Source organism: Carettochelys insculpta, chromosome 5 (assembly GCF_033958435.1).
Source record: "Carettochelys insculpta isolate YL-2023 chromosome 5, ASM3395843v1, whole genome shotgun sequence".
Taxonomy (NCBI): Eukaryota; Metazoa; Chordata; order Testudines; family Carettochelyidae; genus Carettochelys; species Carettochelys insculpta.
In genome coordinates, this window is record NC_134141.1 from 55,171,782 (window position 1) to 55,460,139 (window position 288,358).

Sequence of the window (288,358 nt, forward strand, 5' to 3'; positions counted from 1 at the left end):
TACACAACTTTGTACACATTGCAAAGTACACTAGGTCAAGAAGAGCTAACAATTGCAAGTTGAATAGTAACAGAGAGGGAGCCATGCTAGTCTATATACTATCAAAACAAAAAGCAGTCAAGTTGCACTTTAAAGACTAGCAAAATAATTAGTCTTTAAAGTGCTACTTGACTGCTTTTTGTTTTGATAAAAATTGCAAGGATGTGTTTCATGATATGCTTGAACAGCCAGCTCAGCTCAGACAGCAGAAGTGCCTTTTTTTAAAGAAAAAGATAAACCCCTAAACGTGCTTTCTAGCATGCCAGTTCCAATAACTGGATAAAATATACTCTTGCATCTACTACTATGACATTTGTTAAAGTACATGATTTATAGGTGTAACCATCTTAAGCAGCGGAATGTAAGTTAAGAAAGAAGCTCACCGAGCCCAACAATTTTACAGTTAGTTACCTTGGAGATGTCAAACAGAATACATGGTACCTGGGCATTGTATCTGCTACTAGCTCAAAAATACCAACAATGGACCCAATCCTTCATTTAATTTTTAGCTTCTATATTCAGTACAAGCCTGTTTTTGAAGTCAATCCCTATTTATTCAACAACTGCCTTGCATAAAAGGGTAGTGCTACACAAAGGGGAAGCAGAACAGTCAAAGCTTATGCCCCAATTTTTCAAATGTAGGAACCTAAAATTAGATAGCTAAAGCAAATATGATGTACCTAAACAAATGGCCTGGTTTTCTTAGTGCTGAATACTCACACCTGTGCTCAGTGGGAATCACAGGTGCTCAGCACATTTGAGCAAAGATCTGGTCAATAAGCTAAGTAACTAAATTTTGTCACCCAAGTTAGAAATTTTAGCCTATACAATCCCAGTTTTCATTTTGAAAGACCAAAAAGCTCATTATTTATGATAAAGAAAAATCCAAAAGTAGAGGTAGCTGAATAATTGCCTTAAATGCTCTGGTAAACAGCCCAGTTGCCATGACTTTATAGGGTGGGTGTGTTCATACACACACACACATATAAAGATACCGAAAGGTTTAAAAATCCATATTTTTTTCCACTTTTTAGTTAAAAAAAAAAAACTTTTCTCAATTGTTCTACTTCACTGAAACTGCAGAGGAAAAATTACTATTTTCCTGCCCAAGTGAATTAAAGCTATGCATACTTGATTGCTCTAACTTTTGACAGTTATCAATGTTTAAACATTGTGACAAAGTCCTGAGCAATTCCCTGTGGGTCGTGTGCTTTGGGGCAGTTAAGGTAATGCCTCAGAGGCTTGCTGTGCCCTGCCCTGGAGGCAGGACAAAAAGTGGCACAGCCTACTGAGCTGTACTCATCATAGGCACAGTCTTAAATGGGGGATGTCCCGACATGGATGTTGAGGCTCCCCCTGCTCCTTCCAAGCTGTCCTGAAGAGTGTGGGTGTGGTCTGGGGAGAACCCAGTCGCCTCCCACTCAATCTGGTTTCTGGACCAAGGACTCTTGGCAGCTGCTTCTGTAGGGCTGCCTCCCTCAGCCAAAAGGGCAACAGCTTGCTCCCTGGGACACTTCCCCAGAGTCTTTCCCTGGTACCTTTTTCCTGTAGCTCGCAGGCTGGTCCGTGGCTGGGTGGGAGCGGGCTGGACCGGAAGGTACGGTGGCTGGCGAGTGTCAGGTGGCTCCAGGCGTCCCTCAGCGCTCCGGCCCTCGCCGGTGGGTGGCGGGGCAACGGCGGACGGGACGGCGACAGGCATAGCAGCTGGTGGTGGGGCTGCAGGAGCGGGCACGGCGGGCGATGTTGCGGCCGGCGCAGCATGGGGGGCCAGGTAGTCCACTAAGCGGTTAAATGTGTCCATGTAGGCCCCCCCATGCCTCCTGGCGCCAGGCCAGCGCCAGCTCCTGCAGCTGGAGGTGCTGCTCCGCGACCTCCAGCTGCCGACGGTGGATGGCCAGCAGCTGGGGGTCCGTCGCCGTCGGCGGTTGGTGGCGTGGGGTCCGCCGTCTAGCCCGCCGTGGGGCCGGTCGGTCCTCGGCCGAGGGGCTGCCCTGGAGCGATGGTCCTGGAGGGCTCTCCAGGACGACTGACTCCTCACCGGCGCTCTCTTCCGGTCCTTCTGATGGTGCAGGTGCAGGACACAGGAGAGGAGGGGGGGAAGACGAATGGAGACAGGTGTTAGTGTGGGCCCTGAGCCGTGGCCTTTGTCCCCCCAGCCCTGTGCTGCAGGTTCCCCATCCCCGTCCCCGGGAGATGCTGCTGTGATGGATGGGGTTCAGGGGTCCCCCTGCCCTGCACCCCGTCCCCTGGTGGGAGCGACTCTCACTTCACCCTGCAGGGTCTGAGAGCAGGAGAGGTTTCTTAGGCCACAGATGCCCAGTTTCTCCCAGGAGTGACAGCACCAGCTGTCGGAAGAGACAGTCCTTCCAACCCATCCTGGGGAGAAGACCCCAAGGGGTGCCCCTCTGGGATGCAGCTTTCCCCCTCCTCAGGCTGGCTGCCTTTCAGCTCTCCCTTCCCCTAGCCTCTACCTGTGGGCCCCGCCCTCGGCCCCCAAGTCCAAGCCAGCTCGGCTCCTCCCTCCTGTTTGTTCAGGGCAGAGGTGTCACCTGCCAGCTGTAGCCCCAGGATCCTCCTTTGCCTCTGGGAGCTATTTGGCTCTTGTTGCTCATATGTAGCCTGAGTCTCCCTTTGGCACTCCCCCCACTCCATCACATGCTGCTGCTGCGGGGTGTCCCACCCCCTCCTCCCGGGGGCCCCTCGAGGTTCTGCTCCCCCCTGGCCCGGGGATGGGGCATGGCACTGTCATGCGGGGTGGGGCGGGGCAGGGGCTGATGGATTCAGTTCTGTGAGGGCCATGGCCCTGGTGTCCTTGGGGCCATGGCCATGTGAGCATGTGGGGGGCCCTGGACACATATCTCTTACCCCCGCCCCTCAAGCCCCGGGGTGTCCACCAGAGGGGGGTACCTACCTGTGGGTCCGCTCCCACGGTCCGGAGATCCCCGGGGGGCGGAGGCCCTGCTGCTGCTCCGGGATGGCAGGAGGAGGATCTGCAGCCCGGATTCTGCGGAGGAGGAGCCCCCCTCCTCCCCCTCCTCCTCCTCCTGCCGCGATGTCCTGGGGGTGGCCTCCGGGGGGGTGACCCAGGGGTGTGGGGCTTGCCTCCGGGGCAGACTCCGTCTGCAGGGCCTGCTGGGGCTCGTCGGCCGAGGTGTCAAGGGTGGCCGGAGGGGAGGAGGTGTGCCGGGAGCCCAGGATGTCCCTGAGCTCCCTGTAAAAGGGGCAAGTGACGGGGGTGGCCCCAGATCGGCTGGCCGCATCCCGGGCCCAGGAGTAACCCTGACGCAGCTCCTTCACCTTACTCCTGACGTGGTCAGGAGTGCAGGCAGGGTAACCCCGGGCAGCCAGGCCGTCGGCCAGCTGAGCGAACGCATCCACTTTCCGCCTCTTGCTCCCCATTACCTGGAGCACCTCCTCCTTGCTCCAGAGCCCCAGCAGGTCCCGCAGCTCGGCCTCCGTCCTGGAGGGGCCCCGCTGCCGCTTGCCAGCCTGGCTGCCCTGGCTCCCCTTGGAGGGGGTTCCCTGGGGGCGCTGGGGGGGCTGCCGGCCAGCCATCGCAGCTGTGTGGGGCTGACGGTGGTGCAGGCTGGCCGCATGTGCAGGCTGCAGCCTGCACATTCCCTCAGCTTCCTGCAGAGGAAGGGAGGGGGAGGGGACCTTTAAGGGGCCGCTCCACGCGGCCACCAGTGAGCTGAGGGGCTGGAGAGAGCATCTCTCAACCCCCCAGCTGATGGCCGCCATGGAGGACCCGGCAATTTCGACGTTGCGGGACGCGGATCATCTACACGGTCCCTACTTCGACGTTGAACGTCGAAGTAGCGCGCTATTCTGATCCCCTCATGAGGTTAGTGACTTCGACGTCTCGCCACCTAACGTCGAAGTTAACTTCGAAATAGCGCCCGACGCGTGTAGCCGCGACGGGCGCTATTTCGAAGTTAGTGCCGCTACTTCGAAGTAGCGTGCACGTGTAGACACAGCTAGGGTGAGAGAGGCCACCTGGGTATCACGGAAAGGGAAGGGAAGGGAAGGAAGGGAAGGGAAGGGGGTGGTGGAACAGAGCTGCTGCTCAGATCGAGGCCCATTGCAAGAGCAGGGTCAGACCGCAGGTCTCAATCTCTTCAAAGCTGGAGCCAAAATCCATGCCCTCAGCCCCTGGGTCCTCCCTGCCAGTCCTAGAGGTGACCTTGGCTGCAGTGGCAGCAGCATGCACAGATGGGACAGGGACTGGGTCAGCTCCATCTGAGGCTTCCAGTGGCCCAGACTCTGTGAGAGGGGCTTCTGAATCACCCACCCATCAACATGTCCAGTTTTGGGGGTTTCCAGCTGCCAGCACTCATCCTCATTTGGGCCAGCTTGTGGGGGAGCCTATGATCCTTCTTGTCACAGGGCAGGGACCAGGCCCGTGAGCCATGCGTCTTCTTTTTCCCCCAGAGGAACACGCAGACCTCCGTGGTGGAGGTGGAGGGTTGTTCGTCTGGGTCAGGGTGCAGACGTTTTGGGCCTGGGGCAGAAGGTGGCAGCAGGGAACTGGCCTGGGGTTGGGGAAATCTCCTCCCAGGTCAGGCCGTCCCCCTCTCCCAGTGGTGACCACACCACCCTCTCCTCTGCCAACCCATTGGAGTTAGCCTGGGGGTGGGGGTGCAGTTCCTGGGTAGAGTGACAGCAACAGGAGGAGGGGCAACCATGGCAGCTGGGACTGCTGGGCTGCTGGTGGTGGCGTTGCTGGTGCCCTTGTGCTCCACAGGGGGCCAAGATACCTCATCCAGGTGGGCCAGGGGGAAGTCCCTCTAGACATGTCCCCATTGCCTAGCACCGGAAGCACCAGGGCTCCCCCATGGAATAGTGCACCCTGTAAGTGAATCCTTGGAAGGGTACCAGAAAGGACCCCACCAAAGCCACTCCATCATGTGCCACCAGTGGCACTTGTATCTGTACCTGATGGCGGAATGATAATACATGACAGAAGGCAGGGTCCTTGCAGCCCAGTGGGAGGAGGCTGATGGTGGAAATGGACCATAGGGTGGAGAGAGCAGGCAGGATGGCAGAATTTGGGAGGAAAGGTGGGACCAAGGTCAGTACCATCTGCGTGCCCAGGTTTCCAGGAGCTCCAGGGGTACATAGATGTCCCCTGTCACCAGCCCCTTCTCCACCTCCTCCTGTACAGTGGCCTCCGAGGCAAGGAAGAACAGTACCTTATCATATATCTTGGAGGCTGCCACCGTGGCCAAGGAACCCACCACCCTTGCCAATGCCCACTTGTAGGTCTCCATGTTGTGTGAGTTAGGAACCAGGAGGTAATAGATGCTGTGACTCCTAGTCAAGGTTGGGAAGGCCCCACAGACACTCGAGGTAGAACTGGAGGTGGCAATCAGGACAGATGTCGCTGCAGCTTGTGGTGGGGCGGTGGCCATCTGGGCATAAGTGCAGGGGGCAGAGGGTGGCTCAGGGACAGAGCTGGTGGAGGGGGACAGCAAAGGAAGAAAGGTCTGCAGATGGAGTTGTTGCAGCCACTGGGGGCTTGGGAAGTTCCCTTCTTACTGGCTGAGGGGGAGCCTCCCCAGGATAGAGGAGGTGTCAGCCATGGTAGTGGCGCAGCCTGGGCTGGGGGTCAGGACGTCTGCCTCAGGGACTTCTGGGGGTAGAGGTTTAGGGGCATTCGTGGGGTCAGTGGGGTTGGCAGGGGTGGGGGCAAAGGTGTCCTCCATTGCAGAAAGTAGAGTGGGGAGGGCAGTGGTATCACAGCTTGGGGGCTCAGCCTCTCCTCCCTGAGGGACAGCGAGCAGAGGAAGAGGGTGTGGAGGGAGTGGGAAGGGGGAGGTCCCAGGGGATGGGAGAGGACTTACCACTCCTCCCTGTGGAGGAGGAAGGTGCTGAGGAAGGGGCTGGGGATGGCCAGGGGGTGGGAGGGTACAACACCTTCCTGAGAGAGGAAGGGTGTGGTGGGGGTGGGGGGATAGTGGTTTCCAGTGGAAGGGTTGGCTGCTCCTCCCTGTGAGGCAGAGGAGGAGGGCATCAACAGGTGAGAGAGGGCAGGGCAATGGGGATGGGGCGTACCACTCCACCCTGCCTACCAGTGTGCAGAGGAGGGCGCCAAGGAGAGGGGTGGGAGTGCTGAGGGAAGTGGGGGTTGGCTCCCTCCTGAGCGGGGGGAGGGCACCCAGGAGGGCAGGTTAGGGGGTGGAGGTAGGCAGGAAGGGCAGAGAAGGGGAAAGGCAACAAATCCTCCCCACTAGGCTGGTGGCAAAAAGGGGACCCAGGGAACAGGAATGGGTGCAGGGCTGGGGATTAAGTCCTCCAGCTGCACTAGGGTGGGGGTTGACTATTGATCAAGGGGGTAACTCAAAGGGGAGGGAAGAGGGCATGAGATCCTAGGGGAAGGGATGGGTGCACATGGGAGTGGGAGAGAGTATGCTGAGCAAGGCAGGGCAGGGAGGGGCAGGTCAGGTGTGGCAGTGGGCTTGTGAGGCTGGGTGACAAACTGAGTAGAGGGGAGGCATGACCAGGTGCTAGGGCTGTGCTGCAATCAAGTAGGGTGGGGCAATAAAAGGAAACTCAAGGTGGGTGGGGCAAACGGGAGCAAACTTTGGGACTAGGGTGGGATCAGTGAGGAGCAAACAAACCCTGGGGCTAGGACTGGGGGCCAGCTACTGCAGGGGGAGAACAAGGGTAGGGCCCCCCAGATTAATGTAGCTGAGGCTGTGGAGCCAAGTCCAGGGGGAAGGAGAAGGTGCATCCACCAGCTGTCATGGGTGTCCACACTTGCTGCTGCAGGAAAAGCAGTACCAGGTGAAAAAGAAGTGTGTGGTAGCCAGCCCCACTGAGGGGTGAAGAGGCTGTCTAGATGGCAAATTGGATGATGGTGGAGGGGATATTGGTGGTAAAAAGGTGGGTGGGCAGCTAGGTTGGGGTGAGGGCTCCCTGCCTCTCTACCTGCTGAGGGGGGGCAGGGAAGTCCCTTCCACCACCCCAGAAACAGACAAGTAAACAAAGTCAGTGACCCCTCTACAGCCCAGGGATGAGGTCCTCTTCAGCCCCTCAGTGGTGGGGGGGTGCAGTTTGCAGGTGATGTGGAGCAGCATCAGTGACAGGGTGGCAGCCACAGGTCTTTTCCCCTCAGACGAGCAGCCAGCCCTCCATGGTGGAAGTGAACGGCTGTTCATCCACTGATGAGAGTGGAGGTGTTGCTGGGGTCCTCTCTCTCTCTTCCCCCCTCTGGTGGGGGGGCAGCCAGTGAGCCCCTCCCGCTTGAAGAAGCAACAGCAGGTGGTGGCAGTGGTGGTGCAGCAGTCTGGGGAAAAGCATCTGTAGCAGCAGCAGATGAGCAGCAGCCCAGCTGGGCAGGCAGGTGGGGTGGGGTGGGAGGGCCTCCTCCAGGGTAGCAGCAGGAGAAGCACACCCACCTGTAGTGAGGTGTAGTGACCTCCCCATTGGTGGGAGGACCTAGAACACCTGTGCCACCCCCCCCCCACACACACACAGTGAGTCACACCTGGGACTGGAAGCGCCAGAGGTGGGAGCCAGGGCTCAGTAATAGGCTGGCCTCCAAGCAGAGTGCAAGCTTCTGGCTAGGAGCTGACAGGCCTGCGCCAGGCCAGACTGGCCAGGGCAACCAGCCAGCCACTCTGAATGCACCGTAGAACTACAATAAAGCTTGCCTTTGGCCTGGCACCCGAAATTCCTGGATCTACCTTGGTCCTTTGGCCTGAGGCAAACCCTGTGTCCAGAGGATCAGACCGAGCCCATGAGCTTACTCACTGCCAGCTACACCAAAGGCCATGACTGGCCCAAGCCTGTGAGCCTACCTGCCACCAGTAACCCTGAACCATTGGACCTGCATGGTCCTGCCTCCCATCCACTACCTGAACTACACAGAGATGCCCGACTGACTGGACCTGCCCCACAGCTACATACCCCAGGGACATCTGCCTTCCCAACATCCCCAAGGACTCTGAGTGGCAACAGAAACTGATGGGGGTAGACAGAGGAAGCAGCCCTGGATGAAGCTCCATTGGAGCCCCTGGCAGTGTGTTGCAATCTGGATCCCCGCTGACCCATTCCTGGTGAGAGCTGTTGTTAGGGCCCCAGGCTGGGGCACAGTGGAGCGGGTGGGCCTGAGCCCCCCAAACCCTCACCTTTACAGTGTCCCAAAGAATTCTTGGTGTTGTTACAAAATATGTATTTTTTAAATTCTCACAAGTGCCCCCCTTTCTAAAGAAACACTAAAACTTAAAGTACAGAACAATAAAGAATTACTACAGTGACCGCTTTCATATCCAGCAGTATATCATCCAGAACTCTCAACCTGCACTTTAAACCATAAGTAAATTTTAGTTGGGTTTTCCATAAGTACAGTGTAGTGAAAGTAAATATAAATACAGAACAAGTTTACAGGATAATGCTACTGTTGTTGGTAAATAAAGCACTCTACCAACTCTGACCACTTCACCAGACTGTGGCCACGAGCCTTCACTAGATTGGTCAGTGGGCTGGCTTGTGTAGCGAAATGTGGGATGAACCCCCTGTAGTACCCCACAACTCCTAGGAAAGCACAGATCTGTTTTTTCTGCTGTGGCTGGGGCCATTGTTGAATGGTCTCTAGTTTGTTCCTCTGTAGTTTCACCATTCCTTTACCCACTATATACCCCAGATACCTCACCTCTGTAAACGTGATGGCACACTTGGATGCGTTTGCAGTAAGACTGGCTTGCCTTAAGGTATCCAGGACTGCTTCTACCCTCTCCAGTCTGGGGCATGTATGATGACATCATCAAGGTAGTCAGTGGTGTACATAGTTTGGGGCAGCAACAGCTTATATTTTAGGCATAGAAAGGTTCCTGGGGCTCCGTGAAGACCAAAAGGGAAGACTGTATCTTGGAACAGCCCATCTGGGGTGGAAAACATGGTCTTTTCTTTTGCATCTTCAGCTAGGGGGATTTGCCTATGCCATCCTGCATATAAACAAACTAGTGGACCGATTAGGTAATGCCCAGTACCTGACCACCCTGGATTTGAACAAGGGCTATTGGCAAATCAGCTGAGGGGAATAAAGGGATTTTGAAAGGTGCGGGATCCTTTTGAAAAGGACCCCCATGTAGCTGCGCCAAGCTGCAAGCATTCAAAGCGCTGTGGCTGGAAGTGTCCTAATGCTAATGAGGCACTGAATATTTAGTTCAGTGCCTTATTAGTAATCTTCACAATGTCTATTTGCATGGCCTTTTCGAAGTTTTGGCATATGCATCAATTGGAAGATTTCATTTAGCCTCTGGGAGTCATTACAGAAATGCATAGTGCCATCGGCCTTCAGTACTAGCACAATGGCTCTGGGAGCCCTCAAAGATCCCCATCTCCAACATTCGTTTCACTTCTGCCAATATCTCCTTCCTCTTGGCAGCTGGCACCCAGTAGGGTCTCATCGTTACTTGGGTTGGTGATGATATGGTGGATGGCCACTATCATTTGCCCTGGTCTCTCTGAAAACACATCCTAGTTCCTATTGATTACATCAGTGACCTCCTCCCTTTGGGATGGTGTAAGTTCTGGCGCTACTCGGATTGGTACTGGGTCCCCCAGTGGGACATTTATGGCCAACTCTGGGACGGTCACACAGGCCTCTCTCTCCTGCCAGGGTTTCAAGAGGTTGACACGTTATATTTGTTCTTGCCTCCTCCTCCTCGGCCATTGGACTGTATAGTTTTACGTGCATTCCATCACACCTTAGGGCCCTGCCACTGGGCCAACAGCTTACTCTCAGAGGTGGGCACTAGCACCAAAATGTCATCCCCAGGCTGCAACTGCCAAACATTGGCCTGTTGATCATAGCATGTTTTCTGAGCCCCCTGGGCCTTCTCCATCTGTTTCCTCACTATAGGGGTGACCTACTCTATCCGGCTTCTTAGCTGCAGTACATAGTCCATTATGTTTTTCCCTTCATTTGCCTGCTCTTCCCAGCTTTCCTTAACAATGTTGATGAGGCCTCAGTGGTGCCACCTGTAGAAGAGTTCAAAGCGGGGAAATCTGGTGGAGGCCTGGGACACCCCCAGGATGGCTAACATCAGGATTAGTAATAACATGTCCCAGTCCTTACCATCCTTGCTAACTACCTTCCTAATCATAGCCTTGGGGGGTCTGATTGAACTTTTTCACCAGCCCATCAGTCTAGGGATGGTACACAGAGTATGCAGCCTCTGGATGTGGAGAAGGGAGCACAGGCGCTTCATTAGTCTGGACATAAAAGGCATTCCCTGGTCCATCAGTATTTCCTTTGAAAACCAACCCCAGCAAAAATTCCCAGTAACCCTTTTGTAATGTTCTTCAAGGCCACAGTTCATAGTGATACAGTCTCTGGTTAACGAGTGGCATAGTCTAGCACAACCAGTATGTACTGGTGACCTCAGGATGTCTTATCTAGGGGGCCCATCAGGTCCACAGCAATCCGCTTAAATGGAGTCTTGATGATGGGTAGTGGCACAAGGGGGGCTTTCATGTGGGGACGTGGGCAGTGCAGCTTGCATTCCAGGCAAGGTGCACAGTACTGGTGTACATCTTCATGCACCCCTGGACAATAGAACTGGCACAGGATTTTCACCAAGATTTTCTCTGCACCGAGATGCACCCCAAACAAATAAATGTGGGCTAGTTGCAATATGGCCGATTGGTGCTGCTGTGACCAAGAGCTGGAGCACCTATTGGCCCTTTATCTGTACAACCCACTACAGGAGGTCTTTCAAGAGTAAAATAGGGTCCCAGACCCTGGGCCTGAATCTCTGTGGGCACCCTGTCTATCTCTGCGACCTCCCTGAAGGCAGTCTCATACCGAGGATCCTCAGCCTGTTTCCAGACGAAAGTTGCCCGCCCCAGGTTAGCTAATCCAAATCCTAAAGGGCCATCTTCCTCTCCCTACATTGACTCTTCTGGGTTGGATTGGTACACACTTCTGGCTCTCCTTCTGCCTCGGCATTTTCCCCTCCTGATTCTGATCCCTGCCCTTGGGAGGCCAGGGGGCCTTTATTGACACACACAGCCTGTCCAGCCTGCCACAGGATCTGGGTGCCCAGGGACTTGGCCTCCCTGCTCTGTTTCTTTGATTTCCCTCCTTGACCCCAAGGTAGAGAATAGCTCTTGGGCCATCTCATCAAACATAGGGGTAGGAAGGTCCCCTGCATCATCGCTGTTTGGATTGGGCTGTTCCTCGTCATCCTGCCATGTGGGGGGAAGCAAGTCCTGAATACCTGGGGAATCCCTCCCAAGGAGGACGGATAGGGTAGGTGTGAGAACACCCCTGCTCGTATTCTAGTTCAAGTCACCTGAATTTCCACCTCCACCCATGCTGTAGGGTAGTAAATCACTGTTCCATGAACACAGGTGACCCCAACGCAGGCCACTAGTATTAAATGGTTCGGTTTCATCAGTTTCCCGGAGTGGAGCGTCACAGCGCTTCCAGAGTCTACCAATGCTGTGGTCTCTTTCCCTCCTACTTGGATTAGTCTAGTAAAGTTGTGTGTGATGACTCCCACCCCCACCAGATTAAGCAGGGTGCACTGTTTGCCCCAACTCCCAAAGTCACATTGCATGGCTCCTCGGTACTGGGGACACTTGGCTGCGGTGTGCCCCAGCTCCCCACACCTGTAGCACCAGGAGTCCTTTCTCTGACTCCGGGGAGGCAACAAGGGCCTCACCTCTGCATTGTTCATGCATAGCTCCCTATCTTCCTCCCATGCCCCTTGGAGGTCTCCCACATGCTTCTCCCTTCTTCCAGGGGTCCCCAGGCCTTTGGGCACTGCACCCCTTTGGGGCAATGTAGGTGACCTGCTCCCAATGGGCCCCCTCCCCTTATGAGGCTGTAAGTAATCCCTTGTGGCTTGGTGCCTTTCAGCCAGTGCTATGGCCTCATCATAGGTGCTGAGCTCATGCTGGCTCACCCAGGCTTGGAGGTCCAGTGGCAGTTTCCTTGTGAATTGATTGATGACCAGAACCTCCAGAACTTCCTCAGGGTTGCGAGCTTCTTGTTGCAGCCACCTCCAGGCCAGGTGGGTCAATTCAGCCAGCTGGGCCCATGGGGGCTTTCTCTCTTGGTATCTCCACCCGTGGTACCTCTGGGCCCAGACGGCTGTGGTCACTACTAAACAGGCCAGGATTTCCACCTTGAGTTGAGGGTAGTTTGAGGCCTCCTCAAGCAACTGGTCATAGAAGACCTTCTGGGCCTCCCCACATAAGAATGGGGCAAGGATGCTGGCCCACTGCCCTATAGGCTAAGCTTCTTACTGAGCCATTCGCTCAAAGGCCAGGAGGTAGGCCTTGGCGTCACCTGCTGGCATCATTTTAGGGAGCCAGCCCATGGCTGTTTATGTAGGAGGTGCTCCAGCTCCAGGGGCCCAGGCCACAAGTACCTTCACATGTTCAACCTTGTCCCAGAGACAAGCTTGATCTGAGGTGGCCAGCCTTATTAACAATTCATTTGTCTTCTTCTGGAGCTAGGTCACCTCTTGTAAGGCAACCCTCTGTGCCAGCATGGTTTTCTGTTGGGCGGCCATGGCCTGCACCAATACCTTTACCACATTTTCTATCTTGGTGCTCCTGGGTGCCCCTTCAACTCCTTACCTAAAGCTGGAGTTTGAGGGGACAGGGTGGAGGACAGTACGTACTAACCAATCCAAACCACTCACACCCAGGTGTTTTGTTTTGTTTTGTTTTTCCTCATGTGTTTTTAGGAGTTTTTTATGTTTCTCACAGCCACCCTAACCAAACAAATCCCACTCCCAATACCAGTGTGACAAAATCCTGAGCTTTCTTTGTGGGTCCTTCACTTTGTGGCAGTTAAAGAAATGCCTCAGAGGAGCACTGTTTCCCTTTTTGCTCTGCCTCTCAGTTTTCCCAGGGGTGGGGCATAGACTATTAAGCCCTTCTCATCATTGGCACAGACACAAATGTGGGGAGGTCAGGTCTCCTCCTGGCCCTTTTGAACTGCCCCAGAGGGTGTGGGGCAGTCTGGGGGGAATTTTGTCCCCTTCCACTCAGTTTGGATTCTGGCCCAGGGACCCTAGGTAGCTGTTGCTGGAGGGGCTGCCTCCCTCATCAGCCTCCTCCCTGGGCCACTTCCCCGGACATTTTCCTCAGTACCTTCTTCTGGCTGCTGCCCTTCCCTCTTTCAGGCTCTCTTCTGCAGTTCTTTCTTCCTTCATGGTCCATTCCCTTTCTTCCTTCCTCTCCTTACCTGAAGAGAAGCCTTATTAAAAGGTTCCACAGGCCTTAATTGGCTAGAAGTGCTTGATTAGCCCTAGCTGGATTAGCCTGCTGCTGCAGGCTGATCCTTGACAAGCCTCAGTTCCAGGGAGACTTAAAGGCACCAACCCAACTGCCCACGTATTTGCCCTCCCTAAGGTCACTATGGCTGCGTCTACACGTGCACGCTACTTCGAAGTAGCGGCAGTAACTTCGAAATAGCGCCCGTCACGTCTACACGTGTTGGGCGCTATTTCGAAGTTGAAATCGACGTTAGGCGGTGAGACGTCGAAGTCGCTAACCCCATGAGCGGATGGGAATAGCGCCCTACTTCGACGTTCAACATCGAAGTAGGGACGTGTAGACGATCCGCGTCCCGCAACATCGAAATAGCGGGGTCCTCCATGGCGGCCATCAGCTGGGGGGTTGAGAGATACTCTCTCTCCAGCCCTTGCGGGGCTCTGTGTTCACTGTGGGCAGCAGCCCTTAGCCCAGGGCTTCTGGCTGCTGCTGCTGCAGCTGGGGGTCCGTGCTGCATATACAGGGTCTGCAACTAGTTGTTGGCTCTGTGTATCTTGCACTGTTTAATGAAAGTGTGTCTGGGAGGGGCCCTTTAAGGGAGCGACTTGCTGTTGAGTCCACCCCGTGACCCTGTCTGCAGCTGTGCCTGGCACCCTTATTTCGATGTGTGCTACTTTGCCGTGTAGACGTTCCCTCGCTGTGCCTATTTCGATGTTGGGCTGAGCAACGTCGAAGTTGAACATCGACGTTGCCAGCCCTGGAGGACGTGTAGACGTTATTCATCGAAATAGCCTATTTCGATGTCGCAACATCGAAATAAGCTATTTCGAAGTTGGGTGCACGTGTAGACGTAGCCTATATTATGCTGCAGGCTGTGATCCCCCACACCACTGTGACTCCCAGTAACCCACACATGGTATACAAGTAAAGTAAATTTAGAAAAAGGTTAACATTAATAACTCTGTGTGTGTGTGTGTGTGTGCACGCGCATGTGTGTGTGTGCATGAACCCCTCCCCCTGTGACTCACCAGGGGTAAGAGGGACCAAATTAGAGAAGCCTTCACAAGCCCAAGCCTAGGAACCAGCAGGAGCATGACCAGCTAGGGCAGCTGGTAACAGGGAAGTTTGCTTAGTTCGCTTTGTGGGTAGCCCCATATTATTATTTGGTTTCTTTTTTTATATAGTTTTTTCCCTCTTCTGCACTTCAAGGCAGCTCTAATATCTTCTGAGGGAATTCTCTGAAGAAAGGAAAAAACGGACATTGACAAGTCTACTGACAAGTCAGCTGTTGTGACCTGCACCTGCACAGTATGTGCTATGTTTGTCTTACTCCTGGAAGATAGAAGTGATTTTGTTTGTACCAAGTGCAAGGTGGTCGCCATCTTAGAAAAAAAAGGTTAGAGGACTTGAGGAGCAAATATCAACCCTCTGGTCCATCTAAGATGATGAAGACTTCCTCGATAGAAGGCATCATTTAGTAGTGCAGGCACAGCAGGCTGAGCAACCAACGTGGGCAGTAGAAATCGAAGAAGAAAACTGGAAGCACGTAACCTCCCAGAGAAGACAACCGGTTCAGATATCTCCAATTCCTGTAGAGATAAGTAACCACTTTCAAGCTCTCTGCACGGGTGATGTGGTGGAGCATGCTATGGCAGAAACCTCTCAGAGAATGAATCAGAAGAACAACCCACTGACTGGAAGGCATGGGAGGTGTAGTCCTAGGGATGGCAGTTCTACTACCATCAACCCCAAGAGAAGAAGATGCATGGTGGTGGTTGGGAAGTCCCTCCTAAGGGGGAAGAAGTCATCTATCTGCCATCCAGACCTGGAATATTGGAAAGCTTGGCTTACAAGGGAAATCACTGGTGAGCTTAAACCCAAAAAGGATACGAAAAAGAAGTGGAAACTTGGACAGACTAAGGAGGAGTGTAAATATCTGTCTGGAAAATGTCGGGGGATAATCAGGAAAGCAAAAGCACAGTTGGAACTGCAGCTAGCAATGAATGTGAAGGGCAATGAGAAGAGCTTCCACAGGCATATTAATAATAAGAGGGTGATCAGAGAGGGTGTGGGGCTGTTACTGGACGAGGGAGGTAACCTAGTTACAGATGATATGGGAAAGGCTGAAGTACTCAATACTTTTTTTGCCTCTGTCTTCATGGACAAAGTCAGCTCCCCAACTATGGCACTAGGCAATGCAGTATGAGAAGGAGATGGGCAGCCCTAGGTGGGGAAAGAAGAGGTTAAGAGCTATTTAGAAAAGCTAGACACACACAAATCTATGGGTCCAGATTTAATGCATCCAAGGGTACTAAGGGAATTGACAGTTGTCATTGCTATTACTTTGGCTATTATCTTTGAAAACTCATGGAGATCAGGACAGCTCCTGGATGATTGGAAAAAGGCAAACATAATGCCCATCTTTAAGAAAGGAAAGGAGGACAACCCAGGGAACTATAGACTGGTCAGCCTTACATCAGTCCTCAGAAAAATCATGGAGGTGATTCTCAAAGAATCCATTTTGGAGCACTTGGAAGAGGGGAAAGTGATTAAGAGTAGTCAACATGGATTCGCCAAGGGCAAGTTATGCCTGACCAACCTGATTAGCTTCTGTGAGGAGGTAACTGCCTCTGAACACGAGGAAATCAATGGATGTAATATATATTGACTTTAGCAAAGCTTCTGATACAGTCTCCCACAACATTCTTGCCCATAAGTTAAGGAAGTATGGATTGGATACACAGACTGGAAGATGGTAGAAAACTGGCTTGATGGATGAGCCCAACAGGTAGTGGTCAATGGCTCAATGTCTGGTTAGTGGTCGGTTTCAAGTGGAGTGCCCCAAGGATCGGTTGTAGGGCTAGGACTGTTCAACATGTTTATTAAATGACCTGGATGAGGGGATGGATTGCACCCTCAGCAAATTTGCAGATGACACTAAGCTAGAAGGTCGTGTAGATGCATTGGTGGGTAGGGATAGGGTCCAGAGTGACCTAGACAAATTGGAGGATTGTGCCAAAAGAAATCTGATGAATTTCAGAATGGAAAAGTGCAGAGTCCTGCACTTGGCATGGAAGAATCCCAAACTCTATTACAGGCTGGGGACTGACTGGCTAAGCAGCTGTGCAACAGAAGAGGACCTGGGGATTACTATGGATAAGAGGCTAGATATGAGTCAACAGTTGCCCTGGTAGCTAAGAAGTCTAACAGTATATCGGGGTTCATTAGGAGAAGCACTTCCAGCAGATCTAGAGAAGTTATTATTCCCCTCTACTCGGCACTGGTAAGGCCACATCTGGAGTGTTAAGTCCAGTTTTGGGTCCGTATAGAAAAGATGTGGATGCATTGGAGAGGGTTCAGCAGAGGGCAACAAAAATGATTAAGGTGGTGGAGAATATGACCTGTGAGGAGATGCTGAGAGATTTGGGCTTATTTAGTTTTCAGAAGAGAAGACTGAGGGGCTTTATGATAGCAGTCTTCAGCTTTAAGAACATAAGAACATAAGAACATAAGAATGGCCATACTGGGTCAGACCAAAGGTCCATCAAGCCCAGCATCCCATCTGCCGACGGTGGCCAATGCCAGGCGCCCCAGAGAAGGAGAACAGAAGACAAGTGATTTATCTCCTGCCATCCATCTCCTGCCCTTGTTATGAAGGCTAGGGCACCATACTTTATCCCTGGCTAATAGCCATTTATGGACCTGACCTGCAAAAATTTATCAAGCTCTTTTTTAAACCCTAATAGAGTCCTGGCCTTCACAGCCGCCTCGGGCAAGGAGTTCCACAGGTTGACTGTGCGCTGTGTGAAGAAAAATTTCCTTTTATTAGTTTTGAACCCACTACCCATCAATTTCATTTGGTGTCCCCTAGTTCTTGTATTATGGGAAAAGGTAAATAATTTTTCTATATTCACTTTCTCCACACCATTCATGATTTTATATACCTCTATCATATCGCCCCTCAATCGCCTCTTTTCCAAACTGAAAAGTCCCAGTCTCTCTAGCCTCTCCCCATATGGGACCCTTTCCAAGCCCCTAATCATCTTAGTCGCCCTTTTCTGAACCTTTTCTAATGCCAATATATCTTTTTTGAGGTGAGGAGACCACATCTGCACGCACTACTCGAGATGTGGGCGTACCATAGTTTTATATAGGGAAGTATGATATCTTTTGTCTTATTATCGATCCCTTTTTTAATAATTCCTAACATCCTATTTGCCTTACTAACTGCCGCTGCACACTGCGTGGATGTCTTCAGAGAACTATCCACTATAACTCCAAGATCCCTTTCCTGATCTGTCGTAGCTAAATTTGACCCCATCATGTAGTACGTGTAATTTGGGTTATTTTTTCCAACATGCATTACCTTACACTTACCCACATTAAATTTCATTTGCCATTTTGCTGCCCAATCACTCAGTTTGCTGAGATCTTTTTGTAGTTCTTCACAATCCCTTTTGCTTTTGACTGTCCTGAACAACTTGGTGTCATCTGCAAACTTTGCCACCTCACTGCTTACCTCATTTTCTAGATCATTGATGAACAAGTTGAACAGGATCGGTCCCAGGACTGAGCCCTGGGGAACACCACTAGTTACCCCCCTCCATTGTGAAAATTTACCATTTATTCCCACCCTTTGTTTTCTGTCTTTTAACCAATTCCCGATCCATGAAAGGACCTTTCCTCCTATCCCATGACCACCTAATTTACATAAAAGCCTTTGGTGTGGGACCATGTCAAAGGCTTTCTGGAAATCTAGGTATATTATGTCCACTGGGTGCCCCTTGTCCGCATGTTTATTAACCCCTTCAAAGAATTCTAATAGATTAGACAGACACGACTTCCCTCTGCAGAAACCATGCTGACTTTTGCCCAACAATTCGTGCTCTTCTATGTGCCTTGCAATTTTACTCTTTACTAGTGTTTCTACTAATTTACCTGGTACTGATGTTAAACTTATCGGTCTATAATTGCCAGGATCTCCTCTAGAGCCTTTTTTAAATATTGGTGTTATATTGGCCGTCTTCCAGTCATTTGGTACCAAAGTGGATTTAAAGGATAGGTTACAAACCACTGTTAATAACTCCGCAATTTCACATTTGAGTTCTTTCAGAACCCTTGGGTGAATGCCATCTGGTCCTGGAGACTTGTTACTATTCAGCTTATCAATTAATTCCAAAACCTCCTCTAATGTCACTTCAATCTGAGTGAGTTCCTCAGATTTGTCGCCTAAAAAGGCTGGCTCAGATTTAGGAACCTCTGTAACATCTTCAGCCGTGAAGACTGAAGCAAAGAAATCATTTAATCGCTCCGCAATGGCACTGTCTTCCTTGATCGCTCCTTTTATATCTTTATCATCCAAGGGCCCCACTGCTTTTTTAGCAGGCTTCCTGCTTCTAATGTATTTAAAAAACATTTTACTATCGTTTTTTGAATTTTTGGCTAGCTGTTCCTCAAACTCTTTTTTGGCTTTTCTTACTACATTATGACAGTTAATTTGGGAGTGTTTATGTTCCTTTCTATTTTCCTCACTAGGATTTGACTTCCACTTTTTAAAAGCTGCCCTTTTCTCTCTCACTGCCTTTTTAACATGGCTGTTTAGCCATGGTGGTTCTTTGTTAGGTCTCTTACTGTGTTTTTTTATTTGGGGTATACATTTAAGTTGGGCCTCTAGTATGGTGTCTTTAAACAGTTTCCATGCAGCTTCCAGGCATTTTAGTTTAATTACTCTACCTTTTAGTTTCTGTTTAACTAGCTTCCTCATTTTAGTGTAATTCCCCTTTTTGAAATTAAATGCCAGAGTGTTTGACCGCTGCGGTGTTCTTCCCAACACAGGAATATTAAAAGTTATTATATTGTGGTCACTATTTCCAAGCGGTCCAGTAACAGTTACCTCTTGGACCAGATCCTGCGTTCCAGTCAAGACTAGATCGAGAATCGACTCTCCCCTTGTGGGTTCCTGTACTAGCTGCTCCAAGAAGCAGTCATTTAAGGCATCAAGAAATTTAATCTCTGAATCCCGTCCTGAGGTGACATGCACCCAATCAATATGGGGATAATTGAAATCTCCTATTATTACTGTGTTTTTTATTTTGATAGCCTCTCTAATCTCCCTTAACATTTCAGCATCACTATCACTGTCCTGGTTAGGTGGTCGGTAATATATTCCTAATGCCATATTCATATTAGAGGAATGAATTGTTATCCATAATGATTCTATGGAACATTTTGATTCCTTTAGGATTTTTACTTCATTTGATTCTATATTATCCTTCACATATAGTACCACTCCGCCACCCGCACGACCTGTTCTGTCTTTCCGATATAATTTATATCCCGGTATGATAGTGTCCCACTGATTGTCCTCATTCCACCATGTTTCTGAGATGCCTATTATGTCAACTTCCTCCTTTGATATGAGGTACTCCAGTTCACCCATCTTATTAGACAGACTCCTAGCATTAGTGTAAAAGCATGTTAGAAAACTACCACTATTTATATGTCCGCCTTTCACAGACGTGATGGATTTTTTTATGCACGATTGTTTCACATCTGATCTTGCCCATATATTATTTCCCACGTTCCCTATCTGACTAACTTCTAGGGAATCCCTGTCTATGGAGCCTCGTGTAAGAGAAGTCTCCGTCCGATCCAGGTGCTCCCCCGCACCAATCGGCTTTCCCCCACCTCTTAGTTTAAAAACTGCTCTATGTCCTTTTTAATGTTTAATGCCAGCAGTCTGGATCCACCTTGATTTAGGTGGAGCCCATCCTTCCTGTATAGGCTCCCCCTACCCCAAAAGTGTCCCCAGTTCCTAATAAATCTAAACCCCTCTTCCCTACACCATCGTCTCATCCACGCATTGAGACTCTGAAGTTCTGCCTGTCTATCTGGCCCTGCGCGTGGAACTGGAAGCATTTCAGAGAATGCCACCAAAGATGTTCTGGATTTCAGTCTCCTTCCTAGTAACCTAAATTTGGCCTCCAGAACATCTCTTCTACCCTTCCCTATGTCATTGGTACCAACATGTACCACGACGACCAGCTCCTCCCCAGCACTGCCCATAAGTCTGTCTAGATGCCTCGAGAGATCCGCAACCTTCGCACTAGGCAGGCAAGTCACCATACGGTTCTCCCGGTCATCACAAACCCAACTATCTATATTTCTAATGATCGAATCCCCCACTACTAAAACCTGCTTCTTCCTAACAGCTGGCGCTCCCTCCCCCGGAGAAGTATCCTCGGCACGAGAGGATACAACATCACCCTCTGGAAGGAGGGTCCCAACTACGGGATGGTTTCCCTCTGCTCCCCTTGACTGCTCTCCTTCCCTGAGCCTTTCATCCTCCGTAACAGCCTCAGGACTGTCAGATTGGAGGTGGGACAGCCCTACTATGTCCCGGAAAGTCTCATCCACAAACACCTCTGCCTTCCTTAGCTCCTCCAGTTCAGCCACCCTGGCCTCCAAAGCACGCACTCGGTCTCTGAGGGCCAGGAGCTCCTTGCAGCTTTCTGAAAGGGGGCTCTAAAAAGGATGGAGAGAGGCTGTTGTCAATGGAGCAATAATCTGAAGTTACAGAGGGAGAGGTGTAAGTTGGATATTAGGAAAAACTATTTCACCTGAATAGTAACAGAGAGGAAGCCGTGCTAGTCTATACACTATCAAAACAAAAAGCAGTCAAGTAGCACTTTAAAGACTAGCAAAATAGTTTATTAGGTGAGCTTTCGTGGGACAGACCCACTTCTTCAGAAGTGCATCAGATGCATCTGATGAAGTGAGTCTGTGCTCACGAAAGCTCATGCTCAAAACTTTTCTGTTAGTCTATAAGGTGCCACAGGACCCTTTGTTGCTGTTACAGATCCAGACTAACACAGCTACCCTCCGATACTTGACATAGTCATGGCTGGAATGATTTATCTGGGGATGATCCTGCTTTGGATGGGGAGCTGGACTAGCTGACCTCCTGAGGTCCCTTCCAGCCCTAGAATTCTGTGATTCTCTGAAAACACCAATAGGAAAATAAAACATCAGCATTTCAGGTATTACACTGTAATATTGATTTGAAGATTACAGTAGAGCATCAATTTTGAACAGATCTGTCTCACTTTAAGACAATGACCAATTTCATTTCTCCCAAAAAGTAGCTATTGAATCAAAGGGAAGAAAAATGATCATACGTGAATGCTAATTGAGTAACAACTGCAAGTTATGCTTTCTGTTGAGATTGCAAATATTTATTCACAACATATCAAGCTAGAGCTGTCTGAAGAAGGGAGGATAGAATACAGATATCATTATAGTATTTCTTAGAAAACAGGATGAGGACTCTACATTTTATGTAGGAGAAAGGAAAAAAGATTATTTGCGGGGAGGGGAAAAGACCTGTCAATACAAAGGAGCACATTTGGGCAAATCTTTTTTAGGTGAAAGGCAGGCTCTTCTGCTGTCACCTTGAATCTCTCACAAAATAGGCTCATTCCATTGAATTTCACATAAAATACAAATCTTCATTAATCTACAGCACTTCATTAATAAACTCCCAACACCCTACTTACCATCCTCCCTTCGAAGTAGGGAGGTAGTGTAGACAAGCCCAATGTCTTCTAAGAGCCCAGTAAGCAGTGGAAGTGTTGACAATGCTGCTGGGCAGTATTGACCTCCCTTGGTCCTACAAATTCTCTCATTTGGCATCAGTCAGGTCCCCAGTGTGCCAGACGAGAGAAGTTCAACCTGTGGCATACATCAGCACTGAACTGCTGGTAAATTGGTCAAATAAATTATTGTACTTGTGCTTGCTACAGACAATGATTTTAGTCCACTCAAAGGCAAGTTGTCATCTCTCTTCAAATATTTCAGGTCTAATCCAGGTGGCTCACTGTAATATCAAAATGTGTTTGGAGCAAAAAATGATATTCAAAAGAGAACAAGCTGTCTGTAATCAATATCCTTGTTAAAGTATATGGTCTCTTCTATCATCTCCCCTCTCCCACATTTTCTAGTTATTAGCCTTTGTTCTTAAAATGTGTGGAAATAATATAGTACTATGTATCCCTGATAGCTATTGGGCTTTTATTTATTTTTTTTAATTAGGAGAAGCGGCACAAAATAAAATTATTGCATACTTAACCAACTTCAGTTGCAGAACAATGATCTGTACATAGTAAGTTATAGAGATCATCCCTTTCACTCCACAGATACTGAAATATTTTATCTTTTTGGACTCTGACTAGGAATTAAAAAAAAAAGTGATTTCTTAGCCTTAGATAAACTGGGTGCCTACCACACTCACCATCTTTTATAGGCTATGGCTAGTAACAAAGGCTTACAGTCAGGATACATTTGAAAAGGAGATGAAGTACTGCTACTGTGCACAAGGACATTACTGATATTAATCAAATTATCAATTTCAGATAAACAGTAAAATCACTAAACAAAATTAATAAAAAACTATCTGATTGAAAAAAGCAGATTACAAATCTGGACAATAGAAATAACTAACACATATTTTAATGTATTTCCTGCCTCACATGATGGGATCATTCAGAACTTTTCCTTCACATCCTAAAATACAATCAAGCCACTCTCACCACACAACATCACAACACAATTTTCCTGCTTATGAAGACCTGTATTAGGGTGTGGTGATGGAATGTACACCATCCTAACATTCACAAAAATGGGATTTTGGAATTTACACTACAGTTGGAAGTACTCTTTGTATCAGAAAAGGAATAGATTTCCTGTCTCTGACTATCTCAGTGGTTCCCAAACTTCTCAGCATCACGCCCCCTTTTTAATTTTGAGAAACCCTCATGCCCCCCATCTCTTCTTTACCATCATCCAATCCCCCTTTTAATAAAAATCAGTTCATAACTTAAAATTAAAAATAAATACAAAAACTTGGGATGAAATTTTTATTTTAAATTAAAAATAAGTTTAATAAAATAACTAAAATAAAATAAATAAATTAAAATAGTTCTCTTGGCCCAAAATTTAATACAAATTTAATTTAACATCAGAAATAGCAGAAACAAAATGAATGTAATGTGAAGGATGCTGCTGCATTTTCTTCACAAGTTGGGAAAGCCTAGTTTTGAAAGATGAGAGCAAGCAAAGCAAATAGTTTTTGACATCCAGTCGATTTCTTTGTTTCATTTTTAATGTGACTAAACTTGAAAAGCTTTTTTTACTGAGGTACACAGACGACAACATAATTAAAAAATGTAGCACTTCTCCAACTTTTCAGTACATTGGAAAATATTTTATCCAAAATTCCTCCAAGCTTGAGTTTTCAAAATTGTTTTGCACTTGAATCATACTTTATTTTGAGTTCTTGTTCTTGCAATACTTCTGGGAATGAATTGACATCAAGGTTGAATGGTTTGCATACTAATTTATGAATGGGGTTACCAGAAAATTTTTCTGGAAAATCGCGGCTGAATTGATCAGCAAGGTAGTCCAGATGAAACAATTTTTTTCTTCACATCTTCTTTATAAAGTTCTCAGAAACCTTCATTTTCAGTGAGTGACGAAAATTTCAGAAAAGATTAAAAGTTAGGTGCCTGAACTTGTGTTCAACATTTCCAAAGCTGGAATTCTTCCGTAAATGCTTTGATGACATCATGGCGTGCTATATTGTTGGCAGCATTGTTTCCTTGCTGCTACAAACTGAGGTTGTTCAAAGATTCAAAAATATCCACAAGGTATGCCCATGAATGTTGAAATGTTTGGTCCATAAACGCATGATATAACTCTTCTTTTTTCTATTGCTTGAGGAAAATTTCCACTCCATCTTTCAATTCAAAAATCACAAAAGCACGTTACCTTTGGAAAGCCATCATACAAACAAAAGAGTTTTACGATCCACTCCCAAATCCATGCAAGAAGCAGCAAAAAGTCTCGTATTTAAAGCACTGTTCTTCACAAAATTGGCAACTTTGATGGCAAAATTCAATGAGTTAGATAGGTCCTGTGGAAGGGCTTCAGTAGCCAATGCTTGTCTGTGTATGATGCAGTAAGTTGTGGTTACAGCTGAATTTTTTTCTTTCACCAATGCCACAAATCCAGAGTGAGAGCCAAGCATTGCTGAAGCACTGTGTGTGCAGACACCAATCAGTTTTCCCCATGAAAGACTATTTTCTGCAAAAAAGTCAGAAATCATTTTCATAACATCAGAAGCCTTTGATGTAGTCAATTCCTTCGAAAAAAGCAGTTCTTTCACAATTCCATTGTTAATGAATCGAATGTACACAAGCAACTGACAACCCTGTGCTACATTAGTGGTATTGTCACACTGAATTGTTTAAAAAGCATAAGCCAACACTGTCTCCACAACTTGAAGTTTAAGATCTTTCAACAGGTCATCGATGCGACATTTCACAGAATTGTCAAAAAGTGAAATTTCTGATTGTCTTTTCTTGCTTTCAACACCACTTACAATATCAGCTGCTTTCAACAAGCAAGACTTCACAAGAGTTTCTCAGATTATGTGTGCTTTCGTGGCTTTAGTGATGAGCAATGACAGGTCATAAGATGCTTCTACCGCTTTGGCCGACACTTGATGAAAAGCTCCAGTGGTGTCCAGACTCATGCATTTCAAGTTTTGAAGTTTAGCAGACAAAAAACTCTTTTGGTTTGTCTGCAAAGCTCTGTGGTGCTTCATCAAGTGTCACTCAAGATGACCAGGTCTCAAGGCATCATTGCTGAGAACTGTGTAGCATACTATGCATTGAGGATGATCGATGCCATTTTTTTCCATGACAGTGAAGCCATACTTAAGGTAATCATCGTATTTCTTTTTCTTAATCACAGTCATAATATATTAATTAAAAAAATCTATAAAAATAATTTTCCTGATTAGAATAAATTTCATGGACTCAAGTTACTTTGATAAGTTATTCCAAATGCTTATTTACTACTACTATTATGTACGGAACTGTGCTGCCTTATATATACATCACTGCCAGCAACCATGCATTGACTGGAAAAAGGCAAATGTAGTGCCCATCTTTAAAAAAAGGAAAGAAGAACAATCCAGGGAACTATAGGCTGGTCAGCCTTACCTCAGTCCCTGGGAAAATAATGGAGGGGATCCTCAAGGAATCCATTTTGGAGCACTTGGAAGAGGGGAATCACAGAATCCTAGAACAATAGAGCTGGAAGAGACCTGAAAAAGCCATCAAGTCCAGTCCCTTGCTCTAAGCAGGACCTAATCTATCAGATCAGCCCCACCAGGGCTTTGTCGAGGTGAGACTTAAACACCTCCAGGGATGGAGACTCCACTACTTCCCTGGTTAGACCTTTCCAATGCTTCACCACCCTCCTAGTGAAAAAGTTTTTCCTAATGTTCAACCTGGACCTTTCCAACCACAACCTGGGACCATTGTTCTGTGTTCTGCCATATGTGACCACTGTGAACAGCCTATCTCCAGCCTCTTTGCAACCTCCCTTCAGTAAGTTGAAGGCTGTTATCAAGTCCCCCCTCAGTCTTCTCTTCTGCGGACTAAACAGTCCCGATTCCCTCAACCTTTCTTCATAAGTCATATGCTCCAGCCCCCTAATTATTTTGGTCACCCTCCAGTGGACTTTCTCCAGTGTATCCACATCCTTCCTATAATTGGGGACCCAGAACTGAACACAGTACTCCAGATGTGGCCTCACCAAAGCCAAATAAAGAGGAACAATCACTTCTTTGGATCTATTGGCAGTGCTCCTCTTGATGCTACCTAATATGCCATTAGCCTTCCTGGCTACAACAGCACACTGTTGACTCATGTCCAGCTTCTTGTCCACTACAACTCCCAGGTCCGTTTCTGCAGAACTACTACCAAGCCAGTCAGATCCCAGCCTGTAACAATGCTTGGGATTCTTCTGGCCCAAGTGCAGGACTGTGCACTTGCTCTTATTGAACCTCATCAGATTTCTTGCAGCCCAGTCTTCCAATTTCTCTAACTCAGTCTGGACCCTGTCCCTACCTCTCCCCGTAACTTAGTGTCATCTGCAAACTTGCTGAGGGTGCAGTCCAATCTGTCATCCAGGTCATTGATAAATATGTTGAACAGAACAGGACCCAGAACTGAACCTTGGGGCACTCCACTAGAAACCGACCACCGTCCCGACATTGAGCCGTTGATCACTACCTTCTGGGCCCAACCTTCTAGCCAGCTTTCTATCCACCTTACCTTACATTTATCCAATCCACATTCCTTTAACTTGCCGACAAGAATATTGTGGGAGACCGTATCAAAAACTTTGCTAAAGTCCAGATAAATCACATCCATTGATTTTCCCTATCCACAGAGCCAATTATCTCATCACAGAAACTAAGCAGATTGGTGAAACTAATCAGATTGGTAGAAACTAATCAGATTGGAAAGTGATCAAAAGTAGCCAACATGTATTCACCAGGGGCAAGTCCTGTCTGACCAATCTGATTAGCTCCTATGACAAGGTAACAGGCTCTGTGGATATTGGGAAGTCAGTGGATGTGATATATCTAGACTTCAGCAAAGCTTTTGATAGAGTCTCCCACAACATTCTTGCCCATCAGTTAAGGAAATATGGATTGGATCCTTGGACTATTGGATGGATAGGAAGCTGGCTTCATGGTCGGGCCCAAAGGGTAGTGGTCAATGGCTCAATATCTGGATGGCGGTCTGTTTCAAGTGGAGTGCGGCAATACTCGGTTCTGGGGCTGGTGTTGTTCAACATCTTTATTAATGACCTAGATGAGGGACTGGATTGCACCCTCAGCAAGTCTACGGATGGCACAAAACTAGGGAGAGAGGTAGATTCATTGGAGGGTAGAGAGAGAACCCAGAGGGACCTGGATAGATTGGAAGGCTAAGCCAAAAGAAATCTAATGCAGTTCAATAAGGAGAAGTGTAGAGTCCTGCACTTGGGGCAGAAGAATCCCAAGCATTGTTACAGGTTGGGGACCAACTGGCTCAGCAGCAGTACGATGGAAAGAGACCTAGGGCTTATGGTGGATGAAAGGCTGGATATGAGTAGACAGTGTGCCCTTGTAGCCAAGAAGGCTAATGGCACATTAGGGTGCATTAGGAGGAGCATTTCGAGCAGATCTAGAGAAGTAGTTATTCTTTTTTATTCGGCACTGGTGAGGCCACATCTGGAATATTGTGTCCAGTTTTGGGCCTGCTGGTATAAAAAGTATGTGGATGTGCTGGAGCAGGTTCAGCAGAGGGCAACAAAAATGATTAAGGGGCTGGAGCACAAGACGTATGAAGATACGCTGAAGGATTTGGGCTTCTTTAGTTTACAGAAGAAAAGACTTAGAGGTGATTTAATATCAGCCTTCAACTGCTTGAAGGGGAGCTCTGAAGAGGAAGGTGAGAAACTGTTCTCAGTGGTGTTAGATGGCAGAACAAGGAGTAATGAATGGTCTGAAGTTGAAGAGGGAGAGGTATAGGTTAGATATTAGGAAAAACTACTTGACCAGGAGGGTGGTGAAGCATTGGAATGTGTTGCCTAGAGAGGTGGTGGATTCTCCATCCCTTGAGGTTTTTAAGTCCCAGCTTGACAAAGTCCTGGCTGGGATGACTTAGTTGGAGTTGATCCTGCTTGAAGCAGGGGACTGCACTAGATGACCTCCTGAGGTCCCTCCAGCCCTATGATTTTATGATCTATGATCTATGCAAGACTGGCTACCTTCTCCTATGATAGAACAAGCCTAAACATTCCCACTAGCTTGCTAGAAAGTTTGAAAAAGTTCTATTGCCTTCTACATCATACTTCGGCCTCCCCATCCACCAAACAGGTACCCCTACATGTTGAAAGGCAAAAATAAATAAATGAATAAATAAATTTAAAAATCACATTTTGTGGCATGAAATTTGAAAAAAAAATTTTTAATGGCAGTGGTCTCTTTTTACACCCACTATAACTTTTTAAATGTCAGGGCAGACCCCAAGACCCCACCCTTTCTTAGAAGCCCCACCTTCTCTATTCTCCTCATCTCAAACATTTGCTGTTCCCAGCCCTTACTCACTCTCACTGGGTTGAGACAGGAGGTACGGGCTCTGGGAATGAGGGATTTGGGTTTGAGAGAAGGCAAAAGGTCCAAGCTCTGGGAGGGAATTTGGGTGCAGGAAGAGGTGGAGAAGGAGCTGCTAGCTCTGGGAGGAGGCTCCAGGCTGGAGGCTGTTGGGGTCAAGTGGAGTGTTTGGGTGCTGAGCAAACCACAGGCTTGTGAATGTGAAGGTGCAGAAGTTCAGGTTGGGGTGTATGAAGGGCTCAGGGTAGGGGGCTATGAGTATGATGGGCTGAGGACATAGATTTGGGTAGTGTGGCTGTGGTCTAAGGCACTGGATTTAGGCTCCGGTCTCTTTGGAGCTGTGGGGTTTTGCAGATGATACCAAGCTAGGAGGGTTGCAACTGCTTTGGAGGATAGAGTCAAAATTCAAAATGATCTGGACAAATTGGAGAAGTGGTCTGAACTAAACAGGATGACGTTTAATAAAGACAAATGCAAAGTGCTCCACTTAGGAAGGAACAATCAGTTTCACACATACAGAAGCGACTGTCTAGGAAGGAGTGTGGCTGAAAGGGGTCTAGGGGTTATAGTGGACCAAAAGTTACATATGAGTCAACAGTGGGATGCTGTTGCAAAAAAAGCAAACATGATTCTGGGATGCATTAATAGATATGTTGTGAACAAGACACGAGAAGTCATTCTTCTGCTCTACTCTGCACTGGTTAGGCTCCAGTTGGAGTATTGTGTCTAGTTCTGGGCGCTGCATTTCAAGAAAGATGTGGAGAAATTGGAAAGGGTCCAGAAAAGAGCAACAAGAATGATCAAAGGTCTAGAGAATGTGACTTATGAAGAAAGGCTGAAAGAATTGGGCTTGTTTAGTTTGGAAAAAAGAAGATTAAGGGGGGAAATTATAGCAGTTTTCAGGTATCTAAAGGGAGGAGGAGGGAGAAAACTTGTTCTTCTTGGCCTCTGAGGAAAGAACAAGAAGCAATGGGCTTAAACTGCAGCAAGGGAGGTTTAGGTTGGACATTAGGAAAAAGTTCCTAACTGTCAGGGTGGTCAAACACTGGAATAAATTGCCTGGAGAAGCTGTAGAATCTCCATCTCTGGAGATATTTAAGAACAGGTTAGATAAGTGTCTATCAGGGATAGTCTAGACAGTACTTTGTCCTGTCATGTGAGGGCAGGGGCTGGACACGATGATGTCTCAAGGTCCCTTCCAGTCCTAGCATTCTGTGATTCTATGATTTGCAGTGTGTGGCAGAAGACTGGGGATGTGAGAGGCACAGGACAAAGGGTTCCGGTGTATGATAGGTTCAGGACTGAGGTGTGTGTGGAGATGCAGGGGTGTTATGCTGATGGGGGCTTCGCCCCAAATGAGGGCTCATTGGCCAGGCTTCATTTTAAAATGAAATATGCCCAACACAAATGTTTCAGTATTGTCTTTATTTGTGGGAGGGGTGAGGAACCTGTTTTGAGTCAGAGGTCACTGACCCACAGAGAAATAAGTCAGGACAGAGGAAAGGGACCTAGGTATTATAGCAGATGAAAGGCTGGATATGAGTAAACAGTGTGCCCTTGTAGTTAAGAAGGCTAACAGCATAATAGAGGGCATCAGGAGGAGCATTTCAAGCAGATTGAGAGAGGTTGTTGTTCCCCTCTGTTTAGCACTGGTGAGGCCACATCTGGGGTATTGCGTCCATTTTGGGCCCCCTCCCCAGTATAGAAAGGATGTGGATGTGCTGGAGCAGGTTTAGTGGAGGGCAACAAAAATGATTAAGGGTCTGGAGCACATGACCTATGAGGAGAGGCTGAGGAATTTGGTCTTATTTAATTTTCATAAGAGAAGACTGAGGGGTGATTTAATAGGAGCTTTCAACTTCCTGAAGGGCTGCTCCAAAGAGGATGGAGAGAAACTGTTCTCAGTGGTGACAGACAGCAGAACAAGGGTTAATGGTCTGAAGTTGCAGAGGGAGAGGCGTAGGTTGAATATTAGGAAAAACTACTTCACCAGCAGGGTGGTGAAACACTGGAATGTGTTGCCTAGTGAAGTGGTGGAATCTCCATCCCGAGAGGTTTGACATAGCCATGGCTGGAATGTTTTAGCTGGGACTGATACTGCTTGGAGCAGGGGGCTGGACTTGAGGTCCATTCCAGCTCTGTGATTCTATGATTCTATAAATGAGATGCAATTAAAAAAAAAAAGAAACCTCCAAGCTCCCGCAAGTCCCACTGATGTGGCCTCAACTGAGACACCTCAGCCGTGTCTACACGTGCACACTACTTTGAAGTAGAGGCACTAACTTCGAAATAGCGCCCGTCACGGCTACACGCGTCAGGCACTATTTCGAAGTTAACTTCGACGTTAGGCGGCGAGACGTTGAAGTCGCTAACCCCATGAGGGGAGAGGAATACCACCCTACTTCGACGTTCAACGTCGAAGTAGGGACCGTGTAGTCGTTGCGCGTCCCGCAATGTCGAAATTGCTGGGTCCTCCATGGCGGCCATCAGCTGAGGGGTTGAGAGACGCTCTCTCCAGCCCGTCAGCTCAATGGTGGCCGCATGGAGTGGCCCCTTAAAGGTCCTCTCCCCCTCCCTTCCTGTGCAGGAAGCTGAGGGAACATGCAGGCAGCAGCCCAGACACGCGGCCAGCATGCACGTCCCTCAGCCATCCAAACCAGCCATCCCACCTGCGATGGCTGCCCGGCAGCCCCCCCAGCGCCCCCAGGGGACCCCCCCAAGGGGAGCCAGGACAGCCAGCCCAGCCAGGCAGGCAGCCAGGCTGGCAAGCGGCAGCGGGGCCCCTCCAGGACGGAGGCCGAGCTGCGGGACCTGCTGGGGCTCTGGAGCAAGGAGGAGGTGCTCCAGGTAATGGGGAGCAAGAGGCAGAACGCAGATGAGTTCGCTCGGCTGGCCGACGGCCTGGCTGCCTGGGGTCACCCTGCCCGCACTCCTGATCACGTCAGGAGTAAGGTGAAGGAGCTGCGGCAGGGTTACTCCCAGGCCCGGGATGCGGCCGGCCGATCTGGGGCCGCCCCCGTCACTTGCCCCTTTTACAGGGAGCTCAGGGACATCCTGGGCCCCGGGCACACCTCCTCCCCTCCGGCCACCCTTGATACTTCGGCCGACGAGCCCCAGCAGGCCCTGCAGCCGGAGTCTGCCCCGGAGGTAAAACCTGCACCCCGGGGGCGCCCCCCGGAGCCCACCCCCGGGACATCGAGGCAGGAGGAGGAGGAGGGGGGCTCCTCCTCTGTAGAATCCGGGCTGCAGATCCTCCTCCTGCCATCCCAGAGCAGCAGCCGGGCCTCCGCCCCCCGGGGATCTCCGGACCGTGGGAGTGGACCGACAGGTATGTACCCCCCTCTGGCGTACACCCCTGGGCTTGAGGGGCGGGGGGTAATAGATATGTGTCCAGGGCCCCCCACATGCTCACATGGCCATGGCCCCAAGGACAGCAGGGCCATGTCCCTCACAGCAGTGCATCAGCCCCTGCCCCCACCCCACCCCGCATGACAGTGCCATGCCCCATCCCCGGGGCAGGGGGGAGCGGAAACTCAAGGGTCCCCCAGGAGGAGGGGGTGGGACACCCTGCAGCAGCAGCAGCAGCAACAGCAGCAGCAGCAGCAGCAGCATGTGATGGAGTGGGGGGAGTGCAAAAGGGAGATATGATCAACAAGAGCCGAATAGCTCCCAGGGGCAAAGGATGATCGTGGGGCTACAGCTGGCAGGTGACACCTCTGCCCTGAACAAAGAGGAGGGAGGAGCCAAGCTGGCTTTGAGTTGGGGGGGGAGGGCGGGGGCCACAGGTAGAGGCTAGGGGAAGGGAGAGCTGGAAGGCAGCCAGCCTGAGGAGGGGGAAAGCTGCATCCCAGAGGGGCACCCCTTGGGGTCTTCTCCCCAGGATGGGTTGGAAGGACTGTCTCTTCTGACAGCTGGTGCTGTCACTCCTGGCAGAAACTGGGCATCTGTGGCCTAAGAAACCTTTCCTGTCAGACCCTGCGGAGTGAAGTGAGAGTCGCTCCCACCAGGGGACGGGGTGCAGTGCAGGGGGACCCCTGAACCCCATCCATCACAGCAGCATCTCCCAGGGATGGGGATGGGGAACCTGCAGCACAGGGCTGGGGGGACAAAGGCCACGGCTCGGGGCCCACACTAACACCTGTCTCCATTCTTCTTCCCCCCTCCTCTCCTGTGTCCTGCACCTGCACCATCAGAAGCACCGGAAGAGAGCGCTGGCGAGGCATCAGTGGTCCCGGAGAGCCCTCCGGGGACATCGCTCCAGGCAAGCCCCTCGGCCAAGGACCGACCGGCCCCATGGCGGGCTAGGCGGCGGACCCCGCGCCACCACCAGCCGACGGCGACGGACCCCCAGCTCCTGGCCATCCACCGTCTGCAGCTGCAGGAGCGGGCGCTGGCCTGGCGCCAAGAGGCATGGGGGGCCTACATGGAGACTTTCAACCGCCTGGTGGACTACCTGGCCCCCCATGCCGCGCCGGCCGCCGCAGCGCCAGACGTGCCTGCTCCACCCGCCGCACCACCAGCTGCTCCGCACGTCGCCGTCCCTTCTGCCGTTGCCCCGCCACCCACCGCCGAGGGCCGGAGCACCGAGGGACCCCTGGAGCCAGCTGAGACTCGCCAGGCATATCTTCCGGTCTGCCCCGCCCCCAGCCAGCCCCGGACAGGGCTTCGGCCGCGGCGGGGCTCCCGGCCGCCCATGCCCAGTGCCGGACTTTAGGGGCAAGGGGCCCGGGACATGGCCCCCCCGCCCTTGTATATAGTTGGGACTTATTAATTTGTGCCCCCCGTTTGCCCCGTCCCCTCCATGTAAATAGTTCTCCCCTTTATCCTCCCTGGTTTTCTTTTATTACTATTGTTTTATTTGTACATATTACTTTGGTTCCACACATGTTGCATATAGTTTGTTCTTGTTTTATATTTATAGTTAAAAAAAAGTTCTAAAAGAAAAAGCAGTTTAAGTTCAGCCACAAGTGGGAGGGGGGTGCGGTTGCGTGCTCCATGGTGTGGGCGTTGGGGCAGGGAGTGTGGTGGAGGAAGGGGCGGGCAGTGGGGGTCCTGGCAGAGTTCACCCCGCGGCCTCATCATCGAAGTGGGCCCGCAGGGCCTCCCGGACCCGGGTCCCTTCGGGGTCCACCTGGCGACTGGGGGCAGCGGGTGGCTGCACGTCGGCCCTGCCAGCCTCCACAGCCCAGCCCTGGAAAAAGGCCTCCCCCTTGCTCTCCACCAAATTGTGCAGGGCGCAGCAGGCACCCACAATCAGGGGGATGTTGTTGAGGCCCGCATCCAGGCGGATCAGGAGACATCTCCAGCGTCCCTTCAGGCGGCCAAATGAGCGCTCCACCACCTGGCGCGCGTGGTTCAGGCACTGGTTGAAGCGCTCCTGGCTAGCAGAGAGAAGGCCCGTGTATGGGTGCATGAGCCAGGGCCGGAGGGGGTATGCCGCATCTGCGATGACGCAGAGGGGCATGGTGGTGTCCCCCAGAGGGATCTTCCACTGGGGGATGTAGGTCCCCGCCTCCAGCCGGAGGCACAGGCCCGAGTTCTGGAAAACCCAGGCATCGTGGGTGCTGCCAGGCCAGCCCACATAAATGTCCTGGAAACGGCCCCGGCTGTCCACCAAGGCCTGGAGGACCACAGAATGGTAGCCCTTGCGATTCATGTAGCGTCCTCCACTGTGATGCGGGGCGCGGATGGGGATGTGAGTCCTATCCAGAGCCCTGAAGCAATTGGGGAAGCCTAGGGTGGCAAAGGCCGCGATGGTGGCATCTGGGTCCCCCAGCCTCACGAGCCTGTGCAGGAGCATGGCATTGATGGCACGCACAACCTGCAGGGAAAGCACATGGGACAGCACCAATGAGGGGTGAGCAGGGTGTGCATGGCCCTGTCCTGCCCTCCCCTCCCCTCCCTGCCCTCCCCTCCTTTGCCCTGCACTCCCCCGCCCTCCCCTCCCCTCCCCTGCCCTGCCCTCCCCCCCGCCCCCGTGGGTTCTCTTACCTCCATGAGGACAGCCCCGACGGTAGCCTTGCCAACACCAAACTGCTGCCCCACGGATTGGTAGCTGTCAGGAGTGGCCAGCTTCCAGACAGCGATGCCGACCCCTTTCTCCACTGTGAGGGCACGCCGCATGGCAGTGTCCTGGTGCCTGAGTGCGGGGGTGAGCCACTGCTCCATAAATGTCTGCCGGCTCATCCTGAAGTTCCTGAGCCAGCGGTCGTCATCCCACTCCCCAAGCACCAGCCGCTCCCACCAGTAGGTGCTGGTGGGGTAGCTCCACAGCCACCGGCGTGTGAGGTGGGGGTGGGGGCGGGGTGCTGCAGGGTTGGGGGTTGAGCCCTGCTGCCCTGGGGGCAGCTCCTCCTCCGGTGTAGCAAGGGGGTGCTCAGCTGCCTCCCGCATGGCATGGAGCAGGGCAAGCCCTGCTCCTGCCGGGAGGGCTGGGTGGACCTCTAGCTGCTGCTGCTGCTGTTGCTGGGGGTCCATGACTACGTCGCCTGGGGTCTGTGTGCCTATGGCTCCTCAGACCGCGTGCTGTGCAGGCTGAGTGTGTCTGGGAGGGGCCCTTTAAGGGAGCGGCTAGCTGTTGCCCCGGAAGCGATAGTCCGCCCTGTGACCCTGTCTGCAGCTGTGCCTGGCATCCCTATTTCGATGTGTGCTACTTTGGCTTGTAGACGTTCCCTCGCTGCGCCTGTTTTGATGTGGTGCTGCGCAACGTCGAAGTTGAACATCGACGTTGCCAGCCCTGGAGGACGTGTAGACGTTATTCATCGAAATAGCCTATTTCGATGTCTCTACTTCGAAATAAGCTATGTCGATGTAGGCTTCACGTGTAGACGTAGCCATCCTGTCCTGGCACCCCAGTACTATGGGGAGGAGGGTAGGTCGGACTGAGGTTCAAGGCCTCAGACCATATTAATTCTTCTGGGGTTCCAAGGTTAGTGGAATGTGTGGGCCCCTCTGCACTCTAAGGTTGGGCCAAAAATGAGGGATCCAGTGTGTGGGACAAGGCTGCCAGTGAGTGGGATAGGGATGGGGTGGAAAATCTGGGTGGAAAATAGGGTACATGAGCAAGCTGGGAGTAGGCATCTGGTCAGGAGGTAGCAGGCAGGAGGAAGGTGCTGGTCAGAGCTGGGGCATGGGGAAGGGTATTGGTGGGAGAGGGGCAGGGGGCAGGTGGGGCCCTGAGCAGGGGATGGGGGCAAGCAGGATCCTGGGCAAGGGGGAAGGGTGCTGTTGGGATCCTGGCCAGGGTGCTGGTAGAGCCCTGGGCAGAGGGGTAATGTACTTGTGGGTGTACTGGGCAGAAAGTCAGGGTATTCATCGGTATTTGGCCAGGGGAGGGGACAGCTCAGCTAGTACTGCTTCCTCTCACCAAACAGCCAGTGCATTTCCTGAAAAGCCAGGTCTGTTGTCTGCTGGTGACATCCTTCTGCCTCCTGCCTTCCTGCATGGGGGACGAGGGAGAAGTCCTGGGCCCACACCTGCTCCAACTGCTTGGGCAGGGCACACACTGCTTGAGCAGTTGGACCTGGCATAGATCCAGGGTATCTACTCCCCCGCTGCCACAGGAAGGCAGGAGGCAGAAGGACATTGCTGGCAGACAATAGACCTAGCTTTTCAGGAAACGCAACAGCTTTTTGGGAAGGGGAAGCAGCATACACACTTCCTGAGATGTTGCCTCCTGCATGCAACTTTGGGACTTCTACACACCTCAGGAAGCCAGCACGACCTCCAGTTTTGCAGAAGGTAATGCCAGTGCAGGCTCTTTCTTGGGGTGGGGGAGATTAATGAGGAGGCTGGTTGCCTTGCACCCACCTTGAATTTCTTCACACCCTCCAAGGGGGGGCACACTCCCCAGTTTGGGACCCTATGCTCAATCTCCAACAATTTCCATAGTGAAATATTGTAAGCAATGAACTGACCTAATAAGCTAAAAAGAAACCTAATGGATTCATGTAATACTTAAGACATTTGTTACTGAGAAGAAAAAACAAGCCACTGAGGAATCACATCATCCACAGCTGCTACACAAGGTAAATCACTTGATGCTTTCAAAATGCCAGTCTCCCCTGGGATAATTCTGCAGCCATTGAACTCCCATTGACTTCAAGGAGAAAAGAATTAGGAAAATAACAAGTGCTTTTGAAAAAAATCTCACTCTGAATCTCTATTTTTGTAGCAGCAACGAAAGGTCCTGTGGCACATTATAGACTAACAGAAAAGTTTAGGGTCTATTTTTGTAGAGACCTGAAAATATGTCATACATGGAGGATGAAGCTGGCCACCTTATATTATGCATATGCTTTCTGCAAGGCTTATCACTTTTATTCTATTTTAATAGGCTGTGATATGGTGTTGGAATTGAATCTGTTACCACAAAAGGCTTCTATACTTCAAACTGTGATGGAGCAAGCAACTGATCATAAAAATCTTTGCTGTCTTTACCCTGCAGAATAAGTTAACAAGGAGAAAAAATATTTATGTAAGGAATGTGCCAGTAGGAGCTTAATGCTGCTAAAGGATTTGGTGAATTTGTCGTTTAGGGATCATTTGTGTGAAAATGTAAAGGTGTGCATATGTAATGCCTTGTAAATAAAGCCTGATGGGTAGCAGATGAAGCAATGCATTTCATCTATTGTAAACAACATGTTGTAAAGTCACAATTTATGCTATCACCCAGACTAAGAATTGTGGAGTCTCACCAATGCTTGAAGTTTTTGTGGAGGTACAAGGCAGTTATCACTTCTGTGTAAGATATGGATCACACAGGGCTCCTCCATCTAAGCGTTGTGAGGTGGAAGGTGGGAGTGATAGTGGTTGAATCAGCTAGCTAGGAGCCTTTTTGCCATACAGCTGTAAGACTGGTTTAACTAGTTATCCCCCACCTCCAGCCAACTGTTCAAAGATAGATCGAAAGCTGGCTGTGTAGTTATTTTGTGAGAATCCACCTTGGTGGATACTGAGATTCTGTAGCTAGGCCTACAGCTGAATACCTCTATGAGCTGAAATCACTGGTAGCTGAAGCATGGAGACCTGGAATCTCAGGGTTCTGCCTACAGCAAAACCCACAAGACAGCAGACAGGCAGTTGGCAGAAGTGAGTGGCAGGCAGCTGGCAGGAGCAACCAGTGGGTGGCTGGTGGGGCAGCTGGCAGGGGCAAGCAGAACGCCAGACCTGCACAAAGGTGGCATTGCATCAGGCTCAATGAGGGAATGCATCAGGGTGATGTGTCAGGGCTAGCACGGACTGGACAGAGTTGAAAGTGGAGCATTTAAAGCCGGGTATGGAGAAAGTTTGTGTATGTGGATTGGATCCTTACAGTATTGGAATGGTGATCCTGAGAGGCAAAGGACACTGCTTAAGCTATTTGATCTGGGACAGTTACTTGAGGGTTGGTTATGAACTCTGGGTGTGGTATTTTCCCAAACTTATGCATTATGACTTTTCTGCCTTTTTCATCAAAAGTTTATTTTCTATATTCAGACTTTGTGCTTGCCAATGGGGAAGCATTGCCTCTCCAAGATGCCCAGGGGTATGTGAATTTCCCAGGCTACTGGGTGGGGTCTCAGTCTGGTTCTATGTGAGATGAGTGAAAAGGAACCCCTAGTTGTTGAACCCAGCCCTGGTTGCTGCCAACTCATGGCAGAAGGGTTACATTTGTAAAAATTACTGTTACAGCTCTTCATGCATTCACAAACTTCTTTCTCCTTTTAAGCTTGGATTTAGGTCAGAAATGGGCTATAATCTTTTAAAACCAATGAAAAAATCATTTACTGCTGAGATGAACAGCTCTATTCTTGCCTCACAAAAAGTACGACACTGGAGTTTGTTAAAAAATATACACTCCTAAAATATTCTGGCGGATGTCACAGCCATTAGGTTTTTTCTTCCATTTTCTCTGCTTTTCAGAAAGGGTTTTTGTTTGGTCTTGGTAGAGTCTTCCATTTAGCTCCAAGCTCTTACTGTGGTCAGGGCAGGAGAAGACAGCAGTGGTCACTGATTGAAAATGGCCACAGAGATGGCTGAAAAGTTAGATTCTACAACCCAGATCTCAGACAAGCAGTACAGCCTCCTAACATTTTCTTCCAGTTGTTTCTTCAGGTGATGGGGGAGGTTGCCTAGGTGACATCAAAGTGTGTTGGACTTTGGAAACAGTATGCTATCTGCTTCCAAGCCAGACAATTCACTTTCTTGGAAAGCATCACAGGTGTAGCTGTGTTAGTCTGTACCTTCAAAAACAATGAAAAGTCCTGTGGCACCTTATAAACTAACAGATTTTTTGGAGCATAAACTTCCATTGGCAAAGACCCACTTCATCTTTGCCCACGAAAGCTTATACTCCAAAAATCTGTTAGTCTATAAGGTGCCACAGGACTTCTCATTGTATCTTGGAAAGCATTTCTTGAGGCAGAATACTCCCTAACCTTTTAAAACGAAGAGCAGTCAAGTAGCACTTTAAAGACTAGCAAAATAATTTATTTATAAATTATTTTGCTAGTCTTTAAAGTGCTACTTGACTGCTTTTTGTTTTGATAGTATATAGACTAGCACAGCTCCCTTCTGTTATTCTCTAACATTTTGTTTACTTTCCTTGCTCTTGGCACTTATATTTCTAATCAGGAGGTTGTCAGTTGTAAGCCTGATTAAAAGGAAGCTCAGGTCATCTTAGAACTGCCCTTGTACCAGATCATACTGATGAGAATTAGAAGTTACTTACAGATGTAGCCAAGTAAGATCCAATTAGCTGGCACCATTTTGAATTAAAAAATACATAAGTTCCATGAAAGGTTCTCTCAGTGGGAATTCCTAAATGCCAGTCACTGAATCAGTGTTCAGATATTAGAGACAGAAAATAACTGCCGGGATGGTTGGACCTCAAGAGGGAGATTAAAAATAATAAGAAATAGGTTTCCATGCATGGCTTAGTTCTTCTCCAGATCTTCCCTGGCATTTTTTAACATTCTCCTGGCAAACAATCCAGGGACCCTATAGCCCTCCTCCAACTCCCACCATACACTTCCCACTAACAGAAATAATTTGGTATTGGCCAAATGTGTGAGTTTTCATGAAAGTTTAAAGTGAAAATAAGACTTCTGTAATCTCTGTCTTTAGAAGTTATTATAAAATTATCTACCTTGTTATGTCACTCACAAAAAAGTAAAATAAGAAAAACTTACACATGGGCTGAGTTAGAGGACACTAAGGTTGGTGGACAAGGTCTTTTCACAGGTAACAGAGTGGACCAGGAATTTGCTCATTAGTTGATGCATAGCTATGCAATTTAGACAATGAAAAACATTGGACAAGACTTCTGTGTGTTTATACAGCTTCTTCTCCCAAATATAACACAATCATCATTAGAGCATTACATCATATTTTGTGACGTTGAAAGTGCCTTATTTTTAAAAAGATGATGTGGGTAATTGCCCGGGGGCATCAGTTTTGTGCTAGGGCAAACTACTTTGTTTTCAGTGAAATACCTGACTCAAAACTGGTGTAGTGCAGTCATGCCCATTGGCTTCTGGAACCAGATTCTGCTGCAGCTGAACTCCATGACAAAACTCTCATTGAATTCAAGAAGCAAGAGAAGGCCACCAGTTTCTTCAAAGTGAACTACCTCTGTGAGGGAATGCCTGATGTACTAGCTCTCGAAGAGCAAGGTATCTGTATAATTGAATTTATTGCTGTAAAGGCAACCAGAGGTTTAGGTGATGAGCTAGTTTTTAATACATTATGGGTGAGTCTACACAACGTCAAAATAGCATGCTTCACGTCTATATGTGCCATGCACTATTTCGGCGTTGAAATCGACATCGGGGGTGACACATCGAAATCGCTATTCCTATCTGAAGATGGGAATAGTGCCCTACTTTGATGTTCAACGTCGAAGTAGGGTATGTGTAGACGATCCACATCCCGCCACTTCAAAAGAATGGGGTTCTCCAGGGCAGCAATCAGCTGAGGGGTTGAGACATGCTGTCCAGCCCCTGCAGGGCTCTATGGTCACGTGCGTAGCACCCCTTAAAGCACCACAGACCTGGATTTCCTGTGTCAGGAATCTGAGAGTGTGCAGGCAGCAGCACACGCACGTGCTAACTCTGCACGCCTTCTACGGACCCCAACCCAACCACCCAGCACCATGGCATCAAGCCAGCTCCCTGAGCATCCCCAGGGATCCCCCCTGAGGGGACCCAGGGACCCCTGGTAGCCAAACAAGGGGCCAAACAGTGGCAGGGCCCCTCCTGGTCAGAGGCTGAGCTCCGAGACCTGCTGGGGTTTTGGGGTGAGGAGGAGGTGCTCCACGTGATGGGGAGCAAGCAGCAGAATGCAGAAGCATTTGCTCAGCTGGCCAAGGGCGTGGCCACTCTGGGTCACCCTGCCCACACTCCAAATCATGTCCGTAGCAAGGTGAAGGAGCTGCGGCAGGGTTACGCTCGGGTCCGGGACTCAGCCAGGGGGCCTGGGGCTGCCCCTGCCACTTACCCCTATTACTGGGAGCTCAGGGCCATCTTGGGCCCCTGAGACACCGTCTCCCTTCAGGTCACATTGGATACTGCAGCCAAGGAGTCCCAGCAGGCCTCGGAGCCAGAGTCTGGCCCAGAGGACAGCCCCGCACCCTGGGGCCTACCCGAAGAGCCACCCCTCAGGACGGCAGAGGAGCGGTCCAGCAGCGAGGAGGGGGGGCTCTTCATAGACCTCCCCTCCCGGAGCACCAGCTGGGCATCCACCCACCGGGGTTCCCCTGACTGTGGCAGTGGATGGTCAGGTACGTACCCCACAGGGCACACACCCCCAGGCCACAGGGTGGGGGCACCAGACACAACTGGGATCCCCCACACTCCCCCAGTGGACCCCAGGCATCATGTGTACAGCTGGACCAGCCCACGTAGACATCCTGGAAGCAGCCTTGGCTGTCCACCATGGCCTGCAAGACCATGGAGTGGTAGCTTCTCCAGTTGATATACCTTTCCCCACTGTGGTCTGGGGCGCTGATGGGGATGTGGGTCCCGTCCAGGGTCCCAAAGCAGTTTGGGAACCCCATGGCAGCAAATCCGGTGATGGCTGCGTCCAGGTCCCTGACTCAGATGACCCTCTGGAGCAGCATGACATTGAGCGCACAGACCACCTGAGGAGAGGGGACACAAGTGCCCATGAAAGTGTGTGCCTCCCCAGGCACTCCCCCACCCAACCCCTCCCTCCCCAACCCCCCCAGGCAACCCCCTCCCAGGCACCCCTCCCTCCCCAGCACCACACCCGGGCCCCCCTCCCCATACCCCTACCCCCCCAGTGGGTGCATGCTCAGGCCTCCTTACCTCCATGATGACGGCCCCAACCATGGCCTTTCCCACTCCAAACTGGTGTCCCATGGGTCAGTAGCTGTTTGGAGTGGCCAGCTTCCCGACAGCTATTGTGACACTCTTCTTGACAGGGAGGGCATGCCACATCCTGGTGTCCTGGTGCCTCAGTGGGGGAGTGAGCCACTGGCAGAGCTCCAGGAAGGTCTGCCGATGCATGTGGAAGTTCCACAGCCACATGTCATCCCACTCCCCCATGACCAGCTGCTCCCGCCACTCGGAGCTGGTGGAGTAGCTCCAGAGGTGGTGGAGCAGCCAGCGGGGGAGGAACAGGGGATTCCAGTGGTCGGGGTGTCTCCATCTGACACTAGGGAGGGCCCCCTGCCAGGAGCTGCTGGGCAGCCTCCCATGCAGCACCTAGCAGGGCACTTGCTCCCTAGGTGACTACCTGGAAGGCTTCCAGGTGCTGTTGCTACTGCTGCTGCTGCTGAGGGTCCATGGCTGCTGTGCGTTGGTCTGTGAGAGTGTGGCTAGCGCTCTGCAGACCTCATTCTGTGCAGGCTGGGCGTGTCTGGGAGGGGCCCTTTAAAGGAGCAGCTTGCTGTTGCCCTGGAAGGGCTAGTACAGCCTGTGACCCCATCTGCAGGCTTTCCTGGCCCATTATTTCAACAGGGAGTGCTTGTGTGTGTGGACACTCCACATTTCCTTCTGGGGAAGCTCCTTTTGATGTTCCTCGTTGCTACTTTGATGTTGAACATTGAGGGAACCAGTCCTGGAGGATGTGTGGACAACATGCGTCGAAGTAGCCTGTTTAGATGTAGCTACTTCAAAATAGGCACTTTGAAGTAGTGCCCTAGTGTAGACATAGCCTATATGACTAGTTAACCTAACAGTAAGCTAACAATAAGAGCTTTTGAAGGAGGATAAAGCTTGACTGGGGCATATACGAGATTACTGCATTTCTTCAACATTTCCTCACACGTGTCTGTAGAAGGTTCCAATCAGCGCACACATTTACTTATTTTTCTTATGTCACATTCTACAATTGTTAGTGTTAAGAAATCTCAATTTATTGTTTTCATATGATCTACCGATAAAGCCTCTTTTTAAAAAAGTCTGCTTTTCATATCTTCCAACCATGAATACTAAAATAATTTTGGCTTCAAGTCTAACTCTGGAAATGGGAGTTGTTATTTGATCTACATTTTACAACTTCTAAACCAGACTACTAAGTATCAAATGTTGCAATTTTAGGGCCCAAAATACTGCAGCTGGCTGAGGTCAAGATTTTTTTTATACTATTCAAAGACTAGAGAAAGAAAGAGCAGATTTTTCAGCCTCTCATGAACCTACAGCCATGGAGTTCCAGGTGCCAGATTGAAACAGTCTTCCTTTTGTTTAATTCCTGTGCACCTGGGAGCAGTGGAGATGAAAGAGGCCAGAGCAGAGAACTGTGGGACATTGAGGGGCATATACGGGTCATCTGTGGAGGCATTAAAAGTGTGTTGGTGAAGTGTTTGTGATTTTTTAAAGTAAAACTGACCTCTTTTCCCTCCTATGCTTAGATCTTTGCAGGCTTCCATTTCATAACTGTCCTTTTTCTGTTTCTCTGATGCCTCCACCAGTTAGCACTGCTTCTCTTTCTAATAACTATAAAGGCTCTGTTCCTCTGTGAATAAATATTATAGAATCATAAAATTCTAGGGCTGGAAGGGACCTCAGGAGGTCATCTAGTCCAGCCCCCTGACTAAAGCAAGATCAACCCCAACCAAATCATCCCAAACAGGATTATGTCAAGCCAGGATTTAAAAACCTCTAGGAATGGAGATTCCGCCACCTCTTTTGGTGGCAGTCCTTTACCACCTTGCTGGTGAAATAGTTTTTCCTAATATCCAGCCTACACATCTCCCTCTGCAACTTGAGACCACTGCTCCTTGTTCTGCCATCTGTCACCACCAAGAACAGTCTCTCTCTGTCCTCTTTAAAGCCCTCCTCCCCCTTTCAGGAAGTTGAAGGCTGCTGTCAAATTGCCCCTCAGTCTTCTCGTCCGCAAACTAAATAAGCCCAAATCCTTCAGCCTGTCCTCATAGGTAATGTGCCTCTTCCCCTTAATCATTTTTGTTACCCTCCACTGAACCCTGTCCAATGAGTCCACATCCTTTCTATACTTGGGGGGCCAGAGCTGGATGCAAGTCTCCAGATGTGGCCTCACTAGTGCCCTGTAGAGGGGAATAATAATTTATCTAGATGTGCTGGAAATGCTTCTTCTAATGCACCCTAATATCCCATTAGCCTTTTTGTCTACAAGGGCACACTGTTGACTCATATCCAGCCTCTCATTCACTGCAATTCCTAGGTCCTCTTCAGCTGTACTCGTACTTAGTCAGTTGGTCCCCAGCCTGTAACAGTGATTGGAATTCTTCCATCCCAAGTGCAGGACTCTGCACTTCTCTTTGTTGAACTTCATCAAATTTCTTTTGGTCCAATCCTCCAGTTTATCTAGGTCACTCTGGACCCTATCCCTACCATCCAATGTATCTACCTGACCCCCTAACTTAGTGTCACCTGCATATTTGCTGAGGGTGCAATCCATCCCCTCATCCAGGCCATTAATATGAAAATGTTGAACAGTACTGGACCTTGAAATGATCCTTGGGGCACTACACATGAAACTGACTGCCAAACAGACATTGAGCCATTGATCACTATCCATTGGACATGACCATCTAGCCAGCTTTCTATCCATCTTACAGTCCATATATCCAATCCATGCTTCCTGAACTTATGGGCAAGAGTGTTGTGGGAAAGTGTATCAAAAGCGTTGCTAAAGTCAAGGTATATCACATCCACTGACTTCCCCACGTCCACAGAGCCAGTTACCTCATCATAGAAGCTAATCAGATTAGTCATGAATGACTTGCCCTGGGTGCAGTGGGGGAGCTAGTGCAGGGGGGACAGCAGGGGAGCCTGGTGTGGGGGCAGCCAGAGGCTGTGCTGGCTGCTCGAGCAGGTACATGCACACTGTGTGCAGCAGGTCCAACGTTTCCATCCTCATCTCCTGACGCCAGGCCAACTCTGCTTTGTCCAGGGCCTGCTGCCGCTCCTCCAGGATGTTCTGGTGGTGGAAGAAAGCTGTACAGGCCACAGCCTCCTCGTCCCAGCTGTGGTGTCAGAGTATGGGCTTGCTGGGTGCAGGTGGTGGGGCAGGTCTGATCCCTGCTCTAGGCTCCAGAGCCCTTCTAGGCTGGATGGGGTTGGCCAGCCCAGGAGGTGTGCCAGGGATCCCCCAGGTGCCACAGCTGTAACGAAAGTCGGGGAAGGGAAAGGGGGAGTCAGTCACCCATAGTGGCCCAGGAGGCTGTGCTCCATGCCCACTGTGCCCATGTGCCCTGCCTATGATTCAAAGGAGGCTCTGGGCCCTGGAGTGGGAGCAGGGTTTCCATGTACTTTGGCCTGTGCTGTGCATGGGCCAGGCCACACCCTGGAGACAGTGATGGCAGTGGCAGTTTCCCTCAGGCCCCCCACCCAGAAACGCAGCTAGCAAGAGAGGGAGGGTGAACAGAGCTGCGCCTGATGACAACACTGTCCACATTAACTCATGTTCCTTTATAAATATTATTAAATCATATACTAAATAAATTATGTATTACTTATTTTCAGAAGCATCTTAGCGCACATGCATCCTGCAAAACATCTTAACCCAGCTAGCACCAAGCAGTCTAATATTCAAGAAAAGAAATTCTTGTCAACCAAAACAAAATGTCAAGTGGTAAAAGATAATAGAGCCATACAGCTGTGTCTGTCATCAAGAGAACAGCTTGAAGAGTTTTACCCAACTCATTTTCTTGCAAATATTTTGACAGCAGTGAACTAACTAGAGAGGTACACAGATTCATAAATTGCAATTTAATTTCAATTCAAACCAAGGGTGATTGTAATGTGGAAACCCTTAGTAACAAGAACCCATTACGACAACTCCTCCTTGGGACTGTAATTTGACAAGAAAATTACCTCATTTTTCTCCTAGACCATGAAACTCTAGCCATCCTCTGGGGATTCACGGCAGTGGAGTTGGTTCACTATTCCTAAAGGGATAACATAATCCCACTCTAGCATCTATAGAATACCAAATTAAGTATGGAGCTCTGTATATGGCAATCCTGTGCTTGGTATTGCTATTGAGGGACCCAGTAAATTCAAAGAATCCCTAGTAGCTGGTCCTTAACCTCTCATATGACTGTCAGCAAGGTTGGAAGGGAGAAGAATCTTAAACTTACAGCAGAGCAAAAGTACTACTCTGTAAATAGAGGGATCATGAAGCTTTTAAATCCCCAGTTTCTTAGAAAAAGACAATAAAAGAAAAAGCCAAATAGGACTGAAGAAAATTGAGGCAACACTTTCAGAACAGATAACTGGGCAGCTCCTAAAAAGTTTTGTTATAAATTAGATTGATATTAGAGGAAGTCTTCCCATCCACAGACTTGTTTGGTGGCATTTCAGACTTAGGTTGAGTGTTTTCAAGAAACAGACAGGGTTGGAAATTAAAATATCTAGCTCTTAGCAAAAAGTGGTTTCAGAGCTGGACCACTGAAGGACACAAATTCTTTCTACAGTCTTGCTCCACTGTACTGCATGTATAATAGCCACAATATTATCATTTAAAGAAAATTTTACTTCACAATTTGTTATAGCTGAATTTTGAAGGCAACGGTTTTTAAATTTACATATTATTTCTGAAACAGTTTAAAGGCTGGAGCCAAACTTACATTAGCCATCTAACCAGTCGCTCTGATATTTCAGCTGCGTAGTGCTTGCTCATTAATGATTGGTCAGTTATTTGCAGCGACTGTGTAAGCATAGTCAGGTCTTAGCATTAACAAGCATATTGATTTTCCCTTTTTTTCCCCCAACGTTTGTGAGAAACCATCTTCCAGATGGCCCTGAAAGAAGCAACATGCTAATTAACATGCCCTCCTGGTCTAATTTTCCGTAGTACATCAGTCTATTACTTCACTGCTACATTTTTCACTGAGCCACTGGGATGCATTTTCACTCCTCTACCACCTGTCAATACAATCTTAAGATTTTTTTCTTCTGCTTTGAATATCATCCACAGCTTCAGTTTAGTGCCATCTGTTACACACCTCCAAATTCCTAAACAAAACAACTCTTTTCTTCAGGTGAGTATCATTTGGATATATAGAAATCCCCTTTTGTGTCTGTATAATTTGGAAAGCACTACACAACCTCAGATTTCATTTAATGTTTCTCTATTAACTATTTTGCTCACAATTTGTAATCCTTTCTTCTTTGCATTATGAGCCAACGTGTATTGGATAGAAGCTACATATCTTTTTCTTCTGATTCTGAAGTGATAAAACTTTGTACAGCAATCACTTAAGAACAGCATACTAAATTTATAAATATATGCCAGTAATTGTCAACTTTCTGAAAAATTTTTTCCTGGCTTCAGCAGTATCCAAGTTCAGCAGTCCTACATACAGGACAATATCTAATGCCAAATTGGAAAAACATCTGCTAAATGAAGAGGAAGCCAGGCAATTTATTATTTCCTCCTGTGTCCACTGAAACTATGTAAGTGTACCCATTGTATAGTTTTCAACCATTTCAGCCATATCCTTCAGGTTACATGTAGGAACTCTCCCTTTCATTCTACTAGTATTCTTCCAAATGGAGGAAAACTTCACTGAACACTCCACTCGGCCCTCAACAAACCCTCTTTGGGACTCAGAAAGAATCCTCCACTGTCCCCATAGAACAGCTTTACAGGGGCTTTGTGCTGCTGAGACAATGCAAAGCAGCTACAAGCAAGGTCAAGAATCTAGGCTCTGGAGCAAGAGACAGAATGTTTAGAACTGTGTGGCTTTGTTGTTTCCATTCAGATACCAGACTCGTAGCTTTGTGCACATAAATAATGAAAAGGTTTCCCAACCATAGTCGAGAGTAGCAGAGCACAAACAACATGCCATTCTGCAAGGCTGTTGAATTGGCAGCACTTACAGCACATAGCATATCACTGTGACCTGATGCCCCAGGCATTGAAGCAATTTTATTCTCATTCAGTTGTTTATTTAGCCAGGAAATTACTACAAGGTAAAAAATGCATGAAATGAACATTCAGCTCTACATAAAAGGTAACAGATTTCTGATTTATCTGAATCACCGAGCTCTAAAGACAGGACAATGAATCATTACTTGGTGGACTCAAGCAAGCAAGGCCAACTGAGTGAATTTCAAAATAAATGGAATTACACTAATTATACAGCATATATATTTTCAACAGCCAATAGTATCAACTACATCTATCATTACATCATATTTTATATTAAACTTGCACAGAAGTTATTTACAACACTAAGGGCTGAATTCAGGTTCACTGAAAAGTCAATTAAATGAAGTTCTAGGGATAATCGTCACATATAATTGGGACACAACCATGTAGATGCTCGGTAAGTTTTGTCAACAAAAGCACAATTTTGTTGGCAGAGCCTACCCATGTAGCTGTGATGTGTGAAGCACCTTCAACTTGACAGCTAGGTCTTGGATGAGATTGGGGTAGCAGAATTGTTATTCAATTATCTTGAATATGACTTTGCATACAGCTATGTGTATTATTAATTGTAATATACTTGGTTTCCCCTCTCAAACAGCAATATACTATAGTCGTATTACGGAGGAGTTGAGCCAGTTTTATAGTATTTTAACAAATCAGAATTTGACTCATGCCTAGATATGCACACAGAGAAGTTCAATACCCACCTTTTCCAGTTCAGAAATTGGTTTCAGCTCATAAAGTGGAGAAGTAGCAGTAGAGAATGTTTTGAACTAAAAGCTTGCTTTATTAGAGAGTTTATATCACCATATTAAAGAGTATCTTTACTCTCCTTATCATTTTCGTTCATTTTCAGCAGCTGTTGCTTTCTTCCAATACCTGAACAGTAGCATTCAACTACTTTTGCAGCTCCAAGACCTGAGTCCAGCAATGAATACACAGTAAATAATTCTTTATTCCAAGCAATTTAGTATTCATAAGACGCGTAAAAGAATTAAAAAAAAATACTGTTGCCAGGTGAGGAAGAATTGCACCAGATCCAAACACCGACAGTGTTTCTAGTCCTAAATTCTTCCCAAAACAATCAAGCATTATGATACCAATACAACACACTGATGTTTACAGGACGGGTCCAATTATCAATTTTTCTTTTCGTAAAATTTACAACCCTCAATCCAAGAGATTGTTGTAAAGCTTGCATGCAGTAGGTAAACACTAAATATTTGCTTTGCTCTGTACTTCTCCATGCAACATATACGTGTAGACATACATCTGTATGATTTTACCTCTTCCTCTTCCACATTATTAAGCTCTACTCTCCTTTTGAATGATTTGCTCTTTTTCTCCTAATATCTTTTCTGTTGCATTATCACTGCATTTTTTAACTTCATCTTCTCCATTGGTTTCTTCATCTTTCCCTGGAGCTTTTTGACAATTTCATTAGCCTCCCCTCCCACCCCCAAAAATCCAGTGAGCAAACCTGACCCATAGATTAAATTTAACAAATCCTTGTAACATTTAACATATGATTTACTTTCAGAATCTCTTTGGAAAAAGACTTCACAGTGGTTTCAAGTTTTCCCATTTGAATCTGTTTCATCTCCAGAGAGTTTTCCACCTTTTTCTGAAGTCTAGTTTTGTATTCATGAGTGGACAATGTCAGCATAACCAAATGGTGACTGCAAGACTCCAAGAATTAGTAATAGGAGAGAGAATGAACATTATATCTCAAGGTCAGGAACTGAAATTAGCCCTACTCAGTGGCAACTCTTGACAGCCTGTGAAGAAGATCTGCTTAACACAGGTGCTAACTCTGCAGGTGACATGGGACTAGAGCAGTAGTGTAAAAAAATGGTGGATGTTCATCAAACTCCTCCTACTCTCCACACTATGTCCTGCCAGCCAATCAGCTTCTCCCCAGTGCCTCCCACGCAATGAGGATCAGCTGCTCAATGGCAAGCAGGAGGCACTGGAAGGGGCAGGAGCAGGAAGAGATGGAGCAAAAGCAGAGCACACTTGGTAGCAGGGCAGGAAAATGCACAGGCTGGACCTTGGGGAAAAAGGGGTGGAGTGGGGCTCAAGCACCACCCAACAAACCAGAAAGTCGGTGTCTCATCTGATTAAAGTAAAAAACAAAAATATCAGCTGAAGGTGACTCTGATCATCTGTGTCAGCTCAGGCCTGGTGGAGAAGTGTCTGTCTCAGAAAGCATCATCTCAGTTGTCCTCTTTGCTGGTAGATTTAGAAAGAGAGTACAAGCTGTGTTTCCAGGGAACACCTGGTGAGAAAGGGGCACATCAGAGTAGATCTTCCATCTCAAGGTTAACATATGTGAGAAGGGCAGCATGAGGAAGTAGTCGCTGCTGGTGCTGCCTAGTCTTTAAATAAGATCTCATTGTCTCAGGCTATCAGCTCTTTCCTGAAGACTGAATTCATTAATGCATTTTTGTTTTAAAAAGTAAAATTAAACAAACAAACAATCTGAATGTAACTACATTGAATTGTTCCAAGTTTAACAGTAACAGTGTTTTTAAAAGCTCAATTGGTAAGAGCTGAGGGGAGGAAGGGAATTATAGCTATGTAAACACGAGTTTGGTCTAGACTAGAGCATTAGGTCAACAAAAGGCAACCTACATTGACCTACTTATGTCACTGTATACACTATAGAGATGCTCCCATTGATATGTGCCCTACTATTTGTGGTGCTCTACAACATAATTAGGCCATGTCCGCAGGAGGCATAGAGCTTACACTGGTGAAGGAAGGCTGACAAGTGCCCATGGAGACACTGCATTACGCATATCTGTTGGCTGCCAATTTCATGTCTCCTTGTCAGGAACAGGGCAATCACACCAGGCATCCGGGCACCCAGCTACATCCTGGGAACACAGCTGCACCCTGAGTCCACATCACCCCTCCCACAAGGTTCTCAGTTCCCCACTCCCTGCTCTAGGAGCAAACAAGAAGACTGGTGTAGCCACCCTGAGCCCAGTGGGGAGCCAAGAAGCCTGGTGGAGAGCTGGGTGCTTGGCTCTCAGTAGGGATCTGCACACAGAGCAGCTCCCCACACTGCTCTCTTAACTCAGTGACTGTACTGCTGGTGAGGACATGCACCACAGACAGAAGAAGAATGGTGTGACTGTGAACCACTGCAGCTGCATGTTGGCCTAACACAGGATGACATATGTTTATAAGGTGGACATGCCCACATATATACCCTGACAAAGTAAGACTTTTTTTTCTTTTAAACCATAATCTTCACCTTAACACCACATCATTTTAAAACTGGTTTACATTCAAAAGGGATTAATTACAGAAATCTCCAACATGTGCATGTTCCAATCTCCTCTCTTACATGACAGTGTTGTAGCCCTACTCTGAATGAAGTAGGGTGACAATCCATCCCATTGTTACTGGGCAGTCCCTTATTTAAGCTGTCTCACAGGCATCCTGACTTTTTTAAGAAAATAGGCAAAGTTTCCTGTATTTTGTGGGGCTCTTGTTTCCTGGCACCCTGTGGCTTGGGGTGGCAGTCTCTCCTTCCAGAGAGCTCCTTCGCTGGGTGGCTGCCCAGTTCAAATGAGCTCTGCACCTTGTGGCAGCAGCTCCTGCTGCAGTGGAGCACCTCTATAGGGCAGCTGTCCGATTCCCTGTCACCCCATATTGTCAGCCTGGCAAACTCCACAAAGGGTCAGTTTACTCTTCCCCTGGTGCCCTACACGTAGGGGAAGCAGCCTCATTTCCTGTCCTCCCATGCTTCATTCCATTGCCCCCCAGCTGGGAAGCTTTGGAACACTCCCACACCAGAGGTTTCTGGAGCCTCCATCTTCCAATCCCCTTCTTCCCTGTTGCCTCCCCATTGGAGGCTGCAAATCCGCTATTCCTGGTGGCCCACCCTGGAGCAGCAGGCCCCATCTCCAAGGAGCCCAGAGGAGGGACAGCAGCCCCGTCCCCATCTCCAGAGGCTGGTGTCCTGCATTTGCCATGGGGCAATGGTCACCCCAGCATGAGGCCTTTCAAGAAGCTCTCCTTTCTCTCCACCTGCTCATCCCTTTCCTGCCAACTAACACCCCATGCAAGGCCAGATGCACAGAGACCCTGAGGCTCTGGCCCTTGCTTTACTAAGTGAGACTAAAAGAAACAGCTACAGCTTATTTTACCAGAAGGGAGCCCCAGCTCATCTCTCAACAAATGATTTTTTTTCCTTCCTTTGGTACCTCTCCCATGGGTTTGTCATTGAAGTATAGGCAAAGACCCATGGCTATTACCTAGTTAATAGGCAACATCTTCAAATTTATTACTATTATTATTGAATAAGCACTTCATTCTCATTATCTTTCTTGCTGGCTAGTGAATGACTCAGAACTATTTATATACAAAAGGCCAGCATAACTTCTGTAGCTTGAGATCCTCTCTTCACCCTTCCATCTCAGTCTCTCCCCAGTGCTTCAATAAACGTGTTGGAGAGGCAGCTTATATGGCAATACCAAAACGTCAAACATTTTTATTTCCTAAATGGGTTTTATCTTGATAAAACAATTTTTCTCTAAAAGTCTATCAAGTTGAAGATTACAGAAGACAAGCTGTTTGATTTACAACCCAGTTGAAAGATTACTGTACAGTCTGATTTGCAAGAAAGATACAGTTTGTAAGGAGTTCAAGCTTAATTTTTGTGTTGTTGATTGATGAATTAATGTTGAGGAACTAATTGTTGGAAAAGAATCCCATCAATCAGCTGGGTATTTTCAGGATGCGTGTGTCAAGTTTTCCATAAATTGTTGGCATCCCTAGACTTTCATCTAGATAAGACTAGACCACCTTCCTCAAGGTAGCCTCATGTACCTGGATGTGTGATATTTTTCAGGGGTCACAGACTAACAACCTCTGCAGTATACAAAACACTGAGTATTTTAATTGCTAATTTAAATGGAAACTTTTTACAAAAATTGATACTAAACATGTTGTAACCATGTCAGTCCCATAACATGAGAGAGACAAGGTGGACAATATAATTATTTTTCCTGGGACCAACTTCTTTTTCTGAGAAGGAAAGTGGGGAAGGTCAGCTGGCACATCAGAACTGAATTTTAAGGAAGTTTTGTATTTGGCACTGATTTTGCATTTCTTGAAAACACCAAACCATGAGAAAACTATAATAGTTAAGCAGCCCACACTAAAATCAGAGACTATTCCTTTGTTAAATAAGAACTTTTACCAATGTGTTAAATGACCATATCATTATTAATGATTATTATTATTACACTCATTCCTCACTTAACGAGTACTTTACTAATGAGTACTCACTAAAACGAGGCACATATATACCTATGTACCTTTATACGAGTGAACTTCCCCCACATATGAGTGGGGTCGCTGGCCAGGGGGAGGGGAGACCCACAGGCCCACAGCTGGAGTGGAGCCAGCCATGGAGTCCCAGGTGGGGGGCGGGGAGACCCACAGCCCTGCGGCTGGAGCCTTCTCCCTCCCTTCCCTCAGACATGCAGCTGTTTTATAGCCCTTAGGCTGAGGGACGAGCAGGAGAAGGCTCTTAGCCTAGTTCCCTCTCCTGAAATGGCGGGCATGTGAAACTTACCAGCCATGAGCTGATCAGTTTCCTGGCCCTGCAAGCCATGGGGAGACTGGAACCAGCCTGCCCCTGGTTCCCAGCTCCTGCCACTCTGGAAGTCAGGAGACTGACCAGCCCCAGTGGTTCCTGGCTCCCCTGCCCTTGCAGGAAAATTCAAGTTATGAAGGAGTTGCACAAACAGCCCCTGGGTAACTCGAGGGTATAATGTATTGGAACAACCCCTGTGTAACTCAAGGGTTTACTGTATTAGACCACCCTCCTTTCCTTCCTGCAGACCTCATTCTTGGCCAGGTTTTAACCCCTGCCTCCAAGGTCCCAAATGCCCCCAGCCTTAACCCCTTCCAGCAGCCCCAAACCACACCCAGCCTTAAACCCCAGCCAGCAGCCCCAAACCACCCCCAGCCTTAGACTCCACCAGCAGCCACAAACCACCCCAGCCTTAGAGCTCCCCAGCAGCCCCAAACTGCCTCCAGCTTTACACCCTCCCTGCAGCCCCAAACTGCCCCCAGCCTCAGACCCCGCTTGCATCCCTCAACAGCCCCAGCCTTAGACACTTCTCCTCCTGTAGTCTCTTCAGTGGGGCTGCTAGGCTGGGTGGCTCCTTGAGCCCTCCTGCTCCCAGCAATAAACTCAAGTGTTAAGGTTTCAGCACCTAGGCATAAGGTAATTGCTATCTCTAGTGATAGAGATATCTGCCATCTCCAGCAGCTCTTTCTATTGATAGGTATCTGGCTGAGGCAGCAGTGTTAAGAAACTGCAAATGGCTTCTTTAATAGCCACATGCAACTGGGAACTGCCCTGCTAGTGACCTTTAACAAATCTAATGAGACCCATAGGTTGGGAATCCCTGCTCTACATACATATACTACATCCTATTTCTGGTGCCAAACTATTCAAATACATCAGAAAAGTACCTAAATTCAACTGGCTTATGTCAAGTTACAAGCACTTGGAATCAGTTGGAGACTTTTACAGTATTTTCATGGGAATTTAGTGTTGCTCTTATGAGTTTTCACCTACAAGGAGAAATTTTGGAACCAATTGTGCTCATATAGGCTACGTCTACACGTGAAGCCTACTTCGAAGTAGCTTATTTCGATGTAGCGACATCGAAATAGACTGTTTCGATGAATAACGTCTACACGTCCTCCAGGGCTGGCAATGTCGATGTTCAACATCGACGTTGTGCAGCACCACATCGAAATAGGCGCAGCGAGGGAACGTTTACGCGCCAAAGTAGCACACATCGAAATAAGGGTGCCAGGCACAGCTGCAGACAGGGTCACAGGGCGGACTCAACAGTAAGCCGCTCCCTTAAAGGGCCCCTCCCAGACACAGTTGCACTAAACAACACAAGATCCACAGAGCCGACAACTGGTTGCAGACTCTGTGCATGCAGCATGGATCCCCAGCTGCGGCAGCAGCAGCCAGAAGCCCTGGGCTAAGGGCCGCTGCACACGATGACCATAGAGCCCTGCAGGGGCTGGAGAGAGAGCGTCTCTCAACCCCTCATCTGATGGCCGCCATGGCGGACCCCGCAATTTCGATGTTGCGGGATGCGCAACGACTACACGGTCCCTACTTTGACATTGAACGTCGAAGTAGGGCACTATTCCTATCCCCTCATGGGGTTAGTGGCTTCGACGTCTCACCGCCTAACGTCGATGTTAACTTCGAAATAGCGCCCGACACGTGTAGCCGTGATGGGCGCTATTTCGAAGTTAGTGCCACTACTTTGAAGTAGCGTGCACGTGTAGACACGGCTATAGTGAGGGAGGGGTGTATTATTATTAATCCTGATAGTCTCCTCCAAAACCACTAGCAAAATAAAGAGGAAAAAAATCATGACACTTGCCACACAGCAAATATTGTACTAATAAATAATTTAAGATGAAGATAATACAAATCAATAAGTTATATGATTGGTGGAGGAAGGAATGGTGGACAGACATTTGCTCACGGTATTGATTTCAAAAGGAATAGTTCTTATTTTTCATGTATATTTGCTGGTGTTATGTATTTATTTCTCTATTTTTCTGGAAATAGAAGAATTTGCCTAACCTCAAACACAATTGCTCATCATATTTTAAAAGTTAAACTCAGATGCTATTGCTTGCATACTCCATTAGGAGAATTAAAAATAGTAGAGGAGTGAGGGAAAATATACTTCTGAAGCAAACAGCAAATATACCATCTGCAAGGGACCTACTTGCACCAGCCTAGATTTAGAGAGGAGGGAATTCTTTCCAACAGAACAAATTTCCCTTTAACTACAAATTATCCTCACACAGAGTTGAGGGAAATTCATTAGTTTAACACCCAGGAAAGAGTTTGGAACTAACCATAGGCTTAACACGTTCAGCATCTCTTGTTTTCCCTTCTCATCGTACAATTTTCAAGCCCCTGCAGTGATACCAGACAAGCCTATTAAACGGAAGCTTTCTAATGTTAGTTTATTGTTTTCAAACATAAATATATAAAAAAGATAAAAACTTACATTTATATGCATCTAAGACATTGGGGCCAATTTTTATCTCATTTAAAAGCTGGTAAAATAGCCTAGGGCACCTCTCTTGAAGTCAACTGAGTTACACCCAATGACATGAGAACAGGTTTACAGGTTATAAATATGGTACCTGGAGCTCTGTATGGAAGGATGGACCTTCTTATATTATATCAAGATGTAAGGCTTAGCTTGTTCTACTGGATATATTCAGTTTTAACTGAAAGTACTGGTGTTATTTCTTGATGAAAGAAAGACAAAGCAAAACTTTAATTTTTTAATGCAGATGGTAAGATATTTCTTGATGTCAGTGTTGCTTCCTGCCAAAAGCTTTAAGGATAAGTGAGCGAGGTGTTTGAATGAATTGGTCTCCACTACTTTTAAATATGCAGGCATGCAGTCGAATGCAGGGGAAGAAGTTAAAAGTTGAATTAAAAACCTAAAACCTCATCAACAAAAGGTATGTATTAAAACAGCAGTCTCTTGAATCAAAAAGGTCACGGCCATTTAAACTTCACTGACTTCCTGGGTTCTCATCAGTATTTTATAGATACATTGAGATATCTGAGAATTCAGCTAAGAGACTCCTCTTGACCAGCTCTTATTGGGGATGCCACCAGAAGAGACAGTAAAGCCATTTCTACACATGCCACTTTTTTCAGAAGATGATCCTCCAGAAGACATCTTCCAGAGGATCATCTTCCAGAAGAGTGCATCTACACAGCAAACAGGCCCCTGAAAGAGCCACCCCTTCTTCTGGAAGAGCGCATCCACACACGTCCTTGTGCTCTTCCAGAAGTACAGGGCAGGAAACAGCGCAGATGGGGATTGCACGGCTAGGGCGCCCTGCCGGGGCCACTGGCCAATGGCCCTTAGAGGGTCCCACCCAAACAGCCTCTCCCTGCAAACGCTGCTGAGGCCTGCCACTTCTGTGCACAGCAAGCAAGACCCAGGTCCCTGACCAGCACTAGCCAACCAGCAGGCATGGATCCCCAGCAGCTGCAGGACAGCAGGCTTGCCCTCACCCACAGGCTAACCATCTTCCTGGCCACCCTCCTTGGCCTCCCGTGGAGACAGAGGCTCAGGCCCATGGGTCCCAAACCCACACTACCCCTGCAGGGCCCCCTTCGACCATCCAGGACCTCTGGACCCACACCACCAGCACGGATGGTGGGACAGGGTCATCATGGGGGAGTGAGACCACTGGCTGCAGAACCTGCCAATGAAAAAAGAGACCTTGCTGGAGATCTGCAGCTGGCTCGCCCCCATGCTACGATGCCAGGTTACCTGGATGAAGCCAGCCCTCTTTCCGGAGAAGTGCACAGCCATTGCCATATGGAAATTGGCTACCCCAGGCAGCTACCAGTCCATTGAGCAGCAGTTCGGGGTGGGCACGTCCACCATCAGGGCCGTCGTCCTCCAGGTAAGCCCAAGCCTAGCCTCACCCAGGGGAGGGAGAGAGGGGGCTGGTGGGCTTGGGAGACCCTGGGCCTATTGAGAGAGAGCCAGGCCAGGGGGCAGGCAGGCAGGCCTAGCCCAGAGGGGATACCACATGGCTGCTGCTGGAGGATGGCCACGTAGGGAGGGATTGGGTGGAAGGGGAAGGGGGGCAGGGCCCCACCTGTGTATGCCCACAAGTGCACCCCTTCCCATTCCTGGGCAGGTCATGAGTGCCATCTACCATGTGCTGGTGTGGCAGCTTGTGCACATCGGAGACCTGGATGCAGTTGTTGAAGGCTTCGCCATGCTTGGGTTCCCCCAGTGCTTCAGGGTGATTGACGAGACACACATCCCCATTAGGGCCCCAGACCACAGTGGTGGCCGATATATCAACTGCAAGGGGTACCAATCTATTGTGCTCCAGGAAGTGGTGGATGCCCATGGGAAATTCATGGACATTTACGTCAGCTGGCTGGGCAGTGCACTTGATGCAAGGATCCTGTGTAATTCCGCCCTATTCTGCAGGATGGAGCCCAGGACATTTGTGCCCCTGCAGGAGCTTGTCATTGGGAATGTTGCAATGCCCCTCTCCCTCATGTGTGACCCTGCTTACCCACTCCAGAACTGGTTGATGTGCCCATACATGGGCCACCTCACACCCTCCCAGGAGCTGTTTAAGGCCCATGGGGCTTTGCCATGGTGTGCACATACCCGAGGTGGCCTCGTATATGTCAGATGATGCCTGACTGGAGGGGGCCTGGCTGCTGGCGGTGGATGGCAGCACAATGACGAGGGACCCAGCTGTGGACTCCCCATCAGATGGGATGTCCACAGTGGTGGGTCTCTCCTTCTCCTCTGGTGTGGCAGGGGGCTTGGGTGCAGCTGTCTCCACAGTGGCGCAGGGTGGTGAGGCGTCAGCCGCAGCCAGCAGGTCCTGAAGCTCCTGGTAGAAGGGGCAGCTGGCAGGGCATGGCCGGATCTGCGGGCGCTGTCCTGGGCCCTCATTTACCTCTGCCACAGCTCCTTCACCTTGCTCTGGTGTCTGGGAGGGGTGGCTACAGGCAGCCAGGCCATGGGTGAGGCGGGAGAAGGCTGGGGCATCCCTCTGCTGCCCACTGGTGTCCTGGAATACCTCCTCATTATGCCAGAGCCCCAGGAGGTCCTGGAGCTCTGGCTCAGTCCAGGAGGGGGCCCTCCATTATGGAGCCCAGTCAGGGTCTTGGCTGCCACAGTGCAGGTTCCTGGGGCTCCCCTGAGCAGTGCAGGGTGCTGGCCTGCTGGCCATCTCTGCAGGTTAGGGCTCAGTGGGCACTGCAAAGCCTCGGGGCAGTGTGGCAGGCAGCCCTGCATTTGCTGCCTGTCTCACACTCTCAGCTTCCTGCTACAGGGTCTCCAGTTCCTTGCAGCTTTAAAAGCTGCAGGACCTGGAGACCATAGAGGCCTGCCGGGGTCGTCGAGAGCATCCCCGCTTTCCAGCAGGCTGCCACCATGGCGGTCCGCTTCTTTCAGAAGAAGTGATCCAGGAGCATCTACACATGCCTTCTTCTGGAAGAATCTTCTGGATTTCTTCCAGAAGAACACCTTGAGTGTGTAGACACTCTGTGGCTTTTCCGGAAGAAGGCACTGTTCTTCTGGAAGATCCTGCCTGTGTAGAAATGGCCTAAGAGAGGTAGCCATGTTAGTCTGTATTTTAACAAAACAAACAAGCAGTCATGTAGCACCTTAAAGACTAATAAAATAATTTATTAGGTATTAAGCTTTCGAGGGACAGACCCACTTCTTCAGATCTGGAGATAAGTCATTTCAAATTCAGCACTGATGGTTTTACGATATAGAGATCCAAAAAAAAAAAAAATGGGACAAATCAGATACATAGGACTGAAAGGTGGGGAGGGGGCAGAAGGGTGGGGAGGAGGGGAGCAAAATACTAAGCGTCCTGTTCAAGATCACTGTGAATATTGAAGAGCAGGAAGCTATCTTTGTAATGCCAGAGGTGATTGCTACCTCTATTAAGGCCAAGCCTCAGTGTAAGGAATTTGAGCAGAAACTGCAGTTCACCCATTTCCCTTTGTAATCTACTGTTAAAGTGTCTTTGTTAAAAGATGCATATTCTCAGGTCTTTAACAGTATGGCTCACTATATTGAAATACTCACTGACAGGTTTATGCATATTCAGATTCCCATGTCTGCTTTGTGTCCATTCATTCTTTGGCAAAGTGATTGGTGGCATCAGTGGGAGAAGGTTTCCCATAGGGCCTCCCTGTCAACATCTGTCTGGCAGGCCAGGGCCGCTGCTTGTAGCCACAGTCTGCATCCAGCCACCACCTCTGAAAGAAGTGGACCCCCGCACTAGATTGTGGAGGGTGCAGCAAGCAGCCACCAGCAGGGATGAAGTCTTCTCCCATGTCCAGGAGTGTGAGGAGACATCAAAACCTTCCCTTCAGATGACTGAAAGTGTATTCAACAGGGAGATATGCCTGGTTCAGGCAGTTATTGAAAACCTCCTGTGACTGGTCCAGGTGGCTTGTCTACGACTGCATTAGCCATCAAAAGAGAGGGTAGGCAGCATCCCCCATGATGCACAATGGCATGTGGACATCTCCCATGGCTATGTCATGCTGGGGGATGTTTGTGCCCTCTGCCATCCTACAGCACAAGTTGCTACCCACCTGCCCACCCAACGTAGATGTCCAAGAAATGGCTACAACTGTCCACTGGGGCCTGAAGGAGGATGGAGTTGTATCCCTTCCCATTGATATAGCATGCTGTGCTGTGGGCCAGGGCATGGATCGGGATGTGTGTCCCATCGATTGCCCCAGAGCAGTACAGGAATCCCAGGATACAGAATCCAGGCACAGTGATGTCCAGGCCGCTGAGCCAGACAAGCCACCTCAGCAGGTTTCTCTTGATAGCCCTCACTACCTGGAAGCAGGAGAGAGAAAACACACATGTGAGGGCTTGTGGAAGGTGGCCCTGGGCCCCAGTGCTCTCCCTCACCCCCTCCTGTCCCCTGCCCCTGAGACCTTCCCATGGAATCTCCTGTGTGTTGGTCCCTCTTCAGCCATGGGTCTCTGTGATGGCAAGACTGCCTAGCACTCCAAAGATGAGTCTTTCTGGACCCTCCTCTGTTCCCCAGTTCACCACCTTAGGTCCCTCCTTGGATCAGTGCCTGTCCTTCCCCTTTACCCACCATACTAAGCCTGCAGCCCGAGGGGTGGCTTACCTGCATCAAGATGACCCCGATGGTGTGCATTCCCACCTCAAATTGGTTAGCGACCAAGTGATAGTTATCTGGGGTGGTGAGATTCCACAGGGCACTGGATACATGCTTCTTTACTGGGATGACTGTCCACATTCAAGTGTCCTAGCGCCATAGTGCAGGGGTGAGCTACATGCACAGCTCCTGAAAGGTGTCCCTTCTCATTCAAAAGTTTTGGAGTCATTGGTCATTATCTCATTCCCCCATAACCAGGTGCTCCCACCAATCATCAGTTGTGTTGAGTTGCCAAACCCACCATGGCATCCAGGGGGGCGAGAGTAGATGGGACACTGGGGCAGCAGGGACATCTTCACCAGCCTCATGGTCTGGCAGCTCTCCCCAGACGACAAGGAAGTTGTCCAGGACCATGCACATCAGGACCTTCAGCAGATTCTGGACAGCAAGGGGCCAGCCCTCAGGCTACTCAGGGTCCTGTAGTGACTGCACTCTGAAATCCCTCAGGGGGAGTGTGCAAGGCTCAGCATGGGTAGGCACTGACCCTGGGGAGGGGGCCTTTTAGAGGTGTGTCTCGCTGGAGCACCCAGAAGGGCTTCACATCTTTGTGACCCTGTCTGTGGGGCTTCTGGGGCCTTGTTGGGTCAAGAAAGCAGCCAGGGCATCTGGCCACTTTCTGTCAACAGGATGGTTTGCTCCGTCAAGCCACTTGGGTGTTTGGCCATGCTCTGTCTTCAGGGGTTTTGTCAGGGAATATCTCCCAACTGTGATCTCTGTCAACACATGGCTCTAGTGTAACTGTAGCCAAAGTGTTTATTTTTTTTCTGAGTTAGCCAACATGATTTGACCCACTGCTTAATATCTAGCATACACAATTTAACACAACACTGTTGGGTGCCAGTTTGTGGCCCCTCAGAACTTGTCTTCACTAGGAAAAGGTGTGTTGTGTGACTGCTAACATACAAGATAACACAAGACAAAATTCTAGTAAAGACAAGAAAACCATAGTTTTAACATGCTCTAACAGTCAAGGTAAACTATGGCTACACTAGGGAGTTTTGTAGACAAAAAACTGTGAGAGTGTCTACACACAAAATGTGTTTTGTCGACAGAAACTGTCAACAAAAAAGCTGTGTAGATGATCCAGGGGGACATTTTGTTGGCAGAGACGATCAAAAGATCAATCCGCTTTAATTTGTAGATGTGATCTGTTGAGGTTTTGTAGAAACATCTCTTCTGGCAGTAACTTCTGTAGAGAGATGCTTTTAGTATAGATGTAGCCTTTGTGTTTACCTCAACCTGCTAACATACACAAACACTAAAAGCCTCTAGACCTGCTCCATACCACAGTTCCTTTTCACAGATAATGCAGTTAAAAGCTAGGTTAAATACTTCTCAAACATCTGTTCCAAGATATGACACAGAAGGGCAGCAGGAAAAATAACACATGGAGCATCTGGGAAATGTGATTACAGTATTAAGGCTAGCTCAAGTAACAAACAGTAAAGCAGCAGCAGTCTGGGCACTGACCACTCACCTACTAGAGACATCGGCAGGCAGGACTAGCTCATGCAGCTGCTTATGCTGCCTTTTCTTCATTGCTTTTGTTACTTGAGCTCATTTTGATGCTACAATCACACCTCTTGACTGCAGTATATTTATATCCATAGATGCTTAACAGGTGTTTCTTGTAAACTGTGTTTGTGAGGCCACTTATGAGAGATTCAAAGGCCACCCAGCTGATTAGCAGAATGCTCACAGGTAGGTTTTTTGTTGTTTGCACATGCCTCAATGCACATTAAAAAATTATTCCACATGTGAATAGAAAATATCTGCACATGGATGGAAAAGATTAGAGGGAATATTGATGCTTACCGACAAAGCAGAGAACAGGTTGTCAAGGATAATAGGTAAAGCAAACTGAAGCAAGTACAACAAGAAGTCCTGTGGCACCTGATAGACTAACAGATATTTTGGAGCATGAGCTTTTGTGGGTAAAGACCCACTTCATCAGATGCACGAGTGTGGGGGGAGGGGGAGTTTCAAAGAAGTATTTAGAAGGGGGGTTCCCTGTAAAAGAGAGGGTCAGAGCTGACAAGGTCTACTCAGTCAGGGTGGAAATAGCCCATTATCAGTGGTATTCATAAAGAGAGGAGAAAACAAGTGAGGTCAATCGGGTGGGATGTGGCCCATTGTCAGAATCTAATGTGGAGATATTAACACCCAGGGCAGAGAAGCTGCTTTTGTAAGGGGCCGGCCACTCCCAGTCTCTGTTTAATCCTTGGTTAATGGAGTCAAATTTGCAAATGAATTGCAGCTCAGAGATTTCTCTCTCCCTTTTATTTTTGATTGTTTTTGTCGTTGTTGTAGGACTGCTACGTTTAACCTGTAGTGTCCAGAGTGTTCAGGAACATTGAAGTTTTCTCCTACAGGTTTTGTATAGTACCGTTCCTGATGTCTGATTTATGTCCATTTATTCTTTTACAAAGAGACTGTCCAGTTTGGCCAATGTAAATTGCAGTTGGGCACTGCTGGCACATGATGGCATATCTTATATTAGCAGATGTGCAGGTAAAGGAGCCCCTGATGGTATGGTTGAGGTTAAGTCCTCTGATGATATCACTAGTGTAGATATGTGAGCAGAGGTGGCAGGGAGGTTTGTTGCAGGGATTGGTTCCAGATTTAGAGTTACTATGTTGTGGTCTGTAGTTGCCGGTGAGGATTTGTTTAAGGTTGGCAGGCTGTCTGTAGGCAAGGACAGACCTGCCTCCCAAGGTCTGTGAGCATGAAGGATCATTGTCCACGATGGGTTGCAGATCACTGATGATGCATTGGAGAGGCTTTAGCTGGGGGCTGTATGTGATGGCCAGTGGTGTTCTCTTGTTTTCCTTGCACGGCCTGTCTTGTAGCATGTGGTTCTGGGTACCTGTCTGGCTCTGTCAATCTGTTTCTTCACTTCCTTAGGTGGGTATTGTAGTTTAAGGAAAGCTTATTAAAGGTCTTGTAGATGTTTGTCCTTGTGTGACGGATTGGAGCAAATACGGTTGTACCTTAGTGCCTGGCTGTATACAATGGATCGTATAGTGAAGCAAGTACAGTTTATGTGTAAGAGAGGACAGAGTTATGTGGACCCTTGAAGACTATAACAAGGTCTTTACCTGATGGAATTGTGAATGGGGTGAAAAAGTGGAAGGGTTGAAAGTGGGCAGTAACATGATCAAAGCAAGATGCAATAAAAATACCCTAAAATATCTTCTAGAGGACAGACAGGAGCAATGCGGATTTCAGGGAGAGCAGAGAAGAAGTTATTGCAGTAGGCAAAGTAAGATACAGTGAGGGGTCTGAATGTTGAGAGGATGGAAAGAGAAATCTTGGAAAAGCTGACAAGGAAGTAGGAAGATTTAGCTATGGTCTGAATGTGCAAGGCAATGGAAATGGAGGAATCAAGTTAACACCCACACTGCAGGCCTGAGTGGCAGAGAGAATGGTACAGTTGACAAAGCAGAGACGTCTTCCTCCACCATTTTTTCTTAGCAGAGCTTTGTCACTAGAAAAGGCACTACTCATTGCTATGATATCCAAGCACCCATCCCTTGTACAACCAACTGAGGAGGTTGCACTGAGAAGGTCCCCTCGAGTAAGAATTTCTATTTATGGAATGTCCCTTTCTGATTCAAATTCTATCAAAACAATTAAACTGCTCTTACCAAGGCACTTGTTTTCCTTGTTCCAAAATGCATTGTTCTAACAAATCAATGAATGTCTGAGGTAAAGCTGAAATACGTACAAGCAGTCCTTGTTGGCTCTTTAAACTGCAAAGGAAACAAAAGGTTACCAATGGTAAAGGATACCTGTCAAGGGACAACAATATTTATCCTGAAACTTTGTCAGTCTGTAAAATAAATTAGCTTTCCTAACTGGGATCTGGGTGGCATTACTATATTACTCAAGTATAACATTTTTGTCATTAGTTGTTTCCCATACTTGAGCATACTTTTCCCTTTGCTTTCTTATTAGAAAATTCTAGTTTCTTCCCCCCAGTGTGAAAGTATGATCTGAGTAGTAAATGAGACAACATCTTGTAGAACACACAGAAAGTTACCTATTGCAAACAATTTAATAGAAAAGAATATTATTTCTATTTTAATACCGAAGCCGCCTGACATTAACTTTACTAAAGACAGCAATACTATATGAACAGTAACTTCAGGCACTACATGAACATAAGTCAAACATTCACAATATAGGTTGAACCTCAGAAAACAGGAATTCTCTGGTTCAGCAACATCCCTGGTCCAGCAGGATCACAGGCGCTACTGGACCAGAGACCCTAGGTTAGGAGGCAAGTAAGGGGAGCCCAGCTGCATTGGATTGGGGATCTGGGCAGTGTTTATGTCCCTGTCAGGAGGTGGCAGCCAGCCAGGGCCACGGCTGCGCTGGCAACCTGGCAGGGGCTAAACCCAAAGCCCACGAGTTTACATTGGCAGTACTCGCAGGACTGGGGACATGGTAGGTTCAGAGCTGTGCCGTGGGGCTACAGCCACAGCCAGTGGCACCCACTGGGCTGGGACCATGTCTGACAACTCAGTCAGGGATTAAGGTAGGCTGTAGGCAGAAGCCTGCCTCTGTGGGGCTGGGCCATGTCCCGGACTGGAGCCAGTGCTACACCTGGCATCCTGAGCATGGCCAGGCTGGTATCAGCCCAGCAAGGGCAGAGTTCCAGACATGAGGTAGGAGGGACCTGGGGCTGGGGGAGGGGCAGGATTCAGAGCCGACAGCAGGGAAGGGCAGCAGACTGGATGGCCAGTGGCAGGGAACCTCCCTTCATCTGGCAAATTCCCTTGTTCGGGATCAGTCAGGTCCCGAGGGTGCTGGCTGAAGGAAGTGCAACTTATATTAATGTTCAGCAACAGAAAACAAAATTTTAAAAGAACTGTGTTCAACTTATTAGGAAGTATACCAAACAAGGCCAGCTTTACACTATGCTAACAGAAGATTTACATTATTTATTACTATAATACTTTAAATGATTAGCATCTGATTTCCTATACTTATTCTCCTTTATGATATAAAGAAATCTTTCAGAACAGAATCTGCTTCCCAACTCAAATGCTGACATCTGCATCAACAAATATATTATATTAAAATGACAACATAATGCAGCTGTTATATAAACTTCAAAGAGTTTGTAGTAACAATAAGTATAAAACGTAGAGCACATAGTTATTCTTAAAACAACATTCACAGTTAATGATAGAATGTTCCACTGTTTCTTAGAAGAAAAAAAGCAGCAAGATAGCAATTACTGAAAGTCTTCTCTTACAGCAAGAGAATACAAGAATAATGGATCCTCATCATCTGTAATACACACAGTAAGTTCCTGTCAAAGTTAGAGTAGAATTACATTAACATAATTTGTTGAACATTAAGAGCATGCTGCTTGGCACCAAAAAGCGCACAGTAGACATGATGCATGTAAAAAAAATTACATTTACTAAACAAGCAAATAAACTACAATTAAGATACAAAGTACAAGGTGACTGAAGTGGGAATTTTATCACACCCATGGTTTGGTTGTTACTTTTTCTTGTTTGGTTGGTTTTTGTAAATAATAGCAGATCAGTGAGTGGGGAATCACATTCTCAACTGTAGTCAAGTTTATCTATAGTGTACATTTTCAGTTATCTGAATAATATTCACTGTATTCAGTATAACAGACAATATTATATAATAGACAATATATTCATGCTACCTGTCACAGTAGTGAGTGGTGAGTGCAGTTGTTCAGAGGTCAAGCTCTTCAAGGGACAGTGAGAAACTGCCACAACTTACTATTTTATAGCTTGAAATGCCATTGGCCAGTCTTTGGGTTCAGTTCACAAGGGCAAAGATGAGAAAAGTAACATTTTGAACTAAAAAACTAGGGTTCACAGCCATTCTCAAGCTGTCAGTCAGGATCCCAAAGTGGGTCGCAATCTGTTTTAACATCAGACTGTCATTGGACTGGATGTGTCCCAGGCCCAAAGAGTCAAACACCATGTCCCCCAGCCTGAGGCCGAATCCTGACCCCCCACCATTCAAGGCCACAGCCCCAGAGCTTTAGGGATGGGTGATGGGGCTCAAGTTGTGGGGGCACCACCTGGAGCTGCAGCCCTGGGGAGTCAGCTTTCTGCCCTACCCACACCCCCGAGAGAAGTGGGACTCAAGCAGGCTCAAGCTTCCATCCCCTGCACCACTACCATTCCTGGTAATTTTTGTTGTCAGAAGGGGGTCGCAGTGTAATGAAGTTTGAACGTCCTGCTCTAGGGCTGTCACCTTCTGTAAGGTTACATAATACTGGTCCATCCAATGTTGGTGCACAGTTCAACTTCTTAATATTACTACATTTTAGTTATTCTTAAAATTAGATGGCCTAGGAGCAACTAGTTTTTATTTACATATACAGGGCCTGAATAAAGACTGATCTCATCAGCTGCATCAACGCCTATCCCAGTGTAACTGTGAGTTTCTAACTCCAGATACCTAAACAGCTCACTGCACACTGCTCCTCAAACTAGTGTAGTTCAAGATTTTGCTTTAGAATGTATGACTTAAAATGGTCTACACAGAAGTGAAAAGTATGTCACTGTCAAGCAAATGATAATGCTCACGCTATTTTCATGAGTCTCGCATTTGGTGTTTCTGAACGGCCCCTTTTCTCCTCCCACACACACACAGTCCTGTAGTTGTATGGTTAAGTAAAAACCTCAACTTTTATTTTAAAAAATAAAATCTAGCCATGCCTTTGGTGCAAACTTGACACTGGTGGTCCCCCACAGCCTCACAAACACAAAAAGCAGATAAAGAGAATGCAAAATTTACCATTTCAGGACAAAAGCATCTTTAACTCAAACTCAGGAGTCCTGAAGGCTTACAGTTCACAGCTGTGAACTTCTGAAGTTGTTTGCTAAAAGCCTTTAAGGTGTGCAATTATATTTATGATGCCAGGGGTTTAGTAGAAGAGGAAGTGAAGTGGTCTGACTTTGCCAGCATGGCTGAGGCAGCTGGGGGTAGTGACCCCAATTAGCATTATCACTACCTATTCCCCTTGTGTCTGACACACTAGCCCCATGTGGTTCTTTGGCCTATTGAGTGTGGCTAGTTGGCTTGAACAATAAACACATTTTCAGAATAACACGGCCTGGTTCAGAACTAGTTGGCCACATGATCCTAGCCCAACATTCTGAAGCCTGTAAGAGGCTTAGCAGCAGGTTTCCAATAGATGTCCATGGGCCTTGAGCTCCTAAATCCCCTGGGTGCCTTGGCAACCCTTCCCTGGGACTTTGGGTGCACACCTATGCCAGGGCTCCCTCCTGCTCCATGCACCACAAAGTGGGAATGCAAAGCAGGGGCAGAATGGTGAGGGTGAGCTACCTCTGGGACCCCTGCTAGAGAGATCAGTTCCAAGTGGGGACAGCCCGCTGCCCCACTGAGCCCAGGAGCAGCCAGGGCCCAGGCCCATGCCTTGCTCTGCCCTGCCCAGCCCAGCTGGTGGGGAGGGAGTTGGGAAGTGACAGCTGGGCTCCCCGGCTCTGGCTGCAGCTCCAGACCACCCAAATGCAAAACCCCTCACGTCTCCTCGCAGCCCACACAGCTGATCAGTGCAGCCACTGCCTGACAGAATAGCTGCTCAGCCATGCTGCTGGGAGCAATCAACCCCGCTCAACATCCTTGCTCCCTGCCTGCACCTGCATCAAACCAGTGCAGGGATTCACCTGGCCACTGCTCCCATCTCCCCTGACTTCCCCTGGGCTTTGGTGCTGGCTTCCCAATGCTCAGAGCAGGTGGGGTTCTAAGGTTGCAGGCAGGCTGCCTTCCTCATGCCTTAATTCCTGGATCCCCACAAGTGCAGTGTGGGAAGAAAGAGATGGCCAAGGTGCCGACTCTGGCCCTGCTAACCTGGCCATGAGGCAGCCCCAGCCAGCCTGGCGCTGGATTAGGAACCAGGAGAGTCTTTGAAATGTCATGCATGTGGGGACTCCTGAGCCTGCAGCATAAATGAGAAATCCCAGCTCCTCTTCACAGCCAGGTCAGGGTGGGTAGATAAGCTCTCCCCAGCCAGGTTGGCTCTATTTTCCTGGCAATGCCTATGTTTATGCTTCCCTAATACAGATTGCACCTCCTAAAATGGGCACACTCTGGTCAGGCAACCAGACCAGCGATGCTCCTCAACCAGAGAGCTGGAGCAGGAGGGCAAGCCAAGCCAACCTCCTGGCACTCATGCAGGGGGCAGCAAGGACTGGGGGTAGAGTGCCAGCATCCCCCAGGGCAACCAGTGGTGGTCGCCAGGAGGCATTAATCTCTCCTGGTCCAGCAAAATCCCTCATTCAGGACCACTGAGGTGCAACCTGTAGCAATATTCTGCCCATCCGATTAACTTGAACATGAACGTGATTTGGAAATTGGCAACAGGCATGCTGCTCAGTAACAGCTTTTTGCAAGCAAGGTCCTGGTTGCCATTAGGTTTGCAGGACTACAGCCGGGGAAGGAAGTGCTGGGATTTATGGAGCCCAAAGGTCCATAGGGGTGCCATCCATCTCCACAGATCTCCCGCACCACACTCCCCCTACCCAGCCTGTGTTTTACCTTCCCAGCTCACAGCACTAGGACTCAGGCAGAGGCTCTGATGTATTAGGTGATGATGCAGTTGCCCCAGTCAGATAACACTTGTGGGAAACACAAGTCCAGAGCAGCACAAGCTGGTTTGCAAATCACAGAAGGCACATCCTAACATTCTTCCCTGATTCAACTCTCACCACGCTGCCTTGCACTTACTGTATGCAATGTTATTGCAGTGTTGTCTCCAGGATATCAAATGTTTTGTCTTCTCACCCTGAAAAGTTGGTCCAATAAAAGATACTACCTCACCACCTGCTGGCAACTTTTGAACAATAGTAAGTTTTTGCTGGGAACTAACAGATTGCTGATAAGCAGAATCCCTTTTACTTGGCTACAAGAGCATGGGCTTAAAGGAAAAATACCAAGTACAGTAGTCCCTTGAGTTAAGCAAGGGTTCCGTTCCCATGCACCTTTGTGTAACTTGAAGTTCATGTAAGTGGGTGGGGGGGCTCTTTTCCCCCAGCAGAACACACATTCTGCAGCCAGGGAAGCAGCAGGAGCACCTGGAACTCCTTTTGGAAGGTAAGTCCTGGGGTTGGACGGGGCAGATGGGAATGGTTAAGCTAGGTAGGGAGGTGCGGCCATAGGACAGGGGCAGTGGGGAGGAGTTGATCCAGAGGCACATGGAGGTGGTGAGCCAGAACTGTGAGCGGGGGATTGAACTGGAGCAGGGGGTTGAGCTGGAGCCGCAAGTGGGGGATTGCACTAGGGTGGTGGGGTTGAGCCAGAGCTGAGCACTGGGGTGGGGGGTTGATCCAGGCCAGAGAGGGGTGAGCCAGGTCAGAGGGGGGTTGCAGAGGGGAGCTGGGGGTGAGGGAAGGAGTGGGATTTGAGTTGCACTTAACTTGTGTTAGTGTGAGTTAAGTGCAACTTGAACTCACACATTTCAAGGGTTTACTATAACTGGCAACAGTGAAGCACTGCCCCTAGTCACGCTTGGATAAATCTAGAGTAACTCAAAAGGTAGAAGTGGGATCCTGTCTAGTTTTGCCCACAAGTGCATCACCCACCTAGAAAATGACTGGCTGCATCTCTGCACCCTTATGCATCACAGAGCATGAGTGCTGCCCTAAGTACACAAAGAACAATATCATCACTCTGCCTGCCCCCAAAAATTCTGACCCTGCTGTAAACTGGAATAGCAGCAGCACAAATGTGTATTTGACATGTAAGTCAACTCCACACACTTTATGAAGAAGAGGAAGTTACTCACCTTGTGCAGTAACAATGGTTCTTTGAGATGTTCCCCCCATGAGCGTTTCATTCTGGGTGTCAGTGCATCCTCATTGCAGCACTCAGAGATTCTTTTATCACTGTGGTTTCCCACACCGCACATGCATAGAAGCACCTCCTTGTGCCCTCTGGCATGCATGTGGCTCAGGGCTCCCTGTTCCATCTCTACCTAACAAAAGAGCAGGATGTTCCAAAGCAGGGGAAAGAGGGAGGGAAGTGGAGCAACCATGGGGACACACATTTCTAAGAAACATCATTACTGCATAAGGTGAGTAACTTCCTCTTCTTCTTCAAGGAGTGTCCCCTTGAGGTGCTCCACTCCGGGTGACAATAAAACAATGGTTGCACTTTACAGGTGGTTTTTGAGCTGAGTAACCACCACAGTAGATAACACCGTTTGCCCCACTTAGATAGCGGAAGCAAGAGAAGAGGAGAGCATAATTCTGTACTAATGTGTTGCCAGAAGACCATGTGGCTGTCTTGCATATGTCTGTAGGGGATACACTTTTCAGGAAGGCAGTAGTGGCAGTCTGGGCTGCAACGACCATGACATGGTAGACTTCAGATGCTGACAAATGGAAGAAAGGTGAGCAGTAATGCACAGACACTTGATTTCAAAAGAGCAGACTTCAGCTCCCTGAGAGAACTGATGGGCAGGATCCCTTGGGAAATGTAGATGAAGAGGAAAAGAGTTCAAGAGAACTGGCAGTATTTTAATGAAGTCTTACTGAAGGCACAGTAACAAACCATCCCTCTGCATAGTAAGAAACGCAAATACAGTAGGCAACCAGCTTGGCTTAATGGGGAAAATTTTGGTCAGTTTAAATTGAAAAAGGATGCGTATAAGAAATGGAAACGTGGACAGTTGACTAAAGAGGAGTATAAATATATGACTGGAGAATGCCAGGCAGTAATCAGGAAAGAGAAAGCACAACTGGAACTGCAGCTTGCAAGGGATGTGAAGGGTAACAAGAAGGGTGTCTATAGGCATTTAAACAATAAGAGGGTTATCAGGGAGTGTGTGGGGCCATTTCTGGATGAAACAGGTAACCTAATGAGGGATGATATAAGAAAAGCTGAAGTACTCAATGCTTTTTTTGCTTCATGGACAAGGACAGCTCCCACACTACAGTGCTAGACAATGCAGTATTGGAAGGTGGAGGGCAGCCATCAGTGAGAAAGGAACAAGTTAAGAGCTACCTAGAAAAACTAGATGTACATAAATCCATGGGTTTGGATTTAATGCACCCACTGGTAGTGAAGGAATTGGCAGATGCCATTGCTGAGCCTTTGGCCAGTATCTTTGAAGACTCTTGGATATCAGGAGAGATCCCAGATGACTGGAAAAAATGGTAAATGTAGTGCCATTTTTAAAAAAGAAAAGAAGGACAATCCAAGGAACTATAGACAAGTCACCTTATTTGAGACCCTGGGAAAATAACGGAGGGGATCCTCAAGGAATCCATTTTGGAACACTTGGAAGAGGGGAAAGTGACCAAGAGTAGTTAACATGGATTCACCAAGGGCAAGTCATGCCTGACCACTATGATTAGCTTCTATGATGAGGTAACAGGCTCTGTGGACATGCAGAAGTCAGTGGATGTGATATACTTTGACTTCAGCAAAGCTTTTTATACAGTTTCCCACAACATTCTTGCCCATAAATTGAGGAAGTATAGATTGGATCCATGGACTATAAGATGGATAGAAAGCTGACTTGATGGTCAGGCCCAACAGATAGTGGTCAATGACTCAATATCTGGATAGCAGTTGGTTTCAAGCAGAGTGCCCCAAGGCTCCGTTCTGGGGCCGGTGTTGTTCAACATCTTTATTAATGACCTGGATGAGGGACTGAATTACACCCTCAGCAAGTTTGCAGATGACACTAAACTAGGGGGAGAGGTAGATATATTAGAAGGTAGAGATAGGATCCAGAGTAACCTGGATAAATTGGAGGACTGGGCCAAAAGAAATCTGATGTGGTTGAACTAGAAGAAGTATAGAGTAATGCAGCTGGGGCAGAAGAATCCCAAGCATTGCTATAGGCTGGGAACTGACTGGCTCAGCAGCAGTACAACAGAAAAGGACCTAGATGTTATGGTGGATGAAAGGCTGGATATGAGTAAACAGTGTACCCTTGGAGCCAAGAAAGTTAACAGCATATTAGGGTGCATTAGGAGGAGCATTGCATCAAATCTACAGAAGTGGTTGTTCCCCTTTATTCGGCACTGGTGAAGCTACATCTGGAAAAGTAGCATGCTTCAGTCTACGTAGACTATGGATCGCACCTTTCGTAGTTCCATTTGGGATCATCATTTGCAGCGTCGACTGTGACTGTGAAGGCCCACAAGAGAGTGACAGTCCTTGCTGCATCTGTTGCATGTGTAATGGGTGTCTGGCAGGTCCTGACTGTGCTTTCTGTGGGCTCGCTTCTCCTCTGCTAGCTGTCTGATCTTCATCTCACCCTTCTGAAGGCCCTTGTGTAGTTCCTGCCTCCATCTGCTGCGATCATCTGCCAGGTCCTCCCAGCTGTCTGGCTTGATGTCTACCTCCCTGAGGTCCCTCTTGCAAACATCTTTGTAGCGCAACTGGGGGCATCCGGGAGGTCTTTTGCCAGAGGCTAGCTCTCCATACAGGATGTCTTTTGGGATCCTTCCATCATTCATCCTGTGGACGTGGCCAAGCCTGTGGAGCCGCCGCTGCCTGAGGACGGTGTGCATGGTTGGGATTCCAGCTTGCTCAAGGATGGCGGTGTTGGACACGCTGTCCTTCCATGATATTCCAAGGATGTGCCTGAGGCAGTACAAATGGAAGACGTTCAGCTTCTTTTCCTGGTGGGCATACAGGGTCCAAGACTCACTGCTGTAAAGGAGGGTGCTGAGGATGCAGGCTCTGTAGACTTGCATTTTGGTGTGGGTATACAACTTGATGTTATTCCACACTCTCTTGCTGAGTCTAGAAAGAGTGGTGGCTGCTTTTCCAATGCTCCTTTTTAGCTCAGACTCCAATGACAGGGTGTCAGTGATGGTGGACCCAAGGTAAACGAACTCATGGACGACCTCTAAGGTATAGTTGTCAATGTTGGTTGATGAAGGTTCAGCAATGTCCTGAGCAAGTACATTTGTCTTCTTTAGGCTGATGGAAAGCCCGAAGTCCTTGCATGCTTTGGAGAACCAATCCAGCAGTTTCTGAAGCTGGTCTTCTGTGTGTGACACTACAGCAGCGTCATCTGCGAACACCATATCTCTGATGAGGACTTCCCACACCTTAGATTTAGCTTTCAGCCTTGCAAGATTAAACAGTTTCCCATCAGATCTTGTGTGCAAAAAGATGCCTTCTGTTGAAGATCCAAAGGCGTGCTTCAGGAGGAGTGTGAAGAAGATCCCGAACAATGTTGGAGCAAGGACACATCTTTGTTTGATGCCGCTCCTGATGCTGAAAACATCCGATAATGTGCTGTCATATTGGATGGTTCTTCTCACGTCTTCGTGGAAAAACTGGATCATCCTGAGTAACCGTGGTGGACAGCCTATCTTGTGGAGAAGTTTGAACAGTCCATCCCTGCTGACCAAGTTGAAGGCCTTGGTCAGGTCGATGAAGGCAATGTAGAGTGGCTTCCTCTGCTCCCTGCATTTCTCCTGCAGCTGCCTCAGAGAGAAAACCATGTCAATGGTAGATCTCTCTGTGCAGAATCCGCACTGTAATTCAGGATACACCCTCTCAGCAATCTTCTGGAGTCTGCCGAGGATGACGTGAGCAAACAGTTTACCAGTGATGCTTTGGAGGGAGATTGCACGGTAATTGTTGCAGTTGCTTCTGTCTCCTTTGTTCTTATACAAGGTTACGATGTTAGCATCGCACATATTCCGTGGAACCTCTCCCTCTCTCCAGCACAGGCACAGTAGCTCAGGTAGGGGTTCCAGGAAAGTGGAACACTTGATTACCTCTGGTGGTATGCCATCCTGGCCTGGGGCCTTTCCTACTGCAATGCTGTCGATGGCTTTCTTCAGTTCATCCACAGTTGGTTCCTGGTCCAGTTCGTCCATTACTGGTAGGAGCTCGACGGCATCGAGGGCTGTATCAACCACAATGTTCTCGCATGAGTACAGCTCGAAGCAGTGCTCGACCCAGCACTCCATCTGTTTGGCTTTATCACCAATGACTTCACCAGATTTGGACTTCAGAGGTGCCATCTTGTTCTGGGTGGGTCCTAATGTCTTCTTGATGCCCTCGCACATTCCCCTAAGATTACCAAAGTCAGCACAGGTCTGGATACTGCTGGATACTACTTAAGCCAGTAGTTGTTGGCACAGCACCTGGCCTTTTGCTGTACTGTTTTCCTCGCTGCTCTGAGCGCTTGCAGGGTACTCTGGCTCGGCGAGCATTTGTACTCCAGGAGTGAAGCGCGCTTCTTTTTGATGGCTGGAATCATCTCATCGGAGTTACCTTCGAACCAGTCATTTGTGTTTCTAGCTCTTCTTCCAAACACTGACAAGGCCGTGCTGTAAATTGTATCCCTCAGATGCTGCCATCTGGATGTCACATCGGCACCCCCAGGGCTGCTGTGCAGATTGTCCTCAAGGGTCTCACTGAACTTTTCGGCTCTCTCCGAGTTTGCTGTCTTTCTGGCATCAATGCAGGGTCTTCCAGTTGGTTTGGAGTGATACAGCTTTTTGGGAATTACCTTGAGTTTGGAGCAAACTAGCGAGTGATCTGTATCGCAGTCAGCACTATGATAGCTGCATGTCAGAAGGATGTTTTTGAGTTATCAAGTCTAGGGATGACCGCGTCTAGTTGATGCCAGTGTTTCAAGCATGAGTGTCTCCATGACACTCTGTGCTGTGGCTTGGTTTGGAAAAATGTGTTTGTGATGCACAGATTGTGATATGTGCAAAATTCGAGAAGATGCTGTCCGTTTTCATTCATTTTTCCCACACCGAAGTGGCCTAAGCAGGAAGGCCATGAGTCACGATTGGCTCCAACTCTCGCATTGAAGTCACCCAAAATGTACAGTTTTTCATGAGCAGGTATTTGCTCTATGGCAGCATTAAGCACGTCATAGAACTTGTCTTTTACTTCTGGTGCGGTGTACAGGGTTGGAGCGTAAACGCTGATCAGGTGGACAGGACCGGCGCGAGTTTGAAGAATGACCTGAAGGAGTCTTTCTGATCCACCCGTGACAAATTCCACCATTTGTAGAAGGGTGTTTCTGATGGCGAAGCCAATACCATGCTCCTTAGGTTCTTCTTGGGCTTTACCCTGCCAGAAAAAGGTGTAGTCCTTTTCCTTTAGAGATCCCGAATCTGCGAATCGCATCTCTTGCAAAGCAGCAATGTCAACTTGGAGCCTCTTCAAGTTCCTCATTGATGACAGCGGTCTTTCAGGTGTCGCTGATGTCCTGAAGATCTTCAGTCAAACCTGTCAGCATGGTCTGCACATTCCAGCAAACAAGCTTAAAACTTTGATGGTTTCCTTTTGTTGTTGATTTTCTTATTGGTTTGCCTGGTGCTCAAATTTCAGTCACTTGTCAGGTTTGGGAACCTTAAGCTTCACACAACCAGTGAGGCAGGTGAACTGTGGTGGGACAGTACCCTACTGGCTGGGGGCTGCCCAGCTTGAGGCAGGCGGTGACTGTCCAGTGAGATGTGACGATCTCTCCCACTGTCGAAGGCAACCCCGGCGCTCGTTCTGTATGCCAATCGAGCAAGAGCTTATAACTGATATCTGTTACCTCCCATGTTGGTTCAACGCTGTTAAGCGATGCTGGAGTACCTCTCCAGGAGCGAGCCTGGGCAATTTTTTGGGACCCCGGCTGCCCAGATGCCAGTGTCCCCCTCTCGGCTTTACTGATATAGTCCAAAGGAGAAGATAGCTTCTATGTCTGGTACCAGCTCAGCTGCAGGAGTTGCCGGGTCAATGCCAGAAGTTGGCACAGAACCGCCTTAGGACTCCCCTCCAGATTTTCTGTCAGGATTTACTCCCTTAGCCTTGCTCCCTCCCAGGATAACCCACAAGGCAGTGGGGCATGGAGAATGTGGGTAATGATCCCACTACCTTTTGCACCTCCCTGGCACCACATGTCCCCAAAGCTCCCCATGGCCTGACGACCTCCTCACCTCCCCAGGACCCTCCTCCCCACCCCTCTGCCTCCCATTAGCTACCATCACCCCCAGATCCCCCCTCCCCACCCCCTTGTTCCCCATCCACTCCCGTGTTCCCCCACCTCACCACACTGTCCCCTATCAGCTCTCATCACCCCGAGGTCCGCCCACCCCCCAGCCTCTCCGCACCTGGCCGCGCGCTGCTGCAGCCCCACGTCCTCCAGGAAGGTGCCGATCTCACGGCCCAGCCACACCCTGAGTCCCTGCCAAAGCTACCAACTCTTCTTCTGGCTGCGGCTGCCCCCGGAGCCCCACAGAGCTGCTGCTGGCTGCGTGTGCAGGGATCGCAGGACTGGGCCTGTAAGCCCAGGCAATCTGAGCCGGGCGCGCCACCACCAGTCTCCGTGGGTGCCGCCATCCGCACAGCCGTACCACACACCCCCAAACCACATGCCCACCACCAACAACCCTCTGTCTCGCCCCCCCGCCCTCCCCACTCCCCCAAGCCCACTTGCGTCCCGCTGTCCATGCTGTACCCTGGGGGCGGCAGGTCCCTCAGCTCCAGCCAGCAGTTGGGAACGCCGCCACATTAGCCATCTTGCCTCCCCTTACCCCTGTAGAGCTACGTCTACACGTGTATGCTACATCGAAATAGCTTATTTCTATGTAGCAAAATCGAAATAAGCTATTTAGATGAATAGCGTCTACACGTCCTCCAGGGCTGGTGACGTTGACGTTCAACGTCGACGTTGGGCAACACCACATCGAAGTAGGTGCTGCAGGGGAGCGTCTACATGCCAAAGCGGCACACATCGAAATAAGGGTGCCAGGAACAGCTGCAGACAGGGTCACAGGGTGGACTAGCACTTCCGTGGCAACAGCTAGCTGCTCCCTTAAAGGGCCCCTCCCAGACACACTCAGCCTGCACAGCACGTGGTCTGCAGAGCCATAGCCAAGCACACCCATCGAAGCAATATGGACCGCCCCCAGCAGCAGCACCAGCAGCAGCAGCAGCAGCCAGAGGTCCACACAGCTGCCCCTGCAGGAGCAGTGCTTGCCCTGCTCAATACTGTGCAAGAGGCAGCTGACCACCTTTTATTCACAGAAGAGGAGCTGCCCCCAGGGGAGGAGGAAGCAGCCCCAGCTGCTGTCCTCTGCTCCCCCTCCCCCCGCCGCACACGCCGCCGGCTGTGGAGCTACCCCATGAGCACTGACTGGTGGAAGCGGCTGGTGCTCAGCGAGTGGGACAATGAGCGCTGGCTCCAGAACTTTCGCATGAGCAGGCAGACATTCCTGAAGCTCTGCCAGCGGCTCACCCCCGCACTGAGGCACCAGGACACCTTCATGTGGCATGCCCACAGTGTCGAGAAAGGGGTCGGCATCGCTGTCTGGAAGCTGGCCACTCCACACAGCTACCGATCCGTGGGGCAACAGTTTGGCATGGGCAAGGCCACCGTCGGGGCTGTCCTCATGGAGGTAACAGGACCCACGGGGGCGGGGGGGAGCCCTGGGGTGGAGGGCAGCCCTTGGGGGGAGGGCCAGACACACCCTGCACACCCCTCACTGGTGCTCTCCCATGTCCTTCCCCTGCAGGTCGTCTGCGCCATCAATGCCCTGCTCCTCCACAGGCTCATGTGGCTTGCGGACCCGGATGCTGCCATCGCGGGGTTTGCCAGCCTGGGCTTCCCAAATTGCTTTGGGGCTCTGGATGGGACCCATATCTCCATCTGCGCTCCGGAGCACAGCGGAGGATGCTTCCTGAACAGGAAGGGCTACCATTCTGTGGTCCTCCAGGCCTTGGTGGACAGCCAGGGCCGCTTCCTGGACATTTATGTTGGGTGGCCTGGCAGCACCCACGACGCCTGGGTGTTCAGGAATTTGGGCCTGTGCCGCCGGCTGGAGGCGGGGACCTACATCCCCCAGAGGGAGATCCCTGTGGGGGACACCACCATGCCCCTCTCCATCGTCGCAGACGCGGCATACCCCCTCTGGCCCTGGCTTATGCACCCTTACATGGGCCATCTGTCAGCCAGCCAGGAGCGCTTCAACACGCGCTTGAACCATGCACGCCAGGTGGTTGAGAACACTTTTGGCTGCCTCAAAGGGCGCTGGAGGTGTCTCCTCACCCGCCTTAATGCAGGCCCCACCAACATCCCCCAGATTGTGGGTGCGTTCAGCGCACTCCACAACCTGGTCAAGAGCAAGGGGGAGGCATTCTTTCAGGGCTGGGCTGTGGACGCTGGCAGGTCTGACATGCAGCCACCCACTGCCCCCAGGTGGACCCCGAGGGGATCCGGATCCGGGAGGCCATGTGGGCCCATTTCGACCAGGCCGTGGGGTGAACACTGGCAGGCCCCCCACTGCACACCCCCATCCTCCACAACACTCCCTGCCCCCACGCCCACACCACAGAGCTCCCAAGAGCACACACCCCGCACACTTTCCTTGCAAATAAAAATAGACCTGTTGTTTTTGAAACCAAAACCGGTGATTTTTCTTATTATTAATAGTACAAATAAATATATATATACAGAGAGAGAGCAAAATAAAAGGGGGGAACTATTTACATGGGGGGGCAGGTACCATATAAAACAGAGCAGGGGTGTAACACAAACTATATACAACAAATAGGTATGATGGGGGATATGTACATAGGGGGAGGGGGGCCCACGTCCTGGGCCCCGCACCCCTTTACTGTCCGGCGCCCAGGGTTGGCGGGCATGACCCTCGCCTCGGCCTGAGCCCTGACTGAGGCTGGCTGGGGGCTGGGCGAACTGGCAGGTATGGCCAGCGGGTGTCAGCAGGTCCCAGGTCCCCCTCGGCGGGAGGCCCCAGGGCAGCGGATGGTGGTGGGACAGCTGTCGGAGCGGCGGGTGGAGCGGGCAGGGCAGGCAGAGCAGCGGGCGGCGCAGCATGGGGGGGCAGGTAGTCCGCTATGTGGTCGAGGGTGCGCATGAAGGCCCCCCATGCCTCCTGGCGCCAGGCCAGCGCATGTTCCTGGAGCTCCAGCTGCCACTTCTCCATCCGCATGCGCAGCTCTGACACCTCCAGCTGACGCCGGAGGGTCGCGAGCAGCTGGGGCTCCGTCGCCGTCCTCTGGTGGTGGCTCCTTCTCTGGTGGCCCTGTTCTGGGGCTGGTTGGTGCTCCGCCAAGGGGCTGGCCTGCTGGGATGGCCCCAGTGGGCTCTCCAGGACCACTGACACCTCGCCGGTGCTTTCTGGGCCCTCCGATGGTGCACCTGAGCAACACAGGGGTGAAGAAGAGTGGAGACAGCCGTTAGTGTGGGCCCCGAGCCGTGGCCCTTGTCCCCCCACCCCTCTGCTGCTGGTTCCCCATCCCCATCCTGGGAGATGATGCTGCTGTGTCCCATCCCCCACCCCCAGTGGACCCTAGGTTCCGCTCCCCCCATCCCCAGGGATGGGGCATGGTGCTGTCCTGCTGGGGGGCAGAGGCTGATGCACTCTTCTGAGGGACATGCCACTGCTGTCCTTGGGGCCATGGTCATCTGTGCATGTGGAGGGCCCTGGTCCTGTCTGTTGTCCCCGCCCCTTAACCCCGGGGGTGTGCACCGGGGGGGGTACATACCTGACGGTCCGCTCCCATGGTCGGGGGACACCGTCTGGGCGGACACCCTGCTAGAGCTCCGGGATGGCAGCATGATGTGGAGCCCCCCCGTCACTGGAGGAGGATTCCCCCTCCTCCTCCGGCATCCCAGGAGTGGGCTCCTAGGGGGGGCCCTGGGGTGCGGGGCTTGCCTCCAGGGCAGACTCCGCCTCCGGGGGCTGCTGGGGCTCATCGGCCGAGGTGTCAAGCGTGGCCAGCGGGGAGGAGGTGTACCGGGGGCCCAGGATGGACCTGAGCTCCCTGTAAAAGGGGCAAGTGGCGGGGGCGGCCCCAGATCGGCTGGCCGCATCCCGGGCCTGGGTGTAACCCTGCCGCAGCTCCTTCACCTTACTCCTGACGTGGTCAGGAGTGCGGGCAGGGTGACCCCGGGTGGCCAGGTCCTCGGCCAGCTGAGCAAACGCATCCACATTCTGCCTCTTGCTCCCCATTACCTGGAGCACCACCTCCTCAATCCAGAACCCCAGCAGGTCCCGGATCTCAGCCTCCGTGCAGGAGGGGCCCCGCTGCCTTTTCCCAGGCTGGCTGGCAGGCTGGGAGCCCTGGCTCCCCTTGGGGGAGTGCCCTGGGGGCGCTTGGGGGGCTGACGGGCAGCCATCGCTGCAGGTGTGGTGACCCGGGGCTGCAGACATTCGTGCAGGCTGGCTGCGTGGCAGTGCTGCCGCCTGCATGCGCTCTCAGCTTCCTGCACAGGAAGGCGGGGGTGGGGAGCTTTAAGGGGCCGCTGCACACGGCGACCATAGAGCTCAGGGGCTGGAGAGAGAGTCTCTCAACCCCTCAGCTGATGGCCACCATGGCAGACCCCACTCTTTCGATGTTGCAGGACGCAGATCACCTACATGTGCCCTACTTCGACGTTCAACGTCGAAGTAGGGCGCTATTCCCATCCCCTGATAGGGATAGCGACTTCGATGTCTCACCGCCTTACGCTGATTTCAAAAGTAGCCGGCATGTGTAGACAAGGCTTAGAAGTAACTAGCTCCCTCTAAAATCCCCTCTCAAAACTCCCTCCTGTTAGCAACCACCCTGTTTGCAAGCGCCCGGTTGCAAGCTCCCTGATCGCTTGCCAGCAGGCTTTAAAAAGCTCTGACCTTCCTGAGAGCCCTTCCCTCTGACTACCACTCAACCAATCGGCACGCAGAGTTTAGATTTCAAACCTAAACTTAATCAAGGCTAACAGCTTCCAACTGCCAGCCTGAGCACATGGCCTTTCAAGCAAACAGACAGCTCAGCACTCCAAACACCAAACAAATGGACAAACCCAGGCCCAGAACCGCCAAACCCAGACTCCCCTACACTCCAGAAAGCCACTTACCTGAAGGTGCTGTAGTTTGCCCCCTCCTTCCCCAGGAGAGCCCCTCTCAAAACTCCCTCCTGTTAGCAACCATCCTGTTTGCAAGCGCCTGGTCTCAAGCTCCCAGTCGCTTGCCAGCAGGCTTTAAAAAGCTCTGGCCTTCCTGACAGCCCTTCCCTCTGACATCTGGAATATTGCGTCCAGTTTTGGGCCTGCTGGTATAAAAAGGATGTGGATGTGCCGGAGCAGGTTCAGCAGAGGGCAACAAAAATTATTAAGAGGCAAGAGCACATGACCTATGAGGAGAGGCTGAGGGAATTGGGCTTATTTAGTTTGCAGAAGAGAAGACTGAGGGGTGATTTAATAGCAGCCTTAAACTTCCTGAAGGGGTGCTCTAAAGAGGATGGAGAGAAATTGTTCTCAGTGGTGACAGATGACAGAACAAGGAGCAATGGTCTGAAGTTGCAGAGGGAGGCCAATGTGGAGTGTGCAGTAATGGCACCTGGGAGTTCCCTATGAGGGAATGCATAACATGTGTGGATACATGAGGACAACCACTTGAACAGCCATTGCGATGAAACAGGTAGGCCTTCAGATCTTTCTGCAAAAGATAGGAACAGTCTGGGAGATTTATGCCAAGGACTTGTGCCATCAGTGTAAAAGGCCAAAGCCTTGTGAACAACCAGGATATGTCACACTGCATGCAGAGGGTCACAATGTGGCATAAGAAAAAAAAACATTGGTAAGTGAATAGGTTCAATTAGGTGAAACAGAGAGGGAACTTTGTGGAGCAACTTTGGATGAGAAAGAAGGGTGACCCTGTTTTTCATAAACACTGTATAGGGAGGCTCGGCCATTATGGCAGTGAGCTCCCAGACTCGTCTGGAAGAGGTAATGGCAACTAGAAAGGAAACCTTCATGGGCAGGTGAAGCCAAGAACACATCACCAAAGGCATTAATGGTGGTTTCATGAGGCTCTTGAGGACACGGTTAAGGTCCAAATAGGGCCTGGAGAGTGTACTGAAGGAAAGGTGTTTTGCCATCCCATGAAAAAATGTTTGGTAGTATGGTGGGCAAGGAATGACACCCTATCCTCTGCATGGTAGAAAGCTACTAGAACTGCCACATGCACCTGCACTGTTGTAAGGGCCAGGCCTGACTCATGCAGGTGCAGTAGGTGGTCAAGGAGAACCGGAAGAGGTGCAGTATGGAGGCATAGAATGGCGGGCGTCTACCCAATAGAATTTGTACATAGATTCCCATCTGCTGTTATCAAGAACCCTTTTTGCTCCTTCAGAGCATATGACTGACATTTTAGAACCATGAAGCAGCTATCTGTGGAGATGTAACTTGGACAGGTCTGAGTGAAGAGTGCATCCAAACTTCTTGGACAGGAGATCATGGCAAAGAGGAAAGGGATAAGGAGCCACTGCTGACATCCAGTAGAGGTAAAGGTACCAGGTTTGTCTCAGCCATGCTGGGGCGTTGAGGATGAGGCTGGCTCGCTCAAGTCTGACCTTGAGTTGGAGTTTGTGAAATCAGAGGAAGAGGAGGGAATGCTTAAAGGAGAGGCACATTCCACATGAGGGAGAAGGTGTCCCTGAGAGAATGTCTGCCCAGGCCTGCCCTGGAGCTGTATTGGTGACACTTTCTGTTGACTCATGTGGCAAATAAGTCTATGCACAGTTGACAGCAAAGCCAAAACACGCAATGGAGGGCTGCAGTGTTGATTTCCCACTTGTGATTATTGCTGAACGAATGACAGAGTATCCACCGTGACATTCAATGCTCCGGTGAGATACGAGGCAGAGCAGGTGAAGTGATGCTGGAGGCACCATGTCCACAATTTTATGGCCTTCATGCCCAGGGATGGAGACCAAACCCTGCCCTGAGAGCTGATATAGTATATGCAGGTGGTGTTGTCTGTAAGGTTATTGACCGACCTGTGCGTTAGGTACCTCTGGAAGTATTTGCAAATGTAATAGACTGCCTGAAGTTGATGTGGAGCATCTGTTCAGTGAAGGACCATTTGCCCTGCCTTGTGTGAGAGCTGAGATGAGTTCCCCCGCCATGAAGGAAACGTCCTTAGTAAGTATGATCAATGGGGGTGGTTGGTGGAATGGCACTCCAGCGAGAATGTTGTCCAGACAGGGCCACCATTGAAAAGAGGCAAGGACATGTGGTAGAATGACCACAATTTTGGTCACTGGGTGTCTGGTCAGGGTGTAGCATGCAACAAGCCACGACTGAAGACGCCACATGTGAAGTCTGGCTAGTCTGACTATGTATGTGGTAGCAGCCATGTGACTGAGCAATTTGAGGCATATGTGCATTGTGACTGTGGGAGATAGACATACCACTAATATGAGATTGTGCAGGGCCTGAAACCTTTGCAGTGGTAGTGTGGCCTTGGTGGAAGTGGTGTTTAAATGCACCTCAAAGAACTCTAGGGGCTGGGGAGGGTGAAGTGTGAACTTCTTGTAGTTTATGTGGAAGCCTAGATTTAACAGAAGGTCTGTGGTGACTTGCACCATGTAAAGGGCTCGGTAAATGACGGCCCTTTTACAAATCATCCAGACAGGGGAAAACAATGACCCTGTGTCAGTGTAAGTAGGCTGCTATGACTGCCAGAGTCTTGAAGAAAACCCTGGGCACGGTGCAGAGCCCAAATGGGAGGACTTGGTACTGATAATGGTGGGGAATCACCTGTGCACTGGATGAATGGTAATGTGGAAGTAGGCATCCTGTTCTCCTTCTCTGGGGCACCTGGCATTGGCCACTGTCGGCAGACGGGATACTGGGCTGGATGGACCTTTGGTCTGACCCAGTATGGCCATTCTTATGTTCTTACGTTCTAGCTGAGAGCCAATCATTTCTCTCCAGAGCCAGGATAATGATCATGAGAGTCACTGTCTTGAACCATCAATAAAGGACATATTTGTCGAGCTTTCTGAGGTCAAGAATGGGCCTCCAACCCCCACATTTTCTTTTGGGTCAGGAACTACTTGGAGTAGAAATCCCTCCCCTAGAACTCCTTGGGAACTGGCTCCACGGCTCCCAAACAGAGGTGGTGTTGGACCTCTTGGTCAAGAAGACACTCATGAGAGGGTCCCTGAAGAGGAACAGGGTAGGGAGGCAGACAGATGTAAATGGGGTAGAACACCCCCTGGCCACAAGTGCCAGGATCCACTCACCTGAGGTAACGACACCCCAGAGGTGGAAAAAGGGGCAAAGGTGATGGTAAAAAGGATAATCTTTGGACTCTAAATTGACTGGACCTGAAAAATCTCTTGGGTTCCAGACCACACCCTCAAAACTGTTGTCTGCGAGGTGGAGGTTTGGACACTGAGGACTGTTGCCACCTATTGGAACATCATCAATGGGACCTGTTCTGTTGATACAGCTTGAAGCCTTGCTGTTGGAGGTGGTGTGTTTGGAAGTGCAGGCCTGTTTAACCAGCAACATGTAAATGCCCAGTGTATGGAACATGGTACAGGAATCCTTGGTGGGATGGAAGACCTCATGAGTCTTTTGAGTGAACAGATGTTGCTTATCAAAGGGGACATCCTGCACTTTACATTGTAATTCTTTAGGGACCCTGGATGATTGGAGCCACAATGCATGCCTCATAATGACTGCAGACACTGACTCTGGCTGCCATGCCTGCAACAGGCAATGATGTGCTCTTCACAGTTCATGCTGACGAGAGCCAAGCACTGTTGTTCTGGCAGAGCTAGGACCAACTCTTTGAGTTTGAAATAGTTAAAGTGGTCACAGTTAGACAGCATGGGTACCTGCAGCAAGAGCATGCCCGACAAGTAAACTTTATGCCCCATGATGTCTCATTTTTTTCCCCGATTTGTCCTGGCAAGTGGAGTGAAAGGATTTAGTTTTGTTCTGGACGGCTTCAACAGCAAGTGAGTTTGGTTGGGGATGTGTGAGAAGGAACTCTGCATCCTTGGAAGCCACAAAGTATTTCTTATCCACCCTTTTGTTTGTTGGGGGAAAGGAAGCCAGGGTCTGCCAGAGAATATTGGTGGGGTCCATGACAACTTCATCCATTGGCAATGCTACCTCAGATGAAGAAGGCGGTTGTAAGATGCAGAGAAGCCTTGTTGCTTCACAGGCACCTCCTGTAAGTCTTTTTCTTGTGCTAAGGTCACCCACCTTAATAAGTCATGGAAGACCTTTGCATCATCCACTGGGGGAGGCAACACTAACAGCAGCACGTTGTCTGGTAAGGATAAGGAAGGATGCAAAGGGGATGCCTGCCCATCCTAACAAATAGTTCTCAGTGCTGGAGTGCTGGAAAGGTGGGTCTGGTGCCAATGTGGATGGTTTTGGTTGGGGGGGATGGACCCCTGAGACGTGGGGTGGTGCTGATGGTGGATATGACTGAGGGGATCTGGCTTGCCATTAGGACCACTGTGGCATTGGATCACGAGGGTAAGATGGTATGCAAACAGTGTTGGAGGAGGTCGCGAGTATGCATGGTGGAAGGAATATTCTGCCAAGTCAAATGCATGGGACTAGAAAGTTGGGAAAAGAACATGCTTCGATGGTCAGAAACATCTCCTCCCAGTGTTTGAGATCTGGTGTCCGACACATAGGAGAGCACTGACCTTTGAGATAGGCATGGAGACAACATGGTACTGGAGATGTTCAGTGTGGAGAACCATTTGGTGCTGTACCCAGTGAGAGTGATGCTGTGGCAGCGGGTCAGTTTGCCGGCATTTCAACACTGTACTGTGCTCCAGTGCCAACAGTGCCAGCAGTGCGGCATCCCAGTGCTGCATTGGTGTTGCATTTGGCATTGGGCATTGAGTCAGCCCTTGTGCTGTGTGATGCTATAGCCAGAGATTGCTGCGAGCAGTTTGATGATTTAGATTAGTGCCATTTCCACTCTCTCCCCAGTGCCAAAGATGAGATCTTAGATTTAGAAAGCCTTTGTCCTTTGGAGCCAAGGCAACCATAGCTGGTGATGCTGACAGTGCCGAGGGCATCAAGGGCCTTGAAGGCTTCCAGACTAGTTCTGATAAAGCCCTTTTTGGTGGTGCCAGCAGCAAGGGTGCTGTTGAAGCTGTGGTCACCTGTTTTACTGGCATGGCCAGTGGAGACAGCACCAGAGGCCAGGAGTGCAATGAGACCGATCCTCAGTGGAAGGAGGGGTGCTGTCTGATGGAAAGGGACCTTTGGCATCCATAACTTTAGCCTCATGTGTGAGGTCTTTCATGGGTATTTGTTCCAAAGATGCAGGCTGAAGGGACTTTTCATACAAGTTCATCTTGAGTCAGTTGGCTTGGTCCTTCCCAGCTTATGTGGTAAGGCTGGAGCAGTAGGTGCAGAACTGATCTGATGTTCTTTACCCAGGCATTTGATGCAGGAAGCATGGACATCAGAGGCCAGCATCGCTTCCCTGCACATGGCACACCACTTGAATCTGGGAGAGCCCAGCATCACGGTGACACAGCAAAAAAAAAAAACACTTATGAGTCCTAAACTAACTTAGCTTCCAAAAAAAATAAAATAACTATAACAGAAACAGTGAGCAGGCTAAAGAGCTAACTTCAATAACTAACTGGCTAAAACTTTGTTTTTCACAGACAGGACAAAGCTCGATCTGCAGCGGAGGACTGTAGAGTAGGAACTGAGGAGCCTGCCCCACGCACACCAGATGTCACAAGCAGGTGCTTCTGCACATGCCTGGCAAGGAAAACCAAGGCTATAGAAGAATCTCTGAGTGCTGGCACAAGGACGCACCGACACCCAGAGTGGAGCACCCATGGGAACACTACTCAAAGAAGAATGTAAAAAATACTCTTGACATTACAAGCAATCATGGGTATCTCAGCTGCCAAGAAATGGGATGGTGTAACTTTATTGTTGCTACTTGGGAAAGCTGTAAACCGTACAAGAGGCAGGCAACACAAAAGTTATTCATTCACTTTTGGAGGAGGATCCAAAAAAGTAGGAGGTCTTAGGGGAGTAGAATAGCCATACTTTTGCACCCCTCACAGAAGTCAGGAGGCTCTGGGTGACACAAAAAAATATCAGAATCTACTAGCAACTCGAAGGGGTGGAACTTCACCTTTATTGACCTCTTGCTATCCACTGCTGATGTGAAAGATACAGGACCTAAGCAGAGAACAAAATCACAGCAATTTCCCCATTACCAAATAGCAGATAGAGAATGGTACACCTGTTTTGTGTGGTACAGATGGGTCTGCCCCAAGTCTAAGAGGCTAAAAACCTCAATCCAGATGGTGTGATAAAATTTTAATTATCAAATGAATAAATATATAAAACCTCTTTCCTAGCATTTGTTAGAAGATCAGCAAGGTGATTCCAATTTTAATAGAAATCATTTTAATTTTACATCCCATATAAAATTTGCTATAGTTTATTACATGTCTGAGGATAATTATATCAACTACATATCTGTGCCTGAAAAAAATTGCTTCAAAATACTTTTAACAAAAGCTTTAATAAGGTTATAAGCAACAAAAATAAGTATTTGCTGAAAACTGGCATTCCACAACTGTTGTTTACACAAAAACAGCAAATAAGGGAGAGAAACTAAAATAATATTGATCTGTTCTATGACTTCCCTTGCCATAAAGTATTAAACACAACTTGCCTTTTCTCCCTTTCTAATGTCATGCAGTAATTTTGGTATCTCATGTCGTTTTAGTGATTTGATCTAGACTACCCAAGTATGATGCAAATGAATAGTCACAGGACTATCTGTGTGGTTAAGGTTGTGCATGTTAACAGTTTACAGAAGCAGGAACTCAGAGGTTAATAAATTGTATTATTTTCCACATTATATTATTTATCTGAAGTATTTTACATGATACAGGTTGTACCTGACTTGTCCGGCTCCCTCTGGACCTGAGTGGTCCCAACATGGGGATTTGCTGGATCAGTGAGGGTCAGGCCCCTTGGCTGCCCTGCAGGTGGATGGCCACTCTCCTGTCCAGGCTCTCCTGGCTGCCGCAGGATCTCTGCCCCCAGGTTGCCTGGGGTGGGGACTCCACTGCAGGGCTGCTGGACTCCCTTGAACTAGCTGGGTTCCCCACTGCTGTAGGTCTGCCAGCAGGGCTCTGTGCCCCAGCCGGCTCCCCACTGTGGGTTGCGGAGCTCCCCCTGCCCTGGCCAGGGTCCCCATGGCTGTGGGGCTGCTGGCAGGGGTCCGTGCCCTAGCTGGGCTCCCAGCTGGCTCCCCACTGCAGGGTTTCTGGTGGGGTGCCAGACTGGAGCAGGGCTCCCCCTTGTGGGGCTCCCCAGCAAGGCTCCCTTCCTGGGTCTGCCAGTGGGGCTCCCTGCCACTAGTAGGGCTCCTCTGCAGCTCAGCAGCTAGAGTACTCTCTCCAGGTGCTCTCTGGTCCAGCAAGCTCTGTGATGAGGGATTTTGCCACAAGACAGAGTTTCAACCTGTGTTTGGCGAAGAATGAATCTCACTTTTACTAAACAAAACAGCAGTCATCTAGCACTTTAAAAACCCAAAAAATGATTCATCAGGATTTCCATTCCAGACCCAGATATATAATACAGAGGTCTAAAAAAATTGCAATACAAACTGACAAATCAAATACATGGACTGAAGGAGGGAGTGAGGAGTGGGGGATGTTAGGTGTCTTGCCTAAGATAATCATGAACATCAAAGGAAGGCTACCTCTGTCACTTTTACTAGTGTAATAAAGGTAGAAAACTAATTTAAGTGTAAGATCATATTTTCAAACTGTTCTGAGAAATGAAATAAGAATATCTTATGTTGCCTCTTTAATATTTCTAATAATTGTTGCTCACCATGTAGTGTTGGTGAGCTTCATCAGTGGTTTGCAGATCACATTGTCAGTTTCTGTAATGGGATGTGGGTGATGATCATCCTGCCCTTGGGAAGCTAATACATCTATACCTCTGAAAACCAAACAGGGATTTTTTCAGATGACCTGAAAACAAAGCTGGTTTCCGAAACTAAACAGATTTTTGGTGCATCTTATGCTGTTATTGGTGACGTAGGAATAGTGTTTTCTCCTTAATAACAAATTAAGGTTTGAAGTATTGTGATTGTAAAGCCTCAGTTATTAACAGCTATGCTATGTGTGACAGGTGTGGGACTTTCTTAAATCTGCTTTAAAAGTTAACCTTTACACAAGCAGATTTTACCAGTATGCCATCCAGCCTTTCCCAAATTTCTACCTAACATAAGGCTTCAATTGAAATGGAAGGTCAGGTTCAGAGGATTACTACTAGATATCCCCCCCGAGCTAGCTAGCTGATGTAAAATTTTGCATGCAAGTGATCCTGTTATCACCTTTTCCAATAGATGCTCCATGTAATTTGTTAGGCTGTCACGGATAGGCACTTGACCCTTAGGGTGCCTAACTGAAGACACAAACTGTTTTTCTAATAACATTGTAATTCAATTTCCCCCAAACAGCTGGTGGGTGCCAGGAGCTCTGTTAGGGGGTAATTCATGAGCATTTGAGACATTGCTGTGATGCTGACTACTACCTTTGAGCAAAAGTCTGTTGCCAGAATTTGACAAAAGCCATTAGATCTGGGGACTGTATCTCAGCAAGCCCTGGGTCAAACGGGCCCAAATTTGGATGAGTCAGCATGCCCATGGCACTCATGAAATTTCCAGGCTATCTGATATGGTTACATAGATTGTATAGCACAGAGCAGAGCTGAGCTTTAACTAGCAACTGTTCTTTATCTCACCTATAGCAAAGCTGCCACTCTTCTATAATAAGTCATCCTCATGATTTTACTATTCTTTCTTACATGTTTCTCCCCCACTCACACTTACACAGTTTAGGATGATTTTAATTAAATTATTTCAAGTTTCAATTTAGATATAAAGTTGATTTAATAAATGAAAAATATTCATATGCAAAACTAAATTAAAACATACTACAGTATGTACACTTACAAAGTTATGTATAACAGATGACAAAACAAAATATCATAACCAGCAAAAATCACACTTATACAACTAAGGCATTTGCATTAGATTACAAAATAACAAAATGTTGTAATTCAGAGCCATGCATATTAAAGTGCTTCATTTTTAAATATTTTCATGATGTTTTATTCATTCAAATTTCTTCCCAGAGATTATTTTTCTTAAAGTCCTATAAAGCCATTGCCAAACTATTATTAGAAAATTGCTTACTCCAAAACATTCTAGTCACTAGTGTACTAATATTCGTGATCATTTAAATGCTTGTAATATATTTGAAAAAAGCAACAGTGTTTTCATACACTCCACACTAAGTGTCTACTTGATGGAATTTAAACTGAAAAACCAGAGAAGGACCTTTCTGAACAGCAGAAAGTAAACGTCTCACCCAATAAACAATGTGTTTAAGCCTACCCTTAAGAGCAATTGCAAACAACTGACTTAATCATTTGGTCTTTAAATATCACTGATCACATGCATTTTCTAAAGCATTAATATTTCCACTGCTTGTACAGAAACAAATCTTGTTTTCAGATGAACCACAACAAAGTATATACCACATACTCTGTAAGGCCCTATCCTGCAAACACATAGCTGCTTACCTTGATTTCAATAGCACTATTCACAACATATAAAAGTTTTTGCAAGATGAGGCCTTAGCAGTGTATAATTTAGTACTTGTTGGTATTGATTTGAACATACATACATTAATTTAAAGTGAAATGGCAATTGATGAAAAGTATTTAGCCCTTGCAAAGTTTTCAGCAGCTGTTGAAAACAAGTATGGTAACAAATAAGAAATTCTGTGATAATTTTGAAGAGGTGCTTATGACTCCTCATGACTTCAACATTTTCCATTCACAGAGACAAAAAATATGAGTCCTTTGGGTCTTAGAGATTTCTGATCTTCAGAGCTGGAGAGTAAATGATACCTTTGTAGTATAGCAAGGCATAGATTCTATAAAAGGAGAAAAATATATTTAAATTTTCAGCTGTATGATCATCAGATAAAGTTGTATTTAAACCTGGACTAGAAATAGCTTGATGTCTTTATTTCAAAGGTAAACTACAACAGCAAATGTTCTGTGCGCTATATTTCAGAGTCTACTAGTCTGTGTTTGCAGAATGCCAAACTAGATGATCATAATAGACCCTTCTGGCATTATAATTGAAAATGTGCATCAACAAAGGTGAATGTATGTTGTGCTTATTTGCCTTCACTCTGGGCTTCAAGGAAAACTTTTAAAGGCTATATTAATTTAGAAATGTTGGCAATTATCCCAGATAAAAAACAAATACAGGAATATTGCAAATACATGGACTTCCTCACACGCTACTCTGACTAGTCATGCAAACAGAACACCATCATTACACGTTTGTTCTTTGCACATCTCCAAAACCTGTAACGCCAAATTCTAATTTGTTATATTCTGTTTTTCCGCACTCCCCCACCTTCGTAGTTATACCACTGTTACTAATACCAGAATCGGTGGAACTATTATGGGAGCCAAGTGGGTGGCCCAGTTCCATAATACAATACCAGGTGCGGTGTTGGCCAGTTCCCTAATCCAGGATTCTTGGCTGGTGTGTTTAAAAAGCAAGGGAAGGCACACCCCTCAACTCTTCCCATCCCTAGTCTGACCCTTCCTGCAGGATCCCACAGCAGGCCACTGTGGATCTAGTACACTCATCCCTCACTATACGAGCACAATTGGTTCCCAACTTTCTGCTTGTAGGCAGAAACTCATAAGAGGGACACTAAATTCCTATTAAATTACATGTAAAAGTCCCTATTTACTTCCTGGGGCTCCCAACTCGGGGAAGGAGTGGCAGCAGGAGATGCTGCTTTTGAAAGGCGAGTGAACCTTGGGTTGGGGAGGGTTAAAGGCTGAGGGTAGTTTGGGGCTGTGAGTGGGAGGGAGGGTTAAAATCTGGTGGCAGGTTAGGGTTTGGGGGTTTAGGCTGCTGCAGTTTAGGGCCAGTGGGGAGTGGGGGGTCAGGCTGAGGGGCCACGTGGGGGGTCAGGCGACAGGGGGCCTGGCTGCAGGCTGGTAAGGGGGTCTGGCTGCCCTGGCCTGGGGCCACAGGGCAGGTGGGGGTCACAGGTGGTGATGGGGGGTAAGGCTGCAGGGGGTATAGGTGGCGGGGCCAGAGGGGTTACAGGGGGCTAGGGGGTCTGGCCACGGGGCCTGCAGGAGTGTCAGGCTGCGGAGCAGGGGAGATCAGGCTGTGGGGCAGGTAAGAGGGTCTGCCTGCTGCGGTTTAGGGTTGCGGGGGGGGTGTCAAGCAAGTGGGGGGGTTTGGCTTGGGGGCTAGCAGGGGCATCAGACTGCCGTGGTTTGGGGCTGCAGGGCCACCTGGAGTGGGGAGGGAGTGGTCAGGCTGCAGAGCCAGCAGGGAGTCTGGCTGCAGGGGGTTGGGGATGCAGGGCTGGTGGGGAGGATGTCAGACTAGGGGGTTGGAGCCATGGGGAGAGGGGTAAGGTTTGTATTAGCAGGAGAGGGAGGCAGTTCACTCGAAGAGTGAACTAAGGTAGGCAAATGTGTCCCTCGTTTAAACAAGTACTCATAAATAAAATACTTGTTTAATGAGGGATGAGTGTAACTTAAAAGTGAAAAGCCTTCCAACTTGTCAGAACCTATGAAAAAGTCATTAAATCACAAGGAAGAAAAACAAACTGGCAGTCAGGTAGCACTTTATGGACTAAGAAAATGATTTGTTAGGTGATGTGCTTTCATGGAACAGACCCACTTCTGCAGATCTATAGAATTTCCAGTCCAGACTCATATATAGTAGTCCAAAAAAACTGCAATAAAAACTGACAAATCAAATGCATAGAACTGAAGGAGTGGTGATAAGGGGTAAGTGTCTGACCTGAGATAATTACAATCATCAAAGGAAGGGAGGCAGTCCTTGTAATGCATGAGATAATTGCTGTCTTTTTCCATACCTAGTGTTAATGTCAAATTTGACTATGACCCCAGTTCACAAATCTCCCTGCGTAATCTGCTTCTAAAGTTTCTTTGTTATAGGATACATATTCTCAGGTCTTTAACAGAATGGCCCACTCCATTGACATGCTCACTGACAGGTTTATGTGTATTGAGATTCCTAATGTCTGCTCTGTGTCCCTTCATTCTTCGGTGAAGTGTTTGCCCGGTTTGTCCAATGTACATTGTACAGGGGCATTGCTGGCACATGAAGGCACATATAATATTGGTCGAGGTACAGGAGGATGAGCCCTTGATCTTGTAATTGACATGGTTTGGTCCAGTGATGGTATCCCCAGAATAAATACGTGGAGAAAGTTGGCAACAGGGTTAGTTGCAAGGAAAAAGTTCCAGGATTAGTATTACTGTGGTATAGCCTGTGATTGCTACTTAGAATCTTCCTTAGGTTAGGAATTTGTCTACAGGGGAGAACAGGCCTGTCGCCTTAGGCCTTCTGGAGTGTAGCATCATGATCTAGTATAGGTTGTATGTTTTTAATGATGCATTGCAGTGGTTTGAGCCGGGAGCTATAGCTGATGACAAGTGGTGTTCTGTTATTGACCTTCTTGGGCCTATCTTGAAGTAGCTGGTTTCTTGATATTCGTCAGGGCCTGTCAATGTTCCTTCTTTTTTTTTAAAAAAAGAAAAAAAAACTTCTCCCAGTGGGTAATTAAATTTTATGAATGCTTGGTAGAGATCTTGAAGTTTTGGGTCTCTGTCGGTAGGATCAGCGCAGATGCAATTGCATCTAAGGGCTTGACTATAAATGATGTGTGGTTTGTGCTAGATGGAACCTGGAGGCATGAAGGTAAGTGTAGCAGTCAGTGGGTTTCTGGTAGAGTAGTGTTGTCACTGATGTAGTGTAAGTAAAGAAGGAGTAATAGGGAACGAGAGTTGAGGAATCATTGCTCTAAGTCAGCCATAAAAATGTTAGCATACTATGGGGACATGCAGGTGCCCATAGTAGTGCCACTAATCTGGAGATATAAGTTGTCCCCAAATTGGAAATAAGTTACATAGGTCAGGAACTGGATTTGCCATGGTAACATCAGGGATCGCTTGTAGTCCATCTTCATGTGAAATATTGGTGTGGAGACCCTCTATATCCATGGTGGCATGGAGGCTGTTGTCAGAAAGGTTTCTGATGTTTTGTAATTTCCTTGGGAAGTCAGTGGTAATTCGAAGCGAGCTAGGAGTACTGGTGGCATAGGGTTTGAAGAGGGAGTATACATAGCTGGAGAGACCGGTAGTAAGAATGCCAATACCCACAATGATAGGGTATTCTGGATTTCCAGATTTATGGATTTTAGAAAGCAAATAGAATTATCAGGGTCAAGGCTCAGATGGTGTGTCTGAGTGAATTTGGTCCCAAGTAGAGGCAGGGAGTTCCTTAAGCAGATGGAATTCTAAAGTGGGATCAGAGGAAAGAGATCTGCAAAATGTGGTCTTGGAGAGTTGTCTAGATGCCTCCTTTTCAGAGTCTGACTTATTCATGATGACAACAGCACCCCCTTTGTCATCCGGCTTGATTATAATGTCTGAGTTATTTTTGAGACTCTGGATGGCATAGCGTTCAGCACAGTTGAGATTGTATTTCATTTGATATTGTTTGCACAGAACAGTGTGCACAGTTGCGGAAGCATTGAATACTGAAATCTAGACTGTCACTATGACTGTCGGGGGAGTCCACATGGAGTTCCTCTTCTTTTGGTATTGATAGAGGAGAATTGAGCAAGTCAGACTGATGTTCATTGTTGTGTTGGAAGTATTCCCTTAGATGGAGATGGCGAAAGAAGGCCTTGAGGTCACCATAAAATTGTATTAGGTTCGTGGAGGAGGAAAAGCAGAAAAAGTCCTTGGGATAAGAGAGACTCTTTTGCCAGGCTGAGTTTGTAGCTGGAAAGGTGAATAATATTATTCGGTGAGCTGTAGTTGTTGCAGTTGTACTGTCTTGAGGTATGAAGTAATTTAGATAGTTTATTGTCCTCTCTTTTTTGTACAGAGTGGAAGTGTGTATTTTAGATATCTTGTCTAGTGTAGGAAAAGTCCCACTCTGTGGGGTCTTGCATGGAAACTTGATTATTGATGAAAGTTTCAAGTTCAGAGAGGTCATTCTTGATCCTCTCCTGCTTGCTGTACAGGATACTGACCAAGTGGTTCCTCAGTTTCTTAGAGAGTGCATGGCATAGCTTCTCACTATAATCAGTGTAGTACATTGATTGTAACAGGTTTTTGTCCTGTCAGTCCATTGGGTACAATGTCCATCTTTTTGCATTTGGAGAAAAAGATGTTTGTCTAGATCTGAGTGAGTTTTTTTTCATATAGTTGATGGATCTCCATTCCAAACAGCTAAACTTACCTTGCATGTTGAATAGTAACAGAAGTAGTTGTGTCAGACTGTATTCTAACAAAACAAAACATCAGTAATGTAGCACTTTAAAGACTAATAAAATGATTTATTAGGTGATGACCTTTCATGGGACAGACCCACTTCTTCAGACCTACAGAATTTCCAATCCAGACTTAGTTATACAGCACAGAGGTCCAAAAAATATCGCAGAGGTCTATACTGTCAGATTCTAGATGTACTGACAAAAGTACTTGTGCAGTCTTGCGTTATTGTAAATATGTCTACAGGACCTTAGTTTTAAAAATTGCTTCAAATGTTTCATTAGTTTGTTGCTGAAGATTATAAAATCACATCTCTAATAAATCCTTACATAGATTTTTAGGTGCATCTTCAGACATAGTCAAAAAAAATTGTCAGAAGACCACTGTTATTTAAAATACACATTTTTAATTTTACTTACTTTTGCACAAAAACTTCCTTCTAAAATCTTCCCGTCCTTTATGTACATCCCTGCTATAATCCTTTCACCCCTTGAAGAGAGACCTTAAGCAGCAGTGTCCAACAGGAATTCAAAGATTGCCACACTTGTGGTTGTCGTCTTTCAATAGTCACCCTATTACACCCCCCCACATAAGTGCCCTCCCCCAGGGCCAGGCATTCCCAGCCCCCCACTACTACCCTTCTCTAAATAAATGCCCTCCCTCCCAAGCCAGGCTCCTGCTAGAATGGTGGGAGGGGGGGACTAATTTAATGTTGGTGACTCACCAGAGCTGCTGCTGGGGCTGCCACATGCTTCTCCCACCAAGTGGTGGGACACATACACAGAGAAGGCAGATGGCACTCCCCATGTGTGGCTCTCAGGAGGAGCCTCATTTAAAGGCTTCAAGAGTTGCATGTGATTCAAGAGCTGTATTCATCACACCACGGACTCCTGTTTGCCTCATGTGGCAAACATATGGGACACTTGGCCTTAAAGGGATAATATCTCTTTTCTTCCAGAGCAGCTGGAGACACGAGTTTCCTTTTCTTTACTTCTGATCTTTCATGAACTAGTTTTAAGAGAACCATCAACCAAACTCAGTATCTTAGTAAGATATAAAATCCTTTGTTAATCCTAAAAGCTTTGGAAACAGTTAACATAAATATATGGAGAAATTTCATAAAAATGTCTATTGTTAAGGAGATCACAAAAATAAATTAGTGCTCCCCTTTTCTAAAAGCAATGAACTTTGTAAACCACTCTGATGGATGAATTTAAAATAATGTCTTTGTTTCAGTGAGTTAAATATGTAGTAATCTGCAATGATTACTTTATGCAGGAGTAAGAATACATTCAAAATATAAAATCAGATTAGAAAGAGAGAAAAGAGCTCCATCAATTTATTCCAGAACACTTAATGTTGCATTCAGCAGGAAAACAGACATGCCCTTACTACAAATTTTTGGCAAATAAATTTGAAAAACTTCAAGGTATATCAAAAAAACTGTGACTGGCATTTTTTTTATTCCCAAATCATGAGCTTCCACAAGCTCCTCAGCCTGCAGCCCTGCCCATACTCCAACCCAGCTCCTTCTAAGGCCCACTGTCCCCCTTTTCTCTCTGCTCACCCGTTCTAGCCCAAATCTATAACCCAAATGTAGAAAATGACTTTTGGGAAATAGAAATTTTAGAAGAGTGGGTTTTTTTCCCCTAAATTAAATGGAACGTGTTCTCCATTGCATGCCGAAATTGTGAAGACTGGACATGCAGAAATTAAAGGCACTAATTAAAAGCACTAAATTTGGAAATAAAAATATGTCAGTCACAAGTTTACCTATACCTGAAGTTTACCAGAGATTTACCAAGTCAGTTGTCCTGCTGAACACAACATTAAATATTATGGAATGCATGGTACATATATTCTCTGTTTTACATTTTCTTCATCAGTATTTCTAAGGTGATTTTATGTGTTAAATATACTGCTAAGTCTTCATAAATTAATCATTCCAGATCATTACATATTTAAACTCACTAAAACAACACTATTTTAAGTTAACCAGAGATGTTTAGGATGTTCATAACAAAGTCCATTGCTTTTAGAAAAAGGGAACACTAATTTATTTTGTCAAAACAAAAAGCCGTCAAGTAGCGCTTTAAACACTAGCAAAATAATTTATTAGGTGAGCTTTTGTGGGACAGACCCACTTCTTCAGACCATAGCCATACCAGAACTGACTCAATATTTAAGGCACAGAGAACCAAAAATGGTAAGCAAGGAGGAGAAATCAGAAAAAAAATGATCGAGATGAGCAAAGGTCTGTCCCATGAAAACTCACCTAATAAATTATTTTGCTAGTCTTTAAAGTGCTACTTGACTGCTTTTTGTTTTGACAGTGTATAGACTAGCACAGCTCCCTCTCTGTTACTAATTTATTTTGTGTGATTTTTATCATGTTATTAAAATTTCACTGGATGTTTACATTAAAATATATTTCTAAAGATTTTAGGCATATCAAAGATTTTATATGTTAGTAAGGCACTGATTTCGGTGGAGGGTTCTCTTAAAATTAGTTGATGAAAAAGTCAGAAGCAAAAGAGAAACTCATTTGTCCAGATATCTGGATGAAAGGGAATGTTGTCTGTTTAAGAGTTCTCTTCAAGTGGGCAGGGGTGGGGGGAAAACAGGAGTAGGGCTGGCGAGAAAGGACAGGGCAATCTTAGAAGCAAGTTTTAGTAATTAAAATTAAAATGTGTATTTTACATAAGGATGAAAAATTTATTTAAAAAACTATGTCTGAAGATTGATGGATTTCAGGATACAGCTAAATAATCAGATTTGGCATCTAAATATCTATGCAAGGATTTTTTTAGAGAAATGATTTTAAGAGAATCAGCTGCAAACTAATGAAATATTTAAAGAAAATTTTAAACTAAGGTCCTGTAGCCACAGTAATGCACAACTGGTTTTGGCAGTTAATTCAGGGTTGGCACATGCCTTCTAAATGATTTCATTAATCTCAGATTAGAAGATCTGAAGAAGTCGGCCTTACCCACTAAAGCTCATTACTTAATAAATAAATTTGTTAGTCTTTAAAGTGCTACAGGAGTGCTTGGTTTTGTGGTTTTAATTACTACTTCATGGCTTTTTCACAGGTTCAATGACATGCTTAGTTCTGAAGCTGGCACCCCAACAACTGCAGCACATAAATTAGGGTGGGAATACCATACCAAGGTGCCCTTATTTTTGCACTGCTACTTTCAGAACTAGGTGCTAGAAAGTGGTGACTGCTGACTGAGAGCCCCACACTACAGACAGCAGCACAGAAGGAAAAGAGGCAACACTGTACCATGTCATCCTTACTCTGGCTGCTTCTAGAGGTGGCTCTGCTTTCAGAGCTAAGGTCCCAGCCAACAGCTGCTGCTCTCCAACCGCCAAGCTCTGAAAGCTGCTCTGCCACAAGTAGCAGTGCAAAAGTAAGGGCAACAGTACAACATACCCCTTACAACAACTCCCACCCCCACTCCTTGGGCTTAGGACCCCTAAAATTACAACACTGAACTTTCCAATTTAAAATAACTGGAGTAATTAATTTTGCAGTTTTTAAAATCCTATGACTCTGAAACTGACCAAAATGAACCATGAAATTGGTAAGGACATAACTGGCAGCATAGCTTTCCATTAAGCTGAGGCTGCTGCAGTCACTGGAAAGAGCTGCTCACCACCAGCCCCAGCATGGAGCTGCCATGGCTGTTGCAAGGGAGCTCCTCCTTGCTGGCCCAACATGGAGTTGCTGCGGCCAGTGGACAGGACCTCCTCTCTGCTCGCCTCAGCAGGGAGCCACCCAGGTAAGCCCAAGCCCCAGTCTACTGCCTGATTTTCATCACCCCCAGCTCCAGACGCCCTCTTGCACCCAAAGCCCATATTCCCAGCCCCCGACCTCCACCCACACTTTGTAGCCTCTTCTGCACCCTAAACCCCTTATCTCCAGTTGCACTTCCAAGCCCCACACCCCACAGAGCCCTTGCACCCTAACCCTCTGTCATAGCCTGTAGTCACTCAACCCCTGCCCCCCCACCATTGTAGAGCCCTCACCTCCAGCCAAACCCCTCACACTCCTGCACCCCAACCTTATACCCCAGGACTAAGCCCCCTCCCATGCTCAGATTTCTTGGCCTAGCTCCCACATCATGAATTATGCTATGTGCACCAATATAAAGGTGATGTGTTGCACATCACCACCACATTAATGCACATAAGAAAATGTATTCCACTCAGGATTGGAATAAATTAGAGGCAACACTGGTCCTAATTAACCATAATTAATTTTGAACTTTCTACAGTTTTGTTATGATTCTGGCATCTCTCATGAAAACATACCTGAAAGCTCATCTTATTTTGAAAATAAAAAAGACACAAAATACTTTTTACCCTTCTCCTGCAGTATACAGAGCTTTAACAGATTTTAAAATTGTGTATTTCATGTTTTCTTACATAGTACTGTACTCTTATACTTGTCTGCAGTTTTTATAAAAATTCAGGATACTGTTGATCTCACTGTATAACCCAAGCATATTATTTTGTTGTGGCTAGGAATTCTTTATCAAACCTACATTTATAGCAGAAATAGCGAGAGATGTACTGAAAATTTAGCATATATACCTCTTTCACACATGTCTGCAATATAAGCTTTCATAAATTCTTTCTCAAATTGTTCCTGATCACGTTCACTTTCTATGTCTTCAGTGTCTTGGTAGAATATTGTTTGAAGAGGGTTGTCTTTAAGGCTAATAAATCTGTAGAAAAAGAAATATTTAACTTAAGGATAACGTTTTAACATGAGTGGACTGTAGTTTGCTTTTTGTCAAATACTGGTTATGTTATAAACTTTTTTCCTTTTTCTCAGGTTAAAAACAGACTTTGAATTAATTAGCTCTAGAAATTATATTTATGAACTTACCTTGTTCAGGTGGCTCCCACACACCGTTCATGCATGCAACCAACTAGCCATTGAGCTTTATTAGTCAATCAACATTATTTAAAAGTGTCAACTTGCAGCAAGAGGGGAGTTTGCGAGGAACCTATGCTTAAGTAGTTGAATAAAAGTATTTTATGATCTTTCTATTATGGAGCAAGTAAATATTTTAGGTAGGACTATCTTTACATTTTGTTCTCCCTATTATAATTCAGTACATTCCTACTGCAGTACCTTTTCCTGTAGGAACTGAGTTTTAGCATTTTGGGATGTCTACAACATATCACACTTCACAACATCTGACCCATTGTCCCAGCGACTCCTGATCAGAACAAATTATTTCAACATAGACCCTATCCCACCCATGTTTCAGAGCATTCCAGGATTTAGTCAGAATTCCTCAGCTGATGATGCACGTCTGGGAGTTACAGTTACTTCACAACATCTGTTACAATAGATGAATTCAATCTGTGTGCATTTTTGTCTCATTTGTAAACATACTAATGTAATACTTTGAAAACTGCTCAGTAATTCCATGCACAAAGTGAGTAAGTATAATTCTGACTATCTAGGCCATTAATCAGTGAAATTTCCAAAAGCAAAATATCTCTCTCCAATTAAGCATATGTCTAGTGACACTACAAGGAATTATTCTTGTCACTCTAATGACTTCAGGTCCTAAATTCTGAGTGTCAAATCCTAACATAGGATTGTGATAGTTATAGATGGGAAAGACAAGTCCATCGATCTGAAACTATGGGATACAGTCTCTCAGCCAAGAATATACATATTATTAAATTAACACAAACACTGAATGTTGAGTAATGTTCCCTCTAATCTTGTCGACCCATATGTGGATTTTCCCCCATCTACATGCAGAATAAATTTTATGTGCGCCTAGGCATAGGCATATGTGCACCACGAAGACTATGTCTACACTAGACATAGCAGTCGATGTCTGATATGCAATTTTTGCTATGCTAATTGCATAGCTTGCTTAATTTAATATGGAGATATACCTATCTCAGAGTTGGAAGGGACTGTCAGAGGTCACTGAGTCCAGTTCCCTGCCCTCACAACAAGACCTATCACCATCCCTGACAGATTTTTATATTATTTTTTTTTTAATTCCATTTGCCTCAAATCCCTAAATAGCACCCTCAAGTATTAAACTCAAAACCCTGGGTTTAGCGGACCAATGCTCAAAACACTCAGCTACCCCTCCCCGGCAAAATCAGCTGTCAATTTTTCAGCCATTGACTTTGGTGGCTATCTTCGCAAAAGTAGGTCAATGGGAACACTCCTCCTTTCCACCTTCCTTAATCCTCGTGGCTCTCTAGACATTATGTGGTCAGTGTTGACCCTGGAAAGCAATGTTTTGCACATGCAGAAAACAGCACACCAGAAGATGGATCCTGAGTGGACTTATCTTTCACAGTAATGTACCTGTAGCCTAAGAGTAAAACAAACCTTGCAGTGAGCACTCTGCTACTCAGCTGGGTGGCTATAAATCTCTTCTGAGTGGCTGTACAAGTGCCCAGCTTACAGGGAATGCTGCTGATGAGGCAATAAAGTCTCAATACAAATACAAAAGCACTGATTGGCAGCAGACGAAATGTCAGGAACCCCAAAATATGCTTATACAATTCCACACTGAACTTCAATGACCTCATTGTCCCTAGAGTAGTTCTCTTATAACTGAGGTCAGAATTTTGCCCCAGGCTGGGTGGAAGTGGCACAGGTAACCGTATACCCAGCCCAGCAATCATGGATGCAAAATCCAGTAAAAAGAAAGGGTAAAACTGTTTTTGAGGACCATTACTTACATTACTTTTTCACTTTTGAGAATATTACTTACTTTAAGCCTGTGGTTGATTCACAAATATCTGTAGGCATCTCAACCAGATCATCCCCACTGACCACCAGCAAGTTGAGCTTTGGAATATTGAGCAAAGCTCGTGGAAGATAAGTCAACTTATTTTTCTGCAGGAGAAGTGTCTGCAGTTCCTCTAGCCTAAGGAATATAACAAAGAAACATAACTTAAAAATACATTTTGATTATTTTTGTTATATATGTGTACCTATTCATACACTTTCACCCCGCGAAAGAAGTAGGAGAATATTCACATGAACCACATGCTTTTCCTTATGCTGTTTGGTATTTTCACAGAATACTCCATTGACTTCAGCAGGATGCTGTTTGTGGTTCAACATGATATAGACGTTAATAATGTGCCTGTGAGAAGATCTAAAATTTGTGCCCAATCAGAAACTAATTCAGCAGCATGTGCTTCTGTGGCACAGTGAAGGTGTGTACAGGATGCAAAGTTCTCATGTACCTCATTCTGTTAGAAAGTCATGAAAATACATATGGGAACTAATTGTAAGTCATGTGACTAGGATTTGGCCTTTAATTTGTTCCCCAAAATATAGGTGGGAACAAAAAATATGAGAACTCTACAAGTACTATTAAAATCAATTTAAAGTATCAAATCTTGTGGTTTAGGGTATAGGCTTCTTCTGTTTGTTTTATGTCATCTTATCCTTTCTTCATACAACAGTAATTTGGGGCTGAACATTTGGCCTTGAGGTTGAATGTGGAGGGCCAAAAATTAAAAATTTGAGGAATTAACTGGTTTTTTCCTTCACCCAGTCCATGTCCTGCTTCTGGAACAGTGATGCATCTGTTTGCATGAGAGACTCTCACTTTCCCTCTGAGCTCTAGAAGGCATGGTAACTGAATATTGAGCACAGGACTCTCATGATTGTTATTGTGAATCTTGTGATGTTTGGTGTTTTCATAAAGCTCCTGTGCTGCGCAGATTGTGGAATGATAGGTTTTACTTGTAATACTAGACACGTTTCCAGATGGAAATGGAGTTTTCCAGTGATGGTGACTCTTTCAAACAATAATTGGTCAGATTAAATCTATACAACTTTTCTAGTTCATAAACCTATTTATTAAATGTGCGAAACTACCTGTCTATATCTTGTGGGAGATCTCTTAGTTTGTTGTTGCTAATATCCAGCCAGTGCAAACTTGACATTCTCAGTATACAGACTGGAATAGTAGGGAACTTGTTTGCTGACACATCCACAAACGTGACTTGTTTCAAATTACTTAGCTGGAAAGAAACAATGCAGCATTTTAGTTACATTCTACAGATTATTTTGAGAATCACGACACCATTCAATAAGTATGATTGCTACTCCAGACCACTTAGAGTACTGAGTATTGCACAGTCTCCAGTTTATACTCAGCTTTCTGCCATGCATGTCACAGCCATCATTGTTCAGGTAGGGGGAACACGAGACCTTCCCCCAGCAGAAATTTTCAACATCTCTCAATCCACCAGCAAGACCTGCAGAAATTATGTTATTTCCCCTTTAGAGATGCCTGGAGTCTGGGGAGATAGCAACGGGGACAAGGTGTTGCCCATGGTCTTCCCTCAGAATAGTACAGTAAAACTAACAACTGGTAAATAAAACTGTTTGATAATTAATAGACAATTATTACACACTATGTATACATGAAACAGTTATTTTTTAAAAACATCATGGTCATGTCTACACTAGCCCAAAACTTTGAAAATAGCCATGAAAATAGCCATTTTGAAGTTTATTAATGAAGCACTGAAATACATATTCAGCACCTCATTAGCATGCCGGCAGCTGCGGCACTTTGAAATTGACGCAGCTCACTGCCGCACGGCTCGTCCAGATGGGGCTCTTTTTTGAAAGGACCCTGGCAACTTCGAAATCCCCTTATTCCTAACAGCAGATAGGAATAAGGGGATTTCAAAGTTGCCAGGGTCCTTTCAAAAAAGAGCCCCATCTGGACGAGCTACACAGTGGCGAGCCATGGCGATTTCAAAGTGCCGTGGCTGCTGGCATGCTAATGAGGCACTGAATACGTTTTTCAGCGCTTCATTAGGAAACTTCGAAATGGCCATTTGCATGGCCATTTCAAAGTTTTGGGCTAGTGTAGACGTAAGCCCCTGGGGGTTTTATCGATATCTCTTCTATTTGTTTTAAGGAGACATCTTTGGCTACAAACCCATGAACTGCACGGAAGATGTATAGATAAAAGACTACTGAAGAACTGGAACTTTATAAATGTCAGTCTGTATTGGAAATTAAATTGATCTGATTAGGTGGGTCTGTCCCACGAAAGCTCATCACCTAATAAATCATTTTGTTAGTCTTTAAAGTGCTACATTTCTGCTGCTTTGTTTTGTTGGAGTACAGATTAACCCGGCTACCTCTCTCGCACTTTATCAATTCATGTCAGCCTGAAATATGATCAAATTTTTTAAGAGCAAAGGCGTCTAAAATACATTTTCTGTGTCTCAAACTAAATGCAGTATATAAAAACAGATCTAAACCCTTTTATTTGAAGACCTTTCAAAGGAATTACATATTTTTCAGCAACAAAACTGCTAATGTATCTAAAGTTAACTACAAACATAAAAACAAAAAAACAGTAAAGTAGCACCTTAAAAACTAACAAAATAATTTATTAGGTGAGCTTTTGTGGGATAGACCCGCTTCTTCAGACCATAGCCATACCAGAACAGACTCAATATGGCTATGGTCTGAAGAAGTGGGTCTGTCCCATGAAAGCTCACCACCTAATAAATTATTTTGTTAGTCTTTAAAGTGCTATTGGACTGCTTTTTTGTTTTGATAGTATATAGACTAGCACGGCTTTCTCTCTGATACAAATGTAAAGTAGACCTGTTTAAGAATTAAATGTGTTAAGTGAAGGGCTCTGTATACTACATCAGTTATTTACAGAAGTATTCATGAAGCTGTGCAAACATCTTAAGTGACTGTCAAAGCAATTAAAAATATGTTAAGAATGGAAATTGTGTCTAACTTCTAAGCATGTATATTCTCATGTGCCCCAGTTCTGAAGTAAGGTGTGCACTAAACATTACCTCTACTTTGTCGGTTTAGAACGCAGAGGATATTTTGTGAATAAACAGCAAACACATGAAAATATGATTTTTAAAATCAGTACATGTGTAATAATGAAGGGTGTTATCAGAGATGTATGTAAAGGAATCTGCTTTTCAGGATATTCCTATAACCAAATAGGAAGAAGGGGATTTCGACATGTGCAGGGTCCTTTCAAAAAGGACCCCGTGCAGATGAGCTGCTTGTGATCAAAAGCGGCACTGTCGAAGTGCCACAGCTGCCATTATGCTAATGAGGTGCTGCATATTCACTGAAATGCCTCATTAGCATATTCTGAAGTGTCTCGTTAGCATCCCCCTTTTGAAGGGGGGGGCTAGCGTAGATATAGCCAAGATTTAACTTCACACTGCTCCTTTACGTTCATATTCTCAGTGAGATTCTGTGTCAAAGCACTAGCTTCCTTTCAGATACAACTGATACTGCTGCCAGCCTTCCACTAACTTTAAGTCTTTAGAACTCAGCAGTATGTAGTCAAAAAGCTTGATTGAAGAATATTGGATTACAGAAGGTACTACTAAATTCAGCCTTCAGAATCAAGATAGAGGCCCAGAGGCTCTGAAAGTCAAGATACAAGTTAAAAATCTGCCCACTCCCACTTTAAAGCTACTTTGAAACAGCACCTCAATGGAAGCCCCTCACAAGAGAGTGAAAGCCATCATGTAAAGAGCAATGTGTCTCATTTCCAAACCCTCCCATTCATTTTCCACAAGTATAATTGCTACACATGCAGTTCAAATTTCTTAACTAAAAACCAAAACAAAAAAACATTAAATTGTTAAAAACAGATTTCTGGTTCTGAAATAGAAAGGCTGAATGGATCTGACACAGGGTCTGGCAAGGACAGGGTTAAAACACACCCTAAAACAACCAGATGCCCCTGCAAGGTGGCAAACCTTCCCCAAGTAACACGATCCCAAGTCTTTCACTTTGAACAGACCTATCTAACATCACCCCTCTCACAAGCGGCCAGGTACTTCAGTTTTCCCAGACAACTGCTGTACTGAAACAATTTTGTATTAATATTAAATTCTGTGGCAAACCTAAATATCTGCAGCAATGTAAACCAAAAAACACATTAAAATGTTTTACTGAATTAAGTGTTAAAAAGAATATCCATACTGCACGCCTGTGTTATAAGTGTAGGTGTTTTTCCCATGTATTTTATACTGTCAAAAGATCATTTTAATATTTGATATTAAATATGGACTGTCTTGACAGAAAACTTTCGATTTTGCACACCACAAAATACAGTGGGCTCTAATTATATTGTGTTATACAAACCCTCACTGTGCTTTCTTTTAGGGCAATATTTAACAGATCTGTCTTGTTTCTATAGTGTGGCTGCATCTACCCTACAAACTTACTTCGAAGTTAACTTTGAAGTAGGCTGCTACTTCAAAGTAGCAAGCAGAGCGTCTACACACACTTTCCCTTACTTCAAATTGAGTAGTGGTTTACTACTAAGTTTAACTTTGAAGTTAAGTGCTTGTAGACACTCTGCACTCCTTACTTCGAAGTAAGGAGTCCACCAAGGAGACAGCCCCCTGTGGAGGACAGACATTCCGGCCAGCCCAGGCAGGGCTCTATGGTCCCTGCCGGCCACCTTAAAAGAAGCAGCTCCCTGGCAACCCCAGGCAGTAAGCTGAGACTGTGCCACAAGCAAGCCACTCGGACGGCCCAGCTCGAAGCACCAGCCTGTCTCCACACCCCTGGCCACTGTAGCAGCATGCCAAAGCTTCCTCCAAGGGCCCTGGATGAGGAGTCTGAGGGCTTGCAGCACCTGGGCAAGAGAAGTGCCAGGAGGGGACCCTCATGGACAGAGGATGAGCTGAAGGACCTCCCTGCTCGGTGGAGAGAAAAGCAGGTCTTTGGCAAACCAGTGCCTGGCAGAGGAACGCAGAGGCCTTTGGATGGCCAGTGGCCTCGCTGACCAAGGCCACCGGACCACACTGGCAGCAGTGTGCAGATAAGTTAAGGAACACTTCCAGACCTACATCAAGGCCAGTGATGCTGCCAGCTGGTCGGGGGCACGGTCTGTCCACTGCCCTCACTACCATGAGCTGCACAGGCTCCTGGGGATGAGGGAGGCCACCACCCCAGAGCATCTAGTGGATGCTGTCGCTCCCCCTGCTGTGGACAGCAAGGATGTGGAGGGCCCTTCCAGCACTATGAGCCACCCTCATGGGGAGCAGCCAACCGAGACCAAGGGCAATGGCAAGGTCTCCAGTGACAGGACCGTCATCATCGCCCTTCCCTCCAGGACACCAAGCTGAGCCTCATCCAGCCAAACCTCACCTGAGCCCTGTGAGCTCACAGCCGGTACATACAGGATGAGTGGGACGTTACCAGGGTCAGGGATACACCCCCCCACCCCCCGGAACAGCTTTGCAGCCCACATGACCAGGGGAGCGAAGCAGACAGGGAGCTGCAGACAGGGGAGTTTAAGAGCGAGGAGAGCAAGTGAGCCCGCCGCTGAAGAAGCTACCAGGTGAGAGTGCTGATCTCTGGGTGAGTGAGCGTGTGCTTTAACTGCTGGCGATTGAACTGCCATTTTGATTCCACATGGGGGGAGTTTCAGTTTCAGTGGCAGTTGGGACTGCCTGCCTGACCTTTTGCTCCCTTGATCAGCCTTCCCCTGTGTCACTCATAGGGGGAGGGCCTGAGAGAAGCCAGCAGGCTTAAAAGCCAGAGGCAGGAGCGACCAGGGGAGCGAAGCGGTCAGGGAGCTGCAGACAGGGGAGTTTAAGAGGGAGTTATCGAGGATGTGAGTGACGTGAGAATAAATTTGAATATTGATTAGGCTAAGTCAGTCACACCAGAGCAATGGACTGGACTAAAACTGAGTCCTTACCAATGCTCCCAGGATTTTACCCCGCGACCCTGCTCGCCATCTACAGTGGGTCTAATCACAATGGGGTTTCAGGGTGTGTGAACTGCGCTGCTGCGGTGTGTTTACCCAAGGAAGAAATACGGACAAGGTGTTAGGTTCAAACAGGGAGAAAGGGTTTATTTAACAAAGTAAAAGTGTGGATTATGGTAAGCTAGGTGACACAAAATATATGGACCCTTGTTTTTCTGAAATAAGCACAGGATTTGAATACTAATTGGCTTATAGCCTTAAACAATAGGTAACTGCTATAACAGCACTGCTATCTAACCCCTTAGCTACTTACTGCGCTTCCAGGACGGGCCGTGCAGCCTTCGATGCGTGCTGTAAAATGGAAAGGATAACTTCAGAGCTGAATATTGTATTTATTTATTCCTGGATCTTCCTGAGGTTCACCAGGTCGCTCAACCCTTGGCCGACTACCGCGGGGAGCAGATCTTACTTAGAATAAGAATTTGCCTGCGCTAAGCTAGGTCAATTCTCTAGTTAAGTGGGTTACCCTGCTGGCCAAGCAGGGGAGAGCCCAGTATATGCGGGGTTTCCTTCTGAGAGGTTATCCCCTTAGTTAAATGGTGGGGTTTTCCTAGTTAAAGGTTATCCCCTCAAAAAGGTACTGCCTATTTCGACCACCTTGTTATGGTAGCCCTTTATTGCAGACCTTCATTACCCTTAAAGGGTTACTAAGAACACCAGGGTTTTCCCTTTATAGGGTTATCCCTGACCGCTCTACCCTCCTAAATAGGGGGGATCTTATAACTCTGGATTATAATTTTAAAGCAGTTTGCCTAACTACCCTTCTGTGTGCATGTAATAGTTTTGGGCTAGACCAATAGCATTGGCCTCCTGTGCCTTTACAAAGAGACAAGGGGTACAAAATATAAGACGTAGATCATGGACTTGGGGAAGTCCCAATCCACTCTCTGTTACAAAACTATATAAAAACATTAACTGCTCACCTAATTACTTATATTGACTTTAAACCCAGACCACAAATACCTCCTTATTCCTGCTCTGTAATCCAGGCGCTGGGCCTGTAGTTCTCTTCGAGCTAGGAAGTTATGACCCTCACGGTGTGCTTGTACGGCAGCCGCGTCAGGTCAGATAGTAAAGGAGGAAGAAAAAGAGAGCCAGGAGGAAAAACCGGCTTAGTTAACAAAAACCTCCTGTGTTTTTTAGGAACGACCGTGATATTTCAGACACCGGCCTGAGCTAGGGTCGGTGACTGGAAGGGCAGGGTCGCTGCTGCGGTTTCCCCGTGCAAGGCACCGTTGTTTAGGCGGTGCAGTCTGCCGGGTAAACCCTCCGGATAAAAGAACCGGAGCCTTACTAGTGATTTTTGCTCTTGGTAGACTGGAGATCTTCTGGTCTTCTGGCTGGAACTCTTCTGTTCTTCGTCGGCCCACGGCGGCTAGCAAGCGATGACTGACACGCAGATCAGCTTCAGCTCTTCCGCCAGCGATGTTCGGCTACAGGCTCAGTCCAGCTCTTAGCTCAGTCCTTCTCTGTAGTCTTCTTTCTTCTTTGTCTGCTCTCCTCCGAGGTCTGGTCCGGAATGCCCCAAGCAGGGCTGCTCTCCTGAATATATGCTGCCTGGGTGGACCTGTTTGACAACTTCTGCCTGCTAGGTCCTCCTCAGTGCCACAATGTATCAAAGGGGCATTTGACTATTACATATGGATAAGGATTCTAAATTAACCAATCAGTTTGAAACCTTTCAAACCATAACTTCATACATATTCATAGCCCGCCGAATATTAATTGCAACTGTCATTTTCCAGCGGCCATTTTGTGTATCTAAACACCATTTTAACAGTAAATATACTTTACAATTTATCTAATTTTGATGTGGTTTGTGAGGGAAATATGTCACCACTGCTGGTAAAGCAGATTATAAATTTTTAAATGCTTAGCTTAAGGGCTGTTTGGTCAGGATGCAGGGCAACCACACAGACACCACAGCTCATGGACAGGGACATATAAATCACCTCAGAAGAGGATTTTTCTACAGGAGTTTGGGAGGGAGTGTCACAGAGAGGACTATAATGGTTAGGAAGACCCGCAACACCTGTGCCAGCACTACTGCTGTCTCCTCCACTTGTGCCTGTAGCCAGACAGACTGCCTGACCATGGATGTTTCTACCCAGATCCTGGTGTGGTTCTGCAAGGACTGTGGCTTGCTGTTCCCACTTACTGATACCCAGGCTGAGGGGAATATTCAGTGTGAAAGGTGCCTGCTGGTGGAATCTCTCAGGCGGCAGGTGGGGGAGCTACAGGAGGAGGTGGCCAGGTTGAGGAGTATCCGAGTCCATGAGCAGTTCCTGGATAGTATTCAGGTGGAGACTGTGGAGGTAACTGTCCCAGTGCACAGGACGGCTGATAAACCGCTGGAGGAGGTGGACCAGGGTGGACACTGGCAGCTGGTTACTTCTCGCAGTGGGCAGTGTCCCACCCCAGCTCAGAACCCTCCCACCGTGGTACTGGAAAACCGTTATCCTGTACTCAATACAGGAGACCAGGAATTATCCCGTACAGAAGAGGAGAAACCTCGTACCCCTGAGGCTGGGAAGTCTACTGCCACCCCTGCAAGAAGGAAACGTAGAGTAGTGGTGGTTGGAGACTGTCTTCTGAGGAGGACGGAGGCGCCCATCTGTAGCACTGACATTTCATCTAGGGAGGTGTGCTGCCTGCCGGGGGCCCATATCTGAGATGTTACGCAGGCATTTTCGAGGATTATCCGGCCCTCTGACTACTATCCCATGCTTCTTATCCATGTGGGGACTAATGATACTGCAAGGTGTGACACTGAGCAGGTCAAGAGCGACTTCAGGGCTCTGGGGGCACGGGTCAGGGAGTTTGGGGCACAGGTGGTATTCTCTTCAATCCTGCCTGTCAGAGGTAGGGGCCCAGGCAGAGACAGGTGTATCCTAGAGGTGAATGCTTGGTTGCGTAGATGGTGTCGCCAGGAAGGCTTTGGTTTCTTTGACCATGGGATCCTTTTCCGGGAAGGACTGCTAGACAGAGATGGCGTTCACCTTTCGAGGAGGGGGAAGACCATATTCGGACACAGGCTGGCTAACCTAGTGAGGAGGGCTTTAAACTAGGTTCGACGGGGTCAGGGGAGCAAAGCCTGCAGGTAAGTGGAGAGCATGGATACCTGGGAGATGAACCTGAAATGGTAGGGAGTATGGGCTACACTGGGAGAGTAAAAAGAGGGCCAGGGCAAAACTGGGAGGCAAGACCAAATCAATGTCTGAGATGCCTATATACAAATGCAAGAAGTATGGGAAACAAACAAGAAGAATTGGAAGTACTAATAAATGAATACAACTGTGATATCATTGGCATCTCAGAAACTTGGTGGGATAATACTCCTCATTGGAATGTTGGTATTGAAGGGTACAGCCTGCTTAGGAAGGACAGACAGGGAAAGGCGGGAGGAGGTGTTGCCTTGTATATTAAAAATGTACACGCTTGGACAGAGGTGGAGATGAACGTAGGAGATAGCCGGGTTAAAAGTCTCTGGGTTAGACTCAGAGGAGTAAAAAACAAGGATGAGGTCCTACTAGGAGTCTACTACAGGCCCCCGAGCCAGGTGGAAAAGGTGGATGAGGCTTTCTTTAAACAGCTAACAAAATCATCCAGGGCCCAGAATTTGGTGGTGATGGGGGACTTCAACTATCCAGGTATATGTTGGGAAACTAATACAGCAGGGGACAGACTGTCCAATAAATTCTTGGATTGCATTGCAGACAACTTTTTATTCCAAAAGGTTGAAAAAGCCACTGGGGGGAAGCTGTTCTAGATTTAATTTTAACAAATAGGGAGGAAATTATTGAGAATTTGAAAGTGGAAGGATGCTTGGGTGAAAGTGATCATGAAATCATAGAGTTCACAATTCTAAGGAAGGGTAGAAGGGAAAACAGTACAATAGAGACAATGGATTTCAGGAAGGCAGATTTTGATAAACTCAGAGAGCTGGTAGGTAAGGTCCCATGGGAAGCTAAACTGAGGGGAAAAACGGCTGAGGAGAGTTGGCAGTTTTTCAAAGGGACATTATTAAGGGCCCAAAAGCAAGCTATCCCGCTGTGTAGGAAAGATAGAAAACATGGCAAAAGACTGCCTTGGCTTAACCAGGAGATCTTGCATGATCTCAAAATAAAAAAGGAATCGTATGAGAAATGGAAACTAGGACAAATTACAAAGGACGAATATAGGCAAACAACACAAGCATGCAGGAGCAAGATTAGAAAAGCTAAGGCACAAAATGAGCTCAAGCTAGCTACAAGCACAAAGGGAAACAAGAAGGCTTTTTACAAATACATTGGTAACAAGAGGAAGACCAAGGAGAGGGTAGGGCCACTGGTCAGTGAGGAGGGAGAAACAGTAACGGAATTTGGAAGTGGCAGAGATGTAATGATTTCTTTGTTTCGGTCTTCACTGAGAAATCTGAAGGAATGCCTGACATAGACAATGCTAGTGAAAAATGGGTAGGTTTAGAAGTTGAAATAAGAAAAGAACAAATTAAAATTTACTTAGAAAAATTAGATGTCTGCAAATCACCAGGGCCTGATGAAATGCATCCTAGAATCCTCAAGGAGCTGATAGAAGAGGTATCTGAGCCTTTAGCAATCATTTTTGGAAAATCATGGGAGACGGGAGAAATTCCAGAAGAATGGAAAAGGGCAAATATAGTACCCATTTATAAAAAGGGGAACAAGAATAACCCGGGAAACTACAGGCCAGTCAGCTTAACTTCTGCGCCAGGTAAGATAGTGGAGCAGGTAATTAAAGAAATCATCTGCAAGCATTTGGAAGGTGGTAAGGTGGTAGGGAACAGCCCGCATGGTTTTGTTAAAAACAGATCATGTCCAACCAATCTAATAGCTTTCTTTGATAGAATAACGAGCCTTGTGGATAAGGGAGAAGCGGTGGATGTGGTATACCTAGACTTCAGTAAAGCATTTGACATGGTCTCACATAATATATTTATCAATAAACTACACAAATACAACTTAGATGGGGCTACTATGAGGTGGGTGAACAACTGGCTGGATAACCATACCCAGAGAGTAGTTATTAATGGTTTTCAATCCTGCTGGAAAAGTATAACTAGTGGGGTTCCACAGGGGTCTGTTTTAGGACCGGTTCTGTTTAATATCTTCATTAACGATTTAGATATTGACATAGAAATACACTTATTAAGTTTGCAGATGATACCAAGCTGGGAGGGGTTGCAACTGCTTTGGAGGATAGGGTCATAATTCAAAAGGATCTGGATAAACTGGAGAAATGGGCCGAGGTAAACAGGATGAAGTTTAGTAAAGACAAATGCAAAGTGCTCCACTTAGGAAGGAGCAATCAGTGTCACACAGACAGAATGGGAAAGGACTGCCTAGGAATGAGAACAGCAGAAAGGGATCTAGGGGTTATAGTGGACCACAAGCTAAATATGAGTCAACAGTGTGATGCTGTTGCAAAATAAGCAAACATAATTCTAGGATGCATTAACAGGTGTGTTGTGAACAAGACACAAGAAGTCATTCTCCTGCTCTACTCTGTGCTGGTTAGGCCTCAGCTGGAGTATTTTGTCCAGTTCTGGGTACCGCGGTTCAGGAAGGATGTGGAGAAATTGGAGAGGGTCCAGAGGAGAGCAACGAGAATGATCAAAGGTCTAGTGAACATGACCTATGAAGACAGGCTGAAAGAATTGGGCTTGTTTAGTTTGGAAAAGAGAAGATTGAGGGGGGACATGATAGCAGTTTTCAGGTGTCTAAAAGGGTGTCATAAGGCAGAGGGAGGGAACTTGTTCTTCCTTGCCTCTGAGGATAGAACAAGAGGCAATGGACTTAAATTGCAGCAGGGGAGGTTCAGGTTGGACATTAGGAAAAAGTTCCTAACTGTCAGGGTGATCAAATGCTGGAACGAATTGCCAAGGGAGGTTGTAGAATCTCCATCACTGGAGATATTTAAGAAGAGGTTAGATAGATGGCTTTCAGGGATGGTCTAGAAAGTGCTTGGTCCTGCCATGAGGGCAGGGGGCTGGACTCGATGGCCTCTCGAGGGCCCTTCCAGTTCTACTCTTCTATAATTCTATGATTCCATGCCTGGTGGGGGGGTGAACATGGGCCAACCATCACCAAGTGGGAGCCTCTGGGCACTGAGGAACCCACAGGGCTCACACAAATTCCAGAAGCCTAGGGAACAAACAGGAAGAATCAGATGCCCTGGAACAAACAGGAAGAATCAGATGCCCTAAAGTATGGGGTGGTTGGAATAACGGAGATTTGGTGGGACAATTCGCGTAACTGGAGCACAGTCATGGAAAGTTATAGAATCATAGAATCATAGAACACTAGGACCGGAAGGGGACTCAAGAGGCCATCGAGTCCAGTCCCCTGCCCCGACGGCAGGACCAAACACTATCTACACCATCCCTGATAGACATCTATCTAATCTGTTCTTAAATATCTCCAGCGAGGGAGATTCCACAACCTCCCTTGGCAACTTATTCCAGTACTTGACCACCCTGACAGTTAGGACCTTTTTCCTAATGTCCAACCTAAACTTCCCTTGCTGCAGCTTAAGTCCATGGCCTCTTGTTCTCTCCTCAGAGGCCAAGAAGAACAAGTTTTCTCCCTCCTCCTTATGACACCCTTTAAGATAAACAGTTATAAACTGTTTAGGAAGAAAAGACAGGGGAGAAAAGGAGGAGGAGTTGCACTCCATGTGAGGGAGCAGTATGATTGCTCAGAGCTCCAGTATAAGGAAGGAGAAAATCCAATTGAGTGACTTTGGGTTAAGCTTAGAAGCAGAAGTAACAGGTGATGTTGTAGTTGGTGTGCACTATAGACTGCCAGATCAGGGAGATGAGGTAGATGAGGATTTCTTCAGACAGCTAAGTGAAGCTTCCAAATCACAGGCCCTGGTTCTATGATTCTATGCCATCGGGCAGCATGGGAAAGGGTGCTCCACCCCCCACCAGGGTTGGGCCCAGCACTAATGGACCGTCTCCCGTTCCCTTCTGTCTCCACAGGTCCATCACATGGAAGGCGCCAGAGCCCACTGGAGCAGTTTGCAGCTACAGCAGGCTCCCCATCACCCCAGCCTCTACCCCCACATGGCCGGGGATCCCACAGATGACACTAGAGGGAAAAGGAGGTGGCTGCCAACCATGCGGTCATGCAGGAAATGACTGGGATGCTCCAGGACTGGCTGGCGATGGAGCAGAATGTAAAATGTATCTGGCTAGTAGCCTGGATGCTGTGGCTGAGGCCTTGGCTGCCCGCCTCGCCCAACTGCCTGCCCCGCAGGTAGCCCTCCGGCAGCTGCCCCACCCCCTGCAGCTGTCCACCTCCCAGCAGACCTGTCACCATCTGCCTGCATGGAGCTGGCGTGGTGGCTGCTGGCTGAGGCGGGTGCACCTGGCCAAGCCCCAGTGTCTCCCGTTGCACACCCTGCAGAGGCCAAGCCCAGGGCACCCCCACCCCAGCCCTACCTCCCTGTGGTCCTGACCCCATCATGGCCCTGCGGGGGGCCCACACCCAGGATGGCAGGGGCAGCCCTGGCCAAAGCAGCTCCTGGCTCCCCAAACCCCTGGGTGACTGAGCCTTCCCCCAACGAGCCTCTCACCTCCATCCTGTGGACCATTCCCCCTGTGCACAGTAAATAGTTTCACATGTCCTGATTTGTTTTGCCAAACATATTTATTCCCCACAATAGTAAAGTTTCTTGTTCCCACCCTAACCCTGTGTCCCTAGTGCTTGGTGGGAGATTTGCGGGGGAGGAGGAGGTGGGGGGTGCATGGTGCGAAGTGTGGCTGGAACGGTCAGGGCAGGACCTGGGTAAAAACCTGGCACAAGGGATCCCGGACCCTGACCCCATCCCTCTGGGCTTTGTGGTATGGGGCACTGGGTGGCTGTTCATAGCTGGCTCCCAGGTCCATGGCCCAGCAAGGTTGTGGAGAGCACAGCAGGCGGCGATGATCAAGGGGACGTTTGGGAAGCTGACATCCATCCTGGTGAGGAGGCTGTGAAACCTCCCCTTCAAGCCTCCCGCTTGACTGTGCCCCTGGCATGATTGAGGCAACTGTTAAAGGTGTCCTGGGCTGTCATGGTGCATCCAATATAGGGCTGCATGAGCCACAGGTGCAGCAGATACAACTTTTTGGCCACGGTGCAGGGGAGCATCGTGATGTTCCCAAGTAGGAGCTCCTGTGGAGGGACATATGTGCCCTCCTGCATCTGGCATCCCAGCCATGAATTCCAGAACACCTGGGTGTCGTGAGTCCTGCCTGACCACCCCACACACATGTCCAGAAAATGGCCCCTCATGTCCACCAGGGTCTGGAGTACCACTGAGTGGTACCCCTTCCTGTTAATGTACACACCCCCACTGTGGTCCAGAGCCCGGATCACCATGTGCATCCCATCCAGAGCTCCAAAACCATTTGGGAAGCCCACGTCCACAAACCCAGGAAGGTGGTGTCCAGGTCCGCCCAAGGTCACGACTTGTAGTAAGAACACCCTGTTGATGGCTCAGACAACCTGCAGAGAGAGAGGGAAGGAAGACATGTCCATGAACACCCGACCGGGAGGCCCTAGCCCCTTGCCCAGTAGCCCTCTCCCCAGGGTGGGTCCATGGTGGGGGCTGGACTTACCTCAATCACCACTACTCCCATGGTGGCCTCACCAATGCCAAACTGGTGGCCAATGAACTGGAGGCTGTTGGGGATGGCCAGCCTCCACAGGGCGATGACCACCCTCTTCCACACTGGGAGAGGAGAGCTAGCCACATCCGTGTGTCCCAGAGCTGGAGGACTGGGGCGAGCCAGTGGCAGAGGTCTTTGAATGTTTGGTGGGTCATTCAGAGGTTCCTCAGCTACTGCTTATCATCCCAGTCCTCCAGCACCAGCTGGTTCCACCACTCGCTGGTGGTAGTGAAGGCCCACTGGCACCAGATTGGGGGGGAGGGGAACGGAAGAGGGGCAGTAGTGCCTTGGCCAGGGCCTGCAGGCTGGGTCCCAGGCAGGCAACCCGGCCATGCCACTGAAAGATCAGGGCAGCCAGCATGGCCAGCAGGCTGCCAGGATGGAGGGGACTTCATCCTCGGGGAAGGTGGGAACAGGTCTGTTGCTCAGCTGTTCTCCCCAGCATATGTGCTCTGCTGCTGTCTGCAGCCCGGTGGCCTTGAGCACATGCAAGATGGGGGTGTTGGGAGGGGCCCTTTAAAGTTTCGGCTGGATGTGAGCCTGCATCATTTCCTGGCCCCTTGCTCCAAAGTAGGAGCTAATTGCATGTAGACACTTAATTTTGAAGTAGGGGGAAGCCTGCTTCAAAGTAAGAGCAGGTGTATGTTGTGTGTAGGTGCTCTACTTTGAAGTTACTTACTTCTAAGTATAACTTTGAAGTTATTTTATAGTGTAGACACAGCCTGTGTTCCAATAAAATAGAGATTTGAGTTAATGTGTTTCTGAAATGCTACCAACAAACCCCTGGCAGATGTGGCACGCTGCAAATCATGGCATCTATATATATTTATTTCTTTTTGAAAAACTAATGGATTTTTGCACCTCTGATAACATTTCATTTCTAAACAAGCCTGCCAACCTTATCATTTTTCTTAAGCGGTTTATTTTTGCTATTTGTTATCTAACTTTGAATCAGTCACAATATAGGCTTTATGCAAGATCCATTTTAAACACTAGCCATATTTGACAGCCTAACTACCTGGCCACCAGTTATTTCAGTCCTTACTGTTAATCATAATTGTCATCTTTATTTGACAAACTACCAATATTGCTCTTTATCTTAATAATTTTACTTTAAAAGAAAATAGTCTTTGCAGCATTCCAGAGCTCCACAGATTCTCTTCTCTCTGGCAGTTAAAGTTTCAGTTGAGAGTAAAAGGACACAATGTCCCTGAGTTGAATGAGGTGTTTGATTAATGGGTGTGTTTTTATTTCTGCTTTATTTTTGTCATTGAAAGGGATTTACTGATAAGGTCTGTTGCTTGTGGTTTTAGTACAAGACGCCCCCAGCACAACACCTGTAAGTGCAAGGATCTGAAATTATGTCAAAACTTAGCCAAAAACCCTATTAAAATAAATACAAATATTATTTCACTCAAACAGAATCTGACTAAAACCAACATAAGCCAAGAAATACAGAGAATTAGGCTATTAGAACCCCCATCTTCTCTCAGTTCTTTACAAACAATTTCTGACCTAACACATGAGCAGCCCAATTTGCAAGAAAATGCTGGCTCCACTGAAGTCAACTTAAGTTTGGCATCACTGAGTTCAGGATATCACCCAACCTCTCCTGCAAGCTGTGGATGGCACTCAACACCCTGCAGGGGACAGTCAATAACAGGTAAGAGTGAGATACATGGATGACAAGAGACGAACAGCTCAGTTCAGTGCTTTATCTTTAACTCTTAGTTAACTGGCTCTTTTACATTTAAATCACCCCCTTAATAATCTTGTATGTGTTTTTTTTTTAAATTGTATATATTATTGCCAAGTTTGTTTGTTTGTTTGTTTGTTTGCAAAAGAGGAGGGCAGTTAGCAGGGATATGATTAACAGCTCCTTTGGAATTTGTCATTGTCCGTCATGCTGCTACATGTATTAGAGTCCAATCCAGCTAAAATGAACCCGCACTACAGATACTAGTGGAAAGAAGCAAAGTATATCCTATTCTCCACTATAGGACTCTGGATGCAACTGGCAAAACACTTCCCAGGGTCAGAGCCTGTGATTTCATCAATTTAGGTTATATCTATAGGACAGCATAAATTCGAATGTAAAGGCTCTTGACTCGATTTTAAATTGTGATTGTTCATAAAGCAAATACTGTTATTTCAAATTTAGGGGGCACTACAGCAGATATTCTTCAACAACCCGAGTGGGATTAACAGCAAGTTTAAATGTAAGCATTAGGATTACCGATAGTGTGGGAACAGCTTCCATTTTTATTGGCCAGTTTATTCCAGTTTTATTGGCCTCTAGAGGAGTCTCACATATATACCATACAGTTTTCTGTTCTGGCTGGTTGCATCTCTGCTGCTTTCCAGGTGCGCAGGAAGTAAGGCAACAGGAAGCCTGTGAATTTAAGAATTTGGGGGTGGCTGAATCTAGGGGCAGGGAAAGTCTCCCTTCCACAGCAAAGATTTTTGGGAGCTGGCTGTCACTGGGGTTGGGGGGTGGGGGTGTCTCCTTCTGAAAAAAATGGCCCTTTGTATTGCGCTCATTCCTTCCCCTGGAAAGCAATGTGGAAAGATGACATCACATACCCACAACCCATTGCAGGTTATTTTTCCCCCCCATATTGCACCACTGGGGGGGTGAGACAGAATGCTATGTGGCTGAGGGAGCTGTGGCATAGACCCCCCAATTTCCCTGCTGCAACATTCGATGTTTGGTGACTTAGTGTGGTGGTGAAGGATTTTATGGGGAGGTGAAGATACTCAAATTCAAATTTATGAAACTCAGCATTATAAAATTGAATTTATTTCATAGTGTAGATGTAGTCTTTGACTCTTGACACTAACATAAGGAAACACACCTAAGAGTGAACTTGGGGGGCAGGTTCCTCACTAGACAATAGAATTCTGATAATTTAAGAACAAGAAACTGGACCCAAGAGAAGATTTTCAAAAGCATTTTGAAATAGTGGTTACATTGTATAGATGATTGCAAAGTTATTTTGAAATAGTGCTCATTAGTCAATTTCTCCAGCATTGGCAACATACAGCCAGCCAGAAAGCTGCCTTTGAAGGACAATCTCACAGTGGCCTCACAGCCACTGTAGGCACTGGGACAAGGTCAGGGAGAGCACAGGTCTGTGCCCGGGAAGGGGTGGGGCCAAGAGCAGAGGGGTTGTGCCAAAAGCAGTCAGCTCTTGGCACTGCTTGGACCATGACACGGTGTGCATGGCAGGGTGGGAGCACACTCCCTTCACAGCTGTATGCAGCCACAGTACTTCAAAGGGGCTCAGAGCTAGCAGTAGCAATGGCTGGAGTTCTGGGGCCCTTTGAAACTCTGAGCCTGGGAGCAACTGTCCCCTTTCCCTCCCCCAACCCCACTGGCAGGCCAGTCTCTCATACCCTGATATGGGGGCATGCCAAAGGTGGGAGGGGTACTTCAAGCTGGAGCTGCAGCATACAAGGCCTCAGAGATTCCAAGCAGTGCTGTCCCCCAACAGGCACTGCAGAGTGGCAGCCATAAGACAGGCTTCCAGGGGTGTGTGGGTTATGTCAGAAGCTTCTCCAACCTCCAGATGAGCTGAGGTTCAAAGCTACCCTGGCCTCCTTGGGCTGCTACTTGTGTGCTGTGTCCATATGGCCCTTCCAGAAAAGTTCATTCCACTACCCTTGTGCTCTCACTTTTTGGAACCTTTTCCTATTATGCTGACTAAACTTTGCTTTGCTGAGCTCTGTGCCATTGCTGAGGATATGTATTCCCACAACCATTATTCCATATTAGCCAATCAAATAGTTCTGCAAGGTTGTGTAAAATCTGTATCCTGTCACCAAATATTTTCTGTGCAGATAGCATTAAATACTGAGAGTGTAGCATGAATATATCTGAACATGGGGTTGAAAACTGTGGTTAATGAATGAATATTGAAGTGAACAAAATTGATTATGATTAATGGTACATATCAGAAATTTGAGTTTATGACTGTATATGAAAACTAGTGTTGACTTGTACACTGGAATAAATAATGCCAGTTATGAACATGCACTTGCTGATTACTGCATTGACTGGAACACGGAGGGAGATGGAAAGAATTACAGGTTGAACCTCTCTAGTCCAGCACTCTGGTCCTGACTGGTGCCGGACAAGAGAGTTTGCTGGACCGTGGTAATACTGCTAGACAATATGACCTCCCAACACGTCCACTGCTTACTGGGCTCTGAGAGGATATTTAGAGATAAGTTACAGCTAAACAGCACAGAACACAGAGACAGGACTGGGGCCTGGAAAACAAACTCTATGGGACCACAGGAAACATGGCCACAACCATCATAAATCGTGGCCCAGCTAACTAAAATCATGCTGGATTACTGAGTTTGCCAGACAAGAGTTCCAGATTAGAAGTGTTCAACCTGTATTTAGGTGAATGAAAGCTTCTGTTCAGAGGACACTGGTAGGCAAAGAAAATACAATTTTAATATATCAGGAATGGGATTTAGTAGAACTGAAATTATTATAGTGCTACTATATTTTAGAGAGAGAGTGTACACTTTGACCTGCAATACTGTGTTTATGTCTGGTCACTGTTTCCAAATAAGATACAGAGAAAAAGTAGGAGAGGCATAGAGATGAACAAAAGTAATCAGAAAGAAATTCTGCATCTTTCCAGAATATTTGCTTTGCAGTAATACCCAAAGATCTCAGTTTTTCTCCAGGTTGATTGCAAATACTACAACAGTTTAAAAGGGATGAATAAAAAAAAAAGAATTTCAAAACAATGAACAATAGCAGAATGGTAAATATATATATATTCTCTTGTAAACACAAGAACAACAAGGATTCCAATGAATCCAAAAAGTAATACATTTAAACAGATAAAAAGGAAATAGGTTAATGTAAAGAAAACTATGAAACAAGCAGCTATAATGTATTGAGTTTAAGATCTTAGCAGGATTCAGAAGAGGATTTGACATTTTTACAGATAAAGAAAACAGCCACTGTCAGATAAAATTAGAAAAGATAGCCATAAACTGTCATTTTTCAGGATATGTCACCCACTGTCTGCTTGGGGCTAGAAAAAAAAATTCTCCTTATTCCAATAGATTCCAAGATAGGAACACAATCTTTTGAGGAATCTTAGACACTACAGTCAGATACCATATTGAACTAGATGAATGACCGATCTGATCTGGATAATAACCCTATAGATGTAAATTGTGGAGTTTCTTGCTAAATCCAACCATTAATTTGGCCTAAAACCTTTGAAGTCTTTTAGGATGCAGATGTACATAGAATTGGCATTCAGTGTAGAATCTGGTAAAAGTAAGACCTTGAAACAGAAAAGCCTTTAAGCATTTGCTTAACTGCAGTAGGACTGCTCCCATTGAAATTAAGCATACGCTTACGTGATGTACTGGACTGAGGCCTAAGAAAATAAAATCTACATTTCTAAGCACTGAGTCCTCTCTGATTTCTGTGAATGTATTCCTTTCTGCATCAAAGCTGAAGAGCAGTCAGGAGAGAGAGATAATGACATCCCTTGCAGAAGAAGCCTAACCTTCTTTCAGTTTTAAAACAGTGTCAAAGTCAAAAAACTCAGGAAATTAAAAATCTGCATAACCAACATATTTTTCTTAAGGTGAAATCATACATTAAAGCATCAGTAGTTCTATACAAATTATGGGTCTCCCATGTTTCTTTCAGTCAACAGCTTCCAAATTAACATTGATGCTCCCTGCTTTGAAATTTAGAGCCAGATTTTCCAGAAGTGTTCAGCTTCTACAACCAAGCCCAAATTTTTGAAAAACTACAACTCTTTTTTGGGAACCTAGAAAATGGTTCATTTCCAGAAGTTAGCCACACCCTGTAGCTACTTGTTTTCTTCCTCAGAAGCTGGCATCCCAATGGCATTGCAATACTGCTTAAACTCTATCCAATTATTTTAGGGCCATGTCTACACTACACAGTAGCTTCAAAATTGCTTATTTCCAAGTTGGACTTCAAAATAACAGACTTCAAAGTTTCACAGCTACACGCAAAGCCCCCAGCCTTTATTTTGAAACTGTGTCCCAGTACTTCGAAGGAAGCATCTATACACCAATAGCCCCTATTTCAAAATAAGAGGCCAGGAAATGACAAGGACGGGGTCACATGGCTGACAAGCCCTTGTGGGCTCACAGCCAGCTGCTCACTTAAAGACTACACCCCCCCCCACCACACCGCACATGCTCAAGGCTGCCAGGCTACACACAGCAGAGCAGACCATGTGCTAAGGAGCGGAGCTAGCCAGGGACAAGATGCCTTGCCAGCTGCTCCCCCAGGGGGATCTTCTCTCCACTGTGGCCAACCTGCTGGCCATAATGCTTGCTGCTGTGTTCCAGCAGCATGGCAGGGCCACTTGCATTGGCCCCATCCTGCAGGCTCTGGGCTGGGCCCTGCTGCATCACTGTCAGTGATCTGCCACCAATAGGCCTTCCCTACCATCACAGAATGGTGGGACCGGCTAGTGTTGGGGGAATGGGATGATGAGCGGTGGCTGAGAAACTTCCGCATAACCAGCCAGGCATTCAAGGAGCTCTGCCACTGGCTCATCCCAGTCCTCCAGCACTATCACATGAGAATGTGACCTGCACTCCTTGTGCAGAAGAGGGTGGCAATAGTGTTGTGGAAGCTGGCCACCCCAGACAGCCACTGGAACGTCAGCGATCAGTTTGGTGTGGGCAAGGCCACCCTCAGGGCAGTCCTGCTTGAGATAAACCTGGCTCAGACCGTAGACCCACCATGGGGACAGGGGTTACCCAGCCTGGCATTCATGGATGTGTCTCTTCCACCCCATGCAGGTCATCTGAGCAATAAACAACATGCTCCTTTACTGCATCATCAACATCAGGGGTCTGGATGTCACTCACAGGGTTTGAGGAGTCGTGATTCCCAAATTGTTTTGACACAATGGATGGAACACACATTGCAATCCAGGCCCCGGAGCAATGTGTGTTCCATCCCCAGAGTGCAGATGCCTCTGTGAGCAGGAAGGGGTATCACTCAGTGCTTCTCCAGGCTGTGGTTGATGCAAGGGGCCACTTCATGGATATGTGTGTGTGTGTGTGTGTGTGAGAGAGAGAGAGAGAGAGAGAGAGAGAGAGATGGTCAGGCAAGGCCCATGATACCCTGGTGTTTTGCAACTCATGGCTGGGATGCCAGATGGAGGAAGGTATCTATGTTCCCTTGCAGGAGCTCCCACTGGGGGACATCACAATGCCCCCCCATATCATGGCTGATGCTGCACACCTGCTGCACCTGTTGTTTATGAGGCCCTACATGGCCCTTTTTAACAGCCGCCTCAACCACATAGGGGTACTGTTGAGCAGGCATTTGGGAGGCTAAAGGGGACATTTTCCTGTCTCCTCAGGAGGCTGGATTTCAGCCTCTCAAATGTCGCTACCTGCTGTGTGCTCCACACCATGGCAGAGAGTAGGCAGGAGCCCTTTATGCAGGGCTGGGCTGTGGACCTGGGGGACCAGTACAAGCAGCCGCCTGCCAACCTGTGCCACCAGGCCTCAGGGGACAGTGAGAGGGTCTGGGAGGCCTTGTATGAGGCCTATGCCAAGAGCCCACAATGACGCACCCAACCACCCTCCCCACCCTACCTCACTTTCCCACTCCCCCACCACACACACTAGGGACTCAGGATTAGGGTTAGAATGGTAACTTTTACAGGGATTTGTCAGAATAAACATTTTTTCAGAACAAGTCCTGAACCTATTTACAAGGGGGGAACTTGGTACAGGAGGGATGCATGGGGACAGGTAGGGGAACTAAATTTTGCAGAGTGGGCTAGGTGGGGGAGGGCTCATTCATCCCCTGGGGTGGAGGGCCAGGAGCCAGGGATGCCTTTAACACCCCATGTCCATGGCCCCCACACAGGGCTGGGATGGGGCCAGGACCATGGGGCAGTAGGGGAGAGGCAGGACACTACAGGCTCAGCCTCCCCAGGGCATGTGGGGAGGGTAATGGGGGGCTGCAGGGGTTCCCACAATGGCCATGATCCACCCACCCACTTCCAAGCAGGCCAGGGAGAGGTCCTCCAGGAGGCAGGTGGCAGGGTAGCAAGGGAGCAGGTGGTTGGACAAGGCATGTGGCCACAGCTTGACTGAGGGTTTCTAGGCTGTCAGGCCCTGCCACCCCCCACCTCCTTGCTCCATTGCCAGCCAGTCCTGAAGGACATCAGTCATCTCCCGCATGACCGTCCGGTTGGTAGCCACCTCCTTATCACTCCATCATTGGCAGCAGCAACCCTATGGTGATGTGGGCTGGGGTGAGGAGGTGTACTCCCAGCCCTCCACAGCTGCAGGCTGATCCCAGACAGGGCTGGAGCAGCTCCCAGCTTACAGACATGTGGAGACAGAAGGGGACAGGAGGACAGACCATGAGTCCTGTGTCCCAACCCCAGGGGCTATGGCCCCTGCTCAATTGGCACCCACCCTGCTGGCTGATGGTCTGGAGGGCTTCCCCATGGGAGCCTGGGTGCAGAGAGGATCCCACACAGTGAGGGCTGGGCCAGGCTTGGTGCCCATCCTCCTTCCCTGGTCATGTGGACTGTGAAGCTGTTCAGGCCCCATCCCCCAGGCCCCATGACATCCTGAATGGCCCATATCTACTGTATGCTACCTCCTAGACATCAGGTTCTTCATGGCTCGAAGAGACCCAGCTGGTTGTATCAGATGGGAGGATGATGAGGGTCCCATCACTGGACTCCTTATCTTTGCCTTCAACCTCTGTGCCCTGGTCCCTTGACATGGGAGCTGGTGGTAGCACCCAAAAGACTTGGTGCCTCCTTTGTGTCTTCAGGGGCAGCAGTGCCACTAAGGTGACATGGCAAGGCACCTTCAGCCCCAGGTGGTGATGCAGCAGTGGCCCCCAACAGCTGGCAGCATCTATGGTGCAGCAATATGCCTGCCACAGTTTTTACTTGGATGGATACTCTCTCTGGTCTGGACAGGTGCTCCCAGGCAGCAAGCTCCCTGGCCAGACACTCAAATCCATCTACATGCTGCTGCTGCACCTATATAGAGCAAGACATCCTCTTCCCTCCCACTCCGAGGGTGAGGTCCTGCAGTTCATCCTCAGTCCAGGAGGGGGCCCCTCTTTTGCCACTATTTGCCTGGCTTCTGTGAGCCCTCAGGGGACTTGCTGGTGGGCTGCAGGGGGTCATGGGGCTCCTGGCTTGAAGTGTGTGTAGCAGAAAGCTCATGGTCCTCCTGCTTCGGGCATGCTCTCAGCTTCCTGCCTGGGGTTGCTGGGTAGCTGCTTCTTGACATGTGGCGGCAGTGACTATAGAGCCCTGTGTGGGCTGGCCAGAGCACCTCTGTGCTCCTGTGGGGCTGCCCCCATGGCAGACCCACTATTTCAAAATATCAGTTGCAGAGTTTCTAATTACAGCCTATTTTGAAATGGAGTAACAACTTCAAAAGTGGTCTCCCTTACTTCGAAGTAACAGCGTGTAGATACTATACGCGCTACTTCAAAGTGAATTTTGAAGTTTGGGGCTATTTCAAAGTTCATTGTTCGTGTAGACGCAGCCACAGTGTCTGCATGAGAACTACAGGAGCAGAGTGCTTTTGAAAAAGTCTAGTGAAATTCTTAATAAAATTGATTTGTTCTATCACAGTAGCACACAAAGACCCCGCCCCCTCAGCAACATGGTCCTGTTATGCAAGGTGCTCTATCACAGATGGATAACTTTTTTTTTTTAAAAAGAGAAAACCACAAATCAGACCAGAGTTTAGTCCAATTCCTGGCTAGCGGGAGTGGTGGAAAGCAGCACAGACAAGGACACTGCTTCCTGCTGTGCTCCGCTGAAATAATGGAACTAAGTTCAGTAGGTTTAACAGCTGGATCCCTCCCACTGTCCCCCTGCCAGCTGTCAAATTTAGTTCTACTGTTTCAGTGGTGGCAGGGCAGGGAGCTCCAGAGGAATTCTCGCAGAACACCATTTGGGAAACACCGGGCCAAGGGCTAACTGCTCTAGGCCCCATCCCTTCTGGGGATATGGAACTGGACCCCTCTTTCACCTTTTCCTGGGGCCCACAGTGGCTGTCAGCCCCACTGGGGAAGACACAGGGAAAACAGTTCCTGTGTTCTTTATGTTGGCTATGCAAGTGAGGGGAGATCGTGTTCCTCTTACATCACTGTACACTTATTTATGGGTAAGATAGAACCTGGCTCTGACTTTCTAGCTTGTGTGAACACAACATTTGAGGGTAAGATTTTCATAAGCAAGATGCCTTGTCAGCTGCTACCCCAGCGGGGAATTTTCTTTCCACTGTCGCCAGCCTGCTGGCCATGGTGCTTGCTGTTGTGTTCCATAAGCACTTGGAGCTGGCCTAACTTTGAAAATGAAGTCAATTATTTCAAGGGACAGAAAAATTAAGCCAATGATGAACATTTTTGAAAACCCCATCCTTCGCTTAGAACAAAACCTCTTAAAATTATTAATCATTTTTATAATGAATTAGTGACATTCTAATGTTCACGTAAGTCCTTCCACCCACACCCCTTTCCAGTTTTTGATAGCATTTGGTCATCACTGGTAATTTTTTTGTTTATACAAGTTTTCTCTGGAGGGTTGGGTGTTGGTGCCATTTAAACTCAGTGCTTGTAGAAAGATGCTTTTTTGTTTAAAATTCAAGTGAAAGATAGAGGTCAATAATATCACAATATAAAAGATATAAATGTATCAGTTCTCCAGCAAGCAAAGCTATTACTGCAAATAATTTGCTGTGGTAAAGACTGTAATGTCTTTGAAGTGATATTATAATGTTTAATTACATTGTGAAGAACTATATCATCTGACAGACATTTCTTTATCTAACTATATAATCCTGTTTCTAACACATTTGCAACGTCTTTTTTACTCATCTTTTAAAAACCTTTAAAAAAAAACCCTCACACAGTGCTAATGCGTTTGTAGATTTCCTCTGAAATTTAACACCTTCGCACCCACTCCGCTTTCAATTTTCACACTTCTGCTAATGTTTGGTATTATAGCTTATGCCAGTTTCACAAAGCAGCTGTTCCTTACCTTGGATTGACAGGATTTTGGCAAACGTTATGATAGTTTGATACTTGGCATGAGGATTAGTCATACAAGAAACTTCTCTTCTTTGCAGGAGTGTATGAGCATTCAACAACAAAAGCAAGATAAAAGTCTCTCCAACAGACCGTCAGTGAGGCTAAGCAACTGCAAAATACACACTGAAATGCTGGTCCCATTGCAATCAGTTGCAATACAAGCAAGCTTTCACCCTGAGTCATTCTGACATTCTGACACCCACTTGCTACCTCCTCGCTGAAGTAATAGCCCATGCACAAAGTTGTCATCCTGAACATGTACCCAGACAGACCAAACTTGAATGTTATTAGTGGAAAATTAATTTTTTACATTTACAATCCAATATTTCACTCCTTACTTAGGCAAAATTCCTGTAACAAGATAAAGGTCTTGCATCTTTTAAGCAGTGATCAGACAAAAAACATGGCTGCTGAAGGAGAACTATAAAAGCAAGGAGAAGCTCACCTTTCCTCTGAACGTTTTTCTTTTCTGTCTGATTAAAGTAAGGAGGCCTCTGGAGAGCTATTCCACTGTTTCCAGTTTGTGATGTTTGAGGGATAACAAGAAAGGGCTTTAGAAGCAAAGGGATTTAAACCTTTATTTATGTTCCCTGACCAATTGTGAAACCGCACACGAGATTCAACTCCAATTGACACGAATAGGAGTTTTGACTGAATGAGATGTGCATGGTCTGTCCTTGACTAATGAGAGAAAAACATCACAGGCTATTACCCCCACTTCTCAAAAAAATAAAATGAAAAGCAAACTGAAACCAGAAAACATCCCAGTGGTGTACTTTAAGTCCAGTCGTTTTCCTACTTACATAGGGCCTGATTCAGGCAGAGAAATCGCTTGCTTTGGAAATACTCCCAGGCAGAGGTGAAGATCATGGGAGGGGGTCACATGCACCCCCAGTATGTCATCCATCCCCCCACCCCCAACACACACACTATTAGCACCTCACCAAATCTAGTGAGTGCAGGGGCAGTCCTGCTTCTTCCCCAGAGCAGCGCAGCCTGAGAGAAGTGTGAGCGACTGGGAGGGGAGTGACTGCTCCCGCACTCACCAGAAGCAATCTGGGGCATCTACGGTATGGAAGATAGGTGAGGTGGAGTGGGGGCAGGGAGAAGGTGGAGTATAGGTGGAACAGGGTCAGGGATCTGTAGCCAGACAGAATCCCCCTGCTCGACTCCATCTTGCCCCTCTTAGGTGCTTCAGAGCACAAAGGACCAAAGGAAACAGCCCAGTCTTGGAATGCCTGAGAGCACAGATGTACTAATCTCAAGCACAGTCTTTGATGCCTCAGAGCACAGATGTACTGCCTCATGATGACCCTAAATGGGCCAAAACCAGACAACAAAAGACAAACGGGCTAGCAGACAACCAGGGCCTCAGGCTGCCCTTGGCTAGTACTGGTGATTAATACACCTGCACGTTGTCCCAGGAGAGGAATCTCACGCCCATAAGAAAAGAATGTCTAAATTATCTCCACCTCACAGGTGTGAATTAAGTCCTTGAAACTCCCCTGTGAGAACTAGCATCATGAGACGATCTAACACAATTGGCATCTTTAAGATAATGAAGAGTGTACGTGACCCAAGCGGTATAAAGAAGGGTCCGGAAGCCCCCTCTAACTGAGCTCCAATTACCTATACCTGCTGGTCAGGAAGGTCTTTGCCTCCCAAGGTCCCAGGGGACACCCTCCTCGTACTCTTTTTCCTGAAGGATTGAGTGACAGACGCTGGCCATGCCAAGCCAGGTAACGCAAGGGTGAGAATAAGACCTGCTATGTGTTTTGCTTTTGTACGCATTTAATAATAGATCATGAATTAAAGTACTTTGTTATATGTTAGCTGCTTGTAACTAAGAAGTGAAATATAAGCCTTGTAACCATAAAAGTTAAGTTTTCTTATCGAATAAATAGTACCTGTTTAAGTTTTAGCCTGACTCCTCCTGTTACTGTGCAAACCGAACACAAATAAAGACCCCAGACAGTTTTTGGCTGTATTAGCATAGTCACTGGCAAGGCATACTGAGAGCCGAGCGCTGAGTCGTGCCGCCTCCACGGGGCAGACTCTTGGGGCACTCGTCAGCCTCCCTGGCTGCCTGCTGCGAAGGGACTGTCTGTCCTAGCAGTGAAAGACTCAGGTGATAAATCCTTGGGGCATCCATCAGCCACCCCGGCTGTCTGCTGCGAAGGGACTGTCTGTCCTAGCAGTTAAAGACTCAGATGAAGTAAGGGCACATGTGGTATCTCACCAGACCATCGGCTAACAGGATCCCCACACCAGTTACATTTTTGCTTCTAGGATGCAATCAGATTGCTTACAAAGTCACACCAGGAACCAGGTTCTGAGCATCAAAGGCTCTGGTTAAATCTTCATTTCACAGTGTGCTTTTAGATTCTATTTAAGTAAAAGTACAGCTGCTTTCACTTCTGGATACTTAAGTAAAATCTGGATATGATGTGTGCACCTGTATGTGGGAGTGCATGTGGGCTTTACTCAGGTACTTTTCTAGAGGGACAAAGGTGACTTGTACTAAAGTACATCCCCCTCCCAAGCTTTTACTGAAGTAACTTTTCCCACTATCATGATCCACCACCAGTCCTCAAGTCCTTTGCCTATGTTCTAGGTAACAGGAAAAAAAAATCCATTGTTTCCATTTGTAGGTAAGGTGCGTCAGAGAGGTTGATTATGGGAGTATGGGGGAATAATTACATTTGTATTTTTTCAAACCATTATTAAACCAGAAAAACTGTATTGAGTATTAATTCAGGCTAGGAAATAAAGGCATGAGTGTTTAACAATGAGTGTAATTAACCATTAGAAGAATTTACCGAGGACTGTGCTGGGAGAGCCATTCACTGATAAGACTGCATGTTTTTCCTAAAACAAATGCTCTAGGAATTATTTAGGGGAAATTCTATAGCCAGTAGGGCAGATCAGGTTATCTTGGTGGTCCTTTCTGGTTGTAGAATCCATTATTGCATACAGCTTCACATACTTTTGAGTTGGGTTCACAAAGCTTGCTCTCACTTATATTGGGTTCTTATCTGTGCAGCAATAATGTAAAACAAGATTATCACCTGTTACACAGAGAGTATGGCATGCCAACAAGAAATTATGATCTCTCAGCCCTCTGAACTTTAGAGGCTGGATGTTAAGTGATAACCATTAAAAAACATATGTATGCACATGGGAACACATGCAAGGGCACGTACAAACATGCATATTGCAGAAATGTTGCATTTAGTGTTAAAAGTAAATAAATCACACAATAGTTTCTTATGCTGCTCATAGCAAAATTTACTATTTTTGATTAATTTTTCAAGACGCACAAAATATTATATATACATGGTGGCCCAGTCTGTCTCACCCCTGGGCTCCAGGTCTCTATCCAAGTTTCCATTATAAGGTCCCAGTCCTCCCCCTCACTGGGGTGAGGATTGGCCTGGGGGGAACGCAGTCCCCAACCACTCATTCCAGGTTCTGGCCCAAAGACCTTATGTGGCTGCTACTGGGGAGGGCTGTCTCCCTGGGCCCATAATGCTACAGCTCTTTTCCCTGGACCACTTTCCTAGACAATTCCTCTCCCCCAGTACCTTCTCCAGACCACAGCAGCAGCAAATCCTCCTTCTTGGTCTGCACCACCTGGATGACCAGTTCTTCCCAGCCTGCAGTTGATCCTGGGAGATACCAGAACTAGAAAGTCCACCCCCCTCAGCTGCCTTTGGTGTTCCTCAAATTCTCTTCAACCCCTTTCAAACATGCCTTATTCCACTCCTCCCCTCTTGCCCTCCTTGAGAAAGGGTTTTAACAGGTAGCCTTAAGAGGGACCAGCTGGCCCAAGTACATTTAGGGCAGCCTCCTCCCCAGCTGTTCCACTCTGATTGCCAGCTCAGGATAGTCCAATTTTTCTCCTCCTGGCCTCACCCTGCCACAACACACATATTTTTCACTCCCTCTCATTATATTTTAAGATGCTTTTCTCTGATAAAATATTCACAAGCTAGAGGAAGCAGATTATCTATCCCTTTTCATTTACTCTGCATTGTTGAGGCTGCACAAGGGAGTGGAAACAACATCCAAGTAACCTTCTGGGATGCCCCATAGCAAAAACATACAATATTCATGGTATATGAAGTTCAGAAAACCGTTGCTGCATCCTCAGTTATTTTTAAATTTGATTCGCTTGCACAGCAAATCCCAAATAGCTGCTTACAACTCTCCTTAAATATTTCCTAGCAGAGACAGACTGAATAAATTAAAATAAATCAAAAAAGTAATAGGAATGCCTCTAAAGGCAAGGAAGTTTGATCTGAGTTCTGGTGCTTCCAAGTAGTGCAGGTATCTGTATGAAATACCAGCACAAAAAGAGCACTTAAGAAGAGCTGTTGCAGCACCGGAAATGTTGACCGTGTGATGCAATAACATAAAAGTTGAAAATTGCCTGTTGAAAGCTGTACACTTTGGATTGAAGCCAGATCAGTTTTTCTACACACACAGATATATGAAAGCACACTATCATATGTATTTCAAGTATATTCTTATCTATAATTCTTAGGAAAACAAATTAGTTGCAACTTAATGTGGAACAACATACCAACAGCATCTAGAGCAATGAAGGGCAACCTAGGTTAGTGAGTGGGCCTCATGAGTGTCCCTCCTTCATCTCAGTAGGCCGCAAGATTGTGGTATGCAAGATGGTGTCCTGAGATAATATAGTTTTTCTAACTGTGCTTCTGTACCTAAAAATTGCAGGGTGCGCCCATTGAACTGTAACAGTGCTTTGACTGGATGCAAAGGAAGTGCACAGCTCTCATAATATTTGTGCAGTCAACACACACGTCACTTCGCAAGCCCTTGCTTTAAGTGTGTGTCACTTTTGTAACACAGGTAGGACAAAAACTATGCAGACAAAACCCAGGAGAATCTGGTAATCTTGTGCAAGGGGAACAGTGAACAAATGCCTCATGGGCCACACTTAGAACATGAACGGGCCACATGTTTCCCTTGGGCTGCAGGCTGCCCACCACTGATTTGGACTCAGTAGTTCGAATAATTCTTCACATTTCTTGGTCCTAATTCTTCTCATACATACATTTTATTCCATCGACTTCAGCAGAGTTAATCCTAATTTACATCAGTGTCAGTGAGAGAAGAATTGCGTCTATATAGTTCATTCCTTCTTAGATTCTCAGAACACATTGTGATCATTAATTAATTTATTTTTACAATTCCCCAATCTCAATCTCCAGACTATTGGTTCTGTGTCTGAGCCATAATGTATCATTATCTCCCAGTAAAGAACACTGCTGCAAAATAATATAAGGAGCCAATTACCGAGGCATCAGACCAGAGATACCATAAGTCTCAGATTTTTCTTGTTGTTTTAAAGGCATAGTAAAATTTACTCCTCTACCCTGCATAGTTTGCTGCCCTACTGTGTGTCTATTAAGGCGAAGTTAAAATGACTTGAAATCTAAGGTCTCAAGCACTGAGATTCCAAACCATTGTCACTTCAATCCCAGAGCTTTAGGCGTTAGTATTCAAGGTGTTTCCGGTCTGTTGTATATGCACACACAAGGTATGTCCAGACTGCAATAAAAGTATTTTAAAAATTAGCATTGTAGCCTTAGCTTAGTTTCTTCTGACCCAGATAAGACATGTTAAAATATAACTTGGTCTGTCTCATGAGACTTATAAAATGTGTCCATTAAAATGTGCTACCAAAATGTGGGAAGGTGGTGGTATTTTGTTTTGTTTTTTAAATCTTTCTTTTTAGTGCAGATACACCCTAATGTGAAGGGAGCATGATTTTGAAGAAAAAAGACATCACAGGACACAACATCAATTGTCACAGCTCCACAGAAGACAAAGAATCATTTATACCAGGTGAGGACTTGTCTTCTAGGGAGGATAGAGAGGGAGAAACACACAGACAACAGAGAGAAAGGCCATGATACTACAAACTCTCAACTCTCACAAAGTAATCCTTATTGGCTCTTGTGGCAAGCCTATGCTATGGACTTCTGACCGTACAGCTATGTCACTCAAGGGAGTGAAGAGATATAATCCCTGACTGACACAGCCAGTGGTGCTGGAACAATTCTTGGAGTGGAGGTGCTGAGCTGCACCCAAGTGCCTTGCCCACTTCCCCTGCTTAGCCCTGTCTGTGCCCCTCACTCTTGGACTTCAGAAAAGCAGACTTTGACTCCTTCAGGAACCTGATGGGCAGAAACCCCTGAGATGCTGCCATGAAGGGAAAAGGACTCCAGGAAAACTGGCAGTGTTTTAAAGAAGCCCTATTGAAGGCGCAGAAAGAAACCATCCTGATGCACAGCAAGAGAAGTAAATATGGTAGGAGACCAGACTGGCTTACTGGGGAAATCCTTGGAAAACTTAGGCACATAAAGGGAGCTTACAAAAAGTGGAAACTTAGACAGATATCTAGGGAGAGATATAAATGTATAACTCAAGAATGTAGGGCAGTTATCAGGAAGGCAAAAGAGCAACTGGAATTGCGACTCGCAAGGAATGTGAAGGATAAAAAGAAAAGTTTCTACAGGCATGTTAGCAAGAAGAAGGTGATCAGAGAGGGCATGGGGCCCCTACTGGATGAGGGAGGTAACCCAGTGACAGATGATGTAGGGAAAGCTGAAGTACTTCATGCTTTCTTTGCCTCTGTCTTCACGGACAAGGACAGCTCCCTGACTAATGTGATAAGTGTTGCATTGTGGGATGAAGGTGGACAGCCTTTGGTTGGGAAAGAACAGGTCAGAAGCTATCTAAAAAAGCTAAACATACATAAATCCATGGGCCCGGACCTAATTCATCTGAGGGTTCTGAGGGAGATGACGTATGTCGTTGATGAGCTCTTGACCATTATCTTTGAAAAGTCATGGCGATCGGAAGAGATCCCAGATGATTGGAAAAAGGCAAATGTAGTGCCCACCTTTAAAAAAGGGAACTATAGGCCAGTCAGTCTTACATCAGTCCCTGAAGAAATCATGGAGGGGCTCCTCAAGGAAGTCATTTTGAGGCACTTGGAGGAGGGGAAATAGTCAGGAATAGTCAGCATGGATTCATGAAGGGCAAGTCATGCCTGACCAATCTGATTAGTTTCTACGATGAGATAACTGGCTCTGTGGCTAAGGGAAAATCAATGGATGTGATTTATCTTGACTTTATCAAAGCTTTTGATACAGTCTCCCACAATGTTCTTGTCAGCAAGTTAAAGGAATGTGGATTGGATAAATGGACAGTAAGATGGATAGAAAGCTGGCTAGAAGGTTGGGCCCAGCAGGCAGTGATCAACAGCTTGATGTCGGGATGACAGTCGGTTTCTAGTGGAGTGCCCCAACGTTCGGTTCTGGGTCCTGTTCTGTTCAACATATTTATCAATGACCGGGATGAGGGGTTGGATTGGACCCTCAGCAAGTTTGCAGATGACACTAAGCTAGGGGGAGAGGTAGATACGCTGGAGGGTAGGGATAGGGTCCAGAGTGACGTAGACTAATTGGAAGACTGGGATGCAAGTAATCTGGTGAGTTTCAGTAAAGATAAGTGCAGAGTCCTGCACTTGGGCCAGAAGAATCCCAAGCATTGTTACAGGCTGGGATCTGACTGGCTTGGTAGTAGTTCTGCAGAAACGGACCTGGGAGTTGTAGTGGACAAGAAGCTGGACATGAGTCAACAGTGTGCTGTTGTAGCCAGGAAGGCTAATGGCATATTAGGTAGCATCAAGAGGAGCACTGCCAATAGATCCAAAGAAGTGATTGTTCCTCTTTATTTGGCTTTGGTGAGGCCACATCTGGAGTACTGTGTTCAGTTCTGGGTCCCCAATTATAGGAAGGATGTGGATACACTGGAGAAAGTCCACTGGAGGGTGACCAAAATAATTAGGGGGCTGGAGCATATGACTTATGAAGAAAGGTTGAGGGAATCGGGACTGTTTAGTCTGCAGAAGAGAAGACTGAGGGGGGATGTCATGATCATGAGGGTTAGCCAGCAGCCTGGGAATAAAAGGGTTAACCTCCTTAGCCAGGTGGGGTTGGCCTATAGGAATGTAGGTAAGAATTGAATTTTTTGGCTCCTTCCGTTTTCTGTTCTCTGTTTCTTTTTCTTCTTTCCAGCCATGAGGGAGACAGACACAGAATATCTCCCTCCAAGAACAGGCCCTCCAATCTTCTGTAAGTAGGGTAAAGTTTAGAAAAGTCCGTTAGACTTTATTGTTTTATGGTTTGGGAAGTGGGATCTGATGTCTCTGCACTTTTTAGAAATGTTCTTTTACTCTCCTTGTAACTAAGTTCTAGGCTTATGGTGGAGACTCCCCATGTGTTTTACTTTGTGACTCTTCCATCTAGTCATGAGGCTTGCAACACGAATATTGTTGTACTAATAAAAGTTCTCTCTTTTTCTTTTTATTAACCTGGTATTGGTTAATGTTTTTGTCCTGGTTTTTTACTTTTGGGGCTGAGATTCCCCAAGTAGTCTCTCCCTGGTTTCCTTATTATTACTTGGGTGGTGGCAGTGAATTTTAGCCCCAAAATCTAAGGTTTTTAGGACTTTTGGGGGGAAGTTTATACCAAAACCTGGTAGATAAGGTTTTGGAGGTACTTTTGCTGGCCCCCACTTCTGCATTTGACTTACTAGAGTTGGGAAGGAGCCATGACGGGGGACTTGATAACAGCCTTCAACTTACTGAAGAGAGGTTGCAAAGAGGCTGCAGAGAGGCTGTTCACAGTGGTCACGGATAGAAGAATATGGAACAATGGTCTCAAACTGCAGTTGGGAAGGTCCAGGTTGAACATTAGGAAAAATTTTTTCACTGGGAGGGTGGCGAAGCATTGGAATGGTCTACTCAGGGAAGTAGTAGAGTCTCCATCCCTGGAGGTGTTTAAGTCTTGCCTCAACAAAGCCCTGGCTGGGCTGATCTGATGGGTTTGGTCCTGCTTAGGGCAGGGGGCTGGACTTGATGGCTTTTTTAGGTCTCTTCCAGCTCTATTGTTCTATGATTCTATGATTCTCTTCCCTACAGTTGGCACCAGCAGCCAGAATCTCACCTGAGAGATCAAAGGCAGGGACTCTGTTGCTAGTGGCTAGAGCCCCTGGGGCTGGCAGATGGGTGGGTTGAGCAGAGCCCCACAAGCAGAGCCTGTCAGGCCAGCAGCGGGGCTGGCAGCCAGAAGCCCTGCATGATGGTTGTGTGGCTGGGACCTGGGTTAGCAGCAGAGCATCTGGGGTCAGCAGCCATGCGGGACCCAGGACCAGCAGCAAATTGCCAAACAGTAGTAGATCCAGCAGTTGGAACACCAAGGGGCAACATCTGAGGGTGCTGTAGCAGCCTTCCCACCAAACACCAAATTTCAGTGCCTATGCACATAGCTATGCCAGCAGAAGCCCTTGATGTAGATGCTGCTATACCAGCAAAACCATCCCACACTGAGCTAGCTAGTTTCTCTCATAGGGGCAGCTGCAAGCACACAAAGCAATTTGCCAGGATAGTACTCAGGTATTCCTATACTAATAAAACATTCAAGGCACAAGCTACCTGCGGAAAAATAGTATAAGTTTGTGTCATTAAAATGTACATTATAATGCATCTGGAAATGGGGACAGAATTAAGTGTGTTAATTCTGATCTTTCCTAACTTTTGAGTTTGCAACCATAACATTCTTTTAAAGTAGACTTTCAGGGGCCTTGAGGAGGATTATATTTGTCTGGACTAGTGATATAAAAGTGTAGAATAATATCAATATTCACACTACACTATAATTGGCTATAGTGAACCTCAGCTTCAAGCAGAGCTGTTCTGTGAAAAGACTTAGCTATGTATTGTTTCTAGAGTATTCTATACCATGCTCAGAGCTGAATGTAAGAAAAACAGTCATAATTTTACTCTTTATAGTTCGGGTGACCATGTTTCCCTATGCCAAATATGAGATGCCTGGTAAAATTGCTTGGACTCTAGCAAGTTCAATGGAAATTGGACCTATGCTTTAGTAGTAGGTAGTCCGTTGTGTCTGATGATGACGTCTGCTGGGTGCTGGGAACTGGCTCTCTTCCTGCTGCAGGAAAGCTGCCTGGCTGCCCTGTGCTGCATGAAACTGGGGCTGCCGTCCTGCAGGAGAGCTCCCAAACACTAGGATGTTTGCCCTGTGGGAGATACTGCCCTGCAGGTGGGGTGCTCCCTAGCTGCCCCGTGCTGCAAGGCACCAGGAATGGGGTTGCAGCCCTGCACGTGTTGCTCCCAGCCTCCCTGCGCTGCGTGAGACCCGCAAGAGGGCTGCAAGCCCTGTTTTGCCAGGGGGGAGGAGTGTCTCCCTGGTTGGAGGGGTAGCAAAAAGGACCGTGAGGGACACACACTACCTCCCGCCACCCCAACGTACCCTGCTGTACCCTATGGCACAGCCTCTGCTGGCTCCCTCTCCTGCTGCTGTGTGCATACCTGGCTGGTCAGAACATGCTACATGTGCTCTTAAGCCAGCACCTGGTACTTGCAGATGCGACTGTGCTGACCTAGGGGAAGGGCAGCTCAGCCGGTGGTATGAATATGGGACAATCAGCCCTTTTGTTAAAATAAGTTGGGACACCTTCCTGGCACCTGAAATTCAGAACTGTCCCAGCCAAAGCAGAATTGATGGTATCCTATTTATGGTCCTTATCTTTAAAGGTGCTGCACATCTGCCAGCAGCTGGATCTTACACTAAAGTCAATGTGCGTTGCAGGGGATCATCACTTCCCAGAATTTGAACCCATAAAAGTACCAAAAATTCTGGGGCTTACACACATCCTCCTTCTTTGTGAACCAAATATTAAAAATGGGAACATCTGGTGCACCTGCAGAAATCTGTGAACACATACTGCAGTCCCAGAACATAGCAGTTGTGCCACAGATTGGATCACTAGTTGTCAAGTAGGTGCTTCGTGGTGCAAGTACATGATTTATACATGGAATTGAGGGTGGATTGGTCTGATTGTGCACAATGCTTTTGCCACCTTTAAGTAGAAGGTGATAATTGGTATTATGTGTGTACAGAGCTGACATTTTCCCCTCTAAATCAGCCAGTGTGTAATATTTTCTTTCTGTATCTGTTTAAAAATCCAGAATCCTCTCCTTGCAAAATTCCTCAATAAATTGCCTTAAAAGCTCAAAAACTTCTATCTAGTCTATAGTTGTCATAAAGAAAATGGATAGAAAGAAAGTAGAGAGACTTGATTACTGAACATGTAATTCAGTCTCAGAGTTCTGATGATCTCATAAAATTTTTATGTTACCATCAGAAACTCTTGCCTGAATTACAGACATGTTATCAATCTCCCTGAATCTATCCTCAAATATATTATCAGGTTCTCCCTGGCCATTATTCTATGTACGATACCAAGGTAAAATTAGACTTTAATCATTTCTGCTACGTTGAAGTTTTCCATTATTTCTCTCAAGCAAGTTTACAGTGGAGGATATTACCTGCTTTCTTTAAGGTGTACATTTTTATAACCTGCCATGGAAGAATTTGGAAAGTTAGATTTGGAAAGTTAGATAAAAGTTGTACTTTCCAAATTACAGTCTATTAATATTTTGTAGGTAATTTTTCTGTCCACCCACCTCCATGCCCACCTTCCTTTCCCACACCCAGAGTCCCTTTTAATCTTTATAATCATAGCAATGTGATGTTTCTCTTGTGAATGATTCATTTTAGTCCGATTGGTAATTTTCAGAAGTAATTTTCAAGTATTGTAAGCATTTTAAAATATCTCTTTCCCTTTCTCTATCTGTTTCAGATTCCAAAATCAGTGCAAATTATTTCAACATTTTTCATTCACGTAGAAACAATTCTTGTCAGTTCCCAATCAGGTGACAAAAGAGGTTAATAGGCATCTATATATACAAAGCTATGACTATCAGAACTGTCCCTATAGGAATCTGGACATCTGATCACCCCAGTTATCATCTCTTGGCCATTTAACAATCAGATGTCAGACACGTATTACATTAGCAAGGACAATGTTACTACTTTAAACAACTGTGGTTTAAAAAACATGAATAAATATGGCCCAACTCCTTGTGCAGGCCTTGATCTGTTCTATGATGGAGGAGAAGGCAAGGACAATGGTGACATCCTTAGTCTCTGAGAAAAATGACAAAGAAAGGAAATGGAGAGATAAAAGTATCATCATGTTGGGAAAACAAGATGCGAGAACCACTCGAGGAAGTGGTTTCATCATCAACAAGGAACAGTCTTCAGAATTCATCTCCTGCAAGTTCCAATCTTCGTGCATCAGAGCGCTACACCTCCAACTGAACAGGAGCAGCAACCTTCAGATTATGCAGTTCTATGCCCCACAAGCAAAAATGACAGTGTGGAAGAATTCTATCATGAGCTCAAAGAAACCCTTGCTCAAAAGTCCACATATACTATTGCAACGGGAGATTTCAACACCAAAGCTGGAAAAGAAAAAGGAAGTGAAAAGTTCATTGGAAGGTATGGCTTTGTTGAACAGAATCCATGAGAAGAGCAGCTGGCAACTCTGGCAGACACAAGAAATGTTGATTGGTAACAGCTGGTTTAAGAAGAAGGCTGTCACAGCTGATTCCCCTCCCTGGCACTTCAAGTGCAGTCAATGGGTGCCAACTAGTCAAATAAAACACTGAATTTATTTTGTCAGCTCTGGCCCTCCTCTTGACTGTTACTCCCTCCTTTTCGGGAGCCTAGAAATTTGGATCCTCCTCTGGAACGCCCCCTCATGTACCTGGTGAAGTGGGTCTTTGACCACGAAAGCTTATGCTGCAAAATATCTGTTAGTCTATAAGGTGTCACAGGGCTTTTGTTGTTTTTATATAGAACTATTAAAGAAAGCAAATTCTGACTACACTACAAATATGACTTTATTTGATTATTCCCCTTTGCAGCCCAGTTAATAAAGGTGTGAAAAAAGGAGACACAGTTTCATTAAAACCTTCACAGCCTTCCTCAGAATGGTAACTAGGTGAATGAATGAGAAGAATGGAATCAATGTCAATGGACAGCAGCTAAGCCACCTCAGATTCATAAACAATATTACACTTATTACTGAAAATACTATCAAACTACATGAAATGATGTGAGAACTCAAATACACACACACACAAAAAAAAAACAAGCAGCCAAATTGGACTGAAAATTAATGACTCCAGAGCAAATTTTATGTGGTCTGATACCTTGTCAAATGCCCATATAACAATCAGGGGAGAACACATACAAGTTAAGCAACATGTCTATTTAGGCCAAGTAATTAACATGTGCCTTAATCAAGAAGGTGAACTCTTGCAAAGAAAGACAGCAGATTGATGCACTCTCAGTTCTCTCAAGGATTTCCTCTGAGGATTAAAAAAAAAAAATCAGCAAAACAACGTGCACCAGCTGCTTCAACTCAACAGTAGTGCCAGCAATGCTATATGGTACTAACATATGGGTGCTGACAGAGGAGCAGCAACTGTCTGTTACAGAGGGGGCGGTGGAAAGAAGAATCCCCGGTAAAGTGATTAGACAGCAGAGTGCAATGCAGGATGTCATTGTTGAGAGCAGGTTTAGTTAAATGCAATGGGCTGGGCATTTAGCACTTAGCCAACCTGCAAAGAGATTAGAAGATTTTATCCTGACAAGACATGACCACACATGGATAAGGAAGTCCAGGATATGAGAAGAATGAAAGACGTGTTTTGATCAGTGCAATCAGGGCTGAAGAACCAATTGATCAAAGTGATGCAGGTTTAATATGTAAAAATTCCCAGACAAATATCCTGTTCGTGCGTGTATATTAGAATCAGACAGAGCACATTTAAATCCATGTATCTACCCCACAAGCGAGTGCTTTAATCATCCTGTCTTTCCCTGAGCCAATGAATATTTCTGTTTTTCCGTGAAGTGAAAGTTTCCGTAGGACAGACTGAAAGCAACCACCTCAGATTAGCTCACAGCCTGTTGGTTAGAGCACTCACCTAGGTGAGGGGTGAGATCTGTGTTCAAGTATATGCTGTAGAGTGAGGATTAAAATTTAGGTCACCAAGGCTACGTCTACACGTGCAGCCAACATCGAAATAGATTATTTCGATGTTGTGACATCGAAATAGTCTATTTCGATGAATAACGTCTACACGTCCTCCAGGGCCAGCAACGTCGATGTTCAACTTCGACGTTGCTCAGCCCAACATCGAAATAGGCGCAGTGAGGGAATGTCTACACGTCAAAGTAGCACACATCGAAATAGGGATGCCAGGCACAGCTGCAGACAGGGTCACAGGGCGGACTCAACAGCAAGCCGCTCCCTTAAAGGGCCCCTCCCAGACACAGTTGCACTAAACAACACAAGATACACAGAGCTGACAACTGGTTGCAGACCCTGTGCCTGCAGCATAGATCCCCAGCTGCCGCAGAAGCAGCCAGAAGCCTTGGGCTAAGGGCTGCTGCCCACGGTGACCATAGAGCCCCGCAGGGGCTGGAGAGAGAGCATCTCTCAACCCCCCAGCTGATGGCCGCCATGGAGGACCCAGCAATTTCGACGTTGCGGGACGCGGATCGTCTACACGGTCCCTACTTCGACGTTGAACGTCGAAGTAGGGCGCTATTCCTATCTCCTCATGAGGTTAGCGACTTCGACGTCTCGCCGCCTAACGTCGAAGTTGGTGCTGCTACTTCGAAGTAGCGTGCACGTGTAGACGCAGCTCAACATTCCAGGCAGGTCCCTAGACTAAAGATTATAAAGACAGAGAGATCTGCTGACTAGCCTGATGCTATAATTTATGACTGTATACAATGTATGTTTGTGAAATGAGGCTTTGGGAGATGTAATTGTGTTTGCCTCAGTTTTGCACACACTACTGAACACCGACTTTTCACTCAAACATGTGACTTACAACAGCAACAAGAAGTTTGAAAAAATTCTAGGTTTAGAGTAGTGAAGGTGATATTGGCAAAATACAGGAAATTTCTAGATAAGAAATGAAATAAGGAAATTTCATTTAATTTCTTCATAAAACTTTTAGACCAAATTGCTGCCTTAAATAGCAAACATCTGTCAAGTGTATGTACAGGAGTGAGTAGACAACCACATATTGAATATAAGGGATGTACTTTTTGGTTGCAGGGCTAGGTGTCTCCCCATGGGCCACCATAATGCTCTTCAGAGTAGAGCTTATTGAGCCTCAGGAGTAATGTAAGGACCTACATTTCCACCAGTCAGTTTTCACTGCTCCTGGCAACATACAATATTACTGGTTTGGGACAGTACAGTGTTCTTTAACAAACCATTACCCACAAATTTGGGGTTGCAACTTGAGACATTACATGGGTAAAATAGCTGTCGACATAGCAGAGTTTCATGGCAGGAACCCTTCAGCGTCTTTCCCTCACCCACAAAATATTTATGCAAAATCCAGAACGAACAGACAGGATTTAGTCATTTGTCAACTGGCAATCAGACAGTCTCTCCTACCCCTCCTTGCCTGTTCTAAGATATTTTCAGTGGCATTGCTACTAAAACTGTATTGTTGAAGTGTGTGAGCAGCGTGTGAAATCTGTTTGTAAGAGTCTCTGTTTATGCTGTGTGTGAGCAAATGTCTTACAACCCAAATAAATCAGATACAGGAAATGCAGTTCGAGATCTTACTTCAAATGGGAGCTCTGTAAGTTCTAGATTTCCAGCCAAATCCAGTTTTTCCAGATTCTCACAGTTCCCCAATTCAGGAGGGATGCTCTTCAAATTATTAAAACTTACATTGAGTTCTTTCAGTTGTTTTAAACAGCCTGTTAAAATAAAGAGGTACAATCAGTAGTGCAGAAGCACAAAGGAATCAAAAGTCTTTTCAGGTTAGCAAGGGAACAGCCATCCCACATGGCTAGTTAGCAGGGCTGGTCCTACCCTAACTAATTGGCAGCCCCAGGCAAATTGGGGCCACCAGGCGGGGGAGTCAGCAGGGGCGCCCTCCTGGCTGCTGCACCCTCCCACTGGGCCCTTCGATACCCCTGGCTGCTTGCAGCACACCCCAGCTGCCAGGCCACTCAGCTGTGACCCTGCCCTTGTCCCATCCCCACATGGCAAGCAGCCACTGGCTCTGGCCTCACATGGACTGGTCCATTTCGGCTGCCTCTTGAAAGTGGTGACCCTAGACAACAGCCCAGCTTACCTGCCCCTAGGACCAGATCTGCTAATTAGCAAACAAAGGAAAAAATATTTAGACAAATATTTCTCAGAACTCTGCTGAAGTCATTATGGGCCCAGTCCTTCAGGGTGTGTGGAATGCCCTGAACTCCTAGTGATTTCAGTGGGTGTTAAAGGATTCACCATCTCACTAAAGGCCTGATCACGCTTTTGTTGGCATTAATAGCAAACTCTTACTGATTTCAATAGGAACCGGATCATATGCAAAATTAGGTCTTTGCTTATTGTTAAAAGGGAATAAAGAGATTGCATTTCAACCGAAAAGTACTATGACGAGTGGCATGGCCTTTATCATCATTGCTTTTTCCTGCCACCAAACTTACTGGAGGACATCAAGAATTGCATCTGGCATGTGTCAAACATTACATTTGGTGACTTTGGTGCTCGTATGTGATATGGAAGATGGGACTATATAGTTATTGCATTATTTGCTTTTTTGAAAGCTATACTTTTTGTCATCTGGATCGTAGGCACTGATGATTGCTTATGGTATGTTCCATCATGATTTATTTGCTGCATGACTTATATCATCATATAATCCTGAAAAAAGGCTTTGAACATCATCATAATGCAATTATACTTTGTCATGCCTGTAGAAAGTAAAATTTAACAAAGTTTAAATTTACAGGGCATTTGATTTGGTAGCACATTGGTTCTCAAATATATTCATAGCAAGGATCATGATTATTTCAAGGAGACTGGTGGAGAACTCCTGTATTGTATAACACAAATTCCTTGTGTCAAATACTACAATTGTTTACATGCTAAAGTAATATTATGATAATATGTAATATATTTTTACCTATCTCAAATGCAATTCACCAACTGGAAATGAGGAAGCAAACCAGTACCATGTGATCAACAAGCTCTCAGCCATCAAGTGGTGCATATCTTAGCATAATTATATAGGATAAACAAAAAACAAAGTCCTCTATAGTTTTTCTGTAACTCTGGAGGGAAATCTATTGCTACATGGGACTTAAGTGGGATTTGAGTTCTTCCATTTTAACTTTCTATATATTAAAATATAAATTATTTGGGAAAAAAACCTCTGTAAGTTAGGGTAAGTGCCTAAAATTATGCCACAACAGTAGGCTTATCTTTACTGTACTTATGTAAAATTAAGGAAACAAACAGTCCTGTAGCATCTCAAAATCTAACAATGTTATTTATTAGGTGACCAGCTTTCGTGGGACAGGCCCACTTCTTCAGATCTGGAGAATACTTACTAACTAATTAACTAACATAGGTATCTCTGAGACTATTCACCAACTACTTCCTTGCTTTGAGGAGGAGCAGCTCCCACTGAAGTTAATGAGTTGCCATCATTTACACCACGGAAGAATTTGGACCCCACCCCCACACACCAGGAAATTTTTGCTAAAATTTCTCACCATCCCTACTGTCATTTCATTTCTACTGGCAGATGGAGTGTCAAGTACACCAGGCTTCAGAGGAGTATGGTGTTTTAAGCCCTTTGTTGTCTGACCCTGCTCAGGACAGGTCTGCAGAACGCAGCATTACCACAGGTGAAGCTGAACTGGGGATAGCAATAGTGAGAAAGCTTAAAAAATTGTCCTACTGCTATATCCCATTTCTATCTCCTTCCCTTTGAAATCAGTACCAGGGCCAGCCATCCCTAAGACTGATCAACTTGAAATACAGCCCGTTTCTTCAGTCCTCTAGGGGTCCCTTTCTGGCTTCATGGAATGAATCAGGATTTGGCTCACTCATGTGTCAATAGTACATTCAGATGGTGCTCGAGCATACATTCACAATTTGAAGAAAAATACAATGGTAAACTTGCTGCTGGTACAGCTTCATGGTTAACTTCTCTTTATGAGGCTAGTGTACTGAGTTTTCCGTTCCATAAAACATATAAATTAGCACATTAAACAGCTAACATCTTTTAGTATTTTCCAAGAAGTGGCAGTTAAAGCAGTAATGAAACTCATAGTTTCCCTGGCAATTTCATGTCTAAGAATATTTTATTTTTAATTAGAACCTGCCATGCCATCATAGTTGGTGCATAAGGTACCTTTTAGTCTCAGTCATTTCTAAACTCATTATTTAAGAATTAAACTCAATAATTAAACCCTATAACTTTTAATTTTTAATATGCAGTGCAGCACAATAGTGATTGTAATGCCACTTAAGGATGCAGACAAACCTGCATTAGAGCTTCTATAGAGAGTGCCTAGGAGTGTAAAGCAGACAATATTATAAAATCATTTTTATCACCTCGGAACAGTATTCTTCACAAATGTTCTTCCGCTCAGATACACCTTCAAAACAACTGCAAAGCAGGTTTCTGCATTGTCCTGAACTAGTCGATCCATATTAGCTGGACACAAGCTTCTTTTGGTTCATTAACAGGTAAACTGTCTTTTTTCTTCACGCTCTGTGATACATCAGTGATTCCAGCTTCATCTCATTTAAAGGGGCATAAACTCCATAGTTTATGGATGACAATTTAAATGTCACTAGTGTTCATTATTTCACTGCTAATCAAAGTAACCCAGAAAAAGATTAAGAACTCCTGAATAGTCTACTTTGGCATCTGATTGTGGGTGAATTTGATGAATCAAGGCTCCACCTAAACTTGAACTATATTTTTTTCTTAACAGCGAAAATGGAATACCAATGGTAATCTATCTGTGGGCAACCAAAACAGAATAATCTTCTGGGACAATGAATATCACAAAGTCTAATACAAAGTGTGAGGAAACCAGGGAGAAAGCATCCTCAGTGGGAGGGATCCAGCTGTCAGATTAACATCTGGAGAAGGTTAGGCTGTGTCTACACTACGAGGTAAATTTGATTTTTAATAAATTCGATTTTTAAACCTTGATATTATGAATTCAAAATGTGTCTACAAAGCTTCTTGAAATTTGACCCACCCTTTTTTCATGTCAAGTCTCTCTGTCCCTATTGCCCTATGCAAGTTCAACAGCGTGAGCAGTGCATTGTGGTTACCTATACCACAGTGTCTTAGTCCCAGTTGCTTGGGGGCGGGGTTATGTTTTAATCGCAGAATTCCAAGCAGTGTCCCAGAATTCAAAGGACCAGTAACCACGTGAAAAATGAACTGGAGATTGTGCCATTTCCTGCTGCAGAATTCCAGCACAAGCATTGATCCCCAAACACTTCAACTCATAGCACACATCATTTTCACAATCATGCTGGCTGTCATGCAATTTTTCCTTCAATTACAAAGCTCAGTGATGGTTCAGTATCATAATGATGCTGATGATGATTGCAGTGGGCCGGAGTGACCTCCCACTGACCCAGAAGGGGAGGAGCCCTTCCAGGAACCTTTTTGGACTGTCTGTCCCCTCCCAGTCACCTGACTGGAAGTCAGAAGGTGGGGCCAGGACCATAAAAGCCCAGCCTCCAGAGGAACCAGAGGGCTGCTCTGGGCTCTCTGCCGGTCCTGGTACCCCTGGTACCCCCTCAGAACTGGCTGGGGCCAGAAGACCAGCCTGACCCCATGGACCTACTGGAGCACCAGCCTCTGCCTGCACCCTGAGCTAGGCTGAGGCGTCAGGACCTACAGGCTGCGGAGCCCTGGATCGGGCCACCCAGGCCACAGCCAGACCTGGAATTTTGTGAGGCCCCAAGAGCCCAACCCAACACCCAGGTATGAGCAGAAGGGAATAAAGAACCTGGCCCAGGGGAATAATGAGGACTGTTAAAGGTCCATGGGTCATTATGTTGTGGTCTGGATTCCTCACTGACCCATGCAGCAGATGATGCTGCTGTGACCAGGGCCACTGGGCCAGGATGCAATGGAGTGTGTGAGTCCACATCCCCCCACCACACTTTCTGGGTAGCACTCTCCCCTGCCCCATGGCCATCCCGGACGGAGTGTCTGTTTGTGTGCTGCCCTGCCCTGAGCTTGGGCCTGGGCCTCCTGAACTGTCTGTTTGCTGCCCTCCACGGAGCTAGGGCCTGGCCTCATTTCTGTAAGACTTGAGCTAATCTCTCCAGCACCCACCTGAAGTAAGGCCAGGATATTAAACTGTCACCTCTCACCCACCTGAGCCAAGGTGGTCTAAGGACTAGCAACCTGGTGGTTATTGGGATACCTGTAGCAGTGGGGCAGAAGGGCCGCCCACTGACCCAGAAGGGGAGGAGCCCTTCTGGGAGCCCCAAACCTGCTACAATGATGATGACAACGATGTTTTGAAAGAGCAACTCTCCCAAATGCTGTGAAAGAACTCACAAATGCTGGTTGCCATGACTGCATTGCTGACAGTGGAGCAGCAGTTTTGGACTCGAGAGACCAGCACACACAGCTGGGACCACATCGTTTTGGAGTCCTGGGGTGACCAGCAGTGTCTGTAGAACTTTTGCTTGTGCAAGTCCACTTTTATGGAACTTTGTGATGTGCTGGCAACCTTCCTGAAGCGAAGCAACACCAAAATGACGCCAGCTTTCACAATTCAGAAGTGAGTAGAAATTGCACTGTGGAAGTTTGCAATGCATGATAGTTACTGGTCAGTGGCAAATCAATTTGGGGTGGGCAGATCTACAGTGGGGTCCCTGGTGATGGAGGTGGCCCGTGCAATCTGTCAGTGTCTCCTCAGGTAGGCTGTGACCCTGGGAGACGTAGAGGCAATAGTGGATGTCTTTTCTGCTCAGCAATTTCCTAACTGCAGTGGGGCAACAGATAACACACACATCCCTATCATGGCCCTGGACCACCTGGCCTCAGAGTATGTAAACAGAAAGGGGTATTTCTCCATGGTATTGCAGGGATTAGTAGATCAGAAAGGTCGTTTTACCAACATCGGCGATGTTGGTTGGTCAGGGAGGGTTCGTGATGCATGCGTATTCCAAAATTCTGGATTGTGCAGAAAGCTCCTGGATGGAACACTTTTCCCCTATCAGAAAATCATGACTGGTGACATGGAGATGCCTTTTGTTATATTGGGTGACCATGCTTATCCTCTGTTCCCTTGCCTTATGAAGCCCTACACAGGAGCCCTGGACTGCAGCAAGGAAAAGTTTATAATCACAGACTCGGCAGGTGCAGAATGGTGATGAAAGTACAGCTACTTTGATCATTTAAAAGTGGGATTCAGCTGTTTATTGACACGTTTGGACCTTTCTGAAGCTAACATCCCCAACATTATCACAGCATGAGCTATTTTGCACAACATTTGTGAATCCAGGTGGGAGACTTTCCCATCTAGCTGGAATTCTGAAGCAAAAGCCATAGGAAGGGCTCACTCACAGCCGCATACACAACCATCCTCCAGCAGCCGCACTGAGGCAGCAGCAATAAGGGAAGCTTTAAAAATACCTTCATGAATAATCTGTAACACACATTCTTCCAATGTATTTCTCTGACACAATGTCAATAAATCATATCATGTCGTTTACTTGGATGGCTGCATGGGTGAGAGTTCGAATTTTAATGAAAGAAATGTAAATAAAAATAAAATAAATAATCCAAAGAAAGGCTAGATGTAAAGGGACATGGGAGGGGAAACACCCAGCAGGCACAGCAGCTGCGTGGCACTGGGAAGTCATGAAAAATCAAAAGCCCAGCAGAGCCCTATGGCCATGGGGTGCAGGGGATTCCTGAAAAATGAAGACAAATGCTGTGGGAAAGGGACATGGGAGGGGAAATGCCCAGCAGAGCCCGGCAGCCACAGGGCATGGAGGAGTCCTGAAAAATTAAAAGAAATGCTGGATGGAAAGAGACATATGTGGGAGGGAAGCCCCACTGAGCCTGTAAACCACAATGGCGGGTGGGGAACGGAAGCATGTTAAAAAAATGCAAATTCCCGTGCTTCTGCAGGTTGCCAAAGCAGACCTCACCTTCCTAAAACTAACAGATATAGAGAAAGTACAGCTACTCCTGCTGTGTGACCAAAATCCTGGAAAATTTACTAAAATGATGTATGGTGCCATGATACCAGATCGCTATCTGGTTACCTGGCATGGCAAGGTGTGCTAATGTGGAAGTTGCAATAAGTCAGGCCTGCTCAAGAACCTCATGAAAAAATACAAGAGTGCCTGGATGAGACCATCAAGGAGATCTCCAAAAAGGAGAAGTGCTCCAGCCCAAGAAACATTAACAGGATGTTCTGAGAGGAACAGAACCATACCCAGCAAATCTGCATGCAGACACAGCCCTATAGCTACACCCACCCCCCACCTGCTTCCAGCATGCAGAATACATACTTACCCAAACCACTTGGTCCAGGGGGCTTGGGGACCTGCATGAAGGTGACCAGCGTGGAGGGCCTTGCTGTGGAGGGGACCTGTTCCAGGTCTATGGTGAAGAGCTCCGGGCTGGCTGGCACAACTTCCTCTGTCCCCTGCTCGTTGCCCCCTTCCTCCTCGCTGTTGCCCTCTTCTTCTGGGCCACCCACCTCCTCTGGGCTCACCCCAAACTCCATACCAGGGCCTCCAGAAGTGTCATAATTCAGACCTGACTCTGTAGTGGGGTTGCTGCCTATAAGCATGTGCAGTTGTTGATAATAGCAGCAGTTCTGTGGAGCTGCCCTGATCACTGGTTGGTTTCCCAGACTTTTTGATAGGCCTGATGCAGTTCTTTCACCTTCACCCGGCATTGCATACAGTCCTGGGAGTAAACTCAGGCGGTCACATCACATGACATCTGCTCATAGATTGCTGCATTTCTCTTGGCCATCAAAAGACTTCACCACTGATAGGTTTCCCCAAATGGCAATGAGATCCAGAATCTCCTGGTGGGTCCAAGCTGGGGCTCACTTGTAAGCCTGAGAAGTACTAGTCAGATCACTACCCTGAGTGCTCATGACTGCAGTAAAGGGCTACTGATAATTGCTACCAAGACAGTGCGATGGCTACTGATGCGGTGCAATGCAATGGGCAAAGGAATTTATATTTGCAGGGCTGGGCTGCTGAATTCCAATTCAAATTCTAATTCAAATTCAAATTCAATCAAATCTTTGAGGGCTTCCTTTGACCTTCTTCCTGCACACCTGGATGGAGAACAGTGCACAACAAAGTGGCCATACATGGAGGGTCACCGCATAGCTTTGTGGGATATGTATGGGACACTTGTGCAAGCTAATAAATTTGAATTAAGGACATGGCGCTTCCACACTAGCCTTGATTCAAGATTTTACATTTGAATTTGATGTTATACCTGTCCCATAATATCGATATTTTGGGCTATGGCTGAATAAATTGAGATAATAGCATTAATTGTGCAGACCGTGGCATTTTAATATTGAGCTAATGCCTTGAAATTCGATTTTATCTTGTAGTGTAGATTCAGTCTTAGAGAAATCCAGAGCCTGATCACCTTTAAGAAATGCAGCAAATTCTTCCTATGTAATAAAAGCTTTTCTGCTCCTCCTGCTATTACTACTATTTAACCCTAGTACTCCACATGGAGCATAGGTCCTCTATAAGTCTCCTCCACTTCACTCTGTCTTGGGATAAAACTTCTAATTGGCTACAGGAGTACCCCAGTTGTTGTTCTTCAATCTCAATAGACCTTCTCGATGTTTTCCAACATCTTCCTATTTTGTGTTTGCCTTCTGGGTTCCATGTGAGAGTTTGATGGACTATGCTGGATGATGGTTTTCTGAGTGTGGCCTAGCTATCCCCACTTTCTTCCCTTGATTAGAATGTCAAATTTGTGACGAAGTCTTGCCATTTGATGTGAAGGATGTACCTCAGGCATCTGTTTATGAATGTCTGTAGCTTGTGATTTGAAGACTTTTTAGTGTGTCAGGTTTCACATCCATACAAGAGCACACTCTTCACATTTGTGTTGAAGATGTGCAATTTCTGCTCCTACCCCAACCATATTTTCCTATTATCTAAAAGGAGAGCATAGCCATATAACTCTACTGGTGTTGAGTTTTTTTACATGTTAATGTATTATTCAACTTCTTGATATCAAAAGCAAATTTAAAACTAGAATAGCCAGGCAGATAGATGAGACCAAATATATTGCATGTGTGGTAGAGACAAGCATAAGATAAATAATCTTATGATAGCCTCACTTCTCCTCTGCCCATAAATCCATGTCTCCTGGTATTTATTCTAATCTTCCAAACCTGTGAGCAGCTGCAAACAACCTCTAGTTTTAAAAAAGTCAACTTGCCTGAGAAATGTTTTCACCTTCTTCTGAAAGGGAGTTTCTCTTCAAACTTTACCCTCCTCTGGGCAATACTCAGTACTGAACACACGCTGGAGTTAAAATACACTATCTGTAGCCAGACAAAGTCTCCCCCTTAAACGCTTCTGGATTACATACATTTGAAACATTTACATACATTTGAAAGTGTTTGTTTGAAAGGCTATGTGCTCAGGCAGGCAGTTGGAAGCTGTGAGTCTTGATTAGGTTTGAATCGAAACACCGTGTGCTGATTGGCTGAGCTGTAGGCAGAGGGAGGAGCTATCAGGGAGGCTGAGCACTTAAACCCCGCTAGTAAGCAACTAGGGAGCTTTGTGACCGGGTGCTTGCGAACAGGGTGAGTGCTAACAGGAGGGAGTTTTGAGAGGGGAGTTTAGAGGGGGAGCTTGGAGGGAGCCAGTGACTTCTATTGCCCTTAAACTTAAATCCTTTATAACAACCTCTATCTGTAACATTTAATTAAACCCTCATATATAATTAGAGTAGGAAATGGAGGCAGAAGCCCAGCAGCAGAGTGGGGGCTATCCTGTTTATTGTGTCAAGTGCAATATGTATGACTACCTACCCTGTGGGCGGGTGGCATATGTGTGCACTCGATGCAAGGAGCTCCTGGCCCTCAGAGACCGAGTGCGTGCTTTGGAGGCCAGGGTGGCTGAACTGGAGGAGCTAAGGAAGGCAGAGGTGTTTGATGAGACTTTCCGGGACATAGTAGGGCTGTCCCACCTCCAATCTGACAGTCCTGGTGCTGTTATGGAGGATGAAAGGCTCAGGGAAGGAGAGCAGTCAATGGCAGCAGAGGGAAACCATCCCATAGTTGGGACCCTCCTTCCAGAGGGTGCTATTGTATCCTCTGGTGCCGAGGATACTTCTCCGGGGGAGGGAGCACCAGCTGTTAGGAAGAAGCATGTTTTAGTAGTGGGGGATTCGATCATTAGAAATATAGGTAGTTGGGTTCGTGATGACCGGGAGAACCGTATGGTGACTTGCCTGCCTGGTGCGAAGGTTGCAGATCTCTCGAGGCATCTAGACAGACTTATGGGCAGTGCTGGGGAGGAGCCGGTGGTCATGGTACATGTTGGTACCAATGACATAGGGAAGGGTAGAAGAGATGTTCTGGAGGCCAAATTTAGGTTACTGGGAAAGAGACTGAAATCCAGAACATCTATGGTGGCATTCTCTGAAATGCTTCCAGTTCCATGCGCAGGCCCAGATAGACAGGCAGAACTTCAGAGTCTCAATGCATGGATGAGACAGTGTAGGGAAGAGGGGTTTAGATTTATTAGGAACTGGGGACACTTTTGGGGTAGGGAGAGCCTATACAGGAATGATGGGCTCCACCTAAATCAAGGTGGATCCAGACTGCTGGCATTAAACATTAAAAAGGTCGTAGAGCAGTTTTTAAACTAAGAGGTGGGGGAAAGCCGATTGGTGTGGGGGAGCACCTGGATCGGACAGAGACTTCTCTTACACGAGGCTCCGTAGATAGGGATTCCCTAGAAGTTAGTCAGATAGGGAACGTGGGAAATAATATATGGGCAAGATCAGATGTGAAACAATCGCATATAAAAAAATCCAACGCGTCTGTGAAAGGCGGACATATAAATAGTGGTAGTTTTTTAAAGTGCTTTTACACAAATGCTAGGAGTCTGTCTAATAAGATGGGTGAACTAGAGTACCTCATATCAAAGGAGGAAGTTGACATAATAGGCATCTCAGAAACATGGTGGAATGAGGACAATCAGTGGGACACTATCATACTGGGATATAAATTATATCGGAAAGACAGAACAGGTCGTGTGGGTGACGGAGTGGTACTATATGTGAAGGATAATATAGAATCAAATGAACCAAAAATCCTAAAGGAATCAAAGTGTTCCATAGAATCATTATGGATAACAATTCACTCCTCTAATATGAGTATGGCATTAGGAATATATTACCGACCACCTAACCAGGACAGTGATAGTGATGCTGAAATGTTAAGGGAGATTAGAGAGGCTATCAAAATAAAAAACACAGTAATAATAGGAGATTTCAATTATCCCCATATTGATTGGGTACTTGTCACCTCAGGACGGGATTCAGAGATTAAATTTCTTGATGCCTTAAATGACTGCTTCTTGGAGCAGCTAGTACAGGAACCCACAAGGGGAGAGTCAATTCTCAATCTAGTCCTGACTGGAACGCAGGATCTGGTCCAAGAAGTAACTGTTACTGGACCGCTTGGAAATAGTGACCACAATATAATAACTTTCAATATTCCTGTGTTGTGAAGAACACCGCAGCGGTCAAACACTCCGGCATTTAATTTCAAAAAGGGGAATTACGCTAAAATGAGGAAGCTAGTTAAACAGAAACTAAAAGGTAGAGTAACTAAACTAAAATGCCTGGAAGCTGCATGGAAACTGTTTAAAGACACCATACTAGAGGCCCAACTTAAACGTATACCCCAAATAAAAAAGACACAGTAAAGCTACGTCTACACGTGAAGCCTACTTCAAAGTAGCCTATTTCGATGTGGAGACATCGAAATAGGCTATTTCGGTGAATAACATCTACACGTCCTCCAGGGCTGGCAACATCGATGTTCAACATCAACGTTGCGCAGCACCACATTGAAATAGGCGCAGTGAGGGAACGTCTACACACCAAAGTAGCACACATCGAAATAGGGGTGCCAGACACAGCTGCAGACAGGGTCAAAGGGCGAACTAGCACTTCCGGGGCAACAGCTAGCCACTCCCTTAAAGGGCCCCTCCCAGACACACTCAGCCTGCACAGCACGCGGTCTGAAGAGCCATAGGCACGCAGACCTCGGGCGCCGCAGTCATGGACCCCCAGCAGCAGCAGCAGCAGCAGCCAGAGGTCCACCCAGCCACCCCTGCAGAAGCAGGGCTCGCCCTGCTCCACGCCATGCGGGAGGCAGCTGAGCACCTCCTTGCCACACAGGAGGAGGAGCGGCCCGCAGGGGAGGAGGACTCAACCCCCAACCCTGCAGCACCCCGACCCCCCCAGCCTCACACGCCACCGCCTGTGGAGCTACCCCACCAGCACCGACTGGTGGGAGCGGCTGGTGCTTGGGGAGTGGGACAACGACCGCTGGCTCAGGAACTTTAGGATGAGCCAGCAGACATTTCTGGAGCTATGCCAGTGGCTCACCCCCACACTCAGGCACCAGAACACCGCCATGCGGCATGCCCTCCCTGTGGAGAAACAGGTCGGCATCGCTGTCTGGAAGCTGGCCACTCCAGATTGCTACCGATCCGTGGGACAGCAGTTTGGCGTTGGCAAGGCCACCGTCGGGGCTGTCCTCATGGAGGTAAGAGGACCCACGAGGGGAGAGGGGGGAGGCAGCCCTGGCAGGGCAGGGGGGCCCGGGCAGGGCAGGGCAGGGCAGGGCAGGGGAGGGCCACGCACACCCTGCTCACCCCTCATTGGTGCTCTCCCATGTGCTTCCGCTGCAGGTCATGCGCGCCATCAACGCCATGCTCCTTCACAGGCTTGTGAGGCTGGGGGACCCAGATGCCACCATCATGGCCTTTGCCACCCTGAGCTTCCCCAATTGCTTTGGGGCTCTGCATGGGACTCATATTCCCATCCACGCCCTGGTGCACAGTGGAGGATGCTACATAAACCGCAAGGGCTACCACTCAGTGGTCCTCCAGGCCTTGGTGGACAGCCGGGGCCATTTCCAGGATGTTTATGTGGGCTGGCCTGGCAGTACCCACGACGCCAGAACTCGGGCCTGTGCCGCCAGCTGGAAGCGGGGACCTACATCCCCCAGCGGGAGATCCCTGTTGGGGACACCACCATCCCCCTCTGCATCATCACAGACGCGGCATACCCCCTCCGGCCCTGGCTCATGCACCCATACACGGGCCATGTCTCTGCCAGCCAGAAGCGCTTCAACCAGCGCCTGAACCACGCGCGCCAGGTGGTGGAGCGCTCATTTGGCCGCCTCAAAGGGCGCTGGAGATGTCTCCTCACCCGCCTGGATGCGGGCCCCACCAACATCCCCCAGATTGTGGGTACGTGCAGCGCCCTACACAATCTGGTGGAGAGCAAGGGGGAGGCCTTCTTTCAGGGCTGGGCTGTGGAGGCCGGCAGGGCCGACGTGCAGCCACCCGCTGCCCCCAGTCGCCAGGTGGACCCCGAAGGGACCCGGGTCCGGGAGGCCCTGCGGGCCCATTTCGATGAGGCCACGGGGTGAATGCTGGCAGGCCCCCCACTGCAACCCCCTATTCCTCCACAACACTCCCTGCCCCTACACCCACACCACGGAGCACCCAACAGCACACCCCCCACACACACTTTTCCTGGACAAATAAAAGCACGCACTTGTTTGTAAAATCAAAGTGGTTTTCTTTGAACTATTTTAACTAATACTAAACTATATACAAGAACTTCTAACTATAATTGAATATTAAATAAGTATGCATATATTAACCAAAAAAAACAGGGATTACAAGGAAGGGGAGAACTATTTACATGGGGGGGGAAGGATCAGACTGGGCAAACGGCGGGCACAAATAAATAAATCCAAACTATATACGGGGGGGGCCCACGTCCTGTGCCCCACGCCCCTATAGTCTGGCACTGGGGTGGGCAGCCGGGAGCCCCGCCTCGGCCGCAGCCCTGTCCGGGGCTGGCTGGGGGCCGGGCGGACCGGCAGATACGTGCGGCAAGTCTCAGCTGGCCTCAGGTCTCCCTCGGCGGAACAGCCCTCGGTGGTGGGTGGCGGGGCGACGGCGGATGGCACGGCGACGAGCAGAGAAGCGGGTGGCGTGGCGGGTGGAGCACTCAGGGTGGATGCAGCGGTGGCCGGCGTGGCATGGGGGGCCAGGTAGTCCACTAGCCGGTTGAAGGTGTCCATGTAGGCCCCCCATGCCTCTTGGTGCCAGGCCAGCGCCCGCTCCTGGAGATGGAGGTGGCATTGCTCCACCAGCAGGCGCTGCTCCGCGACCTCCAGCTGCCGGCGGTGGAGGGCCAGCAGCTGGGGGTCCATCACTGTCGGGTGGTGGTGCTGGGTCCGCCGTCTTGCCCGCCGTGGGGCTAGTCGGTCCTCCGCCGAGGGGCTGGCCTGGAGCGATGGCCCCGGAGGGGATTCCGGGACCACTGAAGCCTCGCTGGCGCTCTCCGGTCCTTCCCATGGTGCAGCTGTGGAACACAGGAGCGGGGGAAGAAGAGTGGAGACAGGTATTAGTGTGGGCCCCAAGCAGTGGCCCTTGTCCCCTCACCCCTGTGCTGCAGGTTCCCCATCCCCGTCCCCGGGAGATGCTGCTGTGATGGGGTTCAAGGGTCCCCCTGCACTGCACCCCGTCCCCCAGCGGGAGTGACTCTCACTTCACTCAGCAGGGTCTGACAGGAGAGGTTTCTTAGGCAACAGATGCCCAGTTTCTCCCAGAAGTGACAGTACAACAGTCAGAGACAGTCCTTCCAACCCATCCTGGGGAGAAGACCCCAAGGGGTGCCCCTCTGGGGTGTAGCTTTCCCCCTCCTCAGGCTGGCTGCCTTCCAGCTCTCCCTTCCCCTAGCCTCTACCTGTGGCCCCTGCTTCAAAGCCAGCTCGGCTCCTCCCTCCTCTTTGTCCAGGGCAGAGGTGTAACCTGCCAGTTGTAGCCCCAGGATCATCCTTAGCCACTGGGAGCTATTCAGCTTGTTGCCCATATCTAGCCTTAGACTCGCATTTGCACTCCCCCCACTCCATCACATGCTGCTGCTGCTGCTGCTGCTGCTGCTGTGGGGTGTCCCACCCCCTCCTCCCAGGGGACCCTAGAGGTTCCGCTCCCCCCAGCCCCAGGGATGGGGCATGGCACTGTCGTGCTGCAGGGGGGAGAAGGGGCTGATGCACTCCTGTGGGGGACATGGCACTGCTGCCCTTGGGGCCATGGCCATCTGGGCATGTGGAGGGCCCTGGCCACATATCTATTACCCCCATCCCTCAACCCCGGGGCTGTACACCGGGGGGGTACATACCTGTGGGTCCACTCCCACAGTCGAGGGACACCCAGGGGGCGAACGCCCGGCTGCTGCTCCGGGATGGCAAGAGGATCTGGAGCCCAGTGTCGGTGGAGGAGGAGTCCCCCTCCTCCTCCTCCTCCTGCTCCGGGGCCCCAGGGTTGGGCTCCAGAGGGGGCCCCCGGAGTGCGGGGCTTACCTCCGGGGCGGACTCCGGCTCCGGGGCCTGCTGGGGCTCCTCAGCCGAGGTATCAAGAGTGGCCAGAGGGGAGGAGGTGTACCGGGGGCCCAGGATGTCCCTGAGCTCCCTGTAAAAGGGGCAAGTGACGGGGGCGGCCCCAGATCAGCCAGCCGCATCCCGGGCCCAGGCGTAACCCTGCCGCAGCTCTTTGACTTTACTCCGGACATGGTCCGGAGTGCGGGCAGGGTGACCCTGGGTGGCCAGGCCCTCGGCCAGCCAAGCAAATGCATCCGCGTTCCGCCTCTTGCTCCCCATTACCTGGAGCACCTCCTCCTCGCTCCAGAGCCCCAGCAGGTCACGAAGCTCGGCCTCCGTCCAGGAGGGGCCCCGCTGCTGCTTCCCGGCCTGGCTGTCAGCCTGCGAGCCCTGGCTGCCCTGGCTCCCCTTGGGGGCGTCCCCTGGGGGCGCTGGGGGGACTGCTGGGCGGCCATCGCAGCTGGGGTGGCAGACAGTGGTGACTCAGAGACGTGCAGGCTGGCCGCGTGTCTGGGCTGCCGCCTGCACGTTCTCTCAGCTTCCTGCACAGGAAGGGAGGGGACGGGGACCTTTAAGGGGCCGCTCCACGTGGCCACCATTGAGCTCAGGGGCTGGAGAGAGCGTCTGTCAACCCCTCAGCTGATGGCAGCCATGGAGGATCCCGCAATTTCGATGTTGCGGGACGCGCAGCGACTACACGGTCCCTACTTCGACGTTGAACGTCGAAGTGGGGCGCTATTCCCATGCCCTCATGGGGTTAGCGGCTTCAACGTCTCACCGCCTAACGTCGATGTTAACATTGAAATAGCGCCCAACACGTGTAGCTGTGACGGGCGCTATTTCGAAGTTAGTGCCACTACTTCGAAGTAGTGTGCACGTGTAGACACGGCTTAAGAGACCTAACAAAGAACCATCATGGCTTAACAGCCATGTTAAAAAGGCAGTGAGAGAGAAAAGGGCAGCTTTTAAAAAGTGGAAGTCAAATCCTAGTGAGGAAAATAGAAAGGAACACAAACACTCCCAAATTACGTGTCATAATGTAGTAAGAAAAGCCAAAAAAGATTTTGAGGAACAGCTAGCCAAAAATTCAAAAAATGATAGTAAAATGTTTTTTAAATACATTAGAAGCAGGAAGCCCGCTAAAAAAACAGTGGGGCCCTTGGACGATAAAGATATAAAAGGAGCGATCAAGGAAGACAGTGCCATTGCGGAGCGATTAAATGATTTCTTTGCTTCAGTCTTCACGGCTGAGGATGTTACAGAGGTTCCTAAATCTGAGCCAGCCTTTTTAGGTGACAAATCTGAGGAACTCTCCCAGATTGAAGTGACATTAGAGGAGGTTTTGGAGTTAATTGATAAGCTGAATTGTAACAAGTCTCCAGGACCAGACGGTATTCACCCAAGGGTTCTGAAAGAACTCAAATGTGAAATTGCGGAGTTATTAACAGTGGTTTGTAACCTATCCTTTAAATCCGCTTCGGTACCCAATGACTGGAAGACGGCCAATATAACGCCAATATTTAAAAAAGGCTCTAGAGGAGACCCTGGCAATTATAGACTGATAAGTCTAACATCAGTACCAGGCAAATTAGTAGAAACAATAGTAAAGAATAAAATTGCAAGGCACGTAGAAGAGCACAAATTGTTGGGCAAAAGTCAGCATGGTTTCTGCAGAGGGAAGGCGTGTCTAACTAATCTATTAGAATTCTTTGAAGGGGTTAATAAACATGCGGACAAGGGGCACCCAGTGGACATAATATACCTAGATTTCCAGAAAGCCTTTGACACGGTCCCACACCAAAGGCTTTTATGTAAATTAGGCGGTCATGGGATAGGAGGAAAGATCCTTTCATGGATTGGGAATTGGTTAACAGACAGAAAACAAAGGGTTGGAATAAATGGTAAATTTTCACAATGGAGGGGGGTAACTAGTGGTGTTCCCCAGGGGTCAGTCCTGGGACCGATCCTGTTCAACTTGTTCATCAATGATCTAGAAAATGAGGTAAGCAGTGAGGTGGCAAAGTTTGCAGATGACACCAAGTTGTTCACGACAGTCAAAACCAAAAGGGATTGTGAAGAACTACAAAAAGATCTCAGCAAACTGAGTGATTGGGCAGCAAAATGGCAAATGAAATTTAATGTGGGTAAGTGTAAGGTAATGCACATTGGAAAAAATAACCCAAATTACACGTACAACGTCATGAGGTCAAATTTAGCTACGACAGATCAGGAAAGGGATCTTGGAGTTATAGTGGATAGTTCTCTGAAGACATCCACACAGTGTGCAGCGGCAGTTAGTAAAGCAAATAGGATGTTAGGAATTATTAAAAAAGGGATAGATAATAAGGCAAAAGATATCATACTTCCCCTATATAAAACTATGGTACGCCCACATCTTGAGTACTGTGTGCAGATGTGGTCTCCTCACCTCAAAAAAGATATATTGGCATTAGAAAGGTTCAGAAAAGGGCGACTAAGATGATTAGGGGTTTGGAACGAGTCCCATATGGGGAGAGGCTAGAGAGACTGGGACTTTTCAGTCTGGAAAAGAGGCGATTGAGGGGCGATATGATAGAGGTATATAAAATCATGAATGGTGTGGAGAAAGTGAATATAGAAAAATTATTTACCTTTTCCCATAATACAAGAACTAGGGGACACCAAATGAAATTGATGGGTAGTAGGTTCAAAACTAATAAAAGGAAATTTTTCTTCACACAGCGCACAGTCAACCTGTGGAACTCCTTGCCAGAGGAGGCTGTGAAGGCCAGGACTCTACTAGGGTCTAAAAAAGAGCTTGATAAATTTTTGCAGGTTAGGTCCATAAATGGCTATTAGCCAGGGATAAAGTATGGTGCCCTAGCCTTCAGAACAAGGGCAGGAGATGGATGGCAGGAGATAAATCACTTGATCATTGTCTTCTGTTCTTCTCTGGGGCACCTGGCATTGGCCACCGTCGGCAGATGGGATGCTGGGCTGGATGGACCTTGGTCTGACCCAGTATGGCCATTCTTATGTTCTTATGTTCTAAAAAGAGGGCTAGATTCCCATCATAATTCTGGAAACTTACTGGGACAGCACATTAAGAATTTTAGGAATTTTAAAACCAATTTTAATTTTTTTCATTCAGAGTTTTGCGCAACTGGACTCACTGTACCCCTTTAGTTTAACAGAGCCATGTTGGCTGATCCAAAGCTTGTTGAAACTAATAGATGTTTTTCCATTGGGATCAGTAGACTTTGGATCACATTCAAAGTGAATTCCAGTGGAGAATTTCATATGTAAAGTTTATTTAAAAGTCAAAACATTTGTAATAAAGAGGAAAAAATGAAAAATATTGTCTAAAGCCATCCCTGTAGCATAATTTTTCATGCTACTTATGTAAGGTCCTGCAAAGTGACCAGGAAGCTGAGAACACAATATGGAATGCTCATCATGGTTCATATGTTTGCACGTTGCCTAGAACTGGAAGGGACCTTGTGAAGTCATCTAGTCTAGTCCCCTGCCTGGGCCAGGCCAGGCCAGGCCCCATCTCTGATATCTATTTGCCCCAATCCCTAAATAGCCTCCTCAAGGATTGAGCTCACAGCCCTGGGTTTAGCAGGCTACTGTACAAGCTGCTGAGCTACCTCTACCCCTGAAAGGTTCTCAAGCTTGCAATAGGAACATAAAAAAGCAAGCTTGAAAGAGGATTAAGTCTATCCAAATTAAGATATGTTGATGCTTGCTAACAGATATGTTGCTACCATTTAATTTACTTCTAAAAATATCCATGAATTAACAAGTTTCAGTGTTCTTATAATGCTGCAGTTAATATTGCCAAGATGGATATTATCTATGAAAATACAGTACAGTAAGGTCTCAGAGTATGCGAGGGTTCCATTCCACAGGTCCTTGTGTAAACACAGATTTCATGTTACTGGGGTCCAGTTTTTTCACTGGCAGAACACATGTTCTGCAGCCAGGGAAGCAGCAGAAAGGTAAGTGCTGGGGTAGGGAAGGGTTAAGCCTAGCAGTGGGTTGGGGCTGTGGGAAGAGCTAGGCCTGGGGTGGGTTGGAGCTGGAGCTGTGCACAGGTGGTAAGCTGGACCCCTGCTCAGCTGGGCCACAGGGGGCAGGGCATAGAACCAGAGCCATGTGCAGATGGGGAGCTGGCAGGGGGCATTGAATCAGAGCTGCACAGCACAGAGTGTGCATGGTGTGAACCAGAGCTGTGTGAAGGTTGTGAGCTGGCAGGGGGGTTGAACCAGGGGATGGGGTGTTGAAATGGAGCTGCATGGGGGGACAGGCAACTTGAACCAGAGTCATGCACAGGCAGCTTAAATGGGGGTGGGAGGGGAGCTGGAGCCATGCATGAGGGGTGGGAAGCTAGAGCCAGGCCACAGGTATGTGCTAGAGCTGTGTGCAGGTGTTGAGCCAGCAACAGGCTTGAACCAGGGCCAGGGAGGTTGAGCTAGTACTGTACCTGAGGGGTGGCGAGCTAGAGCCAGAAGGTGAGTAGGAGCTATGCTCAGGTGATGTGATGAGCTGAGCTGAGGGGGGGTGGGGGGTTGAGCCAGGGCAGGGGGAGTGAGTTAAGCACAACTGGAAACCATGGTACAGGGATCACTGTAGGAACTGGGGTCAGGCATACTCTGAGTTCACATACTCTGAGACCTTACTGTATACATGAACACTCAACCAGAAATGGAAAAACAAAAAACCAAACTCTGCCCTGATTTCTGGACAATCAGGTGTGTTTAAGGGAGATGATAAATGTGTGATTTACAAGTTTATAATTCACATATTGCCAACAGCATGATCCATTTAACTAACTTTAATGAATGTTTTCACTTCCTTTTTAAACTTCCTGCCAAGTGATGGAATGCTTGTCACAGTAATAAGAATAAACAACAGAGAATAATGTCACAGAGATATATTTAAACAGCTCACTGGTGCTAGAAGTGGTTGTTTCCCTAGGAACAATTCCCAGCTGATTGATTGATTTCAGTACAACTCTCCACCACATGAGCTTAGTGAGCAGCTCTACTAGGTAGTAGCAGATGAGTGGTTAGAGATGGATTAACACGCTCAAGCCCTCAAGGAGCTGACAGACTTGCCAGACCTTTGGGCAAGGTGGGGTCTGGCTCTGTGCTCCCAGATGGGGCAGGGCCTTGGTTGGAAGGCATGGGGCTGAGGGCACCCAGCCCTCAGATCTGCATATAAGGCACTGCATCCGCCCCTCCCCCCAGACAGCCCAGGGGCATTTAAAGGACCTGGGTTTCCAGCCACTTCTGCTGAAGCAGTGGATGCAAGCCCCAGGCCCTTTTGAATCACTGGGCCCTGGGGCAGTTGTCCCCTTTGCCCCTGCTTATTGGCAGGCCTGTAAGCCCTGCTTCAGCAAAGCAATTAAGAGTATATGTAAGACCAGTTTAAGCCTATCAAAACAAAAAGGCACTCCCGTAGCACTTTAAAGAGTAACAAAATAATTTATTAGGTGGTGAGCTTTCGAGGTCTGTCCCATCAAAGCTCACCAACTAATAAATTATTTTGTTAGTCTTTAAAGTGCTACTGGACTGCCTTTTTATTTTGATAGAATATAGACTAACATGGCTATCTCTCTGTTACTTTTCCATTTAATCCTGATTTTAACAAAAATTGACTGATGTGATTTCCAATCTGATGCCTGTGCCAGCATGTTATATAGTCAAAGAAACTTTAAAAGTCAGACTGCTTTTTTAGACTAAAATACGTTATCTGTATTACAGGTGATCTTACTAATAACATGTTTAATCCAAAGAAAAATCTAAGCCAATATTGGAGAGAACATCAAGATTTCACAGTTAAGTGCACAAAAATCAGGTAATGCTGATGTTAAGGTTGAATGCACAATATTATACTCTGTTTCCACAAGCAACGTTTCCTGTAAGCTGAGTGCTTGGGTGGCTGCCCTGGAGAGATTCAAACATCACCCAGCTGATTAAAAGAGTGTCCATAGCCACCCAAAGTGGGCAGTGTTTCTACTGGTGGTGCACATTTTCACATGCCTTGGTGCACATAAAAAATTTATTCTGCCCATGGCTGGAAAAAATTAGAGGGAACACTGCCCACAAGACACTCTAATTGCCTAGCAACATTATACTTTTCAAATAAAGCAACACCATACAATTAATTTATTTAAAAAACAAATTACAACTTTTTTGTATGAAACTTCTTTAAACAAAGAAAAATTCTATGAAAGTGAAAAGTTGGCTAATAATACCCCCCAAATCTCCATCCCATCTAATTTATGAGGCCTGCAGGTCTGGCTGTCTTTACGAAGTCAGCTGTCAAGGGCATTCTTTTGTTTATACTTGCCAGCAGGTTCAGTGGTTTGCATGGAAAGACTCATGCTTAAAGTTTTCTACCAGCATAAAGCCTGAATAATCAGGTTCTACACCTTAGGGCTACGTCTACACTAGCACATTATGTCAAAGTAGCCTATTTCGAAGTAAGAACATCGAAATACGCTACTTTGACGATTATCGTCTACACGTCCTCCGGGGCTGGCAACATCGACGTTCAACGTCAAAGTAGTGACAGGGAACGTCGAAAGGAGCCTCCCTGGAAGGAAACGCAGAGCGTCCACCCACACAAGCACCTCTTTTGAAATAAGGGGCCAGGAAAGACCGCAGACCAGGTCACAGAACACACTAGCCCCTCCGGGGCAGCTGCAAGCCGCTCCTTTAAAGGGCCCCTCCCAGACACACCCGGCCTGCCCAGCATGAGGTCTGCAGAGCAGTAGCTACTCTCTCACAGACCAAGTCACAGCAGATATGAGCTACGTCTACACTGGGATGCTACATCGAAATAGCTTATTTTGAAGTGGCGAAATCAAAATAAGCTATTTGGACGAATAACGTCTACAAATCCTCCAGGGCTGGTGCCGTCGACGTTGAACGTCGACGTTGGACAGCAACACATCAAAGTAGGCACTGCAGGGGAGCGTCTACACACCAAAGCGGCCCAAATCGAAATAAGGGTGCCAGGAACAGCTGGAGACAGGGTCACAGGGCGGACTAGCACTTCTGGGGCAACAGCTAGCCGCTCCCTTAAAGGGCCCCTCCCAGACACACTCAGCCTGCACAGCACGCAGTCTGCAGAGCCACAGGCATGCACACCCCGTCGAAGCAGTATGGACCCCCAGCAGCAGGAGCAGGAGCAGCCAGAGGCCCACACACCAGCCCCTGGAGGAGCAGTGGTTGCCCTGTTCAGTGCCATGCAGGAGGCAGCTGACCATCTTTTATTTGAGGAAGATGAGCTGTCCTCAGGGGATGAGGAAGCAGCCCCAGACCTTGCTGCCTTCCCAGCCCCCCCGCCACCGCACACGCTGCCGGCTGTGGAGATACCCCACGAGCACGGACTGGTGGGAGCAGCTGGTGCTCCGTGAGTGGGACAATGAGCGCTGGCTCCGGAACTTCTGAATGAACCGGCAGACATTCCTGGAGCTCTACCAGTGGCTCACCCCTGCCCAACTTCGACATCTCGCCGCCTAATGTCGATTTCAACGTCGAAATAGAACCCGGCGCGTGTAGACGCGATGGGTGCTGTTTTGATGTTGTGCTGGCTACTTCGAAGTAGCCGACTAGTGTAGACGCACGCTAGATTACAGAAGTGTTGGAGAGATGAAACCCACCTTTGAGCTGGTGTATTAGTTTATATCTTGAAACAGAAGCAGCAGCCTCTATTCATGAGGTGCCTGTTTCAAAGGGACCCAAAAATCTCCTGACTTTCATGGGCTTTAGCTCAGATCTCTTATGTCAAAGAGAAAAGCTGCATCTACACTACAGCCCCCTTTTGAAAGGACAGCTTTCGAAACTTAGCATCGAAAGACGGCCTTTCGAAATGGAGCGTCCACACAGGCAAACAGGGACTGAAGGTTCGTCCTACCCTTTCAAATGACCCCCCCACTGCACTTTCAAAAGAGGGAGTCCACATGTCCCAGGGCGCTCTTTCAAACGTACGGGGCAGGAAGTGCTGTGGGCAGGGTCTCATGGCGGATGAGCCCTTCCAGGGCCACTGCCTGCTGTCCCTTTAAAGAGCCCCACACCCCAAGCCTCAGCCTGCACACACTGAGGGCCAGCTACCTGTCCCCAGGCACGCAGAACAATGGAGAGCAGAGGAGGCATCCTGAGCCCCCACGGAACCCGAACAGCTCTCCCCACCCCTCATTGAGGCTGTGGCTGGCACACTGGCCGCAGTCCTGGCCACCATTGTGCCAGCAGTGGTTCCAGGTGGCCACCCTACTAGCCACTGTCCTGGAGGCCATTCTCAGGGCATGATGTTTCCACTCAGTCTCCTGGGTCACCTGCCACTTGTGAGGCTTCCCCACAAGCAGCGACTGGTGGGACTGGCTGGTGCTGAAGGACTGGGACAATGACCGGTGGCTACAGAACATCAGGATGACCAAGGGAACATTCCTGGAGCTGTGCCACTGGCTCACATCAGCCCTCCAGCACCATGATACCCACATGAGGCCGGTGCTCCTGGTCCAGAAAAGGGTGGCCGTCACCCTCTGGAAACTGGTCATCCCGGACAGTCACCAATCTGTCAGCCACAAGTTTGGGATGAGCAGGGCCACCGTCAGGGCCGCCATCAATGGGGTAAGCCATGCCCATGTCATACCCCCATTGCATGCAGGGGCCAGGGGGCATGGGGCACCATCAGGGACCAGGGGGTGGCCCCCACCAGGGACAGGGCAGGGACAGGGACAAGAGTGAGGATAGAAACCCCAGGGAGGCCTGCCCTGCAAGGGCCAGGGGTGGGGACAGGGACAGGGACAAGCAGGACACTGCATCCCACCCCACACTCATGATCACATCCCCCCTCACCCCCATGCCTTGCACACATCTGGGCCATCAACAGGATCCTCCTGCAGCAGCTGATCTGTGTTGGGGACCTTCACGACATCATCCGGGGGTTTGACGAGATGGCCTTCCCGAACTGTTTTGTGGTCCTGGATGGCACACATATCACCATCTGGGCCCCAGAGCACAGTGTCGGGGTTTATGTAAACTGCAAGGGCTACTACTCCATGGTCCTGCAGGCAATTGTCGATGCCAATGGTCACTTCCAGGACATCTGCATGTGCTGGTCTGGCCACACCCACAATGCCAGAGTGTTCCGGAACTCAGGACTGGGCTGCCGCATGGCCAAGAAGAACTGCATCCCCCGGCGGGAGCTCCCCATCAGGAACACCACAATGCCGCCCTGCATTGTGGCGGATGGGACCTACCCCCTGCAGGCCTGGCTGATGAGGCCATACACAGGAGACACACAGCCTAGCCAGGATGTTTTTAACAAGAGGCTGAATCGGGTCCAAAATAGAGTTGAGCAGGCATTCAGCCACTAGAAGGGGCGCTCCCAATGCCTCCTCACCAGGCTGGAGGTGGGCCTCCACAACTTCCTGGCAGTGGTTGAGGCCTGTTGCACCCTGCACAACTTGATGGAGGCAAAGCACGAGCCACTTGTGCAGGGGTGGGCTGTCGAGGCGGGAAGCAGGTAGGAGCAGCCACTGGTGCCATGTGCTGCCAGGCCCAGCAGGATGGGTTGCGGGTATGTGATGCCCTGCACCAGGCCTATGAGTGGGGACTACAGTAACCCCCCATCCTGCACACACACCCCTACACATGCACAGGGGACTCAGGTTAAACTGAACAATAAACTCTTTAATTTCACCTGATAGCCTGTGCTAACTTCAGGGAACTTGATATGGGGGGAGGGAGTGGGTTTGCAAACGGGGGGGGCTGGGGGGGGCTGTGAAAGGGGGCCAGGGGGAACTATGAATGGGGGGCTGGGGGGAACTATATACAGGGCATTGCAGCCCCGGGCAGGTGCCCTCTGAGTAAGGGGCTCTACCTGTCAGCGGGTGTAAAGGTCCAGGATCCCCATCCCCTGTGCCCATCCCTTCCCCACCATCATGGCTGGGCTGGGGCTGATGGCACGGGGAGGTAGGGACACAGCTGGGGCGAGGCCCCTGTGCGCTCCCTGGGGTTGGCACAGGGGGAGTGTGGGGTGGCCTCCTCCTGGCCAGCCCTGGTCAGCAACATAGAGGCCAGCTATATGAGACCGGCCAGAGGCAGGTGGGTTGGAATCAGGTCAGTGAAGTCAGGCTCGTGGGGCTGTTCGCTGCAGCGGGGTGGGGGGGACAGAGGAGTGGGGAGAGTTTGGAGGTGAGGAGGCAGGAGGGCATGTGGGCAATGGGGGGATGAGGGATAGTGGGGTGGCGGCGGGAGGGGCAGCTGCTGCAGTAGTGGGTTGCAAGGAGGCAGCAGCCAGGGCCAGCCAGCCCACCACGGCCTTGATCTGGGCATCAAGATTTTCCGCAGGCCGGTCCCAGGCCTGCTGCTCCATGACGAGTCACTCCCGCAGCACACTGATAAAGTCCCGCGGGGCTGTGATGTGGGCAGAGTCCCCTACCTCCTCCTCCCCACGCTGCTGGCGCCAGCAGATGGCCCAGTGGTGGCCCCACACAGCCCGTGCTCGGGGTCCAGGCCACTTCTCCTCGGGCTTGGTGGTGGGGCTGGTCCGGCTACTGGCTGCAGGAGCTGTGGAGACAGAAGGGGAGAGAGGAAGGGACCATTAGTTGCAGATGAAGGACCCCGTGTCCCCACCCATCCCCCGCATCCCGGTGGCCCTGCAATGCCCATGTCCCAGGGTTCCCCACATGGGCGTCAAGGGTGTGGGCTTCCCCCCTGCTGTCCTCTGGTCCATCCACAACTGGCCAGCCCGTGGTGCTGTCCCAGCCACGTCGCCCCATGTCAGCCCCTCAGGACCTGGGGAGTGTAGCCGTTTGGGATCCACATGCACCAGAGCTGGCGGCCATGTGGGAGGCCTGCATCTAGCCCAGGTGGGACCTGCTGCACCCTCCCTGGGCCTCAGGACAGCTGGCGTGCACACCACCTACCTGTGGGTCCCTCCAGGAAGTCGGGTGAGGTACAGGTGGATGGGGCCTGGCTGGACAGCCCGAACGGGATGTCAGTGACGAAGGCCCTTACTTTAGCCCTCATCATCACTGGTGGAGTCGAGCCGCCGTGCTATCCGCAGGTGCCTGGTGCTGGCTGCCAGTCCCATGCACTCTTTGCCCTCCTTCGTCATCTCCGGCTCGGTGTTGGCCTTGGCTGCATCCAGCACGAAGACAGAGGGGCCAGTTTCCTTTGGCCCCAGGAGGCAGTGGAGCTTCTTATAGCAGGGGCCCCTTGTGGGAGTTGCCCTGGACCACCCAGCTGCAACCCAGGCCTTGCAATACCCTTGCCAGAGTTCTTTTCCTTTTGACTGGGCCTGGTTTAGGGTGCGGGTGGGGTGGCCCCAGCCAGTTAGGCCCTTTGACAGTTGCTCAAATGCCACAGAGTTGTGACACCAGACCCTGGTGTTGTGGAGGACTTCCTCATCCTCCCATAGGGAGAGGAGGTCCTGGAGCACAGTCTCCATCCGGGAAGGGGCCTGGAGCTACAGGGCCTGGTTCGCCTCCTGGGAGGGCCCCTCACTGTCCTTGGGGGGGCCCTAGGGTGGGCAGGGGTCCAGGTGTCTGGCTATGGGGCTGGGAGGGGCAAGAGGCTGGCTGAGGCATTGCAGGAGCCGGAGAGCTAGACAGCAGTGTGGTCTCCCTGCTGCCTGCATGGTCTCAGCTTCCTGCCTGAGACTTGTGGGAGCCTGCATCTTTAAACATGGCTGGACACTGGAGCCACAGAGCTCCACTCATGCTGAGAGCGGCACTGCCTGCCAGCTGATCGCCACCGTGGAGGACTCCCTCTTTTGAAATAGCCATCTGCAGAGTGTCTGCACTTTCTTTCTTTTGAAATAACCTTTTAAAGTGGACACTTTTCCCACTTTAAAAGGGAGCGGAGGATCAACTTCACTGGAACTCCACCATTCTTTCGATGTTACTTTTGAAAGATCACGGGGTGTGTGTAGATTCCCCATGGGTAATTTTGAAGGAAGGCCATCTTCCAACCTCGATTTCGAATGTACTTGCTAGTGTAGCTGCAACCTTTACGTACAGCTGACCTGTAGATCTTTCTACTTCATGTAAGGGTTATGCAGGCAGGCACATCTTTTTGCTATGCACATGGGCGTGGAAAGTAACCAAGGGCCTGGGGGCAAGGGTGGAGAAGGGGGCAGCTCCCCACCCTCAGAAGGGGCAGGACCAACGGCAGAAGGGGCAAGGCTTGGGGTCATCAGTCATGGGAGTCCTCCTCCCCCAATGCTCCCTCTGAGCCACCCAAAGAGCAGTGCACAGAGTTCCTTGGTGTTTCAAAGGGGCTCAGAGCTTCAGCTATGGCAGCAGGTGGAGCTATGGGTCTCTTAAATACCTTGCCCAGGGGCAATTTCCCTTTTCATCCCCACTCCTTCAGTGGGCTGGCTGTGCAAGCAATCCCCACCAGTACAGGGCTTATATGACATGGAGGACCTTATACAGCAAAGTGAGGCCCAAAACCCTGAAAACTCAACATTATGTAGTAAGACCACACAAAACAAACCACCACTTAAAAAACACAAAACAAAACAGAACTGGCATTTATAAACCCCACACAATCACTACACAGGGCCAGAGTTTACCCACAGAACAGAGGGATAGAAGGCAGCTGCTGTTCATAGATTCCAAGGCCAGAAGGGACCATTATGATCATCTAGTCCAGGAGTGGCCAACACATAGAATCATAGAATCATAGAACAATAGAGCTGGAAGAGACCTAAAAAAGCCATCAAGTCCAGCCTACTGCCCTAGGCATGACCAAACCCATCAGATCAGCCCAGCCAGGGCTTTGTTGAGGTGAGACTTAAACATCTCTAGGGATGGAGACTCCAATACTTCCCTGGGTAGATCATTCCAATGCTTCACCACCCTCCTAGTGAAAATGTTTTTCCTCATGTTCAACCTGGACCTTCCCAACTGCAACTTGAGACCATTGTTCCGTGTTCTGACATCTGTGACTACTGTGAACAGCTTTTCTCCAGCCTCTTTGCAACCTCCCTTCAGTAAGTTGAAGACTGTTATCAAGTCCCCGCTCAGTCTTCTCTTCCGCAGACAAAACAGTCCTAATTCCCTCAACCTTTCTTCATAGGTCATATGCTCCAGCCCCCTGACTATTTTGGTCACCCTCCACTGGACCCTCTCCAGTGTATCCACATCCTTCCTATAACTGAGGGCCCAGAACTGGACACAGTACTCCAGATGAAGCCTCACCAAAGCCAAATAAAGAGGAACAATCACTTTTCTGGATCTACTGGCAACACTCCTTTTGATGCAATCTAATATGCCATCACTGTTGGCTCATGTCCAGCTTCTCATCTACTACAATACCAGGTCCTTTTCTGCAGAACTACTACTGAGCCAGTCGGACCCCAACCTGTAACAGTGCTTGCAATTCTTCCGGCCCAAGTACAGGACTCTGCACTTGTCCTTATTGACCTCACCAGATTTCTTGCAGCCTAAGCTTCCAATTTGTCTAAGTCACTCCGGACCCTATCCCTACCCTCCAGCGTATCTACCTCTCCCCCTAGCTTAGTGTCATCCACAGACTTGCTGAGGGTCCAATCCAACCCTTCATCCAGGTCATTGATAACTACGTTGAACAGAACAGGTCCCAGAACCAAATCTTGGGGCACTCCACTAGAAACCAACCGCCACCCCGACATCGAGCTGTTGATTACTATCCACTGGGCCCAACCTTCTAGCCAGCTTTCTACCCATCTTACCTTCCATTTATCCAACCGACATTCCTTTAACTTGCTGACAAGAATATTGTGGGAGAATGTATTAAAAGCTTTGATAAAGTCAAGGTAAATCACATCCATTGATTTTCCCAGAGCCACAGAGCCAGTTATCTCATCATAGAAACTAATCAGATTGGTCAGGCATGACTTGCCCTTCATGAATCCATGCTAACTATTCCTGATCACTTTCCCCTCCTCCAAGTGCCTCAAAATGACTTCCTTGAGGAGCCCCTCCATGATTTCTTCAGGGACTGATGTAAGACTGACCGGCCTATAGTTCCCTTTTTTAAAGATGGGCACTACATTTGCCTTTTTCCAGTCATCCAGCATCACTCCCAATCTCCGTGACTTTTCAAAGATAATGGCCAAGGGCTCATCAACGACATACACCAACTCCCTCAGAACCCTTGGATGAATTAGGTCTGGGCCCATGGATTATGTATGTTTAGCTTTTTTAGATAGCTTCTAACCTGTTCTTTCCCAACCAAAGGCTGTCCACCTTCATCCCACAGTGCATCGCTTGTCACATTAGTCCTGGAGCCGTCCTTGTCCGTGAAGACAGAGGCAAAGAAAGCATGAAGTACTTCAGCTTTCCCTACATCATCTGTCACTGGGTTACCTCCCTCATCCAGTAGGGGCCCCATGCCCTCTCTGATCACCTTCTTCTTGCTAACATGCCTGTAGAAACTTTTCTTTTTATCCTTCACATTCCTCGCAAGTTGCAATTCCAGTTGCTTTTTCGCCTTCCTCATAACTGCCCTACATTCTCGAGCTATCCATTTATATCCCTCCCTAGACATCTGTCTAAGTTTCCACTTTTTGTAAGCTCCCTTTTTGTGCCTAAGTTTTCCAAGGATTTCCCCAGTAAGCCAGTCTGGTCTCCTGCCATATTTACTTCCCTTGCTGCGCATCAGGATGGTTTGTTTCTGTGCCTTCAATAGGGCTTCCTTAAAATACTGCCAGTTTTCTTAGACTCCTTTTCCTTTCATGGTAGCTTCCCTGGGGATTCTGTCCATCAGGTTCCTGAAGGAGTCAAAGTCTGCTTTTCTGAAGTCCAAGGTGTGTAATTTACTGCTCTTTCCTTCCTTTGGTCAGGATCCTGAAGTCTACCATCTCACAATCGCTGCTTCCCAGGTTGTCCCCCACCTCTACCTTCACTATTAGTTCCTCCCTGTTTGCAAGCAGCAGGTCGAGCCGTGCATGACTCTGGTCGGGTCCTTCAGCACTTGTACCAAGAAGTGATCCCCAACATTCTCCAGAAACTTCCTGGACTGCTTGTGTACTGCCATATTGGTCTCCCAACAGATGTCAGGGTAATTAAAGTCCCCCACAATAACGAGAGCCTGTGATCTGGAAACTTCTCTCAGTTGTCCAAAAAAAGCCTCATCTACCTCATCATCCTGACTTGGTGGCCTGTGGCAGACACCATCCACCACATCTCCCGAGCTGCCTACACCGCGAAGCTTGACCCATAGATTCACAACAGGCTTTTCTCCCTCTATATACTGGAGTTCCAAGCAATCATAGCACTCTCGGACATACAGTGCAACTCCTCCTCCTTTTCACCCTTGCCTGTTCTTCCTGAACAATTTATACCCTTTTATACCCTTTCCAGTCATGCAGGTCATTCCACTAAGTCTCTGTTATCCCAGTCAAGTCATAGTTCTGGGACTGGACCAGGGCTTCTAATTCCTCCTGCTTGTTACCAGGCTTCTGGCATTGGTGTACAAACACCTTAGATAACCAGTCGATCTCCCCACCCTCACTACTTGAACCAGGGGTTCACTTTTGTTGTACGTTCATCTTTGCACTTCTTCCCAGCCTCCAAGTTCCTTTCTCCCCTCAGGGTTTTGGTAACCGTCCCCCAGCGAACCCAGTTTAAAGCTCTCCTCACTAAGTTTGCAAGCCTACTTGTGAAAATGCTCCTTCCTCTCTTGGTTAGGTGGACCCCATCTCTTCCCAATAATCCTTGTGCCTGGAGCAGTGTCCCATGATCGAAGAATCCAAAGCCCTCTCTTTGACACCACCTGCGTAACCATGCATTTACTTCCTCAGTTTGACAGTCCCTACCTAGCCCTTTCCCTTCAACAGGAAGGATGTACAAAAACACCACTTGTGCTCCAAATTCTTTGACCCTTCTTCCCAGCACCACATAATCTGCAGTAACCCCCTCAAGGTCATGCTTGGCTGTATTGTTAGTTCCCACATGCAGAAGTAGGAAGGGGTAGTATTCTGAAGGCTTGAGCAGTTTTGTAAGGCTCTAAGTCACATCCCGGTCAGCAGATGGATGGTTCAGTCCCTCTTAGGAGGGAGTCACCAACCACTACCACCCATCTTTTTCTTATGGGGTGGTGGTCATTGAAACCCCACCCCTAGGACTACACTTCCCATGTTTTGCAGTAGAAGCAGTTCCCTTCTGATTTTTTCCCTGTGAGGCTCCTTCCATAGCATTCACCACCGCAGAACCGGTGGAGAGAGCCTGAAAATGATTACTTATCTCTATATCAATACGGGACTCATGTACCAGTCTTCTTTTTCTTCTAGAAGACACATGCTGCCAGTTCTCTGCTTCATCCCTTACCGCACTTCCCAGTTCTTCTGCCTGCCATGCTTGCAAGATTAAACACTCCTTTCTGTCAGTAAAATCTTCATCCTCCCTGATTGAGCGTAGGGTCGACACTTGAGCCTCCAGTCCTCTAATTTTTCTTCTAAAATGGAGACCAGCTTGCACTTAGTTCAGATGAAATCCCTTCTTTCCTTGGGGAGGAAGACAAACATGGCACATTCCGAGCAGGTAACAGCAGCAGACCTGTCACTATTCATGCCTGCCATCCTAGAACAGGGATTTAAAAGACAGGCGAGGGTCCCAGGCCCCTTCCAAACTCCCTCTCTAAATGCCCTGTTTGCAGTCCCCTGTTCACAAGCTTACCTGTTCGCTTGGACACTGCTTTACAAAACCCTGAACTGCCTCAAAGTCCCTCCCCTTACTGAGGCTCAGCCAATCAGCAGAGGCTTTTAGATATCAAGCTTATTTAGAAGCCAACAGTTTCCAGATGCCAGTCCCAGTCCACCCTCCATGGGGGAGAAGGGGCAGGAGGGGAAAAAAAAACACAGACCACAGAACAGAAAAACAACACAGCCACAGCCAGAAAGCCCCAAATACTCCCACCCAGACAGCCTCTTACTTAAGAGTCAGGTATTTGCTTCTCCTTTACCTGGAGAACTCCCTCTCTAACTCCCTGTTCGCAAGCTCACCTGCCTGGACATTGCTTTATAAAGCCCTTTACATGGCCCAAAGCTTTTTTATCTGGCCTGCAAAGCCTTTTCCCACGGCAGCGGTGCCATTTCATCCAAGCCAGCCAAAGTGAGTGTGGAGCATGGGATGTAGTCAGGCCAGGGCAGGAGTCAGCAACCTGCAGTTCTGGAGCTGCATGCAGCTCTTTAAGGAGCCATTTGCAGTTCTCTGCCCTGCCACAGCTGAAATAATGGAACTCAACTGAATTAGTTTAACAGCTGGAAGTGCAGCAGGAGGGATCCGGCCATTAAACCAATTACATTTAGTTCCATTCTTTCAGCGCAGCAAGACAAGGAGCCACCTGTGGTACAGGTGGTGGAAGTGAGCAGGAGAGTTGGGGGCAGGGGTAGCCAAGTCTTCCCCTGCTGGAGCCACACAGCCGCACTGAGAAGGGAAGGGAGGAGACGGCCACCGAGGAGCAGCGGCAGCACACACAGCTCGTTGTCTGAGGCAGGTTAGTCCTGGAGATGAGGGGAAGGGGGCAGGTTTGGGGCTGATAGGGGTTAAGCCTGGGAATGGGCAGAGTGGTGGGTTTGGGGCTATTTTGTGTTCATCCCTGGAATGTAAAACATTGCCATCTGGCCCCCAATGCAAAAAGGTTTGCCACCCCGATCTAGTCTGACCTCCTGTATAACAGAAGCCATAGAACTGCCCAAAAATACTTATTTCAAGGGGAGTTGCATGAAAATTATTGTTGGCAAAACTTAAATCAATGAATGGGTGGCTTTTTTTTAAAAAAATAAGGTAAATGGTTGGCACCAAATGAATTGGAAACCTGTTACCCTCATTTGCCAATCTTTTGTCTATGGTTGGCAGTACTGACTTCTTTGTTAATATCCAGTATCGCCAGAGAATGAAGAAACTGTAATGGTCTTCACCTGCTTCAAATGACCTACTAGTGGTAATTTTTCCAATATGGCATACACTAGTCCAGGCAGTCCTGACTTCAGTTAATTTAAGACTACTGTGATTAGTCATTTTTTTAATGTTATCTCTCACAGTATTTAATTTTGGAATTCTTTCCCTGCCATCCCCATTCCTTGCTGCTGCCTTACGGAATTTTTCTGCCAGTTAAGCCCATTGTCCTATGTAATAATACAAATAATATGTGGAAGATACACATCTCATAAAGCTGGAAGGGACCTTGGGAGGTCATTGAGTCCAGTCCCCTACCCTCTTGGCAGGACCAAGCACTATCCTTTTTTTAAAATAAACAAATGAAAGCAACTTGCACCAGATCCCTAAACAACCCCCTTGAGCACTAAACTCACAAACGTGGGCTTAGTGGGCCAATTCTCAAGCCACTGAGCTATCCCTCCTTCAGAGGGTAAAGTTAGAGTATGGCTAGAACAGCCAGATTATGAGGTTTTATTTTATGTTCATAAGCTCTTCTTTAAATCATCTTTATGGTTTGTTGGACTATTTAGCTAGTAGAATGCCCCTATAAAATATTTTTATGTCAGTGAGTAATTATCTTTGTAAAATATAATGTAAATAAATGAATCAATCAAAAGTATCTATCAGCTAGCAAAGCCAAATTTGACAGTAAACTCCAAGTACCAAGTCTTTAACTATGAGAAACAGAAATAAAAGCTAAGGCCAGGTTAATACTAAAGAGTTATGTTGACATAGCTACACTGCTAAGGGTCATGAAAAATCCACATCTCTGAGCCAAATTGCTAAGCCTACTTACCCTGTGGTGCAGGCAGGAGAAGTCAGTGGGAGAATTCTTGGAGAGACAGATTAAGTGCAGTGGTGGGAGAACCTCAACTATTGCTGTATTGAGTGTGCAATAAAATGCTACAGCACAGCACTGCTGCAGTGTTACTAGTGATTTTGGATATAATTGATATGTGATAGGTAACTGAAAAGAGAGAGTCTTTTTTCTCCTTTACTTGAATGAATATATGGCATTGTGTGTGTATGTGCACACACAAGCACTGACACTGCACTTAGGCCTTGTGCAAGACCACTAAATCTCAAAGCATGAGCCTGTAGAGCAGGTTTCATTAACAGACTCAATTTTGCTGCATAGCCTAGACACTAGAGTAGGAGAACAGCCCTACAGCATTAACAGAGCTATCCCATCCATAGGATGGTTCACGGTGGCTGTCCCAGGCGCTGTGCTCTGGGGGGCTCCGCACTGTCCTCTTTATGGGACAGTCTTTATGGCTGTCCTTTAGATGGGACAGTCCCCCTGTTAGCTGTGGAGCCCAGGGCAACCCAGAAGATTATTAGGGGGACCTGGCAAGGACAGAAAGCAAGGGGAGCCCCCCCACACTCACCACAGCAGTAGGCACCAGAGCTACCTGGCAGCCTGCTCCACTCCTCCAGCCTCCCAGCCTGCTCTGCTGTGCTTCACCACAATAGCAGGAAGCAGAGAACCCCAGCTCCAGTGCACTCCCACGAGCTCTTCATCAGTCAGGGGAGTGGGCCAGGCTGGGCGCCCCATTTCCTGCTTCACCCCAACAGCAGGCACAGCAGCCTGTGAGGGCGGTAGAGCAAAGCAGGTGCCCAGGGTGCTCCAGCTCCCGCTGCCATGGTGAGTGTGGGGAGGGTCTGAGACCTGCTGCTGCTTTGCCCCAGGAGCTCCAGGTAATCCCCCCGCTGAAATCAGGTGAGGAGGAGGTAGAGGGAAGAGGTGAAATGGGGGTGGGGCAGGAGAAGCACGGCATGTGTCGAGCTGGGGGGACACAGGGAAGGGATGGAGTGGGGCAGGGCCTGAACCAGGAGCACTGGGGGAAGGGCATTTGCCTTAGGCCCCATGCTCCCGAGGGATATTAGTGTGGTTTACAGCGGCATGGAGGGTTTCTTTTGCTTTGGTAGTACCAGTTCCATCGATGCTCCTTATTTTAAATATAGCAAAGGGCTCTCAACTTGGTAAAATCTTTCCAAACAATATACGGTTTTGAGAGACAACCGTAAACTACTGAAAGGTCAAATAGTAAGAGCATTCGTGCACATTTACAAGTAATAAAAGCACACATAAGAGTTAAGATTAAAGTCTGTCCTTAGGTAAACCCCTGGTTGCCTAGCTTGGAAACAGCTCTTTTTTATAGACCCCCTTCACCGCTGAAGTGAAGTGGCTGGGTTAAAAGAAGACATTTTATCCAAAATTATAGGTTGTAGATGTTCCCATTGCTAGTGTCTGAATTCTTTATTAATTTATGTATTGTGATTTAACATATGTGTTTCAGGCTTGTGGTCTGTGATGTTGCTCTTGGTAACCTAGGAATAGTCCATAAAATGCTTGCCATTCTTAAATAAAAACATATGATGGCACCATAGACACCAAAGTGACTGTCTACCATCTTAACATTTTCTCTTATATTTTGGCCAGATTTGACTGTAAAATACCATACCTGATTCGGCAGATATAAAGGTATCAGAAAAAGAAAACCAAAAAAACATAACTATTCGCTGAAAACGGTAGAGAGCCTAGACTTTGGGACTGGTTGGTCTATATTTACAAGTAGTAGATGCATGCCAACTGACCTCTATACACTTGTACATTTGTCCACAAAATCAAATAGCTAAATTCAACTCAACATACCAATTTCAACTGGAAGATGTGTGATCTGGTTATTTGATACCTCCAATACTTTCAGCTCTTGAAACAGGGCAATGAAGGCAGGAATGGTTTGTATCTGTGTTTTGTGTATATGCCATTCTTTCAGATGTGTCTGTTCTTTCAGTGAATCTGGCAATTCCTGTAATGAAATGAGATTACATAAATCAAGAGCATTTGGCTAGTGTTTTATTTTTCCATATTTCTGAATGAAAGTCAGGCTAATACCTATCATCTTTATCTCCCAGTGGTTGTCTTAGGGTATGATGATGCTTTGCTAGCATCTCTTCCAGGAGTTTGCCTTCTAGAAGGAGCATTGCCACTGCTCACTGCTACTTACATTGGTTTACAACAATCAGTCTGGACCGTGGGTCCTCTCCAGCTTGGCAGTTTTGTCTGTTCACTTAAGAACATAAGAATGTCCATACTGGGTCAGACCAAAGGTCCATCTAGCACAGTATCTCATCATCTGACAGTGGCCCAGAGGAACGAGTAATAATGAAGTGATCCTGGTCACTGATCACCCATTCCCAGCTTCTGACAAACAGAGGTTAGGGACACCATTCCTACCCATCCTGCCTAACAGCCATTGGTGGACCTATCCTCCATGAATTTATCTAGCTCTTTTTTGAACCCTTTTAATGTTCTGGTCTTCACAACATCCTCTGGCAAGGAATTCCACAGGTTGACTGCATTGTGTGAAAAGCCTATTTGGTCAATAAATCTGCAGTGTGCACTGCACATCATTTCTAATTTATTGCAACAGTATAATAAACAATGTCTGAAATTTATTAAAAGCAAAGGCATTGAGAAAGCTTCAGAGGAGTGCAAACTGGTCATCATGCAAAGACATTAGCTCAGATTTTAAATTTTAATGTACACACACAACTACCAGTGACTTCAATTAGATTTCAGTTAGACTTCAATTATACTGATAGCTAAATTAGGCTCAATTGTTGGAATTCAACCAGACCTTCTTATGGAAGACATAAATGATATTATAGGCAACAAGGCAAGGAATGTGACTTGACAAACCAACAACTTCCTTACACATAACGAGGCCATGATTCACCCAGGACACAGTGGTGATCGAAGTCACTATGGTCTTGTCAACGTTAGCTTCCTCCTTCAATGAGGGCATGAAAACGAACCCAATCGGAGAACAGCAATGAAGTGCTGTGCTGCATATGCAGCACCTCATTAGCTTAATTCCTACCACACATACTTCGAAGCTGTTAACTTTTAAGTGGCAGCAAGCGGTGTAGCCATGGGCACTTTGAAGTACCTGCGCAACTTTGAAGGAAACTTCAAAATGCCTGCAGCTACACTGCTTGCCACCACTTTGAAGTTAGAAACTTCAGAGTTTGCCTGGCTGGAGTAAAGCTAATGAGGTGCTGCATATGCAGCACAGCACCTCATTGCTATTGTCCGATCAGACTTATTTACATGCCCGGGCTAGTGTAGACAAGCCCTATGAGAAGTGAGTGAGGGTGATGACTGGGGAAGCTGAGAGAGGGAATACTTATTTCTGCAAATGTTGATGGTTCTTTATTCGGAATGTTTCCTAAATACAGGTGTAGGTATTCTCATACCCAGTGTACTACTATTCAATTTCTTTTGGAGAATGGGCAAAAGCAGAGGACTTATTCACAAAGCAACTCCTGAGACTTTATTCATGAAAGAAGGAGAAAAAAATGGACATGTTTCAGCAAGGTCTACGTAAACCACTTAATATATAACACATTTGCTTTAAATAATAACATCTTCACAGAGCACATTACATCACTCTTATATAGACAAGCCATTATTTATGCAGTTAGACATCTAATGTAGACACATGCATTTAACAACTTTGGCCTCACTACAGTGTAAAATTAATCATTCACATCTCTGCTAAAATTTGCATTCCTATATGCCTCAGAATTTAAGCATAGCATTACTTTTCCCTATAAAAATATTTAATGTTCTCATGCTGGTTGAGCTGTGGGGTTTCTTCAGTCAAATAAGTTTAGTCACAGAGGTCACAAAATAACCAAAGCAGGAGGTGCTTAATTATCAGCATCTGAGTAATCTCATGTTCATTTAGTAAAACATATACTTAAGTCTTCTTGGCTTCATCATTTGCTAAAGTGTTCTGATGAATCAGGTCCAGAATAGTCTGGTCCTCTGAGATATTTGTTTTCGTTCAATGCTTCCAAATTTGCCTCCTGATGAGAAGGAATATGGATACATCTGCACTGCAATTAACAACCAGTTGGCCTAGCCCAGACACAGATTTAAGCTTCTAGATATCAGGCGAAGGGACTATGCAATTGCATTCTACAAGCCACTGTCCCAGGATCCCACTGAGGACTACAGCATCTGCTCAAGACCCTCCCGACAAAAACACAGGAAAAAAAACTACACAGACACACCCCTGGAACTTCAACTAGGTTTATTCTACCTACTACCCAAGATCCATAAACCTGGCAATCCTGAACACCCCATTATCTCAGGTATTGGCACTCTCACTACAAGATTGTCTGTATATGTGGACTCTCTACTCAGACCCTATGCTGCCAGTACTCCCAGCTTTCTCCAAGATACCACTGACTTTCTTAGGAATCTACAGTTCATTGGTGATCTTTCTGAAAACATCATCCTGGCCGCCATGGATGTAGAGGCCCTTTACACCAATATCCCACATGAAGATGGGCTTCAAGCTCTTAGGAACATTATCCCTGATGAGACCAAGGCACAAATGGTGGTGGAGCTTTGTGACTTTGTCCTCACCCACAACTATTTCAGATTTGAGGACAATTTATACTTTCCAATCAGTGGCACTACCATGGGCACCTGCATGGCCCCACAGTATGTCAACATTTTTATGGCTGACCTGGAACAATGCTTCCTCAGTTCTCATATCCCAGTGCCCCTCTTCTACTTGCGCTACATTGATGACATCTTTATTATCTGGATCCATTGGAAGGAGGCTCTTGAAAAGTTCCACTGTGATTTCAACAGTTTCCACCCCACCATTAACCTCAGCCTGGACCAGTCCACACAAAAGATCCACTTCCTGGACACTACTATGCAAATAAGTGATGTTCACATAAATACCACCCTATACCAGAAACCCACAGACTGCTATGCTTACCTACACTCCTCCAGCTTCCATCCAGGGCACACTACATGATCCATTGTATACAGCCAGGCACTAAGGTACAACCACATTTGCTCCAATCCTTCACACAGAGAGAAACATCTACAAGACCAAGCTCTCCTCATACTACAATACCCACCTAAGGAAGTGAAGAAACAGACTGACAGAACCGGACATGTATAAAGAAGCCACCTGCTACAATACAGGTCCAACAAGGAAAATAAGAGAACAACACTGCCCATCACATACAGTTGCCAGCTAAAGCCTCTCCAGCACATCATCAATGATCTACAACCCATCCTAGGCAACAATCCTTCACTCTCATAGACCTTGGGAGGCAGGCCTGTCCTCGTCTACAGACAGCCTGCCAACCTTAAAAAAATTCTCACCAGCAGCTATAGACCACAACACAGTAACTCTAAACCTGGAACTGATCCCTGCAACAAACCTCGCTGCCAACTCTGCTCACATATCTACACCAGTGATATCAACACAGGACCAAATATTAACCACACCATCAGGGCTCTTTCACCTGCACATATATTAATATAATATATGCCAGCAATGCTCCACTGCAATTTACTTTGGCCAAACTGTACAGTCTCTACGTAAAAGAATAAACGGACATAAATTATACATCACCATGATAACATACAAAAATCTGTAGGAGAACACTTCAATCTCCCTGGACACTCAGTAGAAGATTGAAAAGCAGCAGTCCTATAACAACAAAAAATCAAAAATAAAATGCAAAGAGAAATTTCAGAGCTGCAGTTCTTTTGCAAATTTGACTCCATCCACCAAGGATTGAACAGAGGTGGGGAGTGGTTAGCCCGTTACAAAAGTAGTCTCTTCTCTCTTGATGTTCACAACTCCACATTAACTGCTGATAATGGGCCACATCCACCCTGACTGAATAGACCTCGTCAACTCTGGCCCTCCACTTGACTGAGACTCCTTCTTAAAATCCTCCTCTGAACCCTGGCCCCACCTCCAATTCATGCATCTGACGAAGTGGCTCTTTGCACACAAAACCTTATGCTCCAAAATATCTGTTAGCCTATAAGGTGCTGCAGGACTTCTTGTTGTTTTGTAATTGTAGTGTAGACTTTTGCACCTAGGATGAAGCTTGGTCTCTAGGACCCTGTGAGAGGAAAGGTCAGAGGTCTGGCACCAGCCCAAGCCCCAACATCTACACTGAGGTGAGAGAATACCACAACTTGAAGAGCCAGAGTCAGCTGGCACAAGCCAGATGTTGGTCTCTAATTGCAATGCAGAGATACTCACTGGGACCAAAGAGTGCAAACTCTTTTAAACTTAGGAATCAAGGCTGATTGACTGAAGCTGAAAGACTTGGACTCCTAAGTCAACTGAGTACTTTTGAAAATGTTGCTCCAAATCTTTCTTTTGGCTTCAGGAAGCATGGAAATTTTGAATCTTTAAATGGGTCTGTAATTAGAAACATTTTTTGCCTTACCAATTTCTACACTTATTTAAAGTACTTAAGAAAGAATTTGCTATTGTGGTCATTTTCAACACTCCATTCAGTTTAGCCCATGTGTTTCAGGCATATGGAGAGTGCAGGTTTTTTAAGCCTTTGAATTCACACAAAATTGTTTTAATTAGTTTTAAATTCGGACCAACTTTTCATGGTTTGAATTATGCAACAAATGCCTTAAATGTGGGTCAAATAGAAATCAGTTGATAAAGTTGAAAACAGGTAATTTTAGACTCTATTTTGTAAAGTAGCATATCATCTAACAATCTTACTGCTAGGTTTTCTATCATTCTGCAGTGATAACAGCTGGAATAAATAATATAGCTGAGATGCCATTACCATCTCTGCTGCAGTAACTCTGCCTTATAAAATAAGTTTTAATAATAATAAATTTAATAGCTTCTACCTTCACCTCCTTTAAATCTTTATATGTGGGTTTGGTTTTGTTTCAGAACTGAACATCACAAGGCAACTTTAAATGTGAATCCACACAATAATCTTTTGATCCGCTCTTTAAAAAGAGTCTATCCAAACAGCCCCTGGCGCTCTTTTGAAAGAACAGGCTAGAAAACACCACGAATATGGTCACATGGCTGGCAAGCCCTTCCTGGAGTGCTGGACATGCTTTCCCTTAAAGGGCCCCTCCCAAACAACCCCTCCCTGCACATACTGCTGAGGCCTGCCAAACTGTTACAAGCAAAGCTAAGCCAGTGCCCAGTCCTGACCCTCAGACCTGAGGGCCATGGATTCCTTTACACACTCATGAGTGTGCTGCTCATGGTCTCCTGCAGGTCATGCCAGCAATCAACCAGGTGCTGTTCTGGAGGCTCTTGTACGTCAAGGACCTGGACACAATCATCACAGGGTTCACCGACCTCAGCTTCCCCTACTGCTTTGGTGCGATCAATGGCACCCACATCACCATTTGAGCCCCGGACTACAATGCTGGCTGATACGTGAACTGCAGTGACTACCATTTGATGGTGTTGCTGGCCCTGGTGGACCATAGGGGATGGTTCATGGACATTTGTGTCAGCTGGTTGGGCTGAGACCACAATGTGTGGGTCTTCTGCAACTCTAGCCCCTGCCCGAGGATGGAGGTGAGTACCTACATCCGCCAGCGGGAGCTCATGCTTGGGGATGTCACCATGCCCCCGTGTATGGTGGGTTACCCAGCCTACCCCGAAGCACTGGCTCATGTGGCCATATAGAGGCCACCCACCCCATCTCAGAGTGTGCCTTTGGGACCTTGAAGATGAGGTTCAGATGCCTCCTCATATGCCTTGATATTGGGGTGCAGAATATCCCCAAGGCCATGGGCTGTGCTGCACCCTCCACAATCTTGACAAGGCCAAGGAGGAGACCCTCTTTGTGGGGTGGGCATTTGAGGCCAGCCCCAGTTTTGAGCAGCCTGCTGCAGCCCCTGACCATCAGGCCCACCATGATAGGCTCCACTTCTGGAAGGCCTGCCAGGATGCTTTTGCCTATTGGCCCCAGTGACCCTTCCACCAGCACCCCTTACAGGCTCCTCTGGCCTGCAGCCCTACCCTTTTCCCCCACTACCACTCCTGCACAACCACTCCTCACCCCATCCCACCCAACAATGATGAGGGACACAGTATTGTTGAAAAAATAAACATTTTCAAACAAACTCGTATTTTAGCAACCAGAAAAATGAACACAGCTACATTGGAAGGGCCTGGGATGGGATGGGGGCACCAGAACTTGGAGGGAGGTTCTGGGACGGGGTGGAGGGGGTCAGTCCTCTGAGGGGGCTGAAGGGCCATGAGGCACGGTGTCCACGGGAGCCCCTCCCACACTAGGTGAGGGGTCATGTCAGGACTGGAATAGGGCCTGGATCATGGGAAGGTAGGGGCATGGCAGGGGGGAGATCCTTAGGGAAATCCTCAGTCAGCTTAAACTCAAAAAGGTTGTGTATAAGAAATGGAAATGTGGACAGTTGACTAAGGACGAGTATAAGCACATGGCTGGAGAATGCCAGGGAGTGATCAGGAAAGTGAAAGCACAATTGGAACTGCAGCTGACAAGGGATGTGAAGAGTAACAAGAATGGTTTCTACAGGCATGTCAACAATAAACAGGTTATCAGAAAAGGTGTGGGGCTGTTACTGGATGAGGGAGGTAACCTAGTGACAGATGATGTAGGAAAATCTGAAGTATTCAATGCTTTTTTTTTGCCTCAGTCTTCACAGACAAAGTCAACTCCCACACGACGGTCCTAAACAATGCAGTGTGGGAAAGTGGAGGGCAGCCATCTGTGGGGAAGGAACAAGTTCTGATCTATCTGGAAAAACTAGATGTACACAAATCCATGGCTCTGGACTTAATGCGCCCAAGGGTACTGAGGGATTTGGAAGATGTCATTGCTGAAACTTTGGCCATTATCTTTGAAGACTCTTGGAGATTGGGAGAGATCCCGGGTGCCTGGAAAAAGGCAAGCTTAGTGCCCATCATTAAAAAATGAAAGAAGGATAATCCAGGGAACTATAGACCTGTCAGCCTTACCTCAATCCCTGGGAAAATAACGGAGGGGATCCTCAAGGAATCCATTTTGGAGCACTTGGGAGAGGGGAAAGTGATCAAAAATAGCCAACATGGATTCACTAGGGGCAAGTCCTGCCTGACCAATCTAATTAGCTTCTGTGACAAGGTAACAGGCTCTGTGGACATGGGGGAGTCAGTGGATGTGATATGCCTTGACTTCAGCAAAGCTTTTGATTCAGTCTCCCACAATGTTCTTGCCCATTAGTTAAGGAAATATGGATTGGATCCTTGGGCTATAAGATGGATAGAAAGCTAGCTGATGGTTGGGTCCTATGGGTAGTGGTCAATGGCTCAATATCTGGATAGTGGTCGGTTTCAAGTGGAGTGCCGCAAGGCTTGGTTCTGGGGCCAGTGTTTTTCAACATCTTTATTAATGACCTGGATGAGGGACTGGATTGCATCCTCAGCAAGTTTGCGAATGACATAAAAATAGGGAAAGAGGTAGATATGTTGGAGGGTAGAAAGACAATCCTGAGTGACCTGAATAAATTGGAGTACTGGTACAAAAGAAATCTGATGCGGTTCAACAAGAAGTGTAGAGTCCTGCACCTGGGGCAGAAAAATCGCAAGTACATAGGCTGGGAACCAACTGGTTCAACAGCAGTATGACGGAAGGGGACCTACGGGTTATGGTGGATGAAAGGCTGGATATGAGTAAACAGTGTACCCTTGTAGCCAAGAAGGCTAACAGCGTATTTGAGTGCTTTGGGAGGAGCATTTCGAGCAGATTTAGAGAGGTGGTTGTTCTCCTCTGTTCGGTACTGGTGAGGCCGCATCCGGAATATTGGCTATGTCTACATGTGAAGCCAACATCGAAATAGCTTATTTCGATGTAGCAACATCGAAATAGGCTATTTCGATGAATAACGTCTACACGTCCTCCAGGGCTGGCAACGTCGATGTTCAACTTCGACGTTGCGTGGCACCACATCGAAATAGGCGCTGCGAGGGTACGTCTACACGCCAAAGTAGCACACATCGAAATAAGGGTGCCAGGCACAGCTGCACACAGGGTCACAGGGCGGACTCAACAGCAAGCCGCTCCCTTAAAGGGCCCCTCCCAGACACAGTTGCACTAAACAACACAAGATCCACAGAGCCAACAACTGGTTGCAGACCCTGTGCCTGCAGCATGGATCCCCAGCTGCCGCAGCAGCAGCCAGAAGCCCTGGGCTAAGGGCTGCTGCCCATGGTGACCACAGAGCCCCGCAGGGGCTCGAGAGAGAGCATCTCTCAACCCCCCAGCTGATGGCCGCCATGGAGGACCCGGCAATTTCGACGTTGCGGGACGCGGATCATCTACACGGTCCCTACTTCGACATTGAACGTCGAAGTAGAGCGCTATTCCGATCCCCTCATGAGGTTAGCGACTTCGACGTCTCGCCGCCTAACGTCGAAGTTAACTTCGAAATAGCGCCCGACGCGTGTAGCCGCGACGGGCGCTATTTCGAAGTTAGTGCCACTACTTCGAAGTAGCGTGCACGTGTAGACACAGCTATTGTGTCCAGTTTTGGGCCCCTTCTATGAAAAGGATATGGATGTGCTGGAGCCAGTTCAGCAAAGGACAACAAAAATGATTAACGGGCTGGAGCACAAGACCTATGAGGATAGACTGAGGGATCTGAGCTTGTTTAGTTTACAGAAGAGAAGACTTAGGGGAGATTTAACAGCAGCCTTCAACTTCCTGAAGGGAAGCTCCAAAGAAGAGGGAGAGAAACTGTTCTGAGTGGTGTCAGATGGCAGAACAAGGAGTAATGGCCTGAAGTTAGAGAGGGAGAGGTGTAGGTTAGATATCAGGAAATACCACTTTACCAGGAGGGTGGTGAAGCACTGGAATGTGTTGCCTAGAGAGGTGGTGGACTCTCCATCCCTAGAGGTTTTTAAGTCCCAGCTTGACAAGGTCCTGGCTGGGATGACTTAGTTGGGGTTGATCCTGCTTTAGGCAGGGGGCTGGACTAGATGACCTCCTGAGGTCCCTTCCAGCTCTATGATTCTATGATTTGTGGGAGGGAAATGGGTGTTGGGTGCTGCCACAGTGGGGCTCACCCTGGCCATGAGTCATCCAGTGAGGACCCATATGGTGGCAGGGGGAGGTTGAATGGGCAGCAAGGGGTGTGGGGATGGGTGTGGCAGCTGGAGGGGCAGTGGTTGGGGAATTGGGAGGCAGATGGGGGGCAGGATGCAGGGCTGGCAGCTCTTTGAGGACTCTGAATGTGGTCTGGAGCATGACCACTACCCTGCCTCAGGCCTCCTGCCTCCAGGCCAGGTCACCAAAATCCAGTGCCAGCTGCTCCCTCAGCAGGTGGATCTGTTCACCAAGAGCGGCCATGTACATGGCAGCTTCTGTGTCCTGACTGCAGTGATGGTCCCCCTGGCCTCGGGCCCACCTGGGCACTGGTGGTGGAGGTACTCTTGCCCTGTGTGCCACAGGTCCTGGGCTTCCTGGCTGCAGTCCTGCATAGGGTTGGCCTACCCCAGGGGTGTGCTGAGGCTCACCTGGCCCTTGGACGTCACAGCTGTAAGGATGGAAGGGGAGAGAGAGACAACATGGGCAGCAGCCCCCATCCCCAGGCAACGGGATGGGGATGTGCCAGCAGCAGTGGCATGTGTGCCCTGTGTGATGGGGCCTGCTGCACAAGGATTCCATCATGCCTTGGGGAAGGGACTGAATCCCGTGGGAAACAGGCTAGTGGACAAAGTGGGGGTGTACAGGCACAGGGGGTCCCTACGTGGGTGTCCAGTGAGCCCTCTACCACATGCATGAAGCTCACAGCACTGTCCATATGTGGGTGCTGACTGTCGCCCGATGGCAGCACACTCCTCAGTGGGGCACCTAGGGTCAAACCGTTGCCCAGGTGGCTGGAGTGCCTTGGGCCGGAGGCTGGAGGTGGCACAGCTGGACGAGACTGACAGCACCATGAAGACAAGGGTCCTTCCTGTGGGCTTGTCCTTGGACAGGGCCACAAACTCCAGCTGCAGCTCCATTGCCTGTCTGGAGGATCCAGGCTGGTCCTCTTCTGGGCCTGGCTCCCCCTCCAGTATAGGAGGGGGATCCTCAGCTGCCACGTCGAGGATAGCTCAGAATGGGAACCTGTCCTCGCCAGTGAGGAGGCCATGCAGCTCCCTATAGAAGGGGCAGTTGTCTGGCCCTGCTCCCAAGTGCCTGGGAGATTCCCTGGCTCAGACATACCCCTGCAGGAGTTGTTTTACCTCAGAGTGAGCCTGCTCCAAGATCTGGGTGGTATGGCCTCAGGCAGCAAGGCCATAGGCAGGGGCATTCCACCTCTTCCCAGTTGTGGTCCCTTGGACCTCCTCCTGCCAGAGGCTCAGGAGGTTCTGCAGCTCAGGCTTGGTCCAGGATGGGGCTCTTCTTTTCATGGGTGGAATGGGCTCCAGGGACACCTTGGCTGGCTCCCTGTGGGGGCCCCTGGGAGTCCCGAGGTGGCTGTGTCTCGGCCATGCTGGCTCTGGTTCCTGCAGGGGTGGCTGAGAGGATGTGGGTGTCAGCAGTTCGTGTGCTCGCTGCCACCACAATCTCAGCTTCTTGCCACGGGGTTTCCAGGGCTCCCTGCACCTTTAAGGTGGCTGGACACAGGGAGAATATAGCTCTGCTAGCACTGGCCCCGGCATTTCTGTACTTCAGCTGGCTGGTGCCCTGGAGAATTCTCTTTCAAAAGAAGGGCCCACAAAGGCTATATCTACACTAGCAAGTTCTTTCAAAAGATTTTTCAAAAGCAGGGGGCTCTTTCAAAAGTTTCCACAGAGCATCTACACACAAAAAGTGTTCTTTCAAAAGTAAATCGAAAGAATGTGTTGCTCCCTTTGAAATCGCTCTTCATTTCCAGTTTCAGGAAGAGTGCCCCCTTTTGAAAGCTTATTTTGAAAGAAAAAGTGTGCAGATGCTCTGTAGGCCCTTTTTTTTTTTTAAAAAAACAACAGGCCTCATGGTGCCTGATGTTTCGATCCCTGGCCTGTTAATTTGAAAGAGTGGGGGCTGTGTGGATGCTCTCCTTTGAAATAGCAGATCATTCTTTTGATCCTCTTTCTTGTGTGTGGACGCACTCTTCTGGAGAGAATTTTTTGGAGCATAAGTTTTCGTTGGTGAAGACCCACTTCACCAGACTATGTGACAAAGTTACACATGACAGTTACAAGAAAAGCATCCCCACCCTTACCCCCAGACACAGAAATTCCCACATACAAGCATGCACGGTACACACTACTTATTTAAGTATCACCAGTGAGAACGACTAAACAACAAGAGCCCTGGAAATGATAAGATCATGGGAGAGATGATCACATACAGTGGAGAAAGCATGATTCAGGAAATACCCTGACTACGTAATATAGCATGGAAAGAAGGGAAGGCACCTAAGGAATGGACAAGATTCGTGCTAGTGACAATACACAAGAAAGGAATAGATTGGAGTGAAAGAATTACAGAACGATTGCCTTAACGAGTCACCTTGGCAAGGTGCAGATGATGATATGGATGGAGAGACTGACATCGCAGATAGAAGAACATATAGCAGATGAGCAAGCAGGGTTTAGAAAAGGTAGAAGTACCATGTAGCAGATATTGGCACTAAGACTGATAGCGGAGAAAGCTTGATGAAAGAACGAGAATGTATACGCTTGCTTCCTTGATTTTCAAAGGGCATTTGACAGTATAGATCAGAAAGTGACTTGGGTGGTGCTGGAGTCATACGAAGTGGATAGCAGACTGATACGGTTGTTGAAGGATATCAATGACACTGTGGAGGCAGCGGTGAGAACTTGTGGGGAGTTGGGAAGTTGGTTTAAAACAAGTAGAGATACAAGACAAGGGAATCCAATATCACCAAGTATCTTCAGCACACATCTGGAGAGAGCAATTGACAAGATCTAGGAAGAAGCAGAAGGGATATCTGTGCACGGGAAAAGAATTAACAACTTGAGGTTCACAGATGATATATTTATCATTGAGGAAAATGAGGAGAAGCCAGCGAAAACAGTGCATACGCTAAACAAAGAAGGGAAGCGGTATGGACTGATTATGAACATCAATAAAACAAAAACAATGGTATTTGGAGATAAGGAAATAGGAAGGAAAATCAACGTAGGTAGTATTGAACTAGAAAATGTAGAGAAGTTCACATATCTGGGGAGCAACATAACATATGATCTAGACTGTAAGAAGGAAATAGCAACTAGAATAGTGAAAGCAAGAGCGAGTTTGAAGGTGGTGGATAAGATCTGGAAAATCAAAGCAATTAGCTTAGGAACGAAGCTGAGTGTCTTGAAAATGTGTGTATTCAACAGCATGTTGTACAGATGTTGTACAGACGTGGGTGATAACAAAAGATTCAAAAAGAAGAATATTGGCATTCGAAAGGAGATGTTATAGAAAGATTTTGAGAATAGGGTGGATGCAGAAGTTCACCTAAGAGGAATTATATAGGAAGATACAGCTGAAAGAGAACCTGCTGCAGAAGGTTATAAAATGGAAGCTACAACTATTTGGGCATATTTACAGAATGAATGATGAATGAAAAATCTAGACCCTGGTATTCGGCATAATGGATGGTTTGAATAGAAGAGGCAGACCTCACAGAGAATGGATAGATGATAAAGTGGATTGATGCGGAGCTAGTCCACAGAACCTAAGCTACTCTGCACTGTACAGAGGACAAAGGAAAGGAATAGTGAGAGAGGCATCACACCAACGGGCACTGAGCCCACGGTTATTGATGATGATGAGTGAGAACAGAATCTACCTTCTAGAGAGGTTCCTGAACCATAACACTTGATTCCAAACACTCAATTTTTTAGAGACATTCAGATTCTGATTTGGATCCAAATGTACTGTCCTGTCATTCTGCAAACTAACACACTGTCTGGATCCAAACATCTCCCTTAGCTTTGAGAAGGTTTGGCACTGGTAACAAACTTTAAGACTTAGATTCATCTCTACGACTACCTAAGCCAAACATCTGTAAGTGTATAATAATGCTATAATGATGAGAGAGAATTTGTCCATCTGGTGTGGTTATTTCTCATAAAGGAACTTAACGTATGATGTCAAACACATAATTCACTCTGACCAATAGGTGGAAATAACAAATGGAAGTAGTTTCCTTCTTGAGACATAAAGTAATAGAAATTAGGAAAGTAAAACTGAGAAAATAATTTTTAAAAAAATTATTTTTTCAGTTAATTTAATTTATTTTTCTCTTCATAAATTATACCTGAGGTCATGATTTGTTTGTAATTATTGCAGTGTAGCTTGTGAGCAATCAGTTTGTTGAACACATTTGATATTCAAGATGTTTTTTCAGCTGAACACATACTGTTAGCAACCTGAGTCAAGATGCTCAGCTGGCACAGAGCAACATAGCCACAATCTGATCCATGCTATGTTTCAGTTCTCTGACTGCTTGAGTGGAGGAGTGTGGTCTCTTTCTGGTTTCTCACATGGACATTGACAGTCACAAATTCAAAAGTTGATTTTCCTGAAAATTTTCAAACGTTTCCACACCTCACTTAAAGTTTGCTGATTCCATTAACATTCTTGATGGTAAACTGCATTCTGTGAATAATTAATGAGTGAAACAGTTACATGGCTAGAAGCCATCAAAGTAAATTTGTGGAATAATGCAAATAAATATTAATGGCATTGGGTTTTTTTAAGTCTTCACCCATCTGCAGTAGCAAAAGCTTTCTCTGAAGAACTTATTTAATTCAGTAGTTGCACATAAATCACAAAGGATCTCACCTAAAAGCTTTATCGCCTGTCATTCTCTGCTACGCAACTGATTCGGACATGTGTTGTTAACAGTTTAAGAGCACTACAGAATTGTTTTTTAGCAGGGGTTCACTTCGTAGCTTCTCCCAGGGCAGATGAAGAGAAATGACATGAGGAGGCAACTGCAATGTATAGGAAGTGCTGTGAAAGACCTGCAGACAGAAGGGTCAGGCAATGGGGGAACAAAGGAAAGAGAGAGACTCTAAACATGAAGGGTGTAAAAAGAGAATGAATAGAGGAAGAGAATTAAAATAAAACAATGGGCCATACCTCCAGATTTATATCACAATAGTATATACACAGCCCAACTGATTGGGGCCTCATTGTGCTGGATGCTGTACCAATATATAGTAAGAGACAACTCTCCTTTCACAGACAGCATGCAATCTAAATAGACCAAACACATTTCTTCCCTTCTCATTTGGTTGGATGGGAAACAGAGGACCTGTTTTACCCGAGGTCATGAGCAGATCTGGAAACAGAATAGAACCCAGATTGCCTGTTCAGAGTGCCAGCCAGTAAGCTACCTTGCTTCACCTGCTGAAGAGTTGATGCATTGTTATGAGTTTTCTTGAATTTCTCATGTGCTTAAAGAGAAGCTTTACAGAAGATGGGCCTTGTTTCCTGATTCCAGGACTAATTATTTTACAGCATTCTACATTAAACAGCATTTGCAATTTGCTGTCCTAAATCCCAAATTATGTAAATCCTTTTGAAACTAGCTGAATTGTTAATTATTTCCTCCACCTCCTATTTGGTTGTACAAGATGGAAAGGGAGTACCTTTTACTGGATCAGCTTATGTTGGTGAGAGAGATATGCTTTTGAGTTACACAGACCTCTTCCTCAGGTTTGGGAAAGATACTTAGAATGTCACAGATAAACATAAGGTTGAATAGATAGAATATGTTTTAACCATACTACTTATGCAAAACTCCAGGACCACTGAATGCCTCCTTATTTTATTTGTATTTCCAAAGTTGGAGACTCTCATTTTAAAAAATAATAAATTGAAGCAACAACACCAATTAAAAGGTAAAGGTAAGTTCACAATCAGATTGTCTCCAGGTCTCTTAGGTACAGTTGTAATAACCACTTATCAGCTTAAACAGACATATTCAGTTCCTACATTTCCTTTTCAGTGATGTTTTCAAAAACAGATGTTTTCTCCCTGTAATAATATAGATATAAATAATGAACAGTAAAATGCTGAAAATATTATTTAATCTCTTAATTATCTAATATTATTTAATATTAAGGGTCTCACATCCTGAATTTATCATACAACAGGCAAGTTTAGAATAAATTTCTCATCAATACCTGAAGGCCTGCAGTAATCATTTTGATTTCAATATCTCTGATACTGCTTGGAAAGCTATTTTAAAATCTACTAAAGTTCTTTTCATTTTCACAGTTTATGTAGAATCTCAGATTAAACTGTTTTACCTGGTTGGGACAACTGTTGTATACTGACTGCATAAATTCCAATGGTACAGTGATATAGAAGCTTTCTTTCCTATGTGGCAAGTGCACCCTACAACTGCTTATTCCTGTATGGACATAGTTCCATAAAATAGACACCCCCACCCCCACTTACCTAGAAGAGTTTAAATGACAGTACTTGGCTAGGATGACCATCCCTCCCATTTTTTACCTGGACAGTCCCTTATTTAAGCTCTCTCACAGGCACCCTGACTTTTTTAAGAAAATAGGCAAAGTTTCCTGTATTTTGTGGGGCTCTTGTTCCCTGGCACCCTGTGGCTTGGGGTGGCAGTCTCTCCTTCCAGAGAGCTCCTTCATTGGGTGACTGCCCTGTTCAATTGAGCTCTGCACCTTGTGGCAGCAGATCCTGCTGCAGGGGAGCTCCTGTGTGGGGTAGCTGCTCCATTCTCTGGTACCTCACAGTGGCAGGCCCCCGCTGCTGGCAAACTCCACAACAGGGTTGCTGCCTCATTCCTTGGTGCCCTACACTTAGGGGAGGCAGCTCCCACTGCCAGAGACCCCCTCCATGGCTGGATGCCTCATTCCTCAGCCTCCCATGCTCAGGGAGGAAGCTCCTGCTTTATTCCCTGGGGCCCCAGCTGGGGAGCTTTGGAACACCCCCACACCAGGCTTTCTGGAGCCCCCATCCTCCAGTCCCCTTCATCCGTGGTGCCTCACCCTGGAGCAGCAGCCTCCATTGCCAATGAGCCCTGACATGGGACAGCATCCCCACCCCCACCCTGGGTGGCTGTTGGGCAATGTGGTCACCTTATACTTGGCATCAGTTTTGTAGACCAATATACTAGATCCACTGTCCTAGCACTTCTTAGAACCTACTTCTGGGTTAGCACTAGCTGTGAACTAGGAATCTGTACTTCCACCCAAACTATGGTTCTAGAAAGTGATCTATTCATGTTCCTCTGCTGCACTCATCAAACTCAGTATCTGAGTACCTTCCTGTAGTGCGCTGAATAGTAGCATCTGTCCTGTGTGCTTAACTCTTTCTTTCATGCTCTCTCCAGGAGAACAGTGGGTGCAGTGAAATTTTATTAGGGCTTGCTGGAGCTGTGTTTAACTGCATATGCTGTTATATGTTTATCAGGGCCATCCCTATGTGGGTGTGGGGCCTGAGGCAATCCCCTAGTGCCCCAGGCCTGGGACAATCCCCAACCCTGCCTCTGATCCACCCCCTCACTGCCCCCAGTCCACCTCTTGCCCATGTCCTGCCCTGCTCTGCCTCCACCTTGCCACTGCTGTGCCCCCTTGTCCAAAGCCCCCTCCCCAAGCAACAAAATAAAGAGATTAGCAGGGGTCCTGGAAGCTGGCAGCAGCAGAGGTCACCCCACCCCACTCACTCACCTGGGGCCAGGGCATTGTGTTTCCTGCTGCAGTGATGAAGCTGAGTGCAGTGGCCAAGATGCTGGGTTACTCCACCCTCTGCTGCGTGGTAAGTGGGTAGGGCTGCCACCTGCTGCCATCTCACACCAGGCTCCCTGGAAGTTCTCTGGGCCATCCTGGACCCTACAGGTCCATTCCAAAGAGGCAACTACCGACGGCTCCACCAAAACATGGGGCCTAGAGCAGCTGCCCCATCTCATCCTACGAACAGGACAGCTCTGATGTTTATATTAGAGAAGGCCAGGTCAAAGATGCATGCCTTGCACTTACAGCAGAAGGTGCTGAAGTCTACGATGGTCCTTAATTACTGAAGAAATTCCACAGTCTCATGCTCGGTCTACGCAGTAGCTGAGGAACTACCACTGCAGTAGTGTGGACATGCCCCAGTGAAATAGTTAGGCAGCCAAAAGTGCCAGTGTAGATGCAGCTGTGCCAATAGAAAAGTACTTCAGCCAGTATAGCTAACATCATTCAGAGAGGTGCTTTTTCTACTCCAGTAGAAGAACTCCTTCTGTCTGTGTAGACTGCATCTGCAATATGGGGCAAGACAGTCATTGCTGTGCTGGCATCGGCTCAGTTATGCAGACATAGGATATGGCTACACTAGAAACACGACAGAGGTATAGTATAGTGCAGACCTTTACTGCAGTAATAGAAGGGGTTCCTCCATCGCTGTAGTAAATGAAGCTCTCTCCAAGAAGAGGTGGCTGAGTCAAAGGAAGAATTTTTCAGCAACCTAGTATTGTCTGCACTGGGGCTTGGGTTGGCTCCCAGCCCTGAGTAATATAGATAAGCTGACCTAACTTTGTAATGTAGATCAACCCATAGCATTAGGTAAGCCCCTCGGACAAGAAAGCTTTGTCTCCTGTACACTAATTTTTTTTACCAAAACAGTTATACTGGTAAAAGCCTTAGCGTAGATGTCGTTATAATGGTATAAAAATACCTTATACTCATATACCTGATTCCCTTCCCCATTTGGGACTTCTATGGCTATAAAGGTGCTCTATAACCAATGTAACTGCATCCCCACTGATTGGGTTGTATGCCAGTACAGTTAAAACCTCATACTTCCCACCTACTTCTGAGAACTCCATAGACACGCAGAAAGATTGGGCTTGCTAGAAAAATGTAAGCGGGTTCTCTTCTGATCTTACAGCTAAAGAGGAAAGCCTATCTAATTTGGCTTGGAATGATTCCCATAATATGCATGTAGACTGCGTGCAGTTTTGAAACCCCAATTCTCTCATGCATTGTACAAACTGTTAAAACAAGGTATATTTTATTCAGGAAGTCTGTCAGTCAATATCTCTGTTCACAGATTGCCAGAGGGAATGTGCCCCAAACCTGATCAGACTTGCAAGGGGATTAGTTGTTAATATACACAGAACAGTGTATTCGCACCCCGTTTGTGAAAAGAGGAAGACTCATGAGACAGCTACAGGCACAAGGCCTGACACCACAGGGGATGCACGCACAGGCATCTGTCAGCAGATTTTCCAACAAAATTGCTTTCGACAGATCTCATCTACACATAGAAGTGGATCAATCTTTCGATGTGCTGTCAACAGAATCCAGCCACATGCTTCAGCCACTTTGTCAACAGAAGCCCGTCAGACAGGGTCTCACGTGGCTGGTAACTCCTTCCAGGTCACCTGGCCAGGCTTGCCCTTAAACTCTTCCCCTGCCCCCTACCCCATGTTCCCTGCCCATGCCAAGCCTTGCCTACTGTTTCAGGGCTCCCATTTCTTTCCTGACTGCAAGCATACCAGAACAGACCCTGGGCTCACCCAGGACCAATGTCCAGCTGCTGCAGGCACTTCCAGTCATTCTTATGGCCATCTTCCATCACATCAGGGTGGATAAGCCTCCCGTCTAGCCCACAGAGCATGCCCGTGGTGCCCCAGTGCCCCACAAGCCCGTGATACCTTGGGTGCTCAGGCAAGTCTGGAGGCACCCCACTAGCTCCAACTGTGGGACTGGCTGGTGATGGGACAATGGGATGACCAGCAGTGGCTCCTCAATTTACAGTTGCAAAGGAGACCTTCATGAAGCTCTTCACCTGGCTCGCCTCTGCCCTCTGATGACTGGACAGCCGCGTAGAACACTGGAACTGGAAAGGACCTCGAGATATTATAAAGTCCAGTTCCCTGCCCTCTCGGCAGGACCAAGCACTGTTTAGACCATCCAGATGGGTGTCTATCTAACCTGCTCTTAAAAATCTCCCGTGATGGGTATTCCACAGCCTCCCCAGGTAATTTACTCTGGTGTTTAACCACCCTGACATCCTCCTTGAGAAGTGGGCTGCTCTCATTCTCTGGAAGCTGGCCACCCTCAACAGCTACCACTCCATGGGCAACCAATTCGGTGTTGGGAGGTCCAGCATCGGGGCCATTCTCATACAGGTAAGGCTCTCAGGCCACATGCTCTGCATGGGGGGGGAGGGGAAAGGAGGGGGGCGCGTCCCACCCAAGGGGTAGCCTTGGGAAGTGGGCACAGTGGTGCAAGGGGACTGTGAGGGGTTGGGGGGAAACCACTTCCCTGGGGACCATGCCCCCCACCCTCACACAGCCCTGCTGCCAGGGGGTAGCCTCTCTCCCACAGTCTCTTTCTTGCAGGCCATTAACACAGTCCTGATCCAGAGGCTCATGTGCATCAACAAGCTGGATGTGATCATGGCCGGCTGCAATGCCCTCAGCTTCCCCAGTTATTTTGGGGTAATAGATGGGACCCATATCCCCATCCAGACCCCAGACTACAGCGCAGCACCGTACATCAGTTGGAAGGGCTATTACTCCATTGTGCTGTAGGCCCTGGAGGACCACCACAGACAGTTCCAGGACATTTATGTCGGGTGGTCAAACCGGGCCCCATGATGCCAGGGTGTTCCAGGACTCTGGCCTGTGCCAGAGAATGGAGGCAGGCACCTATATCCCCCACCAGGAGTTGGCCATCAGGGACGTGGACATGCCTTTGTGAATGGTGAGGGATGCATCCTACCCACTCATGCCCTGGCTTATGAGGCTGGACACCGGACACCTGGACCCCACCCAGGAACTGTTCAACACGCGCTGCAAGTGAGCATACAACCAAGCTGAGTGCACCTTTGGGCACCCGAAGGCAAAGTTTCAGTGCCTCCTGCCATGCTGGACATAGGGGAGCAGAATGTCTCCCATGTCGTGGCTGCTTGCTCCACCTTTGACAAACTTGTGGAGGGAAAGTAGGAGGCCTTCCTTCCGGGGTAGGGAGTAGACACCCAATGTGCCTATGAGCAGCCAGACACAGCTCAGGCCCAAGAGGTGCACAGGGATGGGGTGCACATCTGGGAGGCCCTAGGAGTGAGCTTCTCCCACAGCCCCCAATTACCCTCCCCAGGGCACCTCCTGCTGAGGCCTGCACCCTGCAGCCCTACCCTGTCCTCACCATCACCCCTCCCTTCTCTCCCTCAATCCCTCTGACCACACCCACAAAGAGGGACATAGGGGCAGTGAAAACATAACTTTTACAAAAATGAAGATAAATGAAGACAAATGTATGTCAAATAAACCTTTTATCCAAAAACTATTTACAGATATATGTACAGTGTGGGAGCCTTGGGACAGGAGGTGGGGGGGCATCTCAGCTTGGGTGGTGGGGCTTGGAACAGGGAGTGGGACAGCATTAGTCCAGGGAGGTTCACAAGCCCATTGGGGGGTAGGACCCCAAAAGGGGGTCAACCACTGGATTACCTTCTACTATGGTTTCAGGGTCCCCATCAGGCCTGGGTTGGGGCCAGGAACAGGGGGAGGTTCAGTGCCCTGGGGGCTGTGGCAGGGTCTGGGTCAACAAGGGGAGCAGGGGGGCCTGGAGGGCAAAGGAGGAGGGCAGGGACAGCAGGCCAGGAGTGGGGATGGGGAGCAGAGGAGGCCAGTAAGGTGGGGGGTGGGGCTGGGGAGCAGGATCACTGGCCAAGGTCCTTGCCCACTGCAACACCACCTGGGGCATGGGGCCAGGAGGGGCAGGAGCAAAGGGAGGAGCAGCAGTGGGGCGGGGGGAAAGGAGATGCAGAGGGGTCATGGGCATGGCCTCCCTGGTCTGCCAGATGGCAATGATGACTTCTATTCTGCCACCTCTCCCAGTACCCCTGCAGCCATTGCTCCAGAAGGTCATCTTCCTCCTGAGGGCGGATGTGTAGGGCTGCCAGGCTCTGCATGTTGTATGGGACTGGCTAGCCCTGGTGGGCTGGTGAGGCTGGCCTGGACCTCTGATGTTGCATCTGTAAAGAAGAGAAGACAGAGGGATGGTAACTCATTTCTGCCACATAACCCCTAAGACCCTGCCCTGCACCCACTGACCAAGGGTAGCAGCCACCACCCCCATGGGGTGAGGGACAGGGATGTCCCAGGAGCACAAGCACGTGTGCCCCACACAGTGGGCCCAGCTGTACAGGGTACCTTGGGGATTGGGCTGCCCACTGTGCCTCCCTGTTCCCACCATGGGGCATGTCTGGTCTGGCCCTCCACACCTAGCCCTCCATATGTGTGGCTCACAGCAGTGTCCACAGATGCGGGTGCTGATTGCTGCCAGCAGGCATGCCTGTGAAATGGTCCTCTGTGGTGTGTCTGGGGTTGGGTCAGGGCCTGTGTGGCTGGTCCACCTGCAGCCATGGCAGGGGCAGGCAGCTCCTCCCTGCCCTGAGGTGTGCATTGCACAGAGTACTTACCAGACAGTCCCTCCAAAGATACCCTGGACAACATGCCCTTGCAAGATGAGGCTGAGCCCAGGGCAATACCTAGGGTGCCACCAGTGGATCCAGGTCCGAGGTCAGCTCTGGCTCCAGCTCTGTGCACTCCCAGCCTGGTCCTCCTCCAGCTGCAGCTCTGGCTGTAGCTCATGGGGCAGCCTCTGCTGCAGAGTCCAGGGGGTTGGCTGGGGGAGGGAACCGTCCTCAGCCCACAGCAGAATGTGAAGCTCTTTATAATAGGATCAGGTTGCAGGACCTGCCCCTGATTTCCTGGTCACATTCCAAGTCCTGGTATAGCCCTGCCACAGCTCCTTAACCTTGCCATGGACCTGCTTCAAGGTCCAGGCATAGTGACCAGGGTCTCAGAAGCTGGTGGCCAGGCAGGTGCAGCCAGGGGTATTCCGCCTCTTGGCTGCATGATCCTTGAGGCTCTGTCCATGAAGGTACTCTTTTTGTCACTCAGAGTGGTTCCTGGGACCCCTCCAGAGATTCCCTTGGTGGCTGCAAGCTCACTGCCATGGACTGGGGAGATGTTACGGAGTGGCTGAGTGGTGTGGGTGCAGACAGTGTGCTCCTGGGCTGCTTGCACACACTCAACTTCCTGCAACAGGGTTTCTGGGGCTCCCTACACCTTTCAGAATGGCTGGAGGCTAAAACCATAGAGCTGTGATTGCAGTGGAGAGAGCACCTCCTGGGTCCAGCTGGCCAGTGCCATGGAGGGCCTCTTTGTTGACAAAAGGACCCCCTGGAGCATCTACATGGCTTCTGTGTTGACAGAAACCTGACAAAGACGTTGTTCCTCATCACAGAGAGGGAGAAGGCTGCCAGTAGACGTGCAGAGTTTTGTCAACAGACTGTCTACAAAATGGATTTTATTTGTAGACACTCTGCAGCTTTTGTCAACAAAACTCTCTACTGTAGATGTGGCCACAGAGATCAGAAAGTGAGGGGAGGTGTTGCTACCCCTAAATGAGATACCTACTGGTGTAATTCAGGATTAATTCCATCACGTAAAATTTAATCATGTGACATCATTATCAAACCATTGCAAGTTCAGATTCAAACTACATGTTTAAAATAGCTATCCTAAGAAATGGGGTAAAACGAGGCTTCCTAGAAAGTAAAACAAAACAGCAGTCATGTAGCACTTTAAAGACCAACATAATAATTTATTAGGTGATGAGCTTTCATGGGACAGACCCACTTCTGCAGATCTATAACATTTCCAGTCCAGACTCAGCTATATGACACAGAGGTCCAAAAAAAATTGCAATAAAAACTGACAAATCAAATGCATGGAACTGAAGGAGTGGGGTGAGAACGGGGAATGTTAATTGTCTTGCCTGAGGTATTAGGGGGTGATGAGAAGCTCATGGCAGGCGAGCCCAGAATTCTGTAAACAGTGCAAAGAGCCCACTGTTGAGCTCTCTCTCCCGAGTCCACGGGGGTCCTCCCAGGTCTCAAGCAAAAGGCCCCCTAATGTGCTTTGCAAGGTGCCTTCAGTCCTCCAGATCTGGATTTAATGGACTTTGACATTAACGGACACCCTTTCCCCCAGCATTAGTCCATTAAATAGAGGGTTTAATGTACTCTTTCATGAAACTCTCATTGATTTACATATTATTCCTATTAAAATATTACTCATTGCCTGCACTTTACTTCCCCTTAGACATGACAGAAATAATTAGTTTACAACTAAGAGGTACAAAAAGACTCTACTTGATGAAGGTAAAAACTTCAGCGCAAGTGACATTTATGTGGCTGAAGCAGATTAAATGAGAATATGTCCTGATGGCAGGGAATGATACCTAGTCAGGAATTCATGCCAGACTGTGACTTCTCCTATTGCCACAAATCCTCAAAAACAGGATATATAAGAATATTTCCTAATGGGTGTTGTTAAGTTGTTTTCATTTTTTTCAGAGTTAGTCCAAAATACAGTGCAGTTGTCTACAAGATCCATTTTTAAATGTATATTGCTCTTAATTTGTCATTTCCTGGCCAAAATGGAGAGGATGGGCTAGAATCTGTGCTGTGCTACACAGGAGCCACAGCCCAGGATTGGGAGGCAAAGATGGCTTGATGCACTTCTCCGCTTCTAAGGGCTGCTCTGGAGAGGCACTACGTGTAAAATGCCTCATCTCCTGGAGATCCAGTTTATGGTGATGTCTCATAGTCACCAATGGCCTGCTCCACAAATCAATCTAACCATTACCATGCCTGACAATCTCCCTCCCATTCCCAAGGTATGCCTCCTTGTTGAGAGCTATGGCGTGGGCTAGACCATGACCAAGCTCCACAGCTTCCCTACACTGTAGCTCAGCAGTGTCCAATAGAAATTCAAAGATCACCACACTTGTGGCTGCCGTTTTACAATATTTGCCACATTCCCCGCTCCAAATAAATGCCCTCCCCCTCCCTCAGAGTCAGGCAACCCCAGCCCCCTCCCTGCCCCCCACATTCTAATTCAATGCCAGTGACTCACCAGAGCCTTCAGGGCCGCCACATGCTTCGGCGCAGAGCAGGTGGACGGCACTCTCCACATGCAACTCTCAGAAGGAGCCACAATTTAAAGCTCCAGAAACCATATTCACCACAATGCAGTACATGTGGTGAGTGGGAAACATATTGAACACCCTCACTGTAGATTATTTCTCGGTGATAATTAAGACAGTTTTGCAGCAGACATAAGGATATAGAAGCAGGCTCCATTTTCAAAGTTAAACGTCTAAGTCATGCCAATCACCTTCAGAGAATTAGTTGTAAATAAGCTGAGAGAAAGTATTATCGCCTGACTGGTGATAGGAAAGGGAAACAGAAGAGGAGTATTACCAACCTAAAAGTGAATCAGAGATAAGATATCATGCTCAGCAGTCAGCTACCAGTCACTTCAGGGTTGCAGCTGTTTGCCACTGCCAAATTTAAAAAGCCAGCAGTCAGAAAGGTATGCTGGCAAGGTTCCTATAAAAAGACTGCACAGGCAACCTGGCATTTCCTATCATTTGAGTGCTTGACCTTGTGTCTTCCATGTTCTTTGAACATAACTTTTTGTGCACAATTATTTATAAAAACTTATGTCTACTTAATGCACTTCTGAGCATCAATTTAACTCCATAATACAACACTGCAAAATGAATATTTCCCCATTAGTTTTTCATAGGAAAATCAATTTTCAAATTCTCCCTCTGACTGGCTTTATAATTCATCCTCCCCATTTTCTCATTATACACACGAAGAATTATTTCTGATTGTGAAAACAGGATATGCTTCAGTACACCCTTCTTTCTCTGGCATCCAACTCTGCTACTAATTGACTGGCATCTCACTTCTAGTATGAAGTCCTACTCGCTGGATCATCACCTTGTCATAGTGAGTGGGCTTGTGTGTTCCAGTGAACCCGAGGGTGATGCCGCAGGGAGTCTCGTGTTCCCAGCAGGGTCACCCATCGTGGCAAGATCAAAGGGGAGGGTCCACACAAAGAATGATCTTAAAAACCCTCAATGACAGAACAGGCATAGGATAGCAAGGGTAATGCTACAATGTCTGTGAAGGTGGATGAAGGCTGCAGTGGACAAGAGACTCTCAGTTGTCATGGATTCCACGCCACTGCACCTGAGTTTTCTATCTGTCGAGAACCGTGTGGTGGCTGCAGTGCAACAGTCCTCCCATTGTAAAGGAAGTCACGTACAGGTGTCTTCCTCTCTGTACTACTCTCCAAACCATCAAGGAATGCAAGCAACCCTTGGAGTATTTTAAAAGTAGTTGACAAGCCAACCAGAGATGATACAGTCTTCACTACCAGAAAGATTGACCTTGTAGGCAACCTTCTAGAGTTCAGTTTAGCACACCTGGCAGGGCTGCACTAACTCGAATTCACAGGGCAGCTGCATTAGCACCAGTACTCCGACCCCTCGTTAAGAGTAAGGGAAGTCAATGGGAGCAAATCCTCCTATCAATTCACTTAATGGAGATGGCATGGAAGACTAAATTATGGTATGTTGACTCCACCTACATAATCAACACAGCTGGAATTGTGTACCTTAATTTGACATTCTGCTGTACCATTGTAGTGTGGTGGAGTGGCCACCCCACTACCCAGAATGAACCCTTCTGGCAGCCATTTTGCCTGGAGCCCTGCCCCTCCCAGTCACCTGACCAGAAGTCAGGAGGTGGTGGTAGGGCTATAAAAGCCCAGGGAGAGGGCTCAGTCAGGACTGAGCCTCCAAAGGAGCCAGACAATGGCTCTGTGCCCTGTACCCAGCAGCCTGAGGACTCCGCTGGGGGGGCCAGCCTCCAGAGGAGCCAGAGGATGGCTCTGGGATCCCATCCAGGGAGGTGGAGGACCAGCTGAGTGAGGCCAAGGCCTGGGTTGAGCTGTCTGGGCCCTTACCAATCCTGACGCCCTGGGGAACCCACCGGAACCTGCTATCTTAAGAAGACCAGCTGGACCCTAAGGACCAACCAGAGTATCCACCTCAGCCTGCACCCTGAGCCAGCCTGAGGCAGCAGAACCCATAGGCCACACAGGCCTAGACTGTACCACCCTGACCCCGGCTGGACCTGGAAACCCGTGAGCACCGAGATGTCAGCAGGACATGGGGTATGTGTTGGCCGGGGGAGACCGGGATTGGCCCAGGGGGTAGAGAGAACCATGACAGGCCCTTGTGCAGCGTATTGCAGTGTGGATTCCCCACTGACCAGAGCAACATACCATGATGCTGCAACCAGGGCCCCTGGGCCAGCACACGGTGGAGTGGATGGGCATGTGTCCCCCCACTGCCACCCATTTGCCTGGTGGCAGTCTCTCCCCGCCTCTCTGCCAACACAAGCAGAGTGTCTGTTGTGCGCTGCCCCGCCCTGAGCTAGGGCCTGGGCTTTATTAGACTGTGTTTGTTTGTTGCCCCACCTTGCTCCTGGGCTTGGGCTCTCTCGGAAGTTTGCCACCCGCCCTGAGTTAGGGCCTGGGCTCCCTTTATAAGACTGTGTTTGTTTGTTGCCCCACCCTGTGCTAGGGCCTGGGCCTGCCCCACCTTGCACCAGGGCTCAGGCTCTTTTTTGGATGTTTGCTGCCCTGACCTGCACCAGGGCCTGGGCTCTCTCAGGTGTTTGCCGCCCCATCCTGAGCTAGGGCCAGGGGCCACCTAAGACTGTGGCCTTGCTGTCTCCCTGACCGAGGGCTAAGCCCTAACGAGAGCTAATTTTCCCCAGTGCCTGCCTGAAGTAAGGCCAGTGGCATTGAACTGTTGCCTCTCACCCACCTGAGGCAAGGTGGGAACCCCCCAAACTAGTGACTTGGGCGTTGTTTGGTACTCATGGCAGTGGGCTGAATTGCCACCCACTGTCCCAGAAGGGGAGGAACCCTTCCAGGAGCCCAAACCAGCTACAACTATAGACCTGCCCTTACTGTTACACATGTAGAATGAGGGAATGATCCCATTGTATTGTGATGGTTTACTACCACACTTGCCAGAGAACCACATTATATACATCAGACAAGAATTAAAAATCAACATTATTTTAAAACTAAAAATGTTAGTAATTTATAGCTAGAAAGAAAGGAAGTATTATTGTCACTTCTAATGCAGTAGAAAACTACTCAGAACAGACTAGAATGTCTGGCTTTACCATAAAATGCTTGGTTAGTGAAAAAGTGTGCCATGCTAATCACCCAAATACTGTAGAAAAATGCTCAAACTAAGATTACCGTCCAATGCTCTCCAGAAAGTTGAAAAATAAATTTGTTTCTTTCTTTGTCCGTTCCATCTGGCAAAGCACCCTTCTTAGACAGCTGAGAGTTCTTTTCAGTTTTATCCTTGAGCTTCACAGTAGTATCAACGAAACCACTCTTTAGGTATGCAGATTGTGGAATGCCTTTCTTTCTGCACTCTAGGACAAAGTCCCACTCCTGCTTTATCCTGAAATAGTGCAGATAAAGAGTTTCTGTGAATCCAATAGCAGAAGTCAAACACTTAAAAGTCTTATTCCAACCTACAAATCAGGACACACACTTCACACATGTAAATACAGGTTGAATGTCTCAAGTCTGGCACTCTCTGGACTTGACCAGTGCCGAATGAGACTATCTGCCAGACCAGAGGAGGTCAATATTGTCTAGCATTAAGGGGTAAATTACAGCTAAATAACAGCACAGGACACTAAGAGCCAGGACTGGTGGCTGTAAACAAACTTTGTGGGACCATGGAAAATTTGGCCACACCATGATTAACTGGTCGTCCAGCTAAATAAAATCGTGCTGGATTATGGATGTTGCCAGACTCGATAGTGCCAGACTAGAGAGGTTCAACCTGTACTAAAATTTGAACACACATAAATCAGATGGAAATCCTTTTGATTTTTGAACTAAAAAAAATCCTGCTTGGATTTGGAAATACATAGGCAAATGACTAAATATGCAAATTATGTATGTAAATTTAGAGGCCATTTTTAGAACTCATGGCCCAAAGCAATACTTGGGTTTGTAAGGATGAACAATAGAATTCTGATGAGTAGGATCTTCTCCAATGGATATGAGAACAGTATCATCCCCAGAAAATTATGCACCTATCAGACCTGATTTTATATGAATTTTGCTATTGATTTCAATAGGAGTAGGTAGGCTCATTCCAAAGAGGTTACAAATGTTTTACTACAGTGAAGACCATAAATTAGTCCTAGGTTTATTCCCAAAATTTTGCAACTAGAAAAATATTTTCTCAGCCTTTTTCAGCCTTTGAAAAAAGTATTTTCCTCTGACTTTTTAGATTCAAGTAGAGTTTTTACCTAGAAAAGAAAGGGCTGTCTTCTAAAAGTGTGGTATGTACATCAAAGAAGAGATGAAGCTAAATGTCAGGTAATATAATTTTACCTCTGCTAGTTTCAAAATCAATTTATTGAGGGTTTGTTTATGTGAAAAACCTGCATCAGTAAAAACAAGGGAGTCATTTTAACTTTAGAGAGAAACATTTTGGTTTAAGGGTAGCTAATTTTGGTTTGGTAAAATTAACCCGAAATAATCTATTTCCATACCCCAAAAAAATCTTCACAAAGCTTTTTGCCCCAGTTTAACCACATTATCTTAAAAGGCAATTAAAATTATATTGTTGTAACTTGGTCACATAGACAAGCCATTCTCTGAACCCAGAGGTCCCTGGCAAAACAGGGATCAGACAGTAGGAAGGCAAGAGTTAACTTAACAGAAGGCACTCACATAGGAACAAATCTAAAAAATGCTGTTATAATATACACTGAGAAAAATAGGTCCAAGACACCTACATGCTGTCTTCTAAAATTATTCTACTAGTGAGTACATCTAATTACCCTATAAAAGCTTTTTTGTTGTTGTGAACAAAAGGACGGGCAAGACAAAAGTATGTAGAGAAAAAATTAAAATAAATCGCAGAAGGAAAAAAGAGGGAAGAGAAAAAGAGAAAACAGGATTTGAACCATTAAAGGGGAAACGGAAAAGCATCCAACACTCTGAGATCACTTCTTGGATATCTTAGAAATAACCCTAACTTAGACACAACTGCTGTGTATTCCTTCTTCGTACACTCTTCTAGTCCTTCAAGTATAAGCATTCTATAATTGTTTTTGATTCTGTGGCACAATCCTCACTCTTTCATGCAGTTCCTAGATCATCCACCAAGAAATAAGCATTTCACTGTGAAAATTCAGTGAACTGAAAATTGGCTCTTTTGTGCCTCGCTTACCCTTTACTTTACATTGTCTCATTCAAGCTGGCTGAATTCAGGAAATGTAAATGAAACCCATTTTAATAGAAGAGGTGGGAGCGTAAAAATCTGCCCCATGCAAGAAGCAGGCCATGTCCATGATGACCCTTAGTCCCAACCCAGGGAGATTTGAAACTACACAGTAAAACCTACAAAAAAGGTTTATCTCTCAACCCCTTAAGTGCGACAGCAACCAGAGAAGCATTAATGACAAGAGAATGTATTTTTCTCTGACATTTTAGTGATAAAATGTAGAAAATACAAACATCTTGAGGCAACACTAATCTTTTTAGTTGTGTAAAATGCAGTTAAACGAAACCCAGCCCACTGATAATTTAATCTTTGATCAATCCAGCCAGAGAGGGACTGACTACAAAAGAATTACGACAACTACAAACTTGGTGACAAATTCAGCATGAATATAATTACAGTGATGTAAGAGTGAAGAAGAAATTTGACAGAGCCTTTTAGTGTCAGCTTAGTGCAATATACTCTTCAGAGCTTTCAAAGAAATGATCTCGTATAGTTATCATGTTAAGCACCATGAGGATAGAGACTAATGGGGCAATCTCCAATTTCATGCAGTCTGTGTCAGAATACAGACATGGCCAAATCCAAGGGCAGATGGTCTAATCACTTGCAATCATTAATTATAACATTGGGCCTGCAACACCAACCAAATATGAATCAATAAGCTTTCTTTGCCTAGAAAAAGTCTTCTATATAGACTTGGGGAAATCTGATTTTTATCAATAAACATCAATAAACGTTGACTTTTCACCCCACCCATAAAAACTTTTATTTATAATCATCTAAATTTAGATAGGAAAAGTAAGAAAGGTGCTTCTTAACAACATACTAGATTAAGTATATTCACTTTGCATATTTTGATGTAATGTTGCCAGTTTGTCTTTTAGTAGTTATAAACAAGGGCACCATTTTGTCAGGGCAACAGCAATGCATAACACGATGCCACTTGGTCTTCTTCCCATTCCCCTGACTATCATAGAATACTAGAACTGCAAGGGATCTCAAAAGGTCATCAGATTGAGTTCCCTGCCAAACACAGTCTCTAGGGTCCTGTTAGATATTTATGTAACCTGTTCTGAAATATCTCCAATTATGCAGATTCTACAACCAACCTAGGCAATTTGTTCCAGTACTTAACCACACTAACAGGTAGGAAATTTTTAACTAATGTCCACCTAAACCTCTCTTGCCCATGGCTTCTTGTCCTATCATCAGAGGCTAAGGAGACTAATTTTTCTTCCTCCTTCTTTAATTCCCTTCCAGGTACTTGAAAGTGGCTATGATGTACCCTCTCAGCCTTCTTTCTTCCAAACTAAACAAATGCAATTATTTTCATCTTCTCTCATAGGTCATATTTTCTAGGACTTTTCTCTGGACCCTCTCCAGTTTCTCCACATCTTTGCTGAACTGTGGTGCCCAGAAATGGACACAGTAACAGGGAGCCAGGGAAAAGTATAGAGATTTCAAATAACTCCTCTACCCACTCCCCTCACCAGCCAGGAATGAGAGGTGCACACACAACCTGTATACTTTTTCCTCTCTCCCTGATAGTCTGGAGAATGGGAAGAAGAGCAAGCAGTGTCTCGGTGCCCACAGTTGTGCCCCCCACCTGCCCTCCTGAAATGGATAGAGCTTTAACTTTTTGCATTTCTTTCTCTATTGTCTTTAATTACTGATAACTGTGGAAATTTGAATTGGTAAACTAAAAAAAAAGATTTAAAGTAAATGTTGATATAATCCATCAAAATTAGAAAAAAAAATACAAATATGTTTATTTAGTAAATAAATTTACAAATCAGTCCTTGACTATTTTATTCAATCTACTAGTCCAATCGCATACCAAATTTAAAAGTTCAGAGATTTTTTTTTCACGGACACATTGATAAATATAATTAAATTTAATGATATAGCTGTAGTTTGTGTGCAACTGGTAAGATCAGACCAAGTGGAAATGTCCAACTAGTGGTTCATCATTCTGATCTAGATCTTCTTCTTGGTGGTCCATCATGTCTGACAATGATGTCTTGAGCTTGCACAGGCTCATTGCTTGTGGACTCACATGGCTGAGGAGTACAAGCTTTGAACGGCATGGGTTCTCACAATAGCGGCAAGGGAATTGCCCTGGCTCTGTCGGTGCGGCTGCTGCTGTTGCTGTCCTCCTCTCACAAGCGTCAATCAGGTGTATGCGTCGATGCTCTTTAAAATTGTCATATGTGTGTCACACAAGAGCATGCCAATCTGCTAGCTAGTTGCTTTGGCTTTAATCCAGCATGAGCAATGTTGGCCTTCACACGTATTTATACCCCTTGCAAGGCCTACCTTGATTTCTTTTGCCCTGGGAGAGTTCACCACAGAGGAGCTGCTCAGGGATTCTTGACTCCTCCATTTGTATGACGTGCCCCGTCCAGAGCAACTGGGCTTTCAGAATCACAGCTTCAATGCTTGTGGTTCCTGCTGTGTTGAGGGCTTCCAGTTTCATGACTCTGTCCTGCCATCGAATGTGCACTATTCACCTCAGGCTGCATGTGTGGAAGCGCTCCAGCAGTTTCACATTTTCTGTACAAGTTCCAGCTTTCACATCCATACAGGAGACTGGACAGGACTACAGCTTTGTACACTTTCAGTGTAGTGGACTGTCAATATTGTGCTGATTCAACACTTGAGCTCTCAGACATCCTAGTGCCTGGTAGTCCTGGCAGATCCTGACATTGATTTCTTTGTCAAGGGAGCCATCATTGGCTATCACACTGCCGAGGTACTTGAACTCGTCCACTGTTTTTAACTCTGTTCCTTCAATAGACACTGAAGTGGGGAGAGCAGCAGCGGCTGCTCTGCTCTAGATAGTGTCTGCTAAAACTATATAGTTCTGTTATTCCTTATGGAACCTTTATCAAAATAAATTGTTTAATCTCAAATGGATTATCTCATATTGGGGAAATTATGCACTATTGCACATCAAATTCGATCATGCATACCTTTGAAAAAGAAAAAAGCCTATGTTAGCGAGAAAATTCTATAAAACAGTACAGCAAATTCTTGAGTGTGTTTTGGCAGGTAGGAGTTGTTTTAAGAAAATAAACCATTAGCAATTATTTGGCACTTCCAATCTTTTTAAATCTATTAACATTTCTATGCAGTGAGTAAATTGGTTTCAAGTCTAAATGCTTTGTTTTAAAGATCAACTATTTTTAAGGATCTGGAAATCCCAGAAAACATTTTCCCCTACAATAAATACATAAGAGGATGAGGAAATATTTTATTGGACCAACTTTCTAACTCATCCACTCTTGTGTTGTGATAAAACTGGATTTGACACAACTGGCAGTATTTTTGTGTATTAAGGCCCAATAAATGTAAGCAAGGGAACCACATAAGAATAAATTGGCCTTACTTAAGCAGACAGAACAAAACCAGCTGTAAACTGCAATTTTATTGACTGGGATAGATAAAGAGAAAGGACACATTCTTGAGAAGGCAGGAGAAATGTGGAGAATTGATCCTGAAGTTTGTGTTTTTTCTGAAGCTGCTTTGCTAATAAGGAAAATAATTAATTACTATTGGCTGTTGCCAGGCCTGCCAATGGCCAGGCTGAGGGGCAAAGAGGGCAGGAGACCAGGGCCCTTTAAATTACTGCCAGAACCCCAGATAGTGTTGAGGGCTGCATGGAGGAGGCTAGTCCCTGCCCCGCCCCTTCTGCTCAAGGCCTCGCCCCTTCTGGGACAAGGCACTATCCCCTCCACCTTGCCCAAGAGCCTGGTGAATCTATCAGCCCCCCAGCTGTTGCTAGGGAAATCATTAGCTATTATGTATTATGTGCTTTGTCTGGAGAAAGAAACTAGAGAGAGTTAAGTTACTACTGCTCTAGGTTCTGAAAATGCTAAGTAACCCTGGGGCCAATGTAATGACATATAAGAGGATTGCAGAAATAAATCTTCGTAACCCCTGGAGTTTATTTAATTATTAATAATAGTTCTATTGAGCTGCAAATTGCTTGATTCTCATCCCAACTTTTAGTGAATATTGCATTTGTTTTAAAGAGACAGTGTTCTTGTGGTGTTTGAGAAAGAATCTTGCCACAATTGAGCCCAACAGAATGGGGCATATGGCATGAGAACATCCTAAAAAGTGTTATTTTGGGGCACAGAGATTGTGCAAGTGAGATCTAAAGCCTGAATTCAGCAAAATACTTCAGCACAGGCCAAACTTTAAGCATGAAAATAATCACATTGGCTCTAATGAAGTTATGTATGTGTTAGCTATATGCATGTGTACACATGTGGCTGAAACAGAAGTCACTCTTCCACTAAAACTCTGTCAGCATTGTGATAACATCTCTACAGGTCAATCAAGTATCAGATTTCAATCAGTCCTGAAGGTATTATTTTTGATGTATGGAATAGAACCATCAAAGACTGTGAATATTTAAGTGTTACTGTTGTGGTTATTGCTGATCTTGTCCTCACAAGGACTTAGCCTCCGCACACCTTGCAAATAATACCTGTTATCATTTTTATGTGCGAAGATTAAACAAACTACTCTTCTCCCCCTCATGTGGATGGGAAAGTTCTTTGTTGCTCCCATTTTAGGTTCACTTTGAGAGGAATACAAATAATCGCTGTGGGGTACATTAAAAAATTATATATTTTGAAAGAAGTGATCTGTTTGGAAAATGACTCATGTGACTAGACTAACATCCTAAAGGATTTCAGAGGCATTCATTGAGAGGATACCATTCATTTTTGAGGGTGAGCGCCTAAAATCCTTTTCCCAGCGTAAGTAAAGACCTGCTCAGTAGGTGAATGGGAGGTCACAAAGGAAGAGAGAAGTGCTTTAGGAAGAGGTGTGATGTTTCATTAGATGGCACTCTTCCCTCAGAATCAGAGCTGAAAAGGCAGCCCAGCAAGCTACTTGCGGGTACCGTATTAATTGACATGTCATCTCCTGTGTGAGACTCAAGACTTAGCCACTTGAGTATATTAAATGATCCCACGAGATCTTTTCTATGAACAGGATTGTTAATCTTGGCCAAATTGCAGTTTAAGCAATTCTGTTTAATGAAATTTTTCCCATAATTACAATTATTCTTGTCTTCTAGTCCTAACCCACTGCCCTGTTGTACTGGATTGCAGTTGAAGAATGTAGTCTGGGACGTCGCTGAGAACTATTTTGTCATAAAAATATCTGATTGAGTAAATATACATGAACAAAAACAAATTATACTGCTGCAATGGTAGTTAACATTGCCTAATTACTTCTAGCCTAATCACCAATTTTCCAAAATATTTTATTTGGCCTAAGTTTATTCAAAAAGTTACTCAAAAAAAGCTAAAGCATTTTCAGCTCAGTAAAGGTCTAAATATAAAACACTTTCACTCTTAAAAAATAACTACTATCAATTAAACAGCTGGAACTAGAACAATAAAGTCCTTCAGAGAAATATAGAGGATGCTTTGAGTGTTCTACTGAGAATTAGTGTTGATTAACCAAGTCATGAGCCTTTGAAAAAACATTGCACATGGACTTAATATTGTATAGGTTTTAGTCATACATTGAGAAAGCGTCCAACTTATGGTTAACGTGCTACACACTGAAAAGTTAAGGGAAGACAAGAAATGAGTAAGGCAGAGCTCACAGAACTATCTCAGGGGATAGCCATGTTAGTCTGTAGCTTCACAAAATCAAAGCAGCACCTTAAAAACTGACAATTTTTTTTATAAGGTCATGAGCTTTTGTGGGCAAAACTCAATCAGATTAGACTGATCTGATAAAGTAGGTCTTACTCATTAATAAATTTGTTAGCCTTTAAGGCAGGCATGTCCAACCCGCGGCCCGTGGGCTGCATGAGGCCCTGGACAGCTAGTAATGTGGCCCCACAAGATCCTAAACTTTCTACATTATTATGTGATTTACATACATTAACTATATTGTATATTTTATATGCGGCCCAAGACAATTCCTCTTCACTCAATGCGGCCCAGGCAAGCCAAAAGGTTGGACACCCATGCTTTAAGGCATTACAGGTCTGCTTGTTTCTTGCACAATTCCCTCACTAAATTCATGTTTTGTTGGTGGGCTGGGAGTGAACCAAAGGCATAGGGGAAAACCTTTGTGTCTTGACTGGACATTTCCACACTTCTCAGAGCTTAGGAATGCAGTCTTAGCTCTGTATTAACACAGTGCATGTTTTTGAGTTGCACACTGCTGTAAGTTATAAGGTACTCATTTGTATTTATTTACTTAAAAAGAAAAGGTGGAGACAGACTTCCACATCATGAGCGCTTTTAACATACTATATGCTTCTCAGATAGAATGCCAGATTTCTATTTACACTTCAGTATTACAGGATGTAACAAAAGATCACTGAGCATCATCTCACTATAGAACTACCAATTTGAAGCTGTACTGGAAGCAACATTACTTACATTTCAAAATGATAATCTGTATGTAGACACTGACAGTGCACTAAACACAAACCTGTTCCCATGGATAAGCTACTGGCTCTATTCTCTAGAATTTGTATCCATTTCCATACAGATGCAGTGAGCATATAATAACATAAATCACATTTTGTGGCTTACAATTTAAGCCATGGTCAGGAAAATTTAGGGTGAGCTTTTCTAATGGGTTTGGGAATCTGAAACAAAACAGTTACTCCTGGAGAGAATACTGTGCCTTATGTTTTAAGATACAGAAAGCAAAATACTAAACTAGCTATGGGCCCCACTGTAAAAGTGACCTGCTGTTCAGCAGTCCACCAGCTTTTCTGAGTTCATCCATGACATCTCCATATCCCAAAGCCACTTCACATATGTCATCTCTCCAAGTGTATCAAAATGCCAACAGACAATTTTAAAGTGTGTTGCGAAACATACAGAACCTCCCTGCTTATGCAGAAAGTCAACTTCTTTTCAATCCACGAAGTTCCCTTCCAAAATAAGTTTGCAGAAAATAAAGCTTCGCCCTTGCAGAAGCTATCCCCCCACTAGGGATGCATATAACCTACACCCAAACAAATAAAATCTTTGATGGTGAGAGACAAAAAAAAAACAGCAAATCTTTCCTTTCAGTAGGGACACAAATAGGATTCCCCATAGAGCACTTATTCAATACACTCTCCTTTCTTCTAGAGCTGTGTTCACTCCAAAACCTACCCTTGCTTGTTCGCTTTTCCCTTTTATACTCTATGCATGGTCCTGATTGTTTACAGAGCCCGGTTCCACTGGCTCCACTTGGGGGAGCCAGGAGCAGAAGCAGGCATGCCTGCTGCCCCTTTTCCACATCCCCATAGCTTGGAGGAGCTGGGTAGAGCACTGGTGCAGGTGCCACCCTGTTCCTGCCTCCCCATGGCTTGGGGATGCCAGAACCTTTGCTGGCAAAGCTGGAGCCCCCTTCCTGGTGCCCCAAGGCATGGGGAAGCTGAGGAGGTCCCCTGCAGGGCACCAGCCCCTTTCTTGGTATCCCAAGGCATAGGGCATCATGGAGCCACAGCTGCCCCCTACAGCCAGGGAGCTCCCTCCTCCAGAAGAGTGACAACCCCCAGAGGGCAGCCAGCACCAGAATAGGGCGACCATCCATCCCATTTTGGACGGGACAGTTGTATTTCACACTCCATGAAGGCATCATCTCCCCCACACAGGTGTCCCATATTTGGCCTAGGTAAATATGGTCACCTTAAGAAAGGAGGATAAGAAGAAGAAAAAAAAGGTGAGGGGGAGTCACCTGTCATTAATAGGACCAATGATAGAGATCTCTGTTACACCCAAGGTTAAATGCGTCAAACTTGCAAATTAATTCCAATTCAGATGTTGCCCTCTGTAATCTTGCAGTAAAATCCTTTTGTAGAAGAATAGCTATGTTCAAATCCTTTACTGAATATCCAGGGAGGTTAAAGTACAGGTTAACACCATAGGTTTATGAGTATGTTCAATTCCTATGTCGGATTTATGTCTATTCATCATTTGATACAGAAACTGTCCAGATTGTGCGATGTACATGTCAGAGGGGCATTGCTGGCACATGAAGGCATATATCACATTGAATGGGATATTGCATGAATATGCAGGTGTATGAGCTCCTGATATTGTGGCTGATATGGTTAAGTCCAATGATGGTGTCTCTAGTATACATATGTGGACAGAGCTGGCAATGGGATTTGTGGGTTTGGTAACCTATTTGTTAGTCTTTAAGGTGCTACAGGACTGCTTGTTTTTTGTGAAGCAACAGTCTAACATGGCTACCCTCTGAGACTACCCAAGGAGAGGCACTTTCTTACTCAGAGATCAACTTAACTGTAAATTCAATCAAAGCTCTTTTCCTTACAGGCAAAACTGTAATGTGGTGGAAAGCATAGCATAGTGTTAAGTGCCAAGTATTAAACTAAACTAAAAGCAGATTAATAGCTCTCAGAAGGTAACTCCTTAACAGTTGCAGAGAGGGGTTTCTTTCCGCCTCACCTGCCCCTGCTTCAAGAGCCATCAAACTCTGAGGCACTCCTGGTATAATGAAATGAGCCTTTGCAGCATCCACAAATGCCGGATAGTGCATTAAGGTTAGAATTTTTGAAAGGGCTTCACCAACGGTTGTTGGTACTGAGAATTTGGAAACAGGGCTGAGTGCTTTTTTGACAATCTGGCTCTAGAATCTCAATAGGCAGCTCTAGCTAACTGACATGTTTTTAGGCACATACATCTCTTGGAAATTCTGTCAGGTGGTGAAAGGGGTTTTCCTTTAACAGTGATTTAACAATAATTAATTGCCATTTTTTTGGAATGTTGGCCACATTGTTGTAACTGCCTGACCCTGCAGCAATGGAATTAACTGGAGTGTTGAAATTAACTTCAATAAATGAAGTATCAGTTCATAATAGGGTCAGGTTCTGATATACTTACACTAAGTAATATTTTACTTCTGGAGTCCTCTTATTGACATTATTTGGAAAGTGTGATGTTTCTCAACATAAATAAGAGCATCAGAATCTGGCTCAGTGTCATGGGATAAAGTACTGTATCAATTTCTGGCTTAAAAAGAATTCCCTCATGGATACAGAAATTCACTTTCTCTATGTTGCTGTATTCTATATCAAAATCTGGGTCTACTGAAAAGATCAAGAAGAGGTTTGGAGCTTTATTAATGAATATAAGAAAATTGGAGAGTGGCTGGGAAGAACAGATCATGAAGCATTGATACTTTAGTAGACGAGATGGGTTTTATGACAAACAAGCACAGATGTCAACTACAGTGAGATTGTTATCATCACGGAAAACATGACTCAGAGAACAGCTTTGGGTCCTGCCCTAGTCCACTGGCAAAAAATGAGGTAGCTAAAATTAGCAGCATTGCAACAGAAAAAAACTACCACTTGCCATATTAAGGTGCCCTCTTTTTCTATCCCTAGTGAATTCCCTAATGTGTGCCAGTTGTGGTTTGCTTTTGTACTAGCCAACATGAACAGGAAAGAAAATGGCCAGTGGTTCACAATGTTTTGAAAACCTACGCTCTGTACAAATGAGTCAGAGTGAAAAAATGGAGAGATGCACAAATTAGGGGCCAGACTGTGGCCAGCCACTACATTGCTGCCTAAAGGGAGCAGGGAACCCTGCTTCTTGTACCCCTTTGCAAGGGCCAGCAGTAGCCTGGCTGGCAAGTGCAGGTACTTATCCTTCCTAAAAGCTTGGTGGGCACTAGCTATGTGAAAGAGGACAAGAAGGTAAAAGGTGAAGATGAGGCTCCTGGCCTATCTCTCATCCCCAGAACAGTCAGAGAAGTTGGTTGGCACAGAACAAGGAACTCTTTGCACTACCTGGAAGCAGGATTTCATACTGCCACCCACCATGCAAGTCTTGGAGTACCTCCCACATAAAATCATTAGCAACAGATAAATCCTTGTGGGACTTCATGGGCTTGCTGGCACTCTCCTCTTTTTAGGTAAAAGTTCTGCTTAGGGTATGTTCTCATTTTTGTCTTTGTTTGACAGTGATTTGGGGGGGGCAGTGCAGGGGGTGTCAGTGGCATGTCATTCTTGCAGTGGAAAAGCTTTCTCAAAAGAAGATGATTTTGCAGCATTTCCCCAAGATGAATTCTGAGTTAGCCTGATCTCCTCTGCAAGGTTGTTCCATACACAGATTGCTTTGACCAAGGTGTGCTTTCTGGCATGTACCTTGTCCCGGGCTTTTAGACAGGGATGTAGCCTCATGTGAGGCTGAGCTGCACAGGAGACCCCAGGAGTGACTCCCACTGAATCAGCCAGATTTCACCCTGGGATTCCTGCTGTCCCTCCAACAAAGGCACCATTCAGCCCTAGGCACTTTTCAGCAAAGAAATTTTTTCCCCTCCTTTTTCTCCCTCTTCCCTAAGCAATAAGCCTGGTATCAGTAAAGTCCTACAAATGCTTTACTCAGAGCCCCCAACTTTCTGTGTTCCCAGGCGGTAGGGAGATGGGGGTTGCTCAAACCCCACAACACATCAGGCCCTGCTCCACTCCACCCCTTCCTTCAAGTTCCTGCCTCACCCTTGCCCCACATTCCTCCCCTTCTCCCAAACTCCCACCCCCACTCCCTTCCATTCATCCTCTCACCTCTGCCTGCCCCTGCTCCTCCCTCTTTCCTCCAACGCCTCTTGTGCCCTGCTGAACAGCCAATCGCAGCAGGCAGGAGGCACTGGGAGAGAGGAAGAAAAGTCAATCCATGGGGCTGTCAGTGGGTGCTGAGCACTTCACTGTGATTTTTTTCCCGTGGGTGCTCCAGCCCTACAGCACTAATAGTGCAGGAAGAGGTGCTGACTCCATCTTCGTGATATAATAGTACAGTGGCTTTAATGGAGATGATCACAAAGAAACTGAACTATCACTTAAATCATTAATAAACTATAATAAAGCAATCAGTATGAGCCATAGAGGTGAACGGTATTGTATTCAAGCCTTTATTTTGCTTTTCATTTGCGATGACAGAAGTCTTTTTTAATAATTCTTTTGGTCTGTTCCCCCTTTTCTCCTTTTATGGAATTCAAAAACACTCTACCTGCATGTATATTTCTTCACTTTTGTTTCTTCTGACAGCATAACACAAAGCATTGATTACTACAGTCTCTCACTAGTATATTTTCATAAGGGTTCCATAATAAATGCAGCACCTTCATATGTCACTTTTCATGAACAAGAATAGAAAGGGGAGAGCACATTGACATATTTAAATTGAATCTGTGCAATGAACTAGCACCCATCAGTAAACTGCAGTTTAGAGAGTTCAGCAATTAATAAGATAAGACAATATATCCGTTTGTATTGTATTTCTGTTAGTCATTTCAAGGGAGATAGAAAGTTGAATCAGCAAATCCAAACCAACTAAATTAAATGGATTCTTGGAATCATTTGAATACCCTTTGTATATAATGAAATTAACAGATACATTAATGAAATAAGTTAAATAGAAGAGTAGTAGGTTGGCTTACTTCTCTAATGAGCTTTTTGCTAATCTTTCCTTCTCCTTCTTTTGAACTGCTTTGTACTTCTTGACCTGAGTTTCCCAGAATCCTCTTACAGCAGAAATGTCAAATATTATCACCTGATGTCCCATGTTATTGACATTAAGCTTTTCCTATAAAAAAAAAGTGTATCATTAAGGTGTCATCCTAAGTAGGACCAAACACCACAAGTAGTTATTGTACTGATCCAGCTCCTTACAGCTTGTTTTGGGAAAAAATGGACAAAAATATTAACTTGATTAAGGGAACAGTAATAGTAATAATAACGGTTTATAAAGATCATGTCAACCCCAAATGATCCTAAAGTGTTCACCAAACTTCAGTTGTCATCATGCTGACCTTTTCCCAGGCTACTACTCCTTATTGCAGTCAACGTCAACAAGTCAACAAGTGTTCATCAGGGAATTGCAAGAGGCAGGATCAGTCCCTTCAGATACAGAAATCACTTCAACTACTGCTGAAATGCAATCACTGATCTGCAAAATGTGGCAATTGTTTAGTAGACCAAGACAATAGGGCCTGCACCCAGCCAGATACTTCACATACCTACATTTAAACAAGAAATTGAGTACAGTTCTGAATTGGAGTTTAAGCCAGGAAATTAAGTGTGCAGTATCACCTGAAACTGTAAAGATAAATGAGACAGTGTGATTACCTGCAGCCTGCTCCTCAGAAAATCAGTGGCAATATTACCATTGCACTGCAGTGTTGGAATTTAGTCAGGACATGAGTGTTCTGTGGAATTTTTGGATATGTCTACCTGGGCTGAGACTCAAGTTTGAGCCCAAATCCTCAGGACCTGGACCAAAAAGGGTTGGTCCACGCCTGAGTCATGCTGAGTCATTTTGGAGTGTGGACACGACTCAAGCCCCAGACCCAAGTTGAAAGGCCTTGTAGTGCAGTACAGGAACTTTAGCACAGCTGACAGACCTGCATCCTGTAATTGTAAATCCAAGTTTACAATGCAGTATGGACACTCAAGTATGGGCTTGGCAATATAGAGTTCACAAGTGAAGGTCCTGTAGGCCTGGATTCACAGTGGCATGTAGACCTCAAAGACAGCGTGTCCAACAGAGACGATGCCCTTTGTGCTGTTCTAGGTCACTGATTCACTACTGACACAGAGGGAAGTAAGCAAACCACCCACTTAATCACCAACACTGGTACAAGTATAACTTGGACTAAAAATCAGTAAACTGTTCTTTCTCAGAGTCATTACAGAAGGTGTAATCATCTCAGTTCAGTTTTTTTTTATCATGAGATACAGCTAATCTATCTATAGAGGGCTTTTGTTATGCCTACTTGTTCATAAAATGGTTCACTGAGTGAACATGAGGAAATCTTATAAAACAGAATTCTGGAAGCTTTTTAAAAATAATTGCTTCCACCAAGATAAAAAGTGCTGTTTCTTCTCTTCCTTTTTTTTTTAAAGCTTCACTTGAGATTTCATTAGATGCCACTTTTATTATATTGTTCCTTAGTAAAACACACAAAGGACTTGAGCTGTCAAGCTACTGCTGAAGAAATAGCCTGTCCCTTACCTTCATGTGTATTTTTAAGCTTTCAGGTATTAATTTTTCCACGATCTTACTCTAATCACTGTTTCCAGGCCTCCTAACCTTCATCTGGGGTCACTCACAGTCTGGCCTTGAGTCAAAACACTGGGGAAGTGGGAAGGGAACAGAAGGAATAAATGGTCATCAAATCCATATTTTATTCTGCTTTTTTCTCTTTTTCTCTTGCCCTACAAAATATCTCCATACTAGAGGGCATATTAAGAAACACAAAAATAAGTTGTTTATTAACAAAACACTACAGTCTCCACAAATCAAACCCTTGGGGTGTGCGTGAAGTATATGTAGACTGATTGAACAAGAAGGATTATATCCTCAGAGATATTCTAAGTACTCTCATGAAGATGCAGAGCCTCTGAACTCGGACATAGAGAGATGCTGGTGTCTTTTATATCATTGGATAACTATACGAACTTTACATTTCCTGCTGGTAAGGACATGTCTGTTGTTTGTTTGTAGTTGAGTGTTAACAATGATGCAAAAAATAGCTCCTAGTGTTTCTTCAACCCATGGCTGACAAAAGTAGAACCCTATTAATAGCAATGTCATGTGAACACTGACCTTACTCCTCTATGGAAAGTTTTGCCTATAATCAGATGTGGTGCAAACACTAATGCCATGTTTACACTAGCGAGTTTACAGTGGCACAACTACACTAATGCTCTCCCATCAACAAAAACAACAAGTGGTGGTAGCTACATCAGCAGGATATTGTGCTGTCTACGCCGGCCCTTCTGTTGGAGTAACTTATGTAGCTCCAAGGGCTGGTTTTTTAAACATCCGAGTGACATGAGCTATACCAACAGAAGTGCTAGTGTAGACGAAACCTAACTTGACTATTGATGTATACTTTGCCACTTAGAAGAAAATACTTTACTTTAGAAGTAGTTGCTAGTGACCTTCACATAGGGAAGGGGACAGAAGTCCTCTCTCCATCACAGTTTTGTCATGCTCTACCATGTGCCCAAAGCTACAAAACTCAGCTCCCTTTGCTCCCATCTTTTCACCAGCAGATGTGGGAGTAGTGTTGGCCAGGAGTGAGAGAGAATGTTTCCTGTAAGCTGCAGGCTTGGGTGGCCAGGAGAGATTCAGGTGCCACCCCGGTGATTAGTAGAGCACCCACAGCCAACCAAGGCCATCAGCCTGTGTTTCTGCTGGTGGTGCACATCCACACATGCCTTGGTACACAACAATATTTATTCTGCCAACAGACGGAGAAAGTTAGAGAGACAAATGGTGAGACGACTGTCAAGGTCTGCATACAGCTTCTGACCTCTAAGTAAAAGGAAGCCATAGGTAAGAGAAGAGAATACAGTGAAACCAATGTGTTTCATACATTGTGTGGGCTTTCACCATCCAGGCCAGGAGAGCATTTCCTGTAATGTCTGCAAAGCTTACTCTACATCTGCAAACTCAGTACAGCTAAATACCTTCTTCCATGGATGAAGTCTGCTTCTGAATTACACTACAGGTCATCAATACCCCTTTCTCAGATGATGCATTCTTATGACAGTTACTCAGTCTTATGAAGTTTTAGTGATCGTGAAAGCAAGGCTCTTTGGTAATGTACTACTGTAAAATGAAAGCACAGCGCCTTCCAGGGAGGAAAGGTTGCAGGACCATAAAGAGAAAGCAAGAGTATGATTTACAAAAGCATCACCTTTGGAAAAAGGAGTTCTGCATACAGGAATCAATGGTAGCAGATAGTCTTACCACTAGTAATTCACACTCAGATATCGGCAGGTTAGTGGGCCTCAATCAATATCTTCAACACATTGGGCCACATTCATCCCTAGTGTCTCTCTGTTGATTTCAACCGAGTTTGGTCAGGAACTAAGCTCATCCATTAACTAGAAGTCATGGCTATTGTAAAGAATATTGTAAAATCTTTGTCTGCTCTTTAGGGGGATAGGATGCATTGTATACCTAATATTTTTCAAAGAATTGCATATTATTTTTAAATAACTAAATGGGGGGTATCAAATGCTGAATGATTTTAAACTACTGTTATAAATAATAGTTTCAACATTATCTCATAGCTGCAGGTTATAGAAGTTGAATGTTGTTCTCATTTCTCATTCTTTCTGCTTTTGTTATTTTCACATTTGTTTTCCAGACATAAAGGGATTTAAAATTGATTTTCTGTTTTACTTACTTTTCAGAAATACAGCTTAGAGCCCAGTCTTGCAAACTTGTATTCCTATGAGTAATTTTGCACATGAGTAGGCCCATTGAAGTCAATGTGACGATTTAGTTGTATAAAACTATTCCTGAATATGGGCTTTGGTAGAATCAAAGCTTCAAAAGGCCAAAAATAAACAGATGGTATTTATCATATTCTTACTGAAATAATTGTAACAGTCATGCACAATTCCACCATCAGGATGAATATCTGCTTGGTATCTGACACATGACAACAGGCAGAACAGATTGTGACTCATATAGACCTTTTTTAAAAAAAAATGTAGTTTCTTGTCCAATGTTCTAGATTTTTATCCCATAAATTAGAAATTAAAAATATGGTAACAACTAGGACTCCACTACCCAAGAAATAGAAATCCATGCTGTTAGGTGTTGTACAAATAAAGAACCAAAAGAGGGTTCCTGCCCCCAAAAGTTTATGACTTCACAAAATGAATATAAACAAGACCTACACATAAACGTACATTCCTCAGCCCACACAATCGTTGCCTGATTTTGCAATGTGTTCAGAAGATTAATAAAGCCGAGTTCTGGCAAACCAAGGCCGTGTCTACACTAGCCCCAAACTTCGAAATGGCCGTGCATGAGCAGATGGGAATAAGGGGACTTCGAAGTAGGCAGGGTCCTTTTGGGTCAATTTCGAAGCGCCGTGGCCGCCCGCATGCTAATAAGGTGCTGAATATGTATTTCAGTGCTTCATTAGTAAACTTCGAAATGGCCATTTGCATGGGCATTTCAAAGTTTTTGGCTAGTGTACACATAGCCCAAGTGAGGAAGAAATAGCCAGAAGTGAGAATTCCTCACCTAGGCCTAGGAATTGCCATTGGTTTAGCTATGTCTCTCAGGCTACGTTTACACGGCACCCTAAATTTGAAATAAGATATGCAATTTGAGCTATGTAAATTGCATATTTTATTTTGAGTTTATTTTGAAATAGTCTGTTTTGGCATTTGGTGCTATCTAAACAGTGCCAAATGTCAAAATAATGTGCTATTTTGAAGCATCCCTTACTCCTCCTGCAATGAGCAGAATAGGGATGCCAAAAAAGTGCACACATTATTTCAAAAAATATTTTGAAATCATGGATGCATTTCAAAGACTCAGAGTAGCTATTTTGGGATACCGAGGTATCCCGAAATAGCTCTGCCATGTAGACATAGCTTCAGGGTCATAAAAAAACTTGCATAGACAGCATTCCCATCAACCTAGCTATTGCCTCCTGGAAAGGTGGATTTCCTGTGTGACAGGAAAAGCCCTCCCATAGTGGTACTACTGTAGTGTTTTCAGTTTAAACACACACAGAGAAAGCCCTCCCAGCAGCTCACTCTCCTTTATACTGAGGGACTGTGACCCTCACTCCTAAGGGTGTGGTTCACTGTCCCATATAATTAGGGTGACCATCCATCCTGGTGGAATGGTCCTGTATTTGGGATGCCAAAAAGGCATCTCAACTTATTTTTTAAAAGGTACTTATCCCATATTTGGGCCCTCCTCTCGCTTACATTTTCCGCCAGCAGCTTTGCAGGTGCAGCTGCTGGCGGGAGTCACTTCCCTGAGCCTCAGGGAAGTGGGGTGGGGAGCATGGGTAACTGCCATTTGCCCAGGGCTTGGTGAGCACTGGGGGCTGCCGCTTCCCTGGGGTGCCCAGGGAGCGTTGACAGCTGTGGCTTCCCTGGGCTCTGGAAGAGGGCCACCAGCTGCTGCTTTCCCAGGGCTCCCAGGGAGTATTAAGAGCTGATGCCTCCTTCCTTGCTCCCCGGGGCTTGGTGGAGCTGGGAAAAGTCGCCCCTCCATCCTATATCTCCCTGTCCCGTATTTGGGACAGGGAGATATGGTCACCGTAGATATAATGGCACCTAGACCACTTACAGAGAGAAAGAATGAGTCTCTTCTACAGCCTCAGCTGAGAGCCAACTGTTTCAGGAACAGAGTAAAATGCCTGTGTCTGCCCCATGTATCAGACACATCTGCCCCAGTTACTGAACTTGGAAGAAATACGTTAGCTGTCTCAAGACCACGCTGGAGTAATGTGTTCTTGCTTGCACAGTTCCTTTGCATTCTGATGCCCTGCCAATGAGTGCAGTGTGAGGGTTTAGGGTACACAAGTTAGAAAGTTTAAAGACAGAGGGCTACTCAAAATTAATCCTGCTCCAGTGATTACATTATACCATCAAGAGTGTCATCTCAGGACACTCTTTTGGCCGTGGAACTATGGAGGTTAGTATACTGCAGCTCTGCCTCCTCCTGGTCATGGACATGTCCGTAGCTTCTTCAAGAACGCTCCCTGCACACCTGAGTATGGAGGAACCAAGTGGCACAAAGCTGGTGACATCAGGTTTACAACCCTCAAGAATTCATCTTCCATCAGGGCAGCCCTCAGCTTCCTCATTAGAACAGTTTATCTCCTTTGTGACGTCAGAGACATGCATAGCAGATGGAACCAGCACCTAGAACCTGTCCCTTTGTGCTCTAGGTGCTATCATACATCACCAGTCTTCTCAAGGATGCTGAGTTCATGGTGAGCCCTACAGCATGACTAACCTGCCATATGCATTAATATGCTATATTTGTTCAGTGATAACATGATCTGTGGTTTGAGAGTCAAGACGTGCAAGATAATATATCTGTACTGCATGACTCAACAGTACAAGAAACAGCAGTGTTAATAGAATAGCATCTTATTTAAATTATGAAAAAAGTAGTTGCTACAGAGGTTTCCCCCAAGTTTTGGGGTTTTGGGGATGTTCAGTACCACTTTAGCCTACAGTAAGAAACACTGCCCTCATACACAGCAATGGACACCGTATAAATATTTTTACTATGTTTAACTTAAAATGGTATGTTTTGTTCACAAAGATCTATTAGCTAGTTAGATTTCCTCTACCAGTTCTCAATTAGGTATAAGTGGCCTTCAGAGGCTGAGGTTCTATAACTCTTTTTCTGTTCTACTCATAAATTTTGACAGACAGTGAAAATAAATGACCAATCTCTTCGACCATTTATTTTATTGAAAATCATTTTCACACCAACATATGTCCTTGAGATATAATAGCAAAGGTTTATTACAGTGCAGATATGAAGAGAGCAAATAGCTGGTCTTATAAGCATTGTGTGTGTATAATACAGCACACTGGGTTGAATTTGTACCAGGTGTAAATCTACTGAAATCAGTGGAGATACACCTAGGGTGAATTTGATCAGCTAGCTTTAAAGTATAAAATATAAATTTCTTAGGATGTAATACCCTGCATCTCAGTTATTTTTCTCATACACATTGGTGATGAATCTTTTGTAGTTCATCAACAGCAACAAAGACATGATGACAATTTCTCCTTTCTGCCTCCCAACGTGACCCCCAAATCCAAAGAAACTCTAGTTGCAGTCATTAATCATTAAAGTTGCCACTTACCTACAACTAAAAGAACACAAGTGTCCAGAGCTCCCGAGTATGCACTGTGGTTAGTTTAGAGAGGACTCCAAAGTTGTTTACAGCCCCAACATAGTTCATGGTGAGCCAGATTTGTTTGAACCCCACAGCGTGACTAGCCTTCCATGTGCATTAATATGCTATATTTGTTCCGTGATAACATGATCTGTGGTCTGAGAGCCGAGACATGTGCAAGATAATATATCTGTACTGCATGACTCAACAGTATGAGAAACAGCCGTGTTAATAGAATAGCATCTTATTTTAATTATGGGAAAGTGAGAAAGCTAACATCACTGAAAACTGTAACCGATGAATATTTAAACCACACACAGGTGTCTGTGTACTTTTCCATTTGAAAATGGAATTGGTAGTCTCTGCTTGAAATTAAATACTTTTCTATTGTTACTGTAAAATCCTTGCAATTTCTATAGACTAAAAATCTGTCAACAGATGGAAGTGAAAAGAGAAAGGGATATGGAAATCCTCTTCAAAGGCTAAAACAATCAATAGTACCTTCCTCTGTTTAAGGTTCCTCAACATTAATTTTAGGCACGCGAGCAAATTTAGGTCCCTTCAGAAGCTTATTTAACTGTAGGCAAAAGCTTCATGCTGTATCTCTGGTTGTAAGGTTAATTTTAGAATGATCCACCTAAAAATTCTTTTGTGTGACAACAAAACAAAGCATTTTGATTACAGCCTCTCAAGTTCAAATCTAAAGAAATCAGATGATGGGTTACAATAGCGAGGTGGGGAGCAAACATCAAGCCCTAATCTAAACCACCTTAAATTTCATGATGGCTGTTTTCAGATTCTAATTCTCAAATTCAGTCCCACCCCAGCTGTTTTAGTTCTGATCTGGATCCAGAGCCAGAAAACATTTTACAGTTTATGTTCTGAAGTGACTAATATATTTTGAAAGTTGTTCTTAAGAGATTTTATCCCTAGTGGTAACTATGGCTGTGTCTGCACTTGCATTCCTCTTTTGAAAGAGGCATGCAAATGAGAGAATTGAAAATGCAAATGAGGTGCAGATTTACATATCTGGCACCTCATTTGCATATTCTTCTTTCAAAAGAAGAAAAGCAATGTAGGCACTGCTTTTTTGAAGTAAACCCCATCTTTGAAAACACCCTTCTTCCCTTATTTTTATGGGAAGAAGGATTCTTTCAAAGATGGAGTTTACTTTTGAAAGAGCAGCGTCTACATTACTTTTCTTCTTTCAAAACAAGCTCTTTCAAAAGAAGAATATGTAAATGAGGTACCAGCTACGTAAATCTACACCTCACTTACCTTTTGATTTCTCTCATTTGCATGCCTCTTTCGAAAGAGGAATGCAAGTGTAGACTCAGCCTTTCTGATTTTTGTGAATAACTGATCTCTTGCAAGTTCAGTCATTGAGGAGCAAAGTCTCACAAGAAGAAATAATGATAGTTCATAACCAAAACTCAAATCCTAGCCTTAATTAGGCTTTGAAACTAAAGATGGACCCCTGCTAAATATAATCCATATTGCTCTCTTGGCAGTCACTTGATCAAGAGTAGCACGTCTTCATCTCATCCTCCTGTCTGTGAGTTCATTGATGGCTGGCCAGCCTGATTCTGGAGCTGCACATCTTATCATGGAAGGGCAGGTGTTGATAGCTGTTGGAGGGGCACAGGGTAGTTTTTGCCAGTCTTTAATCTTCTCTCTCTCTCCTCATCTGAGCTGTGGCAGAATCTCTCAGATTGTGACACCCCCTCCTGGATTACCACTGTCCACTGGAGATGGTCCTGGGCAAGGTTCTCCAAGTGGTGACACTGATGCTGCACTTTTCCATGTGTGCCTTCAGCACGTCCTTATATCGCTTCTGCTGGCTCCCAACGCTCCTCCCTTCTTCCTCCAAGTTGGGAAACAGAATCTCTTTTGGGAGTCACTGATCAGAAATCCAAACCACGTGACCACTCCAGCAAAGTTGTTGGTGAATGATGATGGCTTCAATACTGGTCATGTTTGACTCTTCAAGGATGCTAGTCTTCATGGATCTATGCTTCCAAGGGATATTTAGAATTCTCTGGAGGCAGTGGTGATGATATTGTTCAAGTGTTTCCAAATGATGCTTGTATGTTGTCCAGGTTTCGCATGCATACAGTAGTGCTGGAACAACCACTGTGCAGTATCCTCGGCGCTTTGTCTTGGCCTAGGTGTCTCTGTTCTCGAAGATCCTTTCTCTCAGGTAGGCAAAAACAGAGCTTGCATAGCTCAGATGATGCTGGATTTCCATGCCAAAGTGGAAAGAGGACTCTCAAGGTATGGCAAATGCTCCATATTTTTCAGCAATTCTCCACTGACTTCAATAGTAGATACATGAGATTGTCCCATCAGTGAGGGTTGGTGGAGCACCTTGGTCCTTTTTCCATATTCCAAGATTAAAGCTGTGGCCCATCACGATATTACATTTTCATAAAGAGGGCCAGATGGTTACTCCCATTCCATCCACTGCTGCCCTTTATTGCTTCTCTAAGCTGCCAGCAGCTGGAAAGCCATCCTAATGGAGCAGCTGTGTGTTCTCCTTGCACAGGAGACTCCCTAAACAGGTTAAAGACACTTTTTCTGCCCTGTGTCATCTGCTCCTGGCCCAGCTTTGGCACAGCAAGCACACTGAACAGGTGTACTCCAGTAGTTCTGAGCCCATGGGGCTTTTCTAGCTGGCACAAGGCACAGCATGCTGGAGGAAACCTCCTATTCCCCCTTAACCTTGGATGTGCCAAACACAGCTCAGACGCACATGAGTATCTAGTGCAGGAGTGGGCAATAAAAAAACAGAGGCCCACCAAGATTAGTCTCTGGCAGGCCACTGCTGCTACATTTACCTGTGCCTCAGCAGCTATTGAGCAAGTGCAGCTTTCATTGGCCATAGATCGCCATTCATGGCCACCAAGAGCTACAGTCACTCAATTCCTGCAGAGGCACAGGTAAATACAGCAACAGTGGCCTGCCAGAAACTAATTCTGGTGGGCCTCTGTTTATTTTATTTCAGGGAGAATTTGAGGGACTTCTAGAAAACGTTTTAAATAACTAAATAAATATCTAGTTTTTATACCACACTTTTCAGTAGTACATCTTAAAGCAGTTTTTAAAGGAGGTCACCACCATTATATCCATTTTACACATGGGAAGCTGGCTATTTAAATCTTCAGATTAACTATATTAGAACAGTAGACCTGAATATCAGAAATTTTGGCAGCTAATAATACAACTTGAGCCACAGCATATCTGTGAAGCTCTGGCTAACCATTCAGTGCCCAAAGCAGTTTATAAAAATAGCATGAGTGGCTTCTTCTTCTGGGACTGAGCCATCAATCACCTGATCTCATCTTCTGTGATGCTATTGGTGAGTAACTAAACCAATCCTTGAACAGCAGAGCCAATTACAGATGTAACATAAAAACACCCAACTGCAAGCGTTGTGCCTTCTTTTCAGATCCTACGTTTTTCCTGTAGTGCCTGGATATGCTGACTCTCAAAGCAATTAAGAACCTGAATAGTGGTTTGCCACCAAAACAATGTCTTGAACTAGAGTTTCCAGATGATTGAGAGATATGCCACATGACTTTACATTGGCTGTTAAGATGGCTTTATACCACTTATACTACCACTGATAGGCTACGTCTACACGTGCAGCCAACATCGAAATAGTTTATTTCGATGAATTACGTCTACACGTCCTCCAGGGCCAGCAACGTCGATGTTCAACTTCGACGTTGCTCAGCCCAACATCGAAATAGGCGCAGCGAGGGAACGTCTACACGTCAAAGTAGCACACATCGAAATAGGGATGCCAGGCACAGCTGCAGACAGGGTCACAGGGCGGACTCAACAGCAAGCCACTCCCTTAAAGGGCCCCTCCCAGACACAGTTGCACTAAACAACACAAGATCCACAGAGCTGACAACTGGTTGCAGACCCTGTGCCTGCAGCATAGATCCCCAGCTGCCGCAGAAGCAGCCAGAAGCCCTGGGCTAAGGGCTGCTGCCCACAGTGACCATAGAGCCCCGCAGGGGCTGGAGAGAGAGCATCTCTCAACCCCCCAGCTGATGGCCGCCATGGAGGACCCAGCAATTTCGACTTTGTGGGACGCGGATCGTCTACACGGTCCCTACTTCGACGTTGAACGTCGAAGTAGGGCGCTATTCCTATCTCCTCAAGGCTACGTCTACACGTGCACCCAACTTCGAAATAGCTTATTTCGATGTTGCGACATCGAAATAGGCTATTTCGATGAATAACGTCTACACGTCCTCCAGGGCTGGCAACGTCGATGTTCAACTTCGACGTTGCTCAGCCCAACATCGAAATAGGCGCTGCGAGGGAACGTCTACACGCCAAAGTAGCACACATCGAAATAAGGGAGCCAGGCACAGCTGCAGACAGGGTCACGGGGCGGACTCAACAGCAAGTCGCTCCCTTAAAGGGCCCCTCCCAGACACACTTTCATTAAACAGTGCAAGATACACAGAGCCAACAACTAGTTGCAGACCCTGTATATGCAGCACGGACCCCCAGCTGCAGCAGCAGCAGCCAGAAGCCCTGGGCTAAGGGCTGCTGCCCACGGTGACCACAGAGCCCCGCAAGGGCTGGAGAGAGAGTATCTCTCAACCCCCCAGCTGATGGCCGCCATGGAGGACCCCGCTATTTCGATGTTGCGGGATGCGGATCGTCTACACGTCCCTACTTCGATGTTGAACGTCGAAGTAGGGCGCTATTCCCATCCCCTCATGGGGTTAGCGACTTCGACGTCTCGCCGCCTAACGTCAATTTCAACTTCGAAATAGCGCCCGACGCGTGTAGACGTGACGGGCGCTATTTCGAAGTTACTGCCGCTACTTCGAAGTAGCGTGCACATGTAGACGCAGCTCATGAGGTTAGCGACTTCGACGTCTCGCCGCCTAACGTCGAAGTTAACTTCGAAATAGCGCCCGACGCGTGTAGATGCGACGGGCGCTATTTCGAAGTTGGTGCCGCTACTTTGAAGTAGCGTGCACGTGTAGACGCAGCTATAATGTGATTTCCATGAGCAAGCTGGCCATAGAAGACCATCTTTGGTGTCCGTGTATCATCCATCTTCAAAACATGACCAATCCAGTCAAACTGTTTGTTCATAAGCATTGCTTCCATGCCATGATACCACACACCTTAAGAACCTCTGTATTAAGAATTTTGTCCCACTAGTTCACATGGGCAATCTTCCTCGGCGCATGTGGAACTGATCAGGTTTCAAAACATGGCAGCAATATATTGTCCATGACTCAGGGCCATACAACAGGATATTCAGGACAACTGACTGATAAACTGCTACCTTGCTGTGGACTTTAATACCATGGTCATACTATAGATGTTTGGTCAATGTTCCAAAGACAGCACTGGCTTTGGCTAATTGAACAGATACATCATGGTCCACATTATGCTAGAGGACAGTACACTTCCGAGGTAGCAGAACATATCAACAGCCTTATGGACTGTACCAGCAGCAGTGATCACTGGCATGCTGGGCTCTTTCCAAACAGACTGAAGTATAACTTCTGTCTTCTTCGGGCTCAGTGTGAGTCCAAAGCAGAGAGCAGCATTAACAAAGCAATCATAAAGCTCCTGGGCATTCTTCACTGAAAGAGCCAACAATACCCAGTCATTAGCAAACAGAAGGTCACAGATAGTTGTAGTAACCAACTTTAATGTGAGCGTGAAATCTCTGGAGATTGAAAATACTGCCATTTGTTTGGAACTGAACAGGTATGCCCAACGTGCAGTCCTTAAAAGCAACTAACAGCAACATTGAAAAGTAGATGTTGAACAGGAAAGGAGCAAGAACACGTCCTTGCTTTGTACCATTTGATATTTCAAAAGGTGCCAAAATCTCTCCTTTGTCAAGTATGCAACCAAGCATGCCATCACGAAAAGGTGACTGAACACCTTGGCCAAGTCAATGAAAATCACACAGAGGTCTTGATGTTTCTCTCTAAATTTCTCTTGTATCTATCTGGCTGTAAATATCATATTGGCAGTGCCTTGACCAGCATGAAATCCACACTGTCTTTTGGGAATAATGCCATTTTTGAACACATGTAGAAAAGTCGGTTATAAAGGATGTGAGCCAGGATCTTACCAGCTGTATAGACCAGAGAGATGCCCTGATGATCATCACGCATGCACAGTCACTTTTTCTCTTGTATGTATATATAATAAGGTCATCTTTGAAGTCTTGGGAGACTAGCTCCTCTCCCAAATGGTGCTAAATAAATGGATGAGATGGTACATCAGCTGGAAAACAGCAGCTTTATAAATTTCTGATGGAATTGCATCACTGCCACGTGCCTTTCCAGATTTCATCTATTTAACAGCTTTTTGTACCTCATCGAAAGTTGGTGCTATCACCAGCTGTAAATCTTTAGCCCATTGAGGAGTCTCTTCAATAATGCTGCTATCAAAAGTTGAGGTCAGATCCAACACTGTGAAAATGTTCAGCCCAGCAGTCAAGGATTTTAGCACCATCTCTGATTTGGGTGAGGCCATCAGAAGAGTGCACGAGTGTATAGCCACCAATGCATGGCAGATTGTTTCAGCCCCTCATGGCATGCTTTAAAATCATGTCCATCCGCTGCATTGTAGAGTTTAACTTCTTGATATTTCCACCAGTCCTCTTTCATTTGCCATAATTTGACCTGCACCTCCTGCTTAGCTAGAATGTATGACAATTTCTTGGAGTCATTCTTTTTATCATTGATCCAATCCAGGTGCGTCACATGTATCTTATCAAGAAGAGTTTGGGCATCTCTGTTTTTGTCATCAAACCAGTCCTTCTGCCTGCATTTTTGGAAACCAAGGGTCTTGACAGCAGTTCTGTATGTTGTTTCTTTGATATTAATCCAATCATCCTCAGTAGTGGGTGATCATTCTGGACCTTCATTGCTGATGATTAATGAAGCATCAAGACTGTTGTAGCTGCGCTTGTGTCTCAGGTATTTCAAGTTTACCTACATCCAGATTTTTTGGCATACAGCAGAACGATGACATTTCGGTGGACAAAGTCTCAAGGAGACAACACTGCATACTTTGTAGTGATCAGACCAGGAGCCAGTGCCACGCATTGCATGCGTTAACTTGACATCAGAAAGATCTCTTCATTTTGTGATGTAGTAGTCAATCATATGCCAATGCTTAAACCGAGGGTGCATCTAAGTTGTTTTGTATTTGTTTGCCTGTTGGAAGAATGTGCTTGCAAGCTCATGCTGTGCACAAGTTTGAAGGAGGGTGAGTTCTCACTTCCAATACCATGATGTCCAAGCACTTTCGGCCATATGCTTTAGCCTTGACCAACTCTAGCATTAAAATCGCTGAGTAGATATAGCTTGGCTTTAAAAGATACTGAAGAGATCACTGAATTCAGGCTGGCATAGAAAGCCTCCTTTTCCTCATCTGCAGCAGTCAAAGTGGGTGCATATGCACTAACAAGTACAAAGCATTGTCCCTGCCTCTGTCTAAACTTTGCAGTCATAAGGCAAGGGTTGATGGCACGTGGCTCAGATTCAAGTTGGAAAACTAGAAATTTTGAGGAGTAAAGAGAGTTTGAAGCACCCCAGGCACTTTGAAGTAGCGGCAGGTGAGCCACGGCTAGACATGAGCTGGCACTTCAAAGTTTAACACTCTGAAGTTGCCATGGGGGAGAATTTGCTTAATGAAGTGTTGCATATGCCTATCTATCAAAGTTATGTATTTCCCATGGGAATGGCCCAGGTGTCAGGCAGAAGACAAGACAGAATTAGCTGTGTAGATTTACCACTCATTATACAAACCATGCAATGCTTTACCAATACTCCATGTTGACAAGAATCCTTGGGCACCAAAATTATTTCTGCTTCTTGCTTTATTTTCACAACATTCATGTGGCCTTCCAGAGCTGCAAGGTGACATTACAGTATGTACAAATTCCACAGAAAACCATTCCAATAGGACAGCTCAGCTCCTGTTTCAAGGAAAGGCATCAATGCCTTTGGACCTTGTGACGTTGACCCTTCCTGATATAGTTTGAAAGGGTACTGAGGCATGGGTCCAACTGGCTTATCTGCAGCCAAGATATGATTAGCCCCAGTTCCCAAGGGTGTTTAGAGCAAGCAATTCTCAGAAGCTCACAAAAGAAAAAGTTGACCCCGGTACTATTAATGATCTCTGAAGTCATATTTTCTTGTGGAGGCTATCCTTTTGCACGTGACTTGTCTGTAGATTAAGCAGTAATAACCACCAAATCAGCAGCCAAAAACACATTAAGAGTTCCTGAAAGGATTCTGGCACTGTTTTAAGGGAGACATATAATTTTAATGGCGATTTCTGCAAGATACTGCACACTTCCTAATCTTTTTGAAGGAAGGCTATGACTGCACCAGGAGGTGGCTGACAAAGTTATAAAGACCCCAAAGCATGTTACAAATAATCATATTAATGCCTGATGACTGGTCTTCCATATGAAAGACATATGCAGACATAAACCCAGAGCAAAGCCCCATGCTCATCTCAAGGCCCCTGTTAAGTGCTTCCACTTGCACCTGACGGTAACTGACTCACCTCACTTAAGAGGTTTCCTCAGAGATGAGTAATGGGAATGACATCAGTAAATTGAACTCTTGCTTGATTTAATTGAGCAACAAACCAAACATATGGCAGACCCCTGGTATGATACTGATTTGCTATGCCTTCACCAGCCACTGTATATAACTTTCATAGACCTTGAACAGGCCTTGGATAGTGTAGATAGAAATACATTGCGGAGACTGTTGCAGTATCATGGCATTCCCCAGAAGATCATTAATCTCATTTGAGCCAATTATAAACCCTCCACTTGCCAGGTTGTACATAATGGCACTCTGACAGAATCTTCCACTGTCCGAACAGGTGTGAGACTCTCTCTCACCATTCCTTTTCCTTATAGTTATGGATTGGATTATGCTAAAAACAGCAAGTGGACACCAGAAAGGTAATCAGTGGACCTTCTCTCGTCAGTTAGAGGATATCGATTTTGCTGATGACATTGCTCTCCTGGCACATCGGCATGAGCATATGGACAGCCAAGTTGTAGCATTGGATAGCGCTGCCTCAAAGGCAGGCCTGAAAATCAGTAGATGTAAAACTAGAACTATGAGGGTCAACCACACTAAACAAGACAACATCACTTTAGGGGGAGAGACCCTCGAAGACGTCGAACAATTTACTTATCTAGGTAGTGTTGTGAATAAAGATGGTGGCACTGACCTAGACATCAAATCCAGGATTGGCAAAGCCACAGCAGCATTTCAAACTCTGTGGCCAGTATGGAGATCACACAACATCTCTATTGAAACAAAGCTGAGAATCTTCAATTCAAATGTAAAGTCCATCCTGCTATATGCCTGTGAATCATGGCGCAACACAAAGTCCTCAACACACAAACTGCAGACGTTTTTGAATAGATGCCTGAGGTATGTATTACAAATAAGATGGCAAGAGAAAGTCACGAATGAATATCTGTGGACACGAACAGGCCAAGAGCCAGTGGGGATCCAAACAAAAAGGAGAAAATGGGGATGGCTGGGACATGCTTTGAAGAAATCCCCATCCTGCATTGTTTGACATGCCCTAAAATGGAATTCTCAGGGAAACGCAGCCGAGGAAGACCCCGAATAACACGAAGGAGATCTACAGTCACGGAAGCACAAGAACTGGGATATTCATGGGGCCAGATTGAAGCCATTGCCCAAGATAGAACCAGGTGGAGGAGCCTTCTGGATGACCTAGGCCCCACTTGGGGCTCATAGGTTTAACTAACTAACTCACCAACCACTGCTCAGAATTTTGTGAGTGCTTGAAATCAGAAGGCATTTTGGTAAAAGCCAAAATCATTTCATATCCTCATTAGAGGCAGCAATGCAGTAAACGAAATGCAACTAGCCTTCTCTCCATATCCAATCAGTGAAGAAGCAGAAGCTTCTTGCAGCAGTTCACATCATCATCAAGGCCTAATTCAGTAAGATCAGTAGATAGGAGCTTGTTGTTTTCCAGGTAAGGCTAAAAATAGAGGCAGCAGCCATGGTTCTGCTTAATTTTCTGACTACAGAACAGGAGTGCTGTGAAGAGTAAACAGGCCATTGCCCTATCGACTCTTCACCAACTTCCTATCTGTGGCAGCCTGTTCAGAGATTAGGTTTAAGGGAGAGAAAAGACCTGCCAAAAAGTACACACTATCATACCTCCCCATAAGTGGTCGCTTATGTGCTTATTAATAAATAAGAGCAATTCAGAGAAATTATTCTGAACTTGCTCAGGGGCAGCACACATACAAGGACAGACTGCAGTAACAGGAGTAGTTGTAATAACAAACAGCACCATCTACTGACCAAACTATAGAAGTACCTAGTTAATTCACATATGTAACTGTAAGCACCATATATGATCTCTTCTGCCTTCAACAATATTATCATACCATGAAGAAAACAAACATCCAGTTTCTCTCTTTCTCACTCATGTGCGCGTGCACACACACACACACACACACACACACACACACACACACACAGAGTAAGGAATCCCTTTTCCAATACCAGTTGTGCAACTGGAATGTGGAATGTCCTACAAATGGATGATGGCTTCTGTGTGCCATAGTGCCATGTATGCTGGTATACATGTATTAGCAGTTCACTTAGGGCATATTTACCCTACAAACATTCCAGCTGTAGAGCTATGCTGCTGTACCTCTGTAGTGTAGAGACATGCTACAGTGACTGAAGGTTTTTTTCCATCATAGTGGTAAATCCACCCCCTCAAGAGGCAGTGATGGAAGAATTCTTCTGTCAGATTAGCTACACTAATCTACACTAGATTACACTACACTAGAATTTAGATTATCTTGCCTACATCACTCAGGGTGACTTTTCCTACATCCATGTGACACATGGGGGGAGAGGTAGCTTAGTGGTGTCACCATTGACCTGCTAAACCCAGGATTGTGAGCCCAGTCCTTGAAGGGGCCACCTGGGGCAAAAAACAAAACGAAAAGGGATAGTGCTTGGTCCTGCCAAGAGAGCAAGGGACTGGACTCCATGACCTCCTGAGGTCCCTTCCAGCTCTACGAGATGCATATCTCCCTATATAACACTAAACTTCCAATGCAAACATAGCTAGGGTAACACACTTGAGGTGCAGACTAGGCCTTAGTCAACAGCATGACACTGGATGGAATTAGAGTAGGAAAGGATGAAAGAGAGGAGCTGTCTATGTACACTAGTTTCTGAGCATCACTACCTTTTTTTTGAGGTGCTGAGGTGCTACTGAGCTAAAGAACTCTCTATTAACCAAACTTCATATCCAGTTAGGTCTATCCACTGCTTTTTGATAAGTCCCACATACTTTTTCATAAGTATATGTATACAAGCCATGAATTATTTTACATAAGAGCAGGGCTTATTTCCCCTCCCCCAGGGGTGGGGGAGGGAAAGAAAATCAGCAAATTCTGCTTTGATTCAGGTTTCATAGGGAAAGGTTCACCAGAGTTCTACTACTACCACCAGAGCCAAGTGAGTTCTATATCCCTTCTTTTTCTGCTGTATCAACTGTCCCATACTTTAAGCGGAGAGAAGAAAGCAATGTACAGCAAAGCAGCATGGATGCTGGCAGCATCAACATCCAAGAGGCCATACCAGAGGTCTCCATACCATAGTTAATATCAAATCACAGCTGCAAAAGACTTTTAAAGGAAGGAAAAATAATGTACTCATGAAACTGAAGGGTTGGGTTTAGATTTTGCTTGTGGTTTTTTTTAAAAAACGTATTGTGCTAGTTTATAACTTGGGGGCAGGGGAGGACAAAACAAAAGAAGAACTAAGAATGAGAAGGGACGGGTGAAGGTGGTTAAAATTGAATTTTAATGTTCTGACCATTCATAACATGCAATTTATTGACATTTGTGTTGACAGGGTAATACACTCTTCAAGGGTCAATGTTTTCCTCTGTAGATGATTTATGAAGCAATTTACAAGTGTTGGACACCACCAAAACAAACAGAACAGCAAATGAAGTATCACCTGTGACATAAGCTTACCAGATTCCCCATTCTCCTACTAGCTCACCAAAGAGAAAATTTCTCATTACCAGTAGAGAGGTTTAAACAGTTGGGTTTTGCAGCAATGTCAACAGTAAGTACCACAGGTGCTCTAGCCATTAAGTATATTTTCTTTCGCTCCGTCAAGCAAACATGACAAGTGGGGCAGTGATAATTACAGAAGGTAATTACAGGTGGAGACAATGCAGCTCATCACACAGGATGATGAATTGCATGGGAGAATGAAGAAGCCTTGTGCAAAGAACTAATGATTCCTGGCTTGCAATATGCACAGATTAAACAGTATCTTTAAAATAATTAATCTGGAAGCATGTAATGTTTAAAAAAACAGTTACTAAGTGTTTAATTTATTAAAGTGAGTTGTCCCAATAGGAACAATGTTCATCGTTTAGGTTTGGAAGGGAAGTTTGAATAAGTCAAACTTTTAGGGCAATTTTAATGAAATTGTTACAGCTTTATAGATAAGTGTCCTGGTAATGTCTAAAGCTGAGTGTTTTTATGATAGTAAAATAATCTCATAGTTAGAGTTGGTCAGAACAAAATCAAGAAGTTAAAAATGAACACAGAATGAAAATTAAAATGTTTCCATGTTTAAAATTAGTTCTACTGATAGTTACAGCCAAATTGCAAACTGGCTGTATGGGAATCAAAATAAAGACATTTATCTCCAAAACCACAATTTCCTGTCATGTAGACTGAAGAAAACTATTTGCAGCGTTAAAGAAGTTTTATGCGTTTGTGGGCCAGGCACTTGCAGATTCTGAAAGGGGTGTGTTTGTTTCTTTCGTAGCTAAGAGCTAAATTGAACCTTTAAGGTGTGTCTACACTTGCATTCCTCTTTCGAAAGAGGTATGCAAATGAAGTAAATTGAAAATGCAAACAATGTATAAATTTGCATATTTGTTCCTCATTTGCATATTCTAATTTCGAATGAGCTTCTTTCGAAAGAAGAAAGCCGGTGTAGACGCTGCTCTTTCAAAAGTAAACCCCATCTTCAAAAGAATCTGTCTTCCCTTTATTTAATGGGAAGAAGGATTCTTTCAAAGATGGGGTTTACTTTCAAAACAGCAGCATCTACACTGTCTTTCTTCTTTCGAAAGAAGCTCTTTTGAAATTAGAATATGCAAATGAGGTTACAAATATGCAAATATATACCTCGTTTGCATTTTGAGTTACCTCATTTGCATGCCTCTTTCGAAATTGGAATGCAAGTGTAGATGCACCCTTAGGTACAGCTCCAAATAAGTGAGAAGGGTTGGTGGCTAGGGCAATAATCTGGGATTCAGGAGACATGGATTCAGTTCCTTCTTCTGCCACAGTTCCCCTGAGTGGCATTGCCCAAGGTTGCTCAACCTTGCTAGTCTTAGTTCCCCACAAGTAAATGGGGATAGTAGCACTTTCCTACCGCACAGCGTTATGATGAGATTCTGTTATTTAGAAATTGTGAAATGGTCAGCTATTACAGTACTGAAGGCTTATAAAAATACCACCAATAATATGGGTTAGTATCTAAGCTGCCAGTAGTCACATCACTGCTGTGAGTGAGGATTCCTTCACTGCTTGTCCATTGCTTCAGGTGGGCTATGACCACACAGCAAAGTTATTTCGACAAAAGAGCTGTTATTTCAAAATAACTTTGCACACATCTACATTCTGCACGTTATTGCAAAATGAATTCAAAATAGTGGGCACATTATTTTGAATTTTGTAAACCTCATTACAGGAGGAATAACAACTATTTGAAATAGCTATTTCAACATAGACACAGAATTACACTATTTTGAGATACGCCCTAATAGGCACTAGGGCTGTGTCTAGATTCAGTCTGGCTGCTGGCAGCATGATGCAGATTAGGGCTCAAAAAATTGCAAATGGCCAGTATTTGCATATTCACACACCTCGTTTGCATATTCAGAGCAGAAAACAAGCAGTGTGTTTCTGCCAGCAAAAACCCATTCTGTCACCAGCCCCTTAGCTCTAAAAAGCATCATGGATAAGGGGCTGCCAAAACAGTGTTTTTCCCAGCACCCTACACAATCTGGTGGAGAGCAAGGGGGAGGCCTTTTTTCAGGGCTGGGCTGTGGAGGCCGGCAGGGCCGACGTGCAGCCACCCACTGCCCCCAGTCGCCAGGTGGACCCGAAGGGACGCGGGTCCGGGAGGCCCTGCGGGCCCACTTCAATGAGGCCGTGGGGTGAACGCTGCCAGGCCCCCCATTGCGCCCCCCTCATCCTCCACAACACTCCCTGCCCCTACGCCCACACCACGGAGCACCCAACAGCACACCCCCCCCACCACTTTTCCTGCACAAATAAAAGCAGACACTTGTTTGTGAAATCAAACTGGTTTACTTTCAACTCTGTTCTATAACTAACTAATACAAACTATATACAGGAACTTCTAACTAACTTAAATATGAAAAGTGTACGTATATATTAACAAAAAAAACAGGGATAACAAGGAAGGGGAGAACTATTTACATGGGGGGGGACTGGGCAAACGGGGGGCACAAATAAATAAATACCAACTATATACAAGGGGGGGGCCACGTCCTGGGCCCCACGCCCCTATAGTCCGGCATGGGGGTGGGCGGCCGGGAGCCCCGCCTCGGCCGCAGCCCTATCCGGGGCTGGCTGGGGGCCGGGCGGACCAGCAGATATGTCCGGCGAGTGTCAGCTGGCCCCAGGTCTCCCTCGGCGGAACAGCCCTTCGTGGCGGGTGGCGGGGTGACAGCGGACGGCACGGAGACGAGCAGAGCAGTGGGTGGCACAGCGGGTGAAGCAGTCAGGGCGGGCGCAGCGGCAGCCAGCGCGGCATGGGGGGCCAGGTAGTCCGCTATGCGGTTGAATGTCTCCATGTAGGCCCCCCATGCCTCTTGGCGCCAGGCCAGTGCCCGCTTCTGGAGATGGAGGTGGCGTTGCTCCACCAGCAGGCGCTGCTCCACGACCTCCAGCTGCCGGCGGTGGAGGGTCAGCAGCTGGGGGTCCGTCGCCGTCGGGTGGTGGTGCTGGGTCCGCCATCTTGCCCGCCGTGGGGCCGGTTGGTCCTCCACCGAGGGGCTGGCCTGGAGCGATGGCCCCGGAGGGGATTCCAGGACCACTGAAGCCTCGCCGGCGCTCTTCGGTCCTTCCCATGGTGCAGCTGCGGAACACAGGAGGGGGGGAAGAAGAGTGGAGACAGGCGTTAGTGTGGGCCCCGAGCCATGGCCCTTGTACCTCCACCCCTGTGCTGCAGGTTCCCCATCCCCGTCCCCGGGAGATGCTGCTGTGATGGGGTTCAAGGGTCCCCCTGCACTGCCCCCCATCCCCCGGCGGGAGTGACTCTCACTTCACTCAGCAGGGTCTCTGACAGGAAAGGTTTCTTAGGCAACAGATGCCCAGTTTCTCCCAGAAGTGACAGTACAGCAGTCAGAGACAGTCCTTCCAACCCGTCCTGGGGAGAAGAACCCAAGTGGTGCCCCTCTGGGGTGTAGCTTTCCCCCTCCTCAGGCTGGCTGCCTTCCAGCTCTCCATTCCCCTAGCCTCTACCTGCGGCCCCCGATTCAAAGCCAGCTCGGCTCCTCCCTCCTCTTTGTTCAGGGCAGAGGTGTAACCTGCCAATTGTAGCCCCAGGATCATCCTTAGCCACTGGGAGCTATTCAGCTGGTTGCTCATATCTAGCCTGAGACTCGCATTTGCACTCCCCCCACTCCATCACATGCTGCTGCTGCTGCGGCTGCTGCTGCTGCGGGGTGTCCCACCCCCTGCTCCCGGGGGACCCTAGAGGTTCCGCCCCCCCAGCCCTGGGGATGGGGCATGGCACTGTCGTGCTGGGGGGGGGCAGGGGCTGATGAACTCCTGTGAGGGACATGGCACTGCTGTCCTTGGGGCCATGGCCATCGGGGCATGTGGAGGGCCCTAGCCACATATCTATTACCCCCGCCCCTCAACCCCGGGGGTGTACACCGGGGGGGTACATACCTGTAGGTCCACTCCCACGGTCGGGGGACACCCGGGGGGCAGACACCCGGCTGCTGCTCCGGGATGGCAGGAGGATGTGCAGGCCGGTGTCAGTAGAGGAGAAGTCCCCCTCCTCCTCCTCCTCCTCCTGCTCCGGTGCCCCAGGGGTGGGCTCCAGGGGGGCCCCCGGAGTGCGGGGCTTACCTCCGGGGCGGACTCCGGCTCCGGGGCCTGCTGGGGCTCCTCAGCAGAGGTATCAAGTGTGGCTGGAGGGGAGGAGGTGTGCCGGGGGCCCAGGATGTCCCTGAGCTCCCTGTAAAAGGGGCAAGTGACGGGGGCGGCCCCAGATCAGCCGGCCGCATCCCGGGCCCAGGCATAACCCTGCCGCAGCTCCTTCACTTTACTGCGTACATGATCCGGAGTGCGAGCAGGGTGACCCCGGGCGGCCAGGCCCTCAGCCAGCCGAGCGAATGCATCCTCATTCCGCCTCTTGCTCCCCATTACCTGGAGCACCTCCTCCTCGCTCCAGAGCCCCAGCAGGTCACGAAGCTCGGCCTCCATCCTGGAGGGGCCCCACTACCGCTTCCCGGCCTGGCTGCCAGCCTGGGAGCGCTGGCTGCCCTGGCTCCCCTTGGGGGGGTCCCCTGGGGGTGCTGGGGGGCTGCCGTGCGGCCATCACAGCTGGGGTGCGTGTCTGTGGCGCTCAGAGACATGCAGGCTGGCCACGTGTCTGGGCTGCCACCTGCACGTTCTCTCAGCTTCCTGCACAGGAAGGGAGGGGGTGGGGACCTTTAAGGCGCCGCTCCACATGGCCACCATTGAGCTGAGGGGCTGGAGAGAGCGTCTCTCAACCCCTCTGCTGATGGCCGCCATGGAGGACCCCGCAATTTCGATGTTGCGGGACGCGCAACGACTACACAGTCCCTAGTTCGACGTTGAACGTCGAAGTAGGGCGCTATTCCCATCCCCTCATGGGGTTAGTGGCTTCGACGTCTCGCTGCCTAACGTCAATGTTAACATCGAAATAACGCCCAAAACATGTAGCCGTGACGGGCGCTATTTCGAAGTTAGTGCCGCTACTTCAAAGTAGCGTGCACGTGTAGACACTGCTTATCTGTCCAGACATGCTATTTCAAAATAGCTTGCATGTAGCTGTGTTATTTCAAAATAAGCTATTTTGGAATAGCTATTCTGAAATGGCTTATTTCATAAAGCTGCTGTGTAGCTGTAGGCATGGACAGTAACTTGCAATTTCTAGTGCATGGGATGGAATGCCAGAGTAACTTCTCACCCAGCTTCTCTGGAGGAGTCTGGTATGGGCAGTGCCAACTTACACCTGTGTACTGTGACCGTCTGGGTTCTTACTCCTCTGTATGAGCATGTAGTCCAAGTCAGATTTAGTCCTTAATGAACATGGTTGGCTGTTTGCCTCATTTTCATTTCATTTTAAGAATATTCACATAAGAAAAATTGCAAGAGGAAAAAAAGTTCTAAAAACTGTCACCATAAGCATCATTTGTTGCGCCTACATTCCTGACATTATCTGGTTGCTACCCTCTGCAGCAATCATATTCACTGTCCTTTGGAATTCTGCCTTTTTTACTGTACAACCCAACATCAGTTACTACAGCTGCGTCTACACATGCACGCTACTTCGAAGTAGCGGCACCAACTTCGAAATAGCGCCCGTCGCGTCTACACGCGTCGGGCGCTATTTCGAAGTTAACTTCGACGTTAGGCGGCGAGACGTCGAAGTCGCTAACCTCATGAGGAGATAGGAATAGCGCCCTACTTCGACGTTCAACGTCGAAGTAGGGACCGTGTAGACGATCCATGTCCCGCAACGTCGAAATTGCTGGGTCCTCCATGGCGGCCATCAGCTGGGGGGTTGAGAGATGCTCTCTCTCCAGCCCCTGCGGGGCTCTATGGTCACTGTGGGCAGCAGCCCTTAGCCCAGGGCTTCTGGCTGCTTCTGCGGCAGCTGGGGATCTATGCTGCAGGCACAGGGTCTGCAACCAGTTGTCAGCTCTGTGGATCTTGTGTTGTTTAGTGCAACTGTGTCTGGGAGGGGCCCTTTAAGGGAGCGGCTTGCTGTTGAGTCCGCCCTGTGACCCTGTCTGCAGCTGTGCCTGGCATCCCTATTTCGATGTGTGCTACTTTGACGTGTAGACGTTCCCTCGCTGCGCCTATTTCGATGTTGGGCTGAGCAACGTCGAAGTTGAACATCGACGTTGCTGGCCCTGGAGGACGTGTAGACGTTATTCATCGAAATAGACTATTTCGATGTCGCAACATCGAAATAAGCTATTTCGATGTTGGCTGCACGTGTAGACGTAGCCTAGATTTGCAGTCTTCTCCTTTCTTTCTACGTCCCTATCCAGGGTCAGTGACTTCTATAGCTTGCATCCAAAGAACTCATGTCTTTCATGCAAATTGGTCTCTCTGATACCCAGTTCTTATGTCAAGGCGCTGATCTTCCCCTTTAATCACCTTTCATCCATAATCATTTCAAGGGCCATCTTACCAATATAACTCTCAGGCTGTGTCTATGCTCACACAGAAAGTCAATGACTGATACATAGTTTTAGGTACACAGGTCACATACCTAAAATTGACTTTTTAGCCATCAACGTTGGTGGCTGTCTTCATGGCAGAAGGTCGATGGGAGCACTCCTCCTGTTGACCTTTCTTAATCCCCATGGCTTGTGAGGAGTTCCAGCATCAATGTTGAGCCTGGAACATGCTGTTTCACACATGCGCCAAATGGCTCCTGGGAAGATCAAACCTAGTGGCTGATCTTCCGTGATAAGTGTAGATGCAGGCTCAAATGTCTCCATAGCAACATAGTCTAGCTTTCCTCAACTTGTCTTCAACTGGGCCAACCCACATTAAGCCTCTTGCGACCTCACTTCATTTCCTGTCACATGGGCTTGTCCACACTGCTGTTTTTCTTCCATAAAAAAACCTTTTTTCCAGAAGAAAACACCTTGTGTTCACACAGCTGAGCCTGTTATTCAGGAAAAACACAATTTCCCTTGGAACAGTAACTCCACCAAACGGAATGACTCTCAGGACTCCCTCCCTTTCAGGCCCACAATTCAATCAGGGTGAACAAAGCAAAGCTAATCACAGCATAATTGGCCTCCTGCGAGGCATCCCATCAAGCTCCGGTAAGTATCCACTCTAGGCAGCTCTGCAAACTGATACCTTTTTCCCAGGTGTCCCAAGACACCCCTCCCTGCTGCTAGCACTCCGAAATTTAAATTCTATTTTGCTGAGCACTCTTCCCTTCTTTCCTTATCAGGTGAGGTAGGAGTCAGTGCTTGCAGTGGTGAAAGGTCCTCAAGTGAGTGAAGGCAGGACACCCCCTTTACCCCTTGCAAGTCCCCAAAGCTCCTGCTGCTTTTTTTTTTTCACCTCCAGATACAGCCCTTCCTTTCCCCTCTGTGAGCTGCTGGAATTTAAACCCACCTGCAGCTTTTTTCAAACTTGCAAATGCAGCCTCCCGGCTGTATTTGCAGAGGGGAAAAGCAGGGCACTTTGGAGGGCAGAATCTCATGCACTATGGATCAGAGTAAAGGCAGGGGCATGCTGTCCCCTTTTTAGTTCCACATCCTCTTTTTGTCTGACCTGTGGACATTGGTGCCCTGGCCTTCATTTTGTCTGGCACAGCACCTGAGTGTGGCCAAGTGCTGTCACACTCCTGTCTCCTGAAAGCTCTCAAGGGCCTGCCCCATGCCTAGCATTGGCAGTGGGGCTGGCATATTCCACATGCCAGAGGGACTTGCTGCTCTGAAAAATGCTCCCCTCCCCCTCTCCCCCAACTGCAGGGCTTCAGCGGTGTCCTTCCTGGGGCAGCTCAAAGTTTGGATCCTGCTCAGATCCCAGGCCAGTACAGTCCCTCTGACTGGCCAGGGAGAGTCCCCAGGGAGGCATTACTAGCCTCCTGTCTGGGATGATGGTCCAGGCTGACTGGCAGGTACTGAGATTACAAACAGCTGAGCAGCAGCTCTAGCCCAGAACTGAGAGTTAAGGGCCTAGTGGGTGCTCCCCTTCCCCATGCTAGGCACTGAATTCCCCCTTACAGCCAGTACACCCCTCCCCCTGCGATCTGCCATAATCAAACACTAGCCACACATTGATTCCATTTTTCTCTTTTATTTTACAGGATAATTCAACACACTGCTGCCATGACACCCCACCCCCAGCATGACGCTGGCTCCCCCCACCTCAAGCAGTACCCTAACAATTCAACAGCTCCCCTGGCTATGAACAGGGTGATGGCTGGGGACCATGACATAGCTGTGATTCTGTCTCCCCACTCATTTTTCAATATCCAACTTACTTTGCTCATACTGTCCTTTTAGCACACAAGAGGGGTGTATGTCTTTCCCTCTTCCTACATTTTCCAAGACCACCCTACCCAGCACATCACGTGACTGGATTTTTATATTGGGTCTGGAAGCCATTTTAATGCCCAGTGTGGCTACTGACCCCAAATATTGTGCTAGTGGGGCCGTCCGAGGAGTCTAAGGAAAGCTGATGATGCCCTGAATCTAGGTATACTACAACTGTATTATGTATGTAAGCAAAGTTATAGATTTTAACCTATATAGCTGTTTGGGTGCTAAGTTTCACAATAGAAGGTGTGACCTCAGCCCCAGCCAGAATAAACAAAGGCTCAGACATGGAATCCACATCCCAGAGGCTTGGGTCTTGTCAATGGGGTGCAGCCCAATGGTCAAGTGAGCTGAACTGAAACAAAGGAACAGGTACATCTCAGAAATTTGAGACTGTCTCCTGGGATTCATTCAATGGCAGTTTGCCACAACAGCCCACCTGAGTCAGGTGGGGGCAGACCCTTGAGGGACTATGGTAAGAAGAAGGGACTTGGTCCCCAGACACAAGAGAGAAGACATAAACAAGGGAGAACAATGCTGTGGACTTAGCAGTGTCCATCTTGGATCCTTTGTCTTTTGGTCTCCAAGGGTCCATGTCCCAGCATGCGGACCCCAGTGGCCTGGATCTACAGTGCTCCAATAACTGAATCCTTGTAACCTGAAATGAATTTTCAATGACTTTCAAGACTCAGCAGACAACATTATTCGCCTGTATCAGCAGTTATGACTGATACATGTAAAGCATTGCTTTAACAGTTCTCTCTAACCCTGTTCTTTCTTTTTTATTAATAAACCTTTCAATACTTAGCTCTAAAGACTTGGTGAGGGAGGTTTTTTGGGTAAGATCCAAGTATATATTGACCAGGGTCAGGGGCTGGACTCTTTGGGATCTGGTCTTGGGTGATACAGGTTAAATAACCGCTCACTTGGCTTTGGGAGTGGTTGGGCTGGAGCTGAGAAGTCTGCAGGTTTGCTTGCATGGCTTCTGGCTGGCCAGGGCACTGGCAGAGATGCTGTTGTAGCTGGTTTGATTTGCCTCAGTAAGAAGGAAATCCCAGCCTGGGGCTGTGAGTAGGCTGGATTTTAAGCAAAGATATCCTAGATTGATTTCTCCAGCTGTGCCCAGAAATCCCGTCTTCTCATACCCCGACTTTATCCTTTGCTGCTATGTGTCCTTCTAGTTGTCACACAAGGATAATGCCAGTTTTTATCCTTCCCTCTCTCCACATTTTCCAAGACCACCCCCCTCCCATTTATCCTTTGCTGCTAAAGCCGTGTCTACACGTGCACGCTACTTCGAAGTAGCGGCACTAACTTCGAAATAGTGCCCGTCATGGCTACATGTGTTGGGCGCTATTTCGATGTTAACATCGACGTTAGGCGGCGAGACGTCGAAGCTGCTAACCCCATGAGGGGATGGGAATAGCGCCCTACTTCGACGTTCAACGTCGAAGTAGGGACTGTGTAGTCGTTGCGCGTCCCGCAACATCGAAATTGCGGGGTCCTCCATGGCGGCCATCAGCAGAGGGGTTGAGAGACGCTCTCTCCAGCCCCTGCGGGGCTCTATGTTCACCATGTGCAGCAGCCCTTAGCCCAGGGCTTCTGGCTGCTGCTGCGGCAGCTGGGGATCCATGCTGCATGCACAGGGTCTGCAACCAGTTGTCGGCTCTGTGGATCTTGTGCTGTTTAGTGCAAGTGTGTCTGGGAGGGGCCCTTTAAGGGAGCGGCTTGCTGTTGAGTCCGCCCTGTAACCCTGTCTGCAGCTGTTCCTGGCACCCTTATTTCGATGTGTGCTACTTGGCGTGTAGACGTTCCCTCGCAGTGCCTATTTCGATGTGGTGCTGCGCAACATCGATGTTGAACGTCAACGTTGCCAGCCCTGGAGGACGTGTAGACGTTATTCATCGAAATAGCCTATTTCGATGTCGCTACATCGAAATAAGCTACTTCGATGTAGGCTTCACGTGTAGACGTAGCCTAAGTGTCCTGCTAGTTGGCACACAGGAGGTAACAGGTGTATGTTCTTCCTTCCCCTGTCAATATGAATTATAACCTTTTGAATAAAGAAAGTGGGAAAGAGTGTTTAGTACTTTTATTCCTAAAAGTAACACAGGTAGCAGACAGCCAGGGGGAGGAGAGGAAGGGTGTCACCCTCCCAAGGCCACATACCCAGAAATTGCACAACAATCTCAGCATTCCTCCTTAAATTGGATCCTCAGGGCCTCCCTGATATTGATGGCCACCCTGTGTGTTGCCCTGATAGCTCAAGTATCTGGCTGCTCAAATGCATTGGCCAGAGGCTCTGCCTCTGCACTCCAGCTTTGAGAAAATGCTTCCCCCTTGCTCTCACACAGGTTGTGAAGGCAACAACATGTGCCCAGGACAATGGGGATATGGTCCTGAAGCAGGTCCAGCTTCCCACATAAAATTCACCACCTCACTTTCAAAGCGCCCAGATGCATGCATAACAACCATGCGGTAACTGCTGAGCCTGTAGTTGAATCACTCCTTGCTGCTGTCTAGCTGCCCAGTGTAAGGCTTCAGGAGCCAGGGCTGCAAGGCATATGCCAGGTCCCCCAGGATCACAATGAGCAATTCCACCCATCTCCCAAGTTTATTTTGTGATCTGGAAAAAAGTGCTGTCCTGCAGCTTTCAGTACAGACCACTGTTTCTAAAAATGCATGTGTTATGCACCTTTTCAGACCACCCAGCATTTATGTCTGTGAAATGGTCATGGTTATCTACAAGCAGTTGGATCACCACTGACAAATACCCCTTCCAGTTGATATGCTCTGAGGCACGGTGGGAAGGGTGAGAATTGCCCCTCCACAGTTAGGGAACCACATTTCTCCAAAGCCAGCCACAATTTCATTCACATTTCCCAGTGACAATCCAGCACAGCAAAATGAAGTTGATTGCCCTGCACACCTGCATCAGCACTGTCCCAACAGTAGACTTTCCCATGCCAATCTGGCTGGCAACTAAGCGGTAGCAATCAGGGACAGCCAGCTTCCACAAAGCAACGGCAACACGCTTCTCCATGGAGAGAGTGGCTCTCATTTGGGTGTCCTTGCGTTGCAGTTCTGGGGTCAGATGAGCAGAGAACTCAAAGAAGGTGGCTTTACACATCTTGAAATTCTGTAGCCACTGATCGGCATCCCAGTGCAATCCCACCACTCACGGCTGGTCTCCCTAGCTCAGAAGAGAAAGTCCACAGTGCTCAGGCTGTGTGACAGAGCAGGAAACATGTTCACCATTCTGACGTGGTGGGTTGTGAGGAGGTTGCAGCTCTGATCTGCCTTGCATTTGTCGTCCTCTAACCAGTTGTTGAGAAAGTACATTATTATGCATGCTGCAGTGCGTGCTGCCAACATCATCTGCAGTGCTCCACTAAAGACCAGAGATTGCACTGCTGTCAAATTTTGTTCTTGCAATGCAGGATCCATGGCTGCTTCCTTGCACACACACATGAGCTGCGGTCCCTGTAGCACTTTTAAATGGTACAGAAAAGAAGAGGAAACTAAGGGAAGATTCAGGAAGAGAAGTGGCTCATGGGACAACTTCCTGATTCCCAGGATACCTTGTTTCCTGCTGACATCCCACAATGCCTATAGAGGCCAGGCATGATGGGATACACACCCAAAATGCATTGCTCTTAATTCTGAATAGGGCTCTTCAATGTGAATACTCATTTTGAAAATTCTCTTGCTGTGTGGCTGCTCTATTCAGGAATAACTTACCTCTATTTAATAAAGTAGAGATAAGTTATTCCTGAAAAACCCTGCAGTGTAGACATAGCCAAAGCATCCAGCTATTCTACCATCTCAACCTCTTCATTTCCCTGGTAGAAAGCATACTAACTCCTTTTCTTCTGGCTGGCCAAGTCCATTCTATGCAGTAGGATGGGTCAAATTATAGTTATATATTATAGTTGCATACACCATACCTTTAACTTTACTGTCATCTTTTTATGACAGAGAATTGGGGTCAAAGCCCACCAGGCAAGTTTGGTACAAAGCCAGACACCACTTAGGAAAGCACTAGTGTCAGAAGCTGTTCATCCTAGGTATTTAGCCAGTTTCTGAACCTCAGCTCACCTTTCTCCACTCCCTTGTCATGGTGTTACTGAGATGTCTCAGTCAGGGGCCACATCAGTAAGAGGTTTTTGGGTTGGCTTTTTGCGCTTCTCAGCAAACAAGGCTCTCCACTCCAGTCCTAAGGCTTGTGCACACCAGTTATTGCTTTGATATAACTTCAGTCACTCGGGGTGTAGAAATGTCACACAGATGAGCGAAGTGTATTCTGCTGACATAAGTGCTGTCCACATGAGCACTTAAGAGAGTGCGAAATGCTCTCCCACCAGCATAGCTTTTGCTGCTCAGTCAGGAGGAGTGATTATGCTGCCAAGAGAACTCTCTTCAGTGAGCATAGAAATTCTGCACTAGCAGTGCTACAGCAGTACAGCAACAATAATACACCTGCCCCATATAGCAATTCTAGTGTGGCCTCACCCCATTCACTTAATTCATCGCACTTTCAAAATAATTTGAGAAACTCATTCACCATTCATTTGCAAAACACAAAATTCCTTTGTCAAACTCCCTTACTCCTCATGAGATTGAGGAGTACAGGGGGTCAACTGTCAACCACTGATGGTTCAATTTCTTGAGTCACCACTATGTGTGCAAAATTGAGCCCTGGCAGATCGACCCTGACTAGGTCAATATTCTGGGTAGTGAAAACATACCCATAGTAAAAGTTATGTTGTTCTTCTCAACAGATTTTCTTAACTTGATGGGTCTACCATCTCAGCTCCCTTTTTACCCCTGATTTCCTCACTTCTGGATTTCCTGTACTGTTTTCAATATAGTTAATTTGTACCCGTTATCCTCCATGCATCCCAGTGTGTAGTCAGGAAATCTATGCAAATTACTTCTTGCATCAAAATGTCTTCATTTCCATGCATACATGGTCAGCTGATGAACCTACCTACCTTTCCCCCCCACCAGCATTTGCCTTTCCAATGGCAACCTCCCCTATACAAATCTATCTCATAGAGCTGGAAGGGATCTTGCAAGGTCATCAAGTCCAGTCCCCCTGTATTTGCAGCAGGACCTATTACTACCCCTGACAGATTTTTTTTTAAATTTATTTACCCTGGATCCCTAAATGGCCCCCTCAAGGATTAAGTTCACAACGCTGGGTTTAGCAGGCCAATGTGCAAACCACTGAGCTATCCCTCCCCCTCCCTCAAAAGGTATAACTGCATTGACCAAGAACTGAATCCAGGCCAACTGCTTGGAAGGGAGTGATCACCACTATATCACCAAAGCCTCCGCTAAAAAGGGTGAAAAAATTAACCATGGAGATATACCTATTGCCTAGAACTGGAAGGGACCCTCACAAGTCATTGTGTCTAGTTCCCTGCCCTCACTGCAGGACTTACCACCCTCCTTAGACAAATTTGTTTTAACCTATTCTCTCCAGATCCCTAAACAGGCCCCTCAAGGATTGAGCTCACAACCCTGGGTTTAGAGGAGGCCAATGCTCAAAGCACTGAGCCAGCTCCCCACCACAACTCACCTCTGGAGCACAAGATGTGCAGCACACAGCCACCAACCCATCTTGGGCCAGAACACAGGGCATGTGGCACAGTCCATCAAACCCCACTCCCCCAGCCCTGGTAAGCACAGGGTGGGCTGCCCCAGAGCCTCCAGCCTCCCATCCCCCACAAGCACCAGACAGGCCTTTCCAGTTCCCAGAGATTCAGATGTTTGATGTTATATACAAATTTACACTTTGGCAATTGCAAAAAGAATCTGATTCAAAATAAGGCATAGCATGGCTGTGTGGTTCCTATGTCTCTGGCTCATTCACTGCACTCTGCCTAACCTGCATGCTGCAGCAAGGAAACCTATGGGAAAAATAGTGAATTAGGGTTAACTCATCTAGTGTAAACTTACATTGCTCCCTTGTCTCCAGCAGAACAGTACCAATTTATACCATCTGAAGACCTACTTTATTTTTTGAATATGTAATTAAAGACTATGAAGTAGATGCTCAATTGGATTAAATCAAAATAGTAACACTGAAATCAAAGGAACCACAGTGATTTATACCAGCCAAGGATCTAATCCAAGAGGTTTGTTCTCATCTCAGTAATTCCATCACCCTAACATCAGCAGAAGGAGACTCAACCCACATATCTTCATAACCGTACACAAAGCCCCTACCATGCTTTAAGCACAATACAAATTATATGTCTGTTTTTCTTAGATCATATTCTGGATCTAGCATTTGAGTACACTCCTTTCTGGATCTTGCAAACTTATTAAAAGGAGCAAACCCAGGCAAAACTGTATGAATTTATCAAACCCAGATCTTGCCTAAAGGTTTGCAATAAGATTTGCCTATTGGAAAATCAGGTTCACTTAAATACAAAACTCTTCAAACTTCATGGTTTACAAACCCACACAAATTGGTTCTCATACAAAAAAATTGGTTAATCCATTTTTAATCAAACTTAAAAGGTTTGCCGAGCTCTAACTGACAGGATATTTATGTGGAGGAGCTGATAAGGGCTATCACTATTGACTCTTCACTGGCAGCTTCATCTTTTGCAGTTCTGAGAGCAATGATTTAAAACCGCCAGTAATGTTGCCAGTTCAGCGCAACACCCAGAAACTAAAAGGAGGAGAAGAAACTATGCAAGGAAGTGCTACACAGCAAGCTACAACTTGAAAATGTTCTAGATAAAAGAAACAAAGATAAAACAAACAAACATTTCTTTTTGTTACATATCAACATAGGGGAACAAAGAGACAGTCCAGTATACATGTTAATGCCTAAAGCTAGCTTTCAGTAAACAACAATTTCTATCTAAATATGCAAGACTATGTTTTCAAAAGGTAGCTTGCAAGTTATTTTACATAATGATCACATAATTCTTCATGAGAAAAAAGTCACTTGATTTTCTCAAAGACCACACTGCACTAGGGAAATTTTGCAAACATTCAGTTAGATTTGTTCCAGACAGGGTTAGATGGCACAGTATTTAAAATACTTGGGTCACCCATGTTCCATCACAAGAGCATTCTCACAAAGCACATTGCTAATACTAGGGAAACTGGACCATTATTATTAACAGTTATGAAACATTCTCAGAGGGGTAGCCATGCTAGTCTGTAGCTTTTCAAACAACAAGCAGTCCTGTGGCACCTTCAAGGCAAACAAATTTATTAGGTCATGAACTTATTATTTATTAGGGTTTTTTTTACCTATGAAAGCTCATGACCTAATAAATTTGTTAGGCTTTAAGGTGCTACACAGCAGTTTGTTAAATATGAACATTTGCAAAACTTTCCTTAATGGAAGCAAGAATTCCAGCCCTGATTCTCCACTGCCTTGCCCTAGTGTAGTCCTTTACCAGTGCAAAGAGAATGGGTAACTTGATAGCAGGTGAGATAATATATTTTACATGACCTGCTGTGTCTACACGTGCCCCAAACTTCGAAATGGCCATGCAAATGGCCATTTCGAAGTTTACTAATGAAGTGCTGAAATGCATATTCAGCGCTTCATTAGCATGCGGGCGGCAGCCGCGCTTCGAAATTGACGCTCCTTGCCGCCACGCGGCGCGTCCAGACGGGGCTCCTTTTCGAAAGGACGCTGCCTACTTCGAAGTCCCCTTATTCCAATGAGCTCATGGGAATAAGGGGACTTCGAAGTAGGCGGCGTCCTTTCGAAAAGGAGTCCCGTCTGGACACGCCGCGCGGCGGCAAGGAGCATCAATTTCGAAGCGCGGCTGCCGCCCGCATGCTAATGAAGCGCTGAATATGCAGTTCAGCGCTTCATTAGTAAACTTCGAAATGGCCATTTGCATGGCCATTTCGAAGTTTGGGGCACGTGTAGACATAGCCCTACTTCTGTTGGAGAGAGAGAGAAGCTTTTGACTTTAAGCAGAGCTCAGTCACCTGATGAAGAGCTCTGTGTAAGCTCAATAGCTTGTCTCTCACCTACCAAAATTGGCCAATAAAATATGCTACCTCACCCATCTATCTAATATCCTGGGACTGTCGCAGCTACAATAACACTGCATACAATACAAAAAAGCAGTATACAATAGTAGGTAAGCCATATTCACTTATCTAAGGGGGTCTGTATCCTCCCCCTTCTAAAAAATATTGGACCCAGTTCTTTTTACACAGGTATAAATAACAACTCTACCGAAGTCTGTAAAAATCACTGCAGAACCTACCAATGGAGATTGGAGAACTGGGGCAGTATCCATTAGTAACTGAGAACACAGTTCTGTTGTCACCTGTCTTTCTTCATAGGTGAGCTCTAGTGGGGATATCACTGTGTGGGGACGAGAAAGAAACAGGTGCTAACTGGCTTCAATTTTTATTGACTGACGTGTTATAAGGAAAAGCTAGTAACTCTACGGCTGCATCTACAGTAGCAAGTTCTTTTGAAAGATTTTTCGAAAGAAGGGGACTCTTTAGAAAGATCCCACAGAGCATCTACACACAGAAAGCTTTCTTTCAAAAGTAAATAGAAAGAATGTAGCGCTCCTTTCGAAAGTGCTCTTCCAATCCTGTTTCAAGAAGAGAACGTTCTTTTGAAAACTTATTTAGAAAGAAAACGTGTAAACACTCCTCAGGCCCTTCTTTTGAAAGATCTGTCCTCATAGCACCTAATTTTTTGTCCCTGGACCATTCTTTCAAAAGAGCAAGGACTGTGTAGCCGCTCTCCGTTGAAAGAGCAGATCATTCTTTTGATCCACTTTCTTGTGTGCGTACACAGTCTTTCAAAAGAAGTTCTTTCAGAAGAGATCTTCTGGAAGATCTTTTGAAAGATCGCTGTAGTGTAGAAGTAGCCTAACAATAAACAGTTCTCCCTACTTATTTCTACCCGACAAAGCAAAGAAAGTTGCTTCCAGGTTTCTCTGTGGATGATGGACTTAGCCAGTAATTAAAGGTGCCTGCTAAGTTGTTGGTGGAACACCATAGTTCTTTTTGCAGCATTAGTCTTTCTTGAGACAGATAGGGATAATGAGGAAGAGGGTCTCTAGCTTAGATTAGGAAACAACAGAGGTGATGTTGTAGTTGGTGTCTGCTATAGACCGCCAGATCAAGGAGATGAAGTAGATGAGGACTTCTTCAGATAACTAAGAGAAGCTTCCAAATCACAGGCCCTGGTTCTCATAGAAAACTTTAATCATCTGGACATTTGTTGGGAGACCAATACAGCAGAACACAGACAATCCAGGAAGTTTTTGGAGAATGTTGGATATAACTTTTTTGTACAAGTGCTAAAGGAACTGACCAGGGGCCATGCACAACTTGACATGCTGCTCACAAACAGGGAAGAACTAGTATGAGAAATAGAAGTGGGTGGCAACCTGGGCTGCAGTGATCATGAGATGATAGATTCAGGATCCTGACAAAAGGAAGAAAGGTGAGCAGTAAATTACAGACCATTGATTTCAAAAGAGCAGACTTTGACTCCATAAGAGAACTGATGGGAAGGATTCCTTGGGAAACAAAGATTAAGGGGAAAAGAGTTCAAGAGAACTGGCAGTATTTTAAAGAAGTCTTACTGAAGGCACAGGAACAAACTGTCCCACATCATAGTAAGAAATGCAAATATGGTAGGCAACCAGCATGGCTTAACAGGGAAATCTTTGGTCAGCTTAATCTCAGAAAAGATGCATATAAGAAATGGAAACATGGACAGCTGACTAAGGAGGAGTATAAATATATGACTGGGGCTGTTACTGGATGAGAGAGGTTACCTAAAGATAGATGATGTAAGAAAAGCTGAAGTACTCAATGCTTTTTCTGCCTCAGTCTTCACGGACAAGGACAGCTCCTACACTACACTACAATGCTAGACAATGCAGTATGGGAAGGTGGAGGGCAGCCATTGGTGGGGAAAAACAAGTTAAGACCTACCTAGAAAAACTAGATGTACACAAAGCTGTGGGTCTGGATTTAATGCAACAAAGGGTACTGAGGGAATTGGTAGATGTCATTGCTGAGCCTTTGACCATTATCTTTGGCCATTATCTTTGAAGACTCTTGGATGAGGAAGGTAATCTAATGACAGAGGATGTGGGAAAGGCTGAAGTATTCAATGTTTTTTTTGCCTCAGCCTTCACACACAAGGTCAGCTCCCAGACTATGGCACTAGGCCGTGCAGTATGGGAAGGAGGTGGACAGCCCTCAGTGAGACAAGAACAGGTTACGGGATATTTAGAAAAGCTAGTTGAACACAGATGCATGGGTCCAGATTTAATGCATCCAAGGGTACTGAGGGAACTGGTAGATGTCATTGCAGAGCCTTTGGCTATTATCTTTGAAAACTCATGGAGATCAGTCAAAGTCCCTGCTAACTGGAAAATGGCAAATGTAGTGCCCATCTTTAAAAAAGAAAAGGAGGACAATCCAGGGAACTATGAACTGGTCAGCCTTACCTCAATCCCTGAGAAAATAATGGAGGAGATCCTCAAGGAATCCATTTTGGAGCACTTGGAAGAGGGGAAAGTGATCAAGAGTAGTTAACATGGATTCACCAAGGGCAACTCGTGCCTGACCAATCTGATTAGCTTCTATGATGAGGTAACAGGCTTTGTGGACATGGGGCAGTCAGTGGATGTGATATACCTTGACTTCAGCAAAACTTTTGATACAGAATCCCACAACATTCTTGCCTGTAAATTGAGGAAGTATGGATTGGATTCATGGACTATGAGATGGATAGAAAGATGGCTCGGTGGTTTGGTCAAAGGGTAGTGGTCAGTGGCTCAATATCTGTATGGCAGTTGGTATCAAGCTGAGTGCCACAAGGCTTGGTGTAGTTCAACATCTTTATTAATGATCTGGATGAGGTACTGGATTGCACCCTCAGCAGTTTTGCAGATGAAACTAAGCTGGGGAGAGAGGTAGATACGTTGGAGAGTAGAGAGAGAATCCAGAGTGACCTGGATAGATTGGAGGATTAGGCCAAAAGAAATCTGATGAAGTTCAACAAGGAGAAGTGTAGAGTCCTGCACTTGAGATGGAAGAATCCCAAGCCTTGTTAAAGGCTGGGGACTGACTTGCTGAGCAGCAGTATGGTGGAAAGGGACCTAGGGGTTACGGTGGATGAGAGGTTGTATTTCAGTGAAGAGTGTGCCCTTATAGCCAAGAAGGTTAGCAGCATATTAGGGTGCATTAGGAGGAGCATTGCAAGCAGATCTCGAAAAGTGGTTGTTCCTCTCTCTTCGGCACTGGTGAGGCCACATCTAGACTATTGTGTCCAGTTTTGGGCCCCCCAGTATAGAAAGGATGTGGATGTTGGAGCACTTGACCTATGAGGAGAGGTTGAGGGATTTGGGCCTATTTAGTTTACAGAAGAGAAGACTGAGGAAGGCTGCTATTAAATCACTCAACTGCCTGAAGGGGAGCTCTAAAGAGAGAAACTGTTCTCAGTTGTGACAGATGGCAGAATAAGGAGTGATGGTCTGAAGTTACAGAAGGAGAGGAGTAGGTTGGATATTAGTGTTGAAAAATCCTCATTCTGAGGTGATTAATATGTCCCTGGCCATGGGCTGCGGTGTCTGTGTGGCTGTCCCCACATCTTAACCAAATAGCCTTAGGAACTGAGCATTTAAAATAAAAATATACACTGTTACCAGTGGTGACTTTATTCCCTATCAAACCCCACTAAAATTAAATTGGATTTATAAAAATGTGCTTCAAAAAACTTGTTTTTAAAACACTGTATAGGGATAGGTAATACAAAGTATATAGGTGTGACCGTTTGAAAGGCCAGTTAATATGAATATTTATGAGAGACATTAATATTAATGAGTTCAGGTTTAAAATTCTATAAGTTGATTGGTAGACTTAGGATGCTTCATTAATATACATAAGGGAATGTTACCTGGTTGCCAGGGCAACCAGGATGCGGACCTGAGCTGACATGTTTTCAAACAGGTCCGGACTAGCTCTATAAATTTGAGAGCAGACCCCGGAGTCAGAACAGTTGCACCGGAGCAGCGGACTGGAGCAGACTAAGAAGAAGAGCTGAAATCACTGAAGACAGAAGAAAGAAGGTGACAAGCGTCGTGTCAATCATCGCTCCCCAGCCATCGTGGGATGCCGAAGACCAGAAGAGGACACGCGGAAGAGCTCCTGTTTGTCACCAGCCTTGAAGGTTCCGGTGCTTTTCACCAGAGGGTTTGTCCTGGCAGGTGATGCTGCCTCACAAGCGCACGCCCTGCACAGGGACAAATTGCAGCAGCGGTCCTGCCCTTCCCCTCATTGACCATAGCCAGTGGCCGGTCAGGGGAACAATAGGCCGTTTTGCCACAGGAGGTTTTTTTGTGTACCACGTCGGCCTTTTTTCCTCCTGTCTCTCTTATTTTTCTTCTGTTTCTGTCAGGCCTTGCACGGCGCCATAAAAGCACGCCTGTGCTGGCCATCCTTTCCTAGCTGCTGTGCCAAGAGACCTGCAGGCCCAGCGCCTGGACACAGAGCGGGACAGAGGAGGTATCATAGACATACAGACTGAAGCCGTAGTAATTGAATTGTTGTAACACATAGTTATAATGAGTAATTTAATGTGTATATTCTACTTCTGTTGTATATTTGCATGCTGCTACATGTGTTAAGTATTTAAAGAGACAGCAGCGCATTAGAGAATAGAAGGCTGGGACTGCCCCAGGCCTTGTTTATTGCGGCTTATATTGTGTAATCCTAAACACACTAGTTTATTGTAAAGCACAGGGGGCTGTGTTTAAAAACCAGCCAGAAAGTCTAAACATCCAACATATTAGAATAGTGAGTTGAATTATTAGCCCTTTAAGGGTATAGAGCTTTCAACAAACTAAACAGAGCTTATTACATTTAACTGGAAGACCTGCTCCCCCCTTTTCGAGAGGGAGGTTGAGCGACCGGAGGGAACCCAAAGAGGAAACTCCGGAATAGTATTTAATTTTAAGATTTAACCCTTTAAGGGTATATAGGGTGCTGCAATAAAAGGCAATTCCACTAACAGGGAGTTGTCAAAATAGGCGGTACCAAAATAGGAGAAAACCCCTGGAGGGAAAACTCCAATTAAATAGAAATAGGGCTCTGCCATTAAACAGGCAATCCCATTAACAGGGCTCTGCCATAAAACATAATCTCAAAAAGTAATAAGGTTCTGCAGTAAAAGGCTATTTCAAAAAAGGAGTGGTCAAAATAGGCAGTTCCTAAATAGGAGTCACCCTCAGAGGGACTCCAAATTAAGATCTGCTCCCCCCTTTTTCAAGAGGGAGGTTGAGCGACTGGAAAAAACCCCCAGAGGGCAAACTCCAGAGAATAGGGTTGAGAGCCAAGAGCTTTCCCCAAACCTGCTTGTAGGGGGTAACACTCCACAGCAGGACATATTATAATATTATTATAAAGCTCCGTATTTTAATTCCTTCACAGCGTTCAAAGAAGATACCATGAGAATCCAGGAGTTCTCCATATGTAGAAGGGTCTAGTTTAAGTTACTGCCTGTTGCAGTGTTGCTGCTCGTTGCCGCTTTCCAAGCTTAAAGGCTCTAGTTTTTAAATAAAAAACCTTGTGCTAAAGCTAGAAGTATGAAGGAAATATCTTAGTCTGTAGTAATTTAGAACAACCAGCTTGTTAGCTGTTTGACTGCCTAGTGCAACTTCAATACATTTTTTGTGTTTCACCTTTAAAAAGCCTCGGTCTTTTCTTTCAGGGGAGACCTCTGCTATGCAGCACCAGATCACACACCTGTAAACCCCATTGCGATTGGCCACCGTAGACACTGGCCAGAGTGGTGGGGTAAAACTCTGGGGGCACTCACTTAACGCCTTTTTTGGGCTTAACGGGGTGCCCTGAAGTGGTACCATTCGAAAAATTTTCATTTTTACAAAATTTTTTGCCGTGCCTCAGTTTCCCCAATTGCGCGACATATGACCACTTCGACCGAGAATTAGGAAAAACTACTTCACCAGGAGATGTTGCCTAGAAAGGTGGTGGATTCTCCATCCCTCAAGGTTTTTAAGTCCCACTTTGACAAGGTCCTGGCTGGGATGACTTACTAGGGATTCATCCTGCTGGAAGCAGGGGACTGGACTGGATGACCTCCTGAGGTCCCTTCTAGCCCAATGATTCTTTCATTCTATGAACTAGGTTAGAAACACTAAGAATGTCACCTTTGCAACTATCAACCCTCTTGTTATCTTAAACAAAACATTTTTTTTTATTTTTTCCCACTTGGCTGTAATTATTTGAGACTTACTATTTACTGGCATTGAGGTTTTTTCATCCCTCCCCTTCTCTCAAATTATAATTTTGTTTCTTCTTCACAACTAAAATGAGTTCTCTTTTTTAGAATTGTTTTCATTTTAGCTGGCTTACCACCTGCAGCTGCGGCTGCTGCACCTCTACATGGGGCACCTCACCCCATCCCTGGAGCTCTTCTATGCCCAGCTGAGACATGCCCAGAACACCATGGTATGTGCTTTTGGGCACCTAAAGGCAAGGTTCAGATGCCCCACCATGTGCCTTGATGTGGGGGTGGAGAATGTTCCACAGCTAGTGGCTGCTTCCTGGGCTCTCCACAACCTCATCAAGGCACATGAGGGAACACAGCACCAGGGTGGGCTGGCCCCACTGCCGCAGGACTATGAACAGCCACCTACGGCCCCCAACCAGCAGTTCCACTGGAACGGGGTCTGCATCTGGAGGTTCTCTGTGAGGTCTTCACCCATGGGGACCTCTGAGCTGGGCCCCCAACACAAGTCCTCCTCCATCCTTCAATGAACAAGTACACAGGTATGCCAACAAATACTGTATATATGTAAATAATGAACTATAGAACAAACTGTATTAAGAATAAAGCTAGGTTTTCTATAAAACAAGGGAGTGGTGTCAACTATTTTCAAGGGTGGGGCATCTGGGGAGCAGGGGTGTAACAACCTGGGTGAGGAAGGGGAGGGGAGTGGAGGGGCCCCTTCTCAAGGGATTGGGCCATGAGACCTGGAGCCCAGTGCTGCCTCTCCCACCCTGGATGTGCAGTCCCTGTTGGGGCCCCAATGGTGCAGGGAGCACAGGGAGGTAATCGTGGGCAGCCTATGGCACATCCTCAGCAGGATACAGTGAGGTGGGGTGAAGGTTCCCAAGGCAGGGGGCCCAACACAGGGCTTGCGGTGGCCAGAAGCCAGGCCCCCAGGTCTCACAGGGCTGTCACAGGAAGCCCCTGGGTAAGAAAGGCAGCTAGGGCTTCATGGGAGCAGCAGGAGGGGCAAGGGGCAGCTGGGGGTGGCAGGAGCAGTGAGAGGAGGGGGCGGCAGCAGCAGTAGGGGGAGTGGCACAGGGGGGCAGCAGGAGGAAAGGGTGGTTGAGTGGTGGAAGGAGAAGGACATAGGTGTGGCAGGGTGGCAGGAGGAGGGTTCATTGGGGGCAGTGGGAGAACAGGGTGCAGGGAGGCTGGGGAGCAGTGGGAGGAGGGGGACAGAGGGTGGTGGGGGGCAGCAAAGGGGGAAAGGGGGATGCCACAAGGGCACCGCACACCCTGACGGAGCATCCCCACCACCTTCCCCCATGGGTCCTGGCACCACCTCATGTCCTCTGCCTCCAGGGCCAGGCACCTCTCTGCCACATCATTTTGGTGGCAGAGGGCAGGTGCATACACCGCTGCCTCCTCCACCAGGCTCTGGTGATGGACTGTCCACATTTGCTGGGCTTCAGCTGCTCATGAGGGTCGTTTTCTGCCTGGGGGACTTCCTGATCCTCCAGCCTGGACCACACCAACAGGCCCCAGGCTCCTGAGGCACCTCTCCCATTCCTAGTATGGAGCAGCTGTAAGTCAAGAGGGAGGGAGGAGGGATGAGGGCCTCAGCCAAGCCCCATATGGCAGTCCCCTAGCCCTCCTCGGCACCTGTCCCCGGGCCAGACCAAGGATGCCCTTGTAGCACAGGACCATGGCCCCAGCATGGTGGCCTGGGCAGCCCCTCACCTTGGGGATGCTGACACCTGTGAAGGCCCCCACCTGGGAATGGTGCACTGGGCAAGAGTGGTACCATTGGGCCCAGAGGGCTCCGAGCCCCAGGAACAGGTAGGCTGGGTGCAACTGTGCACCCTGGGTTCTCCCGCTGCACGGACTTGCATGTGCAGGGGCTCACGTGGAGGGGCATGCAGGGTGCACTGCAGCTTGCCTGCAGCCCCAGGGTGCACTCTGGTGTGGGGCATCGGGCGGGCATGGTACAGGGGTCTGCATGTGCCCCCACCAAGAAATGTGTGAATTCATATAGGTCCAGTGATGTGCGGCTGGACACCTTCCAGCTGCTTGGGCCTGAGGCCATAGCTACAACCAGGGGCCCCTGCGGGAAGGAGTCATCTGACAGTCCCTGGGGCTGGCTGGTGGGTTCACCCTCTGCCCTGGCCTGTTCAGAGTATCTGCCATCCTCCCACTCCAGTGCAGCAGGGGTGTCCGTGGCTGCTGTGTCCTCAAGGTGGAGAGGTGGCAAGGTGTCATCCCTCACCAGGATGTCCCACAGCTTCCTATAGCAGGAACATCTAGCTGGGCCAGCCCCAGCGTGGCAGCTGCTGTCCCTGGCCTGCAAGTGTCCCTGGTGCAATTCTTTCATCTTGTAACGGCCGTGGTCTGCAGTCCAGGCAGGATGGCCACAGGCAGCCAGGGCTGTGGCCAGGTGGGCACAGGCAGAGGCATTTCACCAGTGCCCCGACATGTCCCTCAGGACATCTTCCTCAACCAGAGTGCGAGGAGGTCTCGCATCTCTGGCTCCATCCAGGCTGGGGCCCTCCTTTTCTGGGGCCACTCCCCCTCTGGGCTGCCATCATATGACTCCCCAACTGCTGGCCTACACTTCTGGGGTGGCACTAGGTTGGGTGCAGCAGCCCATCATGTGCTGCCAGCCTCACAGCCCCTGCTTCCTGCTTTGGGGTTTCCAGGTCCTTGCAGTTTTAACTGCTGCTGGAACCAGGCACCATAGAGCCCTCAGGGGCTTGATAGACTGTCTCCAGTCTCTGTCAGGGAGCCGCCTTGGTGGACCACTTCTTCTGGAAGAAGCAGTCTGCGAGCATCCACACATGCTTTCTTCCAGAAGAATCTTCTGGAAGAAGGTGTTCTTCCCCTTACAGAACCAGCATTAGGGATCCAGAAGAAGCAGTGTGTTCTTCCAGATTCCTTATGGAAGAGTGCCTTACACATGTGGACACTCCCCAGATTTTCCAGAAGAAGCCAGTGTTCTTCCGGAAGATCTGACACATGTAGACTGTGAAGCTGGAATTGGGAATGGGTAAGAGATTTCTTTTTTCTCGAGTGAATGGCAAAGGGGGTCTTTCAAATATGTCTTTGATTCTTATACTATATAAATGTTTTTCTCTGTAGTCAATTAAGAGTCTGAAGAAAGGAGCTCAAAGCATAGGATGACTCTGGCTGCTGCTGGAACTCAACCACCTCTGCAATATTTTGACTTTTCCCTGAAGACTGTTAATGAAACAAATAGCTTTTCAGAGCAGCAATCTCATGTACCTTTTATTGGCCTCACAGACAGTAAGTTAATGCATTATGTATAATTAGGAATACTGAATCAGTCTTTCTACCATATGAGAAGATTGGTGAGTACGTAATTCAAAATGAATAACTAACTTGAAAATTGCCTCTGCTTTGTTTTACTATCTATGCACTCAAGTACTGTACTTATTAAAGACATTACATAAATAATTCTTGGTCTGCAGCCCATATCTGGACATGGGCACTACCTTAAGTCACTCTATACATTTTTATTCCCTGGTATTCTATCCCTTTAAAGTCACATTTCTGAAATGAATACTCTAGAAGGTGAACTTTCTGTGATTATTCTCAATAGCCAAGTATAATCCAAGGTTTCTGCAAACCTTCCTGCTGATAAATTCATTTACAAGGATGTTTTTGGACAGTCTACGATAAATCCATGATCGCTTGCCAAGTCATTCCAGTGAGTAAACGTTTGACAGTATTTGCCCAGGGCTAATGAGACTTTAAAAAAAATCTTCATTCCCAAATGCTACTCCTGAGACTGATTTAGTTTAGATGATGAATTCATAGAAAATACATTTTAAATAGTGAGTTTGGGGTGGAAAATTAAATGTGCTTTCTACATCTTCGAAATATTTTGCTCTGAATTTTGCTGTAGAATTATTCTTGATAGTGTTAAAGCATAAAGAAATGAGTCCAATACATTTTTCCATAGTTGTCTTTAACATTTCTTCAAGGCACTAATTTCCTGTTTAATAAATCTCTTGACGCATCTTAGTATAGCTGTAGCTCTAACTGAAAAGAGACAATGGCCTTCCTCAGATCATTGCCAAATTGTACTAGTCACATGTTACTAAAGTTTTCCTGATTGAGGTGGGTGGGGATTATTTTATTAAAAACAACCTTGTGAACCTCATTTTTTCCCCTTCTGACTTCAGTGTGTGGTTAGAAAATACTATAAGAAAGTCATGGTACTGAAGGGCTGCCCTGGTTTCCAGGCTATATGTAGGTGTCTGACATGCCAGCAATCTCATGTTCAAGGGATGCTTCTAATTCTTTACTCTAATTTCATGTATTTCAGTGCAGATGAAAGGGATCCCCATTTATAGCTGTCAAATGTGGATAGGTATGATATGGCACTTGAGAGGATGTGACTTGCAGAAGTAACAATTTATTCTTTCAAACCCCCACCCCAACCCCAGGCAACAGGATAAACAAACACTGCTGCAAAAATAAAGGAACATGTATCCTAGGCAGTATTTGTGCATCCCAAACAGTTCATTGGGCAATATTGTAACACTGATGAATGGGAAAGATAAATAAAGGGACTTACAAAAATGGTGTATTTCCTTCTTGTTTAATGGGATTGCCTTTACAAGCTGAAATTTGTTCTTCACAGAGAATGTGCTGCTGTGCTCCATGCAAACTGGTTATCGCAAGATTGGTCCCTGTGAAAATGTGTTTATGGAACTTTGCATTGTATAACTCAAGTGTTTCAAGATGGTAGTGGGTAAGTAAACTTGCTTGCTTAAGAGAATGACGTACTAGCTACATAATCTTTCATCCTCTTCCTCAACATAAACAGGATCTAAAGCTGTAGGTTGCAAACAAACTCATACAAACATTAGAAACAGGAAATGTAATGTCTTTAGGTCTTGGGTAGACCTGAAAGATGAACCAGTCTAGTAACTATTCTCAAAAGAGGTGCTATCACCATCAACATAATTTCAAATTGTATGCAGCAGTGACAACTCCAACCATGAAAAATTCACAAGACCCCCCAAAAACATGACATTTTTAAGCCAAATTCTAGTTTCTGTGCCTTTACACTCAATATTTTCAAGACTTCTTCCCCCTGTAACTTAGGGCTAAAAGCTTATTTTTATTCCCTTTTTAATGAAAGCTGATAGTGGCATCCAATAGTTTGATTCCAGCAGCTAGGACAATAAGAAAAATACCAAATATCATATGATTTGCAATAAAACTGGAGTTGGCTTCTTATCCAAAATATTACTGTGTTGCCAAGGCTATTAAACTGCATGACCTGCAGTTAAAGAATTTCGCTTCTGCCAACTATTTAGAATTTACAGACTGAATGAGAGTGAGCACTGGAAAGGCTCAGACTCTTTTATTTTGTGAATGTTCAGTATTAGCAGCTATTCACACCTTTAAACACCCTGTACTACTGACTGCCCACCAGTTTTTCTTTGTCTTTTTTTAATAATAAAGACAGAAGATCAAGTGAAGGTTCATGATTGAAAGAGCTACTTATTTCATTCTTCCTTTCAGATGAAGATAAATATGAAAGAAAGATTCTCTGAATACTTTCTAGGAGTCCTAAATGGCAGCCAACAGATCATATATAATTGTTTACATTGTTTATATTCTACTTCATGGTATGAAAGCAGAATAAAAAGAGTTCTATTTTCTCTCTGTGCTTGTAATCAAGGTTTTATTTTTAACTCATGTTCAGACTTCTTCCACCCCCCAATAAGTCATATACAATATTTATAGTGCTGTTTGTTGTTTATCAGCCCTTTGAACAGTCCCATGGAATTCAAGGGAGACATCTGCTATGGGATGTTTTGATTCTTAAAATGTATAGCAAGGATGTATCATTCTCTCACTTTTATGTAGGTGTTTGGGGGGGTTAGAGTAACTTCTATATAACTCTACTGGTTTCATCTCTATTTAACATCATCAGACTTTCCCAGAAGTGGAATGTGTTTGTTAGTTTGTAAAATAGCTCTTGCTCTCAACAATATTGTTAGACAGTACTGGGGAAAAAAAGTTTAGTGGGAAAACTGATGCAGAAAAGATGGAAATTTTCAGCTTTAGCTGCAAATATGAAAGGTAGAACAACCATTTAAACTGTACAAGTTCTCTTTATTGAGCCTGAAATGGAAGATGGCAAATTTCTATTCAATGTATATTATATATTCCTTATCCTTAGATTCCAACAAAGTTATACAATGAAGAGTACATGATAAATTGTAGTTCTATATAACAATTTAGTTGTTGGCATCAAAAGAAAAAAGCACACAAATCATGATCCAAAAATGCATCATATGACTGGCTGATCCAAGCCTAAGTAATTTTTCCTCCTCTTATGACATCACAGCCACATGACTTAGAAGCCACTTCTAATATGAGGTAAAATCCTAGTGCAGAAGAGGTAGCATGTACCCTTCATCTGATGTATTAAGCTACATTAACTCCAAGGTGCCCCATAGTCTTTAATTTAACATGCCAAATTGCACAAAACTCCAATGTTGCCTTTCCTACCAGTAGGCTTTTCTCCCTCGTCAGCAAACTTTAGAATACATTTTTCTCATCATTATTTAATTAAGAGCCATTTTATAAAGCTGCTGAATGTGTGCACCTCTGACAGACTCTAGTAGCTTAGCATAGAGTGTATACCTCAAGTGCCAGAGCAGCAATGCTGCAGCTACTCTGCTACAGAATAGACACTTGTTACCATTGAGGCTTGCTCTACTTAGATCAGTGGATATTTTTTTTCCATTGATTTAATTGTATCTCCAGTGGAGATTATGTTGACTTAACTCTGATGTCCAGACTGTGACATTTTTCACAGCCCTGATTGATGTAGATAGTTTGACCCAAGTTTTAGACATGGAGCACCCTTACAGAGCTGACTTCTGATTGTGCTAATTTCTCACCCACCACTACCTCTCTTTGGGCATTCACCCCAATGCCTGCCCCACGCTGTGAGGGTACACCTTTGCTACAGGAAACATCAACCCTGCCATGGTCAATCTTCCAAAATTCGATTTAGCAGGCCTAGCAGGGACACACTACATTGAACTTACAAGGTGCCTGCACTGACACCAGTTCTCCTGCCCCTCATTAAGAGTAGAGGACATCAGTGGGAGAGTTCTTCCCATCAAAGCTCCCACTGCATGGATGGTGTCAAAAAATGATTTTAGATAAGTTGACTCCAGCTGCACAATTCTTGTAGCTGGATTTGCATCTCTAAAATAGATTTGATCTCCTAGTATAGACCTGCCTGAGTATCCAGTGTTTAAACCTTCACTGCCCCCCAAGGTAGGCTCTGCAGTGGTGACTATAAGCATTCTTTCCTCTTGTTTTAAACGGAGCACGCTCTAGAGCAAAGCCCAGGTCAAAATAATGAGTCACCTTTTCTGCAGTTACCAGACTTCTAATCAAAGGGACCTTCCCCTCTGCCTGTGGCAGCAGCTGTAAAGACAAGTGTTCTGCTCTGGGGCATGGCTCTTTTGCAGCACTGCTACTCAATGCTGTTTATAAAAACATAAAGGTATGGGAAGGAGGAAAGCAGGGCTTGATGCAGGTTATATGTTTAATAATGATATATCTCCTATATCTCCACAGTGTGGTAAGAGAACAGTGGCTTGGCTAGCTAGAAAGAAATATTGGAGAAATAGAATACAAGAAACAGACGGTCAGGGGCCTACAATTTCCAATAATTAACTTTCTGGTTTTATGTGTGTTTGAGAGAAGGGCATTTTGAAGTGTTTGCATTAAAAACACTAAGCAGTGTAGGAGTAAATTCTAGCTTCACTGAGGTCAATGGGAGTTTTGTTATTAACCTCAGTGCTGCCAGAATTTCACCCATGATATTTGCAAACTGAGTCTGCCTTACCTGATCAATAAATATTGGCCAACCATAGTATATCAAATCAAATTTGCTGAGGCCCAAAGACTGTAGAATACCCATAAAACTCCTACAAATATCAGTCAACTTGATTGAAGAATTGCTTATGCTATTTGATCATTACTGCTACTTGGGCAAACAATTAGGGCTCCTGAACATTGATGCATTTATAGTGAACATTTATAGTGAAGTGTATAGTGTATAGTGTAAACATTTATAGTGAACCAAAGTTTTGAACACGGCTATAGCCTTCTACACTTTTATGCTTCCTATTTTTGACCGTAAAAACTTACTAATGTTGTAAATTGTGATTATCATCATGTTTTAAACTTCAAGGAAAAGAATGCTTAGTATCTCTTAATGGGCTTTTTCTGCGACTTGCATGGTGAAGTCTGATTTGATTCTCCAACAGTAGCAGCAGTGGCAGTTGGGAGCTCTAGTAGCCTTTGAATCACTGGGTCCTGGAGCAATTGCCCCTGCTAACCCATTGGTCAGTGGGCCTGTGTCTAATCATGCCAACCTAAAGACCCTCACCCTGCCCCCTCCCCCATCCAATTCATTCTCCGAGGCCCTGCCCCCACTCACTCTATTGCCCTCCCTCTGCAGTTCACTCTCCCCAGCCCTTACTCACGTGCACCAGGCTGGGGCAGGAAGTTGATGTGAGGGGGGCTGCAGGCTCTGGGAGAGAGTGAGGGGTATGGGTTCTGGGAGGGAGTTTGCGTGTGGGCTTGAGGCTGGGGTGGGGGTTGGGGTACAGGAAGGGGCTAGGGTGGTGGTGCTTACCATGTATGACTCCTAAAACTGGCCAGCACACCCCTCCAGCAGTTATTCTTAGGCAATGGGGCCAGGGAGTCACTGCGTGCCACTGCCCCCAGGCACCACCCCCACAGCTCCTATTGGCTGCAGTTCCCAGACAATGAGAGCTGCAAAGTCAGCACTCCAGGCAGGGTCACTACATAGAGATATACACTCCCACACCACTAGAATATGCTGGCCAATTCCAGGAGCAGCGCAGAGCAGAGCAGCAGAAGTCCTGCCTTAGCCTCACTGTGCTGCAAGCTATGGGCCCTTAGACATTTCCCCTTTGTTCCTTCTCCCCGCAACCCCTTGTACAGACATCTTAAACTGGGTCTGAAGTTTTCCCTCTCTGCTGAAGTTTCCTTTCTAATGTCATTACTAATGTTCAGTGTTCAAAATGGCAAATGAAATTTAATGTGGGTAAGTGTAAGGTAATGAACATTGGGAAATATAACCCCAATTATACATACAATGTGATGGGGGCAAATTTAGATACAACAGATCAGGAAAGGGATCTTGGAATTATAGTGGATAGTTCTCTGAAAACATCCATGCAGTGTGCAGCGGCAGTCAGTAAAGCAAATAGGATGTTAGGAATTATTAAAAAAGGGATAGAAAATAAGATGAAGAATATCATACTTCCCCTATATAAAACTGTGGTACGCCCACATCTTGTGTACTGTGTGCAGATGTGGTCTCCTCACCTCTGAAAAGATATACTGGCATTGGAAAAAGTTCAGAAAAGGAAACTAAAATGATTAAGGGTTTGGAAAGGGTCCCATATGAGGAGAGGCTAGAGAGACTAGGACTTTTCAGTCTAGAAAAGAGGAGATTGAGGGGCGATATGATAGAGGTATATAAAATCATGAATGGTGTGGAGAAAGTGAATATTGAAAAATTATTTACTTGTTCCCATAATATAAGAACTAGAGGACACCACATGAAATTAATGGGTAGTAGGTTCAAAACTAATAAAAGAAATTTTTTCTTCACACACTGCACAGTCAACCTGTGGAACTCCTTGCCGGAGGAGGCTGTGAAGGACAGCACTCTAACAGAGTTTAAAGAAGAGCTTGATACATTTTTGGAGGTTAGGTCCATAAATGGCTATTAGCCAAGGGTAAAGTATGGTGCCCCTAGCCTTTAGTCAAAGGCTGGAGACAGATGGCAGGAGGCAAATCGCTTGATCATTGTCTTCGGTTCACCTCCTCTGGGGCACCTGGCACTGGCCACTGTCGGCAGACAGGATACTGGGTTGGATGGACCTTTGGTCTGACCCAGTATGACTGTTCTTATGTTCTTATGTAGATTTTTTCTCAACAAGTTAATAAAGTGCTGCTGGGGCCAATCAGTCCAGATTTTACAACATTCAAATAAAGCTTAAAAATGGGGCATGAACCCACATGTTGATCTAGACACCTCTGCATGCTGGGGTAGTCTGTGTGCTTGTTCATGCTCTGAATGCTTCAGCTTTCTTACCTTCTGCATGGTAAACAGCAGGGAATGTTCACTCACTAGTCAGAAGCTTGTGATTTAGAATGTGTGTAGCTGTTTTGTGTATTTCAAACATATTTAACTGAAAATGACTGTAATTTTTTAAAGAAATGCAACTGATTTATTAAAGCCCAATTTACACCTTTTCAGGCAGAAGAGAAGCCACACTCCTAACAACTCATTCCTATGCACAGAACATAGACAATTTACAGAGGCTGGAGGGTGTTTGGCACAAGACTGAGCAGGAATACAGCTGTGTATCAACCTCCCTGTTGTGCTGTGGTAGACAGAGAAAAATGGTATGGCTTTGCCTGAATAAAATCCAGTATTCTCTTATTTCTTAATCTAAATTGCTATTATCTGATGGTATTGCCCAGTGCACCATAAGGCTCGAATAACCATCCCTATACTGCTCCCCTTGCAGCCTTTTGGGTGTAGACCAGTGGTTTTCAACCAGTGTGCCATGGCACACTGCTATGCCATGAGAATTGTCCAAGCGTCCCATAAAATGTCATCAGTTTCTTCTTGCTGTGGCTCTTTGCAGAGCACCCACAAGCAGAAAATTGACAATCCCAAGCCAGCTGGGGCTCAAGCAGCAAGGCTGCCTGAGTCCCAGCTGATGCAGGGTTTGTCAGTTTCTCCCCAGTGGTGGTCCTGTGCAGAACCACTGGGAAGAGAAACGCTGACTCTGCAGGACCCTGTTCATACCCAGGAGGTAACTGAAATGCTGCTTCTCAGTCCAAATGAGCTGGCAGGGAGCCCATCCCAACTGCATGCTGTGGCAAGGAGGAGGGAAGGAGGGCAGAAGCCCATTGGAGTTGAGACACAGTTTAGACGACATGTCCTTACTCCAACGGGCTGGCAGAGAGGGGAGCTGCTTTCAGCGGTTACTCGTTCACTCAACATCCCTAACACGGCATTGAGCAGATTTTCAAAATATGTTTGTGCTCACTGTCTAAGATGGTTTATTCTGTAGTTGATTTGCAACATTAATGCATCTGATCCTGGTTTAGCTTGTTGTACATTAGTGTGTTGCACACCTCTCTAGTAAGTCCATAACCATAGTAAATGTAAGTAAATGTGATATTTCTGAGCAATCAATTCAACTGAAGAAAGTGGGTAAACATTGGAGTATTCTCACTGAAGCGTGCCGTGTTACTGAAAAGGTTGGGAGCCACTGATGTGGACAATTTAATGGAGGTTCTCTCTTTTGTGATCACTCGATAGTGAGTAGGATGTCTTTATGTCACCCTCCTATTTGTAAGTTTGTTGATGGCTGATCTGCCCAGTACTGGAGCCACAGCTCTTGTCATAGAAGAGGCAGATGTTAATAGCTGCTAGAGGGGCATGGGGCAGTTTTTGATGCTCTTTTCTTCTTCTCCACCTCGCCTCATCTGCACTGTGGCAGGACCTCTCAAATTGTGTTGCCCTCTCACAGATTGCCATTCTCCACTGGGGATGGTCTTGGGCAAGGTTCTCACAAGGGTCAGCACCAAAGCTGTACTTTTTCATGTGTGCCTCCAGCATATCCTTATCTTGCTTTCACTGGCCCCTCAATGCTCCTCTGTTCTTCCTCCAACTCAGAAAACTGAATCTGTTTTGGGAGGCACTGATCAAACACCTGAACCACATGGTCAGTCCAAAGCTGCTGTTGAATGATAATGGCTTCAATGCTGGTCATGTTCGACTCTTACGGGATAATAGTATTTGTGCATCTATCCTCTCAAGAGATATTTAGGATTCTTCTGAGGAGATACTATTGTTCAAGTGCCTCCAAATAATGCCTGTGTTGTCCAGCTTTCACATGCATATAGTAGCATTGGAACAGTCACAGCACAGTATACAAGGAGCTTTGTCTTGGGATAAATGTCCTAGTTCTCGAAGACCCTTTGTCTCAGGACAGCAAAAGCAGAGCTTGAACTGTTCAGACAATGCTGGGTTTCTGCATCAATGTCAACTTTAGCAGAAGATGACTTCCAAGGTGTTCCACCAGCCTTCACAGATGGGGCAATATCATGCACCTTCTTCTGTTCTATTAATGGAGGTGGGGGGATGTGGACATACAAGATATAGAACATCAGGAATTCAGGTCTGGGACACAGCCTCCAAGTGGCTGCAGTAAAGTAGAACATCACCTAAACTGCTAGAATGAATGCTAGAGATGACACCAACTCCAAAATAGCATGTGGCAAACAGGGCAGCATAATGTGGTAAAGAGCCACACACCTGGGGCACCCCCTGGCCACTCCATGCATGCACCCCACCACATGGTGGGGTAAGCATATGGCAGCAGCAACAGAGGTGGCTCCTCCAGCTCTGCGAGCTCCAGCCGAGGTGCAGCTCAGGCCCTGGGCAGCTCGCACAGCAGCTCCAACCATGGTATGACTTGCGCCATGTGAGTAATGTGGCTGGAGAGTGGGTCCCTAGCTGGGGGGGCAGCCCATGTCTGAGGGGGGCCCTGGTGAGCCCTGGATGTGGGGGAAGAAAAGCTGTGGTTATTGGGTACATTTCAGTTGGACTCCACTGGCCTAGATAACTCCAAAGTGAAAAGAATCCTTGATATTCTAAGGTGCCATTTGATACCTTTGACTGTACACTTTGAACTGTGTCTCTTGCAAGCGCAGCACAGAGAAAGAGATCTGATGTGATCACCTTTGGTAAATGCAGAAACTTTTCCATTGGACCTTAATGCTTCTGTTGCTCTTTGCAAATACCAGAAGCTATACATCCGAAAGTACTAGGGCTAAATTGCACTGAGGCTGCTAGAGCTGAAAGGCCCTTCAACTTTATGTAGGAAAGGACTGTTGAAGGGCTTCATAGATTGAAATCTGAAAACAACCAAGGTAATCAGAACTATAGGAAGGAAGCAGGCAGTCTGTAGCAGTGAGAGTGTTTTAAGGGAAGGGTCACCGGATGGTAGGAACTTGTGAGAAAATGCATAGAAGCATGATGAAACTGCCAAAGGATCTGAGCAGGGTTAGGTTTCAAAGTCTCAAGGTAGGCCCATCAGATTTCCATTTTCTTTCATTAAAGTCTCCTGGCTTCCCTAACTCCTTGGCTGCGTCTACACGTGCACGCTACTTCGAAGTAGCGGCACCAACTTCGACGTTAGGCGGCAAGACGTCGAAGTCGCTAACCTCATGAGGAGATAGCAATAGCGCCCTACTTCGACGTTCAACGTCGAAGTAGGGACAGTGTAGACGATCCGCGTCCCGCAACGTCGAAATTGACGGGTCCTCCATGGCGGCCATCAGCTGGGGGGTTGAGAGACGCTCTCTCCAGCCCCTCAGCTCACTGGTGGCCGCGTGGAGCGGCCCCTTAAAGGTCCCCTCCCCCACCCTGACTGCAGGAGGCTGAGGCAACGTGCAGGCTCCTGCCTGTACACGCGGCGGCGAGCGTTCACAGCCCTCAGCCCCTGTCAGCAGCCATGGCTGCCCAGCAGCCCCCCCAGCGCCCCCAGGGGACCCCCCCCAAGGGGAGCCAAGGCAGCCAGCAGAGCCAGAGGACCACGCAGTCTGGGAAGCGGCAGCGGGGCCCCTCTTGGACGGAGGCCGAGATGCGGGACCTGCTGGGGCTCTGGAGCGAGGAGGAGGTGCTCCAGGTAATGGGGAGCAAGAGGCGGAACGCGGATGTGTTCGCTCGGCTGGCCGACGGCCTGGCTGCCCGGGGTCACCCTGCCCGCACTCCGGACCATGTCCGGAGTAAGGTGAAGGAGCTGCGGCAGGGTTACGCCCGGGCCCGGGATGCGGCCAGCCGATCTGGGGCCGCCCCCGTCACTTGCCCCTTTTACAGGGAGCTCAGGGACATCCTGGGCTCCCGGCACACCTCCTCCCCTCCGGCCACCCTTGACACCTCGGCTGACGAGCCCCAGCAGGCCCTGCATCCGGACTCCGCCCCGGAGGTAAGCCCCGCACCAGGGGGGCCCCCCCCGGAGGCCATCCCCGGGACATCGCGGCAGGAGGAGGAGGAGGAGGAGGAGGGGGGCTCCTCCTCCACCGATTCCAGCCTGCAGATCTTCCTCCTGCCATCCCGGAGCAGCAGCAGGGCCTCCGACCCCCGGGGATCTCCGGACCGTGGGAGCGGACCCACAGGTAGGTACCCCTCTCTGGTGGACACCCCGGGGCTTGAGGGGCGGGGGTAACAGAGATGTGTCCAGGGCCCCCCACACGCTCACATGGCCATGGCCCCAAGGACACCAGGGCCATGGCCCTCACAGCACTGCAGCCATCAGCCCCTGCCCCCCGCCACCCTGCATGACAGTGCCATGCCCCATCCCTGGGCCACGGGGGAGCGGAACCTCGAGGGGCCCCCGGGCGGAGGGGGTCGGACACCCCGCAGCAGCAGCATGCGATGGAGTGGCGGGAGTGCCAAAGGGAGACTCAGGCTACATATGAGCCACCCGAGCCAAGGAGCTCCCAGGGCCAAAGGAGGATCCTGGCGCTACAGCTGGCAGGTGACACCTCTGCCCTGAACAAACAGGAGGGAGGAGCCGATCTGGCTTGGACTTGGGGGGCGAGGGCGGGGGCCACAGGTAGAGGCTAGGGGAAGGGAGAGCTGGTAGGCAGCCAGCCAGAGGAGAGGGAAAGCTGCATCCCAGAGGGGCCCCCCTTGGGGTCTTCTCCCCACGACGGGTTGGAAGGACTGTCTCTTCCGACAGCTGGTGCTGTCACTCCTGCCAGAAACTGGCCATCTGTGGCCTAAGAAACCTCTCCTGCTCTCAGACCCTGCGGGGTGAAGTGAGAGTCGCTCCCACCAGGGGACGGGCTGCAGGGCAGGGGGACCCCTGAACCCCATCCATCACAGCAGAATCTCCCAGGGACGGGGATGGGGAACCTGCAGCACAGGGCGGGGGGGACAAAGGCCACGGCTCGGGGCCCACACTAACGCCTGTCTCCATTCTTCTTTCCCCACTCCTCTCCTGTGTCCTGCACCTGCACCTGCACCATCCGAAGGACCGGAAGAGAGCGCCGGCGAGGCATCGGTTGTCCCAGAGAGCCCTCCGGGACCCTCGCTCCAGGGCAGCCCCTCGGCCGAGGAACCACCGGCCCCGCAGAGGGCCAGACGGCGGACCCCGCGCCTGCTACCGGCGGCGGCCACAGACCCCCAGCTGCTGGCCATCCTCCGCCGGCAGCTGGAGGTGTCGGAGCAGCACCTCCGGCTGCAGGAGCAGGCGCTGGCCTGGCGCAGAGAGGCATGGGGGGCCTATATGGACACCATCAACCGGCTGGTTGATTACCTGGCCCCCCATGCCGCGCCGGCCGCGCCACCGCCCGCCATGCCCGCTCCTGCAGCCCCACCACCAGCTGCTCCAGCCGTTGCCGGGCCGTCCGCCGTCGCCCCACCACCTCCCCGCGAGGGCCACCGCGCCGAGGGACCCCTGGAGCCACCCGAGACTCGCCGGCACCGCTACCTTCCAGTGGAGCCCGCTCCCACCCAGCCGCGCACCAGACTGCAGGCCCGCCGGAGCTCCCGGCCGGGCACGCCCACTGCTGGGCTGTAGGGGCGAGGGGCCCGGGACGTGGCCCCCCCCTTGTTGGACAGACTTTGGGGACTGGGTGGGTGGTGTGGGTGTTGCCCCTATTTGCCCCGTCCCCCCCCTGTACATAGTTCTCCCCGTTCTCCTCTCTGCTTTTGGTTTTTCTTTGATGGCGCACAGTGCTTTGATTTGTTGTTGTACATAGTTTTATTTGTGCCCATCTTGGTTTTTTTGAATGTTTGTCCCTCCTTTTTGGTTTCTGTTTCACATATATATATTTTTTTATTTAAAAAAAAAAAAAATTCGTTAAGACAAAAAAAACATTTATGTTCACCCACAAGTTCGTGCTGTCATTTCTCCTGGACAAGTGGGGGGGGCGGTGGGGTGCTCCATGGTGTGGGCGTTGGGGCAGGAGTGTGGGGGAGGAAGGGGCGGGCAGTAGGGGGCCTGGGCAGAGTTCACCCCGCGGCCTGTTGCTCGAAGTGGGCCCGCAGGGCCTCCCGGACCCGGGTGCCCTCTGGGTCCACCTGCCAACTGGGGGCAGCAGGTGGCTGCACGTGTGCCCTGCCGGCCTCGGCGGCCCAGCCCTGAAGAAAGCTCTCCCCCTTGCTCTCCACGAGGTTGTGCAGGGCGCAGCAGGCACCCACAATCTGGGGGATGTTGTTGGGGCTGGCATCCAGGCAGGTGAGGAGACATCGCCAGCGTCCCTTGAGGCGGCCGAATGAGCGCTCCACCACCTGGCGCGCACGGTTCAGGCGCTCGTTGAAGTGCTCCTGGCTGGCGGAGAGGTGGCCCGTGTAGGGGCTCATGAGCCACGGCCGGAGGGGGTAGGCCGCATCCGCGAGGATGCAGAAGGGCATGGTGGTGTCCCCCAGAGGGATCTCCCGCTGGGGGATGTAGGTCCCCACCTCCAGCCGGCGGCACAAGCCCGAGTTGCGGAAAACCCGGGCGTCATGGGTGCTGCCAGGCCAGCCCACGTAAATGTCCTGGAACCGTCCCCGGCTGTCCACCAAGGCCTGCAGGACGACTGAATGGTAGCCCTTCTGATTGAGGTATCGGCCACCACTGTGGTCCGGGGCGCGGATGGGGATGTGAGTCCCATCCAGAGCCCCGAAGCAGTTGGGGAAGCCCAGGGTGGCAAAGGCGGCGACAGTGGCCTGTGGGTCCCCCAGCCTCACGAGCCTGTGCAGGAGCATGGAGTTGATGGCACGCACGACCTGCAGAGAAAGCACATGGGACAGCCCCAATGAGGGGTGAGTAGGGTGTGCGTGGCCCTGCCCTGCCCTGGCCCCCCTGCCCTGCCCTGCCCTGGCCCCCCTGCCCTGCCCTGCCCTGCCCTGCCCTGCTCTGCCCTGCCCTGTCCCCCCTGCCCTGGCCCCCCTGCCCTGCCCTGCCCTGCTCTGCCCTGCCCTGGCCCCCCTGCCCTGCCCTGCCCTGCTCTGCCCTACCCTGCCCTGCTCTGGCCCCCCTTCCCTGCCCTGCCCTGGCCCCCCTGCCCTGCCCTGCCCTACCCTGCCCTGGCCCCCCTGCCCTGCCCTGCCCTACCCTGCCCTGCTCTGGCCCCCCTGCCCTGGCCTGGCCTCCCCCTGTGGGTTCTCTTACCTCCATGAAGACAGCCCCGACGGTGGCCTTTCCGACACCAAACTGCTGCCCCACGGATCGGTAGCTGTCCGGAGTGGCCAGCTTCCAGACAGCGATGCCGAACCGTTTCTCCACAGGGAGGGCACGCCGCATGGCAGTGTCCCGGTGCCTGAGTGCGGGGGTGAGCCACTGGCACAGCTCCAGGAATGTCTGGCGGGTCATCCTGAAGTTCCTGAGCCAGTGGTCGTCGTCCCACTCCCCAAGCACCAGCCGCTCCCACCAGTCGGTGCTGGTGGGGTAGCTCCACAGCCACTGGCGTGTGAGGCGGGGGGTGGAGCGGGGTGCTGCAGGGGTAGGGGCTGAGCCCTGCTGCCCTGGGGGCATCTCCTCCCCTGGGGCAAGAAGGTGCTCAGCTGCCCCCAACATGACATGAGCCAGGGCAAGCCCTGCTCCTGCCGGGAGGGCTGGGTGGACCTCTAGCTGCTGCTGCTGCTGCTGCTGCTGCTGCTGAGGGTCCATGACTGCGGCGCTCGGGGTCTGTCTGCCTATATGGCTCCTCAGACCACGTGCTGTGCAGGCTGAGTGTATGTGGGAGGGGCCCTTTAAGGGAGCGGCTAGCTGTTGCCCCGGAAGCGCTAGTCCGCCCGTTGATCCTGTCTGCAGCTGTGCCTGGCATCCTTATTTCGATGTGTGCTACTTTGACGTGTAGACGTTCCCTCGCTGCGCCTATTTCGATGTTGGGCTGAGCAACGTCGAAGTTGAACATCGACGTTGCCGGCCCTGGAGGATGTGTAGACGTTATTCATCGAAATAGCCTATTTCGATGTTGGGTGCTCGTGTAGACGTAGCCCTTTTAAGATAAAGTAATATCAACATATAGACTATGTCTACACTCCAGTGATCTGTCGACAGACGTTTCTGTTGAAAGATATTTTCTGACAAAACTTCTGTCAACAGATTGCAGCCAGCCTGCCAAGTGGATCTAAAAAGTAATCTGCTGTGTCGATAGAGAGTGGCCAGACTGCCCAGCTGCTTTCTCAACAAAACAGCCAACTGGATGCACAGCAGACATGGCTGTCCACCGGAACCCCCGGAATGTCCAGACCAGCTTTCTGCCAACAGAATCTGTTGACAGAGGCATTCCACTTCATGGGGGAGCGGCAGAACGCTGCCAAACGAAGTGCCACATTCTGTCAATTTACTGTCATCAGAATGCCTTGGGAATGTGGATGCTCCATGCGTTTTGTTGAAAAAACTCTTTAGTGTAGACATAGCCCCAAGTTGGGCTTGAGCCACATCTAGATCCAAATCTTAGAACTCACTTGCTTTTAAAAAATTTGCAATCCTTCCTTTATGAGGGTGCACCTTGAGATTATTTATTGCCTTGCCACCACACCTTTTCTTTTCCCAGCTAAGTAGAAGGAAAGAAATATTGTTTTGAATGTGTACATTTAAATAGAATAACTCTGACTTTTCCATCCACAGCTGCTTGTCTCTTAATTCTTCTTACTGCCTAATCTCTCCTCCTTATTTTAATCATAATATTTTAATATGTTAGACTTTAACTTTTGATCATTTCTCATCCTGCAATGTAGGTAATAAGATTGGAAGATCTCAGGCTACGTCTAGACTGTGGGGAACTGTCGGCAAAAGGTACAGAAATCGCACACCGCATTTGCCTATCTTTTGCCAACAGTTCTGTTGGGAGAGGCTCTTTCGACATTTGGCCCATCCACACAGAACCAAATGTCAGAAAAAAACCCTCTGTTGAGATATCTCTTCCTCCTTGTGGAATAAGGTGGACAAAAAAGTCAACAGAACACTCCCAACCAGCATATCTCGTCTGAGAGGTCTGCAGTCTGGAAGTGTGCTGTGTTGACAGAAGCCTGCAGTCTAGACGTAGACTCTGACACCTGTATGTTTAAAAAAATAAAATAAAAGGAAGAGCTTAGGTGTGTCTACACGGGCACAAATCTTTGAAATAGCAATGCTAATGGCCATTTTGAAGATTACTAATGAGGTGCTGAATTGAATATTTAGTGCCTCATTAGCATTAGGACACTTCCGGCCATGGTGCTTCGAAAGCTTTCGAAAGTGCGCGGCTTGGCATAACTAGACGGGGTTCCTTTTTGAAAGGACCCCAGCAACATTGAAATCCCCTTATTCCTAACAGCAGATGGGAATAAGGGGATTTCAAAGTTGCTGACGTCCTTTCAAAAAGGAGCCCTGTCTGGACGAGCCACACGGCGGCGAGCTGCTGCAATTTCGAAGTGCCGTGGCTGCTGGCATTCTAATGAGGAGCTGAATATGTGTTTCAGTGCTTCATTAGTAAACTTCGAAATGGCCATGTGCATGGTCATTTCAAAGTTTTGGGATAGTGTAGACATGGCCAGTGTGTATGGTACCCCTGAGTTTGGTGGTTGGAGTAGAGATTTTCACACAAAGAAAAAACTCTGGATGCATGTGAGAGGAGTAAGTGTTAAAGTGATAGTTTCTTACTAAAATATTTCAGATCATATTTACAGAAAAAATTAAACCACTCACTGGAGTTAAAGGGCCACTTGGTAAGTTCCTGTATTAGGACAGGTCTAGACATAGATTTTGTAGCAATGTACTTAATTTAGTTAGGAGGAGTTTGTTTCTTTGCTTTGCTGGTTTTTTTTTTCTTTTCTTTACTTTTCTTTTCAACCAAAATAGCTATAGCTGTACAACTCCTAGTTTGGACCTAGTTTTACCAATATAAAGATGCCTTGCAGTGGTATATTGTATTCCTTCCTCTATATGGAAAAAGCACTACTAGTATACAATACCATTTTACCAATATAACTGGTCGGTATACAAACCTAAGTGGAAGAGGGGAGACACAACTTCACAAGGCTTTGGTTAATTTTTCTGTCTACTGACCCCTGTTCCTTATTGCTAGTAAAAGTAAAGGGATAGTAATTTATCTTTAACTCTAAATCAAATGCCTGGGTTTTTTTATTTTGTTTTTTAAAAAAAAACAGTCAATCGCACAATGTGACTTTAGGATTACCTTATACTTCCTTCACAAAGCTCTGGCAGCATTGAGTGCTATTTAAGGAATGGATCAGGAAAGATGCTGATCCTCTTTAGTGTCTTGTGAATACTGCTTTAGGCTTGAGGGGAAGCGATTGCTGTGCACAGCTGGAGCTGGTGCCAAGCTGCAGCCTTGCAGGATTTTTTGCATTGACAAAATCTGTTCTCTTCCTACATGTTTAAATTTTAAAAAGTAACTGGCTTTTATCGTTTCAGTTTTCCACTGTAGCTGTATATCAACCTGATGCGGCATTTGTTCTGTGAGGTGTTTTTATGCACAGTCACATTGGTATTCATTTGAATCACAGCACATTCCAAACACCATGGCACAGCCAATGCCATCTGATTTCTTAGGTGGCTGCTGCTTTGAAAAGTTTAAACAATCAGCTCCAACTACAATTGCTGATATCAGAAGGCCTTCACAGAAATGTGGTTTTGCGTGACTTTTTTCCTTTACCTATTTAAGTTTTTATCACTTCCCAGGTCACAGTTTTTGGTGACCTGAGATAAAATCTTGGTATCTGCTGTGGGGTGATGGGAAGAAAGTACACGTTGAAGTTCAGTCAGCATTAAACAACTGTACTGTTGTAACTATATGGGCATAATTAAAAGGGTAGCAACCACCAAAGGTGGGCACAGTTACATTAATTTAAAGCTGCTTTATATTGACATAGCTATTGCCAGATAGGAAAAGAAACACACCATGGCAGTAGAGAGGGTGCTTTACTCCAGGTTAACTGCATCCAAACTAAAGCTTTTACTTGTATAATCATTTTTGTTTCAAAAAACTCTCAGGCCTAGGTGAAATAGTTAAACCAATAAAACTTATGTCTAGACCAACCTTAGGGCTTGTCTTTGATACAAAGTGGAATGACGCTACAGTGACCTGCTTAGACACAATAAATTGACCTCCAAGTGCTCTCCCGTGAATGCTGGTACTCCACTAAGGTGAGAAGAGTGGCCAGAGTCAACAGGAGAGCAACCCTCCACTGACCTTTCCACAGGGGAGACACTGTGGTAAATCGTATCAGAGAGGTAGCCGTGTTAGCCTGTGGTAAATTTCTCACCTCACAAGGAAGCATTGTATAGACTAGGCCTTAAGTGTCTTGTAGAGCGGGAAACTATGTTAGGAATCTCCACCAGGATCGTCTGGGAAAGAAAGGTCTTTAGGTAGCCTCCCCCCCAGGCAGTTTCGGACACCCACTTGCCTGCTGGGGAAGCGGGGTGCTGATTGGCCAGTATTCCCAGCTTGCAAAATTGGCTACTAGGGCCACTTTTGGCTCCACAGTCAGTTTCCAGTGTGGTTAAGAAAATAAAATTAACAGTTCTCAGAGGTAAAAGACCTCACACAAATCGGGGTGAAAGTAACTTTGAATTCTTACAGGTCCTGTCCTACCACAACTCCCCCCTTATGGGGGATCAGAGAGGGATGGAGTCTTGGAGGCTCAGGGTAGGGTGTTGGGGTGTGTTTGGGTATGGGTGAGCTGAGGACAGCTTGCTAGGGAGGTGGGGGAGCTGAATGCTGGACGGGCATAGAAGAGGAGTCAGGACAGGGGGTTCGGAGGTGTTAGGGCTCAGGGCAGGGGTGGAGAGTGCAGGAGTCAGAGCTGTGACAAGGTAAGGAAGCTCCTGTGTGCAGCAATAGGACGTCATTACTTATTAAAGAAGAAGACCTAGTTATACCAGAAAGTTTTACCAGAATATATACATTGATTAAGAGTGGGGTTGGGGGGTGGGAAATCACACCACTAACATAGCTGTGTTTAGTAACAGAGAGATAGCCATGCTAGTCTATATACTGTGAAAACAGAAAAGCAGTCCAGTAGCACTTTAAAGACTAACAAAGTAATTTATTAGGTGATGAGCTTTCATGGGACAGACCCATTTCTTCAGATCGTAGCCATACCAGAACAGACTCAATACTTAAGGCACAGAGAACCAAAAATAGTAACCAAGGTTGACAAATCAGAAAAATTATCAAGGTGAGCAAATCAGAGAGCAGAGGGGCAGGGGCAGGGAGTCAAGAATTAGATAAAGCAAAGTATGTAAAAGATCCCCTATAATGAGCTAGAAAATTGTCATCCTGGTTCAAACCAAGAGTTAATGTGTCTAATTTGAATATAAAAAAAAGAGTTCAGCAGCCTCTCTTTCCAAACAGCTGTGAAAAATGCCTTTTCAGTAAAGCACAGACTTTCCGGTCATTAACAGAATGGCCCACTCCATTAAAATCCTGGCTGACAGGTTTGTGAATCAAGAGTGTTTTTATGTTTGTTTTATGCCCATTAATCCTTTGTCTAAGAGAGTTTGAAGTCTGTCCAATATACAAAGCATGTGGGCATTGTTGGCACATGATGGCATATATGATGTTAGCTGAGGAACATAAGAATGTGCCTGTGATTCTGTGAATTGCCTTGTTAGGTCCAGTGGTGGTATCTCCAGAATAGATATGTGGACAAAGTTGGCAATGGGCTTTGTTGCAAGGAAAAGTTCCAGGATTGGTATTCCTGTGGTATAGACTGTGATTGTTGGTGAGAATGCTTATAAGGTTGGGAGGTTGTCTGTAGGAGAGAACAGACCTGTCACCTAGGGCTTTCTGGAGTGTGGCATCCTAATTAAGGATAGGTTGCAAGTCTTTAATAATGCGTTGCAGTGGTTTGAGTTGGGGGCTGTAGCTAATGACCAGGGACGTTCTGTTCTTGGCTTTTTTGGGCCTATCTTGGAGTGGCTGGTCTGCGAGTATTCGTCTGGCCCTGTCGATTTGTTTTTTTATTTCTCCTGGTGGGTAATTCAGGTTTATGAATATTTGTGGTTGTTTTTAATGATTATTATTATTAACTGTGTTTGTGTTGGGTAGATACCGTTATACAGCAAAAAAGCCCTTCTGCAGGTACAGTTTATTCCATCCAAAGAATTGATATAAACTATACCAGGAGGACTGGCCAGGTGCAGAGTCTCAGGTAATATAACATCCTGTACCTAAAATTTGCCCCAGTGTTCCCTGTAAGCTGAGTGCTTGGGCAGCTGCCCACAAGAGATTCCAGTGTTGCCCAGCGGAGCAGCCACAGCCACCCACAGTGGAGAGCGTGTGTTTCTAGTGGTAGTATACATCTACAAATGCCCTGGTGCACATAAAATTTATTCTGCCCATGGATGAAAATAAATAGAGGGAACACTGATCTGCCCCGATTTGTGCAGCTGCTAGAGCATATAAATTTTGCATTGAAATCAGTGTTCTGAGACAGCTGCAAGTAAATTCATTTGTATTGATGAACAGGAAATCAAATACCATCAGTGCAGTGTCTCCTGTCAGGTGTTTGATATGGATTAAATTTAAAACCTGTACTGACTTTTATTCTGCTCCCTAACTTTCACTCTCAGTGCGCAGCAGATGCAACACAAAACTTCACAGTGAGAAGCTTAAGAGGAAAGCCACACAATTGTCACAACTGGTAAAGGAGAGGCAGTTCTGTTGAATGCCTTGAAATGAGTGGGAGCTTGGTCTGGGGCTTGCCATTAGGAAGAGGTTTTATCTCCTCTTTATTTTTGCACTGTGGGCAAGGGAGATGAGGACTACAATTCTGGAAGGATGACCTTGATTTTACAAATCTTTGAAGGCAGTCAAATCTCCCACCCATTCCACCCACCCACAAAGCCCAACAGTGATGGATAAACAATGATTAACGTCTTTAACATTGTTGATATTTAAATGGTCATAACTGCCTTCCAGACCAAAAAAACCCATGGACAAAAATAGGTGCAGTTCTCCCCTCTCAAAACTATTGCTTCAGACTGCAGTTCTGCAACCTCAGGAATTCAGCAGTGCATCTGGGCACATTCAGGATTCAGCAAATTTTCTTTGCACACTGAGAGATTGTCCTTTAGAAAAATTAACACACAGAGCCTGTCAACACAGGAAGTTATTGCTGGAATAAATATAGGCCTATAAATCTGTAGTGCAGACAAATTTAGAGCTATCTGCAAGACCGGGTCTATGTACAGCTGGAGAACCACTCACCTTGTTGATCAACTAAAAGATGGATCGATCTATACAGCCCAAATATCTCCAAAAACTTAGGTGAGTGCAGTAGCTTCTATGTTTTTGTTGGCCAGTTGTCTCATTTTCTGCATCCACAAAATTATTCTGCGTATTCTTTCATATTTCATGACGACATATGGCTGTGATTTCTAAAGTGTCAAAAGGCCAAAAATAGCTGAGAACTTACATTGGATGGCAACAGACTGCACACCCCCACTGTGATGAAGCCTGGTGATATGCTAAACAAAAAGAGTTCTTAACCATACTCACAGTTGTTTCCCTTGTTTCACTCAACAGACATGACAGGCTTCAGGGTGACACAGTAAGAACAGTCCTGTAACCCTACTACGTAGCTCCTTCCAGCAGCACCAATGGCTGACACAGGCCCAGGGCTAGGTGGTAGGGGGCCCCACTCCCCACCCCCAGAAGAGGTGAGGCCCATGGCAGGAGGGGCAGGGCTTATGGCAGTCAGTGTTGCCCCTTCTCCCCCCAACACTCCCTCAACAATCAGATGTGGACCAGCAGCACAGCACTGCAGTGGCATTTCAAAGGGGCCCAGAGCTCCAGCTGCCTCCATCTGTCTCCTTTGCACATGTCCCCACCAGGCAGGCCTGGATCCTTTCCAAAGTCCCACCCCTCAAGTAGCTATGATGTCACAAGTAACAGCAAGAAGTCCTAACTAACTAACAGATATTTTGGAGCAGAAACTGCCGTGGGCAAAGACACACTTCACAATGTCACACCACACCAATCCAGCAGGGGTACCGAGGTAAATTATTAGATATGCTATTTCTGAGATCTCCATCTTGCCATCCAGGGTTTTGTATCCCTATAACTGATCAAAAACAACAAGTAGTCTGGTGGGAAACAGACTAGTACAGCTACTCCTCTGAAACCTGTCATAATATATAGATTGCCTAACAGTGAAAAATCTTTGGGGGAATGCCTCTAATCTCATTTGCTGATGCTCTAATGGTTTTTTGAGACAGCAGCATGATATCTCAGTAATGTTAATGTACACGTAAAATTCTCCCATTAACAGGCAAAGTGACAGAGTGGAGAGAAAAGAACAGAGGTGACAAGCATGAATGACTCTGTAAGAGGCTTACCTCTGATAAAAATAAGATAGAGTTTTGCCCTTTTGATCAGGGTTTATGGGCTAGTCCCTAAAATTGTTAGTTCTGCCAGCTGTCAAGCACCAAGGAAGAGCTACATTGACACACCACAGAATAACTCAACAATGCAATACTAGCAAAGCTGTCACTTGTCCCTCTGTGTCAGGCAGGCCCTCTTCATGGCCTATTTGGATTGCCAGTTCAGGCACTGAAGTCTGCTACTTCCCTCCCCCACCCTCCACATACCCATGGGAAGGAGTTGGAGACGGGGAAAGAGCAAGAGGGGTAAATCTTGTTTAGGGCATGATTTTATTTACAAAAGCAGTCCATTGAGAAGTAGATGTGCACAACCGTAAGTGTCTGCAAGATTAAGGTCAAAAAGTTGTAAGCATAAGTGTGTGAGAACATTTTGTCCCAAGAAAAAGACCAAATAGCTATAGTTTAGTGAAAAAAATAAGGGCTTTTTAATTAGTGTGTGAAAAGCACTGGCAGGTTTCCAGGTGAGAAATGGTCACTGTGGTCCTGCACCCTTTGGTCAGTGTCCTCTGTAAATATAGGAAAACTTTGCTTGATTTTCAACTTGAGAAAATTCATGACCACAACCAAAGTATTTCTTAACTTCTAGTTTTAAACTGATTGAGATAAGCAATGCCTCATCATGAATGTGGTCATATATACTTAAGTCAATCTAAACAAAAACAAAAAAGCAGTCATATAATACTTTAACGATAATAAAATATTTTTTTAGTTTTCATGTCTGTCCCACC

General features: G+C 47.0%; 1 protein-coding gene across 2 annotated transcripts; it reads right to left on the bottom strand.

Annotated features, from left to right (window-relative positions):
* Positions 1-87,373: 87,373 nt before the first annotated feature.
* On the bottom strand, positions 87,374-227,532 carry LRRC2 (leucine rich repeat containing 2). 2 transcript variants are annotated; one of them, XM_074995096.1, is made up of 9 exons: positions 227,376-227,531; positions 220,158-220,303; positions 206,657-206,867; positions 179,348-179,504; positions 143,890-144,026; positions 103,546-103,691; positions 102,425-102,580; positions 100,254-100,387; positions 87,374-91,231 (listed from the first exon to the last, which is right to left on the bottom strand). In XM_074995096.1, exons 2-9 carry the CDS (start codon positions 220,280-220,282, stop codon positions 91,182-91,184), a joined length of 1,116 nt encoding a protein of 371 aa, XP_074851197.1. In that variant the 5' UTR covers positions 220,283-220,303; positions 227,376-227,531; the 3' UTR covers positions 87,374-91,181. The 2 variants fall into 2 exon arrangements, with proteins under 2 accessions (XP_074851197.1, XP_074851196.1); XM_074995095.1 differs by lacking the exons at positions 87,374-91,231; positions 100,254-100,387; positions 102,425-102,580; positions 103,546-103,691; positions 143,890-144,026 and adding an exon at positions 156,952-157,747 and having other exon boundaries at positions 227,376-227,532.
* Between the last annotated feature and the right edge of the window lie 60,826 nt (positions 227,533-288,358).

Bases quoted from the DNA above. Each gene is read 5' to 3' on its own strand.
- LRRC2 (XM_074995095.1), bottom strand. From the start codon at position 220,282: ATGGGACATCAGGTGATAATATTTGACATTTCTGCTGTAAGAGGATTC. The intron at 206,868-220,157 runs GTAAGCCAACCT...GCACTATTTCAG, and splicing joins GCAAAAAGCTCATTAGAGAA to GATAAAGCAGGAGTGGGACT. The intron at 179,505-206,656 runs GTAATCTTAGTT...ATTTCATTACAG, and splicing joins TTTCTGGAGAGCATTGGACG to GAATTGCCAGATTCACTGAA.